The sequence below is a fragment of the Culex pipiens genome, chromosome 2 (genome assembly GCF_016801865.2).
Source record: "Culex pipiens pallens isolate TS chromosome 2, TS_CPP_V2, whole genome shotgun sequence".
Classification (NCBI taxonomy): Eukaryota; Metazoa; Arthropoda; class Insecta; order Diptera; family Culicidae; genus Culex; species Culex pipiens.
This window is the reverse complement of record NC_068938.1, coordinates 60369907-60658264: the sequence shown is the minus strand read 5'-3', so window position 1 is coordinate 60658264 and position 288358 is coordinate 60369907. Positions and strand designations below refer to the sequence as shown.

The following is a 288358-nucleotide window of genomic DNA, read 5'->3' as shown; positions in this document are numbered from 1 at the left end:
ATTCTTATAATTTGCAATATTGGTATCAAACGACGCACATTTTTTATAGATTTTTGCTTTATTACAATTTTTAAAAATTCAAGTAAATAACATTAAAAATTTTAATACATTGAAAATCCATACGAAATTTTTCGTCGTTTGGATTCCAGTTTTTTGGCATATAAACTTCCAGCTTTGAAGATTTTTTTTCAAATTTGCAATGTCAACATAATTAAAACTGATTTTATTTCGGTGGTGTTGATAGTGGCTAAATTCCCAATTCATTTTATGATCGACCGATGTGGGAAGGGTTACTAAACTGAAATATAAAAAAATAGCCACTCAGTTAGGCATTTACTGATGGAGATGCTCCTAGCGAAAGTTTTAGTTGATTGTTCACTCTTTGAAGCCGATTACTGAAATTGATTGTGCAAATTATATTTGTATTCTTTTTTGTACGATTTTGATTCAAGTTTGAAAGGCATTATTTACACAGTAACCATGTAGTTGTGACCTTTTTAAAAAATCTGTTATTTTAGTTAAGATTTTTTTTTCTTTTCTATATTAGTAATGTCTATTGGTTATCCATATGGCATTTCCACCCTTTGGCTTATACTTCCATTAGTTGATGCTCTAAGCATACAATTTCCTAGTTTCGCCCTTCCTCAGACAGGAAAGTCTGCTGTAAAATGCTAAACCAGATTATTATCTGCTATCTGTGTAATATGAAAAACTTTGCACATTTATAACTATGTTGTACGGAAGCTCGTTACTAAGGATTTCCAACGTTCGTAATATGTACTACTTCGTTAGAGACCACTGCACCAAGGAAAAAAAGCATTCCACTCAACTCGTCAACATAGCCGTAGCATACCTGTAGGGGAGAGGAAGCACACGTTCCAAGCAGAATAATAATATTTTCCCTTCATCAATATTAATCTCAAGCTGATTTTTTCTTCTTTTTCTGGTTTTTTTTTTTTGCCTCCCTTTTTTCTCCCCACTCTCGGTCTCACTGTGTTATTGTTGATTCAAAATCTAATCACGCTGAACGATTGACCGATGATGATTGGGGATTGCGACTTCAACGACGACAACAACGATCCTGTGCACCCTTCCCACGTACACCACCTACTCCCGTCGTCCATTCGCCATCGGGGCGTCCTGCGGTACGGAACCCAAAACAGCCAACTACGACGAGATGCTGCAAAAGCTAAACAAACCGGACATGGTGTACGCCGAGGTGCGGCAAACCGAGTTCCACCTGGGCGATGTGACCGGCACGGAAAAGCTGGAAAAGTTCGTAGAGGATGTAAAGTAAGTGAACGGATAAAAAAATCTTCCAACCAAACAGTAGTAAAAGTTTATTTTCATTCTCCTCCCCCCCTTTTCAGATATGGCATTTATCCACTGACTGCCTTTTCGGCACAAAAACCACCCGCTTCCCGACCACGAGCAATATCGCCCGAGACTGCAGAATCGGTGAAATCCGCCACGCCAGAGCCGTTAGATATTGAAACTAGGAGAGTTGTGAATATGATATGTAGTGTTAAGCCGCGAGAAGAAAATTGTGAATTATTTGTGAGTATTACCCTTCATATTTTTATTTGTCTATTTTTTTTTTCAATTCGACGCCGACGTTTATTGTTTAGATATTTTGTAATGTTGATTTGAAAAAAAAATAAAGGAAAATAAAATTTTTATTAAAGTGCCATAATTTCTACCAAGTGCCAAATTTACTACTCAAGTATTTAGAGTGGCCTCTCAAGTCGGGAAAAAGTCGGGAATTCGCCAAAATCCGCAAAACAATTTGGAAAAGTTGTGAGTTTGTAGTGATTTTTTGTCAAAGAGTTATAAAAATTATTTAAAATTTTTGAACTATTTAGTAACATTTTGTACAAATTTCAGTACTCAATTGGTTTTGAGCATCTAACTTAATTTATGTTTTATTTCTTACGAGAATGAGAATTTTCGCAAATGCATTTAAAAAGTCGAAGAACCTTCTGGGGGGTGAGATTGGAGCTGACTCAAGCTCACCCCCGGATATTTGGAAATTCTGAATTGCCTTGCGAATCTCAAAACGCCCAACAATTATCATTTAAATGTTTGACAAAGTTTATAAAAAAAATCAAACTTTTGAAACATGAATTAAAAAATTTAGACAATTGAGACAATTTGCAATTTTAACATTACCTATATTGAGAAATAAAAAAATATAATTTAAGAATTTAAGAATTTAAGAATTTAAGAATTTAAGAATTTAAGAATTTAAGAATTTAAGAATTTAAGAATTTAAGAATTTAAGAATTTAAGAATTTAAGAATTTAAGAATTTAAGAATTTAAGAATTTAAGAATTTAAGAATTTAAGAATTTAAGAATTTAAGAATTTAAGAATTTAAGAATTTAAGAATTTAAGAATTTAAGAATTTAAGAATTTAAGAATTTAAGAATTTAAGAATTTAAGAATTTAAGAATTTAAGAATTTAAAAATTTAAGAATTTAAGAATTTAAGAATTTAAGAATTTAAGAATTTAAGAATTTAAGAATTTAAGAATTTAAGAATTTAAGAATTTAAGAATTTAAGAATTTAAGAATTTAAGAATTTAAGAATTTCAGAATTTCAGAATTTAAGAATTTAAGAATTTAAGAATTTAAGAATTTAAGAATTTAAGAATTTAAGAATTTAAGAATTTAAGAATTTAAGAATTTAAGAATTTAAGAATCAGTCGGCTCTGTACTCGCGTGTGCACTAGACGTGCTTTGTGCTCTGCGATCGAAACTTCGCTATTGTGCTCCAAACAATCGCTTTGTGGCAGGCTTTACCATGAGTTCTGTCCGCAAAAAAACGCTGGTCGTGGACTTCAGCGTCCTCCCCGAACGCCCCAAGCTGAACGCAGTGCAGTGGTTTGTGGAAAGGAGTATGGGATTAAATCCCACCGACCTTCGAAGCATCCAGCTGCACAACATTCGCCATTGCGTGCTGATTGAGATGGCGGATTCAGCAGCCGCCGTCAAAACAGCAGCGGAGCATCATCTCAAGCACGCCTTCCGGATCAGCCCGACGAAGAAGATCGCGATTCCGATATACGTCGACGATACGGGACGAGGTGTGGAGAGACATTTTCGCCGGCCTGCCCAATGGTGTGCGGGTGATTAAAATGAAACTCACCAAGCCCGTCCCGTCGTTTGTAACGATCTGCGGACTTAGCAGTCTAGCCACACACACGGGGCAGATTCTCACCTGCCGACGCTGCGGTTCTCAACGACACGTGGCCAAAAGCTGCTCAGAGGTAGCCAAAAAAAACCCGTCCAGAAAACCAAAACAAACGCCACCTGCCCCTGTTTTGCCTCCAGCCGATCCAGCACCAGCAAAATCCCAAGTCATTGTTCCTCACACTCACGAGGACAATGGCAAGGACGGATTTACTACTGTTGTGAAGAAAGGCAAACCCAAGAGGCACTTGGAAGAAAAGAACGCTCCCGAAGAAAAAAGATCGTGCTGTGACGACGACGACGACGACGACAACCTACTAGCTACACATGAGAATGACCACCGCAACGACAATAGACAGCAAATTGAATCGCCGAAACAACCAACACCGAAACGAAGACTATGGGAGCCAACTGGTTGACGTAGGACTACGCTAAACTAATTATTTTTTTGTAAAATTTTGAATTTCAAAACTTGGCCAAATTATGGAAACAAAAGGCCAGTACGTTTAATAATAAAAAAAAAAAAAAAAAAAAAAAAAAAAAAAAAAAAAAAAAAAAAAAAAAAAAGAATTTAAGAATTTAAGAATTTAAGAATTTAAGAATTTAAGAATTTAAGAATTTAAGAATTTAAGAATTTAAGAATTTAAGAATTTAAGAATTCAAGAATTTAAGAATTTAAGAATTTAAGAATTTAAGAATTTAAGTATTTAAGAATTTAAGAATTTAAGAATTTAAGAATTTAAGAATTTAAGAATTTAAGAATTTAAGAATTTAAGAATTTAAGAATTTAAGAATTTAAGAATTTAAGAATTTAAGAATTTAAGAATTTAAGAATTTAAGAATTTAAGAATTTAAGAATTTAAGAATTTAAGAATTTAAGAATTTAAGAATTTAAGAATTTAAGAATTTAAGAATTTAAGAATTTAAGAATTTAAGAATTTAAGAATTTAAGAATTTAAGAATTTAAGAATTTAAGAATTTAAGAATTTAAGAATTTAAGAATTTAAGAATTTAAGAATTTAAGAATTTAAGAATTTAAGAATTTAAGAATTTAAGAATTTAAGAATTTAAGAATTTAAGAATTTAAGAATTTAAGAATTTAAGAATTTAAGAATTTCAGAATTTAAGAATTTAAGAATTTAAGAATTTAAGAATTTAAGAATTTAAGAATTTAAGAATTTAAGAATTTAAGAATTTAAGAATTTAAGTATTTAAGAATTTAAGAATTTAAGAATTTAAGAATTTAAGAATTTAAGAATTTAAGAATTTAAGAATTTAAGAATTTAAGAATTTAAGAATTTAAGAATTTAAGAATTTAAGAATTTAAGAATTTAAGAATTTAAGTATTTAAGAATTTAAGAATTTAAGAATTTAAGAATTTAAGAATTTAAGAATTTAAGAATTTAAGAATTTAAGAATTTAAGAATTTAAGAATTTAAGAATTTAAGAATTTAAGAATTTAAGAATTTAAGAATTTAAAAATTTAAGAATTTAAGAATTTAAGAATTTAAGAATTTAAGAATTTAAGAATTTAAGAATTTAAGAATTTAAGAATTTAAGAATTTAAGAATTTAAGAATTTAAGAATTTAAGAATTTAAGAATTTCAGAATTTCAGAATTTAAGAATTTAAGAATTTAAGAATTTAAGAATTTAAGAATTTAAGAATTTAAGAATTTAAGAATTTAAGAATTTAAGAATTTAAGAATTTAAGAATTTAAGAATTTAAGAATTTAAGAATCAGTCGGCTCTGTACTCGCGTGTGCACTAGACGTGCTTTGTGCTCTGCGATCGAAACTTCGCTATTGTGCTCCAAACAATCGCTTTGTGGCAGGCTTTACCATGAGTTCTGTCCGCAAAAAAACGCTGGTCGTGGACTTCAGCGTCCTCCCCGAACGCCCCAAGCTGAACGCAGTGCAGTGGTTTGTGGAAAGGAGTATGGGATTAAATCCCACCGACCGTCGAAGCATCCAGCTGCACAACATTCGCCATTGCGTGCTGATTGAGATGGCGGATTCAGCAGCCGCCGTCAAAACAGCAGCGGAGCATCATCTCAAGCACGCCTTCCGGATCAGCCCGACGAAGAAGATCGCGATTCCGATATACGTCGACGATGACACCGTCGACGTTCGGATCCACGATCTCCCGCCGGACATGTCCAACATGCAGATCGCCGAAGCCATGCTGCAATACGGCGAAGTGCTGACGATACGGGACGAGGTGTGGAGAGACATTTTCGCCGGCCTGCCCAATGGTGTGCGGGTGATTAAAATGAAACTCACCAAGCCCGTCCCGTCGTTTGTAACGATCTGCGGACTTAGCAGTCTAGCCACACACACGGGGCAGATTCTCACCTGCCGACGCTGCGGTTCTCAACGACACGTGGCCAAAAGCTGCTCAGAGGTAGCCAAAAAAAACCCGTCCAGAAAACCAAAACAAACGCCACCTGCCCCTGTTTTGCCTCCAGCCGATCCAGCACCAGCAAAATCCCAAGTCATTGTTCCTCACACTCACGAGGACAATGGCAAGGACGGATTTACTACTGTTGTGAAGAAAGGCAAACCCAAGAGGCACTTGGAAGAAAAGAACGCTCCCGAAGAAAAAAGATCGTGCTGTGACGACGACGACGACGACGACAACCTACTAGCTACACATGAGAATGACCACCGCAACGACAATAGACAGCAAATTGAATCGCCGAAACAACCAACACCGAAACGAAGACTATGGGAGCCAACTGGTTGACGTATGACTACGCTAAACTAATTATTTTTTTGTAAAATTTTGAATTTCGAAACTTGGCCAAATTATGGAAACAAAAGGCCAGTACGTTTAATAAAAAAAAAAAAAAAAAAAAAAAAAAAGAATTTAAGAATTTAAGAATTTAAGAATTTAAGAATTTAAGAATTTAAGAATTTAAGAATTTAAGAATTCAAGAATTTAAGAATTTAAGAATTTAAGAATTTAAGAATTTAAGAATTTAAGAATTTAAGAATTTAAGAATTTAAGAATTTAAGAATTTAAGAATTTAAGAATCAGTCGGCTCTGTACTCGCGTGTGCACTAGACGTGCTTTGTGCTCTGCGATCGAAACTTCGCTATTGTGCTCCAAACAATCGCTTTGTGGCAGGCTTTACCATGAGTTCTGTCCGCAAAAAAACGCTGGTCGTGGACTTCAGCGTCCTCCCCGAACGCCCCAAGCTGAACGCAGTGCAGTGGTTTGTGGAAAGGAGTATGGGATTAAATCCCACCGACCTTCGAAGCATCCAGCTGCACAACATTCGCCATTGCGTGCTGATTGAGATGGCGGATTCAGCAGCCGCCGTCAAAACAGCAGCGGAGCATCATCTCAAGCACGCCTTCCGGATCAGCCCGACGAAGAAGATCGCGATTCCGATATACGTCGACGATACGGGACGAGGTGTGGAGAGACATTTTCGCCGGCCTGCCCAATGGTGTGCGGGTGATTAAAATGAAACTCACCAAGCCCGTCCCGTCGTTTGTAACGATCTGCGGACTTAGCAGTCTAGCCACACACACGGGGCAGATTCTCACCTGCCGACGCTGCGGTTCTCAACGACACGTGGCCAAAAGCTGCTCAGAGGCAGCCAAAAAAAACCCGTCCAGAAAACCAAAACAAACGCCACCTGCCCCTGTTTTGCCTCCAGCCGATCCAGCACCAGCAAAATCCCAAGTCATTGTTCCTCACACTCACGAGGACAATGGCAAGGACGGATTTACTACTGTTGTGAAGAAAGGCAAACCCAAGAGGCACTTGGAAGAAAAGAACGCTCCCGAAGAAAAAAGATCGTGCTGTGACGACGACGACGACGACGACAACCTACTAGCTACACATGAGAATGACCACCGCAACGACAATAGACAGCAAATTGAATCGCCGAAACAACCAACACCGAAACGAAGACTATGGGAGCCAACTGGTTGACGTAGGACTACGCTAAACTAATTATTTTTTTGTAAAATTTTGAATTTCGAAACTTGGCCAAATTATGGAAACAAAAGGCCAGTACGTTTAATAAAAAAAAAAAAAAAAAAAAAAAAAAAAAAAAAAAAAGAATTTAAGAATTTAAGAATTTAAGAATTTAAGAATTTAAGAATTTAAGAATTTAAGAATTTAAGAATTTAAGAATTTAAGAATTTAAGAATTTAAGAATTCAAGAATTTAAGAATTTAAGAATTTAAGAATTTAAGAATTTAAGTATTTAAGAATTTAAGAATTTAAGAATTTAAGAATTTAAGAATTTAAGAATTTAAGAATTTAAGAATTTAAGAATTTAAGAATTTAAGAATTTAAGAATTTAAGAATTTAAGAATTTAAGAATTTAAGAATTTAAGAATTTAAGAATTTAAGAATTTAAGAATTTAAGAATTTAAGAATTTAAGAATTTAAGAATTTAAGAATTTAAGAATTTAAGAATTTAAGAATTTAAGAATTTAAGAATTTAAGAATTTAAGAATTTCAGAATTTAAGAATTTAAGAATTTAAGAATTTAAGAATTTAAGAATTTAAGAATTTAAGAATTTAAGAATTTAAGAATTTAAGAATTTAAGTATTTAAGAATTTAAGAATTTAAGAATTTAAGAATTTAAGAATTTAAGAATTTAAGAATTTAAGAATTTAAGAATTTAAGAATTTAAGAATTTAAGAATTTAAGAATTTAAGAATTTAAGAATTTAAGTATTTAAGAATTTAAGAATTTAAGAATTTAAGAATTTAAGAATTTAAGAATTTAAGAATTTAAGAATTTAAGAATTTAAGAATTTAAGAATTTAAGAATTTAAGAATTTAAGAATTTAAGAATTTAAGAATTTAAGAATTTAAAAATTTAAGAATTTAAGAATTTAAGAATTTAAGAATTTAAGAATTTAAGAATTTAAGAATTTAAGAATTTAAGAATTTAAGAATTTAAGAATTTAAGAATTTAAGAATTTAAGAATTTAAGAATTTCAGAATTTCAGAATTTAAGAATTTAAGAATTTAAGAATTTAAGAATTTAAGAATTTAAGAATTTAAGAATTTAAGAATTTAAGAATTTAAGAATTTAAGAATTTAAGAATTTAAGAATTTAAGAATTTAAGAATTTAAGAATTTAAGAATTTAAGAATTTAAGAATTTAAGAATTTAAGAATCAGTCGGCTCTGTACTCGCGTGTGCACTAGACGTGCTTTGTGCTCTGCGATCGAAACTTCGCTATTGTGCTCCAAACAATCGCTTTGTGGCAGGCTTTACCATGAGTTCTGTCCGCAAAAAAACGCTGGTCGTGGACTTCAGCGTCCTCCCCGAACGCCCCAAGCTGAACGCAGTGCAGTGGTTTGTGGAAAGGAGTATGGGATTAAATCCCACCGACCGTCGAAGCATCCAGCTGCACAACATTCGCCATTGCGTGCTGATTGAGATGGCGGATTCAGCAGCCGCCGTCAAAACAGCAGCGGAGCATCATCTCAAGCACGCCTTCCGGATCAGCCCGACGAAGAAGATCGCGATTCCGATATACGTCGACGATGACACCGTCGACGTTCGGATCCACGATCTCCCGCCGGACATGTCCAACATGCAGATCGCCGAAGCCATGCTGCAATACGGCGAAGTGCTGACGATACGGGACGAGGTGTGGAGAGACATTTTCGCCGGCCTGCCCAATGGTGTGCGGGTGATTAAAATGAAACTCACCAAGCCCGTCCCGTCGTTTGTAACGATCTGCGGACTTAGCAGTCTAGCCACACACACGGGGCAGATTCTCACCTGCCGACGCTGCGGTTCTCAACGACACGTGGCCAAAAGCTGCTCAGAGGTAGCCAAAAAAAACCCGTCCAGAAAACCAAAACAAACGCCACCTGCCCCTGTTTTGCCTCCAGCCGATCCAGCACCAGCAAAATCCCAAGTCATTGTTCCTCACACTCACGAGGACAATGGCAAGGACGGATTTACTACTGTTGTGAAGAAAGGCAAACCCAAGAGGCACTTGGAAGAAAAGAACGCTCCCGAAGAAAAAAGATCGTGCTGTGACGACGACGACGACGACGACAACCTACTAGCTACACATGAGAATGACCACCGCAACGACAATAGACAGCAAATTGAATCGCCGAAACAACCAACACCGAAACGAAGACTATGGGAGCCAACTGGTTGACGTAGGACTACGCTAAACTAATTATTTTTTTGTAAAATTTTGAATTTCGAAACTTGGCCAAATTATGGAAACAAAAGGCCAGTACGTTTAATAAAAAAAAAAAAAAAAAAAAAAAAAAAAAAAAAAAAAAAAAAAAAAAAAAAAATTTAAGAATTTAAGAATTTAAGAATTTAAGAATTTAAGAATTTAAGAATTTAAGAATTCAAGAATTTAAGAATTTAAGAATTTAAGAATTTAAGAATTTAAGAATTTAAGAATTTAAGAATTTAAGAATTTAAGAATTTAAGTATTTAAGAATTTAAGAATTTAAGAATTTAAGAATTTAAGAATTTAAGAATTTAAGAATTTAAGAATTTAAGAATTTAAGAATTTAAGAATTTAAGAATTTAAGAATTTAAGAATTTAAGAATTTAAGAATTTAAGAATTTAAGAATTTAAGAATTTAAGAATTTAAGAATTTAAGAATTTAAGAATTTAAGAATTTCAGAATTTAAGAATTTAAGAATTTAAGAATTTAAGAATTTAAGAATTTAAGAATTTAAGAATTTAAGAATTTAAGAATTTAAGAATTTAAGAATTTAAGAATTTAAGAATTTAAGAATTTAAGAATTTAAGAATTTAAGAATTTAAGAATTTAAGAATTTAAGAATTTAAGAATTTAAGAATTTAAGAATTTAAGAATTTAAGAATTTAAGAATTTAAGTATTTAAGAATTTAAGAATTTAAGAATTTAAGAATTTAAGAATTTAAGAATTTAAGAATTTAAGAATTTAAGAATTTAAGAATTTAAGAATTTAAGAATTTAAGAATTTAAGAATTTAAGAATTTAAAAATTTAAGAATTTAAGAATTTAAGAATTTAAGAATTTAAGAATTTAAGAATTTAAGAATTTAAGAATTTAAGAATTTAAGAATTTAAGAATTTAAGAATTTAAGAATTTAAGAATTTAAGAATTTCAGAATTTCAGAATTTAAGAATTTAAGAATTTAAGAATTTAAGAATTTAAGAATTTAAGAATTTAAGAATTTAAGAATTTAAGAATTTAAGAATTTAAGAATTTAAGAATTTAAGAATTTAAGAATTTAAGAATTTAAGAATCAGTCGGCTCTGTACTCGCGTGTGCACTAGACGTGCTTTGTGCTCTGCGATCGAAACTTCGCTATTGTGCTCCAAACAATCGCTTTGTGGCAGGCTTTACCATGAGTTCTGTCCGCAAAAAAACGCTGGTCGTGGACTTCAGCGTCCTCCCCGAACGCCCCAAGCTGAACGCAGTGCAGTGGTTTGTGGAAAGGAGTATGGGATTAAATCCCACCGACCGTCGAAGCATCCAGCTGCACAACATTCGCCATTGCGTGCTGATTGAGATGGCGGATTCAGCAGCCGCCGTCAAAACAGCAGCGGAGCATCATCTCAAGCACGCCTTCCGGATCAGCCCGACGAAGAAGATCGCGATTCCGATATACGTCGACGATGACACCGTCGACGTTCGGATCCACGATCTCCCGCCGGACATGTCCAACATGCAGATCGCCGAAGCCATGCTGCAATACGGCGAAGTGCTGACGATACGGGACGAGGTGTGGAGAGACATTTTCGCCGGCCTGCCCAATGGTGTGCGGGTGATTAAAATGAAACTCACCAAGCCCGTCCCGTCGTTTGTAACGATCTGCGGACTTAGCAGTCTAGCCACACACACGGGGCAGATTCTCACCTGCCGACGCTGCGGTTCTCAACGACACGTGGCCAAAAGCTGCTCAGAGGTAGCCAAAAAAAACCCGTCCAGAAAACCAAAACAAACGCCACCTGCCCCTGTTTTGCCTCCAGCCGATCCAGCACCAGCAAAATCCCAAGTCATTGTTCCTCACACTCACGAGGACAATGGCAAGGACGGATTTACTACTGTTGTGAAGAAAGGCAAACCCAAGAGGCAGTTGGAAGAAAAGAACGCTCCCGAAGAAAAAAGATCGTGCTGTGACGACGACGACGACGACGACAACCTACTAGCTACACATGAGAATGACCACCGCAACGACAATAGACAGCAAATTGAATCGCCGAAACAACCAACACCGAAACGAAGACTATGGGAGCCAACTGGTTGACGTAGGACTACGCTAAACTAATTATTTTTTTGTAAAATTTTGAATTTCGAAACTTGGCCAAATTATGGAAACAAAAGGCCAGTACGTTTAAAAAAAAAAAAAAAAAAAAAAAAAAAAAAAAAAAAAAAAAGAATTTAAGAATTTAAGAATTTAAGAATTTAAGAATTTAAGAATTTAAGAATTTAAGAATTTAAGAATTCAAGAATTTAAGAATTTAAGAATTTAAGAATTTAAGAATTTAAGAATTTAAGAATTTAAGAATTTAAGAATTTAAGAATTTAAGTATTTAAGAATTTAAGAATTTAAGAATTTAAGAATTTAAGAATTTAAGAATTTAAGAATTTAAGAATTTAAGAATTTAAGAATTTAAGAATTTAAGAATTTAAGAATTTAAGAATTTAAGAATTTAAGAATTTAAGAATTTAAGAATTTAAGAATTTAAGAATTTAAGAATTTAAGAATTTAAGAATTTAAGAATTTAAGAATTTCAGAATTTCAGAATTTAAGAATTTAAGAATTTAAGAATTTAAGAATTTAAGAATTTAAGAATTTAAGAATTTAAGAATTTAAGAATTTAAGAATTTAAGAATTTAAGAATTTAAGAATTTAAGAATTTAAGAATTTAAGAATTTCAGAATTTAAGAATTTAAGAATTTAAGAATTTAAGAATTTAAGAATTTAAGAATTTAAGAATTTAAGAATTTAAGAATTTAAGAATTTAAGAATTTAAGAATTTAAGAATTTAAGAATTTAAGAATTTAAGAATTTAAGAATTTAAGAATTTAAGAATTTAAGAATTTAAGAATTTAAGAATTTAAGAATTTAAGAATTTAAGAATTTAAGAATTTAAGAATTTAAGAATTTAAGAATTTAAGAAATTAAGAAATTAAGAATTTAAGAATTTAAGAATTTAAGAATTTAAGAATTTAAGAATTTAAGAATTTAAAAATTTAAGGATTTAAGAATTTAAGAATTTAGGAATTTAAGAATTTAAGAATTTAGGAATTTAAGAATTTAGGAATTTAAGAATTTAAGAATTTAAGAACTTGATAATTTAAGCATTTAAGAATTTAAGAATTTAAGAATTTAAGAATTTAAGAATTTAAGAATTTAAGAATTTAAGAATTTAAGAATTTAAGAATTTAAGAATTTAAGAATTTAAGAATTTAAGAATTTAAGAATTTAAGAATTTAAGAATTTAAGAATTTAAGAATTTGAGAATTTAACAATTTAACAATTTAAAACATCAATTTCTAACATGATTTATAAAAAAATATCACTGTGCTGAATTAACTGTTTTACCCTCTTTCCACCAGATGACAATATTATTAAGGATGGAGGATAAGATGAACCGACAGTTAACATGTCCCATCTCGCCGGACGATTCAGCCGTCGCGCTTTCGCATGAACTAGTACACTTAGGATTTATTCATGAAGTAAGTATGATTTTTGCATGAGTGCTAGGAAAAAATCTAAAAGTTGCTTTTTTTTAGACGGATCGTGAAAAACTAGCCACAATGATAGAGGATACGCTTAGGAACAAACAGCAGCAACTGCTGGGCGCGGCGGCAAAGATGCAATCGGCGGCGGCCCAGGCCGGCGAGCGGCTCGTGGCCACCGACGGTGGCGGCAGCAGTGGATCCGGTGGGTCATCGGACACGGTGGCGGCTAACCATCTCCACCATCATGTTCCTGTTAATTCGGCCAGTTAGTAGTTTGCTCTTCCACCAAAAAAAAAACACACACACTCATTCACTCCACTGTCTTAAGTGTCTCTTCTTGTCTGACTGTCTGTCTGTGTCCGTTTTATTGTTGTCCGTCGCTTGTCTCGATTGTTCTGTAGAATGTAGCAAAAGTTGTCGTGAAATGCACCGCCCCGGCCCTTCCCATCACCTCGCTCCCCCTTTTTGTAGTTTTGTCTGTTTCATCTTATTTTTTTTTCTTTTGTCTTTGGTTCCCTTTCTCTCTCTCTTTCTGTTTTTCCCAGTTGTGTTTTAATTGTCCCCGCAAAAACAAATCCAACACCGCCACCACAACCACCACCAACCAACCAACCACCCACGCTTACATACTCATGCGGCTAACTGACCCCGCCCACCCAGTGACTGAGTGAGAGAGTCTCTGAGAGAGAAACAAAAACAAGCCCGAAATGATTCTCCGAAACAGTGTATATGTGTTGATCATATATCGTCCTATTATTTGTACGCTCACGCAACGCACACACACACACTCAAAACGCGTATGCTCGAACGCGGTTTAGCTATGATTTTTATTTAGCCGAGGAATAATTATTTATTTAGCTGTGCAAACTGTCCTGTAGTATTATTACGCGTGTGCGAAGCGACAATTTTGCGTATGCATCGAAGTAGGAGTTAATACAAGCTAAAGATACCGAAAAACAAAACAAGAGAAAAAGCTAAATGTAACACAAAAACAAACACGCAAAGAAAAGTTAAATAAAAAGTATGATGAAAATGCAATCAGGCAGACGAAATATATACAAATATATATTTATTATAATTTTTATCTTGGTTTCTTATTATTGTAGACGTACTTTTTTGGGGTTTCGTTAAAATTATGATTCTGTTATTGTCTGTTTATTTTTCCCTTCAGTGTTGTTTCGTCATTGTGTGCCAAACTGCGTCTTTTTCCGTACTTGTAGTAGCTTAGAAATGTGTGACGTCACAACGTCACATCTTTTGCAGCAATGAGGGTGTAAAAAGAGAGAGAGAGATAAAGAACTCTCTCTCTTTCAGAGCGCGTTCGGAGAGAGTTATTTTTCACTGAGATCTCTACAAGTACGGGAAGAGAACATAACCAATTTCAGCACAATTGAAAGAAAATTTTGTGCAATTTCAACTATCAACATGCTAATCTCGCCAAATTTCCCTCCCACCGCCAGGTCTGGAACGTGGCTGGAAGGTCGCGGATGCCGCCGCGGACTCCCTAGTGACCATGCCGGTCATTATGGAAACGTCCGGCGTCAGCGTCAACAGTCTGGACGCGAGTCTGCTCGCCAGTCTGGACGACGCCGAGGAGGCCCGTGAGCACCAGGACGAAGAGCTCGAAGCTCTGGAACGGGCCGCGGCCGTCGACGACGACGAATGTCCCGAGCCAACGCGGGCCTTCAACAATGTCGAACACGACTGCGACGACGGTGAGTACCGAAGAAACAGCAGCACGTCAACTGCGCTGCCCGGCCGGAGATCGGCCCGACCCTCCCGAACTTCCATTGACCCGGAAGGCGAGCTGTGCCGTAGTGAGACGATCGAATCGTACGAGGCTACCGAGTAATAAGGCATACACTGAATAGAGAGAAGAAAAAAAACAACTACCACTTAGTCGTCGTCTGTAAGGTAACGAGAGAAGCACTCCTCTACCACGTAAGCATTATTTCTATTTTGTACATTAAAGAATAAAATGAGACAAAAAGGATATCAAATGAATTGCTATGTAATTACATAAACAAAAACAACCAACACTTAAATGGAAACAAATAAAAACCACTCAAATACGTACACAAACTTAATCATGCCATTGATGCAAGGAAATAGACACAAGCCCAGACGAAGACGAAAAAAAACGGAAATGATGTTCAGTTTTGCTTGAAAATAGTTGTCGTTCACTAAATGTAGTTTCGTTCTTTAAAAATTGCAAATCTTCTTGTGAGAGAGAAAATGCTATACAATTCTCTCCGACAAATAGCCTTTTGGTACGTTCTCAGCTGTTTTGTTATTATTTGCTCGCGCTCTCTCACAGAAACTTTTTGAGAGAGTTAAACAAAACGAATGGTTTAGAAGAGAACATGATGCTCCTTCAGAGAGAACTCGATGGTCGATTTACTCTTGGATTCGCTTCCTTTGACATAATCGCATCACCTTTGCGCCCGGATTGCGTTGCTCTCTTTTAAAACTCTGGAAGAGAAAATGAAGCTAAAGCATCGCAAAGCAATGTACGGAAACGCGATTTGATCAGAGAGATTTGGTGCCACTCGCAATCTCTTCGAAATTTCAAGAAATTCACTCTCAGCTCTTCAAAAGTCTTAGTAAAAAGTCCTTTCCGCCTTTTTCAGACTGAAAAAAAAATATTTCTTTTATTTTTCTTTTACTCTCTCTCTTTCTCTTCCCTAGAAATTTTCCTGCTAGAGAATAGAGACGTGCTTAAAAGGGACTCAAATTGAGACAGTTTTTAAAATTCCAATACTCTTTCCGACATTTCCAGATTATTATTTTTATTGATCAAAATTTTGTTGGTATTTGGCTGTTTTGAATACCCTGCCTCAAGGCGGTTTCAGTAAGTCTAAAAAAAACAAAAAAATGTTTTAAGGACTCAAAAAAATGATTTTGCATTTTTCCTTTTTTCCTTTTTTTTATTTTTATTACTCTCTTTCTCAGAATCAGTGTGAGAGAACAAGCTCGTAGAGGTGAAGATGCGATTCGGTGAGAAAGTTTGTACCTTTCACAATCACTGCGGAGTGGAATGTTTGTCTTGTTTTTGGTCCATTTGTTTGATTTTCTCTTCAACTCTCTTTTTTCAAATCAACTGAACCATGGAAACTTCGCTCTTTACTTTCTTTCACTCTCTTCTATGAAAAAATGTGCACTAGGAAATTATTTTATTTATCAATTTGTCAAAAAGAAGGGAAATTGTATCTCCAATGTTTTTCGGATATTTTTTTATCCTTTTTTAACTTTTAATTTGATAGGATTTGGGTAAGAAAAAAATCCGTGGAGAACAAAAAGAGAAAAAAATATCGCAGAGTACGAACACTTAACATGGCGGGAGAGGTTTTATGTCGCTCTCAATCTCTTCGAAATTTCAGGAATTTCGCTCTCAGTCATTGTATCAGTCGAAAGTCTCTCTGATCGGTATCTGACTTTGAAAAAAAAAAATCTGTAGAATAGAAAAAAAATGTTAAAGGCTTTCGATAATAATTTTAGACAATATTTCTGACTCCATTTTTTCTGGAACGGAAAATAACTAGTGAACGGTCGAGTTTTTTTTTTTTTCTTTGAAAATTGACATCCAACAGTGCAAAAACGGAACAACAAAACATCAAAACTGTAGGGAATTTGAAAATAAAACGCGAACTTTTGAACAAAAACCTCTCTAATCAATCACACACACACCCCAGGCATAGTCAATCGTCTCAGCCCGCGAATCGGAAGCAAGCACTTCCACGTGTAATTATAAAAGTCTAATCAAGAAGTCGCCAGCAGTATAAACAAAACGAAAAATAGTAACAGCAGCCGTTTTTAAACAAGTAAAATGCACGGAAAGCAACGCGAAGACTCTTTTTTTTCATGGCTGGTGGCAACATTGTAAAAAATAACAGTAAAAGCCGAGCTCTTTTAAGTAAACGTACGTATTACAAACATTGAAAGGGGGAAATCGCCGTAGGTCAGTTCCAAGATCTGATCGGACGCGCGTGCTGATTATTGTGGTACGTGGGTGCGCGCGAGTGTGTCTGTGTGCTTCGTGGAATGTGTGGGTATTTGATCTGGTGTGTGAGGATAAATTGGAAAAGAAAATGAAATCAAATCGAGAACGAGAGAGAGAGAAACAAGAGGACAGTTATTTAACTCTATGATAGTCATTAAACTACGAAAAAAATAAAACATCCAAGAAAACAAAGTCAGCTTGTGAGCAGCAACACAAAAAACGCGTGAAATTAATAAAACTGCAAATAAAAAAATCATGAATGCAAAGCAAACAACAACAAAAAAACAGCAAAAGGCGAATCAGCTGTTTGTACTCCCAAGCAAGAAAAAAAACAACACACACACAAAGCTATTTAGGAAGAGAACCGGAAGAAATCGAAAGACCATATTATTAGTCTGAGAAAGGCCAACGTTGTTGTCGCGCGGATTGTGGATAATGAATAAAGGAATATGCGAAAACAAAAAATCGGAACGGAAAGAACACAATTTGTGGAAGACTATGGCGATCTTATTGGCAGCGGTGGCTTTTTAGTTGCCGAATAGTTTTCTTTTGAAAAGATATCACAATTCCCTTCAGAGATCAAGGATTTGAGCTGAATACGGCCAAGAATATAGAGCAATTTAATCGTCGTTTTTGTGGTTTCTTGTCACATGGTCATTTGTTGAAAAAATGACCCTTCAGTGTAGGTGTAGAATGTAGAATCGAAAAGTAAATTAAATTTCCCTTAAAATTACATGTTCCAAAAAATTTTACAGTTGAGTAACGGAAAATGGCAGAATTTTGAAAACATTTTTAGTTTTTTTTTTTCGATGAAAAATACGATTTTTCGGAATTCTGAGTACGCTATCAAATCGGGCGTCTAATTTTACATAAAAGTCCCTTTGACACCAAATTTCTATCTCTTCACCGTTTTAGGCTGCAAATTATTGAAAACACCTCTTTTTTCGCATGTTCAAAACTGGAAGGGGTCGTACCGCTCCTCCGTCACGAGATATTAAAAAATGGACCTCGGATTCGTGACCAGGGACAAAAGATACCCCTTAGGACAAAGTTTCACGCACAGTTTTTGTTTATGTACGGTCAAACATTTTTTTTTTCGATACGTTTAAAAGGCGGTTGTAACAAGATAGCAGGATCACGTCGAAATTACAAATGTTGGTATTTTTTAAATACGGCTTTCTAGTCTAAAATCTTCTTTGTGTCCTCTGTCGATTAAAAAAATATAATGCGTCAAATTTGCTATGTACCAGACAGCAGACTGGTCAATTAATTTTGTTTTAGTAAATTATCTATTAAAAAAAATCACTCTCTCGCTATCATTATTTTGTGTTTTTCCAATCTTTCAAACAGGAACAGTGAACTTATAGTTCAAAATGTCAAATTGTCTGACTTCAATAAATATGATTTGGAAAATTATCTATTCTTTAAAACATCAATATTTTTTTAAAAAAATTGTGTTTGCCCTTAATTCAAACATGAGTTCTTTTGAATCTTGAAACAATATTCTGAAATAAATATTTTTGTTGTTTATTTATTCTGTCAAGGATCATTAATATTGTTGAGAATTTTACCATTCTTTCACTTCTTTCTCCCTTTAGCAAGTCTTTAAATATAAGTTCAAACAGGTAGGCCTTGCGTTGCGTTTACCGTTGTGTTTAGTGTTTAGTTTAGTGTTTAGGAATAAAAAATGAAACACCGAACTGAAATTCTAACTCGATTTTGAGCTGCTTTTCTTCAATTCCAAATGATTGAGTCATTTTTTTTTTTAAATATGCTTAATTGATTTTTTTGGATCTATGGTTTTTTTTCTGCGATTGCCTACGCTCCATACAAAAAAGATTTGTTTTGTATGAAAATTGTCCACGAAGGGGGGACGAGGCGAGTTAAAAAAAAGTCCCCACGTGGTTTATGTATGGTCCCTAACAAAATCTAAACTTGAACTAATCTCAGTAGAAAGGTTTTCATTATCTTTGACTTGCAAATGTAACATCCTGGAGCAGAACTGTAAAATTCTAATACAGTAGTCGTTCGGTAACTGGGCACTCGATAACTGGGCCGTAGCCCAATTAAAAAGCAGACAAACGTCAAAAAACCAAAACAAACCAAAATGACCGAGGGGTTAATAAATGCAAAAATCATATTCAAAAAATAAAAAAAATCAAACTTTTGTTTAATTTCAAGTTACATTTAAAGAAATATGAAAAGTAAGCATTGTAAATAAATTTGAGTAATTTTTATTTTTATATTTCATCTGGAAAATATTATGCATCGGTAGTCCCCTCGTTATTTTTTTGTTCAGCCCAGTTAACGAGCAACATTCGGTGACTGGGCTACGTTCTCAGCCCAGTTACCGAACAACTACTGTAAAACACTAATAATTAGTGTTTTACAGTATTGAGCTCAATTGATTTTTATTTACCTTTCTAACTCAATTTTTTTAAAATAGCTTTTTTCAAATAGGTATCCCGGAAGTGCTGTAAGATTAAGATTTCAAAGTGTAGAAAAATGCAGCACAAGAGGAGAAAACCAAAGAGATGCAAGACCTTTGTGGGAAGTTTGACCCATCGAAGCTTGAAGATTTTTTGAAAGGAGTAGCTTTGATACTAGCAGCAGAAAAGTGAGTCATTAGGGTGGAATCTAGTTATATGGGAAAATTAAAAATCATAAAAATCCAATCAGCAACACATTTTTCGGGTCCCTTTTAGGGTCCCAAACCACCTCCCAAAATTTGGGAGCGATTGGTTAAGCCCACGATTGGCCGATGACGATTACGAAACTAACACCGTAGAAGTGTAGCCCTGGATGTCCTGAACAACTCTCCCGAAGAAAGTATGGTGCTAAAGTGTGTCATAAAAAAGATACACAGTTTTCAAAAGTAGTGTATTGAAATAATCAGCGAAACTCAAATTATCTGCCAACATTGCCAAATGATCCAGGATATACAAAACAGAAATGGTTGTTCTTATATTTTGAAAACCATACTTAAAATCGAAATGTTCAGAAGACATTATTTAGTTAAGTTGCACCCGAAATCCTCAAATACACCCCGGTGGTTAGTAACTTTTTCATTTGACACTTTTTAAGTTTGTACCAACTTACTGTCTTCGGGAGAGTTATTCAGTACAAAGAGTACAAAGAGACCCAAAAAATGTGTTGCTGAAAAAACAATTTTCGATTCCACCCTAGTGAGCCATCTATATGCTGTTGTTCGCAATTCGCAATTCGTTTTTCTCCAAAGTTTGTATGCAGAATTGGGTACTAAAGCCCTATGCCAATTTTTATGTACAACGGTAAAAACCACGATTAAAAACCATTTCTGATCACTTTTTTTCATTTTAATGCAATTTTTTTTTTTTGACAAGACAACATTTTTTCGATGGATCAACTATGGTCCCCTTGGAACGACCTGTCAAGAAGGAGCTTTTCTGTCAAGAAGGACCGCGAGGTTAATTTTTCAAAATTGATTTAAAAATCCATTTTAAGCTCTTTATGGTCGTACAAAGGGTCATTGTACTCAGAAAAATAAGCTTTATCGCTGTGAACAATAATATCAGCAATCTAAGCTTCATTTTAGGACCCAATTAGGAGAGAAATTAAATTTAAAAACACATTTTTCTCTTAAAACTGCACAAACTGTAACTCTGGAGTTGTATAGTTAATTAGCTGTTTCTTGTTAATCTCATAGTTCGATCTAATAATTAATTATTATTGCTTCCATATAAAAAAAATCCAACATTATCATTCCACAACTAAAACTGACTGAGTTGCACATCCTCTTACAGCAAACCACGCGACGACGACGGCGCCGTCCTACCAAAATGCCGGTTCAGTTGATAACGTTGTGAAGCCCCGCACATAACGGAACGTCAAAAAGGGGGAAAAGTCGCGAGTTTCCCCGATCTGCTTTGATTCGTGCTCGAGTCGACTGTCAAAAATTTTCCTCTTCTGCCCTGGTTATGTTTTTCTCTCCTCCAGAGCCGCAGATCTTGAAGTCGCGGCGCAGATATTGGGTTTGCGTAACAAGCAGGCAGTGCAAGAGAAGAAGAGGCCCGTCAAACAGCGCAAGCAGCAAGTGCATAACAAAATACGACCTCGTCGGACGGCGATTGGATTTTTTTCTCGGCGGGGGAGGTTCTTGCTGGGGACTCGGGTCGGGTGCGCGTTTTTGTTAGTGACGGTGTGGCGCTTCCTGGAGTCGTGGAGTGGAATTCGAAGAATCTGTGACTTCCGCGAAAGACGTCAATCAATTTCCGTGTTATATTCTGCACCTCTCCCCGGGGGTAGTCAAAGTGGACGGCAAACGGGACCAAAGTTAGTTGGTCGTGGGGGTGGTGTAACGGGAGTGCGTGAAATTTTATGTTGATTTTATGCCGTGGGATCGCGTTGCATGCTGTTGACCCCCCGGGCTGTGCCAAGCCAAGCGAAGATCGTGGAAGCTTAGCTTGAAATAAGTGTGTGGATTACGCGAATTCACGAAAGGTTTACTGCAAAATCGATTGTGTAAGTTACAGCTTTGCCTCCTCCTTTTTGTCACCCGTCATAATAATCACTAATCGATTGTTATCTACTCCTTTCAGGAAGAACCACATCCTCAATGTGAAGATTTTAAAAAGAACTCAATCTAGAATAAAACCCCTCACTCAACACTAACAACCGGAACCGCAATCCGGTGTTAATTCGCGGCAATGGTTGCGTGGTCATCGTCGTCCCACCGGCGGCATGTCCGAATCCTGCTCGTAGGTGACCAGGGCGTCGGCAAGACGTCACTGATCCTGTCGCTGGTGAGCGAGGAGTTTCCGGAGGATGTGCCCACCAAGGCGGAGGAGATTACCATCCCGGCAGACGTAACGCCCGAGCAGGTGCCGACCAACATTGTGGACTATTCGGGTAAGTCAGTGAGTGTACGGAGAGGGTTTTTGACATGTTGCGGTTTTACTTTGGGGAGACGAGTCATCGACAGTTTTGGCTAGTCTATACAGAGTTGATGAAGTGTGTTGCTTCTCGTAGAGCGTTTACATCATCTTGTCAATGAAATATTTGAGACTTGCGATTAGCCGCTTCTGCAACCAGTTGTTTTCTTGCTAATAGTGGACATTTGTTATGTAGTACAAATCTGGAGTTTTTTTGAAAAGGTCCTATAAACCAAATTTTCATTTTTTTGCTTTTTGGGCGTTTTTGAATACCCCTGACTCAAGGCGGTTCTAAAAACACCCAAAAAGCAAAAGTTTAAAATTTGGTTTATAGGTCCTTTTCAAAAAAAAAACTCCAGAAATGTAATGTAAGTGGGAGAATTTGCTGACAGAGCACTTGGATTGAGTTGATTTTTTACATACTGCAAACCAAGTCTAGTTATCACTCATATTAATCTAAAAATGGGTTAAAAAAATAAATACCTGAAAAAAAACCAGGATAGGCAATTTTTTTTTATGTATGTACCATCAAGAAACTATGATTGATTTTTTTTTTCATGTATCGAGAAATCCCGATCATATATTGAAAAGTAACGGTCGAAATTTATGCTAGAATTTTTGAATATTTTTTGAAACATAAAAAAATGCAAAAAAATTAAAAAAGAATCATCACAAGAAAAACGAACCCAGAACAATTAATTAAATAAAAAAAAACCTCCAACACTTAACATCTTTTAAAAACAAATAAAAAAAACAAAAACAAATAAAAAACAAAATCAAACAAAATGGAAAACAAGAAATTAAAAAAAAAAAAACAAAAAGATTCAAGAAAAAAAATCTAAGAGTTCAAAACCTTATTTGTTGTTTTTTTTTTTTAATTTCTTGTTTGTGAATTTTACATATTTTATAAAATTGTAAATAATAACATTGTTGTATCTGTGTATTTTTTTTTAATTTTCTCCTGATTCTCCTCAATCGTCGTTTAATACTAAATCGAAAATGTGTTAAAACTTTGCAATATTTGTACTAAATACCTGTAACTTGTATGCTATGCAATAAATATAAAAACTGTAGTAGAAAGCAATTTGATTTTTTTTTAAATTCTCATCTTTAAAAATCGCTCTGTCCCATACTGCCGTTTTACGGCGATATGATGTATACGCCATTTTGGACATTTTCAATTTTATTGTACAGTCTGATAAAGAATCTTAAAAGCTACCTCCTGACGAAAGAATTTTTCAAAAAACTGCTCTGGGGCCCATTTTATTAAGCAAACAAACAATGATGTATACGCCAATTTTACTCATCATGATGTATGTATACATTGAGAATTGCTAGAAGTCAAATTCAATTCTGTTTGAATGTTGATTTAAGGTTTTGGGACCAAATCAAGACTTGGCAATATTTTATTACATTATTTCGATTTAATTCTTAGGGGACGTCCAATAGGCGTCATCCATAAAGTAGGCACGTTCTGAGGGAAGAGTGGGGTTTTGAGCAAGCGTGACATTGCGTGTTAAAAGCATAGGGAAATCGTGACAAAGGGGGGTGGAGTAAATTTTGGCTGATTTTAATGTGACGTACTTAATGGATGACACCTTATGGCCTATCTACAATAACTTAACTTAGAAAATTTCACTTAGCTTAGGAGTTTGAATCAATGGAAATGAATCTGATCTTCTACAATGAAAAGGAATAAAATTAGAAACTTGACGTATGGTTTGGAAAATTTCAAAATCTACGGTAAGTTGACGTTTCCATATCAAAGGTAAACAAACAACTGCATAGCAACGTATATCAGCCCAGCAAATTTTCTAAGTTGATTGTGGATGACGGCCGTAAGTTGTGTACATTTTCTAAGTTTTACTTTACTTAACTATTCTAAGCTAAGTGATTGTAGATAGGCCATTATCCACATCCACGTAGATACTTTTTTGAAAAATCTAAACCCACCCACCTCCCTTGTGGACAATTGTTCATGCAAAAAAATGTGTTTATGGAGCGTAGACAATCGCTAAGGGAGCGTTCTTTTATTACGTAACGCAAAAAAAAACGGATTTTTAGACCCTCTCCCCACTAGTAACAAAATTTCCATACAAATTTTAAAAATTTTGTATGGAGCGTAACACGGCCTCCAACCCCCCCTCCCCCCAACTTTGTTACGTAATAAAAGAACGCTCCCTAATACCCTCCCCCCCCCCCCCCTTAAAGTATCCACGAGGACAATGCATTAAGGGATCCGCTCAGCTGTAAAAATAGCTGGCACAAAAATATAGCCAGCCTAGTAGCCAGCTTTGATCAAGCAATGTATACATACATCATTGGGAAGTAAAAGTAGTGATTTTTTATTGCTATTTTTTCGGCCAAATGATGTTTGTGGTTTAAAATCGTAGAGAATAGGAAAAAACAAGAAATTTTGTAGGGGCCACATTTTCATTGTACTTTTTAACAGTTTCTACAGAGCAGACCTTGAATTAGTCATTTTAAATTGAAAAAATGAACAAAAACAGAAAATCGTGTCTACAGCAAAATCACCTCGATGGCGTATACATCATATCGCCGTAAAACGGCAGCATAGCTCATAATATTTTTTTAAGACTGTATTTATCGCATTTATGCGAACAGCGGCTGAATTAATTTTAAATGATTTTGAGTTTGTAGATCCAAGATGGTGGAAATTTAATTGATAATTCAATAGGCAATCAACCTTCCACATTTTACTAAAGTGGAATCGTAGATTTCAAAATTCAAGATCACATAAACAAGTTAAACAGACAATATTTTGGTTTAAGCATTTTACCACGCATATTGTTTGTGGCACAATAGCTTAACATTCCAACTCAAAACCCCTCAAAAAAGTTGGAACTCGCTGGTCCTTGGGCACAATCTAACCAATCGAGACGATTCTTTTTTCTAGTGATTTGTTAGGCTGTCCAGATGATCATAGAACTTTGCAGAACTCAATTTGATTAAATCTGTAATTGTGCGATCAAAAATATTGTTCCATTTTTTTTTTCGAGGCTAAAAAATTCGCCGAAAATTCCGCAGAGGCAGTAGGGTATTTAACCATTAGTGGACCCCCTAGTAGAGCTGACGAACATTTTTTTCAATATTTTAAGCACTACACTCAAACCCCGTTGGTTTGACACCAACTGTTGTCAAACGAACGGGGTCACTTTTTAGTTTGACACCCCTTTTATACGGAGTTTACACATACTACCAAATGTTTGTTTAGATGTGTGCGTGAGCGCCGTGTAAAAAGTGACAGTTCGTCACTTTTTGGTTTGACTTTGACCAACCAACGGGGTACAAACTAAAAAAGTGTCAAACGAAAAAGTGACCAACCACCGGGGTTTGAGTGTATTTCATAACCCTTTGCACAACACAATTAAATTTTAAATCTTCTGAACAGTTCTGACTATTTGTTTCATCATTTATTTGCTTTTGGGCAGAAAAACAGCCACTTGAGAAAAAAACGTGTTTTTTGCCAGTTATGGACCTGGGTCGTGGGTCTCGTGGCGCAGGGGTAGCGGCTTCGGCTGCCGATCCCGATGATGCTATGAGACGCGGGTTCGATTCCCGCCTTATCCACTGAGCTTCTATCGGATGGTGAAGTAAAACGTCGGTCCCGGTTTCTCCTGTCTCGTCAGAGGCGCTGGAGCAGAAATCCCACGTTAGAGGAAGGCCATGCCCCGGGGGGCGTAGTGCCAATAGTTTCGTTTTTTTTTTCGGACCTGGGTCCACTATAGGAAAGCTGTTATTTTTATATCAAATTTAAACGATATTTGATGTTTTGATGCATGGTGTGGGTCTAATGATAGATATAAAGACTAAAAGAGGACATTTGCCAACCTTTCATTGTAAAGAAATAAATTTTGTTAACAGATATGGCTTAACACAACATAAAAACCTAACAGACTTTTAAACACATTTATTTCCAAAAAATATCATAGAAAACGTGTCAAAAACCACTCTGATCATAAAAATGATTAAAAAATTAATTTTGATGCTAATATCCATGACAACTACTTAAATAGTTGACCAAAACAAAACAATAGATTTGTTTACAGTTGCTAAGAAAACCACGCAAGTTTATTTTCAGAACAAATGATTTGATATTGATTTATTTTCATAAAATAAAATGTCAAACTTAAATTATGAAGCTTCAGTTAAGCAGTTTGATTAATTATAAGTTCTAACAGTTTCAGCAACGTTAGTACTTTAAATATGACAACAGGTATATTTATACTCATGATTGAAATATATGCAAATAGGTTGATAACAACAAGCATTTATTGTATGTTTATGTTAAATTAACAGGGGTCCACTTTTGGAAAAGTTTGGATATTCGTTGTCCTAAATTGAACCTAAATTGTAGAACGTGCTGAAAAACAATAACTTTTAATCGTTATTTCGCGATATACCAATCTGATTTTCTTGCAATTCTTGTTATTACCAAAAGGCCTCAAATAAAAAGAGTAAAATATTTTTTAAACGATTCAATTTTCTTTCAAGCTCGACCTAAAAAAATACAATAATCCTTTCCAACCCCTCAGCTGCCGAACAGTCGGACGAGGCGCTCGCCGAGGAGGTCCAGAAGGCGCACGTTGTCTGCATAGTGTACTCGGTCGAGTGCGACGAGTCCCTCGACCGCATCACGTCCCACTGGTTGCCGCTGGTGCGGGAGAGTTCCGGCGAGCAGCGCAAACCGGTGGTGCTGGTGGGCAACAAAGTTGACCTGATCGACTACTCCACCATTGATGTGAGTTTGTGTTTTTTTTTGTTCAGGGGTTGAGGGAAGACTGACGGTCAGTTTCGTTGCAGCACGTACTATCGATCATGGAGGACTTCCCGGAGGTCGAGAGCTGCGTCGAGTGTTCGGCCAAAACGTTGCACAACATTTCGGAGATGTTTTACTACGCGCAGAAGGCGGTTCTTCATCCGACGGCACCCCTGTACATTATGGAAGAGCAGGACGTAAGTAGCAACTAGGCGAGTTGTTGAGGCGTCTTAATCAATTTCTTCGTTACAGCTGACGGAAGCCTGCAAGAAAGCGCTGGTGCGGATATTTAAAGTGTGTGACATCGACGGGGACGGCCTGTTGAACGACTACGAGCTCAACCACTTCCAGCGGCGTTGCTTCAACGCGCCTCTCCAGCCGCAGGTACTCGACGAGGTGAAGGCGGTCCTAATGAAGAACACTCCCGACGGCATCCGCAACGACTCGGTCACGCTCAAAGGCTTCCTCTTTCTGCACTGTCTCTTCATCCAGCGGGGGAGGAACGAAACTACGTGGGCCGTCCTGCGTCGCTTCGGATACAGCGAAAGCCTCGAAATGAGCTCGGAATATCTGCACCCACCGGTGAAGATTCCGCCGGGCAGCAGCACCGAACTGTCCCACCGGGGACAACAGTTTCTAGTTTCGCTGTTTGAACGAAGCGATCGCGACGGTGACGGAGCGCTCTCCCCCGAGGAGTTCCGGATCGTGTTCAACGCCTGCCCCTGCCCACCCTTCTCCACCGACATCAAACGCACCGTGCCGACCAACGAAAGTGGCTGGCCTACGCTGCACGGCTGGATGTGCCGGTGGACGCTCATGACGCTGGTCGATTTGAACAAAACGTTGGAATATCTCGCTTACCTCGGGTTTAATGTGCACGAAAACGAGTCCCAACTGGCGGCGATTCACATTACGCGCGAGCGACGGATCGATCTGGCCAAGAAGCAAAACAGCCGATCGGTGTACATGTGCCACGTGATTGGCCCGAAGGGGTCCGGCAAGACGGCCTTTTGTCGAGCGTTTCTGGCTGAAGATATGAGGGTAAGTGTTGTAGGAGTACCGAATGTAACGAAATAAATACTAAAACTTTCCACCCACCAGAAACTAACGGACAAGGAGATCCGCGGCACCAACCCGTTCGCCATCAACACGGTCCAGGTGTACGGCCAGGAAAAGTACCTCGTCCTGCGGGACATTGACGTGCGCCAGGTGCTCGACCCGCTCCAGCCCAGCGAGGTCAACTGCGACGTCGCCTGTCTCGTGTACGACATCAACAACCCCAAGTCGTTCGAGTACATCGCCCGGATATACATCAAGTACTTTGCCGAGAGCAAGATTCCGGTGCTGATTGTCGGCGCCAAGGCCGACATGGAGGAGATGCGCCAGGAGTATCTGCTGCAGTCGCCCGACTTTTGCCACAAGTACAAACTGCTGCCGCCGCAGTACTTTAGCATCAAGCACAACAAGAAGGACCTCTACACGAAGCTGGCGACGATGGCGGCATTCCCGTGAGTGTTTCAATCTTGATTATTGTTTGTTTCTTCTTTTTTTGGGGAGTAGAACTTTGATGGTGAACACGGTCTGAGAATTTGGTTTTTCAAACTCACCCGGTTAGATGGGGGGTGTTGTCGTAGAAAGTTTGTCGTTTTATTTTATTAGTTTATATTTTGCATACAAATTTTATTAAAAGTTCGAAGGTTTACATTTTACCTGCTCACTGTTTGATCTGTTAATGTTCTAGAGAGGACCAAAGCGTTCAGTAAAACTCAAACTAAATTTTCGAAAAGTGAATTCGTCTGTTCGAATGATTATGTTTACTTTGAACATCTGCAACTTAACCGACGCCTGTGAAAAGTAAATAAAGCTGCACTTGTGGAATTTCCCAAACTTTCGATTTCTCTTTCTCATTGAATCAGGCAAAAAACATGCTGATAATTTTGGAATCTCCTTGAAAACAGATTTATTTATTGTTCACAGACGGTTGCAGTCTGAAGTGCATTCAACATCAATATAATGACTCAATCTAATATGAATCTTTTTACCTAAATGAATCTTTTCTGAAAATAAAAATCCTAAGCAAATCCTTGAGTTCAGAACTATAAAAAAAACTGCAAATATTTCGCTGAAATCAAGCTTCCACTGGCTATATTTTGAAAACAGGGCCCTTTAGCAAAAAATGTGTAAATACTTTTCGATTGCAAATTTAATTTTTCATAACAAATTAGATTAATTAAATTTATGTATGAAATTTCACTTCACTATTTTTTCAAAAAAATCATAATTTGGTGGCAAATTTTTCGACCATACTTCTCTATGGCTAAAAAGTGGCGAGGTTTTGTCCCCTAAAACAAATCAAAAAATCTGGAAAATAAAAAAAAATTGGATTTTGGGAAACTGAGTTTTTGTAAAAAACTAACATAATCCACCTATGTGGTTGATGCCTTCCTCTTTTTTTACCAACAATGGGTAATATGAGTGGTTTGGACACATATTTCAGCTATTTTTTTGAATCCAGAAAAAACGTACACACATATAACATAAGTAATCATAACTCGAGACAGGGTTGCCAGATCTTCAATGTTTTGGACTCGTTGGAAAGGTTTTTCGATAACCTAACCAACGATGGGTCGGATGGTGGATCCGGACAAAGTTTACATACATTTAAGGGAGATCCGGCTTCCAAAAAGTACATAAATATTACTTATGTGGCCATATCTCGAGACAGGGTTGCCAGATCTTCAGTGTTTTGGATTCGTTGGAAAGGTTTTTCGATTACCTAACCAACGATGGGTCGGATGGTGGATCCGGACATAGTTTACATACATTTAAGTGAGATCCGGCTTCCAAAAAGAGCATCAATATCACTTAAGTGGCCATATCTCGAGACAGGGTTGCCAGATCTTCAATGTTTTGGACTCGTTGGAAAGGTTTTTTGATAACCTAACCAACGATGGGTCGGATGGTGGATCCGGACATAGTTTACATACATTTAAGTAGTATCCGGCTTCAAAAAAGTGCATCAATGCCACTTAAGAGGACATATCTCGAGACAGGGTTGCCAGATCTTCAGTGTTTTGGACTCGTTGGAAAGGTCTTTTGATTACCTAACCAACGATGGGTTGGATGATGGATCCGGACATAGTTTTCATGCATATAAGTGAGATCCGGATATATGTGAAAACACATTTTTATATATAACTTTTGAACTACTTATCGAAACTTCAAACAATTCAATAGCGATGTATGGGACCCTAAACCAAGTCGAATGCAACCGGTTTGATCAAAATCGGTCCAGCCAGTAGTGAGAAAACTTGGCAAGAATTTTGAACACATACATACATACACATACACACACACAGACATTTGTTCAGTTTTCGATTCTGAGCCGATAGGTATACATGAATATAGGTCTACGAGCTGTATTTCAAAAGTTCATTTTTCGAGCAGGATTATAGCCTTACCTCAGTGAGGAAGGCAAAAAGGTAATAATAAAATCGCCAAATTTTGTTTTCCGTGTACCTATTTTTTATGAATAGTCCTCAACAATACCAACAACTTTGCCGGAGACACATTGATCAGAAAATTCATTGAAAAGTTACACGTTTACATTACAAGTTTACGTACTAAACTGTCAAAATTGTATGGGTGAACCAATAACACAAAAAAGCTTCTTCGGTCATAGGGAAGTCCCCAACAAGGTTTGAGCCAAATAAAAAAAATGTTCGAAATCGGCAAATGGAATGTAAAAACTCATAAATCTGTATCATTTGAAGGAATTTTTTGATCGATTGGGATCATCTTCAAAGTACTCTCTTCTGGCAGCACTTGCTGCTCCTGCAGAAAAGATTGAGACAGGCGTCGCGACGCTCATGCTACCAAGCAAGCTGATGGTGCTGCCAAAAGAATTTGATTTTTTCAGCGGTAATGTTATAAATTCTATTACATTCTAAATAGCGGACGAACTTTTTTGCACTCTTCGGCAAAGTTGTTCCCTGGAACACGGACTATGAGCGCATGAGGTTTTGAAAAATGCAAAAAATCTTTAAGGGGCTCAAAACTAGCAAAAAACAAAACGCATCGATTCTACGGGATAATTCCCATTTAAAATTCAAAGTCAAAGCGCCAGGTCATGTCGCAACTAATCAAACTCATATTTGGGATTCGGGCTCAGTATACTTAGGGGATCATACCCTGAAATGGCCACAAAATTCACCGATTTTATTACATCCTACTTGTTAAAAAATAAAAATTCGTTTACTTTGAACACACTTTTATTAAACTTAGATGCCAGATTTAATTTATATGACATTATTTTCCGATTGATCCAAAAAGCTTCAAATTCCTTAAACATTACTGTGTCTTGTCCTGATCGCCGTTGTCCATTCACTTTCATCCGCTGTGGCGAAATCAACGGAATCCTACCGTGACGTGCAGTTCCACCATGCGCTGCTTGATGCGATTCAGAATATGATCCCGGGTAACGGGGTCAACGTTATACGCGTCGAAGATCCGCTCGACCTCCTTTTGGAAATTGGACATCTTGCTGGGAACTGTTGGGATGCGGCCTGGTTTTCCATTGGTAACGTCTACCTTGGCGGTTCCTGGGGCGTACACTCCCGCCGAAACGTGGATCAGGGCAAAGAGGCACGCCGTGCCCAGCAGAAGTAGAACGGTTTTGCTGTTCATCGTAGTTGGTTTGGACGACTCTGGAGTGAGTTTGGTGATTGTGCAGGGTAGAGCTCTCGGCTTATATAGTCAAAATTTGCTGTTTGTGTAGTGGTGTCTCCACAGATGTGGGCAAACACCAACTCAAATTTGCACCTGACGGTAAGCCGGATTTCACATTGCTATTCGTTTTGCTCTTGTAATAAACGAAAAAAGTTGAAACTCATTTTTTAAGTTAAAAAGTTTTTAAATTTAAAAAAATCGAAAAAATAAAAAAAAACCAAAAATTTATTTTAAAAAACACCAGATCCTAAAATTTAACAAAACACATTTCCAAAATTTATAAAAAAAAATCTGAACACTATCTTTTTTACTAAAAAAAAGTTAAAAAATTCTAATATGCACAAAAAATATAAAAATCCAATGAATTCGAAAATTAAAAAAAAGTTAAAAAATTCAAATCAATTCAAAACGTTTAAAAAAAATTAAAAAAAAACATCAAGAGATTACAAAATAAAAAGCTCTAACGAAACTAAAATTATGAAAAATTTAAATACACTAACTTTATAAGAACTTAAGACGATTACAAACAAGAGTGATAAACTGCTAACTGGGATGATTAGGGACTTATGGGGTGAAATGGGACCCACGAGACAATTATGCGTAGAAACACAAAAAACGGTCGAACAATTTCACTCACCTTTTTCTTAGTTGCACTTTTTTGAACATGGGACAATTATGCGTGAAACGGCAGTTAAGTACTAGAATAAAACAAAAAGGCTTAAAAAATAAAAATAAATATGAAACAATAATAATAAAAATGACAATAAAATTGGAGAATTTGAAAACCAAAAAAAAAATCAAAGAATTAAAAAATCAAGTCTATTAACATTAAAAAAAAACTTTTTTTTCAGATACCAATAAAAAATGTTTGAATCCTGAAATAAAAAAAATCGAAAAAATATTTTTTTTTTTTTCAATTTCCACAATATATTGACATGGGAGCGATCGGCAATGGTCAGCTGTCATGGTGGTGAGAATCTGATTCAGGTGGAATTGGTTTCATTTCCAATTATCAATTCCTAGGCAACCTGGGCTTAGACAATCATCACATCACATGGCGAAATCCAGTCTGCAACCCGCTAAAATCGCCGTCTCCTAGCGAAGCGAATTTCTACAAAATTTTAAAAATCTTAGACAAGAATTTAATATTTTCAGATTTTCAAAAATGCACTTGATTGAAATAAAAAATCATTAAAAGCATTTTTTTTTATTTAAGAATTATGGAATTCCTTGATTTTTTTTTATTTTTAGATTGTCGAATTAAGAATTTTGACCTTTTTTAAATTTTGGATCATGCTTACTCTCGTAAACAAGAGCAGACATCCAAAAATCTCCGAAACACGCATTCAAAATTTTTCCTTGGCTTGGCGTGGACATTTTCGGTTCCAATATACATAAAACTAAAATATACGAACATTTCTACGTTGAATTTATTTCATTTTCTTCATACTCAAAAATCGCAGACAATTTCAACAACAAAAATAGTATTTTGTGATTAATCATTTGAAAAGAACTTAAAAAATAAGGCTTGTATGGTACTTCGGATAATCGAATTATGAGCAACTTTTTTCTTTTCTTTTATTTAATATCAAATTCGAGTTCTACGATCCCATTTTAGTCGAATTCGAGTTGTTGGTTGCCTAATAAATTAAAAATGCATTTTTACAATGTTTCAATTCCGCCATTTTGGATTAAAAAATTCTGAATCACTTAAAAAAAAAAACTTAAACAACTTGACAATCTTAAATAAGACAAAAACATGTTTTTTCGTGATTTGATTATCCGAAGTGAATTTTTTCCAAGGTCTTCGAATAAATCAAGTACGCACAAAAATAAAATCTGAAATTAAAAAAAAATCAAAACAATTCAAAAAGCTATACTGATCACAATGTCCCATATGCATTTTCATGGTTTTTGAGTTATTGATGCAGTTTGGTTTAAAACCGTGTGCTCTTTCAAAAGGGCCTACACTGCCGTTCTACGCATAATTGTCCCATGTCAGTTTTTGACGATTTTGACTTCATGCCATTTTTAAGTTTAGTCTGATGTGTACTTAAAGAAAAACACATAAAATCTGGAACTTTGTTCGGAAACTCACCAAAAACAACACCAAGTCTGTTTGTCCCATCGTTGAACTTCTACGCATAATTGTCCCACCAAGTATTTTCTTACACGGAATCATTAGTTTTACTAAGCATTATGCCTTGTTCACCTGTTGTATAGCAAGAGGATCACAAATAAGGGTGATAAACTGCTAACTGGGACGATTAGGGACACATAGGGCGAATAGGAACCCACGGGACAATTATGCGTAGAAACACAGAAATCGGTCGAAAAATTTCAATCGCGTTTTTCTCAGTTGCACTTTTTTGAACATGAGACAATTATGCGTAGAACGGCAGTACAACATCCAGTACTATTGTTCTAGAAATCAGGAGAAAATCCAGTTTTTTTTCGCGAAAACTTAACACGTAGCCTTATGTATGGGACAAACTTCAATTGCGTTTTTCTCAGCTGTTTTTGCATATGGGACATTTATGCGAACATGGGTAGTATAAAAGTTTTAAAAAAATAATGAAAAAGTAAAGTATTTCAACATATACAAACTCTTATGAACAATATATTCACATTAAAAAAAAATTTATTAGATAAAGTAAAACCTATACCTTTCTTTAGTAAGAAAGGCAAAAAAATAAAAATATTAAATAAATTCTTAAATTTTTTTTTCAAAAATGCATATTTTGATTTTTGTTTATATTAACTAAAAAAATACAAAAACCAAACACAGATTAAAAATTTTAAAGTATTAAAAAAATACAAAAATCAAAGTTCAAAAATACAAAAACGTATGCAAAGTTGCGTATTTCAATTACAAAATTTTGGTACCCTAACATGTATAGGTCATCGCTGAAATTTTCAAGTTATCGCAGTTTTAGTGAAAAAGTCGATTTTTTTCCCTTTTTCGTCATTTTCTTATTTTTGCGCGTCGAAAACCCCAGTTTTTATTTTAAAAAAATCGTATCTCAGAAAACATAAAATATAACTTCACTATCTTTTGATATGTTATGTAAAATTTTCCGAGTATACAGGTAAAAATATTTTCAGACATTGGCTCTTTGATCCCGAGACCTTCAAAACAGCATTTTAAGTTTTCATACGACCTTTTCAAATGCTAAGCTAATTTTTTGAAACTTCCTACTATTTTTCCCCAAAGCCAAACTAATTGGGTCCTAAAATGGAGCTTAGATTGCTGATATTATTGTTTACAGCGATAAAGCTTATTTTTCTGAGTACAATGACTCTTTGTACGACCACAAAGAGTTGAAAATGGATTTTTAAATCAATTTAGAAAAATTAACCTCGCGGTCCTTCTTGACAGAAAAGCTCCTACCTGACAGCTCGTTCCAAGGGGACCATAGTTGATCCATCGAAAAAATGTTGTCTAGTCAAAAAAAAATTTTGCATTAAAATGAAAAAAAGTGATCAGAAATAGTTTTTAATCGTGTTTTTTACCGTTGTACATAAAAATTGACATAGGGCTTTAGTACCCAATTACCTTTCTTTTGCGTCTGAATGATTTCTGAAAAAAGTGGTTTTTACGAAAATTGACGAAAATGGCCATTTTTCGGACCACCCTAACACGGCGTAGGCCACCCTATTGGCCAAACAAAAAAATACTGGTCTAATTGTTTTGGCCAAGGAACCCCCAGAAAAATGTTGAGCCCGATCGGAGAACTTTTTTTTCGAATCATGCTGTTTTCGTGGGGAATTGCTGTTTTATAATTACATATTTAAAAAAAAAAATCACTGCACTGTGGTCGAGATCGCAAAATTAGGTGGAAAATGGATTTGCCATAAAATGATGAAGTTTTGGAGCTTTGGTGTCTTCAGAAGAGTTGTTGCATATGGAAAGGGGCAACTTTTGGTTTGGTTGGAAATTAGGGTGGTTCACTATTAGGGTGATTTTCAAAATCTAACTTTTCAGGAATATTTTTGGGATTTTTTGTCTTGTAGAAAGTTGTTGGGCTTGCCAATCCAAGCAACTTTGTCGAAGACACCAAAATGTTATCTCGTAATCTACGCCTTCTACGACCAATTTTTTAGAAAGCATTTGAGCAAACCTTCAAAAATCCGTTTTTTGAACGTGGCAATTCAGGGTCAAGTTTTAGAAAAAGATGGTTTTCGGTGCACTTTCAGAGCTCTAAAAACCCAAACTTTTTTATTTCTTGACAAGTCAATTTGGACTTAAGGGTCAAAAGTTACAGCGATTTTAAGGTAAAAAAGATGCAAATTTAAAACTTAAATATCTCGCAAAGGCGCAAGCCAAATTTTAAGCGCCATCTCAGGGGTATTTTTCTTTAAACTCGAGATATCGCCATTTGAAAAAGTCAAATTTTCAAGGGAAAACCTTTTGGGATCACCCTAACGAATTTAGAAAATTGTTCAATTATATGTTTTTCCATGTAATTTTGGCCCCTGAATCTGAATCTGTCCTCAGAATTGACCCAAAGTGTCGAAAAATCGATTTTTGGTCATATTTTTGTTTCCATGTAAAATTATCATTTTCATTTGGTTGATTATGATTGATTTTTTTGAAAATGTGCTCATAAACTGTGTGCATTAAATTCAACTCAATGAAAATATTTTTTGCGTTTTGCGTTAGCCCAAAGCAAAAATCTTTTTTTTTTGTTTCAGACTTTTTTCCGATAATAACTCTTCAATTTTTTAAATATATATATTCGGCCCGCGTTTTTTTGTTTTAAAAATAAGAAAAAAGATTGTGATTTGTTTGATCTTAGTTGAAATTAACTCAGTTTGGCTCAAATATTGGATTTGAAGCGTTTTCTAGTATGTATGTATGTATGTATGTATTTGAACCCCCGCCTTGGCAGGACTTGGCCATAACCACAGTATATTTCAACTGAGACGGTTCGGTTAGTAACCACCATATATCTCAAGAACCTTTGAAGCGAATACCTTTCTCTGGCTAACGATTTCTTCTGAAATTGTACGGACAAAGATCGGTAATGCAGATGACTCGGGCCAGGCAATCCACGACTCCCTCGTCCAGTTCATGAGTATATGAGATGGCCCTGGGCTGTTTTGAGACGGTGTTAGTAGTTATATAATGGATTGATATGTTATACCTTGTGACATTATTTCGCCACTACGGATCAATTCAGTTCTAGAGCATTAACTCCATGATGGCCGACTGGTTAGCGTCCCAGACCATCAATCCAAAGGGTGTGAGTTCGAATCCCACCCACCTAAAGGTTTTTTGTTCATATTTAAAGTTCAATTCCTGATTCCAAATTTCAAGGTAACCGACCGGGATTTGATCCCTGAACCTTCTGCATTCGAGGCAGAAGCCGCAACCATTAAGCCACGGAGCCGGTTAAGGATTTGAAGCGTTTTCTAGTGAACAAAAACTCAAAAAAGCTTATTCAAATTTGAATCCCTATATTTTTATGCAAATTTAATGTGTTTGAAACAGTAGCACAAACTTCTTTTAAACACAACACTTTAATGTGAAAGCAACTATGAGTAAAATGCACCCTTTTTTCTATCCAGTCGTTTCCAAGCCGCGTGGATTCTTTTCTATAAACATAGATTGGTACAGCTGTGGGAACAAACGTAAGTTTTTTTTTTTCAAACGGTTGATGATAGTCTCTAGATGAGTGTGTGTTTTTTTTTGTTTTGTAAATAATTTCTGCTGTGTGTTTTCTACTCTAACCAATCGTTGTACATATTTGGATTTTTACTAACACAAATATTTTTTGTTATTCAAACCTTGTTTGAATTTTCACTTCATTTCATTTGGTTTCTTTTTTACTAAAAAAACAAATTTTGTCGATTTTTAATGATCAAAATCGGCTTATATTCTGTAACAAACAACATTATTTCAATCATATTTAAACCCCGCATGGTGATCATCACATTGCGTTTATTCTCCTCAATTATTAAATTCAAAAATCTTTTTCCAGCCACCTGAAGCAGTTTGGGCTCATGTCCAGCGATCCGCTGCTGTGGTGGAAGGCCGGCCTCGGCATCGCAGCGGCCACCATCGTGGGCTTTTTCGTGGTTAAGGCGTTCCACGGGTCCAGCTCGCACGCACGATGAATCCGTTTTATTGTTTTAACAGAGAGTAACCATCAACCACAAATCCAAATTAAATTAATATATTTTGAGGTAGAGCCAACCAATCAAGCGTAAAGAAAAGTTTATTGCAGCAAAAAAAAGCAAAGCCAGATACAAGAAAAAAAAACTAACGTTCCATCTGCTGGGCGGGTTGAAAGCGTGTTTGATTCGTTTAAATTTGTACATATTTGACGCTTACTGAAATTTCCAGGGGGTTTACGCGAAAACACGAAACAAATTCAACCAATTTAAAGATTGATCTAGCGTAGAGTTAAGCGTTCGCGTTCTTGCATGAATTAAAATCAACAAACTCGCATATCGAGATTCTTAGATCCAAAAGCTGTTGCTCGCCACCGGCCACGTACTATTATGAGAATCCACTGCGCTGAAGAATGAAATAGAAGACCATAGACTACTTTTAACAATTTATCATTCAACACAAGTACCGAGTTAGCCCTTAGTTTAACCTTTCAGTCTTACCAATAAACTTGCAATACTATCATTATATTTTACCTAGCGGGATAAATTTCAAAAAGGCAGACTAACTAACATAGACAAAGACATGCAAAACATACACAAAACAAAAGGAACACAAACGTTACGCGTTAGGTTGCGCTTCGTACTGCTAAATAGTAAAGGTTGTTCAAATGGTTAGGAAATAGGAACACATTTTTTTTCGTATTGCACGCACTTCAGACAAACAACTACAAAAAAGTGAAATAGTCCGGGCAGAAAAAGAAACCAACCCAAAATTGTAATTAGTGTGTCGATTAAGTCAACATAATGGAAAATATACAAATTAAAACTCGAAATTATTTGGATAGTTTTATTTAAAGAAAGAAAAGATAAAAAACTACCTATTTTTTCAACGATGTCTTCTTTTGTATCACTTTTACCAAATGTGAATCCGAAAACAAACTCAGAAAAAAACATGCCCAATTTTCCAAACAATTAGGGTGTCTCCACAGCGGGTGGCAAACATCGAAGCAAACCAATTTTGCACCCGACGACAAGCCCACCTGCGGTAATGGTCGCGGTAGTTAATTTTCTTCGAAAATCACACATTCATAAATTAAAAAAAACTAAATCAAAAACTAAAAAAAAATGATTTAAGCTGAAGACGTTGATCATTTCAGAAGAAAATTGATCATCACCCTAACATTCTCTGTATTGAATTCAATTAAACTAATTTCTGCGCCAAAATGAGTCAGCATGTGCCGGTTGTTGCCTTCTTGAAGCCACTGACAGAATTTTTGGTCTAAATCAAATTTGTTTCAAAATTTATATAATTTTGTGGTACAATCATTGACGTCTCGAGTTGGCAATCATTGATTAATGACGATTTCCATAACTTTGCAAGAAATGGGATAATCGTTACCAAAAGAGCAGTTCTCTCAGATCAGGTCATTCGATTTTTTTTGTATTTTTTAATCCGACTGAAACTTTTTTGGTGCCTTCGGTATGCCCAAAGAAGCCATTTTTCATAATTAGTTTGTCCATATAATTTTCCATACAAATTTGGCAGCTGTCCGTACACAAATGATGTATGGAAATTCAAAAATCTGTAACTTTTGAAGGAATTTTTTGATCGATTTGGTGTCTTCGGCAAAGTCGTAGGAATGGATATGGACTGCACTGGAAAAATTATACACGGTAAAAAAATGGTGATTTTTTATTGAACTTTTTGTTACTAAAACTTGATTTGCAAAAAAACACTATTTTTATTTTTTTATGTATTAAAGGACATCAAATGCCAACTTTTCAGAAATTTTCAGGTTGTGCAAAAAAATCTTTTACCGAGTTATAAATTTTTGAATCAATACTGATTTTTTTTTTCAAAAAATCGAAAAATTGGTCGCAAAAAATTTCCAACTTTATTTTTCGATGTAAAATTAAATTTGCAATCAAAAAGTACTTTAGTGAAATTTTGATAAAGTGCACCGATTTCAAGTTAAAGACATTTTTAGGTGACTTTTTTGAAAATAGTCGCAGTTTTTCATTTTATAAAATTAGTGCACATGTTTGCCCACTTTTGAAAAAAATATTTTTGAGTAGCTAAGAAAATTTTCTATATTTTGCTTTGTTGATACGACCCTTAGTTGCTGAGATATTGCCATGCACAGGGTTAAAAACAGGAAAATTGATGTTTTCTAAGTATCACACAAACAACCCACCACTTTCTAATGTCGATATCTCAGCAACCAATGGTCCGATTTTCAATATTAAAATATGAAACATTCGTGAAATTTTCCGATGTTTTCGAAAAAAATACTTTAAAAATTTTTAAACCAAGACTAACATTTTAAAAGGGCCAAACATTCAATATAATGTTTTTTTTTCTGAAAATATACGTAAAATTTAGCTTAAAAATGATAAAAAGTCAGAATCGTCCAAAAATGACATGGGACAATTATGCGTAGAACGGCAGTAGTGCCACGTAGGATTTTTTTTAAACACAAAGTTTTTATAATTTGCGATTTAAGTATAGATTTTAAATTTTGTTACGTTAAATACTCAAATTTTCACAAAATATCGTATATTTGTTTAAATGGTCACATTTTCATTATTTTCGATATGTATTATACCTAACAAAGGAAAATTTCTTAAAGTTTTGATTTTTTATTTATTTTAGATGTTTGATACTAATAATATCGTCCCCTTTTTTAACACCAAAAGTTGTAATACAGTCCAGACTCAATTATCTGAAGCATCGAGGGACCATCCATAAACCACGTGGACACTTTTTTGGGAATCTCAACCCCCCCCCCCCCTTCGTGGACAATTATCCATACAAAAAAAATCTTTTTTGTATGGAGCGTGGACAATCACTAACTCCCCCCCCCCCCCTAAATTGTCCACGTGGTTTATGGATGGTCCCCGATTATCCGAAGTTTCGATTGTTCGAAGGTTTGTATGGGACTTCGAATAATCGAATCAGTAACTAAAAAATCGTATTTTATATTTTCTTGCTTTTAACATCAAATTCGAGTTTTGTGACCCCATTTTAGTCAAATTTGAATGGTTAATTGCCTATAAAATTAATAAATGCATTTTTTCAATATGTCATCACCGCCATCTTGGACTTCAAAAGTCCAAATCATTTTAGCGTAGTCATAGGGGTCATACTTATGCTCTACAATAAAAAATAAGACTCTGAAATAAAAATTCATTATTCGAGGGGGGGCAAACCTCTTTTTACACCTAAGCTTCCATCCATCCCGGGATTCGAACTGACGACCTTTGGATTGTGAGTCCAACTGCCTACCAGCGACTCCACCAGGACAGGACCCAGGGAGACGACTCCTACACCTGGACTGAGCTAACGACCTAACCTTTTTAGGTTAGTCCGGGGCCAACATTTACTTCCTTATCCGACGGAAGGCGTGATCAGACAAATCTCGTCTCGAAAAATGCCACCGGGACCGACTGGGTGAGAGGCAACCTCGCTTACACCACGGTCCCGGAGTCTGGACTGTAATGTGAAAATCTATGCAAAATGTTTCGTCATTTGCTACCCGTATTGCATTTTATGATCATTTTTCTTTTAAATATGGAGTATTGATTTTTTTTGTATTTGACATAACAACTCGATTATTCATTTCATTTCATTTCATTTATTGGATTTTTTTGGCAAAAACATCAGTGCAGTAATTATCCTAAGCCGAGATATGGGGTACCTTTCAACAGCTGACTAATTCAAACGGTGTTTAGAGTTTACTGGTACACGGGAGAAAAACTGAGCAGGGGAAGGAAAAAAGTTACAAAATAACCTTCGAAATTGCTAATAGATAGGGGATAGTTAGAGGAAAGGAGGTATTTCTTATTCTAATATCACATCAAGGGGATATCCGCTGCAGCAGAGGGTCAGCTGAGGTGGCACACCCCATCCAAAACTTTGGAAGCACTCGTAGAAGCCAATCGTCAATCAGCTCCATCTTCGCCAACCTGTGGACGTCGTCAGTCGGGTGGAAGGGATCCAGGTTTAACACCATCTTCAGCAGCCGGTTCTGCTTCACTTGCAATTTCTTCCGATGTGAAGCAGCGCAATCGTGCCACGTCGGGTATGTATACGTCATCGCCGGATTGAGCACCGTCTTGTAGAGCAGCAGTTTCGAGTTGCGGTCCAAGTAGGAACGCCGTTTCACAAGCGGGTAGAGCATCCTGGTGATCTTGTCGCACTAGGTCGTGGCGTTCTTGATGTGCTTCGCGAACGTCAGTTTCTTGTCCAGGGCGGCCCCCAGGTACTTGACGTCCTCCGACCATGGCACATGGCTACCCCACACTGAAACCTCCCTGCGGGGAAGGTAGCGTGGGCTTCGCCTGCGTGTGAAGAAGATCGCTTGCGACTTCTCGGCATTTGTCTTCATCTTCCTCTTCTTCTGGTAGCGTTCGATGGCGTTTTGGGCGGCTTGCAGCTTGGTCACGACGATGGTTGGGTCGGAGTCTGACGCGAGGAATCCCGTGTCGTCGGCAAAAAGGAAGTAGCTGACGTCATTGATCATTGCCAAGTCCGCCGTGAATATGTTATAGAGCGTGGGACTAAGGACGGCACCTTGCGGGACGCCGAAGAGAACTTCGTGATAAAAATAAAATAAGATAAAATAAAAAATAAGATAAAAATCGAGTTTTCGTAATAAAAAGTTAAACAAAAAAAAATAACCAATTTTTTTTACCGTGTACTATTTTTTTTTCCAGTGTACTGCCGTTCTACGCATAATTGTCCCATGTCAGTTTTGGACGATTTTGACTTTATGACATTTTTAAGTTTAGTCTGATGTGTACTTTAAGAAAAACACGTAAAATCTGGTACTTTGTTCGGAAACTCATTAAAAACAACAGGCAGCGAATGACAAACATGTTAAAGCTGCCTGAAATAAATTAACCACCACCATTAAAAACAACACCAAGTCTGTTTGTCCCATCATTGTATTTCTACACATAATTGTCCCACCAAGTATTTTCTTACACGGAATCATTAGTTTTACGAAGCATTATGTCTTGTTTACCTGTAGTGTAGCAGGAGAATCAAAAATAAGGATGATAACTTGCTAACTGGGGAGATTAGGGACACATAGGGCGAATAGGAATCCACGGGACAATTATGCGTAGAAACACCGAAATCGGTCGAAAAATTTCAATCGCTTTTTTCTCAGTTGCACTTTTTTGAACATGGGACAATTATACGTAGAACGGCCGTGTAGTCCATATCCATACCTACAACTTCGCCGAAGACACCAAATCGATCAAAAAATTCCTTCAGAAGATACAGATTTTTGAATTTTCATACATCATTTTTGTATGGTCAGCTGCCAAATTTGTATGGAAAATTATATGGACAAACTAATGATGCAAAATGGCTTCTTTGGGCATACCGAAGGCACCAAAAAAGTTTCAGTCGGATTAAAAAATACAAAAAAAAAAATATCGAATAACCGAAATCCTAGAGAACTGCTCAGTACCAGCGAACCGGATGATCCTCTCGATTGGTTGAGTTATGGCCAAGATCCAAGCAAGTTGAAATTCCCGTTCCAACTTTTTTGAGGGCTTGGGTGTTGGAATGCTAACAACCTCGGTTAAAATTTTATGATTTTTTTTTTATATAGGAATTTCGGAATCCAGCAAACTTAACAAACCTCTTTTGGAATACATAACTAGTAATAGGATAAACCTGTTTATTTGTCCTTATACAACGCGCGCGCGGGCACACACACACAATCACGTGCGAAAGAACATCATCATTATTTTGCTGCTGCTGCCGTAACATGTACAATTACGCGAGTTTTCTACTCTACTCTGTTCATCTTCATTCAACTTATTAACCTACTGAAAAATTGGCAGTAAAAAAGAAACAAACACAAACAATGTATTAAACAAAAAAAAAATGGGGGAATCTTTTAGTATAATCATGTTAGATGTCTTTCGTTTCGTTCGTTCTTTTGTTGGCGCTAGCAGTGGATGCGGTTCAGCTTGGATTGCGTTTCGCGCAGCTGGTCCACGTGCTGCTGGCCGTCCGGTTTGGTGTACAAAATGCTCAGACAGGCGGAGATGAGGTCCTGCGATTTTGCGACCACTTTTCGGCGATCCTTGAGCGGGACCAAACTGGGCTGGGAGGCGACGATCGAGAGGAGCTTCGAGGTGGACCTCACCAGGTACAGTTCGTCCTCTTCGGTGACCCAGACGCGCTCGTTCATGGAGATGAGTCTGGAATCGGAGGTTTGGTGAGGGTGATTTTTTGTTTTGTTTTTGACGTGGGAGTGGTGAAATCTTACCTTGAGTAGATGTTGAGTAGTGCGTCCACGTCCAGGTTCATTTCGATGAGGGTTTCCGGGACGGGGGATTCGAACATTTTAAGCCGGAAGCAGCGCAGTTCTAGTTCGCGCACGATGAAGGCTAGCGGGAAACAGTGGCCGGAGCTTTCGTACTCCAGGGCTAGGCTTTTCACCTTGGAGAGGAGGCGGCGGCAGCGTTCGGTGTTGCTGTCGGGTCGCTCGAGCTCCTTGTCCAGGATGTGCGTCCAGACGGACTCGATGAGGAGGGGGTCGTTGTGGTGGGAGCAGTTCAGGATGGTCAGCTTGCACTCCCACAGTTCGTACCGTTCGGCAAAGTCCGAGTAGAGTTGGGTGAGGTTGAAAAGGGTTCCGTTGAGCTGGTTGATGGCCTGCCGGGTGGCGTTCTTGTCCGGGATGATTGACATGGCGTCGAGGACTTGCTTCTGGATCTGGGCCACTTCGAGCTTATCTTCCAGGTCTTTGAGGAGGACGCCGTTGTGGGCGGAGTAGCCGACGGTGTCGCTGCGCATGCACATGACGGCGCGGGCGAGATATTCGATGCGTTGTTGTAGGGTCATGGCGTCGTTCCGGATGTTGGCCAGTTTGTCGAGCATTTTGGAGGCGGGCGCGTGTTGACCGTTGCGTTCGTGGTACTTCCACAGCAGGTCGGCCAGCACGAGGTTCTCGGGGGTTCGGTTGAAGGCCCGGCCGAGGAAGTCACCTAGGGAAGGTTCGCTGATTTCGAGCAATTCTCCCAGTAGGTTGTGCGAAAGAAGCCACTCGTACACGGCGATGTGAAGCAGCTGATCCTGGCACTGAAGCGCTAAGCTGATGATGGAGATCAGCTGATTGTTGGCCAACTTGTCCCGGTCGGCACTTTCCAGCGACGGGTAGATGCTGGATATCTTGCTGTTGCACACGTTCGTGAAGACGTGCTCCAGCATCAGTTTGATCTCCCTGTAGCAGTTCATTCTGCTCTGGAAGGCCACAAATCCTTCCTGGTCCTCGACGGGTTCGTTGTTCCGGTAAAAGTGCAACGCTGCCTCACTTGGATCTCCCTTCGCGGCACAAATCGAACACAGCTCAATGACTCCACTGTAGAAGCCAGCCTGCGTAAACTGTTGACAGATCGAAGTCAGCGGCAAGTTCGGTGCGGCACTCTTGCACAACTGCAGCGCCGTTCGCAACCGCTCGTCCTTCTCGTCCGGATCGGTGCAACTTTTGGACAGCATCAGGATCTCCGTCGCTTTGTGCGACACGGCGTCCTCGTGCCGGTACAAATTCGGACAAACATCGCGCAACTTCGTCGAGATCGACCCAACACTTGCGTTATCGTGAAGATACGAGTTGATCAGCATCACAATCAACAACCCGCAAATATCCGACCGCGACAGGATCAAATCCCGGAACGTGCAGCTCTTCAGCACATCCTGCTGCTCCTTGCTCAACTTGGACACCAGCAGATGGCACTGGTGCTCGCACAGAATTTTCCACAGCGCCAACACCTCGCACGAGTGCTTGATCAGTCGAATCAACGCGTCCAGCGACTTTTTCTCCTCCGCCATCGCCTCGTCCGCGGACATCTTCTGCTGCCCACCGCCGTACGGACTCTGCATCCCTTGGTGCTGTTGCATCTGCTGTTGCTGCTGCTGCTGCAGATATCCACCCGGTCCCATCAACCCACTCGCGTTCGTCATGTTCTTTCCCACCAACCCGACCAGATTGCTCAGCGTGATCGACTCCAGGAACCGCTTGATCGCGTACAAATCCTCCAGCACCTGGGCGCAGTCCTGCTGGCCGATGGAGCTGTGCAGCTTGTCGTTGACGCAACGCCGACGCCAGATGGACCGCAACAGACGGGACATGTGCAGATACAGTCCCGCGTGCTTGGCCGAGTAGTGGAAGTTGGACCCGTCGACGGCCATCGACGACGTTTGCTGCATCGCTCCCGGGAACTGGGTGTTGTTGTTGAAGCTGTGGTTCAGCGAGCCGGACGGACCCGGGCTTTGCGGGAACTGGGACTGCTGCATCAGGTTCTGCTGGATGGATGGTCCGGGTCGGGACGCCGTGAACGGCGTGGACATGTACATCCGCGGACCCCCGGGCTGGGACTCTACGAATCCACCCGAGGGAGAGTTGAAGCTGAGTGGGCGTGCCGCCGCCGAATGACCGCCCATGTAGGCTTCGAAGAAGGGTTCTCCGCCGTACAGGATGAACGCCTGGGCGGCCCAATCGCCCAATTCGGTGCCCTTTAGGGTTTCGATGCACGCCAACAGCAGACTGGTGGCGCAAGCTTGCGGCTCCGACTGCACCTGGAAGTACGCTTTGACAGCCTCGTTGTGCGGGCCGTGGCATGCGAGCAGCAGCTGCTGGAGGATGTCAACGGACTTCAGTAGCGATACGATGTGAACGCCTTGGTTGGTGAGGAGAGCGACCTTGCGGGGAACCTGCGCTGCGCGAAGTGGAGTTTCTACCGTGATCTTGTCCTTTGGTTTGACTTCGGCAATTGCCCAGACCTGGCCGTCCATGGTCATGACGGTGGATGACTCGACCAGGTTTTGCCGTGACGGGAACGGCTCCGAGCTGAGTGACCACAGCAGGTCCTGGTCGGGTTGCGGGGTTGAGACCATCAGGAGGGAACCCTGGCTGTAGAAGGCGGAGTGCACTTGCTTGGGCTTGCCGACGGTCGTGTTGGGAGTGTAGCCTGGGGGAAGTCGGACGTGCAACAGGTAGAGGCCTTGCGGACGCTGCGATTGTTCGTGGGGCGCATGTCCAGGCTGTCCGGGAGCGAATTGTTGCTGCTGCTGCTGTTGCTGGATGCCGTACAGAACGGGCACCGTCGAGAAGTAGAACCGAACGCCGGTTTGGGTGATAGCGATCAGATGGAACTGGGGTGAATCCTCCTGAGAAAGTGAGCACAGCGCGGTCACCGGCTTAAACACCGAAGGCTCGATGGTTCGCAGAATGTTTCCGGCGCTGAACACGATGTCGTTCTGAGAAATCCGAGCAATTCGCTTCACCGAGTTGACGTCCGTTCCAATGTCCCACGCCTCAATCGCTCCCTTCTCCGTCAGGGCGTACAACAATCGACGCGAGTTGTCCATCGTGAGCTTCGAGATGGAGTCGTTCTCGGAAAACACCTTGAAAATCCCTGGTACCAAATGCGACATCAACCCTTGCGAGTGATTGACCTTCTTGCAGCGCTTCCCAAACCAGTTCGATTCGGCCTGGTAGGAAATCTCGTACAAACAACCGTCGCGACCTCCCAGGAAAATCCGTCCATCCGAGGTTCCTTCGATGCACGTGATCGCCACGTTGTCCGTATTCAGTACAAAGATCGGCTTATTCAACAGCTGCATCTCCTCGGTCGTGCTCGTAATTGACCGATTCGGAGAGGCATTCGAATCGCCAAAGGTCACTCCTAGAATTACGATTTCCACCGGCGTGGTCAACACCAGCAAATACTTGACGTCGGCAATGAAGACACCCGGCTTGGGGACCACCAAACCTACGCTCACAATCAGGTGCGACAGTCCGTCGAAATAGGCCACGTCCCGAGACTGTTCGTACGTCCAAATCTGAAACGAATCCGTTGAAAATTTTCTCTCAAAAAATCAACACAAAAGGCTTACATAGATATCGGAATCGATGGTCAACCACGCTCGACCAATCTCCGGAAACAGTCCCATCATACAGTGGCATTTAATATCTGCAAAAAAAAGCAACAATTTAACAAAATCTTAACCTTCCCCCTGCCCCAAATCCAAACAATCCGCCAACTAACGCTTAAAGTGCTCCATAATCTCCGGCGGGATCGGGATCTTGTTCACCGTGGACAGCTGGTTCAGGTTCTTCAGCCCCAGCGACAAACTGGACAGGTTCTGGTAGTCGTAGTCGTTCAGCCCGCTTGCGGTGGCCATCCCCGACTGCCGGATTCCGGTTACCTGTGCGGAAAAGAGGAAAAACAACCAGAAGAGGTTATGTTTACGAACTTTGGTGTGTGAAAACGCAAATTAGGAGGCGCAACAAAACCCACCTCCAACAGTCCCGGTGTGGAGCAATCGGCGAGGTCGTGCCGCTCCAGCATGGTGCCGGCAAACTCGAGCGAATCCAGCGTGTTGGATTCCGATAGACTCATGGTTCTGCGCGGAGTAGTCGGCGACGAAGTTGGAAAATCCCCTGAAGATACCGAGTTCACTTGGGTCCCTAACAGTTAAACCGCTACCGGAACACTTTCTGGACGAATCGCCGGCACTGTAGCGCACTAATCACCAGTAAATTCCTGGTTTTTCACGGCAAAGTTGTAGACGCGCTGCCCGCAAACTTGCAACTTTTTGGAGTTGTTTAGTGCGTGACAGCAGCTGCAAAAATCAACGGACGGCGGGTTTTCGGTTTTGCGAACTGTCAAAAATGAATGAATCAAAAGCATCAAAATGAATGAGGTCAACTGTGTTGACCTTTTCATGCACGCTCTTAATAAAATCTGCAGATGTGCACTCAACGTAAAAAGTATCCTTTTTTCAAGTTCACCCGTCGTCGAAAATGTACTGAATTTGACATACCCTTTTGAAAGGGTAACGCCGGGTGAACTTTAAAAAAGGATAGAAAGTATCCTTTTAGAGGATTGAAAGTACCCTTTTGAGGGATACTTCTGCACGGTCAGCTGGATGTACTCAAAATCAAGTTCGATTCACTCATTTTGGACCATGCGTGGAGGAATTGATTTATGAGTTTAATGCTGAAACTCATAAATGAGTTTAGCGCACGAACTGCCGAATGAGTAGTTTTGCTGGACCGCGATTTTCGGCTGTTTTAATGAAAATTACCTTAAAAACTTTGAAATTTGTGAATGTTACTACTAAATTAAGTGATTGGTTAGTTAAATAAATCATTTTAGTACTCGAGCAACCCAGAAATGCTGGTTATAATTTATTTATTTCATATTCAATATATTTAAAACGCTTGCACAGGTTTTTCTTCGAGATGGCCTTCGGTGTATCTTCCGGTAAGGGAATGCAAATCAGCTCATCTAGTTGACCTATAGGTGCAAGATGGCGGGATCGGTTGGTAGAACCTATGACGGCGACCATTAGCTCAGCGCTGGTCCACTCGTCAAACTCAAACTGACTCGATCAAACGCAGTCAGGAGCCCCGTGATGAGGATATTGCAGTTCGGGCGACGTTGCCACCGTTCTTTTGATCAACCCGAAAACGGAACCAGTGGTCCCGGCAAGCCTTCCCCTCCGAATCGCTTTCAAGTCCTCCCCGGAACTTATCCTGACCGTCTCCTGCAGCAACTGATGAAGATCTTGGGTACACCGAGTCAGCTGAAAGGACACAAAAGTGACGCACGTTATCACCGACATTAAACTGGACCCTTTGAAGGATGTTCAAAAACTCAACCGAAACTCACCGTTGGTACTGCCGCAACTGGCTTTGGCACGGGCGCCGATCCAAATGTCCAGTCGCAGGTAGCCGACTCGTCCGCGGTTTGTGATGTGATATCATCAAGTATGCCGGGGTTCGTGGTCGTCGTCGCGTCGACGGTACGAGGATCTCCTCTGCGTCGCTGTTGCTGCTCCGTGCGTTGACGCTTTCCGGTTGATGGTTCTGCCAAGATTCTTTGCTGGGGAACCGGATTATTGGTACGGATGATGGTCGCCGCCGTCGTCCTTTTGGTTCTGCTCCTGCTGCTCGAAGCACTTCGGGTTGACGTGGACCAGGTAGATGTGCAGAATTCGCTCCAGGTTCTGGATCAGGTAGCAGATCTTGAACTCGACCAGTCCGCACCACTCGAGGTGGTCGTCGGCGTTGAACTCGTTCAGCCTGACCTTCCGCGTTGAGCTGGACACGTTGAAGTCGAGTTTTGCTGCGGATATGCCGGCGTGGTGATCGGCATCAGGTGGAACCAGTCCTGCACGTTCACCCGCGGATCCCACACTTGAAAGCCCAGATTCACGGTGTTCGGCTGCTTCAGCAACACCGGCTGGGCCACTTCCAGCGCGAAAACACCAGAAAGAATTTGTGCACCAGCGTGGCCGCGACGACATTCGGGTAGAGCTGGCACGTCCTCGCCACCAGCATATCCCACGACACACCTTCAAAGTAACCCAACGAGTTGGAGTAGATTCCATGATCTGAAAAGAAGAAAAAACCCAAAATTCACAAAAAAACCCTAAAAGATACCAACTAAAGCTCAATTCACTCTTCGCCCAAAGCTTGATCGAACGCAGCGGCGGCCGAAAGTTGTCAATGTTGGGCACCAGCCGCAGGATCTCGTTCGCCAGTGATTGAATCTTGCCGGTGTAGGCAATCGACGCAGGAGTGGAGTGGAAGTTTTAGCCGAACACCGTCTAAGGAGCTGCCGCAACTGGCGTAGTCACATGTGCCGATCCAAACCAGCCGCAGGATCTCGTTCGTGACGCGGCACACCGAATTGGACTCCAGATACTTCAGCAGCATATCGTCGCGCAGGACAAAGTTGTCCGGAATCTCCTTCAGCGCCAACCGCGCAAACAGCAAATCATTCTCGATGCCGTCAAAGATCATCTTGACGACCGACACAAACGCCTCTTGGACGGTGCGGCACTCCGTCATCTTGGGCTGTTTCTTCAGCAGCTCGAAGAACGACCCAAAATAGTTCTGCCGTTACGCGGCGCCACGCACAACGCGTCAATATCCGCCCCTTGTGGTGAACGCCCAGCCGGTACGACTCGAACGTGTAGATCTTCCTGCCGAGCTTTTCGACCAGCGATTCCAGCGAACCCGCTGCTTGACCAGCTTGGACAGAATCTTCAACCAGAATCTTCAGCTCGGACTCGTCCTCAAACTCGTTGTACGACTCGAGCGCCTTCTGCAGCTCCACCGTCTTGGTATGGTCTTCCGGCTTCAGCTCCACCAAACTGCACCAAACTGATGGGAAGGATTGCGTTAGCGGGGTGTAGCTGACCGTTGGCGTTGTCTATGAAGAAGAGACGATGCCAAACAGAGCTGGTAGACTCTTGGCTGTTTAATTGTATTTACCAGTGCTTGAGCTGTTGTCGCTCCCGCCGTACTGTAGGTGACCAACTTGGCAAACGTTCCATCGGCTGTAGTTGGGTTGAGTTGCACCACTTTTGATGGAGTTCGCCAGTGATTGAATCTTGCCGGTGTAGGCAATCGACGCAGGAGTGGAGTGGAAGTTTTAGCCGAACACCGTCTAAGGAGCTGCCGCAACTGGCGTAGTCACATGTGCCGATCCAAACGCCGCATAGTCGGCAAAGTCATTTCCACCGGCAGCTGGTTTGCTCACCTGAGACGTCCAAGCACCGCCTAAAAGTATCCTGACCAAAACCTTCTGCTCTTCTGCTTCGGCACAGCCGGATCGTCCGCGGTAGGTGGATTAATATCGTTCAGTTGGCCAAGGCAGCCGACCGACTGCCGACCGGGAGCGGTCATCGATACCACGAATAGTCACAGTTGCAGCATCAGTCGTGCCAACGTTTGAACACCACCGAGTGGGGAGGATAAACCATAACCCCTTCCCCCATGTCCGTTCCGCGAACCAGTTCCGACCGTCCCCGTTGTGTTCCGGGAGTCAGTTCGCATATCCTGTTGAAAGAAAGCGTGTTTGCATCTTCTGACCAATGTGGAATGTAAAAATCAGACGGTTACTTTTCTGCTCCGTCGGTTTTGCACCTTCCGGATTGTCCGGAAGAATCAAAACAAAGAGGAAAACTTCTTCCTGCAACATATTTTGCAACGTCCGAACAATTTTGTTTGACCATCCGAATTGTCCGGGCGTTGCAAAATATGTTGGAGGAGGAAGTTTTGCCTCTTCCGGACAATCCGGAAGGTGCGAAACCGACGGAGGAGAAAAATAATCCGCAAGGTGCATAATAGTTACCATTCAGACAGCCCGGAACTAGATCCGGTAAGTTTTGAAGAGCATTTTACAAGAGCTTACCTGTAACGAACTGGACTTACACGGAGAATCAGCATTACACTTTTTGCAGTTCGATTTTACACCACCGACTAGTTTCAACCCTCGAACTGAAAAAGGTGTAAAATGCGAACTGCAAAAAGTGTAAAAGTTACATCTTTTCCAGTTCAGGGGTCCGAACTGCAAAAGGTGTAACTTTTGGACTTAGAAAATTTTTAAAGAATCTGCGGAATTATTTCACCCGCTGTCAAATCGGGACTTAGTGTTTTTTAGAAGCTGGCGGTCAGACGATTTGGAATGGTAAGTGTTGTACAAAGTGAGACAGGTGCCGGAAAAAGTAAAATTCCGGTTCCCCCAGATCGGAATCCCAAGAATTACGGGCCAGTTAATGTTTTTGTGGCCAGATCCTGTTAATTTCTTGGTTCTTGGTTCCGGCAGGAAAATATACAAATCTGTCGGTTACGGCCGGAATTTGCAAGATTTCGGTTCCCCTAGACCGGAAAACCAAGGATAAAGAGCCAGTGAAAGGTTTTGTGGCCAGATCCGGTTGATTTCTTGGTTCCCCGGTCTGGGGGAAGCGAATTGAATCTTCCGGCAATGATTATTGGCAATCTGTCGGCCAAAACCGGGAAACACAAGACTCCGCTTCCCCCAAACCGGATAACAAAGAATTCCGGATCGGTGACCCATATGTGGCCGATTTCTGTCAGAATCTTGACGCCCTGGTCGAGGAGAAGCGAAATTGTACCTTCCGGCAACGATTCCTGGCAATCTGTTGGCCAACATCAGGAAACGCAGGATTCCGCTTCCCCCAAACCGGATAACGAAGAATTTTTGTGGCCGATTTAGTTTAGATTCTAGGTTTTCTGGTTTGGGGGAAGCGAATTGAATCTTCCGGCTATGATTCTTGGCAATCTGTCGACCAAAAACTGGAATCGCAAGATTCCGCTTCCCCCAAACCAGCCAATTCCAGACAGATTCCGGATCGGTGGAACTTTTTGTGGCCGATTTCGGTTAGAATCTTGATTCCGCGGTCGAGGGGAAGCGGAATTGAATCTTCCGGCAATGATTCTTGGCAATCTGTCGGCCAAATCGGGAAACGCAAGATTCCGCTTCCCCCCCATCTGGAGTTTCAGCTCACGGGAAGTGTCCAAACGCTCCGTCTTACCGGAAGTCTCTACCCGCAAGCACAACAAATCTCGCAAATCCTCGTCGTCAGAGTACGTCCGCGAAATCACAACCAAGTCGTTCCGCTGGTCCTGTTCCCCCTCTACTCCAGCAGAAGCCGCAGCAAGCACGGAGTGTCGCTTTAACCCTTCTGAACCAGCAGCAAGTTTACTCGTCACCGTCACCCGTCGAGCAGCGTTTCGCGATTCCCAACGTGATCGTCCCTCTCGCCGGTCAGCCGCAGCAAGTTCGCGGTGAGGTGGCGTCCTGACACTGGCTGCGGCGGTCTCAGGTGCTATAGAAGGAGGTGACCAGAACCAACCGTTTTAATCCAAACCGGTGTGGACCGCCGCTAAAGTGAACTCAGCGCGCCACGGAACACGGTCCGGCTTGAAAAGATGCTCACGGCAAGCACCTGTAAGTGTTGGGAGGGGGGGTTTGTTGTGATGCCACTCCAAAAATGGAGCTAAATTTTTTGATTGCCCTTTATCGGGGGAACCGTTTTTTTTTTGTTCTCTTCCAGCGTCTTGGGTGAAGTTCTTTACCAAAGCCGGCATTCCATCGCAGGCGGCCGCCGGGTACGCGCATGTGTTTGTTGAGAACCGGTTCCAGATAGACATGCTGATGGACGACGATGGGAGACTTCATTGCCATCCTGTGCCACCTGAAGACAGTTTGCAACCAGAGTGCCCGCGACCGGGTGCTGTCCTCGCAGTCGGCAGTCGTCGAGGTAGCAGCGGTTTCCGCCACGCTGAGCAACCCACCCAAATCGGCGGTGTCCCGTAAGATCCTTTTGCTCAGGAGCGCTGAAGAATTCGCTTTTATCCCTTGTTGACCTTTTCAGGCCCCAGCTCGGCGGGGTCTCTGCCGAGCAAATCGCGGAAAGACTTTTTCGAGCACAAAATCACACTTCCGGCTGGCGGCGGATCTACCACGAACATTGTGCGCATCGACGGTCGGTAGCATAGCAAGTGGAGTGCCGTCGTCAAACGGCTCGAGCGCAACTCCAATGACGAAGAGGAGGAGGATGGAGAATTTGACGACGCCGGAAACGGAAGGAAACCGCCGAAGAATATGGCCTCGAAGGTCACACTCAAGAATATCGAGGCGCTTGGGAAGAAGAGTGACAATTTCGGAGGCGGCGGCGGTTCAATCTTTTCGCGGCTGGGCGACAGAGTGACGAAGCGCCCGCCGGGATACTGATAAAGTCCCCGGTAAGTGTTGATGATTTGGTCAAAAGTCAGGCTGCCTCACTAACGTTTAAACTTTTTCAGCAACAACCCACCCGCCAACTCCCTCCCAAATCCAGAACGTCATTCCGGTGAAGAAGATCCCTGCCAAGATGGTCACGGCAGGTGACGAACAGTCGCTCTCCTCGCGACGGCGCAGCTTTGACCGCATGAACTCGGACGGTAAGGCGGCCAAATCCGTATCCTTCTCGAAGGAGGACGAAGTGCTCGAAATCGAATCCCGTCCCAAGGATTCATTAGCTCCCAGGCCCGGATGCGCTTACAGGATCGGAAACTCCCGGTACGGGCACGTCTAGGTGGCGGTGGCGCTCTTATCCAAGCCGGGAAACGTCGACCGCACTTCCCAAAATAAACAGCCAACGGCGGTGTTGAACTCCGGGTCCTCATCAGGAACAACTGATGGCTTCCTCTTGCTCCCCCCAACCTGTTGTGGCAACTAATATGCTTCAACAATCAACTCGGAACATCCGTCAGGACCTGTGGATCCGGATGGGCATTGCCAAGAGGCCACGGCCACTCCCTGCAACAAAAATTACGCCATGACCTGGGAGCAGAGTGTGTCAACTTGAATTTCAGCAGAAATATCAATTTCTCTATTGTGAAATGGATAAAGCAATTGTAAACAATTTAGAATATAATAAAAAATATTTGATGTGCCAGTTTTTATTGCAATTTAATAATCAATAAATAAAAATCCGAAACAAAATGAAAATACGCCCGTATGTATGCAATTTTCCAACCGGTGAAACGTTTCAATTTCAATTTTACACGAAATCCAGTTCGACCCCTGTTACACGAAAGTATGTAATCGTACCTGAACTGAATTTCGTGTAATCGAACTCGATTTCGTGTAATGCCGATCCTCCGTGTAATGCCGATCCTCCGTGTAGCCGCAACACTTGAAAGACTGTGGCAAAAATGACAAGTTCAATTTACTCAAACGTCAGTTCAGCTTTTGAACTGTCGTTTGAATGAAAAATCCACTCATAATCAAGTTCAGAAAACCACTCATTTTCAGTTCGAGATCTGAACTTGATTTTGAGTGGATTTGAACTTGATTTTGAGTACATCCAGCTGACCGTGTGACTCATGAGGAAGGCAACATTACACTGGTAAACAGCATTACACTTTTTTCAGTTCACGTTTACACACTTGTATGGGATTTTTCAGTTCAAGTATGATAACACACTTTCGTGTAATCATACTTGAACTGAAAAATCCCATACAAGTGTGTAAAAGTGAACTGAACAGTGTGTAATGTTGATTATCAGTGTATATTTGGAGCTGGTGAATCGATTAGGTCAACTTCGCGAGCGAGTTCATGAAAATCGATCTAAATTCGACCAAGAAACGTCAAACTAAATGTTTGTTTTGAAAAAAAGTAAAATAAATTTTAATTTTCTCTTCTCCGTCGTAACTCTTTTTCGCGAAATTTGCGAAGCTTGAAACTAGTTTCTTTCAATCGTCCAGCCTCTCCACCACGTCACCAACCAGTTGGGGCGTCGTGACGCGATCGTTTTCTCGTTCGTTCGAAAAGAGAAAAAATAGTGGGAGAAGCTGCAGTCGTGTAGCCATTAATCTGCAGCAGCACCCCCTCCCCACACAGGAGGACGATGAGCGTTGCGGATCCGTGGTGCAATCCAAACCCAAGTAGTGACGCAATCTGCTCCGCTGTCCAGCTGCAGTTCGAGGACAACTTTGAGCCAGCCGCCGTCGGGGATCAGCAGCAACCGCGGGACGGAAGACTTCCGGACTCGGACAGCTATTTGGCCGCGTTAGGTAATTTGAGAGAGGATTGTAATTGTTTTGGCACAATGTATGGCAAACTTAGTCTTGTTGTTTGTGCCACCATTTTGCCTTTCTGATAAGAGGCAGATTTGAAGCTCTCGAAAGAGTCAAAACGTTATCAATTTAATGGCTTCCCTCGCCCCTTTATCACACGCAGAACGTAGACTTCGTAGGCTGAGAACCAATCCGACCGTCCTGCAGCAGTTGGCCGAACGTCGCGAAGCTTGTATGCAACAGCTGCTGAACGACCCCGCCGCCTCATCGCAGAACTACGACCAGCTGGACGAACCCGTGATCAACCACGAACTGTTGCGCATCATTCGGCCGGAACAAGCCCTCTCGGCAGCGGAGCTAGCGCATCTCCTTAAGCACGATCATCTCGAGGGAGAGGAAACCCAAGAAGACCAGCAGCAGCAACAGGACTACGGCAAGGAAGGGGAGGAAAGTGGAACCGAGAGCTCCACCAGTCGTTAGAGGGATTGAGAAGGAGAAAAAAAGTGGTAAGTTGACAGAAAGCGGCAACTTTGCATTGATCTTTATCATTAGTCACGATGGAGGAGGGAGGTTGTTACATTGTGGGATGGTTTTTTTTTTTGCGTGATCTGCGGTAAGGGTAATTTGTTGTAGTCAGGGGTGTTCATAATAGAAGTTTTAGGACGAGTTAAACAAAATCAATCGATTTTCTAAAATCAATTTAGATGGTGTAGAGCAATAAAAAAATAAAAAAAAATTCCAAGTGGTGTTAAGTGATTAATACATAGGACCTGTTAAAACAGAGCGAGAATTAATTTTGCAATTGAAAATTACTTTTTGTAAAAGTTTGATAAAACCGAGCTATAATATTTACAATTTTTTTTTTTCGAAAAATTTGTATTTTATAAATTGACACACTCTTCCATCCTCAAAAACAATCTTTTCAACTGGCTGCAAAAAATCTCTATGAAAAAGAAAATTACAAAACTGTTAATCCAACCTTTGGTTGCAGAGATATGACTTTGCAAAGAATGAAAATTGGAGAATAATGTTTTTTTAGTACGACCGATAAGCCTTATTTTTTCAGACAACGATATTTATCATGGAAGCTAAAGAACCAAAATTAAATGTTGAAGCTGAGTATGGAGCTCGAACAAAACGCGGTCGAGAAAAGTTGGGCATTCTTTTTTTACTCTTTTCGTTATTTTCAAAAAAATGCACTTTTTTAAATCTCGGTTTAAAAAAATCCTATTTTATTTCCCTCAAATTCTTAAATTCTAAAATTCTTAAATTCTTAAATTCTTAAATTCTTAAATCCTTAAATTCTTATATTCTTAAATTCTTATTTTTTTCAATTCTCAAATTCTTAAATTCTTAAATTCTTAAATTCTTAAATTCTTAAATTCTTAAATTCTTAAATTCTTAAATTCGTAAATTCTTAAATTCTTAAATTCTTAAATTCTTGAATTCTTAAATTCTTAAATTCTTAAATACTTAAATTCTAAAATTTTCAAATTCTTAAATTCCTAAATTCTTAAATACTTAAATTCTAAAATTTTTAAATACCCCATCTTTGCTGCCATATTTGATAAATAACAGAAAATCATTATTTGTGAATAACCAAATTTCGCGTTTCGATTATCCAGAGTAAAATGTTGGCGGAGACTATGGATAATCGAGTTAGCACTGTATTTATTTTTTTTAATCCCTATATTTTTTTTACTTTTTTGTGTTGAAAAATCTGCCCCTTTTTGAAATTTTAATTTTTTCTAATGTTGAGTTTTGGGCACATTTATATTTTTGCGTTTCTAAATTTTTGAAACTTCGTTATGTTTTTAAAGCTCAAATTCCCAATTTCAGTTATTTTAAAATTCTTAAATTCCTTAATCTTCACAGATTAAAAAAATATATATTCTAAAATACTTTTATTTTTAAATTCTTAAGCAAAAATCGTGATTCTCTTTACCCGTAGTGAAATTTTGGTGAGAACTTTGGATAATCAAGTTAAAACATTGTTTGCATGTTTTTGAATTAATTTTGTTCTGATTATTTATATTTTAAGTTCCTTTTTCTCAATTTATATTTTCTAGTTTCTATTTTTTTAATTTTCGAGTAAAAACTGTATAAAATTTTTTTTAATCATTAAATTTTTGAAATTTTATTTGTTTTACAATAATAAAAAAAGCATTTTTTATTTGTAATTTTTCCAACATGTGTATTTTTAAGGTTCCAAACTTCTTAGTTTAAAAATTTCTGAATCTCCGATTTTTATTATTTTTCACTGTTTAGAATGTGTTATTTTTGATTCTTGAAGTTTTAAATTTCACCATTTTAAAATTGTTTTATTTATTTTCTATTTTCTATGTTTTTTAACGTTTCAATGTTTCTGGAGTTTTTTTTTTAAAGGTCCGATGAACCAAATTTTTAATTTTTGTTTTTTAATACCCCTGACTCAAGGCGGTTTTAAAAACACCCAACGAGCAGAAACTGAAAATTTACGATGCCAACATTTCAAAAAGCATCATGTACAAACCATGCGTTTTGAGAAAAACGCATTTGAATGTTGTGCATCCATTTTCAATTACCATTTTTATATAAAAACAAAATAAGATGTTCTAATGATAACAAACGATGAAAAACGTTGCTTTTGTTGATACTTGATCATCCATATTGAATAAAACATTATTTCCGTAATTTTATTTGAGAAAAACAAACATAACTTCTTTTGAAATCTCCAACGTCGATATCACCCTGCTGTCACTGAGGGGGGCGCTTTGTTATGATTCGTTTTTCTTTGCCGAATGTACATGGCGCTTTTTTCATGTTGCTTTTTTTCGTCACGAGGTTTATGTAGTCTTTTGTTTGACAGGTTGACAGGGCTATATAAACAGGAACTGCTGATGGCAGAGATTTTGTTTATGTTACTTTATTTAAAATCATGATTAAACAGACTTTACTGAAGTAACTTTTGCTCATTTTTGGTGGAGAGGTAGCTTATTAGAAGTACTTTCAGAATATACAATAACCCAGAAAGTGTTAAAATGTACATGATGCCTTTTGAAATGTTACCGTCGATTTGGTTTATTGGACCTTTAAAAAAAGAACTCCAGATTTGTATGTTTGAATACGTGCCATGCAAAATGCAACTGCCGTACGATTTTTTATGGGAGTAATTCCCTAAAATTTCAAACATTGATTATTTTTTGCATCTTATTTGCCTTAAACTTTGTAGGGGCCTTCTCTAGGACCAAAGAAGCTTTTTGCGTTATCGGTTCTCCCCTACTAATTTGATAGCTTTCCTTACAAAAATTGTATCTAAATATTCTAAAATCTGTATCTTGAGAGCCGAATTTTTGATGGATGTGTTCTCTGAATAGCTGAACTCACCACCTTGAACACCCCTGACTCAAACTGCAATCAGCATTCTTAATGTGTGACTCGGCGTTAATCAGCACTAGCCAATCGTTAGCATTCGTGACCGGATCTGTTTCGTTTCATCGCACCTACAGAGAGATTGAGAGAGCGCGCAGCACTTTTCCGTTAGTTCTACACGTTCAAGCCACAAACCAGCACCATGGCATCATCGACCAGCGGCACCAAAATCGACCTCGACCAGGTTGCGTACTTCCTGATCACCGGCGCCTCTCGCGGCATCGGCCAACGGATGGCCATCGAAACGGCGCGTCGCTTCCGGGCTGGGTCCATCGTGGTTCTGCTTGCGCGGTCCGCTTCCGGGCTGGAGTCTACGCGGGCGGAGATCTTGGAGGTGAACCCGCACATAACTGTGGTTACGAGTTCGGTGGATTTGAGTAACGCCTCGCGGGAGCTGCTGGAGGACATTATCGGGAAGTCGCTCGGGAAGAAGCCGGTGGAGAGTTTTGGGCTGGCGGCGATCGTTCACAACGTGGGCACGATCGGGAACGTGGAACGCAAGGCGATCGATATGGCGGATCGGCAAGAGTGGGAGGAGTACTTTGCGACGAATGTCATCACGGTGGGAGTTTTGAACAGCTGCTTTCTGCGCCGGTTTGGCGAGTGTCCGCGGAAGTTGGTCGTGAATATTACCTCGAAGGCGTGCCTGGTTCCGTTCAAAAGCATGGGATTCTACTGCTCCGGGAAGGCTGCCCGTGAAATGTACTTCAAGGTGCTGGCCGACGAAGAGCCGGACTTGGTGGTGCTGAACTACTCGCCAGGGCCGGTCGATACCGACATGACGGTAGACATTCAGGGTCGCTCGAACGCCGAGGAGATCCGCGCGTACTTCAAAGGGCTGCGCGATTCCACGACCATGCTCACGACGCACCAAACGACGGCCAAGTTCCTGAGCGTGCTCGAGGCGGGCCAGTTCAAATCTGGCGATCACGTTGATTATTACGATTAAACACACACATTCCACTTATTCATCTTATGTGTTACTTGCTTATTATATGCTACCAATAAATGTGCAAATATTACTCAGCAAACAAGTAACGGCGTGTTTCTTTTCGTCTCTTTCTATCTCTTTCCAGAATCACTACCCCCTAACTAAAATCCGAAAACATCCTTTCAAAAAAAAAAAAAAAATGATGAATTCCACCTTTGGCAAAACGTTTCTCTTTCTCACGAACCTCGCGTGGAAGAGTCGGGTCTCACTGCCGGTGCTCATAACGGCCGGTTTCATGATACTGAACTTTCGCTGGGAGGTCGAGATCAACATCCACACCGAGCGGATCGCCATCCAGGGCGTGGATGATGGGCGGGGTGGTGGAGGAGGCGGCGGTGCCAATCGGGTTGCCGGCGTGGCCGCGATCGATTACAGCCTGGAGGAGTCGTGGGAAAGTACCGACGAGGACGAGGACGACGATGAGTACGACGAGGACGAGGAAACGGAGTACGATTCCGAGGGGGATGATGAAGATCTGTCCACGGATGACGAGTTGAGGCGGATATCGTTGGTTACGTTTTGAGCGGGGAGAGTTTGGTATGCAGAGTGGTTGGTCTCTCGAATCGATGCAAACGCATGTTTGGGATTTGACTATATTTATTGGAATAAATTTTAATGTGCGAATATTGTGCTTTACTTTCTTTAGTGCTGACATTTAATGGAGTAAAAAGTTTTAAAAGTCAAGGGGAACCTGGGTAAATGTTGAGGAATTTCAAGTAATTGTAACTCTAAAGTACGTGCTAATTATTGCACTTGGTTGTAATTTCTTGACTCACGATCGTGATTTTTCGTAATGTGTCAACGGTAAGTCGTAATTTTTCGATAGTTCATTGAGATCATTCGATCGTAATTTCACGAAATATCATCGTAAAATAACAACTGACGATCGAGGAAATCTAAACATGTGTTCGAAGCTTGTTTTCGCTTTTGGTTTGAAATCCAAAATTAAAAAATCGGAAATTATTTTTGTTTTATTCAAGAATCTACACTCAAAGTAAAAAGTATCCTTTTTTCAAGTTCACCCGACGTCACCCTTTAAAAGGCCCAGTCAAATCAATCCGAATTCTGAAACGAAATCTATTTAGAATCGTACATAAATTGGTTGTTGCGCCGAGTAAACTTTAAAAAAGGATAGAAAGTATCCTTTTTGAGGATTGAAAGTACCCTTTTGAGGGATACTTCTGACTTTGAGTGCAAACCTTCAAGAATTTAAAATTCAAGAAATCAAAAAAAAATAAAAATAAAAAAAAAATTAAAATTTAATCAAAAATTGTATCCAGGGTTTTAAGAGCGAGTTTTTCACCGATGTGAAACAGGTCGTATCGAGGTGCTCCGATTTGGATGAAACTTTCAGGGTTTGTTTGTCTATACATGAGATGAACTCATGCCAAATATGAGCCCTCTACGACAAAGGGAAGTGGGGTAAAACGGGCATTGAAGTTTGAGGTCCAAAAAACATGAAAAATCTTAAAATTGCTCGCATTTCCGTAAAACTTCATCAATTCCAACTCTCTTAGATGCATTCGAATGGTCTTTTGAAGCCCTTCAAAATGTGCTATAGACATCCAGGATTGGTTTGACTTTTTCTCATAGCTTTTGCAAATTACTGTTAAAAATTGATGTTTTTTAAAACCTTAATAACTTTTCCCAACAGCCTCCAACACCCATACTCCCATAGGTCAAAAGTTAGGGAATTTCATGGACTATAAGCCTACGGTACTAACTTTTTGGCCAATCGCAGTTTTTCTCATAGTTTTACGGTTTTTCTAGAACTAACATTTTACAACGTTAGTTTTTGCCCTGTAGGTCGCCATAGCGGCATTTTTTGGTCTCAATTTTGTCATATTCGGAATCCTCGGACAATTTCACGTAAGTTAGAAGTATTGGAGTTGTAAATTTGATTGGAAAAATTGCCGTTTAGAATGAATTAAAATATTTTTTAACAATTTGTTGGATTGGGGGTAAAACAGGTTTTCGCCTACTTGATACAGCATTTGACGTATTGGTCATAGGGTTAATAAGATCTTTTTCTTTTTTCAAAAATGTTTTATTTAATTATTTTTTAAAGAAATATTACAACTCCAATACTTCTAACTTACGTGAAATTGTCCGAGGATTCCGAATATGACAAAATTGAGACCAAAAAATGCCGCTATGGCGGCCTACAGGGCAAAAACTAACGTTGTAGAATGTTTGTTCTAGAAAAACCGTAAAACTATGAGAAAAACTGCGATTGGCCTAAAAATTTGGAACCGTAGGCTTATAGTCCATGAAATTCCCTAACTTTTGACCTATGGGAGTATGGGTGTTGGAGGCTGTTGGGAAAAGTTATTAAGGTTTTATAAAAATCCATTTTAAACAGTAATTTGCAAAAGCTATGAGAAAAAGTCAAACCAATCCTGGATGTCTATAGCACATTTTGAAGGGCTTCAAAAGACCATTCGAATGCATCTAAGAGAGTTGGAATTGATGAAGTTTTACGGAAATGCGAGCAATTTTAAGATTTTTCATGTTTTTTGGACCTCAAACTTCAATGCCCGTTTTACCCCACTTTCCTTTGTCGTAGAGGGCTCATATTTGGCATGAGTTCATCTCATGTATAGACAAACAAACTCTGAAAGTTTCATCCAAATCGGAGCACCTCGATACGACCCCTAGAACAAACCGAGCAGAATCTACAAATACTGCCTCTTAAGCGAAGATGGCGCTCTAATGGTGAACATCCGAAATGTCAAAATCGCGCAGTAGCACCAACATTAGAAAACAAATGTGGCTGTCATGCCATGGCACACTTCTTTCGGAATATTGGTACCACTGCGTGATTTTGACATTTCGGACGTTCACCATTAGAACGCCATCTTCGCTTAAAAACCTGGATACACAGTGTACTGCCGTTCTACGCATAATTGTCCCATGTCAGTTTTCGATGATTTTGACTTTTTATCATTTTTAAGTTTAGTTTTACGTATACTTTCAGAAAAACACATAAAATCTAGTACTTTGTTCAGAAAATCATTGAAAACAACACCAAGTCTGTTTGTCCCATCGTTGAACTTCTACGCATAATTGTCCCACCAAGTATTTTCTATCACGAAATCATGAGTTTTACGAAGCATTTTATCTTGTTTACCTGTTTAACTGCAAGAGGATTACAAATAAGGGTGATAACATGTTAACCGGGGTGATTAGGGTCATATAAGGCGAATAGGGAACCACGGGACAATTAGGCGTAGAAACACAGAAATCGATCGAAAAATTTCAATCGCGTTTTGCTCAGTTGCCCTTTTTTTGAACATGGGACAATTATGCGTAGAACGGCAGTGTATGTATAAAAAAATAATTGTTAAACATAAATTTAAACTCCAAAATTTATTTGTTTTAAATTTAGGTACTTAGAAATTTCCCTGGAGATGGAGCCACACGTTGCCGTCGTTTCAGGGCTATTTGCCAAGATGAGCAACTCTCTACGAAATTGGCCGATTTCGACCATTTTTATTTTTTGTATTTTTTTATTCGACTCAAACTTTGTGGGGGCCTTCCCTATGACCAAATAAGCTATTTTGCGTCATTGGTTCACCCATACAAGTCTCCATACAATTTTGGCTGCTGTCCATATAAAAATGGTATGTGAATATTCAGCTGTAACTTTTGACTGAATTTTCTGATCAATTTGGTGTCTTCGGCAAAGTTGTAGCTATTGTTGAGGACTTTTGAGAAAAAAAAGGTACACGGAAAAAAAATTGTAGATTTTTTTATCAACTTTTTTTTCACTAAAACGTACTATACGTATTTTTTGATTTTTAAGATTTTTTGATATGTTTTAGGGTACAAAAATCCGCAACTTTTGAGCCATAGAGAAACACGGTCAAAAAATCTGCCGCCGAGTTATGAATATTTGAAGAAATAGTGATTTTTGAAAAAAATCGAAATTTCATGTAAAAACAAATTTGACGTAATTTTTTAATGCAAAATTGTATTTCCAATCGAAAAGTACTTTACAGATTTTTTTTATAAAGGGCTCCATTTTCAAGATATAGCCACCGAAAGTTTGATTTTAGCGAAATATTTGAAGTTTTTCGATTTTTAAAAATAGTGACCATAAGTGACCATTTCCAATATATTTTTTGAAAAGTTCAGAAAATTTGCTATAAAATTATCTAAGAGACATTGCAGATTGGACCTCTGGTTGCTGAGATACAGCCGCTTTAAGAAAAAGAAACACGAAAATTGAAGTTTTCTAAATCTCACCAAAGCAACCCCATTATTTTCTAATGCCGATATCTCAGCAACTAATGGTCCGATTTTCAATGTTAAAACATGAAACATTCGTAAAATTTTCCGATCTTTTCGAAAAAAAATATTTAGAAAATTTTGAAATAAAGACTAGCATTTTAAATGGGCGTAATATTCAATGTTAAGGCATTTTAAAATGTTAGTCTTGATTTAAAAATTTTCAAAATATTTTTTTTCGAAAAGATCGGAAAATTTTACGAATGTTTCATGTATTAACATTGAAAATCGGACCATTAGTTGCTGAGATATTGTCATTAGAAAATGGTGGAATGTTATGGTTCTTAACAATACCTACAACTTTGCCGAAGACACCAAATTGATCAGAAAATTCAGTCAAAAGTTACAGCTGTTTGAATGTTTACATACCATTTTTCTATGGACAGCCGCCAACATTGTATTGAGACTTGTATGGGTGAACCAATGACGCAAAATAGCTTATTTGGTCATAGGGAAGGCCCCCACAAAGTTTGAGTCAAATCAAAAAATACAAATAAAATCCATTTCCGGTTTTGGTAGAGAATTGCTCAGATGGTTTCCGATGTTGATATATATCACACATTTATTATATATTATTATATATATTATTTATAAACTTGTGTTGATAGAAATCAAGATATTGATTTTTTTTTTATTGCATCTCAATATTCTTGTTTGTAAAATCTGGTAGGAACAGGATTAAATCATTTTGATACATCGTTAGCTTAGGTAGAAATTCACAAAGCAAAGCAACGCTTACGCACATCAGTAAGAGAGGTCTCTTCTAGGCATTGTGAGATGTATATTAAATAACTTAATTAATCACACAAACTACAACGTGATTTTTTTCTTTGTGTGGTTTGTAGAAACATTTTACGAATCGTGATTATTTTTGCATTTCAATTTACTATTTCCGTAGCTTGAAATCGAAACCATCATTGACTTTAAAATTTTAAATACTAAATTTATGCAAATTGTAATATTTTGATATTTTTTTTTTGTTGGAAATATTTGAAGTATTTCATTTCTTTTTAATTTTCACAAATTTTCAATTCTTATAAATTTTTAAAGTTTTTAGAATTTTTTAGACTAGTTGAAATTTCTAAAAAATATATGTTTTAAAATATTTGAATTTAAAAATAGTTTTATTTTTTTCTATTTCTGTCATTTGTCATTTCAATAAAAAAATAATTGAAAAATGCTATTACAAATTTCGGTCGTAATATCCCGAGCCACGATAGAGAATTCTCGATTGTAAGTTGGCGATGGTAGATCGTAATCTCACTATCGAAAAATCTCGATCGTGAGTCGAGAAATTCCGATCGAGTGCAATAATCGCCAGGTTAATTCTAGTAGGTATTTTCATCTGAAAAAAATAACAAAAAAAAAAAACAATTATGAGGCATGTCATTTTATGATCACTTCTGGTATTAAAAAAATTGGGTTTTTTATCCAAAAAATACGCAAAACAAACGACTGATACAACAAGAATAGCAATTTTATTTCCATTTGCATTTTTTAGCTTAATTTGTTTAACAAGTTAAAAAAGCGATACATAATGAGCTTGAGCTTAAAAATTAATAACTATTCAATCTATCACCTAGCAAAAAAAAAAAAACAAAATTTCTAATGAAAGGAATGAGATTCCCTAAGTACCTCTTAACAGCCAAATATGAGATTGAACAAATCACCGATCGAGTACAGCACCTGTACGACAATAGACGACAACTTAACATAACTTCCCGTGAGCTCAAGCACGCTTAAGTCTGCTTGGCCTTCAACAAATCTTCCTGCTGCGAGGTTGTGGGTGTCAGCGTCGGCGATGCCGGTAGTGACGAGGGCAGATTGCAGCCCACCTGGCGGATCACCTTCGCTGCTACCTTGCTTCCGTGGCGGATGCAGTCCGGCAGCGTCGGAGACTCTCCGTTCATGTACTTGTACAGGAAGCCGGCCACGAACGAATCGCCCGCACCGGTAGTGTCGACAACCGCCTTCTGGGGAATTATCGGAACCTGGTACGACTCCCCGTAGAATGCGCTCCCGTTGCCGTGATAGAACCGCACACATCGGCATCCATCCGTGGCGACCAGAATCTTTTCCCGATTGATCTTCAAATACTTCCGAATCAAACATTTGGCCAGCTCGTCAAAGTCTTCGCACTCGTAAATCTCCGCCAGGGCTACAAATTCGGTCAGATTTCCAAATACAAGATCCGCTTGCTCAACCATCCAGCGCATTTCCTTGGTAAAATTTTGCAAAATATAGGTCGCGTTCAGGTTCGTCACGAACAGATTTGCCGTGCCCTTGCAGTACTTCTCGTAAATGTACTGACAAATGTGAAACTTTTCCGGCACGAAATAACCCTCGACGTAAAACACGCGCACGTCCTCCTCGATGTCATCGTGGGCCGCCGAATTGCAGCTGCCAATCTTGCCCTGGCACCAGCGGGACGTTACAAACTCCTTCTTGAAGTGCAGCGACGCGCCAATGTTTGCGTTCAGACTGCGCTTGTCGCCGCTAATCAGGCAGATGCAAGTTCCGGTGCAGTGGTCCGGCAGTGTTTGGATGCTACGGGAAAGAGAAGAAGATCAGTATTTCTGTGTTAGTTTGTATTTGTATTGTTTTTGATAGAGTTTTAAACCAAAATGTAAGGCTTCACCTATTTGCCCTGTGGGATTTCCCTATCGCACCATTTTTGGGAAATCCCAACGGTCAATAATCCTCAGCAATGCATGCATGTTATCACTCCTCTTCACTTCGAGTGTTTACATGCACCGGCTAAAACGAGTAATGCACTGAAAAAACGATCAAACAAGCGCACTTGCATCCAACCCGTTAATTACATCGCAATAACAAAACCATAAAACAAACATAGCCACATCAAGCGATGCAGAATCTCTTACCATGTGTTCAGCGAGCTGTCCTTCAGGATCTTGGTTATAATTTCTCCATTCTCATCAGCGCCGACGGCGCCACAGAAAATCACGTTCTTTTCGCCAAGGCCCCGCAGGATCCGCGTCGTATTCAGCGCCGACCCCCCCGGGTTGTACTTTGGCGGGCCGCATCTGAAGGTAAAAGTTTGTTCAGTTAGAGGCTAGTAGAGTCGCATGCTGTTGGGACATTTTTTGCCTTTCTTACCAAAGAAAGGTCTAGGGTTTTTTTTTTTTTTTTTTTTTTTTTTTCATAAAATTATTTTTATTAGGTCCTTTTCGGTACTGGGACCTGGTTAGGACCGAGTCGGCTTTTGTAATTACAAAAAACTTAATAATTACAGAGGATCTTGTGTGTAAATGTTAGTGGGAGGGGAGCCGATTACCCGCGGCCTACTCGGGGTTAGTAGGGAAGGGATTGATGTTAAAGACAAGGCGTGGGAAGGGAAGGGGGATTGTGTAGGGGTCTTGGTTGGCTCTTCTGGCCTTTGCGTTTTGTCCTCAGCCGCAACTCGGTGTCCAGCTGCTGGGGCGATCTTGCTTTGCTTCCGGTGCAAACCAGAAACGACGGCTTTGTGTGAAGGCGAGTTATACTAAATAGAGGAAAACTAACTGAAGAGAAACTAACTGGAAGAAAACTAAATAGATATTTTGGAATCTGAGAGGAACTGATAGATAGGATAGAGAACATCAAGGTCTAGCTGAGATAGCGCGTCTCGCATCGGGATTTCTGGTGGTCTTCCTCGGGCCCTGAGGGTATCTTTCAACTTAATTCTGTGAGCCTGGTGATCTGGACACGCCCATACGAGATGGTCGATGTCCTGATAACCCTGCCCACAGTCGCAAAGGTTCGTATCACTCATGTTGATACGGTACAGATGAGCCTTGGACGAGTAATGGTTCGACATAAGGCGGGACATCGTTCTGATGAATCCACGCGTCAAGTCCATTCCCTTGAACCAGGCTTTTCTTTGCACCTTAGGTCGTATGGAATACATCCAACGTCCTTTGGTGTCGCCGTCCCATTGTGTTTGCCAATCCAGAAGCGCACGCTGCCTCGGGAAACCGTAACATTCTTGTAGGCTAATTGGCCTTTCAAAAATGTCTCCACTCTCAGCACCCTTCTTGGCGAGCAAGTCCGCTTTCTCATTACCCGGAATCGAGCAATGAGCGCGGACCCAAACCACCGTGATGCTGAAGGACTGAGCCGCCAGGTTGTTTAAAGTCTTACGTATTTCCGTGAGGAAAAACGTAGACTCCCTGGTCGGCTTCAGAGACCGGATAGCCTCAACAGAGCTAAAGCTATCGGTGAAGATGAAGTAGTGGTCAGGTGGCATGGTCTCGATGATTCGCAGTGCGCAGTAAACCGCGGCTAACTCTGCGACGTAAACCGAACTCGGGTCCTTCAGCTTAAAGAACAGCTGATAAGATTCATGATAAACACCGAAGCCCGTACAGCCGTCAAGCTTGGAGCCATCGGTGAAGAATCTGTTGTTTGGAGGAACATGGTTAAGGTCTAGGGTTTGCTTTTGGCTCCGACTCAAAATCAAGCTTCTTTATCAAATCAATTCTCGAGAAATATTAATTGGAAAAATTTGCAAAAAATCATGGACGATCGATTTCCGTCGCCTCGCCGACAAGTTGTCAAGTTGAGCTTCACATGCAGACGCGAGTAATGCTGGCGCGTATAAGGTTTTGATACTAGATAACCCCCTTTTTGTACAAGTTGTCCTATCGATTGCTCGTTCATCACTCATCGCCTATCATGATTATCTCTGCTACACGCAGAAAAATAAGGCCTATTTGAATCAACAAAACATTTTGTTGATTTGAAAATCAAGATTTTTGTTGAATCAACGCTAAACGTCAACAAAAGATTTTTGTGGAATTGAGAAAATCAAGGTTTGCTTCAACGCAAAATCGGCGTTGATTGAATCCAACAAATTTTTTGTTGAAACAAACCTCGTACAGGCTGATTCTACAAAACATTTTTCTGCGTGTAAGCGACAGTGTTGTTTTTGAATTGACTAAACGCTCACTAAAATGGATCAATTTTGGAACAACGATATCAACTGAAAATTTGGTCCAGATATCTTCCTTTAGTAAGAAAGGCTCTATCTTACCCCAGGTGGGATTAAATCGGGGTTTTTTTTCCTGGCGTACCGCAAAGCGGCAGTAATTTCGCGCCGCGCCGGAATTGACCGGAGGTGTGGCCCCCCTCCCACCTCCACTCCACCCTGCCACACGTGTGGGTATTTATCGACCCATCACACTTACGTTTCCATGGTGACCGCACCGAGCCGGGCCAACTTGTCCGCAGGAATTTCCCGCTGGTCATCCTCCTTCAGATCAAAGTCCTTCAAAATTTGCGTATCGCGAAGCTCCACACTAACGTCCAGCAGCACATTCCCGAAGGCCACAAGCCGGGGACATCGATCACTGGCAGCAGCGGGAGGAAACGAAAAGAATGTTTAATTTTAATCTTTTGCGCGCTTTACATGGCGCGCCGCGGCGGGATTACATGACCGCCACCACAGCTCGTGATGGAAAAACGGGTCAGTAATTTCGTCACTCACCAGCTGCTGATTGGTGTGCCGTTAGTCATCCTGGGCGAATTTACCACCTTCGCGCGATTACTTTTGCAGTCAACCTTGTGATCAACCAATTATATGTTGAGGCGCTTAAATTTGCATTCTAATCTGGCCCACAGACGATCCACTACTGCAACTTGCAAGGCAGCAGCAGCGAGAAAAAGTAAAACCAGTTCATTTCAAGGACGTAGCTGTCAGTGTAACCAGAATGCAAAATCAAAACAAGACGCTGTCAGCGCACGTGGGGTTCATTCGGTGGTTCATTTCGCATGTGTACAGATTTACTTGATTGCTCTTGATACAGACAGATGCAGGAGAAGAATTTCTGTATCATAGGGTAACGTAGAGCTATACGTTTTGGTGCTCTATTGATAATCTGGAGTTTTTTTTGAAAAGGTCCAATAAATAAAATTTTCAGTTTTTGCTTTTTGGGTGTTTTTAAACCGCCTTGAGTCAGGGGTATTAAAAAACACCCAAAAAGTAAAAACTGAAAATTTGGTTTATTGGACCTTTTAGAAAAAAACTCCAGAAGTGTTAAATAATCCAGACTTTTTGAGCGAAGATGGCGTTATCAACTGTGCACGCCCGCACAGTGGTATCAACATTAGAAATAGTGTGGCTGTCAGGCCATTGCACACTTTTAATGTTGGTACGTGATTTTGAAATTGGGTCCAATTGGGTACTAAAGCCCTATGTCAATTTTTATGTACAACGGTAAAAAACACGATTGAAAACCATTTCTGATCACTATTTTTCATTTTAGTGCAAAATTTTTTTTTTGACTAGACAACATTTTTTCGATGGATCAACTATGGTCCCCTTGGAACGAGCTGTCAAGTAGGAGCTTTTCTGTCAAGAAGGACCGCGAGGTTAATTTTTCAAAATTGATTTAAAAATCCATTTTAAACTCTTTGTGGTCGTACAAAGGGTCATTGTACTCAGAAAAATAAGCTTTATCGCTGTAAACAATAATATCAGCAATCTATGCTTCATTTTAGGACCCAATTGAAGCAAAGATTGCTGATAATATTGTTTACAGCGATAAAGCTTATTTTTCTGCGTACAATCACAGACAACAGAAGTTTGGGCTCGATTCTTCCCTTGTGTAAATCATTGTTACAGATTTTTTAGTTGTGGCAATCCGTTTGTGGCGCTGCAGTCGCTTTGCCCTGACACATTGCCCGCTGTCAAAATATCGCTTTCCGCCTACTTTCATTTTGTTGGTTTTCAACGTTTGTAATCGTTTGTTCTGGTTCTGGTGTTTGAGGATCGCTTACACTAGAAATCCGGTGGGGGAATCTGACGCGCCGGGGAGAACATTCAAGATTCAGGCCTTTGGTATGGCGACGAGGGTTCGCCGGAAGTGGCGTCACTTGAAGGTGGGGTGGGTTTCGAGGGCGTTGAAGATGTTGATGCCTTGGAGGTGAGCGTTGAAATGATCGTGGTAGCTGGTTTGTCGGTTCCGGAGATAATCTTCGGAATGCGGTCGTTTGGGGCCAAAAGGTTTACGGGGTTGGCCGTGATAATAGCTCTTGCTGACGGCGCCGATGACATCCAGACTTTACCGTGTCATACCTTGCTGTTTTTCCTTCTTCGACAGTTCCGGATTGTTTCGTTTCTGGTTCCGGATCTTTTATCCTCCAAGAAACGCTTGCCCATCCTCCCGATTTCCACCGGGTCTCCTCCTTATTTTCGCTCACCTCTGTTGGTTTTGTTTATAAACACAACCAGCAAAAATTTGACAGCCTCAAGCGCGGCCTTGGTTGCTGTGTTAAAAAAACCATCAGATTAGACTATTTTTTAATATTGATAATTAAATGAAAAAAAATCCATGTGCTCGTAAATCGTGTTAATTGATAATTAAAGTAGATTTACTATAGCATAAAAACACAATCTTTACTTTTTTATTTCTTTTCTCGAAAAATTTAAATAATATATTTTTAAACATTTTTGGGTGATGCATTTTCAAACACACCTTCTCAGAAAACCATCATGGCTGCTTTAGAGAGTGGCAATAGGCTAACAGATGGCGCTAGTAGATTAGCAGGATGCGGCAGCCATGTTTTTACACACGATTTTCAAAATATTTTGTTCTAGCCGCTACGTCTGTTGTCTGTGGTACAATGACCCTTTGTACGACCACAAAGAGTTTTTAAATCAATTTTGAAAAATTAACCTTGTGGTCCTTCTTGACAGAAAGGTCCTACTTGACAGCTCGTTCCCAGGGAACCATAGTTGATCCATCGAAAAAATGTTGCCTTGTCAACTTAATTTTTTTGCATTAAAATAAAAAAGTGATCAGAAATTTTTTCTAAGCATATTTTTAATCGTGTGTGTGTGTGGTCCAATCCAATACCCGCTAACCGGTAGCAATATTATGGGAAAGTATAGTTTGTATCAGACTTTGTATATGCCAAATGCTGATACAACTTATCTCAGTCCCGGGAATTAGGTGATGATAGCCCTCGCGCTGCTTCCAACGACCCGTTTCAGAATGACAGAGCTCCTTGCGGTCCAATTCCGAGGTCGCTGGGCATTGTTCGGCCCAGCCTAAACATAGAAGCAAGCATCTGAAGGAAACTCGATCTATATTTAGACTTCCAATCCCCTCAGGCAAATCAGGGATCAGCGCGTATTTAATATGAGAGGATAACATGTTTCAACACTACGGATCCATTCCCTGCTAGAGTGTAAACCTTCTGATGGCCGACTGCTTAGCGTCCCAGACCACCAATCCAGAGGTGTGAGATCGAATCTCACCTGATTCATTTTCGTTTTTGTTCATATTCAAAGTTCAAATTTATGATTCCAAATTTCAAAGGTACCGACCGGGATTTGATCCCTGAACCTTCTGCTTGTGAGACAGAAGCCGTAAGCATTAAGCCACAGAGCCGGTCTTCTAAGCATATTTTTAATCGTTGTACTTAAAAATTTACATAGGGCTTTATGACCCAATTTCGGCCGTGCACCGTTCGTAACGCCATCTTCGCTTAGAAATCTGGATTAGTTAAAATTGTTGTTGCGTAAATACACTCAAGATCTCAAAAAGTCTTAAGGTCGAGCTCAACCCCTGGTGGTTGGTCACTTTTTTGTTTGACACTTTTTTTTGTTTGTACCCCGATGGCTCGACAAAGTCAAACTAGAGAGTGACGAACTGCCACTTTTTACACGGAACTCCCAATTTCTATCAAACCAAACGTATGGTAGTATGTGCACATATGTGAGCTCCATGTAAAGAGGGTGTCAAACTAAAAAGTGACCGCGTTCCTTTGACAACAATTGGGTCCTAAAATTAAGCTTGAATTTGTGATATAATTGTTCTCAACGATAAAGCTTCCCTGTAGAAAAAAACACCTTACTGTTCCTAAAATATAATCGAGTTTAGTAGGATGAATCGACTGACGAAATAGCCGACTAAAGGTGTATTCACATTATACCGCATCCGCAGCCGCAGCCGCATCCGTATAAAATTTGACAGTACACTCAACCCCCGGTGGTTGGTCACTTTTTCGTTTGACATTTTTTTAGTTTGTACCCCGTTGGTTGGTCAAAGACAAACTAAAAAGTGATGAACTGTCACTTTTTACACGGCGCTCACCAACACTGTCAAAACAAACGTTTGGTAGTGTGTGTGAACTCCGTGTAAAAGGGGTGTCAAACTAAAAAGTGACCCCGTTCGTTTGACAACAGTTGGTTGTCAAACCATCGGGGTTTGAGTGTACGGACGCACAGTGCGGAAGCGATTCCTCCAATGCATTTCAAATGTTCCCATTCACACTGTTCCGTACTGCGGATACGGATGCGGCTGCGGCTGCGGATGCGGTATGATGTGAATACACCTTAATCCGTCAACGAGGTTATAACCCTGCTAGAATTCTGCTTGAACAATTCTGATAGGCCTTATGCGAGGACTCCTGGCAGAATTCTATAAGAATTTTGCTAGAATGAGATGGCAAAAACTTTTGCTAGGAAACACTAGAAACTTTATCAATATATTACACACTTACTTTTTAATATAAACTCCCAAGCTCGAGAAAAAGGAGGCATTTATATGGAAACTCCCCCTTTTTCTCGAGATTGGGAGTCTAGGTGTTAATTACACGTCAATTACAACTTTATCTAATTAAACCGTGAGTTGGATCTACGACGTTAGACAATGAATTTTCCGGAAGGGAAATTGGGTACTAAACAACTAAAGCCCTCCCGCATAATCAAATACCAAAGGTGAAACTGTCGAAATCATAAAAAAATTATTTCTGGTATGGTTACTATTTGTGATATTGTTGATATAATGTCACAACCATATAACAAAATTAAAATGGTACTATTTCCCGAATTGTTGCACTTATCTTGACATATTCGAATGGTTGATTTTTTTTCCTACAATTTAATGAACGGTATCTATTCGTCATACGATTAGGATGGTTCGAAACAGCTATGTTCTAACAATAATAATTGTACTGTAGCCGGTATGATAAAAGTTATGATACTCGGTATGATTTAGTCAAAGAAACCTAAGCGGAAAATTTCCTAAATTTCCTAAGTTCAATAATTGAAATAATTGCACAACAAATAATGGTACGATCTTGGGTACGATACACTTATTCCTCATATGTTTGGTATTATTTCAAACCGTTTTTGTATGATTGAGCCAAAAATGAATTTTAGCGAAAATTTTCTTAAGTCCCAATGATTCAAACAATTGTTGAACAATTCATGGAGAAATATAACTTTTCGCCATATGGTAAGGATTTTTCGGAACAGCTATTGTTAAAACATAAGGGTACCATAGCCGACGTAGTATTTCCAACTTGAAGTTCAGCGAAAAACTCTTAAGTCCCAATAATCCAAACAATTGTACAACAATTCATGGAACGATATAACTGTTCGCCTAACGCTTAGGATTATTTGAAACAGGTATTGTATGATTGAGCCAAATGAACTACAGCAAAAAAAAATCTTAAGTCCGAATGATTCAAATAATATTTTAACAATTCATGGAACGATATACCTGAATTCAGCGAAAATTTTCCTAAGTCCCAACATTTCAAACCATTGTTCAACAATTCATGGAACGATATACCTGAATTCAGCGAAAATTTTCCTAAGTCTCAACAATTCAAACCATTGTTCAACAATTCATGGAACGATATACCTGTTTGCCATATAGTTTGTATGTAAAGCTAATTTATTTTCGTGATAATTTTTATAAGTCCAAATAATTTAAACAATTGATTGACCATTATCAGAACGATAACTGTTCGCCATGTGATTGGTCTATAATTTATTTGTATGGTTCTACCATACATCTTACGATATATTTATGATAAATTTTGAGGCCACATTTCATAATAAAATGCATTTTAAACCGCCAAACGTAATGTAACTGAGATAGCTCAATTAGATAAGGCGGCAGCACAACGGAAGAATCAACAGGAAACATCATCATCAAGCGGTAACAAATCCCGGACATTACAAAAAAAACCGCTAACCATTAATAATCATATACTTACCATTCCCGTTAAATCCATAGTTCCCAGAACATTTGTAGAGTTTATTTTTTGGCTCCTCCCTTTTCAAATGGTGTCGGTAAGTGTCGGTAAAGCAGTTTACCATTTAAAATCATATTTTATTAATTTGTGGTACGGTTCACATAAAATAAGAATGGGGATCGAAACAAGCTGTGCTTGGGGTCGGACGCGTTTTTTGTTTGCTGTCATTTTTAACTTTCTGATCGTCTTAAAATTTTCTTTAAAATTTGTGAAATTAGTTAAAATTTGAAGGTCTTGTTACAATTGTAAGCGATAGGATCATAAGAAATTCAACTTCCACATCAACGGAAGCAGAAAAGGCAGGAACAACAATCGCGAAGTTGAAGTTAATTCAAGCGTTGCTGAAACATCGAAGAAGAAGGTGTGGGTGGTGATCATCGATCGATTACTTCAAAGTCGTGTATCGGTACCAGGTCCGCTCCTGGGAATTCCACTGATGGTTCTTCCTGTTGATGATTCAAGAAGAACGTGTCGAGAAGATTGGAATCAAGCTGTTGAAGATTTCGTGTTTTGGTGAGAGCTTTCCATAATTTTGATCAAATAACTCTTTCATCTACTCTAACATCCATACAATTCAATTAAGACAACTACGCCTATCTTACTAAGGAGCGGCCGTGGCTGACTGGTTACGATGTTCGCTTTGTAAGCGAATGGTCCTGGGTTTGATGCCCACCTGCTCCCAACGAGAAAGTTTAAGACTTAGAAATACTTGAAATAATGAATAAGAACGAAAAATCAAAGTCGCTCGAGGTGGGGTTCGATCCCCCGTCCTTTGAATTGGTAAACAAAATGCTAACCACTTGGTGAGCTATGACTGGAATTAGGAATACTGTTACTATCAACTATATACGCGCTGGGCCCTTGTCCATTTGACAAGGGTTCGGAAGTTCTAAATAACGTTTGAATCCGATTGATGCAAACGTTCTTCAGGGCGGGGCTTGTCGATAAAGCTGAAGTACCTCGCGCTCGGCTAGCCAGCGTAGAAATGGGTCACCGAAGCTCGGCAGAGCTAACACCTTCCAAATGCCTATGCGAGTTATTTGCATGTATAGAGTGTAGATCTAAATACAAGGAAACAATTCAATTTGTAAGAAGTGGCCGCGTGGTCCCGTTTGGATGGTTGCACACACACACACACACGGTTCACATAAAATAAGAATTGAACAGTTTGGGGTAGGGTATGACTATGATCCACGAAAAAAAATCCCTTGTAAAAATGTATTGTAACATTACCTAACGACCTATTTAATAAATTGTAGGATTGTTTGGGGAATGGAAAATGTACGGTTGCACCCTATTTGGTGTATTATTAAGATCATTTAGGAAAAATCATTCGACAAATGGTGACTGTATGGTTGTTGACTATGCGGGCTATGTCAATTTTTATGTACAACGATAAAAAACACGATTAAAAACAATTTCTGATCACTTTTTTTCATTTTAATGCAAATTTTTTTTTTGACAAGACAGCATTTTTTCGATGGATCAACTATGGTCCCCTTGGAACGAGCTGTCAAGTAGGAACTTTTCTGTCAAGAAGGACCGCGAGGTTAATTTTTCAAAATTGATTTAAAAATCCATTTTAAACTCTTTGTGGTCGTACAAAGGGTCATTGTACTCAGAAAAATAAGCTTTATCGCTGTAAACAATAATATCAGCAATCTAAGCTTCATTTTAGGACCCAATTGTGGTCCCATAGTGCTCGCTCTATTTTCAATACTCTTTGAGGAAGCGATGATACGTCTGATAAGCCTGTGGTCTACGCAATATGTCAAAATGAACTCGATCGAGTTCATTTGATACGTCATTTTTTTTTTCAATTTTGTAGAGCGCGCGTATAAACGTAAACAAAAATTAAAATTCGCGGACATTTTTACGTAATTTTAATTATTTAACAAAAAAAACATCAGTAAAAATTACGACATTTTGCTCAAAATAAGTTTAAATTGCGTCGATTGTTGGATTGACACCGCTGGGCGCTTCAAATTCGCTCAAATCTCTCGCTCCCGCGAAACGCCATCGAAAACCGCGCCGTGAGAAAGCAAGAGCAAGCTGAGCGGGTCGATTGGTCGTCCGTCGGTGCCTGTCTTGCCGCGGTCTCCAGTTCAGTGCAGAGCGAGCAGTTGCTGGTCCGTAACGTGTTTTTCTCTTCCAGCAGGGAGCGACGTTGAACCCCCCCGTAGAACCAGGCGCCTGGAGTGTGAGTGCAAAAATTACATAAAACACTAAAAATCGGTTTTGGGTATTGCTGCGGTTTGTCCCCGTCGGTGGAAGTCGTCGCGGCTAACGTGCGTGTTACGGATTGACCTCGTGGAACCTGCTTTTGGGGGAGACTGTGACCGCGGAACATTCCGCAGAACGGAACCACATTCCGTCGTACTCGGAACACACGGATATTGGTTGTGGCACCGGGAAAGGACAACTGGCTGCTGCTGAATAGAGAGCTTCTCGATCGATAGCCGTTCTGTGCTGTGTGTGTGTGTGTTTGTGCCCGTGTGTGTATGTTTGGAACTGCTGGAGACTACCCCACGGCAGCGGTGACGTGCTCCGGTGTTGAAGGAACAATCGAGTTGGGATCGTTTGAGGTGTGGAGCAGGGATTGAAGGACCCCGTAAATTTTAAAAAGTGTGCGTGGAAGAGCGCTCTGGACATAGTTCGTGGCCGTGGAAGAAGCAAAATGTTGGACTCCTGATGATACCTGATTTCTATTTCTCGAACGCGCTCGGCCCTTCCCCCCTTTTATTCGTGTGTCTGCTAGTTCTTGTTCTTCCTGTGTCGCGTTCCGCGTGTGAAGGCGATTCTACGTGAAATCGGTAAATTGGTATTGTAATTGGTAATTTTCTTTAGTATCGACGAAAGGCACGTTACAATACTTTACGAAAATGTAACAAGGTATTTATTTTGAAGATTTACAACGTGGATTTCTTTTATGCCATGTCAATAATTTAATTTTAACTTTAATAATTAAAAATATTTAACCTTTAACTCTCTACAACCCAATCCCGCCTTTAGACGGGCTTCGATTTAAAAAATCACCAAAAATCATTTTTTTTACCAATTTTTGGTTTTTTAAAAGCATTGGAAAGAGGAAATCTTAAATTTTTTGAAAATGTATGGGTTGGAAGTTGTGTTATGTGACTTTGCCAATGTTTTTAAAAATGTCATTTTTTAGGGGTCAACTTTGGCTGTGTTTTTACTAAAATTTCCTATATTTTAAGTAAAAAGAAGTATGCAGTAATTTTTCTAGTGTCCCAGACTATGCCTCTACGCATTTTGTTACAATTCAAATGATACTGGTGCCGTTTTATAGCAGAAAATATGAAAAACAAGCAAAAAATCGAAAAAGTGACTGTAAAAACATGAAAAAATTAGATAGGCAAAATGTAATGATAGGAGGTTGTAAAATAGGCCAAATACTACCAAAAACAAACAAAAACTAAACAAGATAAATAAAAATTAAAAATTCTAAAAATGAAACAAGAAAAACATAAAACAAGATAAGTGAAGTTTTTCGTAGAACAAAAGTTGCCCAAAATGACCTTCCTTTAGAAAAAAAAATTGGGTTAATCTAAAACGCAACTCAGTCTTCAGAAAAGCTAAAATATATAAACAAGAAAATGAATAAAAAAAGGATCTTTAAGAAAAAGTTGTTGAAAACAAACACTTTTTTATTTTTATAATATTTCAAATTTAATTTGTGTTACGAAATTTTCAATTTTTCCCTTGATTTTTTTCCGTTTGAAGTATGAAATTTTGAGCAATTTTTTATGTATGAAAAACTTCTCTTGTTTTATGTTTTTCTTGTTTGATTTTTAATATTTTAATTTGCATTAGTCATGCTTTGTTTATGCTTATTTCTAATAGTATTTGACTTATTCCACAACCTCCTATCATTACCTTTAGTCTTTGTAGTTGTTTCATGTTTTTAAGAAACTTTTAGAAATTTTGCTTGTTTTTCACATTTTATACTACAAAAAAAAAATACCATTATCATTTAGATAGCGAAAAAATTGTAGAGGCATGGTCTGGACATTACAAAAGTTACTGCATACTTATTTGTCCATAACTGCCGTTCTACGCATAATTGTCCCATGTCAGTTTTTGACGATTTTGACTTTATGTCATTTTTAAGTTTAGTCTGATGTGTACTTTAAGAAAAACACATAAAATCTGGTACTTTGTTCGGAAACTCATCAAAAACAACACCAAGTCTGTTTGTCCCATCGTTGAACTTCTACGCATAATTGTCCCACCAAGTATTTTCTTACACGGAATCATTAGTTTTACTAAGCATTATGCCTTGTTTACCTGTTGTATAGCAAGAGGATCACAAATAAGGGTGATAAACTGTTAACTGGGGTGATTAGGGACACATAGGGCGAATAGGAACCCACGGGACAATTATGCGTAGAAACACAGAAATCGGTCGAAAAATTTCAATCGCGTTTTTCTCAGTTGCACTTTTTTGAACATGGGACAACTATGCGTAGAACGGCAGAATAAAGTATTGAAAATTATAGTAAAAAAAAAACAATTCTATAACACTTGTAGCACCAACCGGGTCAAAACTTACGCAAAGCACCAAGGGGGTTTTGGCAAAGTCACATAAGATAAGGATAATTTCCCACCTTAAAATTTTCTATAATTTCAAGAGTTCTTATTTCCAAAAAGCATTGATAAAATGCGTTTTCACATTATAACTACTTCATGATATACATTTTCGTTTAGTTTTGCATTAAAAAAATCGTTTTGGGGGAAAAGCTCCTCTGAAAATATATTTTTGAAAAAATGACAAAATGGCCAATACTTTGCTCTCTGGAAATTTACAAATCGGACAATTAATTTATGAAATACACCGCAAAATGAGTTCGAATCGATGAAAATGAATTTCTCTAAATGTCACCTTATGAGCCTGTAATTTTCAACTGACGATATCTTAAAAATTATTGTTCCGATTTTCAATGTTAAAAATTGTAACATTTGTGAAAATGTTTGAACTTTTCAATAAAAATAATTAAACAATTTAAAATCTGGCTTAACTTGAAAAGGCCTTAAAAATAGAAAGTATTCCTTATTTCATATTTTAAATCAAATTTTCTTCTTTAAATATTTATATATTTCTATTTAAAAGATCAGACAAAATCGCAAAACTTTAAATTTTTCATCGATTAGAGTTCATTGTGAGGCTGCTTCTCAGCAATAATTTGACCAATTGTTTAAGTCTCAGAGAGAAAATTGTAGTAAATTGTTACAGCGTTTCAAAAATATTGTTTTAGGAGGTGCCTTGCTTTCAAGAATTATTTTTATATCCAAAAATTTGCAAAAACAAATGCTAATTTAATTTTGCTTTAAAAATTTGTTGTTGTCCAAATTTTCAAAATTTTCAAAAAAATCACAATTCAAAAAGAATTCTTTTAAACCAGATCTAACACAATCACGAGCTATGGCTCAAAAGATCTCTTTTTTAATCCCCTGAAACATCAAAAAAATTCAAAAATAAATAAAAACGGGAATTCAACTTTTCTTATGAAATAGGGTTGTTTTATCCTGAAATTTCCAAAAAAAGTGCCCTCGTGATTTATGGATGACCCAATATTGTACATAAAACAAGTGTATCTTTTGACAAATTATCTTTTCTTCTTTAAAGGGGTTACATACATGTAGAAAATCTAAAAACTTCATATTTCTGAATATTCATAAATCCTTTCAAATGATGATTTTCAATCACTCCAGAAAGTTGCATGAAGATATTTCATGATTTAAGTGATTAGAAGATGATTTATGTTTCAAGTTTTGCTATGCGCAAAGCAAACTGTCAAACTCTGTGAGCGTTTTTCTCGAAACACCGGATGCCACGATACCTATCTCAAGATTGGATTGACCAAATTGGTTGAAATTTGTAGTGAGGACGCTCAAGACATATGCCGTGTTCATGACGAAGTCTGATTTTTAAAATTTCGTTTTTAGAAAAAATACAAAAAAAATAAAATATTTTTTTACATGAAAAACAGAAGAATATTTTTATCTGTTTTTTAAATAAGCTTTTTGAAAATCAGCCTTTGTCATGCACAAGGACCGGTTTTACGAGTCATCACCAAAATTTTGAGTCGATTTGGCCAAAGCAGTGTTGAGATTTCGTGGCACCCGTTTTATGAAACTGATATATCTTTGCAATGATACAACCAACTGTCTTCAAATGTATGTTTGCGATAGTTGGAAATGTTTATTCTAATGCCCTGAAAACAAATCTGGAGATTTTTTTGAAAAGGTCCAATAAACCAAATTTCCAGTTTTTGCTTTTTGGGTGTTTTTGAAGCCTCCTGGGGTATCAAAAAACACCCAAAAAGCAAAAACTGCAAATTTGGTTTATTGGACCTTTTCAAAAAAAAAACTCCAGAAATTGTGCTCAAATCATCCCTTGAAATTTTTGCCGATGTATGTAACCCCTTAATCGAGTCTGAACTGTATTTTTATCTAATACAGTTCAGACTCGATTATCTGAAGGCCTTGGACAAATTCTCTCTTAGGATAATCGATTTACATTATTATTTTTTTCGTAGTCTTATTTTTGATTGTGGAGTAGAAGTATAACCCCTAAACTATGTTAAAGTGATTTATATTTTCTTAATCACCCCCGTGATGGAATGTTAAAAAGAAAATACATCTTGTAATTTAATTTAAAAAAAACACGTACTTAAACGACCCCCACGTCTTTTGTAGTCTCTATTCCAAGTTTCTTCTCGAACCTTGGAGTCCTAAGGCTTGAATGGGAAGAACACCCAAACCTCTTTCTACTCCACATTTTCACATAAATCTCTAAGGAATTTCGTTTTATCAACCTAATATATAAATAATAATATTTATTTTATGTTCTAATTATTTCCAGAGAATTATTAGCGTGTGAGCTGCTCCACATGAATCTCTGAAAAGGGCCACCATCCACCACAGAACGAGAGCGACGAGACAGCTGAGAGAAACGGTGGAGAGCGCGAGCGAGCGAGCAAGCAAACCGGAGAACCTACACGTTTCGTGGACCGTGCCTACAACTCACACAGCCTACAACCAATTCGATGTGAAGGAATTTTCACACCGAAATCTTTCCGTTTTGTCGACCGCCAGTGCACACTGCGGCAGTGAAACGACGACCCTCTTTGGAACACGGTCATCACCGGAGGAGCGATAGTCGATTGCGGGACGAACGATTTCCCCGGGGGTAGGATATTTCACCGTTTTGAGACATCCGGCAAGGGGTGCAGGATTCATTGAGATCTGCTGGTTAGGCGAGAGAAGAGGATAAAAGTAGGGAAGAAACGACACCAGATTCTGCAGGAAGTTCCGAAATGTCCTCGTCCTCGTCGTCGTCGTCTTCGCCAGTGCGGTACGGATAGAGCAAAAGAGGGCCCCCCGAAAAAAAAGAAAGGAAAAGAGTGAGCACACGCGAGAGTGTTGTACGGCGAGAGCGAGCAGCAGTCGTTTTTGGGGAACGTCACGTCACATACGTCAGATTGCTGCGGAAGATTCCCCACTCGATTGTGGGTCGAGGTGGGCCGTGCAAGTGTTCTGAAAGTGACCCCAAGTGCGGTGCGGTGTTCCTCGGGTGTAATCGAACTGACTCCGGCGCTCCGCGGGTGAAGATCTTGAAGGTGGGGTGTCCCCAACCCGGTGGAAACACGGTCAAATTTTCCCACGAAAACTCCAGCAAGAGCAGCCCCTCGCAAGAGAGCGAACCTTCCGTCCGCGGTTGTGTGTGATAGTGTGTGTTGTGTGGAACCGAGGATCTGCTGTATGGTGGCCACACGAAAAAGGGAAGAAGGAAAAGTTTGCGTTTTGTCCCAAAGAAGAAAAAAAACGGAAAGAAGAAATATTTGGCAATTTTCTTCAATTGATTGAAAAACGAAAGAAAGGAGGAAAAACACGAACGGACCGACGACGACGGAGTGGCCACTGCGCTGCTGCTGCGCTTCTGCTGTTGAGAGTTTATCCTGTGCGAAGCAGCGCGTCGAGGAAAACGAGAAGAAGCAAAATATACATAACGTTGCCCTTTTTCCGCGTGTGAGCGTGTGTGTGTGTTTGTGGAAAAATCCTTATTATCCTTTCGCGAGTTCGGATTATGTTCGTTTTTTTCGGGTGTGCGAGAAGAAAAATTGTCATTCTACGAAAGCAATAGGGTTTGAGGAAAAATCGAAAAATTGCATCTCTGATATTGTTCATGCTTCCTCCCTCCCTCCCACAACCATGCATCGGGTGCGATCGAGTGAGTCTGTGTGAGAGTTGTGTGTGCCTGAATCTGTCCGTTTTTGCTTTTGTGCCCCCTTCTCGCTACTGCTGCTGCTGCTGATGTTGTAATACCAAGCAAGAGAGTGCACTGAAGAAGCCTTCTCTACACTAAAGTGTCCTACTAAGTTAAAAAGAAAGAAAGAAAAAAAAATAAGAAGAGCCATTTGCCTAAATAATCAAGTGTGTCACACTCGAAATCAAGTGTGCGTGCGAGTGCAAATTTGCCTTCTCAGTGCGACCGCGAGCGAAAGCCAGTGTCGAAATCTAGTGTGAATCAGCGGCGGGCGTGGATTAAATAATCACCTTCCCGTTTGTGCGACCGGGTAGAAACAGTTCGCCACGACGTCGACCAACAGCAGCAGCCAACCTCCACCGACAGCAGCAGCATCAGGAGGCGGAGGAGGAGGAGGACCATCAGGGCCATCATCCGGAAGCACCGCGAAGGGAGGGGGTGGAGGTTCGCGACGACGGTCCCGCAGCCAAGTGCCGAACAGCACCGCTACCGCCGCCGCCAACACCACCTGTGCTAGCCGGCGTAGCAGCAAAACGGATTACGCGCGACGCCGGAGTCCTCCCTCGTCCGCCACAGACGAATCGTCCTCGTCGCTACTGCTGTCGGTGTCTGCCGGGGGTCGCACGGCTGCGGGAGACGGGAGTGCCGCCATTGACCGGGAGCGTGAAAGCGGAGGAGGAGGCGGCGCCGGAGGAGGTTCGGCCACCAGTCATCAGCACCATCCACACCATCCGCCGGAGTCGTCATATGAGAAGAGTCACAACATGGCTTCGTCCAATCACCGCGGCATACAGATCGGCTCGGCCTGGTTCCAGCGGAAGATCAACCTGCGACCGCAGCACCGGGGCGTCCACCTGGTGACGGAGGAGATCCTGCGACAGATGCCAGAGCTGGGACAGTTTTCGGTCGGATTGTGTCACGTGCAAAGTAAGTACCACAATTTTATTTCTTCTTTTCCCCCGGTTTCATCATGGTATGATCGTTGAAAATAAAATAAGAGCTGGTGTTCAACAGCGACAAACCTTAACGTTTATGCTTTGAGAGCACAGCGATTGCACGTCAAACCAGCAGGATTCGGTTCAAAGGTGCTTCGATTTTTTTTTGTATTTCAGGATGTTCTACATATCCAAACATGATGAATATTCATTAGGTTACAGGATCCTATGATGATTTTTTTTTGGCGATAGGTAATTCATCAGATTTCGGAACATTTATCAAACTTAAAGCACCATGCGTCTCCAGCAAAACTAACTGAGAACTAGGGTGATAATAAAAAATCGACATCATGGATACCCTCTGACTCCGATTCCTTAGGCAAAAAATAAGTTTTGAGCCAGTTTTGAGCTAAATCGGTTAAGGTTTAAGGGTCGCTTTTTATCGTTGAAATTTATATGAGCCCAGGGTGGCCACTCAAGTCGGTAAATCGGGAAAGTCGGGAATTCGCCAAAATCCGCCAAAAATCGGGAAAAAGTCAGGAATTTATGATTTTTTGTCAAAAAGTCGGGAAAAGTCGGGAATTTTGAGCATACTTGTTTGAAAATGAGTTTTTAACTCTTGAATAATTTTGTAATATTTTGTACAATTTTCAAATTGAATTCACTCATTTCTGCTCTAGTAAATTACTTTAAATTTAAGGTTCTTTTAACTATTTCAATATATTTGAGTATGGAAAAGCTGTTTAAGAAATTCATAATCTTTATGAATATTGGAGTCTTTTTTATGAATCAAATGATCGCTATTAATTTTTGTTCATAAAACAAAGTTAATGAAAAACTAATATAAAAATAGAGCCTAATGGCCAGCTTAGAATTATAATTCTATTTCATTTTGTCACATAATTGAATATTTAAACTTGAGTTTGGCAATGTTTTTTTTTCTTGTAAATATTTGTAATTGTTTAAGTAAATTCATTAAGTAATTTTAAATATGTTTTTTTTTCAAATGTTGCCCTTGAACTTTTTTTTTGTGAGTATGGGTAAATTACCTACCTAACTACGGAAAACTTAAATATCGAATAAAATCCACAATTGAAAAACTTTTTTACGTTTTGAAAACATAAAGAAAATATTGAAATTGCAAAAAAATAATCCAAGAAATTTTGAGTTATTGCTTAATTGTTTAAAAAACTAGCCGGCTCCGTGGCTTAATGGTTACGGCTTCTGCCTCATAAGCAGAAGGTTCAGGGATCAAATCCCGCCCGGTACCTTTGAAATTTGGAATCAGGAATTTGAACTTTGAATATGAACAAAAACGAAAATGAATTAGGTGGGATTTGAACTCACACCTCTGGATTGGTGGTCTGGGACGCTAAACAATCGGCCATCAGAAGGTTTACACTCTAATAGTGAATTGATCCGTAGTGTTGAAAAATGTTATCTTCTCATATTAAATACGCGCTGATCCCTGATTTGCCTAACGGGATTGGAAGTCTAAATATAGATCGAGTTTCCTTCAGATGCTTGCTTCTATGTTTAGGCGGGGCCGAACAATGCCCAGCGACCTCGGAATTGGACCGCAAGGAGCTCTGTCATTCTGAAACGGGTCGTTGGAAGCAGCGCGAGGGCTATCACCACCTAATACCCGGGACTGAGATAAGTTGTATCAGCATTCGGCATATACAAAAGTCTTTCCCATAATTTCGCTACCGGTTAGCGGGTATTGGATTGGACCACACACACACACACACACACACACACACACACACACATTGCTTAATTGTTTAAAAAACTGTCTCTTCAAACATTTTGCTTAAAATAAGTGAGAAAACATAAAATCATATCAAACTGAAAAAATCAATATCAAAAATTACAAAATTAAAAAGAGAACTCGGAAAAAACATTTTCTTTTATGAATACCTTGAAATTATTCTAAATCCTTTTAATGAATAATAACAGCAATTATGTTTTAATCATTCTTTGATTTAAAATGATAAAGGAGTTAAACAAAATTACCAAAAACTATACGTTTGCCATTTTAAAAAAATACCATAGAATTATAAGTATTGTTGAACTTTTCATTATTTTTTCAATGACTAATTGTTTGTGTTTCTACTCTGAATCATAATAATGAAATTACATTTTTGAAGTATTCTTTATTTGTTGTTACCTGTTCTATACCTACGTTTGGGTTTTTTTAAATTCATTGAGATTTTTTTTCGGTGGTTAATATTGACTTTTCTTATAGAAATTTTTTTGTTTGAAATCATTATTTAAATAAGAAATGCCTATTTTTTGAGCATTCTGGAAAAGTCTGGAAAAAAGTCGGGAAAAAGTCGAGAATTTGAAAAGGAATTTGAGTGGTCACCCTGCAGAGAAAAATTGCAAAAATGTAGTGGCACTGTTCTCAGCACCGAGCCACGTAGCCCAGTGGTAACGCTTCCGCCTCGTAAGCGGTAGATCGGGGTTCAAATCCCGACTCGGACCAACACAACTGGTGATCTTTTCCCTTCTGGAATCGATTGCTTAGTAAAGGGAAGGTAGTGTATCGCCACAAACTGGACCATATCACGACACCTTAGGAAGGCGACCTATGAAATGTTAACATTAACCTTAACATGTTAACATTAAGTTGAGAATGTAACTGCCACTGAATCCGCTTTGTAAATGCCGGCCCCGATACTCTTCAAGGGTGTTCCCCTCAGGAACTGGGAAAGATTTACTTTTTTTACTGTTCTCAGCAAACATTGCCCAAGTGTGAGATTCTCCTAGAAAATTTAATTTTCTACAACTTTGTCGAAGGGTGCAAGAAGATCCGAGCGACCTTTAAACCTTAATCGATTTGGCTCAAAACTGGCACAGATACTTTTATTTGCCTAAGGAATCGAGTCAGAGGGTATCTCTGATGTCCATTTTTTATTGTCACCCTAGTGGACATTGACAGTAACAGGCCATTTAAAAATATTATGGACTTTTTTCAATTTCATGTAATAGTTATCTCTCTGTAAACAAAACTTTTGATAACATAATGTTGCCACTCCAATGCCAAATTAATCGAAATCTAAGCCTACATATTCAAAACTACTGCTTTAAAGTTCCAGTCATTATCTTCCAACGAAAAGTTTCGCTGCGGTCACTGGTCTAATTGTTCCACTGATTGGTACTCCCAGGCCTGGGGAATCAAAACCGACCATAAGGGATTCGACCAAGCCATGTTGGTGATTCCCAATATGGGGGCCTGTGATTCGATATTTAGTGCCGTGCCCCTCATCGTTACAATAGGATTGCCGCAAAGCGGATTACTGACCGCGTCTTGATTGCGTCTCTTTGTGCCGTCTTGTGGAACGAAAGCAAGGGCGGATTGGCCAAAAATTGGGGCCTGGTCCTCGCTGAGCAATATTTGATATTTAATAACTGATTAATTAAAATTTATTTTCAAAAATACCGACTTTTTTTGTAATTTTTTTTCATGTTCAAAATTGCCTACACGACTGACTGACTTGATCTGTTGCGCAATAATTTACGAACTCTAATCTAAGATTGATAAGGGAAACAAACAAGTAAATATGCATCCAATCAGTGATAGTCATGAGTTTTGCACATGGCTGTTAACAATTTCTTAAACATTCTTTTAATTTTGAGTTACATTTATCACTAAAATTGGTCTACGTGGACAATTGACAATTTTAGTCAATACCTTATCGATCTTTTCCTCACAACAATACAGATTAGTCCAATCAGATAGCTTCCAGTTATGGTTCCCCAGCCACCCAGGTTTGGACGGCACAACGCTGCCCATAAACCTCACTAAATAGAGAATAGAGTGATACTAAGCTGCTGCTGTTTTCGCTAATGTGGCCCTAGTAAAGCTGTTGTTATGATAAAAGGCAGCGCAAAAAACGCATTACCTGATGGTCGGGTCTTCCCGGCGTTGCTGTCGGGTGGCACCTCCCCGCTCGCAAAACGTAAATGGTGTGTGCATTTAAAGTAATTATGATAAAAGTATGATAATTAAAACCGCTGCCACACGCTCAGCAGGCAGAGGCAGGAGAGAAATAGCTAAAATATGGTTTCAATTACTTGCTCAGTGGGCTAGATTTTTTTTAATGGAGCTTTACGTGCAGGCTACTGGAAACTGTTAGTAGTAGCTACACGGGCACGTGTACCGAACCAGAGCAGGCACAAACACTCGTGATAAACACATTAAAGTGAGCGAGTCATTGTACCTGAACAGCGGTAGTGTAACGAGGTCTGTTTGTTACATCTTAATTGGTTTGATGCTACGTTGTCTTTCAATTATTCTTATAAAGCTATTTTAAATGATTTGGTTTTACTCAAGTTTTAAGAAAACGAATAAACAGTAACTGGTTAATTTCGGTTAGAGCAGACTCAGACCAACAAAATGTGTACATCCATTTCCAAATTTAAAAGCTTTAAGTGCTCTATACACTGTTGTTCCTATTCAGACTGTAGTCTCGATTCGCCCCAGATTACGGCATGTAAAAAAAAATATTTACACCCCTTCGACACTATGCACATTTTGTGATGAAACATGCACACAATTGAAAGTTTGACAAAAACCTAGTACTACGTTTTGTTCGGAAACTCAGGCCGAACATTTTGCTGCAATAATCTTATGAAAAGATGATTCCTATGAACAGGTCTATAACAAGTACTATTACAAAAAATAAAAAAAGGTGCAAAAAAAACAATTTGTACACCTTTTGAAAAAATTACAAAAATGCAGTTATTTGTTGACAAATCACCATTAACTTCAAATAGGCATTTTTGAATGATTAAAAAATAATTTGAATTGAAAATAAAGTTTACTAACTATTTAGTATAAAAGTTTATATAACTCTGGAAATTCTATATGAAACTTAACTAATCTTAATTTTGCAAACTTTTAATTTATCTAGATGTCAATATATTACCATAGAATTTCTAAATAAACATTTTGGAGTGGATTTAACACCGTTTTGAGGGTCTTTGTATCGATAGAATTGATTTTTCGTTGAAATTTCGTACCAACCTGGAATTACGTCGTCGGAAAATCCGCTGACATCCTCCTTTGGCCTTTTTTGTGCAATTATGCAAAAGGTATCCCAAAATGCTTTTTCAGTTATTACAGTTGGTCAGAGGCAATCCCCTTCCCTCCCTTATCCTTAATAAAGCATTAAACTACGACCTATAATCAGACTCACACAAAAAAAAAAACAAGTTTTTTGACAGTTTGGCAGTTTGCTTGCTCTGTTTGTTTGCCTGCATTTGTTTGTAGCAATGTCAGCTTGCATACATTTGGCTTTGTTTGTGAGTTTGGCAAACTGTCAAACACAAAAAAATGCGAGGTAGTTTGTTCGTTTGTTTGCTTGCCATAGTCTAATAGCTTCTTTATTCCGGAAAACCGCTAGGTTTTACATCGTGACGTCATTTGACAACTCGTGTGCACTGTTTACATGGTCTTTGTCGATTCGACGACCGCATCGAACTGTGCTAAGTCCATGTAAACAGTGCACTCCTTTCTAACCTCCAAATCGAGTCGGCGTAAAACCTAATGAAGCAACTAAATTTTCATCAATATATTTGTGCAATCGATTGTAAACTATTAAGAATATAACGTGTGGTTTTTGGACTTTTAAGGAAGTATTAATTAGATTACGACAAACAATCAAACAAACTCGCAAACAAATGAACTTTTTGCCAGTTTGCCTGCATTTGTTTATAGAAACGTCAGCCGGCATACATTTTACTTTGTTTACGTGTTTGCTGCAAAAAAGTTTGCGAGTTTGGAAAACTGTCAAACACGGAAAAGTGCGATTTGTTTGCCATAGTCTAATAGCTCCTTTACTTGACTTTTAATTAATCAGAATTGTTATTGAAAAAACTATGCAACTTTTGGATGATTCAACTTATCATGAAATTTTTAAATAATGTCGACAGTGACAGAACTGTTTCTAATGTTCATAGATTTTTTTTTGATAAAAAAATTATGCCCCAAATTTGATTTTTTCCATTTCTTTTCGACCTGGACCAGGGCCGAGTGAAAAACATTAAACAAAATTTAGCATTAAAAAATAACATTAAACAAATAGCTTTCAGCTAGTGTCAAAGTTTGCAACATAAGATGTCAACGAATTCACGAAAAAAACATTAAGGTTTTACATTTTTTAGATTCTGGAAAGTACCGTTTGGTGCCATGGCTTGCAAAAAATGCAAATTTTGAAACATGTGTTATTTGTGCCTTTCTTTTTCAATCGACTAAATTTTAGATCATCCGATTTCCAATGTTACAGAATAAAACTTTTGTTAATTGTCTTATTTTATCTTTATTTTGTGGAAAGTGGGAGATACTTTTGAAGTGTTAACCCACAAGCTTAGAGTAATTATTGGCTGTCATCCCTAGTTCAAGAGTACACAGAAAAAAATATGTAAATTTACACAGCACGTAATTACTGTTTCTTATGTAAACTCACTCAATGTAATGTTTAAATATGATGTAAAGAGTAAAAAGTCATGGAAATTACTCCAATGTAAATCTAAATCTTATGTAAATCATGAATCTAATGGAAACGTTGAGCATGGAAACTCAAATCTGATGAATTTCTACCCGTGTTCGGCTGTAAATTCCTATTTAATGTAAATCATATATCCAATGTATTTCTGCCAAACGTTGACTTCAAAACTACCCGAACTAAAAATAGTAATATTTGGTTCTCTTTCTATCGCTCTCATACTTCGCTGGCCCACTGCCTGAGCCTTGCCCTGAACAAGTTGATGATTTAGCCGCTCGTTTATAAAATGCGAAGATGGCTCAGTCGGCAGCGGGTAGCAGCAGTAACACCGAACATTCTACCCGTCGTCCGTTCGATTCCAGTCCAGCGTTATTCCACTTGGCCGTCGACGAGAAAGCGTCCCCTACCTGTGAAACATCTTTTTAAAATCCGAATTTCCTTTTGCTGCCCGCTTCACTCATTTTAAAATAGAACATAGGCCACACCCTTTTCCTACTGCAGTCCAAGTCGAGCTTCTCATTCCCATTAGCCAATCAGAATTAGTTGATTTGAACTAATGTAAATTCCAAAAGTAATGTAAATTCCAAAACTAATGTAAATTTTCAAAACTAATGTAAATTTCCAATGAACCTAATGTAAATATACATCATTTATCATGATACCTTTTGGTACATGATAAATAATGTAAATTTACAGAAATATTTTTTTCTGTGTAGGCCGTTGCGGTTGCGGTAAAAAATAGAAATCGTAACTCAAATTAAATGTCACATTTAGAATAAAATTATTCGAGTTACTACACTACCTTCAAAAAACTGGAGAATTTCGAAATATGCGTTTTTACACGCACTTATCGTCAGCTGGTAAAATTTATTCATTTTAAAATTGCTTTGCTCGAACGTGTAAGGAAAGAAGCCTGCTCGGAGCTATCGAATGAATATTCAGACTCATTTGGCAGCCGATTCTGAACGTTCTCCAGTCACATCAAATAATGACAAAAACTCGTATCCAGTTGCCAAAATCTCAACACACTGACAAAAAGAGGCCAAAGAGCGAGTGAGCCATATCAGATTTAACACTAGAGTAAAATCCCTTTCCTCATCGCAAGCAAACCGTGCTGCAGGAACCAAAATAAGACACACATACAAACTCACACACAACATCTGACAATCAATAACTAAAGTGGTTGTTTCCTCTTGCTGTCGTTGTTTTTTTTGCTCTCCTGTTTTCTTTTTTTTTGTCGAAAATTTTAGGCGGAGATCCCCTTTTCACAGCCGAGCAACGGCAAACTCTTTTTTTTGTGTGTGTTTCTTTCGCAGTAAAATGTCTCATAAAATTTAAACTGCAAAGTCCCATGATAACCTTTAACATTCCAGGAGAGTCGTGCTCCTTTTCCGCAACGAAGATGTGTGTGTGTGTGTGACGCCTCTTCCATTGTTTTCTGTTTTGTTCGCGTTTGTAGCCAAAGAAGGATAAAACATTAATCCACAGTTTGACGCACACACACAACCACACACGCAACGCGCCGGTGAATGAAAAAGGAGCGGCACTGTGATGAGGACATTTGTCGACCCCGACCTGGTGTGCTGGCCCCTCTTTGACTTATCCGGCTGTGGTGTGAAACTTCGTTTGGCAGTCGATTTTCGGTGACGCAATGTTTTTCGGATTGTTGTTTTGAACTTGAAATTTGAAGTGGTTTCAACATTCCATAGTTTTGGGAGTTGAGTAAGTCCAAATTTAATTTTCTTAAAAAAATGTGAAAATTGCAGAATGAAAACGTTAATAGCAAAAAAAATCTCTTTATTTGTTCTTTATTCTTTATTTCATGGGGTTAGACTACAATGTTTTTTCATTGTATTTGACCAAATTTAACCACAGGTGACCAAAATCGACAATTTTGTTTGCCATTTTTTCAATTTCATCTGCTGATACGGGGTCGTGCATAAACCACGTGGCCTTTTTTTGGAGAATTTTTGACCCCCCCCTCCCCCCTCATGGTTTTTCGTGGTTTCACGCCAACCCCCCCCCCTATATGGCCACGTGGCTTTTTCCTCCCAGGTGAAAAATCTAAAAAAAACAAAATTAGTATAGATTTCAAAAATGTGTATCTACAAATGATATGCTGTCAGTGGGAGTGACTTTAGGTCAAAAAACGATATTACTGTTGTTATTTTAACACAATAAAAACATTTCAAATTATATCGAAATAAACAATGTTGAGGAATGTTCCTAAATGATTTACCAACATTTTCCCAGAAGTTAAGTATTGTCACACCGTTCATAAATGCAAATCGTTTAAAAATTTACCCACAAAAGATTTTAACATTTTAATTTGTGTATGTGCTGTAAAACCATTAAAACTTATTTAATAATATACAAAACAGAAATTCACTTAAAAGTGTGAAAAAAGTATTACATTACAAAGATTAAGTTAAATAATAACAGTATAACAATTTATTGAAATGGTACAGAAAGTAAAAAAAAAATCTCAACAAAACAAGAAACTTAGTAAAACATATGTATTCAAAATTATGGAATTGCAGTGCAATTAATTGCATCCAGTATAAATATGCTTTAAGAATTAAAGCTACTTTGTTATATAATCAGCATTCATGATTTAATTAAAATGTGCTTTTAAATATTTTAATTAAATCAAAATTATTAAGTAAAAAAAGTTTTGTTTCATGAAAAAAATATTTTTATTTTATTTTAAAGGAAATTATCTAATTACGAAAGCTTATATTTATGTTAATATTTATTTTATTCCAAAAATTCATAAAAATCCAAACTAAAGCTACTTTTCTTTTTAATTAAGCATGATTTATTCCAATGATTCAGTGTGTTAAAAAAAGGTCGAGTTGTGTAATTTATTTCTCCATACAAAAATCAGAGACAGGGACAAACATTCAATATCCCGCCCTTTTGAAATGTTAGTCCTGATTTTTTTAAATATTGTTTTCAAAAAGATTGGAAAATTTCACGAATGTGTTTATATATTAACTTTGAAAATCGAACCATTAGTTGCTGAGATATCGACATTAGAAAATTGTGGGTTGTTTGGCTGAGACTTAGTAAACATCCATTTTTCTGTTTTTAAATCTTTGCATGGTAATACCTCAGCAACTAAAGGCCGTATCAACAAAGTTCAAAAAAAGCAAAATATAGAGAATTTTCTCAGCATTTCAAAAATATTTTTTTCAAAGGTGGGCAAACATGGGCACTATTTTTTAAAAATTAATAACTGCAACTATTTTTAAAAAAGGTTACTAAAAATTGCTATTACTTGAAAACGGTGCACTTTATGAAAATTTTTCTAATGTACTTTTTAATTACAAATTCGATTTTACATCGAAAAAAAAAATGCGATAAATATTTCGATTTTTTTAAATCTGTATTGATTTAAAAATTCAAAACTCTAACAACGATTTTTTGCCCGTTCTGGAAATTTCTGAAAAGTTGGCAAAATAAAAAAAAATAAAAATCATGTTTTAGTGACAAAAAGTGAAATTAAAAATCAGCAAAATAAATAACCATTTATCATTTTTTTTCAGTGTAGTCCAAATCCATACCTACAACTTTGCCGAAGACACCAAATCGATCAAAAAGTTCCTTCAAAAGATACAGATTTTTGAATTTTCATATTTCAATTTGTATGGAAAACTATATGGACAAACTAATGATGCAAAATGGCTTCTTTGAGCATACCGAAGGCACCAAAAAAGTTTCAGACAGATTAAAAAAATCAAAAATTAAAATTGAAGAATAAAGACCGATTTTGCAGAGAATTGCTCGGCTGTACAAACAAAAGTTATGTGAAAAATAAATTTAAAAAAAGATTGAGCTTAAATTTGGAATTGATTTTACAATATTTTTTCAGTTTTTTAAATAGGCTATCTGAAAGATCAGGAAATTATCTACGATTTAAGATTTTTGATCCAACTTTTGTTTGCTGAGATATTTTCTCAAAATAAATACAAAAAAAAAATAAATATAAGTTATTTTTTCAATATCTTTGAAATTATTAACACTGGGACGCCCAACGTATGTCCAATATGCACGGATGCTCAAGTCTCCCTAAAACGTTGGAACGGTAACTTCAACTCGCAGGTTTTCGGGCTTGTCTCCGCGGAATTTCGGGCGATTTTTTTTTACAAGAGCAATCAAAAGTTGGAACGACGTTTTTGATCGCAAAAATTACAGATTTGATCAAATCGAGTTATGCAAAATTTTAAGACCATCTAGACATCCTTATAATTCACTCAAAAAAATTGTCCTGGTTGGTTGAGTTATATTAATGATGATCTTTAACGGCATTGTATTGACATTTATTTCACAAATTGATATTGGCATTTGAAAATTAAATGAAATTTCAATTATAATTATTATTATTCACTGTGTATGAATATGAAGTTGAAGGCATAGTATATTTTCTCAGCTTAACCCTCTAATGCTCAAATTTTTTTTCGATTTTTTTATTTTTCCCGTGTTCAGGAGGTCATTTTGAGCATCTTTTGTTCTACAAAAAACTTTACTTCTCTTGTTGTATGTTTTTTTTTGTTTAATTTTTAGTATTTCAGTTTGCATTTATCTTGTTTAGTTTAATCTTTTTTAATCTTAAAAAAAAAAACTTTCAAAATTTTTTTTTCGTAAAATCGCGATAACTCATGATGTTTATGAGCAAACCCCTTATGTCTACATATCAAAATTTTTGTAATTGTCTGCTCTACAACTTTGAAGAACATTGTTACACTCTAAAAAATAACCCTGCAAAGAAAAAAAAATTAAAATGAAAAAAAAATGTTCTAAACGAAAAAATGACCCTTCTGAGTCAATGTAGATTCGAAAAGTACATTAAATTTCCCATAAAATGACATGTTCCAAAAATTTTTACAGTCGAGTAACGGAAAATAGCAGAATTTTTAAAACTTTTTTAGTGTTTTTTTTGATGAAAAATACGTTTTTTCGGAATTCTGAGTACGCCATCAAATCGGGCATCTAATTTTACATAAAAGTCTCTTTGACACCAAATTTCTATCTCATCACCGTTTCAGGCTGCAAATTATTGAAAAACACCTCTTTTTTCGCATGTTCAAAAATGTAAGGGGTCGTACCGCCCCTCCGTCACGAGATATCAAAAAACGGACCTCGGATTCGTGATCAGTTACCCCTTAGGACAAAGTTTCACTCAAATCAAAGGGGGGTCGGGGCAACTTTTCCCGATTTCGTGTGAGTTAGTAAAGAATTACCCAGATATCTTGAGTTTGTTTTAAGTGTCAAAAGGAAATCTTTCGATAAAGATTCTTCGATCACTTATAGGACCAATAATCACCGTAGCTAAGATCTAAGATTTTGAAAATATATTTCTACATCTACTTTCAATGCAAATTTGCAAGCTACAAGATACCATCAACATAAAAAGGAAATTTTGTTTGCATTTTGGTACGCATTTTAAGGGTATATTAACTTTGGATACTGTCACTTTATTTTTTAACAGCTTTTAAACTTTTGTAAGAAGGAATTACATGAGTATTAAAAAGTGTTCATTCAATAACAGGCTAAAAGTATTGATATGAATCTGCCGAAATACATAATTAAATATTGAATTGGAAAATATTGTGACATTGAAATATAAGCGATAATTCTAAACACAGTAATTGTATGATTTTAAAGTAAAACAAAAAATGTATGCATATAAGTAACCTTAATGCGCGTATTTTTTGTTTTTTTTTTTATAGACAAGATTTTTTTAAAGGCCACGTGGTCAGCCGTCGACCCCCCCCCCCTCCCCCCCATGGCTTTTCATGGTTTTTTTCGGTCGGATTTTGGACCCCCTCCCCCCCCCTAAGGAGACCACGTGGTTTATGCATGACCCCTACGTCCAAATGTCTTTATATTTATTTTGTTAATAGATGGAAATGTATATGTTAATGCCCTGCAAAAAGATTTTCAAAAATTTTAAATGTGTGCTCATACCAATCTCTGACATTTTTAACGATTTACATATATGTTACCCCTTAAGTAGTAAAACAAGAGCATGGCTGTCTTACCTCCACCTCTCTTTTATTTTATATTCGTATTTTTTAGTGTTTTGGAAATAAAAAAAAAAAACACCATTTGTTCCCTTTTTAAATGCAAAATCAATTTTTATTCAAAAATAATATTACTTATTTTTCAATGAAATGGACCGCTTTCAATTACAGGCATTTAAAAGTATTTTTTTTTCGATGTCGATTCGATTTATAATTTAAACATACTTTTATACAAATGAAAAAATTCAAAGGATGATTTCGTGCCTGCCATTTTATTAGGGCACATAACTTTTTTAGACAAGAGTGTGTCTGTTTCACACCTTATGTAAACTGTCATTTGAGGGAAAGGAATACACTATTGTTTACAAAAGTATTGTGCCCTTTTGAAATGTTAGGCTCCATTTGCTCACGAGCAATTCTCTACGAAATCGACGGATTTCGACGATTTTTATTTTTTGTATTTTTTTTTATTTGGCTCAAACTTTGTGTTGGCCTTCACTATGACCTAAAATGCTTTTTTTTGATTAACTTTTTTCCCACAAATTCAATTTCCCAAAATTCGTATTTTTTTATTTTCGAGAAAAAAAAAATGAAACATTCGTGAAATTTCCAATCTTTTAGAGATCAATATAGGGAAGACCTCGACAAAGTTTGAGTCAAATAAAAAAAATACAAATAAAATCCATTTCCGGTTTTGGTACACTCAGAACTCGTCGCCGTCGTGCTAACTTGTCGCACGTGCATTTTGGGCCAAATTGAGTTAAGAACGCCATTTTGTGCAGCTTACAATGCCTTTGACCTTCACAGATCCCCAAAATTCGATTTCAATCCTGAGATATTCACCAACAACCGAAAAAACTCCGTGCATTTTTGTCACTTTACATATGAAAGTAGTTTCAATCTTGTCGTGCTATCTTGTCACTCCATGAAAATTGATGTAAGTGCGACAAAAGGCCAAAGGAATTTCAGGCCAGGAAAGTCAGGATGCGTTTGTCGCACGTACAAGCTAGACTACCGTAAACATTTGTAATTATAACTCAGGACTCCAGCAACCAACTTCAACCAAACTTCGGGACAATGCACAGAATGGCGAGCCAAACAAAACGTGATTGTTATTGTTTACATTGCGTGCTCTCGTTTTTGAATATTCAAGGTCAAACATTAAAACGCGTTTTTCTCGGAACGTCAAAATGGCGGGTGCGACAAGATAGCACGACGACGTCGAACTGGACATCGGCATACGAGAGGATAAAGAGCACGATTCGGTAGTAGATGGTACTGTGTGCGGACTGAGAGGATAAATCCCGAAATTACCGAGAGTACTTTACTCGTGGGTTCATCTTCAAAAAAGTTCATCTACACAGCAAAAAATTCGATGGTAAAATCGCATGCAAAAGCATGCACATCACCTTCGTCAAAATAAACACTTAATATTACACACTGCATGTACAATTTTTGCAAACACAAAAAAAAGTTGCAACCGACGGGATTCAAACCCAGCACCAACAGTAAGGCAGTGGCAGTGCGTGGCCGAATGGTTACGCTGTCCGCTTTGTAAGCGGATGATTCTGGGTTCGATTCCCATCTGCTGCAACCTTCCATCGGATGAGGAAGTAAAATGTCGGTCCCGGCCTTGGTTGTTAGGCCGTTAAGTCATTCCAGGTGTAGGAGTTGTCTCCATGCCATAAGTACAAACAACACATCAAACCAAGCCCACTCCGGTGGAATCGCTGGCGGTGGTTGGACTCACACAACACTGGGGTGGAAGGTTCCTTGGAGTAGAAAGAGGTTTGGGTGCTCTCCCCATTCAAGCCTTCGGACTCCTAGGTTCGAGCAGAAACTTGCAATAGAGACCACGAAAGACCCGGGGGTCGTTAATGTGGATGGTTTGATTTTTTGACCAACAGTAAGGACTGGCGCCTTAGTCCACTCGGCCGTCAGACCGATGAAAAGCTGTAAGGATAAACGCATATATGAGCTTGACATTTCGGTCAAGTAGGTTTCCCATACTGATGGGCTACATATTTAAGAGTGTAATATTACACAGAATTTCATAAAATAATGCAACATTTATTTTACACCCAGGCCTTTTACACGCAGCTGGATTACTACTTTATTTGCTGTGTATCAAAAAAAAAAAAAAAAAAAGTACCGGTACCGAGAATCGAACCCAAGACCTTCGGCATATTGAACCGTGCCTTTGCCGTATGGGCCACCGTGGTTCGGTGACAAAGTGGCGGTCATGTGTCGATATAAGCCACTCAATAGGATGAACTGTTCCAATGAACGAATGAACACGCGAGAGGACTATACTCTCGCAAAATAGCACTTTCCTCACGTTTCTTTTCGTGAGGACTATCCTCTCGTTCTTTAACTTTGGGTGTAGAGAATTGCTCTCATGTCAAAAATCACTTTACATCTATTCTCAACAACAGTGGCCGATGTCAAGAATTTTTTTGGCTCGAAATTCGTGGGAGAACTTGCATATCAATTTGTGTAGGTAACGTTTCTTAATCCACTATTAGGTGGTTGTTGCCTTCCTTACATTTACAAAGTAATTCAACTTTTAAGTTGTCTTAATCCAGATTCGGTCCAAACCAGGTTCCAGCACCGAAAAGGACCTGATAAAAATAAGTTTATGAATAAAAAAAATAAACCTGATACAAATTTTTAAGAAAACGTGCAGACTCTCATTTGAAACAATATGGATACCGGGTGTTTCGCATCTGGCGCGACAGTCGCACGTAAACAAAAATATCCGGCCTTTTGAGGTTATGCAAAAAATCACCCTTTTTTGTATCTACAAAAAGCTTTTTCATAGCATAACTTTTAGAATATTTCACTAAACTTAATAATTTTGACTAGAATATTATTGGACCCCAAAGCGGTCATAAAAAGGCAAATCCGGCCAAAATCGATTCTGTCAGTTTGGGGATATGCGTGTGGAAAGAAAATCATGTCTACACACATCCCCGCAGACATTTGCTCAGAACATGATTCTGAGGCGATATGTATACGTCTGGAGTTTTTTTTTTTGAAAAGGACCAATAAACCAAATTTCCAGTTTTTGGTGTTTTTGAAACCGCCTTGAGTCAGGGGTATTAAAAACACCTTAAAAGCGAAAACTGGAAATTTGGTTTATTGGTCCTTTTCAAAAAAATTTCCAGACGTGAAGGTATCTTGGAGGTGTATTTAGGTAGTTAAATTTTCGGGTGATTTAATATAGACTTTCCTCAGTAAGGAAGGCATAAATCAAAACGCATTTTTTAAAGATTAGGTATACGACAATTCTAAAATTTATAAAAGCTGAAAAAGCAATTCAATACACCTGCCCTATTTTTCTTCATATCTTTTAATTTGAAGTATCCTTTGATGCTTAATGATGTTTAATTATCTTGTAACGTTAATCCTGGCTGCATAATATTACAAATGCAGTAAATGTTACCAAGGCAAGTCAGTGCCACCGGGCAGTAGCGTCTTTGCAACAACAACAAAAAAAAAATAAGAAAAAACTTTCGCCACCTTAGTTTCTACAGCAGGGTAGTACCAATCGCGGGACAGGGGGCCACCATAGGTCAACGTATAGGTATTCCAAGGGAAGTAAAAACACAAACTTTTCCAGGTCACCACCACGACACCACTCAACCAATCAGCCAACGAGGAAATGTGTTTTGTTTGTTTGTATGTATGGGGAAGCATTTCTCTGCGGGGTAAGGAACATGTGTGCGCGCCTGTTTGCCCTTAGGAATTATAGACACTATCGTGGTCGCACACTCTCTCTCTCTCTCTTTCTGTTTCTGTTCTAAAGTTGAGAGACTAAGAACTACGAGGACGACGTGTAAAACATGTCCACTGAACGCGTCGCACTTTGACCCCTCTCGGCCAAGAGTGTCCGCGTCCACGTCCAACACAACACAACAGTACAATTTATTGCCTCTTCTATTTGTATGGCAAGTTTTATGCGAGAATTATTCAAATTCCGAGACAACGATGATTAGTGCCACAGATGGACGACTTAGTATGGAGGGGCAGGCGCTAAGATTGATGTGTTGAGTTAGTTAGTAGAGGGGCAAGCTCGGATGAATACTAATTGTTGGTTGAGTACATTTTTTGCAATAAAGATAACGGTAATTGGACATACTTTAGAATAAAACTTATTTCTGTCCCGGGTATCCCAGAGATAGTCTCACATATCACAAATTAAATATTTATACGAAAACCAAAAAAAAGAACCTTCATCGCGAGTTGGGACGACTTTAACGAATGTTTGGTTTTAAATTTCAAATGTTGCTCTGTCCAAACTATACACCAAGGACAACCAGCTGCCTAAAGTTTGATATATTATGTCGCCACATTTTTTCACAGTGCCCCTCTCTTCGCGCTGACCTCATTTCGGTAACCTATCGATATATTTCAAAAAAAAAAAAAAAAAATCGACAGTATCGCCATACAAACGCCAGAGCTTAAAGTTCATTTTATTGCCGGTCCCCAAACTGACTTTCCCGCTCCCTCTTGCTCTCTCTCTCACTACTCCCTTTTTCCCTCTCTAACGATGTTGTCGCTCATAATTTAGATTTATGTCTGCAGATTTTTTGTTATACATGTACACACTCCTAGTGTGATGCTGGTGCCTCTCTGGTGTGTCTCTTTGGTTGCGACAACCTGGTTTTGGATTTTCCGCAAGCTGGAAGAAGCAGCTGGGAATGGGCTGGAAAGTTTTTCTTTTATAATTGTCTTAAAAAAGCACACTGAAAAAAGTGTAACATCACGATCGGTCGCGAAAGTGGGAGGAGGCAAAACACGCAAGAGAAAATCGCTCCCGAACTTTTCGAAAAATATAAAAATGAAAAAAGTGTTTTAAAATGCATTTTACACTAGTTCAGTTGTTTTGCAATCATCAGTTTTCAAAAAATGTAAGATCTTACCAAAACAAAAATTAAAAAAAAAATGGTTTCACGAATAGTTTGAATAAACCCAAACATGCTTAAAATTAGGTTATCCCAGGGGAATGTATTTTTAATTGATATCAGTTGATTGCACGTAGAGGGTGACGATTCTCGAGATTTTCAATTTCTCGGGAATCGAGAATCCCCCCCCCCCCCCTTCAAATTGGCCCGAAAAATCAGGGGGCAAAAAAAAATTAACAATTAACTAGAGCGTCCAATTTCCCGTCCCGGGAAAAAAATTCCCGGGATTTCCCGGAAAAAAATATTTCCCGTTTCCCGGGAAATTTGTAAATTTCCCGGGAATTCCCGAAATACAAATGGAAGTATACATTTTCCTACCTTTTTGGCACCAATAATTAGAGAACCTTATTTGATTTTATTCATTTCAATTTAATGTTCATATTGAACTATGTCTGTTAATTTCATGCCAAGTTTTAATTCAGATAATATTTATTCCTAAAGCATTCACAACTAGGAATATTGTTTGGTTATATGTTGGGCAACACAAATTACGCTATTATAGCATGAATATTGCCTATTTTTTTTCGACAATTTATTTTAACGACTTTTTTTGTTATATCATTTGAAAATATCATTTTTGTTTACACCTTGACCAACTTGGATGAAAATTTAATTGATAGGATTAAATTTTTCAAAAAGGTTTGTTCAAGAAGAATTTGTTTAAAAGTATTCAAGATATAATCGGTAAATTTAAAATATGAAATAAATATCGTTTAATTTCAACCACTTTTACATTATGAAAATTATTTTAATCTAATTAATTTATTAGGACATTTAACCATATAACTAAAATCGTTCCATAAATGGAACCATGAAAAATCTTATGAAGTTTACCCAAAGACTTCAACCATTATTTCAAAAACTCGCTTCAATTTTTGTGAAACTGTGAGTTTGGTATCAAGAAACAGTGATAATCTATTTGTTCACAAGTTGAAAATACTTGTTCTGAAATAAGTAATTTGCCATAAGAAACATTATTTCTACATGATATTTTTTTTGGTTTCAACGTTATGGTCACTGAGACAAATTTAAAAGCAATTTTATTTTTGTGGGGCATAAATTTTCACTGTCCAAACACTTTGATTAAAAAAAATACTTTTTAACAAAAAAATAATAATAATATTTTGTTGATTTGGTACGATTTGAAAGACAGCATAAAACATAAAAAAAAACTTATACTATCTTCTCATAGCTTCATGATTTTTTACAAGCATTCAAGCCATTCATTGATCCTCACACTGATTTTGGACATTAATGATGCCGTTCTATACAATTCTGTTGCAAAATATTAACCAGAAACAGGATCAGAATAATTTTCGTCATATTTCAAATTTCCCGGGAATTCCCGGGATTTCCCGGGAAATTTGTTGAAAATTTCCCGTTTCCCGGGAATTTTGTAACCCCGGGAAATTGGACGCTCTACAACTTCAAAATTTCAATGAAAATTCAAGTGCAACCAGCTGAAATCAAATTAAAATACATTCTTCTGCGTTTAAAATCATTTTTAGCGTGTTTGGGTTTATAGAAGACTATGGCTTGTAATTTAAATTTTTATTTTTTTTTATTTTTTTGCCCCCCCCCCCCCCTTGACCTCGGCCAGGGCCGAGGGACAAAAACTTTGTTAAATATTTGCATCGGCCTTAAAAAGAAAAGTAATGAATTTGTTTCTTTTCAATGAATTTACCTACAATAAATTCATAATGTGTGGGTGGGTCTCGTGGCGCAGGGGTAGCGGCTTCGGCTGCCGATCCCGATGATGCTATGAGACGCGGGTTCGATTCCCGCCTTATCCACTGAGCTTCTATCGGATGGTGAAGTAAAACGTCGGTCCCGGTTTCTCCTGTCTCGTCAGAGGCGCTGGAGCAGAAATCCCACGTTAGAGGAAGGCCATGCCCCGGGGGGCGTAGTGCCAATAGTTTCGTTTTAAATTCATAATATTTCAATGAAACATACGAAACGTTAAGTAGCCTTTTTATTTTGAGGAACTATTTCTACCTTTTGATTTTTTTTCTGAATCTGCAAATACAAGATCATTTCTTGAGCTTTATTGGACTCCAAATTGAAGTTTTGAATGTTTACGAAGCTTCATTTTTAAATTTATTGCATGAACATTTAATAAGACTGTAGTGAAGTAAAAAAATCATTGATGAATTATTGAAATTTATCACGAAACTCCGAATTTTCACAATTAATTTACTTTATTTACTTAGTGACATTGATACGGCGAAATTTACTTACCTACAATTTGAAAAAAAAAAACTGGATTATGAGGATTGCTATGCTCGAAAGAGGATATGGAAATTATACTTGTCTTGATAAGGCTTTTCCCTCTTATAAATAATAAATAAAAATATTAAAAAAAATCATTAGTTATTCATTTTTGAGATGTAACTGCTATGCATGCTTAGGAGAAATTCTGGGGTCCACATATTTTTAGCATATCTCAATAATAGTAATTGGAATCCTTAACAATTTAAAATTTTTAATTTCTAAATAAGAAGATTAGAAAATCATTGATTTATTCGAACTCGAACATCAAACATTAAACATCCAATGTTCTAAACAATTTCGATTTTTTCAAATGTTTTTTTCTGAATAGATTATATAATTTTGCTTCGATATTTATAAGTATAAAATTTCCCGGGAGTCTCGACCAAATTTCCCGGGAATCGAGAGGTCCAAAAATGGTCGATTTCCCGGGAATTCCCGCTCGTCACCCTCTAATTGCACGAGAATTTCCATTGAAATTTTGAAGTTATAAAAATATATTTTTTTGCCCCCTGTTTGTTTAAGACAGAGCGAGGGGTGACAAAAACTTTAAAAAAAATTTGTACCAGCTTAATCCCTTCTCGCCCAGAGCAATATCGAGATTTTTGACATTTTTCCTTGCCATTTTTTACAGACTTGACTAAATTGGCTGAAATTTGAATTGGAACCAGTAAATGTCTTCGTTAACACTGTGTAGGAAGAGTGCGTTCATTCCATTCTATAGCATTCGAGGAATGTCAATTTGAAGTAAAAAAATTGTGGTGCTCTGGTGCAACCATGGACGTTAGAGGGTTAAGGAACGTCATTGAAAAAACTGGAATTCATTGCAAACTATGTTAACAACGTTGTAAATTTTTTATTTTAGTATTTTTAATCAAATAATGTTTTCTAGTTTATACTTTTTTTTAAAAAAAAAACCTTGTATTGTTGGAACACAGATCGGAAAAGACATACATTTGTAGGAAAAGGTAGGTTTATGGATGCCTCGAAAATTTTTAGTGGCCCGCATAACTGTTATAATGTATAACACATTTTGTGATACTTTTTGCTTCAAAATTTTAAAAGCTGGGAAATTTTATGTTTATATTTATTCATTTTTTTTGTTTCTTCTCCTGTTTAACTTGACCAGAGCCGAGAAACTAAATCTAGAGAGCTGAAAATTTTGATAGAAACAAAACTTGCTTAAAATTACCTCCTGGATTTCGAAAATATCGATACACAACAACAATATAGGAAAAATATTAAATAATGGGCATTCATGAGCATTCATGAGTTGTTAGCAATTGTCCTTAATCCATATAGGGTAATCCTCCGCCAACTCACACAGCAGTTGCCCCGACCCCTCTTAGATTTGCGTGAAACTTTGTCCTAACCTTTGTCCCTGATCACGAATCCGATCCGTTTTTATTGATATCTCGTGATGGAGGAGATCCTAAAACGGTGATGAGATAGAAATTTGGTGTCAAAAGGACTTTTATGTAAAATTAGACGCCCGATTTGATGGCGTACTTAGAATTCCGAAGAAAAAAACGTATTTTTCATCGAAAAAAACACTATTTTTTTAATTCTCCCATTTTCCGTTACTCGACTGTAAAAAAATTTGGAACTGTCATTTTATGGGAAATTTGATGTACTTTCCGGATATTTACCCAGAACTTATAACTTTGCAGGGATATTTAAAAGAGTGTAACAATTTTGTACAAAAGTTGTAGAGCAGACAACTACAAAAATTTTGATATATAAACATAAGGGATTTGCTTATAAACATCACGAGTTATCGCAATTTTACGAAAAAAAATGGGGTAAAATTGAGATTTTTAATTTGACGTAAATATTTTTTCCCATAGCCCATGAAGAGTATTACGCATTTACAAAGCGATTTAGTAGCAATTTATTAACTTGATGTTAACATGTAAAGGTTAATGTTAACATTCCATAGGTTGTCTTCTTTAAGGTGTCATGATCCAGTTTGTGACGATACACTACCTTCCCTTAACTAAGCAATCGAAACCAGAAGGGAAAAGATCACCGGTTGTGTTGGTCCGAGCCGGGATTTGAACCCCGATCTACCACTTACGAAGCGGAACCGTTACCTCTAAGATACGTGACTCGGTCAAAAAATTGTAAAAATTAAAGAGTTTGTTATCTTCAGAGCCATCCGTCAACCACGTGGACATAATTTGCTACAAGTCTTTACGTGGTTCATGGATGCCCCCTTTCTAATTCTTAGATTTTTCATAATTTTACATTTTTTTTAGGGTGGGCATGATTACACTAAATTTATGAAACCTTTTTTCAAAAAATATATAATATAGTTGGTAATTCTCAAGAATTACATTTCGCATTATTTTTCATTTGAATGAAACTTTGCACTATTAGTTTTCCATAGAATTATCCATACAAATTTGCTGGCTGGTCAGACGAAATCGGTATGTAAATATATAATAGAAAAATTGAAGAAATTTTCAGAGATTTATTGAAAATAAAAAAAAATGGTCATGCAAATTTTTTTAAACTCATGTTATTATGCAAAATCAAATTGACCATTGACAATTACTTTGCAATATCGTAGAAAATTGCTCAATTAACAGTGTTCTAGAACATCGCTAAGTGTTTTATTTTGGCAGCAGTTCGAATTTAGTTCCAGTTAAAATTTAATTTGAAAATTGAAGTGTACAACCAATGTTGGTAATAAAAACACCCCCAAACCATCCGTTCGACAACCCCGAACGACCGCGGTCGGCTGGTACGACCTAGAAGTACTGTGGCTGTGTATGACTCTCGTTCATTAAAGCAGTGAAATAATTTAAATGCTTGATTTATGTATTTTAATATCATTGCAAGGGCCCCCTCGGTCAGAGCACCAGTCTTAAAAGGTAGCGCCAGTCAGCGGGAGCACGTACTAGCACTATACGGTGTGTGTGTGTGTGTGTGCAGTAGACAACTTTAGTAGTCCAGGAGCAGGGATGAGGGTGGGGAGGTCAAAGGAAAGTTTAATGCTTGCAATCCGTACTACCAGGCTATTTAGTATGTATACTTAGTTGTAATACGACAAACGCAACGAACCATCCACTTTTCCGATTGTTGGACAGGGGAGCGGAATGGGCGGGAGGGGGGTGGCACATTGGGACAAGAAAGTTTGCTCGTGCCTAAATGAAGGCCGACCGACTAGCACTTCGTTCTTCTTCAAATAGGTAGAACTACACAAACCAACCGGCCGATCCACAGGAGAATAAAAAAAAAGGGAAGCCGGGAGAATCCGGCAGGGGATGGGGAAAGTCAATGCTCAGTAGCTCGCACAGGAAAAAGCCAACTTACCTTTAGTTTGGCCCATTTTTCACCTCCAATGAAGGAACCGCCGTTCTCCGGGTGACGATTGAGCTTGTTGAAATTGGGACATACGAATTAATTGAATAGGCAAAGTAAAGGTGGCATCTGAAAATATTATTATTTCTATTTTTTGAGATTTTGTAACAATCCTGCAAGTAATAAGATCTCTAACAATGTGCACACCTCAAACTATACCAGAAAATAACTACCTAAGCCACATTCCCTTGTACAGCCCAGTTAAAAAGAAGTCAAATTAAACAACGTCCTATTATCGAACAGTTACTGTAGTAACTGTACCAAAAGGTTGTTGTAATCTCAGAAATAATATGAATAATAATCTAGTTCAAATTTCTGTTAGTACAGATTTTAACCTAGACACTCGCGGTGTACTACCTTACAGTAACAGAATACACACCTCTTTTTCTCTAGCTCTCTTTCCGCACAAAGTCAAGTGGCCAAGTTGGTGTGCCGCACCGTCGTGTACCGTAGCCCGCATGGTGGGACGAATGGCTCCTCTTTTCTCCCAGGTGCCACCCTAGCGCAGCGCGGCTTTACGAGAACTCTGGCTTTTCCTTTTTGTAACCATATACACACAGTTCTTTCAGTTCTCTGTGTAAAACCAAGGTAAAAAGGACCTTGGTAACCTCCAGCGGATAAAGTCAAGTGTGTGTGTGTGTGTGCGGATGGTTTCAATTGAAACTACACATACATCACACATACACCACCGGTGTTCTGTCCCTTACTCTGACACTGCTGGGAGCCGCAGCAGCAACAGTAGTACACCACCGGACAGATGACTTGGCCAACCGACGACGAGGACATGCTTGCGCCGGAGGTTCGTGACCCGCGCGCGCGCGCTTCTTCCTTCCCGCTTTCCATCCGGCACACAACGTCCTTTATTTATGGTCGGTCATCGTAGTTTGTTGCAGCAGCAGGTTCTGCCTCCCCTTGTCCGTGGGCTGGTTGGTTATGGTGTGGGGCGGTACAGATACCAATCCGCTAGGAAATACGATGCAAATTAGTGTACACCACCACTGACTGTTCGTCGCGTGCTAGATTGATGGATATTTGCTGGGTTTTCGTTCTACCAGTTGGTACCACGAATGTGAAATGGGCTCCGTTTTCGAGCTATTATCATATTAGGGGAAATTTCCCCCTTCTTTGTCCTTCTCCCAAAAAAAAAAGGTATCCGTTGGAGAAAGACAAATTGAGTGGTTTAAAAAAACGTTATTTGTGCAGTTGACATGCATGGGCTACAAATAGCAGAAATCTTTAATTTGTCAAGTATATTTAGATACCTATAGAAGATTCATTGTCAACAGTTTAAAAAAATTGGTATCTTATAAACCTAGATGTTTCCCGCGAAAGATTTCGTAACGACTCTTAGCGTCCCAAAGATCGTAAAGAGTAAAGCAAAGCCACACAGAAACAAAAAAAAAAATCCCGTTAGCATGAAGAGCTTCCATAGAATCTAGAATCTACGAAGAATTATATGATGGAGTATGGTGCAATTACAATTTGCCCATATTTTAGGTTTATTCCCAAATTCATGGAACCGAATACAGGACACATTTTTTTCTGTGTAGAGTGAGTAGAATTCCATTTACCGATGAAACGTTTCAAAGAATTGGTGGGATTGTAAGTTTAACAATCATCAAACAAATTGTAATTGCATTCTACAACTTTATAACGTCGAATTCCCGGACGCTTCGAAACCCGGACACCTCATCTTGTTTTATTAATTATTTGGATATAAGTTTGCAGAATTATTGTTAAAACTGTGTTATTTGATGAACCTAAACATTAAGGGGTTACACACATGTAGAAAATCATAAAATAATATAATATTAATATTATTTTTACTTTCTTTGTTTAAATTGATATTTTTCGGCGAATAATAACACAATTATTAAACGTTTTTTCTTACGTTTCGGCCTACTTTTCTCCTTTCGGCCATCATCAGAATCTATTTAAAACAAAATTACAAAAATATTACAATGTTACAAAAATTACAAAATTATTGACAATTTGTACTACAATCACACAAGCTACCTTAAAACCCTTCTTGCAGCTGCTACTCCTCCTGCTGGGTTGCCTGGACTGCTACAGCTGGCCGCGTCGCTCTTTCCGTCTCGCGTATCTTCTTGAGCAGGCAGTTGTACGACGACGAGAGCGACGCCGACTCTCTCTGCAGGTTGACGGCTCCACTGCCCCTCATTTTGATGTGTAACATCTCTGCTGTACATCTCAGTCTCTCGGTTTCGACCTTCTCCACAATGCTCGCTCGGGAGAAGTCGAATACATGTCCTAACTCCAACGAGTGCTGGGCAAGACCAGAGCTGGGGGTGTTGGTTCTGACCGCGTCCTTGTGCTGTCTCAGCCTCTTCTCAAGCTTCTGCGAGGTTTGTCCGATGTACACCTTGTCGGCACAGGCTCCGCACGGTACGCTGTACACGACGTTTGTCTGCTGCATCATGGGGATTTTATCCTTCAATTTGCTGAAAACCGTGTTCTTGATCTTGTTGTTTGGCTTGTATGCAGCGACAACGCCGTGTTTGCGTAGCGCTTTCCCAACCTTCTCGCTGAGGTGAGGGATATACGCCACTGATGCGTACGAGTTCGCTCTCTCGTCTCTTTTTCTCTCCCGCTCGAGAGAGTTGTACAGAAAGTGCACCCTCTCCTTTAGAGTGCGCGAGATGAACCATGCTGGATAGTTGTTGGTCCGTAGGATGTTCTTTACTATGCGTATGCTCTCGGGTCGCTTGTCCGGATCGGTTAGCATAAGTGCCCGGTCAACCAGAGCAATAGCAGTGTTGCGTTTGTGACACCGTGGACTCTCCGAGAGGTAGTCCAGGTATCGACCGTTCTCTTGTTTGGGGTACCACTTCTTCTCGATCTTTCGTCCTGCTCTAGTCAACGTGAGATCGAGAAACCTAATGGAGGCGTCTTTCTCTCTCTCCAACGTAAACTGCAGGCTTTCGTACGTTGAGTTGAAGGTATCAACGACGGTGGCAATGTCTTCTTCTCTTCCTACCACAAAGCAGTCGTCGACGTAGCGTTTGTACACATGGAGTGTGATGTTTTTCTGCTGCAGTTTGTTGATGTTTTTTCGTTCGAGCTTTTCCATCACAATGTCGGAGACTACCGAAGAGAGAGGAGACCCCATCGGGACGCCGAAGGTTTGGCCGTAAATCTTACCTTCGTACTGAAAAAAAGCATTTTCTAGTACAATTTTTAGTGCTTTTTTGAAGCTCGGCCACGGGATAGAAGTGTACCTGGCAAGTTCCCCATATCTTGCCTTGATACACCTGTAGATTTTGTCCACCGGGATGTTAGTGTACAACGAGACTACATCCAGCGAGTACATAACGCAGCCATCAGGTACTTCCACCTTAGTGATCTCTTCAGCGAAGGTGAAGCTGCTCCTCACGTGACTGTTGGTCTTCCCTACCAGATGACCCAGTATGCCCGCGAGGAACTTGGCCATTTTGTATGTGGCTGTCCCAATCGTCGACACTACCGGGCGGAGTGGTCTGTTCGGTTTGTGGATTTTGGGGAGGCCGTAGATCCGCGGGGGGTTGCAGTGGAACAGAAGCAGCTCCCGTTTCTTGGGGCCACTAATTTGTTTATCTGTCCACCATTGCTTGACAAGAGTGTTTAGCTCACTCAAGATGGTGTGAGTGGGATCCCCTTCAAGCTTGTGTCGTTGTGTCGTTTACAAGTTCTCTCATCTTACTTCGATACTCTTCTGCTCCGATGACAACCACCTTATTCCCTTTGTCTGCCCTTGTCACGTACAGCTGATCGTTCGCTCTCAAGAAGTGTTTACTACGCATGATGTCCTGTTGGATCCAGTTGTTTTCTTTTGTGTGTTGTTGGTGTTGGTAGTTTACGTAGTTGGATATCATGTTAGAAACCTCCGCTCTCATATCTTCGGCTTCGGTCCGCTTCTTGGCCGCTTCTTCGACGTCTTCGCCGACAAACTCCGTTTTCTTCCTGATCGCATTCTCGACGTCGGCAACGAACCGAACGTATGGAATACTCCTGTTGTTTTGGACGTTGTAGTTAGGGCCCAGCGACAACGTGCGTTCCATGAAGTCTGGTAGTTCGGTGTCAGTGGTGTTTTCTACCCAAGTTGGCTCGCTTCGTACGCTGGTGATCCTCTTCTTCTTTAGGTTGTCAAGTTTCTTAATCTCGCGTTCTTTGGCCAAATGGTATTGTTTGGCAGCTTTCGCTTCCACCACTTCCTCAATCTCCTTCCAGTCTGCTGCCTTCGTGTTGGTCTTCAGCTTCTCGTAAAGGTATCGTTTCGTCGTTCTCAGGTGTTCCAGCTGCCTCATAGTGTCACTGATCACAACACTGATCAAACGAAGTTTTTGCTTCCGTTCGAGCTGCTTCAGTTCTTGTCGTGAAACCTCGCTAGAGAGCCATATTCTCATTCTGTAGTTCAGGCATGTGGGCACAACTTTGCACTTTCTACAGTTTAGCAAAAACTTTAGTTTGTTCTTCGTCTTCGCTAATTTCACTGCACTTTTTAGTAGACATTTTGTAGTAAAACTTGTGTCACTTCCGTACTTAGCAGCGATTTTGGTTATAAGGTACATCTTTCACAAATTCTTCTTTTTTCATCATCAATGGGATATTTATTTTTCTATTTTTGATCGCCGAGTATTTTTACTTTCTTTGTTTAAATTGATATTTTTCGGCGAATAATAACACAATTATTAAACGTTTTTTCTTACGTTTCGGCCTACTTTTCTCCTTTCGGCCATCATCAGAATCTATTTAAAACAAAATTACAAAAATATTACAATGTTACAAAAATTACAAAATTATTGACAATTTGTACTACAATCACACAAGCTACCTTAAAACCCTTCTTGCAGCTGCTACTCCTCCTGCTGGGTTGCCTGGACTTGACAACCTAAAGAAGAAGAGGATCACCAGCGTACGAAGCGAGCCAACTTGGGTAGAAAACACCACTGACACCGAACTACCAGACTTCATGGAACGCACGTTGTCGCTGGGCCCTAACTACAACGTCCAAAACAACAGGAGTATTCCATACGTTCGGTTCGTTGCCGACGTCGAGAATGCGATCAGGAAGAAAACGGAGTTTGTCGGCGAAGACGTCGAAGAAGCGGCCAAGAAGCGGACCGAAGCCGAAGATATGAGAGCGGAGGTTTCTAACATGATATCCAACTACGTAAACTACCAACACCAACAACACACAAAAGAAAACAACTGGATCCAACAGGACATCATGCGTAGTAAACACTTCTTGAGAGCGAACGATCAGCTGTACGTGACAAGGGCAGACAAAGGGAATAAGGTGGTTGTCATCGGAGCAGAAGAGTATCGAAGTAAGATGAGAGAACTTGTAAACGACACAACCACGTACAGACAGCTTGAAGGGGATCCCACTCACACCATCTTGAGTGAGCTAAACACTCTTGTCAAGCAATGGTGGACAGATAAACAAATTAGTGGCCCCAAGAAACGGGAGCTGCTTCTGTTCCACTGCAACCCCCCGCGGATCTACGGCCTCCCCAAAATCCACAAACCGAACAGACCACTCCGCCCGGTAGTGTCGACGATTGGGACGGCCACATACAAAATGGCCAAGTTCCTCGCGGGCATACTGGGTCATCTGGTAGGGAAGACCAACAGTCACGTGAGGAGCAGCTTCACCTTCGCTGAAGAGATCACTAAGGTGGAAGTACCTGATGGCTGCGTTATGTACTCGCTGGATGTAGTCTCGTTGTACACTAACATCCCGGTGGACAAAATCTACAGGTGTATCAAGGCAAGATATGGGGAACTTGCCAGGTACACTTCTATCCCGTGGCCGAGCTTCAAAAAAGCACTAAAAATTGTACTAGAAAATGCTTTTTTTCAGTACGAAGGTAAGATTTACGGCCAAACCTTCGGCGTCCCGATGGGGTCTCCTCTCTCTTCGGTAGTCTCCGACATTGTGATGGAAAAGCTCGAACGAAAAAACATCAACAAACTGCAGCAGAAAAACATCACACTCCATGTGTACAAACGCTACGTCGACGACTGCTTTGTGGTAGGAAGAGAAGAAGACATTGCCACCGTCGTTGATACCTTCAACTCAACGTACGAAAGCCTGCAGTTTACGTTGGAGAGAGAGAAAGACGCCTCCATTAGGTTTCTCGATCTCACGTTGACTAGAGCAGGACGAAAGATCGAGAAGAAGTGGTACCCCAAACAAGAGAACGGTCGATACCTGGACTACCTCTCGGAGAGTCCACGGTGTCACAAACGCAACACTGCTATTGCTCTGGTTGACCGGGCACTTATGCTAACCGATCCGGACAAGCGACCCGAGAGCATACGCATAGTAAAGAACATCCTACGGACCAACAACTATCCAGCATGGTTCATCTCGCGCACTCTAAAGGAGAGGGTGCACTTTCTGTACAACTCTCTCGAGCGGGAGAGAAAAAGAGACGAGAGAGCGAACTCGTACGCATCAGTGGCGTATATCCCTCACCTCAGCGAGAAGGTTGGGAAAGCGCTACGCAAACACGGCGTTGTCGCTGCATACAAGCCAAACAACAAGATCAAGAACACGGTTTTCAGCAAATTGAAGGATAAAATCCCCATGATGCAGCAGACAAACGTCGTGTACAGCGTACCGTGCGGAGCCTGTGCCGACAAGGTGTACATCGGACAAACCTCGCAGAAGCTTGAGAAGAGGCTGAGACAGCACAAGGACGCGGTCAGAACCAACACCCCCAGCTCTGGTCTTGCCCAGCACTCGTTGGAGTTAGGACATGTATTCGACTTCTCCCGAGCGAGCATTGTGGAGAAGGTCGAAACCGAGAGACTGAGATGTACAGCAGAGATGTTACACATCAAAATGAGGGGCAGTGGAGCCGTCAACCTGCAGAGAGAGTCGGCGTCGCTCTCGTCGTCGTACAACTGCCTGCTCAAGAAGATACGCGAGACGGAAAGAGCGACGCGGCCAGCTGTAGCAGTCCAGGCAACCCAGCAGGAGGAGTAGCAGCTGCAAGAAGGGTTTTAAGGTAGCTTGTGTGATTGTAGTACAAATTGTCAATAATTTTGTAATTTTTGTAACATTGTAATATTTTTGTAATTTTGTTTTAAATAGATTCTGATGATGGCCGAAAGGAGAAAAGTAGGCCGAAACGTAAGAAAAAACGTTTAATAATTGTGTTATTATTCGCCGAAAAATATCAATTTAAACAAAGAAAGTAAAAATACTCGGCGATCAAAAATAGAAAAATAAATATTAATATTATGTAATATTACAGAATATTTGATAAATCCACTCAGAAGATGATTATTAATCACTTCTGGAAGTTTTAAGAAGATAGTTCATGATTAAACTGAGTAAGAGACGATTTAAGTTCGAAATTTTGCCATGCGCAAAGCGGGCTATCAAACTTTGTTGGCGTTTTTCTCTAAATCCCGAGATGATTTACGGGTGCCACGATATCTCGAGATGGGATGAACCAAATTGGCTGAAATTTGAGGTGAAGACTCTCAAGATGTATCCCGTGTGCATGACGAAGCCCAATTTTTAAAATTAGCTTTTTAAAAAAATACAAAAATCAAAAACTAACGGTTTTTTATATGAAAAACACAAAAAATATTTTTATCTTTTTTTAAAATAAACTTTTTGGAAATCGGGCTTCGTCATGCACACGGAGCCGGTTTAACGAGTCTTCACCAAAATTTTGAGCCGATTTGCTCAAGAAATGTTGAGATATCGTGGCACCCGTTTTTTGAAACTACTCACTTGAAATTGCTATATCTCGGCAACGATGCAACCAAATATCTTAAAATTTGTTTTGAAAGTTGGTGAAAATGTATATTTTAATGCCATGAAAAAAGAATTAAAAATAAGATGATGGGTGCTCATATTAACCTCTGACTTTTTTGCCGATATACATGTATATAACCCCTTAACTGAAATATTTCATAGGCGTCCGAAGCACCGAGAAGGCAAAGCAGAAATTTATGTTTCTGATTTCCTTAATTTCTATGAAATTTTTTATACAAGATATTGATTGTATTAATGTTGACAGCCTATTTGAAACCTAAAGAATCCCATTAATTAAAATTTCATTCCAAATTTGTGCGATTCATAAGCAAAATGGAGTGTCCGGATTTCGAATCAACTTTTATCAGTGTCCGGGATTCGAAGCACAACAAGTCAATTTAATTTAAAAATTGTGATGAAAATTGTTAGAAAAGACATATTTTGCATGCATTCTTTAAATTTTCTGTTTGTACTACGTCCTGATGATATTTCTACTTTTCCAACTTATTATATGATGTTTTGCCAGCTATAACAAAAATGATATGCTACTAAGTGTCCGGATTTCGAATCATGACGTTAGAACATTGTTGACTGATTCTTTAGCTCCACAGAAAAAAAAAAATGATGGTAATATTCATCAGGAAATGGTGACAGATTTTGTGGCAAAAAATATGTGTAATATTACATCAGGAATTGATGAATTTTCATCAGTTTCTGATAAATATTCATAAGGTTCACATTTTTACACATTTTTTATGTAATATTACTCAAAAAATTATTAATATTCAACCAACCAAATTTTCAACATTCCAAAATTCAACTTTTTTTTTGCTGTGTCCTTTAAAAAAAATCAATTTTTTCCAGGGTTTTGGCTGTAGTGGCACTATAAAAGAAGAAGCCCCCGTTTTTAAAATATTTGAAAAGATAATTGATTTTCCTGCATATAAATGTCATGAAATGAAAATGTTACGTTACGGGTCAACATCTTAAAATGGACTTTTAAAAGGCACGCCAAAATAATCACTACAGATTTACATTCAAATTTTTGGCGTTTGAAAAATTCATTTGAAAAATCACATTGAAAAAAAAAAACGTTTTGGTGTATTTTTTTGCTTTGCTAAGAATCGGTCTGTTAGATTCTTAAAAATAAGCATGCAAAGTTACAAAAAACACGAAATTTGAAAATGCAAAAAACAAAATTATAAATGAAAAAATGACTCTTCTGAGTTATTGCAGATTCGAAAAGTACATCAACCCTCTACAACCCAACCCCGCCTTTAGACGGGCTTCGATTGAAAAAATCGCCATAAATCAATTTTTCAACCAATTTTTGATCTTTAAAAACCATTGGAAAGAAGAACTTTAAAAATTTTAGAAAATTTATGGGTTGGAAGTTTAACTTGTTTTATGTGACTTTGCCAATGTTTTTAACTAACATTTCCTTTACTGTAAAAAAAAGTATGCAGTAATTTTTCTAGTGTCCTATACTATGCCTTTGCGCATTTTTTTTACAACTTAAATAATAATGGTGCCATTTTACAGCATAAAATGTGAAAAAACAAGCAAAAAATTGAAAAAGTGACTGTAAAAACATGAAAAAATTAGATAGGCAAAATGTAATGATAGGAGGTGGTAGAATAGGCCAAATCCTACCAAAAACAAACATAAACTAAACAAGATAAATGGAAATTAAAATACTAAAAATGAAACAAGAAAGACGTAAAACAAGAGAAGTAAAATTTTTCGTAGAACAAAAGTTGCTCAGAATGAACGGGAAAAATAAAAAAAATCGAAAAAAAAATTTGGGCAACAGAGGGTTAAGTTTCCCATAAAATGACATGTGACAATTTTTTTTAACAGTTGAGTAACGAAAAATCGAAGATGTATTTTTAGAAATTCTGAGTACGCCATCAAATCTTGCGTCCAACTTTATATAAAGTCCTTTTGACTCGATATTTCCAAACCATCACTATTTAAGGCTGCAAATTATTGAAAAAACACTCTTTGAGTGAAATTATAAGTCAAATGTTCACGTATTTTGTCAATTAACCATTTAAATAAAAAATGTTTGAAAGTCTTGTCTAAACAAGTATTGAAAACTTCAACTTTGCAGTGTTACTTTTCGATTTTGTTATCTTTGGTACAGAATAGTAGGCTTTTTCGTCGTTCGAGAATGACAGAAAAAAATAGTGTTTTTATGACGAACGTACAAAGTGTTGTTTTTTGCATTTTTTTTGTTAAATCATACTTTTTTTGAAACTATGTTATTTTCAACGAAATGTTGAAGTTCAGGCTTGTAATTTAAATTTTTCTATTTTTTTGCTCGTTTTATAATTATTTTTAAATATGGATTTGAAAATACAATAGTTCAAGTTGCTTTCTTCTGCGTTTTCTTTCATTTGAGTTTTGAATAATTTTGTTTCACGATCTTATAAGATTTTTTGTTTAATTTTTGAAAATGTTTGACGTACAGTACAGCATAAACTTTTTTCCGCTTAAATTATTGATTTCGTCAAATTTTACATTTTTTGAAAACTAATGATTGCGAATCAACAAAACTAGTGTAAAATTAATTTTAAATCACTTTTTTGATTCAAATGTTGATATATTTAATTTTTTTTTGTTTTACAGTCATCCTATAAAATTTAGAGGTCGTCCAATGTTAAATTAAATCTCAGAAAAAATGTACCTCAGGAATTGCTTCATCCTTAACTACTTTACTTCACGTGATTTTCGATTGGTGCATCGACCGGCTGTAATGTTTTAACGTTGATTGTAAAACCTCTGAAATCCACTAACTCGGAGTACTTTTTCCTCAGCGATGTAAACAAATATAGAAATTATGTCGTTGTGAACCAGAATATCACAAATTTGTAAGCATAAAAGCTTAATTTCAGGACCCAATTGTCCATACGAACAGAAATATTGGATGGATCGTGTAAAATTGTCAGTCAGCAACTGTTTACCACAAGTTTACGAGTACGATTACTCTGAATTTTGAGCAAAAAAAAAAAAAATACTCGAACACTAAACTCACATTGCTAGTGGATGTTGAACAGTTAGGCGATCTGTATGGTTGAACCTATTCATTACTTTCTGCTCAATTACAATTTGTAATTGAAGCTCTACATATCCACTTCAAGTGTTCGTGCATGCTTTCATAGGGCTCTCTTTCCTTACAATTCGCTTTTCCAGACACCTCCTTCCATGTGTCGCGCGTTCTACGGGCAAAGCGACCCTTTTCCGCCGCACTGACATACAAAAGTGGGTTCACCACGCAAACAAAAACAACAACATCCAAACAATACAACACTACTTCGTGGTGGTATGTGTGGATGTTTGTGTGCTATAACTATAACGCGAGACACTCGCAGTTAAGGATCTCACGCGCGTGCGACAACTCTCAGAGTCGAAGGAAATTCCAGAACAGCAGCAGATCCACTAAAACCGTTTGCTGAAGAGTGTACTGAGTTTGGTGGGAGAGAGTTTTAGTAGAGGACACCCCCGCAATCACCGACGTCGTCCTTCCCAATCCTGGGGGTAGTGGTGGGTGTGCAATTGAGAGTAGAAGAGAGTGGTAGAGAATCCTTTAATCTCTTGAGGAGATTACGTTCTCGCTCTCTGGCTCTCTCTCTCTCTGGCGGAGAATGTCCTTCTCTCGTCGTATCGTGCAGCGATTTTCATTGAATGAAGGACTCCGTTGACACCGTCGGAACGTGTCTGACACACACACACACACACAACCTCATACAAACACGACAGTATTCACAGGAGTGCGTCGGTTGTCGTCATCATTCAGGATGCCGGTGTTGTGCCCGAGAAGCACACAGCAGAGAAGTCTTCGAGTCATGCCTGATGATGGTGGAACGGGACTACAAACGATAGTCATCACTCCTACCTGCCGGACTTCCGCTGCATCGCGTGCTTGTGTGAGTGTGTTCGTGCTCGTGTGTGTGTTACGTGTAGGGGCCATCAGTTGTTGGGGGTCGTATCAATCACCGTAATTACAGCAGTCGGTCATGGCCACCCAGGTTCTTCAATCTCGTCAGCCTTTGACATGTTAGGCGTTCACGTGCAGGGAGGAAAAAAAACGAAAGTACAAGAACACACACACACACACACACACACACAAGGAGAACTCAATAGAACCGTCGGAGGTGGAAACCTTTTGGATGGCCTTTGGATTGTGGGTGGCAGAGGTGGTCCACCCCGCACCTGCAACAGAGACTGGCGGCCACGTGGTGGTGGCATCAGTAAAAAGGGCAGTGCGGGGGAGGTCAACGTGGAGGAGTATTTAATTGACCATGTTGACTATACTCAGAGTACGGTGGGAAATTGTGGGTGCAAGAGTTTCTGTGCCCACAAGTTTAGTCGAGAGCGTTCGGGTTACGTAACGGGACGGCGATGCATTCGATATGTTGTAGTGTCTCCTTTATATTCGGAACAGTTCACTGATCGGCTAATCTTAAAAAATCATAGAAAATCGCTAATTGAACATAAAGATTTGCTTTTACTTTCATTGAAAGCTTTTCAAGTTGCTGAAGAAAATATCAAAAACCATTGACTTTTTTGTACTCATGTCAACAAACTTTAATTCTCTACAGAAATGCATATTTTTTACTTTGTATACTATCTTCAATCTATTAGGACTTTCACATCACTGTCTTGCTTGAAACTTCCGGAATTAATTTAAACAAAAAACATTGTTAGTAAATCGACCATTTCATGTGATAGGAGTACGCAAGCTGGTACAATCTTCAAAAGTTTCCGAAAGTCTGTTGGGCAATGTTAGCACTGCCTTAAATTCTACAGTCATCCCGCATATTCGGAACGGTTTACATATCGGTCAATGCTAAAAAAAATCATAAAAAATCGATAGTTGAACATATTGCGCATTTTGCACTTTACTAGAGTCTCGCGCAATTATTTTCATCACAGTATTTTTTCATCACAGTGATTTTTCTTCACAGTGATGACGATGATATCCGTTGCTATGGCAGGCTGTTTATTTATTTATTTTTGGAAGTTCAGAAAGCTCGTCCAGCCCAGAGAAAGTGTGTTCCGACTTGTTCCGACTGTGGAATCGCGGTCTTTGGTGCCGGGATGCAGTGGTGTTGCGCCGGCATCTTGGCTTACGGTGGATCTTTGGAGTCAAATAACGGCTGATGGCTGTTGTTGCTGCTTCGGGCAGGATTCCGCTGCCGGATGTCGAGCGGGTGTTGCTGGGCTTCCGCGCGGCTAGGCGTCTTCTCTCAGTGACGGTATCGGCCAACCCAGCACCTGGCTGATCCGGTTGAACCGAGAGGGGAACCTCCTTGACGATGATGGCGCGTTCCGCGCCAGAGGTGAAGATGGTCCACGCCAGAGATGAAGATGGTCCGCCAGAGGTGAAATGTATGGTGGACGTTTTGATGCAGGCAATGGCCCCTACGCACTCACATGCCTAGACCGACCAAAAACCGTGGGTTGCCGAGGTCCTGCGGGTTATTGACTTCCGCCGGGGCACTTCCTTTTCCGGGATGCAGAGCGTGACCAGTACGAAAACGGGACTGACACTGGGACACTTGACTAACCACACAGATGCCTAAATGGCAAAAGATTCCGATCTTTGCAATCGGTGATAAAATTCCACTCTACCCTTCTAATCTTTTCCGGAAGGAAACTCCACCATTTTCCAATCCAACCCATTTTTGATGCAGTTTCGACGCAGCGCTGTCGAGCCTGTCTTAATTGCAGTGGTACGCAAATCCCTTCGCTGCTAGTGTAGGATGTAGTATTGTAGGTTGAGGAATTATGTTAAAAAGTAAAGGTTCGTTCAAGAACTGTGACCAACGGTTACAAGATGGCCAATATAATTATGGCCTGGAGCTTATTAGAAAAAATAACCCGTAAAAAAACTCAAAAGTGTCAACTACAAGAATCGATCCAAGAACCTTTAACAGACCATCTCAAGACTTAACTGCCACGGCCACCACAGCTTGGTGACTAGATTGGGGTCAGAAGTCGATGCATTGCACTTGTTTTGTTTTGATGGTGTGATAGAAATTCAGTTTGCCAACTGTGATGAAAATAATCCCGCAGCACTCTACTGAGGTGCAAAGTGCGCAAAGTTGACAGCTCTCAGTCCTGCAAAGCAGTGTGATGAAAAAATCTAGGCCTAGCACGATTGACACAAAACTCTAGAAATTGCTGCAAGGCGCAATAATGATTTGTTTTTTCTTTCATGTGAAAGCTTTTCTTGTAAGCTTTCGATTGATGTTTCGACCGTTTGTAAATTTTTACGTTCTATATATTTTTTTAAAAGAAAAACATTATAACTTTTACGTTCTGTATAATTTTTTAAAGAAAAAAACCTGTAGTATCTTGGTGCCAAAGGTATTATGGTTGATGTGCTTCGTTAACATTATGATAAATATTTCCATTAAAAAGCGAAATTTCTTCTGATAAAAAAGTTACAGGGCCATGCATCCTTGTTCAACTGAGAATTGAAAACCATCTTTTAGGGAGACGCCTGGTTCTTCAATTTCGATTGATGTACTTAAATGTTAATCGATAAAATTATCGTCGATATTATAAGCGTATATCGAGATTCTATTTTAATATCCTTCCCCCTCGACTTTGGTCAGAGCCGAGGGACATAAACTTCAAAAAATATTTGCAACGGCCTTATATGGAAAAGTAACTTTTTGGCATTTAGATCTAATATTGTAAGTTTACAAAATAAGGTTCACAAAACTTTTACTAATACATTTTTTTTTCAAAAAATCGAAATATTGGTCGAAATTTTTTTTCAATTTCATTTTTTGATGTAAAATTGAATTTGCAATCAAAAAGTACATTAGTGAAATTTTTATAAAGTGCACCATTTTCAAGTTATAGCCATGTTTATGTAACTTTTTTAAAAATAGTCGCAGTTATTGATTTTTAAAAATAGTGCCCATTTTGCCCACATTTGAAAAACATATTTTTTTAAAGGTGAGAAAATTCTCTATATTTTGCTTTTTCGGACATTGTTGATACGACCCTTAGTTGCTGAGATATTGCCATGCAAAGGTTTAAAAACAAGAAAATTGATGTTTTCTATATGGGTAATTCTCCGCCAACTCACACAGCAGTTGCCCCGACCCCTCTTCGATTTGCGTGAAACTTTGTCCTAAGGGGTAACTTTTGTCCCTGATCAAGAATCCGAGGTCCGTTTTTTGATATCTCGTGACGGAGGGGCGGTACGACCCCTTCCATTTTTGAACATGCGAAAAAAGAGGTGTTTTCAATAATTTGCAGCCTGAAACGGTGATGAGATAGAAATTTGGTGTCAAAGGGACTTTTATGTAAAATTAGACGCCCGATTTGATGGCGTACTCAGAATTCCGAAAAAACGTATTTTTCATCGAAAAAAACACTAAAAAAGTTTTAAAAATTCTCCCATTTTCCGTTACTCGACTGTAAAAAATTTTGGAACATGTCATTTTATGGGAAATTTAATGTACTTTTCGAATCTACATTGTCCCAGAAGGGTCATTTTTTCATTTAGAACAAAATTTTTCATTTTAAAATTTCGTGTTTTTTCTAACTTTGCAGGGTTATTTTTTAGAGTGTAACAATGTTCTACAAAGTTGTAGAGCAGACAATTACAAAATTTTTGATATATATACATAAGGGGTTTGCTTATAAACATCACAAGTTATCACGATTTTACGAAAAAAAGTTTTAAAAAAGTTGGTCGTCATCGATCATGGCCGTTCATGGTCACCCGCGACAGACACGGACGACGAAACAAAGAGAAACGCAAAAAGTAACTTTTTCAAAACTTTTTTTCGTAAAATCGCGATAACTTGTGATGTTTATAAGCAAACCCCTTATGTCTATATATCAAAATTTTTGTAATTGTCTGCTCTACAACTTTGTACAACATTGTTACACTCTAAAAAACAACCCTGCAAAGTTAGAAAAAACACGAAATTTTAAAATAAAAAATTTTGTTCTAAATGAAAAAATGACCCTTCTGGGACAATGTAGATTCGAAAAGTACATTAAATTTCCCATAAAATGACATGTTCCAAAATTTTTTACAGTCGAGTAACGGAAAATGGGAGAATTTTTAAAACTTTTTTAGTGTTTTTTTCGATGAAAAATACGTTTTTTCGGAATTCTGAGTACGCCATCAAATCGGGCGTCTAATTTTACATAAAAGTCCCTTTGACACCAAATTTCTATCTCATCACCGTTTCATGCTGCAAATTATTGAAAAACACCTCTTTTTTCGCATGTTCAAAAATGGAAGGGGTCGTACCGCCCCTCCGTCACGAGATATCAAAAAACGGACCTCGGATTCGTGATCAGGGACAAAAGTTACCCCTTAGGACAAAGTTTCACGCAAATCGAAGAGGGGTCGGGGCAACTTTTCCCGATTTCGTGTGAGTTGGTAGAGAATTACCCATATCTCACCCAAACAACCCACCATTTTCTTTAATGTTGATATCTCAGCAACTATTGGTCCGATTTACAATGTTAAAACATGAAACATTCGTGAAATTTTCCGACCTTTTCGAAAAAAATATTTTTTAAAATTTTAAATCAAGACTAACATTTCAAAAAGATCTAACATTCAATATTACGCCCTTTTGATATGTTAATCTTGATTTAAAATTTCGGAAAATTTCACGAATGTTTCATGTTTTAACATTGTAAATCGGACGAATAGTTGCTGAGATATCGACATTGGAGAAAATGGTGGGTTGTTTGGGTGGGACTTAGAAAACATCAATTTTCTTGTTTTTAAACCTTTGCATGCCAATATCTCAGCAACTAAGGGTCGTATCGACAAAGTCCGAAGAAGCAAAACATAGAGAATTTTCTCAGCTATTCAAAATTTTTTTTTTTCAAAAGTGGGCAAACATGGGCACTATTTTGAAAAAAATCAATTACTGCGACTATTTTTTAAAAGTTACATAAAAATGGCTATAACTTGAAAATGGTGCACTTTATAAAAATTTCACTTATGTACTTTTTGATTGCAAATTCAATTTCACATCGAAAAATGAAATTGAAAAAAAAATTCGACCAATATTTCGATTTTTTGAAAAAAATGTATTGATTCAAAAAATCAGAACTCGGTCAAAGATTTTTTGTCCATTCTGGAAATTTCTGAAAAGTTGGCATTTGATGTCCTCTAAAACATATCAAAAAATTAAAAATAGTGTTTTTTTGCAATTCAAATTTTAGTGACAAAAAGTGAAATTAAAAATCACCAATTTTTTTTACTTTGTATAATTTTTTTAGTGTAGTTCATATCCATGCCTACAACTTTGCCGAAGACACCAAATCGATCAAAAAATTCCTTCAAAAGATACAGATTTTTGAATTTTCACATATGGGTAATTCTCTACCAACTCACACGAAATCGGGAAAAGTTGCCCCGACCCCTCTTCGATTTGCGTGAAACTTTGTCCTAAGGGGTAACTTTTGTCCCTGATCACGAATCCGAGGTCCGTTTTTTGATATCTCGTGACGGAGGGGCGGTACGACCCCTTCCATTTTTGAACATGCGAAAAAAGAGGTGTTTTTCAATAATTTGCAGCCTGAAACGGTGATGAGATAGAAATTTGGTGTCAAAGGGACTTTTATGTAAAATTAGACGCCCGATTTGATGGCGTACTCAGAATTCCGAAAAAACGTATTTTTCATCGAAAAAAACACTAAAAAAGTTTTAAAAATCCTCCCATTTTCCGTTACTCGACTGTAAAAAATTTTGGAACATGTCATTTTATGGGAAATTTAATGTACTTTTCGAATCTACATTGTCCCAGAAGGGTCATTTTTTCATTTAGAACAAAATTTTTCATTTTAAAATTTCGTGTTTTTTCTAACTTTGCAGGGTTATTTTTTAGAGTGTTTTAATGTTCTACAAAGTTGTAGAGCAGACAATTACAAAAATTTTGATATATAGACATAAGGGGTTTGCTTATAAACATCACAAGTTATCGCGATTTTACGAAAAAAAGTTTTGAAAAAGTTACTTTTTGCGTTTCTCTTTGTTTCGTCGTCCGTGTCTGTCGCGGGTGACCATGAACGGCCATGATCGATGACGACCAACTTTTTCAAAACTTTTTTTCGTAAAATCGCGATAACTCGTGATGTTTATAAGCAAACCCCTTATGTCTATATATCAAAATTTTTGTAATTGTCTGCTCTACAACTTTGTAGAACATTGTTACACTCTAAAAAATAACCCTGCAAAGTTAGAAAAAACACGAAATTTTAAAATGAAAAATTTTGTTCTAAATGAAAAAATGACCCTTCTGGGACAATGTAGATTCGAAAAGTACATTAAATTTCCCATAAAATGACATGTTCCAAAATTTTTTACAGTCGAGTAACGGAAAATGGGAGGATTTTTAAAACTTTTTTAGTGTTTTTTTCGATGAAAAATACGTTTTTTCGGAATTCTGAGTACGCCATCAAATCGGGCGTTTAATTTTACATAAAAGTCCCTTTGACACCAAATTTCTATCTCATCACCGTTTTAGGCTGCAAATTATTGAAAAACACCTCTTTTTTCGCATGTTCAAAAATGGAAGGGGTCGTACCGCCCCTCCGTCACGAGATATCAAAAAACGGACCTCGGATTCGTGATCAGGGACAAAAGTTACCCCTTAGGACAAAGTTTCACGCAAATCGAAGAGGGGTCAGGGCAACTGCTGTGTGAGTTGGCGGAGAATTACCCATATCATTTTTGTATGGACAACTGCCAAATTTGTATGGAAAATTATATGGACAAACTAATGATGCAAAATGGTTTTTTGGGCATACCTCAGAGAATTCCTCCTTGGAGTAGAAAATGGTTTGGGTGCTCTCCCCATTCAAGCCTTCGGACTCCTAGGTTCGAGCAGAAACTTGCAATAGAGACCACAAAAGAGCTGGGGGTCGTTAAAGTGCATGGTTTTTTTTTGAACCCATGAACAAAAAAAAATACAATTTTAAGTTGGGAAAACAAAGAACAAAATCGGATATTCGACCTACGCTGCAAAGATTTGTAGCAAATTGTCATTCCAATAAATCAACCAGCATGGTGTTATATTTCTTCCCTACTCTTGCGTGCGTCCAACATGTGCAACATCGTAAATTAGCATACCAAGCTAAAGTTTTTCGCTTGCCAAGCAGATAGGTAAGGTGTCCGAGTAAGAAATTGCAAGATTGCAGCACGTTACGCGATAACGATCGCCATTCCTAATACCAGTGACGTGTTTTTGTGGCGAGTAGGTAGAATTTACAGCATGAAATATAATTTAGATAAAAATGATCACTTTATGTGTGAATTAAAATAACTCAATAAAGTTCTATTATAAAATTTCACTTTCGTGTTTCCCACACGAAAGAAATAACCGTTTTGCTTAGCGTGTCGTGGTTCATGACGTCATAATGTGTCACGAAGTCGGCTACACAAATGATAGAAGTCCCAACCATTGTTTGAAAATTTGTCGTACATAACACGAGCCTAAAAGTTTGAACAGAACAAATCACGTAACTGCATGTTTTAGGAAGGTATGGCGTTGATGTTTTAACGTGTCATGCTTGAAATTGTGACCATGTTAGCAATTTGTCAACGTAAGTTCCAGCACGACAATTAAAGTGATTTGAAAATATGTACTAAATTGAGCATCAAGATTTGATTAATTAATATTAATTATACAGTTCTGCCTTGTTGAAATACCAAGTTTTCTGTTTTTAGGAGGGATTTTAAGTAGATAGTGTACACGAAAATCATTTGCTAATTTAGATACTGAATAAATCAGCTATTTGACCAACATTTACACTTTCTTCGTTCCAATTTGCGAAAATCTCACCAGAATCAGGCCGGCCTTGTTGCCATTAATAAATTGTTTTCAATATTTGACAACACAGCACTTAATTTAGCACCATATTGCTCTTAAAAGCCAGCGTTGAAGTTCCCCTCAACCCCGCCTCCGCCACCAATCTCTGGGCCTTTTGCTAAATTGCTGCTTTTGCCAGCAAAGAGTCCAGACTGTGTGTGACTGTGTGCAGACTAGGTCTAATGAACGCTGATGCTGATTCAATTACAGCAAATAACCGCTAAGCGACACGGTGCATTAGAGAATTGCAGAAACCATCGGAGCGCGATAGCTGCCCGCACAACAATTACCCACAACAATCCGAGACCGAGGCCTGTCGGGACTTGGTCACGGTGCATAGCGCTCCGGACGACCCGTCACAGGACTAGGATCAGAAACTGGGATGACACGAACGAATTATCCTTCGACGGTAATAAAAAGCGACAAAATTTGAACTTTATCCACGTGGCGATACCGACATACCATATACCGGTGGATGGGGTGACTTTGGCTCACGTTCTAGAGAAAAAGGGAATTGACCGGCCGGTCCCCTCTTGGACGTACTCCAGCCAACGGTGAATTGGTAAACACAAAACGGGCGACTCTTTGGCGGGCTCCGTGCTTTGGAATGCTGCTGATGCAATCCATCGAGTCCAATAGAGCTGCCGGTCCACAGGCCACGGCCTATAACTGCAGCAGCAGTGCTGTTTGTTGGTCATCATGCATGCATATATAAGACCGATAGGCCAACCGACCAGGACACAAGCCGGAGAGATTCTCGCAATTATTGCCATGTCGTCGCTGCTAATGCACAACGGGACGAAGAAGATGACTACGGGTTTGGCTTCCCCATTCCTTCTCGGGGTCAGCCTCATTGGTCTTCGTTTTTGGCACCGGCTGCGGACCGGAATGTGGTGCCGCAGCGTGTGGCGGTCGGTCAGTTCCTCACTGTCGGATCTACCATGGCAAAAAAGCAATAATACGAAAAGTCGAACGCGCTATCAAAATGCACACCCATGTGGCGACGCTGGCTGGTAGCGGCACTATTGCCTCAACAGACTTGAGCTTTGGAAGTCGCGAGAGTGTGGTCCGTGATTAAGGTCTGGATAATGAATTTATCTATCGTGTTCAAGCGGGAATAGAGCGCCCAATTTCCCGGGGTTACAAATTTCCCGGGAAACGGGAAATTTTAAAATTATTAAAAATTGTTATGATCTTGGTTTTAATTAATATTATGCAACAGAATTGTATAGGATATCAACATCAATGGTTTAAAAAAGTGTGAATATCAATTAACAGCTTGACTGCATGTAAAAAATCATTCAACTACAAGAAAATGTATTTTGGTATTTTTTGGTGAGAAATTTTAAACTTGCCACTGTGACCAGTTTATTGAATTGAGAAAAACATGCAGAAATTATGTTTATCATGACAAATACTGGTTTCAGCTCTTGAATAAATGGTAAAGCTTTTTAATGTTGGTTTTACTTTAAACAACCCAATGTTTTCAAATATTTGAAGCAAGCTTTGAAGATGTTTTTGCAGTTTTTGAGAACAAACAATAGAAAGTAATTTTTCAATGTTTTTTTTTGTATTATTATGCAATATGATTTAAATTATACGATAATTTAACATCATTCCACAAAAAGTCTTAATTTTTTCACATTTAACCCTCTAACACCTGTAGTTGCACCAGTGCTCCAGAATTCTTTTACTTCAAATTGTAATTTCTTTAGTACTAGGTACTCAACCAATTGAAAAAAATATTTTTGCACAAATTCGATTTTCATCTCATTTGATCATGGTAAACACAAACGTAAAAAAATCTCAATTTTTATTTGGAGGTAAGGAGTTAATATTGTTTTGATAAAATCACATCAATCTGTGAAGCTTACCTAATTGTGATAATTTAATATTCATTAAGCAATACACAGCTAAAAAAGTAGTAATCCAGCTGCGTGTAAAAGGCCTGGGTGAGCATGAGAGCATGAGCATGAGAGACCACCCATGGTTGTCCTTCTCCGTTGCTGAACAGGACCATAATATCCCATCAGCACAACCGGTCACACGCTTCAACGATCAAATGATGTTTCCCTTATCAACAGCATGCATGAATGCGCTGAAAAGATAAAACATCACGATCATCAAAACTAGAGCCGGTGCGAATAGGAAACAGTCGTTGGCCACCAACGGCGCCCGCCATGTCAGTTTGTAGATCTCGAGGGAATGGGACGGGAATGTTAGTTAGCACAGGCTGCTACCAAGGGTGGGTTCTATACGATATCCACACCCCCGCGTGTGCCGGAAAACTACTTCTACTTGGGATTTTGTTAGTGGGTAAGGGTAATGGCCAGGATTCAACATAGAGGATGATGATGCGACCCAATAATCAATAAATTTTGTTTAATGGTGTGATGTATTATGCATTCTCAAGGCAAACAGTCGGAGTATGCGGATGAGACTATTCCCGGTTATTTGGTGTTGAGTTTAGCATAAATGATTTAATCTTAGACAGCCGGCTGTGGAAAGATAAAACCAACTAAAATGCGAAAACGCGAAACCGCCCGGATCGAAATACACGCACAATCGGGGGGACAACAAAGACGGAAACGGCAACGAAAATCCTGCGCAAGGACCGCGACGCACACCGTTCGAATTCTCCAACGCAACTGTCAAACATCCCGAAACCGCCCGGATCGAAATACACACACAATCGGGGGGACAACAAAAACGGAAACGGCAACGAAAATCCTGCGCGAGGACCGCGACGCACACCGTTCAAATTCTCCAACTCAACTGTCAAACAACCCGAAACCGCCCGGATCGAAATACACACACAATCGGGGGGACAACAAAGACGGAAACGGCAACGAAAATCCTGCGCGAGGACCGCGACGCACACCGTTCAAATTCTCCAACGCAACTGTCAAACATCCCGAAACCGCCCGGATCGAAATACACACACAATCGGGGGGACAACAAAGACGGAAAAGGCAACGAAAATCCTGCGCGAGGACCGCGACGCACACCGTTCAAATTCTCCAACTCAACTGTCAAACAACCCGAAACCGCCCAGATCGAAATACACACACAATCGGGGGGACAACAAAGACGGAAACGGCAACGAAAATCCTGCGCAAGGACCGCAACGCACACCGTTCGAATTCTCCAACGCAACTGTCAAACATCCCGAAACCGCCCGGATCGAAATACACACACAATCGGGGGGACAACAAAGACGGAAACGGCAACGAAAATCCTGCGCGAGGACCGCGACGCACACCGTTCAAATTCTCCAACGCAACTGTCAAACATCCCGAAACCGCCCGGATCGAAATACACACACAATCGGGGGGACAACAAAGACGGAAACGGCAACGAAAATCCTGCGCGAGGACCGCGACGCACACCGTTCAAATTCTCCAACGCAACTGTCAAACATCCCGAAACCGCCCGGATCGAAATACACACACAATCGGGGGGACAACAAAGACGGAAAAGGCAACGAAAATCCTGCGCGAGGACCGCGACGCACACCGTTCAAATTCTCCAACTCAACTGTCAAACAACCCGAAACCGCCCGGATCGAAATACACACACAATCGGGGGGACAACAAAGACGGAAACGGCAACGAAAATCCTGCGCGAGGACCGCGACGCACACCGTTCAAATTCTCCAACGCAACTGTCAAACATCCCGAAACCGCCCGGATCGAAATACACACACAATCGGGGGGACAACAAAGACGGAAAAGGCAACGAAAATCCTGCGCGAGGACCGCGACGCACACCGTTCAAATTCTCCAACGCAACTGTCAAACATCCCGAAACCGCCCGGATCGAAATAAACGCACAATCGGGGGGACAACAAAAACGGAAACGGCAACGAAAATCCTGCGCGAGGACCGCGACGCACACCGTTCAAATTCTCCAACTCAACTGTCAAACATCCCGAAACCGCCCGGATCGAAATAAACGCACACCCCCGACGCACACCGTTCAAATTCTCCAACGCAACTCCCAGCTGCGTGTAAAAGGCCTGGGTGTAAAATAAACTTTGCATTATTTTATGAAATTATGTGTAATATTACACCCTGAAATATGTAGTCCATCAGTATGGGAAACCTACTTAACCGAAATGTCAAGCTCATATATGCGTTTATCCTTACAGCTATTCATCGGTCTGATGGCCGAGTGGGCTAAGGCGCCAGTCCTTACTGTTGGTGCTGGGTTTGAATCCCGTCGGTTGCAACTTTTTTTTTGTGTTTGCAAAAGTTGTACATGCAGTGTGTAATATTAAGTGTTTATTTTGACGAAGGTGATGTGCATGCTTTTGCATGCGATTTTACCATCGGATTTTTTGCTGTGTATATATAGTATCTGTTCCCAGTTGCTTCAAAAATTAATATTATCAGAAATAATTCTGATAATCTGATTAATTATATATAAATTTGTTAATTTTTTTCAGAGCATTTAAAAAAAACAGTTTCACAAATTTAAGAAAATGTATACTTCAACTTGAATTTCGGGAATTCCCGGGAAACGGGGAATATTTTTTTCGGGAAATCTCGGGAATTCCCGGGACGGGAAATTGGACGCTCTAAGCGGGAACTATGATATAACGATTGAGCTTACATTTATTTGGCATACATTTTATTCAAAATTTAATACTCTAAACTCTGATTTGACTTCGAACCTTGGATATGGTTACCTTCGACATTTTATTTCCTTGTTTTTGGCCCTTCAAAATAAATAATATTATTAGATTAATATTAATATTACTATAAAACTGAAATAAATAAATAAAAATAATTATTCGGACAAAGTTGTCTCGATAAATCAGGGGGCAAAAAAAAATGTTCAATGGAAATTAAATCAACTGAAATCACTTTAGAACGCATTCCCCTGCGTGTATAATCATTTTTGGCATGGGTGCAGCATGGATAATTAAAAAATCATTTGAATTTAGTTGAATTTTCGATGTACAAAACCGCAAAAAGTTTTTTATTTGTAAAACTGAGTTTTTTATTCGTAAATATTCATTGAAATGTTGAAATGCTGGGTGTTAATTACTTTCTTTTGTAACCTGAAAAAATATAATCGGTTCAAATGGCGGAGAGAGTTATGGTTAATGAAAAAAAGGTATAAGGCCAAACTAAAACATACAGTATGTAAAAAAGGATTTATTCCCCTTGAGCACTATGCACATTTTGTAACGAAACATGTAAACAATTTAAAATTTTACAGAAACCTAGTACTACGTTTTGTTCAGAAACTCATGCCAAACATTTTGCCACAAAAAGCTCATGAAAAGATGATTTATATAAAAAATTATATAACAAATACTATTACAAAAATAAAAAGAAAGGTGTTTGTACACTAGGATGTAACAAAAATGACTTTTTGGCGGGCATTCAAGGGTTTGTTCCCGTGGGCATACTAAGCTCAAATCCAAAATATGAGCTTGATTGGACGTAACAGGAGCTGGCGCTCCGCCCTTCAATTTTAAATGGGATTTAACCCGTAAAAAAAGAATTTTTCAAAAATGTCACTTTTTGAGGCATTTTTGCCACCAATGCGTTTACCAAAAACATCACTGGCGTGTAGGCCAGATCCTTGCGCATCTTTTGGTATATATAACATTGACTTTTGGAGCACCCTGGAGCTCGGTACAGGCCTTCAAAGTTTGGCATTTTTTCGAAAAATCGGTCCCGGCAAAAAAGATATGCGTCGCGCCTCGCGACGCCCTAGACGCCATTTGATTTTGCCGGAGCCGATTTTTCGAAAAAATGCCAAACTTTGAAGGCCTGTACCGAGCTCCAGGGTGCTCCAATTGTCAATGTTATATATACCAAAAGATGCGAAAGGATCTGGCCTACACGCCAGTGATGTTTTTGGTAACCGCATTGGTAGCCAAAATGCCTCAAAAAGTGACATTTTTGAAAAATTCTTTTTTTACGGGTTAAATCCCATTTAAAATTGAAGGGCGGAGCGCCAGCTCCTGTTACGTCCAATCAAGCTCATATTTTGGATTTAAGCTTAGTATGCCCACGGGAACAAACCCTTGAATGCCCGCCAAAAAGTCATTTTTGTTACACTCTATTGTACACCTTTCGAAAAATTAACATAAATAAAGTCATTTGTTTACAAATCAACATAAATCCAGTCTCCCAACTCCAAATAGGCATCTTTGACTGATTAAAAAATTAATTGTGATTGAATATAAAGTTTACTAAATTCTTTTAAAAGTTTATATAACTCTGGAAATTTTGGAGTGGGTATAACACCGTTTTGGGGGTCTTTGTAACGATAGAATAGATTTTCGTTGGAATTTCGTACCAACCCGGAATTACCTCGTCGAAAAATCCGCCGGCATCCGAACCGGTCCACGATTCACAAGTCAACCTGTGTGGCATCGGAAAGGGCATGAAATTTCCGATCTTTTGATACCCAGACATCTAGGCTTTCTATAAAACCCACGTTTTTAAATACCTGAGCAAATAGTAAATTTGATCCACGAGAACAAAAATTACGAAAGTCCATACATTTTTGGCAGATTGCTCAAACGAAACCATAACAACGTTTTTACCTAGGTATTTAAAAACATGGGTTTTATAGAAAACCTAGATGTCTGCCCCCTCCATTTAAATAAATCTATAATCATTTGAATTCGCTTGAAAATTTAAATTCATTGAAATTATCAAGTTTTCTTTTTTTTTTAACCCGCAAAGATTTGTTCATATTTGAGGCGTCAAAAATACACAAAAAACTGTTATTTATGGTTTAAAATTCCTAATTCATGAACTCACATTTGCATAATATTTAAGTGTCTTTTGATGGCATATAAATATGCATTTTCAACTCGTCGTTTTTGGAAGGTTGCAATATTAAAATTACACTACACTTTTTACAAAAAAAAAAAGATTCTGCTATAAAATTAATGTTCATCCAGAATTGGGCATCGGCATACGAGAGGATAAAGATGTAATAAAATGGTACTGTGAATGGACGGAAGGGATAAATCCCAAAATTAACGAGAGTACATAACTCGTGGGTTCATTTTCCAAAAAGTTCACCCTTAAAAAAAGTGTCGTGACCGAGTCTCGAACCCAAGACCTTCGGCATATCGAAACGCTTATCGGCCACCATGATTCAGTGAATAATTGGCGGTCATTTGTCCATATAAGTCACTCAATGGGATGAACTGTTTCAATGAACGATTAAACACGATTCGTATACTCTCGCAAAATAGAATTATCATCTCGTTTCTTTTCGGAAGAACTATCCGTTTGGTCTTTAGCTTTGGGTGTATGTAGTATTATATTTTTGAACTACCCATGGGAACGATGATTTGTTGCAGACTGGATTTCGTCATGTATACGTAGTGTATTGGATACCCCATTATGTTATTCGAAATGTAACAACCAAAACGATAAATATGTCATAACTCTTTTGAAAAGAACTGGTCATTAGCGAATCGACCTTCTTCGAGTAGTTGTATTATTTAATCTCGGCTTTTCAAAATTAACGCAATCTATGAATTTAAAGTAATTATTTTGCTTTTCATTTCAAGGTTAGTTTGCATAATTTATCCTGTCTTTCATCAGCATAAATCAACTGCCAGTCTTTTTTTCAAACTCATTCAAAACTATCAGTTATCAATGCTACCATTCGGTCAAAACATAGCATTGATCGGATGAACGACAACGGATATGTTTGATTTGACATGGCTCAGTCAGTTCTAAACGAACCAGCAACCTCGGCCGACGTTTCGGCCTTCAATCCATCTTGCTTCAATCACCACGCTATCGGGTGCTATCGATTTCGGCTTCTTTCAAGTTTTTTTTTTCAATAGCTCTTAATTAGCTTTGTAGTTTGCAAAAAGTGCACTCGGTGCGCACCTTAGAGTCGGGTTGGAGTAAAGAAGGAGGCAAAATAAATAAGTGCGCTGTTATCGCGGATTGAACAGACACTTTCGTTGATGCTCGTTTATGGCGGCTATTTTGCACTTGAGTTGCCGGGAAGATTTATTGATAATGTTCGCTATTTTTGCGCAACGTTTTTTTCTGTTTTATTTATGCTCCAACTCAATTTCCGAAGGTATTAGAAAATAGTAGTAATACAACATGTGTATAAATTGACAGTTTACCCCACCCCCGTTACAAGGAGTCTGTTGTGTGCGGGTCAGCTATGGCTGTACACATTCGCTCTGCATCGATTCCGTGGCTGGCTCGAGTGGATGTGATGGGCGCCCCGTAAAGCTCTCTAGTTGTTTGCTTCCAACTTCACCTGAATGCCGTTTGCCGTTTATGTTGCACGTCAAAACTATCAATTCCGGCATACATTTTCCTCGTGGCCCACATTTTCAATTCATAAATAAACTACACAATCGACTAGGACTAGGAGTATCCTTCCACCCCACCACCCTTCCCCCTTCTCACTCTCTCTTTATTTAGCTATTTGTAAGGCAAAACTATCGGGCTGTGAGTATGCTCTTGAAATGGGTTCGCTTCAATGCACATACATACACACACACAAAAAAAAAATGGAAACCAAAACGACAACAACAACAACACCGGCAACATGGGATTGGTCCTTTTGACGGCCTCCTCCGGCTATGTTAGGAGGACGTGAAGGCCGCGCCTCGCCGCCCTTTCGATGGTTATGCTTTTTCTTTGTAATGCTACACGTGGCTGGTTGTGTGGGATGGTGGCAGTAAATGTAACGTGCATCTTCAAGTGGACACTCGTTAGCTGGATTTTGGATGCACAGAGTGTGTTGCTTTGCTACTGAATTTTTAGCGACTTCTTTACATTTCTCGTTTCTTGCCATCTAAGAACCCGCTTGAAATACTTCAAAGTAAGAGCATGATAAAAAATCACCCCAAATTTGCGATAGACATACACTCTAATGGCAAACATCGTAAATCCTGATGATGCACGATCGATGCTGAGCCCGACTCAATACACATTTCTCAATGAAGTACCCCCCAAGAGATACGAGTTGGCCGCGGCGCCCGGGTCTCTTCAAACATTCTCTACCTAGGTCTATGGGATGGTCTGCGGAAAACCCCGGTGTCGTTCGGCTAGTGTCTGTATGTGTGTTTGTACACTACTGTACATGCTCCGAGCTGGTGGCAGCATTTTTGGCATCGTGAATTTGAAATGAAGAAAGCAGCAGCAGCAGCAGCACATCCGCATCAACATTGTGCGGTCCTGCCTCCTTATGTCGGGTTTGGACGCGACAGGGCCAACCTGTGCTAGTGGTGGCATCGGAGTAGACACCAGGTAGGCCAAAGCCGCAGCACTCGTAGACGGTGAGTGATGAGCTTCTGGCTGGTGTTGCTGCCTTCACGTCCGTCGCTTTTACAGCATAGATTACAGGAATTTATGGACAGGTGGGTGCAGCATGTGGAGCAGTAGATCCGCGAGAAATAGTCGTGTGGGGCGGTCGATTTATGGGAGAGGTAGAGCACCCTTCAATTGGTTCATGTGAGTCGCTGTTACTGGGAGCGTAAAGATTCTGAGAAATGTTTTGTCCTAAAATCTTAGTTAATTGCAAATATAATTTTGATAATTGTATAATAAATTCATTTGATCTAAATGAGATAAAATTGATTTGTTTTAAATCCAGATAAAACCAAGCAATAAAACCAAATGTCACTAAACTTACGACATCGCGCCAACTTTATGATGGGTGACACATCAGTGTAGGGATCACAGCCAATAGAAAACTGATACACAAAATCAACCGAATAGATAAACAAGATTAGATCGGGTATCATCGATATGCGGAACAACGCAACCAGTACAACTTCTTCGCCATCAAGAAGCAAAAGGATAGATTTCAGGTGACAAAAAAGGCTCTTTTGGTTTCCGTGGATGAAAAGAGGAGTGGAAGGGGTGTGTCCCTTTCCTTCGGTCAAGTCGCGTTCCGGGTCATATTTCCGTTGGTTAGTGGTGAAGAACTGCTAGTTGATTCCTTTTTTTACATTGACGGGAAAAAATAACCCTCTATTGCCCTAATGTTTTCTTTTTGGTTTGTTTCCCTCGAAGGTCATAGAAGATCATTTTGAGCAACTAAATACTAGTTTTCATAGTGTTCTAACGAATTTACGATCCCATCTCGTCTTCAGGCGTGGTTGGGTTTCACAAGGTTTGTTTTTAAACTTTGTAAGCTGAGCAATTCTCTGAGATTTTGGTCATTTGATTTTTTTTTGTATTTTTTAATCAGGCTGAAACTTTGTTGGTGCCTTTGGTATGCCCAAAGAAGCGATTTTGCATAATTAGTTTGTTCATAATTGGCAGCAGTCCATACAAAAATGATGCATGAAAATTCAAAAATTTGTAACTTTTGAAGGAATTTTTGATCGATTTGGTGTCTTCGGCAAAGTTGTAGGTATGGATAAGGACTACACTGAAAAAAATGATACACGGTAAATAAAATTTGGTGATAATTCATCTTTTTGTCTGTAAAACTTGATTTGCAAAAAAACACAATAGAGGGACATTAAATCCCAACTTTTCAGAAATTTACAGGTTGTGCTAAAAATCTTTGACCGAGTTATGAATTTTGGAATCAATACTGATTTTTTAAAAAAATCGAAATGTTTGTCGCAAAAAAGGCGTAATATTGAATGTTTTGCCCTTTTGAAATGTTAGTCTTGATTTAATTTTTTTGAAAATATTGGTTTCGAAAAGATCGGAAAATTTCATGAATGTTTCATATTTTAACATTGTAAATCGGACCATTAGTTACTGAGAAATCGATGATAGAAAATTTCCTGTGTTTAAACCTTTGCATTAACGTAAATTTTCATGTTTTTAAACCCTTGCATTAACGTAAATTTTTCTGTATTTAAACCTTTGCGTGACAATATCTCAGCAACTAAAGGTCGCATCAACAAAAATAAAAAAATAAAAATAAAAACAAAATATAGAGAATTTTCTCAGCTTTTCAAAAATATGTTTTCCAAAGGTGGGCAAACATGTGCACCAATTTAAAAAATGAAAAACTGCGACTATTGTCAAAAAAGCTAAGCTAATTCTCATCATTTTGCCGTTTTCCGCTATTAAATCAACAATTTCATATTATCAACCATGAAGAGTTGCTTGCTCACTTTGATTTGAGCTATTTATTATTTGGAACGTTCAAAAACACTTTATTCAAGCTGTTATTTATGAGCAAAGAGCTGATAGGCCGATAATAGAAATAGGCTGAGAAAGGGTATAGTTCCCCTACTTTTTGATTTCAAATTTGATTTTACATCGAAAAATGAAGTTGAAAAAAATTTGGCGACCAATACTTCGATTTTTTTGAAAAAATCAGTATTGATTCAAAAATTTATAGCTTGTTCAAATATTTTTTGCACAGCCTGGAAATTTCTGAAAATTTGGCATTTGATGTACCCTAAAACATATCCAAAATAAATAAAAATTTTTTTTTTTGCAAATTAAGTTTTAGTGACAAAAATTTAAATAAAAATCATAAATTTTTTACAGTGTATCATTTTTTTCAGTGAAGGACTACACTGAAAAAAAGATACACGGTATAAAAATTGATGATTTTTATTTAATTTTTTGTCACTAAAACTTGATTTGCAAAAAAAACAATCCGAGGTCCTTTTTTATGTCTCGAAACGGAGGGGCGGTACGACCCATAATTTTTTTGAACATGCAAAAATAGACATGTTTTTCAATAGTTTGCAGCCTAGAAAGGTGATGAGATGGAAATTTGGTGTCAAAGGGATTTTTAGGTAAAATCAGACGCCTAATTTGATGGCGTACTCAAAATTCCCAAAAAAAAAACGTTATTTTCATCGAAAAAAAAAATATGTTTTAAAAACTCTGCCATTTGCCGTCACTTGACAGTAAACATGTTTGGAACATATCATTTTATGGTAATTTTCATGTACTCTGCAAATCTACGTTAACCCAAAAGGATCATTTTTTTTAAATTTAGAACAAAATTATTTATTTTTAAAATTCGTGTTTTTTCTTACTTTGCAGGGTTGTTTTTTAGAGTTTAGCAATGTTGTTATATACAAACATAAGGGGTTTGCTTATAACTATCACAAGTTATCGCGATTTTACGGAAAAAAGAGGTTGAAAACACGTCTTTTTTCGCATGTTCAAAAATGGAAGGGGTCGTACCGCCCCTCCGTCTCGAGATATCAAAAAACGGACCTCAGTTTCATGACCAAAAGCTATCCATTAGAACAAAGTTTCTAGCACTTCGAAGAGGGGTCGTGGCAACTTTTCCCAATTTCGTGTAAGTTGGCGGAGAATTACCCATTGTGAATAATCATGCTTTTCTGACAACATTAAACAAAGAAAACGAAGAAAAAAATAATAATATAATATCATTGTAAAAAAAACTCAACACTTCATTTGAAAAAGGCACAATTTTGCATTATAAACCAAATATTGAGGGAGTCACTTTGAATAAGTTATCACTGTGAAGCGATTGTTTGGCAACACTTTGGTTACAAATAACATGAAATGGAATGACATCTATCCAATCTTGGCACCCGTTTTTTTTTTCTAGGAAAGCAAAAAACGTCCATCTCCAGCACACTAATCAATTGGAAAACCACAACCCCCGCCAAACCAATGCCAACTTTTGTTACGGGGCTACGATTCCAATGCCATGCTCCCAATAATGCAGAAAGTAGTAATTGATAGTTGCATCTGGTTGATGATGGCGATACTTTTTGCCTTCCTCACCTAAATGAGGAAAGGCTTTAAAATCACTCGAAAAATGAACTTCTTTATTCCACCTCGTAGACCCACCTTCACGTATACCTATCGACTCAGAATCAAATTCTGAACAAATATCTGTGCGTGTGTCTGGATGTGAGTCCGTGCACCGAAAAATATGCACACAATTATCTCCGGACTGGCTGAACCGATTTGGACCGTTTTGGTCTCATTCGATTCGTCTTGAGGTTCCACAAGACCCTAGTTAATATTATGAAGTTTAGAAAAGTATTTCAAAAGTTATGCTAAAAAACGATTTTAGCTAAACTTTGGAAGATAGTAAAAAGGGTGGTTTTTGTAAGAAACCCCTGCATGCTATATATTGTTAGAAAGGTATTTGAAAGACCTTTCCAATGCGTTTAAAAGATTGAAAATCTGACAATTCCATCCACAGTTATTAGCAGTTAAGTGTTATTTATGCACTTTTTGGAGGCCGGATCTCAAATATTTTGATGAAAACGTTGTCCGGATCTATCATGCAACCCATCGTTGAATAGGTAATAAGACCTAATAAGACCCTATCAAAAGTTATGAGCACTTAACTGTTCATTATCCACCTTTTTGAAGCCGAATCTCAGAAATTTTGATGAAAATTATGTCCTTATCAATCGTGCGACCCATCGTTGGATGTGTAATCAAACGACCTTTCCAATGAGTGCAATCGGATGAAAATCTGATAACCCTATCAAGAGTATATTAATGTGAGGAAGGCACCAACCACCTTAAGGTGGATTAAGCAATGATTTTTAAATTAAATGCTTATTAGTTTGCAGCATTAAAGCATCACGATTTTGATTGCGTTAGTGAGTTTGATAGTGTGTGAGTGGCCGACAGCGAAATTATGAGCAAGTATAGTTAGTATCAGACTTGGATTATGTTGATACAGCTTAACTCAGGGCCGAGTGTTAAGTACTGTTAGCCCTCTTGCTACTCCATTAACGAAAATGGCCGAAAACCTGGCGGCAAATTCCTAGGTCATTGGGCATTGTCCGGCTTCGCATAAACAAAGTTAGAATCGGGTCCTCGACCTATTTTTAAACTTCCTATACCGTTATGCAAAACAGGGATCATCACGTATTTATCGATTATTGCAAAGTATGCGAATTTTGATAGTTTAATTTTGGATGATTCGCACCCAATTTCCTGAAAATCCTGTAGTCATACTTTCAGCAGCTTACCCAAACATCCCATTTTTGTCATTTTCTTTTTAATTGAAAATTCCCCTGCTTCGAAACAATGTGAAATTTCATTTTGAAATAAGTGTCATTCACTTTATAGCTATTTTGCGTGTCGCGGTCACTGAAATCAATTAGCGACTTTCCACAATTGCTTAAGCGTTCGCTAAGTACCATAAATTTTCCGGTCCATATAGCCTTCTGTCAAGGGAACGGGAAATGTATTGCCCCGAGGCTCCCTCAACCACTTCCATTAATCACCTGTTGTTGCAAGTGCTGATTAGTTGACAGAAAAAGAAGCAGCAGCAGAAGCAGTGCTGGAGAAAAAAAAAAACAATACAAACCACTTCTGCTCGTTATTCACCTCTATTCGCCCATAAGTTGCTAAAGGAGACCAAGTCTCGGCGAGTTGGCCGTTTTTGTTGTTGTTGTTGTTTTTGCTTCACGACACAAAAAAGTGTGGAAGCCGGCAACGACGACGGTGGCAAACGGTTGACACATCCTTCGAATGCTGCCGACCGCCATTATGGCACGAATAAGGAAAGCAAGCTGTTTCCGGCGTTTCTTGGGTGTCGGGTTGTGTCGCCGAATGCAACAACAACAGCAGTGCAAGCAGTGTTCTTTGCTGTGTTGAAGAAATGTGACGCGGAACTTTATGCCAATCGGTGGAAAATTTAAATGACTATTAATTTATTTTAACATGCTAGTTGGCATAATCGCATGCAGTTCAACCTGATAATTTCTGGTTGGGTGTAGTAGGCATTTCTTTATTTGTTCTTACAGTTGACCACCAAGTGTAGTCGTGTCTTGGACATTTGTGGGAACATGAGGTCGCTGAACATAAGGTTGATGTTTCTTTGAATTTTTGTTAATCGAAACATCTCTGATCGAGGCTTCGGATAATTGAGTTTGGACTGTATAAGCTATATTAATCATTAATTTTTCCATACAAGTCTCCATACTGAACTGCTATGAAAATATTGGAAATCCTGTATCTCGAGAAAGAGTTATAAAGTTGGGGACATTATTTTGTTAACGTTTTACTACAAAAAAAACTACATGCCAACTTTAACCAAAAGTCTATTAAGGACGACGGACGAATATCAAATATCAAGAAAATAACTTAGTTGGAATAGAAAAATGTAACCTAAAATTAAATTTCCAGTAATTCTAGGCTACATTTGTTTTTTGTTATTTTCGTAGTTTTCGATATGGTTTTCCTATATTTATAATTGTTTAGTCACATAAAAACTGCAGAACATTATGCTGTATTTAGTAAAACGAATAATTCTATGTTACAACTACTCTTTAAAAGTCCTTTCAAGTGCTCAAATTTTGAGTTATGACAAAATGACTTATATCTCGTGTACATTAAGTGCTAAAAATGTCATGTATTCGACATACTTTAATGAAATTTTGTCCTCTGAGCAACTCTCTACGAAATCGGCCATCTTCGATCATTTTTATTTTTTGTATTTTTTTTTATTTGGCTCAAACTTTGTGGGGGCCTTCTCTATGACCAAAGAAGCTTTTTTGTGTCATTGGTTCACCCATACAAGCCTCTATACAATTTTGGCTGCTTTCCATACAAAAATGGGACGTAAACATTCAATCAGCTGTAACTTTTTGATTTTTTTTTTGAAAAGTTAGAAGGTCGAGAAGGAATTTTCTTATCGATTTGGTGTCTTCAACAATGTTGTAGGTTATGATTTGAACTATTAAGAAAAAATACTCATTTTTAAATAACTTTTTATCACAAAATCTAAATTTTGCAAAAATATATCCCCTTCGATTTTTTTATTTTTTTGTATTTTTCAGAAGTCAAAAAGTGCCAACTTTTAAGTTATAGTGCATGTGCATCATTTTTGACTGTGTTTTTTTACTAACATTTCCTATATTTTAAGTAAAAAAAAAAGAATGCAGTATTTTTGTAGTGTCTCAAACTATGCCCCTAGGCATTTTTTTACAATTTATATGATAATGGTGCCATTCTGGAGTCGAAAATGTAAAAAAAAACATGCCAAAAATTTAAAAAGTGACTGAAAAAAAACATTAAAAACGTTACTTAATCCACCTTTAGGTGGTTGGTGCCTTCCTCACATTCATAAAGTAAAGACACTACACATCTTCAAAAAAGTGTATAAATAACACTTATTTTTTTATCAAATTATCTGAGATCCGGCCTCAAAAAAGTGTATCGAAAACACAAAAGTACTTATAACTTTTGATAGGGTTGTCAGATCTTCAATCTTTTGGGCTTGTTGGAAAGGTCTTTTGATTACCTATCCAATGGGTCGCATGATAGATCCGGACAAAATTTTCATCTAAATATATGAGATCCGGCTTCAAAAAAGTCTATAAATAACACTTAAGTGCTCATAACTTTTGATGGGGTTGTCGGATCTTCAAAATTTTTAACGCATGACGGGTTTTCTTACAAAAACCACCCTTTTTACAATCTTCCGAGGTTTAGCTAAAATCGTTTTTTAGCATAACTTTTGAAATACTTTTCTAAACTTCATAATATTAACTAGGGTCTTGTGGGACCCCAAGACGGATCGAATGAGACCAAAACGGTCCAAATCGGTTCAGCCAGTCCGGAGATAATTGTGTGCATATTTTTCGGTGCACGGACTCACATCCAGACACACGCACAGACATTTGTTCAGAATTTGATTCTGAGTCGATAAGTATACGTGAAGGTGGGTCTATGAGGTCAAATAAAGAAGTTAATTTTTCGAGTGATTTTAAAGCCTTTCCTCATAGAGGTGAGGAAGGCAAAAATAGAAAGGCAAAATATAATGATAGGAGGTGGTAGAATAAGTCAAATACTACACGCAGAAAAATATTTTGTAGAATCAGCCTGTACGAGGTTCGATTCAACAAATTTTTTGTTGAATATAATCAACGCAGATTTTGCGTTGAAACAAACCTTGATTTTCTCAATTCCACAAAAATCTTTTGTTGTTTTGAAAAAGTTGCTTTGACGTTTAGCGTTGATTCAACAAAAATCTTCATTTTCAAATCAGCAAAACGTTTTGTTGATTCAAATATGCCTTATTTTTCTGCGTGTACAAAAAAAACAAACACAAGCTAAACAAGATAAATGCAAATTAAAATACTAAAAATAAAACAAGAATAACATTAAACAAGAGTAGTAAAGAGGAACAAAAGTTGCTCAAAATGACTGAACATGGGACAAATAAAAACGTTCGAAAAAAATTTGGCCAGTAGAGGGTTGAGTGCACCGGTTTTGAGTTACAAAAGAGTTTTTGAGATATCTTGGAAACCATTGATCAGATTTGCAATGATAACCCTCTAAGGCCCATGGATAGTCCAGAGAATCACTCATTTTTAACTTTAAAATAAAAAATTTAATAGTATAGCAAATAGAAAGAAATGAAAATTTACTCTAAAAAATAGATTCTTAAGCATTAACCATTAGTCCTCACTTGTTGATCACATTTTCTATGTAAAAATTAATATTTCGTTGAATGTTCTTATATGCTATTTTAAAAACATTTTCATTGTTTTAAAATTTCATCTAACTATTCAAAAAGGCAAGATATTAAATTTTCAAGCTTCTTAAACATTTTCAAACATAGATCTAGGGTTTTTTTTTCTAAAAAAAATCCATTAAAGAGCACTCAGCTTTGACTCAACTAGAAAAATCTAAACGTAGAAATATGTACCCTCCCTGCAAAGGCTCATGAATTGATCTCAGTTGAAAGGTTCTGCAAATCTCTGAATTGCAAATGTAACATTCTGGAGCAGAACTGCTAAATTCTAATAAAAACACAAATTTAATTGAATTAAACATTTTCAAATTGTATAAATTTTCCCTAAATTTTCCTAACCATAGTCAACATCTTTGCTGAAGGCACGAAATCGATAAGAAAAATTCTTGTGTAGAAATAGCTGTTCTAATATAATATTATTTTCATGGCACATTTGTATGGAAAACCTCAGCTGTTCTCATGCTCACACTCAAACAAATCAGGATTAAAAAATATTCCCATTAATATATCATTTTGAATGAAAACCCTTTAACAGTTGTATATTAGGGTGGGTACGTTTTTTTCCTAAAGATCTCGGATCAAGTATTAGTATGGTTCCCCTTGTAGGGCATGCCCATAGGGACTTTCATGCCAAATATCAGCTCATTTGGTTGTAAACTGGCAGCGCGCATCAGGGTTAAAGTTTACATGGAAATTACTATGGGAAATTGGAACTTTTTGTTCAAACGCTCCTACAGGTCTGGGAAAATCACGTGCCAGATTCTGGTATGGTCAGGCCTATGGGGAATGGTCTGGAGAACACTTTTCCCGAAGAGAGCATATGGATTCGTTGTCCCTAGACCTGGCGCATCGGCAAACAATCCGATGTCTCCGGAATCAACGGTTTTCCCTCAAAAAGCATCAAATTTTCCTTAGCATGCTATGAAAGCTTGATGGACACCGCGACGCCATATGTCAGACAGCTACCGCGTGGGTGAGAAACGGCTGGAATATTTAATTGCAAACCTTCTTTTAACTAGAAAATGATCATTTCGAGTAATCCTGATATTATTTAGTCGAATTCAAAATCTGTCTGACATATGGCGTCGCGGTGTCCATCAAGCTTTCATAGCATGCTAAGGAAAATTTGATGCTTTTTGAGGGAAAACCGTTGATTCCGGAGACATCTGATTGTTTGCCGATGCGCCAGGTCTAGGGACAACGAATCCATATGCTCTCTTGGGGAAAAGTGTTCTCCAGACCATTCCCCATAGGCCTGACCATACCAGAAGTTGGCACGTGATTTTCCCAGACCTGTAGGAGCGTTTGAACAAAAAGTTCCAATTTCCCATAGTAATTCCCATGTAAACTTTAACCCTGATGCGCGCAGCCAGTTTACAACCAAATGAGCTGATATTTGGCATGAAAGTCCCTATGGGCATGCCCTACAAGGGGAACCATACTAAAATTTGATCCGAGAACTTTTTGAAAAACGTACCCACCCTATTGTATAATTTATTTATTTTTCGTACATTTTTCCATACCATTTGCAAATGAGCCACATCAATTTTTATTCCAATTTCTTGGAATATTTTTGAAAAAAAAAGTACGCTGCAGTTCTTCTTTCCGAATCTTTTGTATCGGTTCGTCAAAGTCGTATGTCTCCGCCACGCTCGCTGTCAATTGCAGGTTGTAAAGTTAATGTCTATAAAAGTGTAACAAGCGTACTTACACCCTTGAAACAATCCACAAACACGATTGCATGTCGAACGGGGGTAAAAATTTGCATTTCTACAATTTCCCCCTGCCGAGTTGTGTTGGGTTGTATCGTTTTAAAGCCTTAAAGTCTACGGTCAACCTGTACCGTAAAGGTACTTCGTATATACCCCATACAATACTCGCACAAATTGGCGCGAAGTAATGCACTCTGAATGTTTTGTGTTGTTGGGTATCCAGTTTACGTGGTGCATCTTATTGCACTGGCAAATAGACTTCCCTAAACATGACTGGATCGATGTTTGTTGTGAAGGAAGTTGTTCATACCTTGGCATTGCTCAGCCAGTTATCTTCCTCTTCATTTGGATTATTTGATATTCAGCGCACTTCAGCAGTCGAGCGGATGTATGTGGCGGGCGAATGTTTACATTAAACTTATATTGCGTTACTAATTAACACATTAACAAAATGAAAGTGACTAGTGGCTGCCACTCTTGGGGCTGCTGCTGGCACCCTCTTTAGTGAGGTATGCTAGTGCTATATTGCATTTTCCATGCGATAAATTTCGCTTTCTGTATTCATACGGTGCTTCTTCTTCAAGTTTTTTTGTTGCGGTAAATTGCATACTGTTAACGATGTTCACTGGCCAAGTTAACAGCGCCAAACACACTTCCAACATTACTGATAACAGGCTGGGCGAAACACTGTGAAAACATGATCGACTGACGACGATCACCTTTCGGAGGGGAGATCTTCAGGGTGATAATGACTAGTTGTCACGTTTTTATCACACTTAAAGCATAATTGTTTTTTATTTACTTAGACTATCGAAGCGTTCATTAAATTTCTACATATCATGTTATAATAACTTGTTTACTTTCAAAATCATCCTCTAATTAATTTATTTTCCTATCTACTCCTTACAGTTTTACACACGTCAGCTAGTTTAGCGTTAAATGAAAGCTGGGACCCAGACGTACGGTAAGTTGACGCAATGTTCATAGATCGTTCAAATATTTTCGTAATCAAGCTTGATTTCCTAATAGAAACGCCTCACGTTTAGTATACAAATTATTGAAAATCTTCAAAAACGATATCTCAACTATTCATTCCAAATAGAACCGAGACCTCTGTAAACCATTGCCGTGGAAATAAAATTCATCAATTTTAGAACAGCAGACTGAATAGATTTTCTGATCGATTTTGTGTCTTCAGCAAGTTTGTAGGCACTTGCAAGGAATTTTCAGAAAAAATAGTTACAATAAAAAAAAAACTATTTCCATACTCATATTGTTGCACACAAAAAAAAAAAAATAATAGCGTAAAATAATCATTTTTTGATGTGAAAACATGCCATCTTTTGAGCTAAGTTAGTCCAAATTCTTTTGGCAGTATTGCCAATTTAAAAAAAATCATGATTTTGAAAATGAAATGCAAGTGCAATCGAAATTTATTTTACAGAAATTTAAATATCGTGAACCGTTTTAAAGTTATAGCCACCACAAAAAGTTTTTTACCTCAAGAAGTCATGTTTCAGCTTGACCACCTGTATAAATATTTTTTATGAATAGATATGAAAATTGTGTATGAATTTACCGGAAAGACATTGAAGTTGTGACTGAGCAATTCCAGCCCAAAACAGCAATTTTTTAGGTACTTTTTTCTCGACCCTCTCCGATTTCAATGAAACTTTGTAGACATGTTATCCTAGGCCTATAAAAGCCATTTTTGTGTTTATGGAGCCAGTTACACTCGATAATGACATTTGGGAAGGGTTTTAAATATTTTTGTGTTTCGTAATTTAAATATTGCTGTATCTCGAAGCCGTTGCATCGTATCAAAAAGTGGTCAAAGACAAACTTGTACGAAATTTGACGGGCTTTCCGAAAAAAAATACACCGAAAGAAAAAAAAACACTCCACTTTTATGAGATTTTTTTAATTTTTAAGTTTAAAAGTCAAATTTAAAGGTGAGCCCACGATTTTTTTTCGTTCAAGTTTTTGTGAAAATAGCCTAAGATGTTAAAAAAAGACTCACGAAAAATGCAGGATGGAGCAACTCACCAAAAAATACAAAAATCATTTACTGAAACTATTTTCAAAAGTGCTCTAAACGTCAAAATTTTCAAAACCGAACACGAGAGTCGATTCTCCAGAAAATTTTACATAAAAGTCTCCATATTGACCATTGTCCTAAGTCCAATCCTTGTGAAGTTACAGCGGTTTTAAAAATAAAAATGTTGAAAAAATAGGGTTTTTGATGGTTTTTGGCAATTTCTATATGACAGACTTGATTTTTCAGTCTCGAAAATATTTTTACCGGAAAGCTCGTCCAATTTCCTATAAGTTTGTCTTTGACCCCATTTCAATTGGATGCATGGGCTTGCAGATATAGGGGAAAGTGGGGCAAGTGTAACAAACTAAGGAAATCCTCGTTAAAACCCATTAAAACGTTAAAACATCTGTCGGATTTTTTCATAATCACCTTATTTCAGGTCTTGACTAAGACTTTGACAGAACAAATTTTGAAAAAATCCTGTTTTTCAATGTTAAAAATTGATTTTAAAATTTCTGATTTTCCGTACGTTCTACTCAACTAGTGGGGCAAGACGAACAACCCGTTGGGGCAAGAGGAACGATGCATGAAACAACATGTTAATTTGCTAACAAGTGAACTGCTATCACTTTGAAACATCAGATTAGATTGTATTTAAAACGTTTCTTTCACTTTTAGGTTTAATAATAATATTTTACTAAAAATTTGATCGTTTTTACGAAAACAAATTATTGCTTAGATGATAAATAGTAAATTTTCATAGTATCACTTTATTTTGTAGGAACTTTTTTTTAAACAATTGTTTATCAGTTTTTAAGAACTTTTTTGTATTTATTTCCCAATAAAATATGTTGTTGCAGAAATTCGTATTTTTTCCATACTAAAAATCCATATGGTACACTTGCCCCACCTGAACAAGATTTCTAAAAGCTCTCAACAAAAAAAAAACCAAAAGTTAAATCATACTTTCTAATAGGTGCAAATCATTGGTTGGAACACTACTGATCTAGGAAAAATAGGATTTTGATAAAATGAGCCTTAAAACGAACCGTAAGCCTTATTTTGTACTTTCCAAATATTATAAGAAAACAAAGGTTTTTAAAAAACTTCATTAAATCTTATGCTCCGTGGCGTTTACGTCGTTTTGGCGGTTACGTGGTAGTAGAATTAGTTAATTGCACTGCTAGCAACAATTCCTCATACTGGAAATAATCAAAATTGTAAAAATTACGGCCGTACGAGCGATTGTTCCTCTTGCCCCATATGGTCGTCTTGCCCCACCTTCCCCTAAGCTAATTTACTATCCAGGTTACTACACTACACTGAAAAAATATTATGTTTTCAGTCATAGGCAAAGTAATTAGCTTATATCTGTAAGCCCATACATCCAATTGAAATGTGGTCAAACACAAACTTATGGGAAATTTGACGAGCTTTCCGTTAAACATATTTTTTCGAGACTGAAAAATTAAGTCTGTCATATAGAAATTGCCAAAAACCATAAAGAAAACCTATTTTTTCAACATTTTTATTTTTAAAACCGCTGTAACTTCACAAGGATTGGACTTAGGACAATGGTTAATATTGAGACTTTTATGTAAAATTGTCTGGAGAATCGACTCTCGTGTTCGGTTTTTGAAAATTTTGACGTTTAGAGCACTTTTGAAAAAAAAAAACAGTTTCAGTAAATGATTTTTGTGTTTTTTTAGGTGAGTTGCTCCATCCTGCATTTTTCGTGAGTCTTTTTGTAATATTTTAGGCTATTTTCACAAAAATTTTGAACGAAAAAAAAAAACTTTTTGATACGATGCAACGGCTTCGAGATACAGCAATATTTAAATTACGAAACATAAAAATATTTAAAACACTTACGTCCTTCTCAAATGTCATTATCGAATGTATCTGGCTCCATATACACAAAAATTGCTTTTATAGGCCTAGGATAACATGTCTAATAAGTTTCATTGAAATCGGAGAGGGTCGAGTACAAAAATTGCATGAAGTGCAGACGTTTTTTATGTAAAAAAAATAAATAAATAAATCAAAGAACAATTCAAACTTGCGTGCTCTCGTTTTTTTTTTTTTTGTTCAAGGTCAAACATTAACCCTCTACAACCCAACCCCGCCTTTAAACGGGCTTCGATTTGAGAAATCGCCTAAAATCCTATGCCTATACGCTGTTTTTTACAATTTAAATGATAATGGAGCCATTTTAGAAAATGTGAAAAACAAGCAAAACATTGAAAAGTGAGTGTAAAAACATGAAAATTTAGATAGGCGAACTGTAAAGACGGGAGGTGGTAGAATAGGCCAACTACTACCAAAAACAAACACAAACTAAACAAGATAAATGTAAATTAAAATACTAAAATTGAAACAAGATAAACATACCATAGTTTTTCGTTGAACAAAAGTTGCTCAAAACGACTTCCTAAACAAAGGAAAAATAAAAAAAAATCGAAAAAAAATTGAGCATCAGAAGGTTGAATCGCGTTTTTCTCGGAACGTCAAAATGTGACGTTCGACAAGTTAGCATGACGGTGTCGATATTTCGATAGTTTAAGATACTGAAATGTCCGTAACAAAAATCTGGGTGCAAAAGCTCTGGTTAATGTACACCGTTAAAACGGTATACGCACTTCGGAAGGAACCGGTCAAGAAAAAAATCAAATGGGCACCAGCGGCAGCGAAAGCAAGCCACAGAGGGTGAAGCCCCAAGAAATCGTTCCATCTCCTTTGTTCTGTTGTTCGTAAAGCCATTTCTCGATCACTTTTCTTGGGAGGTGCGTATTGGCCCAAAGCATTTATTTGTAATTTAATAGGCATTTAACATCTCAATTTTGACTAAAATTGGCAGGCCAAGTGCGAATGATGCTGATGATACCTCTTCAGTTGACGCTCAGGCGAGGAACATCCTGGAAGGAGCGTCACTGACTACGTCCGTAGTCCTGTTAGATCATACTTGATCAAGACAGTATAGCTCTGGTTCCTTGCAAGTGTCCTATTTTCTTACCTCCACGTTGGCTTGGTTTTCATGATGACCTAGCTGGTGGCCTGTGGAAACGGATCGTAAACCTTTGACCACCGTGGGTCAAAGTCGAGACGGCTAAAAGAAAGGGGCGCGACAATGTGGGAAAGGGAAGTAATTTGTGATTGTAGACGGTATTGTTTTGATTCGCAGTATGTTGAGTCAACTGCTGTGGATGTACCTGAACGTTGCAGAACGGGGTTTCCTCTCTCCTTTCCATTTCCAGCTACCACCTATCTTCTGTTTATTTTGTTTCACTGATTTTCTAACGCGGCTCTGTTTACTATCCTCCATTTGATTTCGATTTTACTCATTTGATTCTCTTATTTCTCAACGCTTTTTCACTCTATTTTACCAATTGATGCTGCTGTAACATACTTTCTGCTTTCCCTGCTTTCCCCCTTCCCAATCAATCAATCAATCAATCAATCAATCAATCCTTAATTTGGCAGTCAATTTTGTTTATCATGTGCCTTTTCTTTATTTGTCTATTTGAATAATTCAATATTCTTTTTGGGCCAATATTCAAATCTGGGCCTATAAATTGCCCTCAATACAATCTAAGCTTGTTTTTTTACCTCTATTTAGGCTGGTACAAATATTTTTAAAAGTTTTTGTCACGCCCCCCCCCCCCCTTCAAAATTGGCCCGAAAAATCAGGGGGCAAAAAAAATATTTTTACAATAAACTTCAAAATTTCAATGAAAATTCAAGGGCAACCAGCTGAAATCAAATTAAAATACATTCTCCTGCGTTTAAATTCATTTTTAGCATGTTTGGGTTTATTAAAAAATCTTAAGATTTTTTGAAAATTTTCGATGCAAAATCTTTTTTTTCGATACAATTTTTGTTTTTGTCAGATCTTAGATTTTTTGAAAACTAATGATTGCAAAATAACTGAACTAGTGTAAAATGCATTTTAAAACACTTTTTTCATTGAAATGTTAAGATTATGGCTTGTTATTTAAATTTTTATATTTTTTTATTTTTTTGCCCCCCCCTTGACCTCGGCCAGGGCCGAGGGACAAAAACTTTTTTAAATATTTGCATCGGCCTTATTAATTATTGTTAATTTCTTTATCTACTTCATAAATTACTATCTTTCTTTTACTATTGATTCTTCAAATAGTATATTTCTTTCACTGTCCATTGTTTTCAATCTTTACCCTTTTCTTCAAACATAACAATTAGTTTTTGAATTCAAACTTAAAATAAAACAGTTTTTGCTTTAATGAAAGTTGATAGGCACACTATAAATGGTTAGGCGCTTATACTTACATCAAACCCTACGTAATGTACCACCCCCGGCCGAGTTAAAATGCGTAACCGGAAAAGAAGGTGTGCATGCCTGGCACGAACACTCAAAGCGTGTTCTAGCGTGCTGCTCGTACTGACTCAGAGCAAGGGTGAGATGTAGGTGTAAGGGCAGTGCGTGTTCGTCGGGAACCTAGTGCATAAGATCGGTCAAGGCCCGTTCTTACACTGAAAATTGCGAATTGCGAATTTTGACTAAAATTGGGTCGCAGAACTCGAATTTTATGAAAAAAGCAAGAAAATAAAAAAATACGTTTTTTTTTGTCAAACATTCGAAAGCATCCAGAAATATGCTGATTTAAACATTTTCAAAATTTTTTTCTTCATCAGCCAGGCAACATTAAATTAATCGCAAAAATGAATCATTGAAAAGAACTTAGTTAAGCATGTTTTCAGTAAAAGTTCTTTATTTTACCGTTTTCAATTTATTGGCCAACAACTCTGACGTAGATTTAAATGTGCAGCTGTAACTAAATTCCTTTTCTTCCAGGGACGACATGGAAATGATGCTAAACAAGATTGTGCCGGAAGGACTACCGTACCGACATTCCTGCGAAGGTCCGGACGATATGGTGAGTGCGATTCGGATCGTGTGACTTACTCTCTATCTCTCTAACTTCCAACTCACCCTTTTTCAGCCCGCCCACGTGAAAGCGTGCTTTCTCGGCAGCTCACTGACAATCCCGATCACCGACGGCAAACTGTCTCTCGGCACGTGGCAGGGGGTGTGGTTGTGCGAACACCGTGACCACGCCGGCTCCCGCAAGCTGGTGATAACGCTGTCCGGCTGCCCCCGGGACTCGGCCCGGAGTCCCCTCTCGCCGGTCTCGCCAATCGCGTCCACGTCCAGTTAGGGACGGCCACGCTCTGCCCGCGATAGTCGGTAATCGTGGGTTAGAGCGGTACGCACACACAGACACACAAACAAACACACACACACACTGCGGTCTCTGCTACTGTTGTTGTAAGTTTCATATACTACCAGTAAGAGTCATCAAAACAAGGGTTAGCAACGACGACGAAGTCGTGCGAATTAAAAAAAAAACGAGGACTCGGATGAAAAACCTATACATAATTATGTTAATTATAAAGTAACATGGACAACAACACACGCAGAAATAATCAATGGAGAAAATTGAAAGCAGATTTTAATAGCCAGAAAGAAAAGTGGAGGGAGACGAAAAAGCAGAGTACATACTACTAATAAAGCTAACGATTCATTTAGACACACACACACACACTCGAAACGCGAAAGCTGAAGAGAACATCAAAAGCAGAATATTTAATTTACAATTTATATGAGACAAAAATAGTACATAGATATAACAAAACATAGAAACCGCTAAACAAATTTCGTATAAAACGCAATGAAAATAGCATTTAAGATGTCTACTTGAAGGTTAATAAGCAAAAAGCAAAAACCAGAAAACGTCTCGGAATGAACTATTTTTTGCCCAATAGTGGAAACAGCAAACCGATTTGTTTTTATTTTAATGCCACAATCGAACTACCAGAACTCAAACCTAGAACAATTAAACAAAACAAGAGAATAGCAAAGAAACCAAAACCACGGTTAGTTGTAGGAATATGTGATGTTTTACCTTCTTTTTACATTATTTTCACAACGGAAGTTTTTTTTAGTTTGAACCGCCCCCTCCGCAAACAGTTAGAGCTAATAGGCTGAACAAAACGTGAAACACGAATGCACAAAACGCAACATATAGAAGAAATAAAAAAAGAAAGATTAAATTAAACGTAATAGAATTAACAAAAAATGAAAAACATCAAAGCCATAAGTCCGCGAGCGTTTTCGGCGCTAGAAAAGATTCAATTTTTTCATCATCACCTATCACACTACTCTATCTATCCGTAACTGCGCTTTCGACGTGTGTTAAAAGTACAACCTCACAGTTTTGTTCTATCATGCTTCTGTTGTTAAATAAATTTGATTATTGCAGAATGAAAATCGTTTCGTTGCTTCCTGAAACACCATCACAGCTGTTATCAAGTGAAATGTGTTTCTTTTTGTTGCATTTTTGTGTTGTTATCTGTAGCGAAAATGTTGTTATTCACGATGAGAGATCATGTTGTTGAATTAGCTGTTTTGAAATCGTTTTACTCAATTCGAATTTTTAAAGTCTGAGTGGATAGCTGTTTTTTTTTATATTTTCGTGTGATTCTATGAAAACACAAACAATACAACACTCCTTTTAAATCGTAATGCTTTGAATAGTAATGCTTTTTCAAGAGATTTTTATTTCTTGGTTTGCGAAACAAGTATTTTGAATAGGAAACTACAGATTTTTTATTTCGTCTTATCAATTTTGCTAAATTAAATAAAAATAATTTAGTTTTATTTGTGTACAAAGTTTAAAAGAACCAGCTTAAATTCCGAGTCTCTTCAACCAAAATATTTGTTCTCAGTGATTTTTGTTCCACTGAAACTAAATTTGTCTTATGATTATCACAATTTTTAGCTACGTTCGTTTGTAAAGTTGAGATTTAAACGCTAACTTTTCAAATTCCGTAATGAAAAAAAGCTTTCGTGAGACACATAGTGTTCTATGAAAAGCTAGCGTCGTTGTGCAATTTTGATGTAATTTTACCAAAACAGTTTGTAAAAATTAAATTACTTAGAAAAGGTCAAAATTTTAAGAGTTTCTTATGTAAAATTGCACTCACAAAATCATGAGCGTTTTGAAATTATTGTTTCTTTCCATGTTATTTTAATATTTAGACATTATTTTATTTTAAAAAAAGCCATTCAAAAGAAGATGTAAATTGTGCACCTTCAAATTTTGAACTCGATAGTTGTTTTTTTATTAAAATTTATTACTTTGTCTTGTGCGAATTGCGAATTGTCTTGTGCGAAATTTATTCAGCTTTCCAACATATCCAAATTTTGTAAATTTGTGTTGCTTTGTTTTTGTGAGTTTCAGCGTAGTCAGAATTTTTTTTGAAAGCAATGTTCAATGAAAAGTTAGCGTCGATGTGCAATTTTGATTGCAATTTTACCTTAATTAATTTGTAAAAATTAAATTACACGGAAAAAGTTGAAAATTTGACCCGTTTTTATGTAAAATTACACTTTTTTCTGATACCAAATCACTACATATGTTTATTTTACATCAAATAGTGTGTAAATTTACATGTACGACGTCGACAATTTCACATCGTTCATGTAAATTTACTCACTATTTTCTTCCCATGTAATTTTAATATTTACTCATAATTTCGACACCATGCAAGCACTTCTGCAAAATTGAACGCAAGAAAGCCTAAGCGAGCGATCTTACTGAGTAGTTCTGTGAGGACTTTCAGGTGTGGATGTCGCGGATTTCAAAAAATTGCTCAAGGAGGACCATAATCCCATAACCTTGATGTTTCCAATACAAAGGGCATCAAACGGAAGGGTGTGGCCGCTTTCCCAACCTCATGAAGTTGGTTCCACACCAATGGTGGACCTAGTTGCAGTAGCGTCATCTGGAGCGAATTGGGACAGCTGTTTTAGGTTTCGAATCAAACAGACACAGATCAACAAAAATAGTGTGTCGATTGCCGAATTGCATATGCTTTCAAGTGCTCTCAAACTTGTCGTCCCGATTCGCCCCAGATTACGGTATTGCCTTGTCCTTCTTCAACTACAGAATGTCCAAGATTGAAGAATGTTTGTCAGATCCAAGTCTCTGCAATTTTCTATACCTTACTCAAATTACAATATTTCAAAAGGGTCGAGCTCAAAATTGTGACAATTTGAAGAAAATCTGAATACGGATTCGAATTCTTTGAATTTTTCTGTGAAATCTCGTTTTTGTGTATCCTCACACGCTTGCCATCTGACACAGTCGCAGAAATTTGCTTTATCATTTCCTCCACAGTTTGCGCACTTTGCGCGCGTTCTGCGGTGCGAGTTTTTTATTTATTCTTTTTTTCGTTTCGCATTTAAACACAACCGCGCATTCACATTACGGAGTAAGCAAACAAGAATTTAGGAGAGGAGCCTTTTCCTGCCACACACAAACAAAATTGGACTAACTATTTAAGTGATGAAAACCCAAACAACATTTTTCGCGCACTCTTAATCACACACGCAGCAATGTCGCTTGAAGAGGAAGAAAAAGGGGAAAAAAGGTAAATTAAAGTAAAATTAGAACAAAAACAAACACAATAAACAAGCGAAAGCCGCATGAGGCGCAAAGAAGAAAGAAAGAAAAAACAACCGCATTATAGATGCAACCATTTCTCGTCCATCTTTTTCTATAATGTATCAAATTGTAAACACACGTTTGTATTTTTTACAAAACAAAATGAAAAAAAGAGAATGTTAGGAGAGCGAGCGAGCGACGACACTAGCAGAAAAAAGAGGGGTGTGCTCGCACGAGCAAGGAGGTAATATAAATATATTTTGTTACTACCAATATATTTTTTGTAGTACGAGACGAAATGTGGAACCAACGCAATAGTTACTAAAATGCTTGTTAATTTTTTAAAACTAGAGAGAGAGAGAATCAGTCGGGACGGTAAAAAACAAACACAGACACACACTTAGATTGTACTTGTTTCGTCAAAAGTATAAGAAGCAACACGAGAAGAGCAATTATTTAGTTTGTAAGCAAAGGACGATGACGATTCGTGAAACAAACTGAGAAAAAAACAACAAGTTAGATTTTGAACAATTCCGGCAAAAGGGCCAACCGCGCTAACATCTAACAAAAAGTAAGAAGAAACTCCTTAGTTTTACGTAGTACGAACGATTTGGAACAGCAGGATTTTATCGTGGGATGATACATTTGGAAACAATCACACAGTGGACAAATTGCAATCCAAGTCTTCCACAACGAGAGTCTTCCCCCTCGTTTTGAAGACTCCAAGTGCAATTATATTACAAAACAAAAAAATCCGTTTTTAGTTTGTGCGTGCGAACGTCTCTTGAGCTTTTGGGTTATGTTTCGAACGAAAAAAAAAAAAAATAGAAGCGAAAACGATTCAGTTCAGTCACGCCGAATTCCAACCGCGTGCTGCCCTTTGTAACGATTCTGAAAGTTGGAAATAAAATCCTGCTGCGTCTCAAATAACTCTTTAGAAATGGTAACGGTCAAACAACACAAACACACACACTTTACGTTCTACTCTCCGCAACAGAGTTGTCAACCCCGCTCATTGCAAAACCGATACCCCGCACTGTAAACCAAACACACATGAATCATCAAACCCACGCAATCACCCACAATCGCATACACACTGAAAAAAAAAATGCACTGTTGAAAAGTTACACCACGCCCGCGCGCGCTAGAGAGGCTATCAAACACACATCAAACTTCATCACGAAACCGTTTAACGGGTAGTGCGTAGCAAGCGATTTAGTTGAAAATTACTAGCGAAAAGGCCCATTTATACACTGGAGTGTAAAACATAAAAAAATGCGATAGAATGAAGAGTATTTATCCGTCGACGAGCGATAAAGCCACGAACCGATATTGGTTGATTTTGCTAAAACATTTTTGTATACTAAGGAGAGAAAAAAAATTACACACACACACAATGAAAACACGAGTTTCCGCCCCTTTTGTCATAGAAAGCAGTCAGTGTTTTCTCTCAAAATTAGAAAAAAGTCACGCACGCATTCACCAGAACCAGCAAAAATCGAATTTCTTGAGAAAATTTCTAAAGGGAACAAATCTCCGAGAGAAATGCATTTCACATTTCAAAACAGAGCAAATCTGGAGTTTTCTTTGAAAAGGTCCAATGAACCAAATTTTCAGTATTTGCTCTTTGGGTGTTTTTTAATAGCCCTGACTTAAGGCGGTTTCAAAAACACCCAAAAAGCAAAAAACTGGAATTTTGGTTTATTGGACCTTTTCAAAAAAAAAAAATAAAAAAAAAACTCCAGAAATCTTCTATTCTCAAATTCATTTTTTCAACTCCGTCGTAAAACTCTTTCTTTTCCTGTCATTTTTGAACGACGAAAAAGCCTACTTTTCTGTACCAAAAATAACAGAATCGAATCGCAAAACTTTTCAAAATAAATGCTGAAAAGTTCTACTTTTCAGCACTCAAATGGGTGCTGAAAAGTTGAGCTTTTCAGCACTTGTTTCGAAAAGTAATACTTTTCCACTTTTTTATTAAAATAACAATCAAAGGGTTTTTTGGCATTGCAAAAATTGTTAAAGAAACTCTTTACAAAACTTGATTTTTTCAGCACTCTTCGTATTTATCCAACTCGGTGAACCTCGTTGGATAAGTGTACGACTCGTGCTGAAAAAATCTTTTTTTGCAACTTGTTGCATAAACTACTACATATTTTAAAACTCTGCTGAACAAACCACAGAAAACAGAGCGTTTTACACAATTTTTCGTGCCGAAACTATCGAAGTTCACTTGAACCTTTTACACGCGTATCTCACTAGGGAAACAGCATCTAATTCCAGCGTGCCTCTAATGTTGTCATACCAGCACGTTGACGTTCAACAGCTCATAAAACGCGTTTTCAACTGAAATCGAGTGATAAATAATTCAGCAAGCAAGTTTCTATTAACAGTTTTACAAAATAAGTTGTTTAAAGAGTGAAAATCACCTAATTGGGTCCTAAAGCCCTCTGTAAATGTTTATGTACAACTCTAAAAAACACGACTAAACCCCATTTCTGATGAATGAGTTGTTTAAAGAGTGAAAATCAGCCAATTGCGTCCTAAAGCCCTTTGTAAATGCTTTTGTACAACACTAAAGAACACGACTAAAAACCATTTCTGATGACTTTTTTTCATTTAAATGCAAAAAAATAAATTGACTAGACAATTTTTTTCGATGGATCAACTATGGTCCCATTGCAATGCATTGGAACGAGCTGTCAGCTGTCGAGCTGTTTTTTCATCGGCGAATTGAAAACATACAAATAGTTTCCATCACGGGTTCCATAGTGCGTTTCGAAACATGGGATAATTTGCATTACATGGATTTACAATTTGTTGTAATTTGAGCTTACGTAATCCTTCATTACATCTTCTTATGAAATTTTTTATTACATTTTTGTAATTCAGGATTACACACAAGGAAATTGAATCCATTTCATTTTTAGTTTAGTGTAATGTGTTGTGTTGCTTGAATTTTTAAGTAGAACTTTGTAATATTTTGATCTTATAAACATTGAATGTGGAGAAATTTACGAAATACTTTTTACTATATATATTTGCAAAAGTTAGTTTTTTTTAAAATTATTTTTGTTAAAGGGACTTCACACCATTGTGCATTCCTCTCTTCAAGGTGTATAGTGGAAGGGAAAAAATACAGAGTCTTTTATCTGGCTATATTTAAATATTTTTTTACCATGCCTTTTTCCGTTTATTTTCTAGAATATTTAGAGAATAAAATTTTAAGTTTTTCAAGTTTATCTTCGTCCTCTTCTTCTCGGATTTTGGAACTTATCTTATAACACTTTTCCCTATAAGATTTTGCTTCATCTGTTTCTTCTGCAGCCAACTTTCTTCGTTTTGTTGTTAATTCGTCATCTGCGTCCAAATAGGCCTGTAAGCGCTTCCGGGTTTTGCGAGTGTGCTTAGAAAGCACGGTCTCGAATCCATCGTTGGCTTCTTCGTCAATTTCACTTGTTTGCATTGCATGTTGGTCTGAATTACTGTTGGTGCTTTTAATGCTGCTGCTTGGCTCAGGTTCAATCGGTTGTGTACTGCTTTCTTGGTTCACCTTTTAACTTGAATCCGTACTTTTTTATTCTTTAGTTGGTGTTTGCAAAGCGATTTTTTGTCTTTTATAGTCACTGCTGCAGCAGCATTATTTACAGTGATTGATTTCGGCGTTGCCTGTTTCAGCAACATCCGCAGGGTTCAAACTCCATTTGGGATTCCTGGGAAGAAGTTAGTGTTAGTGCGATCGTTGGTGATGGTCAAAATTTCGCCGACGCCATGCTTACGCCTAGAGGTAGGTCAAGCACACGAACTTCCGTAGCGTTGTTGTCCAGGTAAATCAGGATTTTGCAACCCTGATATACCAGAGGTTTCTCGATTATGGACGAGGCCATTGCTGAGTCGGCGAACTGCAACACGGCTATTCTTCTTCTATTGCATAATTGCAATGCTCGCAAGTTTACTTGAAGGTCTGCGAGATTTTTTTTCTACAGGCTAGGTGGTTGAGTTTGGAGTTGGCAAAAATCCAGAACCACACTGTTTTTGTCTACGGTGCACATTTAAATAAAAGCGACGACGCGCACACAAACTGCGGACTGGCGTTGAGGATGCGGCTACTTTGCAAGTGGCAAAAGATAGTGAAAACGCACAAAAAAAATAATTTTGAAAAATAATGATGTCAGTATAAAGTGTCTGTACAGATTTTTATGAACGATTTTTAAAGAATCCATGCTGCTTGTCAATTATATATCTTTTGGCTTGAGCGAACATTTGGTTGTTTACCATTGCCTCAAAGAGCTTAGGTATATAAGAAATAAGAGCAATTCCAAGGTAGTCTTTAACGTCTGAGTTTTTACGGTGATTTCTGATTCTACTTTTCTATTACTTTTCAAATTGTTCTTCTATGGTGACTTCCAACAATCTACAAATTTCTAAATACTCATCGAGTTTTTGACTATTGTTTTTATAAGCTTTATTAGCTTTTAGCTTTCTATTTTTTTAAGGTTTTTTACTTCCCTCGTAAATCATGGCGGGTGTTTGTCATTAGTACGTCTTTTTCTTCGTGTTGGAATGCATTCATTGAAAATTTCGTAAATTATGCCGTAGATATTTGTTTCTCCTTCTAATAATGTTCTCCAGTCAACTTCCAGTAATCTACGTTTTATTGAGAAATAATCGGCTTTATTGTAACCAGGATTTTTTTTAATAATCTGAACCATCTGGCCTATTACAAGTCTTGTTCACAAAAATAAAAATTCAGTTTCTGTATGATGAGCCTCGTTTTTCCAAATTGGGTTTTGGCCTCTGTCACACAGCAGTTTTCGATCTTGTTAGCGAACAGAAGATCTATGAAGCGATTATTACGATTTGTACATGATTAATTTGATTTAGACCAAGAGAATACATTTTACCGAAAAATAATTGTTATCTTTCACTTTCACCTAATATGGGAACCAAAATAGACTCGTTATCGTCGTCAACCAAAAAGTCAACCGCACCAACTGATTGTTGATTTTCATTTGAATTGAATTGAATTTCATTTAAACTAATACCCTCATCGGTACTACAATCCTGTTCTAAAGTAGAGGTAGGGACAGTGGGGGCAGAATAGGCCACCCTTGGTTTTGGGCTTTAGAATGGATTTAGACCAATTGTATGGCAAGGATCTTATAAACGACGTCAAATAACATCACCATATCGAAAACGACGTTTAAATTCATTGTATTTTTTGAATTATGAGCAAAAATTTATTGACAAAATCACGCAAATGTTGTTTATTTTATGGTTCTTAAATAAGCTTCCTCGAAATTTAGATTGTTTGAAAAAGCCAGGAGCTATTACGAAGGTAATCAAACAACAACTGAACCTTAAAATCATTTAGAGGCTTGATGGTGGAAATGTTAAATTAAAATCCACTTGCGGGCAGAATGGACCACCCTTATTCTGCCTTATAAAAACAATCAAAAGTTACGAAATTTTAACTAAATGGATTATTTCACTTCCGGTAGCTTCACAAATAAAGTTTAATGCAACATTAGTTGATTTTTCAGTTGTTTTGATGCTTATTTGTAAAAATAATGTCTTATTACAACATATTTAGACTATTTTCAAAAATGTTTGTTTGGGTAAGTGTTTTATAAAAGTGGTCCTCCCACACCCTGGAAATGTAGTCGATAGAACACATTTTTGTTAAAGTGCATTGAAAATAGTTTTAATCTAAAAATTTTCATCAACCAGCCTACTACACTGAATTTTTAAATTTGTATGTTTTTCTATGATTTTTGGCGCATTTTACTTAGGAGGGCCATTAGTCACAGCCCGAAAAGGACCTAATAAAAATTAAAAAAAAAAGTTTAAAAAATGATTGATCTGTGACAGGAAATCGAACCGAATCAGCAGAGAGAGGGAGAGAGCTCTAAAAAAAATGTATAAAGATGCGTTTCTTTCGGGGAGACTTTCTCGATATTATTTTCTCGCATTAATAAAATCTCTATTTTGCATAGTAGCTAGAAGCGGTTTTATCAAAAGCAATCAATCATTTGCAAATATATTTTTAATGCATTCCAGCAGAAAAACCTTACAAAAACTATACAGAGAAATGCGTAAAACATGCCGTCGCAACTATACATTCGAAGAGGCGGTGAAATCGATATTTAGGATATTTTCAAACAAATTGTTTTGAACGCGCATTTCTGGAGTTATTTTTTTAAAAAAGGTCCAATAAACCAAATTTCCAGTTTTTGCTTTTTGGGTGTGTTTCAAACTGCCTTGAGTCAGGGGTATTGAAAAACACTCAAAAAGCTAAAACTGAAAATTTGGTTTATAAGGCTTTTTAGGCCCAGTGAAAAATATATAATTTAACTCAAAAATGAAAAACAATGATCGAGCTGTAGCTGTCACAGCCCTGCGAAGTATGTTGGCTGACATATCGGGCAGTCAGTCAAAAAAACCAGCTAGAAGTCGCCTGACAATTTTTTTTGCTAGAAAGAGATAGGAAACCTGATGCAAACAAACGTCCAGCTGTCATGTAAACATACTTTGAATGTGTTGGTAAATTTCTGACTAGAAAGCCTTATTGGACCTTTTCAAAAAAAAAACTCCAGATTTGTTTTTCAAAGAGAGCCACCTGCAGGTGTTGAGTTCGTGCGAAATACATTAATGTCCAATTTGTATGGCTCAATAGCTAGATGAAAAGTAATTCTTACAAAATTGCAAAATATCTTATTTCTTTGATTATTTTTGTCATTTCATGCTTGCAAAATAAATAAATTGAATGCACGCTCTTTCTGCTCCCAATTTTGCAGCTCTGAAGTTTTTTTTTTGAAAAAAAAAATCAGTTTTTGCTTTTTGGGTGTTTTTTAATAACCCTGTTTCAAAAACACCCAAAAGCAAAAACTGAAAATTTGATTTATTGGACCTTTTCAAAAAAAAAACTCCAGAGTTGTGGTGTGAAAACAGAAAAGGAGAGGAAGTGTTGAAAAGGGCTATTGGACAGATCTTCAATTTTGCAAGAATGAGGAAATACCTTGCGTAACCTATTTAATAAGTTTGAAATATTTTCGAAAGTTTACTTTTTTTCTTAAATTCTAGCCTAAAAATAGGTTTAAATTATCACAAAAGTACACCAAGTCCGCAACCACATGGCTTCAGGGTGACGCAACTTTAAAAGTAAACTCACCAAGACACACACGTACACGTCCGAAAACGTAAACCATCATCTGTAGCAAACAATACCTTAAAAAACGCGAAAAGAAAAAAATAGCAGCAACAACAAAAAGAACCGCACAGAACTCGGTATTTTTTAGAAAAGGCAAAGAAATTGTCTTCGATAGAAAACAAAAAAAAGAGAGAAAGAATAGATAACGCTTGCTTCATATATTTGCTTTCAAGTTGACACAGAAAAAAAAAGTAAAAAAGAACAAAAAAATATTTACAACAGAATCACCTAATGAAAGCAAACAAATAAAAAAGCTGCAACGTTCGAAAGGCTAAAACAAAACAGAAAAGAATAAAAGACCGAACCAATAGAAACCAACTAGATGAGCAAAATGTTTAACGCAAAATTTTAGCGCAAAATACAAAAAAAAAAACAAACACTATGAATAGCAAAAAAACAAAACCGATACCAAAAATCTATGGATACAACAAACAAATGACAAAAGAAGACATTCTCTAGACAGCGCAGCAGCTAAAAACAGTAAACAATAGAGAGGGAAACCCAAATCTAGGAAACAGAGCCCGCGAAGATGGTATTTTTGTCTCTTTTAAGTTTGACCAATTAATACCAAACAACGCCGCCGGAAATTTCAAGGGTTTGACGGTTCTAGCGAAAACAAAAAGTCCACAAAAAAAAAATAAAAGAACGTGAAAACGTCGGGGTACGAATTTTACGAAAGCTAGCGAAAACGGAACAGAATACAAAAAAAAAACAAAAGAGGGTAAGCAAAAGAAACAAAAACAATTCAATGGAATAAAAGTAGTTAAAATCGTAAAAAGAAACACACAAATGCGCACTGCCATCTTTTAACGATTTTCTTCTGAAAAGAAGTAAAAGAAAACAAAAAATCAACCTTTAAAGCTGTTCAGTTTGACGAAAGCAACGGACGAACCTTGAGTTTTCTATCTTTTTTTCTTTTTTCGTTGGTGACCGAAAGCCGAATGTTTATTGGTTGCTTTCAGTTCGGAGGTTGTAAACTTTCGTGAACGCAAAACGTACGCAAAACAAACAATTTTTGTAGACTCAAAATCAAAACTGTTTTGTAATAACTTCACAATAATGATCAATTTTGATAAACAAGCAAAAAAAACCTAGAATATGTATAAGCGTTTTCAATTCTTCTCTTTCTAGAAAAAATGATAAAAAAAAAACTACAAAAACTTATTTCCCATGAAACGGAGCAAAACAAGCGATATTAACTAATAATTTACTATTAACAAAACAAAAATAATGCAAGATCTACGCGTAATAAGAGAACGTTACAGTTGTTACAGCAAGTGGAGCAAGGCGGTAAATATGTATTGCAAAATGAGAAGAAGAAAAAAACTAGCAGAAAGAAAGAAAAATCGACAATATGTACATACAAAAAAATGAAGCATAAAATACCTTTATTATTATTTGACGCAGGCAGAACAAAAAAATGGAAAGTATATTAATGTTATCACAGAAAACCATAAAACCGCAAAAAAATTATTTGAAATAATTATAAGAGAGATACTATCGATAATTATTGCAAATACAAGAGATAAAAGAAAACGCGCGAAATTTACTAGGATTTTCTTGTACATAATTAGTAATAAATACAAACAAAAAAAAACAAGAATGGAAATAAAGAAAAACTTAATACTGCAAGAATCATAATAATAAAAAAAACAAATAGCAACTAGATACTATATTCATTAATAACAACAGCAACAAAAGAAAATAAGCAAAACAAACCAAACAACCAAAACCGAGTTATGAGACACACGTGGGTGGAGGCAAGAAAAAGGAAAAAAAGATGCAAACGAAGCTGCAAAAATAAAAGAAAAATAAGAAATTTAATACTAAGACATTAGCAACACACTTTGCAGTGGAAGAAGAGAAAGCAAAAAAGAAGTTATGACGATGACAACAATGAGAAAACAATGAAAAAATAAAATAAAATTGAAAAAAAACAAGAAATTTGTTTTAAGTTTATCCGAATTAACACTCATCATATTTTTATTTTGCTTAAAATTTTTCATTTAATGCATTTTTTATTTATTCTGCAATTCCTTTTGAAAAGAGCCTAAACCGAAAAAAAAGTTCTCCGATCGGGCTCAAAATTTTTCAGGGGGTTTTTTGGCAAAATTAATTAGACCCGTATTTTTTTGTTTGGCCATTAGGGTGACCTACATCATGCTAGGGTGGTTCAAAAAATGGCAATTTTCGTAATTTTTCGCAAAAACCACTTTTTTCAAAAAATCATATCTCCGCGTCGTTTCATCCGATTTTAGCTGTCTTAGACACAAAAGAAAGATGACTAGGCTGTTTGAGAAAAATAGTAAAAACGAAACTATTGGCACTACGCCCCCCGGGGCATGGCCTTCCTCTAACGTGGGATTTCTGCTCCAGCGCCTCTGACGAGACAGGAGAAACCGGGACCGACGTTTTACTTCACCATCCGATAGAAGCTCAGTGGATAAGGCGGGAATCGAACCCGCGTCTCATAGCATCATCGGGATCGGCAGCCGAAGCCGCTACCCCTGCGCCACGAGACCCACAGAAAAATAGTAACAAGTCTCAAAAATCTAGCTTAATATTTGAAAAAGTCGTATGAAAACTTAAAATGGCGTTTTGACCGTGTCTGGACCAAGAGCCTATGTCTGAAAATAATTTTATCGGATTCCTCAGAAAATTTCACATAACATTTCGAAAAATTGGCGATGTCGAACCGTACGTTTCCGAGATATTGTTTTTTGAAAATAAAAACTGAGCTTTTCGACGCGCCACGCGCAAAAACAGAAAAATGACGAACTTGGCAAAAAAACAACTTTTTTCACTTAAACTGCGATAACTTAAAAATTTCAGCGATGACCTATACATGTTAGGGTACCAAAATTTTCGAAATTAAAATACGTAATATGTTTTTTAACCTCAAACTTCAAAGACCGTTTTACCCCACTTCCCTTTGTCGTAGAGGGCTCATATTTGGCATGAGTTCATCTCATGTATAGACACACAAACGCTGAAAGTTTCATCCAAATCGGAGCACCTCGATACGACCTGTTACACACTGGTGAAAAACTCGCTCTTAAAATGGTATAGGGATTTTAAATAATAATTAAAGATAATAGCTTAAAAGTTTAATAAATTTCGATTTTGGGGAATGATGGTTCCTAAACAAATGTAAAAAAAAAAATCTAAATTTCTAGATAACACTTTTTTTATTTCTTGGCTTTGGAAACATAAAATTTACATATACATATAAAAATTCTTAATACAGTTTACAATTTATGACACATTTTTTTTCATGAAAATTTTAATAAATTTGTTTCCTTCCTGAAATGACAAATTTCTGTGTGATACATAAAAAAATATTTTTGTAATTTTTTGAACATTGTTCGGAACATAAACGGAAATAGAAGTCTAATCCACTGAAAACAATCTAAAATGCATTTATCTGCATTAACCCTCTACAAGCCAACCCCGCCTCTAGACGGGCAACGATTTAAAAAATCGCCAAAAATCAATTTTTCAACCAATTTCTGATTTTCAAAAAGCATTGCAAAGAAGAACTCTTAGAATTCAAGACAATTTTAGGGTTGGAAATTTATTTGTTTAATGTGACTTTGCCAATGTTTTTAAAAATGTAATTTTCTTGAGGGTCAACTTTGGCTGTGTTTATTACTTACATATCCTATATTTTTAGTTGAAAGAAGTATGCAGTATTTTTTTTAGTTTCCAAGACTATGTTTCTACGCATATTTTTTACAATTTAATTAAAAATGGTGCCATTCTATAGCAAAAAATTGTGAAAACAAGCAAAAAAATTAAAAAATGACTGTAAAAACATGAAAATTAGAAAGGAAAAATGTAGTGATAAGAGGTGGTAGAATAGACGAAATACTACCGAAATCAAAGATAAACTTAACAAGATAAATTCGAATTAAAATACTTAAAATAAAACAAGAAAAACATAAAAATTTCATCTTTCTCCCCTTTATTTTGCACCATTAGTTTTTCCATAGAAGTCTCCATACGATTTTGGGAGCAGGTCATACAAAATAGGTACCTATGTAAATGTATAGTCCAGACTCGATTATCCGAAGGCCTTGGCAAAATTCCAATCCGGATAATCGAAACCTTGGATGATAATAGAATTACAAAAAATACTTGTCTTATTTGTGATTGTTGAGCTTTAGTATGACCCTTAGACTACTCTAAAATGATTAAGAATTATTAAATCCAAGATGGCGGCCAAATGGCCATGATGAAATATTGAAAAAATGCAGTTTTTTATTTACAGCCATTTAACCATTCAAATTAGACTAAAAGAACTCAAATTTGATAATTGAAGTAGGAAAATAAAAAAAACTACAAAAACAAATATTTGTTCGTCATTCGATTATCCGAAGCCCCATACAAACCTTTGGATAATCGAGACTTCGGATAATTGAGTCGGGACTGCAATGTTCCTTATTTGATATTTAAAACCAAATTATACGTTTTAAAAATATTGTTATCAATAACGCGACAATTTCGCAAAAGCTTTTATTTTTAACATTGAAAATCGTTGAATTTTTTTTTTTCTTTAAACAATCAATTTTCAAACTCAAAAATCCTTTAAACAATCGATAATCCGAAAGCCTTGGGAAAATGTCGCATCGGAAGTTTTTTTTAATAAAAAAAAATCTGGAGTTTTTTTTAAATAGGTCCAGGAAATTAAATTTTCAGTTTTTTGGGTGTTTTTAAATACCCCTGACTCAAGGCAGTTTCAAAAACACCCAAAAAGCAAAAACTGAAAATTTGGTTTATTGGACCTTTTAAAAAAAAAACTCCAGAATTGTACATCTTTCGAAATCTTAACAAGAATAAAGTTATTTGTTTATAAATCATCCTAATTTGTGTGTCTCAACATCCTTACCTATTCAGCTGAGAATTTAGTTTGAACGTAAAGTTTACTAACCTCTTTGTTTAAAAGTTTTTATAGTTTTTGAAATGTTATATAAAACATAGCCGGGAAGTCGCGTGTTTTGGCATTTCTCGCGTACATGTACTGCCGTTCTACGCATAATTGTCCCATGTTCAAAAAAGTGCAACTGAGAAAAACGCGATTGAAATTTTTCGATCGATTTCTGTGTTTCTACGCATAATTGTCCCGTGGGTTCCTATTCGCCCTATGTGTCCCTAATCACCCTAGTTATCAGTTTATCACCCTTATTTGTGATTATCTTGCTATACAACTGGTAAACAAGACATAATGCTTAGTAAAACTGATGATTCCGTGTAAGAAAATACTTGGTGGGACAATTATGCGTAGAAGTTCAACGATGGGACAAACAGACTTGGTGTTGTTTTTAATGAGTTTGCGAACAAAGTACCAGATTTTATGTGTTTTTCTTAAAGTACACATAAAACTAAACTTAAAAATGTCATAAAATCAAAATCGTCCAAAACTGACATGGGACAATTATGCGTAGAACGGCAGTACTTTGTGCACACTTTTTAACAACACTTGTAGTTTGTACAAAGTACATGTAAGCGACTGCCGGTGGGTTAATGACGATGTTGGTGCAGTTCGAGGAAATACAAAAATCGTTGCGCAAGTTGCGAACGAGAGTGTGAACCAAAACAAAAAACAGAAGTATTTCGACGCGCTAGCTCAAACGTCAATGAGCAGTTCTCTCAGGTTTCGGTCATTCGATTTTTTTTTGTATTTTTTAATCCGACTGAAACTTTTTTGGTGCCTTCGGTATGCCCAAAGAAGCCATTTTGCATCATTAGTTTGTCCATATAATTTTCCATACAAATTTGGCAGCTTGCCATACAAAAATGATGTATGAAAATTCAAAAATCTGTATCTTTTGAAGGATTTTTTTGATCGATTTGGTGTCTTCGGCAAAGTTGTAGGTATGAAAATTTGTTTTGACATTGGCGCAATCATTTCTCGTGGAAGATCCGAGAACTATATTTAAATTCTTATCAGTCGTTATATTTCTGATTGATGGAATTAAAACGAGATTTACGTCTGTTTGTCTGTGACATAGCTAATATAAACCTACGATTCCCTCGAACAAGAAACACTGTTGAATGACTTATTTCAACCATATCGTTGTGTTTAAGCATCATTTTAGTTTCATTTGACCCAATGTCACCCCCTCTAAGTGGTGTTTTTTAACTCTCTAAGAACAATTCTACGTTAAAAGATTTTCGATGTTATTTAAATTGTTATTAAGAAATTCCGAAATTCCCATAGTCACCCCCACTGACGGTACCAAAACAACGTTTTTCGGTAACCAAATTGAACGTTTCTTTCACAAATTAAACCACAATCAATTGTTTTTTTGTTAGCATCTTGATTGATGTATTTCGATTTCATCTCTTGATCACATATAAATAAAAGTTTTTCCGTTACAGACTTTCACCCTACTACTTTTCACGTTTGCTTGTATCCAATCAGTGTGTGTGTCTATTTTTTCATCCCTCCGGCGTATTTCCACAAGACAGCGCGCGCCTGCCCAAACCAAACCTGTGAATAACAGATAAAGCAGGTTCAAAGTTGAAGGTTGGATGTTAACGAAACGCAACAAAAATGCTCCACTTGTTTAACTTAATCGTCGTTTATTTCGCAATTGTTGGATGTTCGGGCGCTTGAAGCTAACGCCGTTACGGACAATTTTAAAAGTACACTAACTAATAACCAATGAGTTTTCTTTGATTCTCTCTGTAACAGTTTTGCATAACTCTTTTTTGTTTTTTTCTCACCTTGCTGATTTAGGGTGTTGAGAAGCAATAGTAATAAGGACGCTGCCGTTTGATTCCACACATAATTACGATTGGCAATAAAGGAGGAAGTTTTGGTTTTGAAAAGTACACAAGTTGTGATTTTTTTTTTCGGGGAGTGCAGCGATGATGGACTTTTATTTGCTCGAAATTTGTTTCTGCCTTTCACATTTACCCATTAGCCGTCGTGTGTAATTCCTGCGATCCTCTGTCTGTCTCTTTACCTCCGTGTGTGTGTGTGTTTTTTTTTTGTCATTTACTGTACATGATACATCCTTCCAAGTACCTAACTCCTAAATATATATATTAAATGTAAGACGGGAGCAGCCACATCTCTTGCTTCTTGCTTGTTTCCTTTTCCTCCTCTTCTTCTTTTAGTGTATAACGTATTCCTTGTGTTCAACAGCATTATTTTCTCTGGCCTCGCGCGCGCTAAGCAAACAACAACGACGACGACGTTTGACGCGATCTTCTCACGGCTAATGTTTGCGATTTTTTTTAGAAAACATAAATCTAACCACTCGCGAAGGTTGCAGTTGCAGTTGTTGATGGGTAGAAGTAATTGTGGTGTGGTAAGCGGCATCGCGTCGTCGGCGGTTGGGCGAATCATTCCCACTCCGTGGTGCCCGGTGGCTTCGAGGTGAGGTCCAGGAGCACCCGGGAAATGCCGCTGAGGTTGCTGATTTCGTCGACCATCTTCTGCAGCACCTGTTGGCGAGATGTAATTTGGGTCGAATCTTTGTTTTTTTTTTTATCAAAATGATTTTGTTATAATTACATGCAAAGGAAGCCGATCGGTTCCGGGCACCGCCGGCACGCCCGTCATAAAGTCGTTGGTCACGAACGGTCTCAGCACGACCGACCGCTGGCAGGAGGGCGTCTTGGGGGCCGGGTCCCGGTCAAAGTGCACCGGTATCAGGATGACCGGCATCTGCGAAATCTTGCGCATGCACTCGTTCTCCAGCAGAATCTAAAAAAAAAACACGTTTTGAGCATTTTGTGACATTTTAGTTGATACAAGCCAATGTGTTACCCTGTTGACGATGCTGTCCGCTTGCCGGATCTGCGCGATCACGTTCTGCGTCAGCAGCGTGTGCGTGATGTCCTGCACGGGGTACTTGACGGCGTCGCCAAAGATGTAGCATACCCGGTTCACGTTGTGCAGGATGCGCGGGATCAGCTTCGCCAGGAACATCATGTCCTGCCAGTTGGGCTGCTCGTTGCTGCTCAGTCCGACCGCGTAGTTGTACGACCGCTTGTCACCTGTGAAGAGTTTAGAGTTTACTTCACTGAGGACAGTGAGTCACGACAACCATACCTTGAACTCCAACGCTTCGAATTGGCAGTAACGTGGCATTCAGCTTCATACTGCTGGAAATGCGACACAGCTCTTCCTGTTCCTCCTTGGACGTCGTGCTGGACACCCTGTTCAACAGCGCGTGCGTCTGCTCCAGCTTGGTCTTGTAGTCCACAATTACTTTAGCTATGACCTGCAACGAGAACCACACTTCAGATCAGAGACTTCTTCTTCAACCCAAAAGCCCTACCTGCGTTTCGGAGTAATCCTTCATGTAAGCCTCTTCCGCGCACAGAACCCGGATCGCCAGGCCAGGCCCGGGAAACGGATGCCGCTCCACCAGATGGGCCGGCAGCCCGAGCTCGTATCCCAGCTGCCGCACCTCGTCCTTGTGGAACTCCTGCAGCGGCTCAATCACCCGGCCCGCCTCCCGCAGCTTCCGGATCAATTCCGTGTCGTTGTGGTGTGTCTTGATCGTGTCCGCCTTGGTGCTCACCAGCGACGAGGCCGACTCGATCAGATCCGGCCGCAGGGTGCCCTGCGCCAGAAAGACCTCCTCCGCGTTCAGGTTCAGATCCTTCAGCACCTCGTTGGACACCTTGACGAACACGTCGCCGATGATCTTGCGCTTGTCCTCCGGGCTGATGGTTTGGCAGAGCATGGGCGTGTCCTGGTTGTACAGCGAGCCGGGCACCTTGATCGTGGTGGTGCCCCGGGTGAACTTGTAGAACGCGTCCCGCACGAGCAGATCGACGCCCAGCTCGCGCAGGGATTTCTCCACCGCGGCACTCTCGTTTTTACGCATAAAACCTGTCGCCGCCGAGAAAGATGCACGATTTGTTAATTTGTCGCAATTATTGATTGATTTGTTTTACCATTATCAATATGGACAGCGATAACCTGTTCTGGCTTTAAGGCATTTCGAAGCAGGGCTGCACACACCGTGGAGTCTACGCCGCCACTTACTAGTAACTGAAAGAAGAGTGTAAAAATATTATCAATTTAGACAAGTGGTCCTCAGCCAGCTGAACCTCGCGGGCCATTTTCAAAATTAGTAGTTGTATTGAAGGCCTCAAGGGAAAAACAAATAAAAATTACTAAAATTTGTAAAATTTCAATAGTAAGAAAGTTGAATTTTGATAAACTTATCGCACAACTTTTTCATATGATTTTTGAATGTATTTTGATGTTTCCAATTTTATTTTATTTTAAACAAAAATTACTTCCGTATCAATCCTTGCTTACATTTCTACATTTCATTTCTTTCTTATAACATTTCTTGTGCAAAAAAAAAATCATTCCATTCGAAACTTTTTTTCTTTGAAGTTTAAGTTAAATTAAGTTTCACCAAGATTAAGATTTTTGAAGAGTAGTTTCACAAACATGTTTGGACTGAAAACTCTTTTTAGCTTGAAATAATTTGCTACTTTTTTGAAATATTTAAGCTAAAACAATTTTTAACTTTTATTTTTATTTAATTTTAATAAATTTTGAAACAAACATTTTCAGCATAAAATCAGTTTAAAGCACATTTTTTAATTTAATTAAAAATTACACCATAGAAATATATTTTTTGTTACAAATGGATGAATTTTGAAAAATAAAAAAAGATTCAAATATTTTGTTCTTAATCTTAAAGACCTGACTGGAAGAAAACAAAAGCTTAAATAAATATTGTAGCTTAATCTTCACTAAGCAATAATGAGAGTAAAAAAACCTTCGAACTTCGAGTAGGAATCTCACAATCAAGAGGCATTTTCATTGAATATTTCAATTTTAAAAGAATATTTAAAACTAAACATACAAACGACTTAAAAATGTGTTTACAATGGACTCTCTAGCTGTCGATATTCTCGATATCAATATTGCTTCAGCTGTCAACAAATTTTTCAGTCTTTTCAAATAAATTGCTTTGATTTTACGTTCTATAATTTGATATCATAATTTTAAATCAAAGATAAAAAAGAATACTGGAACAAAAAAAAACATATGATTTATAATTTTATCATCAAATAATTGTTTTTTGGTTCGGATAGTAAATAAAATTTTATTTGAAAATATTGGGTTAAAGCCTATATTTCATTCTTTCAGAACCCAAAATTTCTATGCAATTTGAGGTCAAGCAAATACAAAAAACAAACTTTTTTTTTAACGGAACCCGATTTTTGTGCCTTTTTCTTTATAAAAGCAAACTTATTCGTCATTTCGAGCAAACCATTGTAATAGGGCCGAAGCCGAAAAGTATACAAAGAGTCTATCCTGTTAATTCCTAATGTAAACATCAACTGACGTGAGTAGGGCAGACTCTTTGTTTACACTTCGACTTCGGCCCCTTTACATTGTTTTGCTTGATTTTCTTGATACGAGGCCGGGCCGGATTCCATAATAATTACAAGACCAGCCCGCGGGCCACAGTTTGGTGACCACTGATTTAGACCAATTTAAACGACAGAGGTTGTTAGGTCACATTTCGATTTTGATTTTGAGTACATGAGTACATTTTTATACCGGATCTAAAAAATATTAAATGAAATTTGTGTTCAAACCAATCATATCACCCACTGTTGGTAAAGAGTAAGGAAGGCACCAACCACATAAGTGGATTAAGTTAGTTTTCTTACAAAAACCACCCTACACACCCCACCTACAATCTTCCGGATTGTTAAAATGAAATTTTTGAGCATAACTTTTGAAGTACTTTACAAAACTTTATAATATTAACTAGGGTCTTGTGGGACTCCAAGATGGATCGAATGAGACCAGAACGATCCAAATCGGTTCAACCAGTCCTTTTCCCAAACTTAAAATTTGACTTTTAAACTTAAAAATCTAAAAATCTCATAGAAGTTGTTTGTATTTTTCTTTCAGTGTCCGTCCAATTTCCTACAAGTTTGTCTTTGACCACTTTTTGATACGATGCAACGGCTTCGAGTTACAGTAATTCTTAATATGCGAAATATAAAAAATATTTCAATAACGTAAGCCCTTCTCAAATGTCATTCTCGAGTGAAACTGGGATCCATATACACAAAAATGGTTTATAAAAGCGTAGGATAACATGTCTACAAAGTTTCATTGAAATCGAAGAGTGCCGGGTACAAAAGAACCAGAAAAAATCCTGATTTGAGCTGGAATTGCTCTTATAAAACGGTAAAAGAGATTTCTTTAAGCCAAATTTTAAATAAAAGGAAAATTACAAAAAAAGCTAAATTAGTAAATTTTTTCAAGAAAGTCTTTTCAGAGATGTAATAAATTCGCTTTTTAAAATATTTGAAGAAGGGTAAAATGTACAACTTTTAAGATTTTTTCCTTCTTTGTGTTGAATTTCAAATAAATGAATGGGAAACTGCTTAAAAACCTTATGGCAAAAATTTTATATGGAGCAGTTGAAGAGGCTTTGCTTTCTTTAATTTAAATTAAATAAGTATTGAATGCAATTTTGAAAAAACCTGATTGTAAAATATTTAAAAAGGGCAAATTACACATGTTGGGAGAAGTTTATAGCGATTTATTCTTCGACTAATCAAGAGTGAGATTGGATCATACTAATCTAATCTAATCAGACCCTAACGCAGCCAATCTTTCGAATGGATCCTAGAGAGTGCACAGTGGGCGAAATGGAACCCAAAATCGGACTTAATTGAACGCGGCTGGTTCCCTGGTATAAAACATAGTGTTTCTTATGTAAAAAAATCCGGGGAATCGATTGGTGATGGATTCATCCACCGCACGAAACGGCAAAGGGTCCATTTTGCCCCAATTACTCATTTTTTAACATTTTTTCTTGAAAATCGGTCTGTATTTAGAGCGGAGGCTTTTTGCGGCCTTTCAAAATGCACTTAACTTATTTGAAAATGTCCCAGGAATCCAGTAAAAATAACCACTTGCACCGCAAAAATCATCTAGGGTCCATTTAACCCCAATTCCGCTATAAAAGCATTTTTGGCCGTTTTCAAATGTTAGGTCAGATTTCAAAAATCTGAAAATATTTTTATCGTAAAGATCAGACAATTTTACATAAGAATGACGATTTGCACTTGAAAGTTTGACACATTTATGTTGATATAGAAATTAAACTAAATAAAAAGATTGAAGAATCACTTTTGGGCCAATTTTCCCAAACGCAGAATAAACTGCCTTTCACATACATTTTATTTTCATCAACATAAATGTGTCAAACTATCAAGTGCAAATCGTTATTCTTATGTAAAATTGTCTGATCTTTACGATAAAAATATTTTCAGATTTTTTAAATCTGACCTAACATTTGAAAACGGCCAAAAATGCTTTTATAGCGGAATTGGGGTTAAATGGACCCTAGATGATTTTTGCGGTGCATGTGGTTATTTTTACTGAATTCCTGGGACATTTTCAAATAAGTTTAGTGCATTTTGGAAGGCCGCATAAAGCCTCCGCTCTAAATACAGACCGATTTTCAAGAAAAAATGTAAAAAAATGGGGAATTGGGGCAAAATGGACCCTTTGCCGTTTCGTGCGGTGGATGAAACCATCACCAATCGATTCCTCGGATTTTTTTACATAAGAAACACTATTATTCATACCAGGGAACCAGCCGCGTTCAATTAAGTCCGATTTTGGGTTCCATTTCGCCCACTGTGGAGTGCCTTAGGTTAGATTACGCCAAGCACTCTTCTTGTCATTTATTAACATTTGTAGTGCACCATTGCATCGGAATGCATTGAAACATCACACGCGTTAAAGCGGCCAGGCCTACTGCGTAAAGTCGTATCGCAGAGATGATTCGTAATTGGGTTGAGTTTGAGCACTTAGTGTTCGAACAACAACACAATTCTGAATCGACAGGGGAGGAGGCCAAATCTCCATTAGGCCAAATAGCAATTTCTTGGGATTCAACTACTGCTAGATCGGCTAAAAGCAATACAATCGGACGAGCCGAATGTACTAAACCACCTACCAAAACTTTGCTCGTTCCTACACGTTCCTTGATGTAGGCCATGCACTCCTCCTGCCGGCTGCGGATCGTGAAGCTCTTCGCCAGCCCGCAGACCTCGAACAGAAAGTTGGAGAGCATGTCTTTGCCGTTGACCGTTAGATCCACCTAAAAATATCAAAAACGTAAATAAATTACGAATCTTTTGAACCACTGGCTTGGTAAGACAAACCTCCGGGTGGAACTGCACGCCGTAGATTCGCATCTGCTCATTGTAGATGCCGGCCACGATCTTGTTGGAGGAGTACGCGCTCACCTTTAGCTTGGTGCCCACCCGGTCGATGCTGTCGCCGTGCGTAAGCAGAACCACCTGCTCCTGGGCCAGGCGACTGCAAACGAAACAAGAAAATTTATATTTTGGATATTTGAAGACACTACAATTCGTAGTTCTTAAAATGGTAAAAATTTTGTAATACAACGTGTAGCTTCTGAAGCTGAGACCTCGATCGCTTGAAGATGTTCGTAGTATTTGGAATTTGCTCTGGGAGGGTTGTATCAGGAACTGCCGCAAACTTGAATAGCAATCCCTTTCTTATTCCTCCAAACTTCAACTCAAAGGTCGTAAATTGGTGTTAACTTACGTAAACAGTGGGCAGCTCGTCTCCACGTCGATTTTATGTTCGCCGTCTTCGCGAATGTCCTTTTTGTGTACGGAACCGCCAAATTCCTTGTTGATGATCTGCATGCCATAGCAAATGCCTGTCGAAAGATACAACAGTCTTTAGTAATTGAACCAACCATTACCTTCTTCACACTAACCTAAAATAGGCAACCCAATTTTGAAAATGTCCGGATCGTACTGTGGCGCATCGTCGGCGTACACCGAGTTGGGCCCGCCGGAGATGATGATCGCCCGGTAGCCGAGCTCTTTGATCTTCTGGGCGGGGGTGTCGAGCGGCAGGATGTCGGACTTGACCTGCAGCTCGCGAACCTTTCTGTCGATAACCTGTTGGAAAGCATCAAATGGTGTTAAAACTATGTTTCCTTCGGAGTTTCAGATGGTCCTACCTTGCCGTACTGTGCTCCGGCGTCCAGGATGACCAGCCGCTCGTTGTGTTCGCCCCCGTTCTCGGTCGGGCCAGCGGATTTGTTCAGCGCACTCATTTCTTGGTCGTTACAGCACTGCGAATGAGTAAAGAATAACACAGGGATGAGCGGCGTGTGATAAGCGCAACGCGAGCAAGAGTAGAGTAAGGGGACTGCGGCGTGGTAAGTCTATACCTGCGGAAGTGCACGATGGACAGTTACTAGGCTGCTAGACAGTCATTATCAATTTAATAATCTTGCAACGGTATAGTTACAGTACGCAGCAAAAGGAATTTTCTATGGTTTATTCACGCTTTTTTGTGAAACTTAACGAGTTTCTTACTCGTTTTTTAAATAAAGAAATGTTTTAATTTCAAAATATATGGCATAGCAAAACATTACGGACCTCTACCACGCTATAGGGGGTGCCAAATATATTTTCAGAAACTAAATTTTGCAATGGAAATTAGTTTGATGAATTCTTACATTTTTTGTTAAGTTCATTTGTATCAATTTAATAACATTAGGTCATAGTTTTTCAATACATTTTTCAAGAATTCAATATCTCTTCCAAATCTGCGAGTACAAGTTCAATTCAAAAGTGTACTGATGTAATTTCCATTCTAAATTTTCACTGTATTTTTTTCTGAGTTTAATGAACCTGTCCTGCCGTTCTACGCATAATTGTCCCGTGTCAGTTTTGGACGATTTTAACTTTATGACATTTTTAAGTTTAGTTTGATGTGTACTTTAAGAAAAACAAATAAAATCTGGTACTTTGTTCGGAAACTCATTAAAAACAACACCAAGTCTGTTTGCCCCATTGTTAAACTTCTACGCATAATTGTCCCACCAAGTATTTTCTTACACGGAATCATTTGTTTTACTAAGCATTATGTCTTGTTTACCTGTTGTATAGCAAGAGAATCACAAATAAGGGCGATAAACTGCTTACTGAGGCTATTAGTGACACATAGGGCGAATAGGAACCCACAGGACAATTATGCGTAGAAACACAGAAATCGGTCGAAAAAATTCAACAGCGTTTTTCTCAGTTGCACTTTTTTGAACATGGGACAATTATGCGTAGAACGGCAGTGTCTGTGTCGTAGATTGTTGTAGAAGGCATCAACTTGTTATTAGATATCAAATAACAAGTTATTAATGCCTTCTGCCCAAATCTAAAACAATTCTGGAGTTTTTTTTTTGAAAAGGTCCAATAAACCAAATTTTCAGTTTTTGCTTTTTGGGTGTTTTTCAATACTCCTGGCTCAAGGCGGTTTCAAATACTAATTTCCAAAACTGAACGTTATTTGTGTTGGGATCTAGCCAGCTGTGGAGTTGGACCGATCGTAGTTAACCTTATTTGTAAACCTAGTTGAACAAACCATTCTGTACTTAAACTTCTTAGAAACCAGTCGCCTAATTATTTCGCTCTCCGACAGTTTGCTCCTAATCAATTTCAACTGTTAACAAGCAGTGACCTAATTTTTTCTGTTGTAAGGCAAACTGAACTGAATATTTACAATTGCCGGACCAAAACGTTACAAAAAAAAATGCCAGATTTTAGCAGAAATATATTCATTAATGGAAATCAAAGAATCATTGGTAGAATCGAACTCAAAAACGGCTAGTGGCATTTTTCATTTCACATTTTAACATTAACAATCGAACACATTTTTTTTTAAATTGCGTTGAGCAATGACTCAGCAAAAGAATAAAATTTGAAATCAAAAGTACTTTACAGTAATGTTTATAAAGTGCATCGTTTTGCCTTCCTCACCTTACTGAGGAAAGACTATAAAATCACTCGAAAAATGAACTTCTTATGAATGCACCAACCACCTATAAGTGGATTATTTAACGTTTCTGAGTTGAATCCACCAATAGTTTGATTTTTGCGAAAATTTTACTATTGGTTACATGGTTACTCAAGTTTGAAAATATTTGTATCGAATAGTTCCGAAAAATTTCCTATAAATTTTAAAATTCTAACGCTTAACCCCGTTCCGCCCAGAGCAAAAAGCAGATTTTTTACATTTTTTCGCGTAACTCATTACTGGATCTTTAGTTGAACCAGCCTCCGGCTGAAACCCCAAATCACATGAAATTTTTAATGTTTTCTGTTAACATTATGTATAAACTAATGCAGGTTGAACCAGGTTGAAAAAATGCATGGCTGCAGAGAAATTTAATGTTTAAGACAAAACTTAGTGGTGCTCTGGAGTAACCATGGGCGTTAGAGGGTTAAAGCTGTTTGCACCGCGTAAATGGTTAAATTTTGATATAATGAAATTTAGAAAATACATTTATTCACAAGTATTAAATCTTAGAAAAGAAAAAGTTGAATTTGAAGGAAAAAACTCGTTTTCTTAACACTTATTGATCTATATTTTTAATTCTTCAAAATATGCTTAAAAATATGTTTCTTTTCTTGAAAACAAAATTTCCAAAATTACAAATAGGGTAGAGTAGTCATCAATGAGACACGGGGAACAATGATAAAATGGCTCTCACAAGTCGTAGTTTCAACCAATCAGGCTCATATTTGAGGGAAAGGTGTGTCTACTGGATACACGTCTGCAATTATAGTGGCTTTGGTTATGGACGCTCCCTTGAAAAGTAATTCATAAATGTTTGATTCTTGGGTGTAAAAGTAAATTAAAGACAAAATTACTTTTTCGCTCGTAGGCTGCAATTAACACCAAAACTAATATTTCTTCAAATTTCTTTCGACGTTCCATAGGGATTGAGTTGGGCTACAATGTCCTTTCATTAGGTTTGGCCAAAATTTAGAATATACCCAGTATGCAGGACTGTCTCATTGTTCCCCACTCATTGCAGCTCATGGGTAACAATGAGACACTTTGATTTTTCTTCATTAAACTTTTCAAAATTTATGGAAATCTTTCAAAACATGAATTAAAAGTGATTTTTGGCATATTTATAGAGTTTTAACTTCATTTAACCAAAAATACAAAGTTATTTTTTATAAATATACGAATTTTACAAAATTTAAATACTTTTTAGTATAACTTTTGTTAATTAAAGTTTCATGTTGGCAAAATTGCTCTAAAATGTTCAAGGCAAGTTACCTGCAATGGAACAATACAAAACATGATGTTTTATTAGAAAAATCTTGATTTTCGTAGTGTGTCTCATTGTTCCCCAGCTGTCTCATTGTTCCTGCCAAGTGCGTCTAGAATGAGACAGTTGAATAACTCTGGCTGTAGATGTCGGATCGATCTCATATTTTGGTCTATGTTAGAACACATTAAAAGAAAGAAAATGCAACAAAAAGCTCATTAAAACATGCTGATGAAAAAATGAGAAAAATCTTTGAAAGTTGAAAACCAAAAGTGTCTCATTGATGACTACTTTACCCTATCAGATATTTTTGATATTTCTTGTTCTGGCAATCATTTCTAAAGTTCTTTTTTTCCTAATAATTCTAAATGTTTCTATAGGACATTTCAATTAAAATTCTAGATTTGTTTGTGAGACACATTTTCTATGAAAATAAGGAAAATAATGAATCCTTCGGTTCGAGAACAATGTTTTGCCTTGTTTTTGAACACTCATAACGTTTATTTACTTTTGTTTTGATAAAAAAGTTTTTTTAGTCATTTCATCTAAAATACTTTTAAATATTTTGTTGCTCATAGTATTATTATTTGGTATAATACCAAATGAAAAAGGCCGAAAAAGTAGCAAAACGGTTCACACGGGCTTTTGTTGATGGTTCAAATGATATCAATTAATTATTACTTACAATTTTTATTTATTTGATTTTAATAATTATTGCGCGCTTTTGGGAACAATTTAACGAAATTTGATTAAATTTGCAGAGATGTTAATATACATTCTACATGAACACCTCTAAAAAAATCATCATGGAAAGTTGTCCCATTTCCGAGAAATTTTATCTTGTTTACCTGCAAGAGGATTACAAATAAGGGTGATAAAATGATAACTGGGGTGATAAGGGACATATAGGGCGAACAGGGACCCACGGGAAAATTATGCGTAGAAACACATAAATCGATTTTTGAATTTTGAACATGATACAATTATGCGTAGAAGAGCAGTAATTGTTTGAAAATCTATTATGTTTATAGGCAATTTATATCTGGAGTTTTTTTTTAAAAAAGGTCCAATAAACCAAATTTTCAGTTTTTGCTGTTTGGGTGTTTTTGAATACCCCTGACTCAAGGCGGTTTCAAAAACACCCAAAAAGCAAACACTGAAAATTTGGTTTATTGGACCTATTGAAAAAAAAAAATGCAGATATTCAGATTCCACGAAATACATTTTATATTGTATAGTAAAACAAATCACAAAAAAAAGAAAAAGATGATTGTTGATTTTTAATTTAATCTAGTACCTTATTCCTTTCCAAATATGGCTTGTTATTTTGCCAATTTGTTTAAGTTTCTTGTCATTATCTTTTGCCTTTTAATTTTTTTTTTATGTTTTTACCAGGCTTCACTGAACACCAAGATCGGGTGCGCCGTGGTGCGGTTTTCGTGTCACTCTAGAACCCAAACCGAGCTGTTTATTGTCACACCATAGCAACTGTACCGAAAGCACCTTGGTACACCACCGGTGCACCCAACTGTATACCAAGATGCAACTAAACAGAATGGTTGATCCAAGTAAACCGGAGGCGACATTGTTTTGATTGAGGTTTGTTAGCCATCATTTACATCTTCGGGGTGGCCTGGCGGTTGTGATCTCCGCCTTTTAATCACGAGGTTCCTGGTTCAATCCTGACATACATATTTTTGAGGTTTTTTTTTCAATTTTTATTATCAAAATTAGTGATTACATTTAAAAAAACTTCTTCGAACCTGCGACGCTCTAGTCAAATGGTTAAAAAATTGAATTGATTTTTGTAGTGGAATAGAGAAAACGTTCTGTATTATGCAGGCAGGAAATGAATATTTCAGGATTATATGCACTAGAAGTTAGAGTTTATATTTCATGACGCTACGAAATTCTATTCCTAAAGAATTATTCTGAATAAATAAAAACATTCAAAAAAAGTAAAATAATAACTGTCGAGATTCGAACCAAGAACCTTTACAATACTAATGCAGTGCCTTTGACAACCACACCATTAAGAAGTGTTGATTTCAGTTGGCTTGCTAGGCATCAAGAGTTCTAAACTTCTCCCGTGTGGTAGGCGCAGAAACCAAGTCAGTTTTGTGTACCCGATCCACACCGCCGTCACACCAAACTTTGGTTTCGGTGCACCGATCAAGCTACCGAGCTGTGTCGGGTTTTTTTTCGTGACGAGAAATGGTGCGCATAGAAAAACCGGTATCATAGCAAACCGTTGTCGCACCCGTCAAAAGGAAAGTCTGGTTTTTACAGCCACTTTCTTCATTTTTTTTGCTTGTTTTTTTCCCATTTTCGACTAGTGGGCGATACCATTGTCGTTTGAATATTTAGTAAAAAAATCGTAGAGAATATAGAAAATGTAAGTGAAAAACACAGCCAAAGTTGACCCAGAGATTTTTTAAATATTGGCAGTTACATAAAACAAGTAAAACTTCCAACCATAAAATTTTCTAAAATTTTAAGAGTTCCAATGTTTTTTAAACATGAGAATTGGATGAAAAAATATTTTTGTTTGCGAATTTTAGATCGAATTTTAGATGATCATGTAAAACCTACAGTTATGTCTGTCATATAACAAGTGTAAATAGACAAACATATCTAGAGTTTTAATTTAAAAAGGTCCAATAAACAAAATTTTAAATTTCAGCCTTTGGGTGTTTTTTAAACCACCTTAAGTCAGAGGGATTCAAAAACACAAAAAGCTGGAAAAAAAAGAAAATTTAATTTATTGGATCATTTAAAAAAACCCTAGAATTATTGTCTTACAAAACATACAAGTTTTGCAATGATTAGTATTCTATTCAATAGAAACGAAATTTTCACTGCTTCACACCATCGCCGTGTCCACTTTGTCCAAGCAAATTTTCACACTGCAGCTGGCCAGACAGCACACACGGAGAGAGGTCAAACGGTGTGCAAAAAGAAAATTATTGCTTGTACAATTCACCCTCTATAAGAAAAAAAAATGCAACACAATCAGATAATAATTACGCGAAAGAAGATACGCAAGAACATCCAAATTCGAGGGCTCCTTAGGTTCTGCCCCGGTTCGTCTTCGTTTTGGCCGCCGTCGTCGTCGTCGTAGTCACTGCCGCCACCACCAATTCTCCTCCTCCTCCTCCGGCGGGGACAGCAAGCGGAACCACCCCGGCTGGCCGCTGCCGAGTCGGCCCTGGACGTGCTTCCGTGGTCAGCAGCAGCAGCAGCAGAGGCAGGAACAAGGGCAGATCTTGCCTCCAGGCTCACCACCACCGAGACTTGCACTTTCTGGACGAAGACGTTGATGGCGCTGTCCCGCCGTGGTTACGTGTATTTGCGATCGATTCCACCAAATGGCCAGAGCCACACCGGGTAGAGCTTCTCACGACGACGTTCTCCGGGGTTGTCTGCACCACTTGCCCGTACGGTGGCACTCCGGAATCGGTTCGCGGACCGCCCACACACCGCGTTTGGATTTTCCTCACAGATTTCCAATGCAAAAATTGCGAAAAAATAAACCACACCGACTAGTCATCAGGCCGTCGTCGTCTTCGTTGTCCTCACACTGCTGTGCTGCTGCTGCTGGCTTCCTTCCTTCCTTCCATCCTGTGTCCGTCCCTTCTGCTGCCCGTTAGTATCGTTGTATCCTTGTGTCATCATCTCTGGCGCTCTCTTTCTATCGGCCGCAACCCAGGTTGCGCATATCCACACGATGGTCGTCGTCTTCGTCGTCGGTGTCGGTGCGCGCTCATGCATTTTGTGGAAATATTTGTGTGTGCAGCAGCAAATATTACGGGGGATGCCTCTTCTCTCCGTTGAGGCTGCCCTGACGGGTAACGGGATTCAATGGAAATGGTACGCACCACACTAGATTGTGGATATCACAACAAAGAGTATGATGTTGTCCTTCCGATTGTAAACAAGGCTGTAATCGTGTCCGCTGTTAGCGGCAGAGCTGTTGCACTGCCAATCTTTTAAAATTTGATCACTTCCTTACATCATCCATCTTTACAATGGCCAGCCCATCTGCGAACAGTAAATCGCTAAGATGATTCGTTGAAACAGTCTTAACCTACAAATCGTTGGAATTTCAGATTTCTAGTCGCCTCTAATTAATTGACCTGATTAAGTAATAGACTTTGTGTTAGTTTACAGTTTTTTTCCGGACTGCTACACTGCCATTTGGACGATTCTGACTTTTATATCATTTTTAAGCTTAATTTTACGTATATTTTCAGAAAAAAAAAACACATAAAATCTAGTACTTTGTTCAGAAACTCATTGAAAACAACACCAAGTCTGTTTGTCCCATCGTTGAACATCTACGCATAGTTGTCCCACCAAGTATTTTCTGTCACGAAATCATGAGTTTTACGAAGCATTTTATCTTGTTTACCTACAAGAGGATTACAATTAAGGGTGATAAAATGTTAAACGGGGTGATTAGGGACATATAGGGACCCACGGGACAATTAAACGTACAAACACAGAAATCGATCGAAAATTTCAATCGCGTTTTTCTCAGTTGCCCTTATTTAAACATGAGACAATTATGCGTAGAACGGCAGTACAGGGGTTAAACAGAAGGAAAAATAATCAAAATTGAAATGCTCTTAACTTTGCGAAATTTCCACTGATTTTGATGATTCAAGAAGCATGTTCTATTTTTTGAATAACCAAAAAACAGCTAATTATAATAAAACAATACTTAATGTTGTCCGTTTCTCTCAAACACGCAAAAAAAAAATCAGGCCTGTTTGAATCAACAAAAACTTTTTTTGATTCAGCTAAACGATTTTTTGTTGAAATAAGCCTCAAATTTTATTAAATCAACTCTAAATTTTGTGTTGAACTAACTCGCTCAAATTTGTCGAACCGTTTTGGAAAAACAACAAAATTTCTGCGTTGTTTCTAATCAAAACAAAATTGAATCAACTCGACCAGCTTTTTCAATTCGAATTCCGTGTACGTACCGGTTGTTGCGTTTGAAACGGAATGCGTAAACGATTCGAATTGAATTCCGTTTCAGAATTCCGATTGAGTTGCCTGGGAAATGGCATTTGTGTAACGCTTCATTCAACCCCCGAAATCTGACCAATTCGTCGGGGTTTCTTCTTTTTCACTCCTTTTTTTATCCGGAGGACGCGCAGGCTTGATCCCAGTCAACTCAATCGGAATTCTGTAACGGAATTCAATTCGAATCGTTTACGTATTCCGTTTCAAACGTAACAACCGGTACGTACACGGAATCGGTTGTGGCGTTCGAATTGAATTCCGTTTCAGAATTCCGATTGAGTTAACTGGGATCCTCCGGGTTGTTACGAAAAAGTTGAAAAAAATCCGCGCCAGATCCGCGCCGACCTAAAACCCAATCCGCGCCAAATTCGCGCCATATAAAAAAAAGAAATTCGCGACAAACATAGAACAGAGTAACAAAATGACTTATTTTTTTGAAGAAAAAGAATAACAAACAGAAAGCATTTGGATCAGTACCGTTGATCAGTTGTGGATTCAAATCCCAGCTGCACCAAGTGGAACCTTTTTCGCCATTTCTGAAAGATTTCTAGCAGTTGTTGTAACACTATAAATATCGTTGCTTTGAAAACACATTCAGCAAAAATAAAATTTTAAATTCATGAATTTAAAAATTGAAAAACCTTAAAATATAACAATCGCAACATTTTAAAATCTATCGAATCTAATCGAAACACGAAATTCCTATTATTTTCTTATCTAAATTTCTCTAAATTAAAATGTGACTCCGAAAATGATCCGAACTAAGAAAATGGCAAAAATTGTGGTAATTCAGGATTTGAGAATTTAATAATAATTTAATAATTTAATAATTTAATAATTTAATAATGTAATAATTTAATAATTTAATAATTTTTATAATTTAATAATTTAATAATTTAATAATTAAATAATTAAATAATTTAATAATTTAATAATTTAGCAATTTCATAATTTAATAATTTCATAATTTAATAATTTAATAATTTATTAATTTAATAATTTAATAATTTAAAAATTTAAAAATTTTATAATTTAATAATTTAATAATTTAATAATTTAATAATTTAATAATTTAGTAATTTCATAATTTAATAATTTCATAATTTAATAATTTAATAATTTATTAATTTAATAATTTAATAATTTAAAAATTTAAAAATTTAATAATTTAATAATTTAATAATTTAATAATTTAATAATTTAATAATTTCATAATTTAATAATTTAATAATTTAATAATTTAATAATTTAATAATTAAATAATTTAATAATTTAATAATTTAATCATTTAATCATTTAATCATTTAATCATTTAATCATTTAATCATTTAATCATTTAATCATTTAATCATTTAATCATTTAATCTTTAATAATCATCATAATCTATTAATTTATTAATTTAATAATTTAAGAACGAAATTGAAGAATCCAAAAAAAATATTTGTCTAATGATAATTTTTTTTCGTAATATTTTAATGTGCTAATTCGTATTTCTTTTTGCGTTTTTGAGTCTGCAAGTTTTGGCAGTTTCAAATGATGAATTCAATTTTTTGTATATTTGAATATGTAATAAATTCTGAAATTTTCAAATGGTTGAATTTTTGATTTTTTTTTTAATTTTAAAATTACATTTCGCTATATTAAAAAATGCCTTGGAACCATTGAAAGCCTGTACCGAGCTCAAAAATAATCTAAGGGTTAAATCCTATCCGGAACATACCCTAATAATCATTTAAGTACATCCTCATCCATATCTTTGGAAAAAATTTGAAATATTATTCAGAAGAGAAAATTTAATGTATCCTGTGAATAATAAGAGAAAAATATTTAAATCAGGTAAGCAAATGTTTAAAAAATAATAAGTTGTAATGTTATGTAAAATTTACTTAAGAAATCTCAATACATTTTTAAAAATAAACGCTCCTTGATGATTATTTCGAAGTTTCGTATTAAGAAAAAAAACAATCAATAATTTTCAGAAGAAAATTTTCTGCATTAATAACTTCTTAGAAATTGATGTTTTTGCACTCAACAAAAAAGATTGAATTTATTTAATTGCTAATAACATTTTCCTTTGTAGCTTGAAAGAAATTCTATCGTTCTCAATTATTTATTTATCAAAATTGCTATCCGCGCGAAATCCGCGCCTGAACAAAATTAGCCAGCAAATCAGCGCTAGATCCGCGCGATTCGCGCCATCCGCGCGATCCGCGCCGTCCGTAGCAACCCTGGATCCTGTCATCCTCCGACGAAGCTCGCACACAAACTAGACTTAGTATCCAAAGAATGGTAAATTCCTGATTTATCTATGTGAAGAATTTAAATTCTGGTCACTTACCGAAACTCTCAGATAATTTGATTAAAATCAAGAACTAGCGGTATCCGTAACCTATTCTCGGTTTTTTTTACAGATATGGCCTTATCTCAGCTGATTTCCAACGGACTTTTATGCTCCAGGTTGCAATCAACAGGTAAATATGGATTAAGTGAAAATCTTATCAAAGTTAAAATGGCACGCACTTTAAAAAGTGCCTACTTGACGTTGTCCCATAAAATCCGGAACATCTCCGGTGGACACCAACCATTACCTTGGCCAATTGGATATATAAAAACTAGAATTTCCTTTCAAATGCTTCTTGAATCATCCAAATCGGCACTAACAGAGTTACACCGGGCGTTCACTTTTTTCGCTTCTATGTTTAATTTTAATTTGTATCATGATGTTATCAAAGAAAAAATATTGAGGTTCTTTAGACATTAATTATTTATGTATTAGTTTGTAAGATAAAACACTATTGGGGCCGAAGCCTGTTGGTGTCCAACAAATAAAATAAAAAAAAATGCTAAAACTACTAAAAACAATTAGTTATATCAAGGAAGTATCAGATTCATCACTCTTCGTTTAAAAAAAAAAGAAATAGATGAACATAGGTATAATAGGCAAAAAATTGCTAGGTTTTGTTACGGAAACTCATTGAACATTTGTTTAGCAAACTGGCCTCTTGTTTGCTAACACAGGAATCATGGTTAAATAAATAAATAAACAGTTAACACAATTGTTGAATACTGCAAAACTATTTCGCCACTGTTTCGGTCCCCATAACCATAACAAATTAGGGAAAACATGCGTTTCGTAATAAATTAATTTAACGAATCAATCCATCAACAACAATTTGCTATGCCACTGTCCTACCCCTCGAAACGCCAGCCTCCGCAAAGGAATTCCTCGAGTTCGACCCTGTCTTCACACGGATGTTCCGACGGCCGATGATGAGAAGCAAAAATATTGCAATCTTGGCCCCTTACGGACTACGGAATTAACGATGTTTCCACACCAAGCCCGCCCCTGAACGGTCCAAACGCTTCCTTACCTGGAGCCAAACCCGGAGAAAGTCCCACTTTGTCGTCGTGTTCCGCTGCAGAAAAACTTCGCTCCCTTGTCAAAAAAATGCCTTCTCTTATGCCGTGTGTCGCCGCCGACGTCTGGAAGAATTTCCGGCCGGAACGCGCGATCTGCTGGGTGGCAATTTGCTGCCGTCGTTTCACCGAAACAGGAAACTAGTTTCACGCGGATTGCCCGAACTCACTTGCCTTTTGTTGGGAAGGAATCGACGCGAAAGCACTCGGAAATCACGCACGAAATTTCACCCAATGTTTGACACCAAAAATTTCTGATGGACTGACTGACCGCAATGACGACGGGCTTGAGCAAAAGAGAGACAGCGATTCGGTGGTGTGAAAGAGAAGAAACTGTCAGATATTTTTGCATCGAACCGGTTTATCTAGAGCAGATTTGGTGGAAAGGACCCATTGAGTTTTGAGCGGAAGAATTGATCGGAGAAAACTCGGCGTATTGTCGCTCTGGCACTAAATCGAACCGAGCGATTTCTACTCTCGCCGCACCGATAAGGGAGCGTTCTTTTATTACGTAACGCAAAAAAATGATTTTTGGACCCTCTCCCCCCCATCGTAACAAAATTTTCATACAAATTTTAAAATTTTTGTATGGAGCGTAACACGGCCTCCGACCCCCCCTCTCCCCCTACTGCGTTATGTAATAAAAGAACGCTCCCTAATTCGGTTTATTTCCGAAATCACGAAATGGTCTCGTCGATTGGCACAGCGGGTTAAAAGGTAAAAAAATCCTTTTGAATAGAAGTTTAAACAAATACTTTCTTCTTTGAAGGAAATCCAAATCCCTCGGGCTTGGCCACCCCGTCGGATTGCGCCCTTCGGCTGCTGGCACTACTTTACCAGGTCCTCTCGACATCCCCCGGGACCGTTTACATGTTGCTGCCAACCGCCAACACCACTCTCATGGTACGTTCGTTTCAAGAGCCGGTGCGGCACTGAGTGCCGCACTCGTCGGTGCCAGTTTTGGTTCAATCGAACGTCATTTGTCAGTGCGCGTGGAACTCGCATGAAACTGAAAAAATATCGAGTGCGGCACTAGAGTTTCAGTTTCAAGATGGCGGCGAAACTCGTGTGGAACTAGCGCGAGTTTCTTCAAAGAAACACTTTGACAGCTCTGAGTGCGGCACTCAGTGTGGAACTAGCCATCAAACGAACGTACCATTAGCAATCACCGCCTTCAGTTGGTCCCGCTCCCGGGTCTGCGTCTTCTGATCCCGCTCCCATTACCCCTTCAACCGTTCAATCTTCTGCACCGGAATTCTTCAGTCAGTGCATGTTGTTGTTGCCGGCTTTCGGGATTGGTCAGCACGTCGACTTGCGCTCGACCCTCTGAACGGGACTGTTGGCCCTATCGGCGACCAGAGGAAAGCAGAAGTCGGAAGTCAGAATGAAAACGCGAGAATTTACGGTAAAGACTAACGTTTATTGTTGTAAATAACACGACTGATCGTGGTGATCGCTAAACTGGTTATGAGGACGATCGACGAGTCGTCCAGTAAGGAGAGCTCGTCCCCAATCAAACCGTTCTCCGCTTGACGGGTTCATTCCGCTTCGAATTCCGCTTCGAAAATTGCTTCGAAATTTTCTAAACGGTTTGTCTGGTTGGGTTCCGCTTCGATTCCGTTTGAGCATTTTTGCACAAGGGCGACACCTGCTGGTGTATGGTGGAACCTCGATGACATTTCGCCGCGTTTCGCCGAAGCGGTTTTCTTGTTGATTTTTGGCAATCAAACGTCAAAGTGTTAGGAAAAAAATCGGAAAACTTGTTCGGTCATGTTTTCATGGTTTTCATTCGCGCCACGTTTTTCGAAGAAAAAAAAAAACCATTTTACTGTGGAAATAAAAGGTGAGTTACGCTGCATTTCTGATGATTCGGACCATTAACCCAATAACCGACGACTCCTTCAGATTTCTGGCCACCGTTCCCGGGCTCGGCGGAACCGGCTTCTTGCATGTGTCTTCCAGTTTCTCCATCCTGGTTATGTTGCCCAGTTACGAAGCGGATTGCGAAACGATATCAACCGGCAGCTGCGCACGGCCGGGGAACCGGTCAAATATGAGGAGATTCAGGTCGAAGGAATCTACGCGGTGCCGTACGAAAACTGCTTCTACCGGGTTGTGGTGCTGGAAAAGGTCTGGACGGATTTCTTTAACTTATTTATAGGTTATGAATGACAAACCTCTTCCTTTTGTTTCAGATCGCCTCGTCGAAGAGCTTGGTTGGTCATTCCGTCAACGGAGTTGCGACCGCCGCTGCTGTTGATGAAGACTGCCCAACTTTGCCTTCGGTTTTGACCGGCTTACGTGCGATTAGCAGTCTTCCACCATGAAGGCCACCTTCAAGGACGTCGAGGGAAAGCGCCAGCTTTCCGGAACTTTGTCTGGGACTTCAAGCAGGTCGACATCAACTACAGGCCGCAGGACAAAAGCATCGTCCGGATCGTCCAGATTACATAACATCTTGATGAACTCGCGATGCCGTACCGGGCTTAAGTCTTGAAAGTCGTCTCCGCGAACGCCGTCGAAGTCTTCGATCTGGACAACGGCTCCATCAAAACGCCCCCCTCGGACAAGTTGCGTGGTTCCACAGGGTTTACCCGCACCGCCGTTTAAAGTCCCGGACTGATCATCGAGTAGCTGCAAGACTTGAGGTCTGAAACTAATGACTTTGGTCAGTTATCAAGGACGGCTAGCTCAGTCATAGACTAATTAAAGACTAAACACTCGGAACAAAAAATTTCAAAAATTATGACTCATAAGCTGTGAACCGCGGGTACCACGTTGAACCACGCATCGGCTTGCCCCTCGTATGACAGAACGACATGGCAGCGCTGGTTTTTTCGATTTCGTTTTGTGCTGATTTACGCGCGCATCTTGTTTGTTTTTGTTTTTCTTAGCAATCAAGGCAGCAGGCTGCAAACAAGTCAATCAGCTGTGCAGGGATTTTTGTTTGGCGAAACAAGCGAAATTTACTGGTGTTTGGTTTGTAAGGTAATGTTTAGCTTTTAAAATAAATGCTTATTTTATTCGGTTTATCATTTGTGTTCTCTTTTCTAGATGATTGCTGCAGGCCAAGGATTGAAACCTAAGAGCATGCAATGGCACTGACCTTGTTGCGTGCTCTTCGGTTGACGTCCACGTAAGGAACATCCTGGAAGGAGCGTAACTAACTACATCCGTAGTTCTGTTAGATCATCCGAATTATCTTGATCAGAACAGTATAGCTCTGGTTCCTTGCGAGTGTCCTATTTTCTTACCTCCACGTTGGCTTGGTTTTCATGATGACCTAGCTGGTGGCCTGTGGAAACGGATCGTAAACCTTTGACCACCGCGGGTCAGAGTCGAGACGGCTAAAAGAAAGGGGCGCGACAATGTGGGAAAGGGAAATAATTTGTGATTGTAGACGGTATTGTTTTGATTCGCAGTATGTTGAGTCAACTGCTGTGGATGTACCTGAAACATCGCACAACGGGGTTTCTCTTCTCTTCATTCTCAGCTACCACCTATCTCCTATTTTTATTTTTGCTCTATTGATTCCCAATTCTTCATGTACTTCATGTACTAGTAATATCAAGTCTATTTATCATTCGCCTAAAAAGATTAGGCGAATGATAAATAGATGATTTTATTGCGAATTTATTTATTTGAATAATTCTTTATCTGTCCTATAAATTATCATTACTATAATCTAAGCTTGTTTTGTATCTCTATTAACTATTGTCTAATTTTACATTTTATACATCTAGCTTCTCATTTTTATTCTTCAAAATACGCTCATCATTCCCTTACTATTGATACTTGATTTTTATAAAATAAATTCTCTTTTACTGTCTATTGTTTTCAATCTTCACCCTTTTTTTCAACCAAGTGAGGTTTGAGCCCTTACTCAATTTATGGAATGGTTAAAGGATCAACACAAATATTACTATTGTATTTTTGGTAAACTTTTATAACATGCTTAGGATCAAAAATTGTAACAAAACACCGCGACAAAAGAAATAGCAACAGATTAACACGACTTAACATTAGGGAAGATTTCAGGAGAAAACAATACACAGTAAATAACAATAAGTTTTTGAATTCAAACTAAAAATAAAACAGTTTTTGCTCTAATGAAAGTTGATAGGCACACTTTAAATGGTTAGGCGCTTATACTTACATCAAACCCTACGTAATGTACCACCCCCGGCCGAGTTAAAATGCGTAACCGGAAAAGAAGGTGTGCATGCCTGGCACGAACACTCAAAGCGTGTTCTAGCGTGCTGCTCGTACTGACTCAGAGCAAGGGTGAGATGTAGGTGTAAGGGCAGTGCGTGTTCGTCGGGAACCTAGTGCATAAGATCGGTCAAGGCCCGTTCTTACACTGAAAATTGCGAATTGCGAATTTATCATTTGTGTTCTCTTTTCTAGATGATTGCTGTTTTCTCATCATTCCTCGCAAGCCAAATCTGTTCAATACGAACGGCTCGATCGTCCGCGACCTCGCCGCCGGATGATTGAATCACCTCGAACCTAGTCAACTCGATGGTAACGATTGCCTTCCGGAGTTTTGGGCCCGAAAGAGCGTGTTAGGCATTTCGACGCTGCACATTATCCGTGCCAACAAGTTCATCGGTGAGGGTGTCGACTTCGGCTGGCCAACATTTTGGTCATCGGAGGCCACTCCGGCAAGACCATTATCCCAGTGAACCCCAGAGCTTCCCCAGGACAAGATTGCCGCCCTGACGGCACGCATTCAAGAGGTCCTCAAGGCCAAGGCCGGTGCCGGATCGGCTACGTTCACGACGGCCTACGCTGCAGCCCGTTTTGCCCTCGCCGAACCTTGGTCTGCCCAAGGTGAACGCCTACGAGCTAGAGCTGCTAAAGAAGGACATTCCGGAGCTGAAACAAACATCCGGAAGGGCAAGGAGTTTGTCAAGAAGAACTTTGTGAACAAAAAAAGTGAATTTCGATCATGTTGAGAAAAATAGTAACCAACCATTGAAAATAAACTTTCAAGTGCATGATAAAAATATCGGCGTTTTTGTTTTCTTTGTACTAAAGTAAAAGAAGGGTTTTTTCCCATGACCCATTAAGAGGATTCTCGGACTTAGCGACTTCGGCGGGTTTCGGTTCCGGGACGAAGCGGGCTTTCTTTTTGGGGGCTTTCTTCCTGCTGACCTCCGCGTACAGCTCGCCTATATCGGCGACGGCGAAAGAGGTGCTCGAGGCGGTTTGTTGGTGATGCTGGTTCGGGGACAAATTTTTGTTTGACGACGTTATCGCTGGGGTTAGGAATGCCACAAGTTGACCGTTCAGAGCAAAGATCTTGGCTGTTTTAAGGTTTTTGAAGTAGGTGCAATTCGTCGAGGCCAAGATGGCATCTGCAAGGACATTCATTCCTTTCAGAGTGACAATTCCGGGTTGGAGGAGGACGGTTTTGCCCTGCCGGTATTAACCGGAGGCGGCCCGCGCCGGCTTTGCTTGGCAAACCCGACGGTGCTCACGTGATCGTTCTCGGAGAAGAAGATTATCAACATTCCGCAATGATCTCGATCGAGAGCCGCTTCTTGTCTAGAATCGACCACCCTCGGGATCTCGTTCGGGATCCCCTCCAGACGATGGTTCACTCTACTAATCACCGTCCTCTTCCGGAAACTGGTTCCGTTTAATTCAAAACAAAAACCCAAACCCAAACAATAACATTGCGCAAAATGTCATGTCAAAGTCAGAGCTGCCAGTTGTTGACATTTCGATCTGTCATTTTTGACAGTGAACCGGCCCTGTCGAGGGGTCATAAAAAGGTTGAGTCATGGTTCAGAGCCCACTGAGTAGTCTTTTATTAGTCTATGGCTCAGTCCTTTCCAGGACAAAAGACCATCAACTCAAAGGTACCCAGTTAACTCAATCCGAATTCTGAAACGGAATCTAATTAGAATCGTATACAAATTCCGTTTAAAACGCAACAACCGGTTCCGTTTTCGAACCGGTTGTTGCGTTTTAAACGGAATTTGTGTACGATTCTAATTAGATTCCGTTTCAGAATTCGGATTGATTTGACTGGGTAGTCGTAGACCAAAGCTACTGACTACTCATCACTCAGGGTCGGCACGAACTACTAAGCGGATTCAGGTAGATACGGATAGGGCATTAAAAATCAAAGAACCACACTTTTCAAAATAAAACGTATAATTTATTGAAGACGTGTATTTGTGTGTGGGTGTGGGCGTGTAAAGCACTTTGGGACAACGTACCGTACTGCTGCAGCTGGTCCTCCGACTGAACGCCTTCGGCGTTCTCCTCTACGATGGCCGGTCACAGGAGCGCCCTCGACTGTGCCGCCGGAACTCCCAGGTGGGGGGGGGGGGTCGTTGCAGCCAAATGACGGTTGATGGCTGGTGCTGCTGAACCGGAACTCTTGAGCTGCTGGGCTGGGTTACGCAGAGGTAGGCCAAGCGGGCGTTGCTGGTCCTACTTACGTCAGACGTCTTCCCTCAGTGGCGTATTCGGTGGACCCGGCACCTGGCCGATCTGGTCCCACCGAGAGGGGAAATCTCCTTGGTGGTTATGGCGCCCCGCGCCAGAGATGCTGATGGTCCTATTACTGTTAGGTGCAGGCAACGGCTCCTCCGCGCTTATAGGCCTGGACCGACCGAAACCCGTACGTCGTCGAGTCGAGCGGACTGGTGACTTCCGCCAAGCACTTCCACTTCCGGAAGGCCAAGGTGTGAACAGCACAAAGAACGGCACTGTCACTTGTCGACCTCGACTGATCGCACGGACGTCTGTATAATAAAAGAGGCCGATCCTTCGAATCGGCTGGCAAAGTAGACTTCTCCCTCCTAATCTTTTCCAGAGGGAAAATCCACCATTTTCCAGACCCACCCATTTTTGATGCAGTCTCGACGCAGCGCTGTCGAGCCTGTCTTATTGGCAGCGGTACGCAAATCCCTCCGCTGCTATTGTAGGGTGTAGTGTTGTATGATGGGGAATTATATTGAAAAGTGAAGGTTCGTTCAAGAACTGTGACCAACGGTTACAGGTCCACCAAACGTCTCCTGCAGCAACTGTTTGAAGTCAAGTCCTGTATGTTCAACGGCCGTCGCTGACCGACCTGAAAATGAACCGCTCGCTGGGTGTCCTGCTGCTGGAGAACCACGACAAGAAGCTCAACGAGGCGGCCAAAGCGGAAAAGCTCAAGAGCGAGCACAGGAGGTAGGAGCTGCTTGGCAGGCCAAGGCAGAAGCTGAACGTAAACAGCAGGAACAGGAAGCGGAAATCGAACGCAAAAAGTGCCAATAGAAAGAGGCCACTTCAATATTTTGTCTGTTAACCTACAAAAATAATAACTAAAATAAGGGGACTCAGGGTTGGGCCGCGTTTCATTCAACGATTAATATAACGGAAAATAAATAAAACTAGTTTTAAAGTAAGAAAATCAAGATAAATCAACCTTTCTGGTTGAATTCCAATAATTTGGATTCAACCAAAACAAAAAAGAAAAACACCTAGAAAAAAAGAAGAAGAAGCGGCTGTCAAAACTAACCCGTCCATTCCGTTTCGATTCCGTTTGAATTCCACTTGAACCGATTTGCGGCGAAAACTCAAACGGAACCGGTTGTTGCGTTTGAAACGGAATGCGTTTTAGAATCTAAAACGAACACTGTTTAGAATTCGAATCGAACTTTTTTCGCTCAAGCGGAATTCTAAACGGAATTCAAACGGAACGCGCTGAGTGGGTCGTCGTCGTCGTCGTGGTTGCCAGAAGGGCCTAGGGTGTGCGCAGACTTGATGTGGACAGCGCAGATTTCCACACTCCTCCTCGATGGACAGCAGCAATGCCTTCGCCAGCTGATTCCGAGGATCCGTGTTCGAACCGGTTGTTGCGTTTGAAACGGAATTTGTATATATACAAATTCCGTATACGATTCTAATTAGATTCCGTATCAGAATTCGGATTGATTTGACTGGGAAGTACGTACACGGAATCGGATGTTGCGTTTGAAACGGAATACGTAAACGATTCGAATTGAATTCCGGTTCAGAATTCTGATTGAGTTGACTGGGAACGAACGCACCCTAAAGTCATTTCAAACCACTGGGCAGTTAACAGAACCGGTTCACAGGTGAAACGCGAAGACGTCATCCGCGGAATTTAAAGAGCGCGCGAAAACGTAAACACGTCTCGTCTCGATCGCCGTCTTGAATACCGGTCAAATTAGGAAATCGCGAAATTAATTTAAAACTAATTTATTTGCGCTCAGGGTAAGACAAGTTGAAGTTTAGTGAACCAGGTTGGGTTTAGTGTCTTAACTTTTCAACATGCCGACCGAAGCCAAGGACGAATCGATTGAGATCGACGAGTTGGAGAAACTTTTGCTGGAAGCGGAAGCGGAAGAACGGGAACATCCGCTGGGAACCGTAACGGGTACCATAATAAGTGAACCAACAGCGAGTGCCCTCAAAAAAACCTCGCTTTCGTTGGCCGGATCAACGTTCTTGAAAGATTTGACCCAGGAAGCTAGCAGCAGTGGGTTGGTGGCAAAGAGCGGGTCCAAACCGTCCAGCGCGGTCCACAGTGGTGATACGGACTCTTCGGACGACGAGGAGACGCGTAACTTTCTGGAGCAAAAGTACAACGAGTACGGGAAGGGAATAAGCACGTTGCTGAAGCATAAAGATGAACAACGGGTTGATGCGCAAATTTCGAGCTTCGTTGATCGATCGCTGAAGAAGTCCGATTCGGGGGTTTCCAGATTGTCGCTGAAGGCGCCTCCTGTGAAAAAGTTAGAGCAAAAAGAGCAGATTGTGCGACCGTTGGTTGGTGTTGCTAAAGCTGATCCACTGCCGGTTGCGAAAGGAACCATTCCTGAGGTATTCCAGAAAAGCGTTTATACGGACCCTGTTTTTGGGTTGAGAATTGTCCATCCTTTGGTGTCTAGTACCGTTCTGCAGGAGCGGATGCAGGGACGGAAGCCGATTTCGATGGCACGCATAAAGAGTCACGTTGAGCATGGCGATTTGAAGGGGGATTGGGCGATTGCCGGAGTCGTTTTGAGCAAAAGTCCTCCGAAGACCACTTCCAAGGGAGGTCAGTTTTCGATTTGGAAGCTGAGTGATCTGCACGGAGAAATCAAGATGATTAGTTTGTTCCTGTTTTCGCAAGCCCACAAGGACCTGTGGAAGACCGCCGAGGGCATGGTACTGTGTATCCTCAATCCGGGTGTGCTCGATCGTAACGAAGATAGTAAGATCGAAGCGGTCCTATCGATCGACAAGTCCGCCAAGGTGATGATCCTGGGTCAGTCGCGCGATATGGGCACATGCCGGAGCCGCAAGAAGAACGGCGAGAAATGTACGGCCTTTGTGAACCTTGGCCAGTGCGAGTACTGCGTGTACCACGTGAAGCAAGAATACAACAAGGCGTGCAACCGCGGAGGGTTGATCTCGTCGACGGCGGGCCGTGGAATCAACGAACTGAGGAATAAGGTGCTCGGGAAGAATGAGGTGAGGTTTGAGATTTTTTTTTGAGAAGACATGAAAATAATTGTATTTTTTACAGGTCTTCTACGGTGGTCAAAGTTTTACGGCAGTGAAGGCGAAAAAGAACCCAAAACAGGTGGAAAAGGACGGCAATCGCATGTTGACCCTGTCGGAATACTATCAATCACCGTTTCAAGGCAGCGGCAGCGGAGGCAACACCCCAAGCACTTCTTCGCCACTTCCCTCGTACCGTCAGGAGCAGCTCAACAAATCCGTCCCCAAGAAATCCTCGGCAATGGGACTCGAGATGAACATGAAGCAGCGCGAAAAAGACATGGAACGACTGAAGCAGCTTGGCCTGGACAGCACTCCAAAGACACCGACCACAGCCGCTCAGACGCCACTAACTCCAAAGCAGGTCACAAAACCTGCTGAACAACCAAAGATTTCCACCCCGAACGGATTCGAGAACAGGTCGTTCAGTTTGGAGGCAAAACCTGCACCTAGATTAAGTACGGGAAATTTCGTCATCGACCTGGGTTCATCCCCCAAGCAAGCGCTTCATTCGCGCAAGAAGGCCGTAGAACTGCTGAAAAACAAACCCTTCGCCAAGTCCAACCCCAACTTCATCAAATACCGCGGAACGGAAACCGGCAAAAAGCGAGCCCTCGAAGAAATCATCTCAAACGACGACTCCGAAGGAAACTCCTCCAAGAAGCAAAAACTCGACGAAGCGGAAAAGGCGCGCAAAGAACGTCTCAAACAAATCCTCGAAGCGACCTCCTCGCACACCGATCTCATCAAAGCCCACGAAGAGGACGCCCAGGAAAAGTACTTCAAAGACCTCGAGCGCAAGGAAGCGATGGAGGAAAAGATGCTCAACACGTTTTCGCAAGCCTGCAAAGCTGTGATCTGCACGCGCTGCAAGTACATCGCCTTTTCGGCGGCCGATCGCTGCAAGGAGGAAAAACACGAGCTGCGTTTCCGCGACGCCGAGAAGCGTTTCTTCAAGTGCGCCGACTGCGGCAACCGGACCATCTCGCTGCACCGGTTGCCGAAAACTACGTGCAAAAATTGCAGCGGATCGCGGTGGGAGCGCTGCGCCATGATGAGGGAACGGCGCGGGCCGGAAATTGGCACCTCGCTGTCGATTCGGGGCGACGAGGAGAAGCATCTGGGCAGTTGTGCGAATGGGGCGAATTTGAACCTGTTGGTGGCGGCGGATGATTGAGGAAGGTAAGAAGGGGGGGTGCAGAACACCAGTGCGATGTGATTGTGCTGCTAGAAAATTTTGGAGTTGTTTAATAAATTGTATTGAATACAGTGTAAATGGGTAGCTCATTCGGAATGGGAAGAAAGAAACGTTTGAGATTTTTTTTTTCGCAATTTTTAACATTGTATTTTTTGATAAAATTTGGTTTGCCCCTTCGCTTTTATCAGGGTGACCAGTCAAAGCCCACTTTCAAATTCCTGGTTTTTCGACTTTTCTAGAACATCACATTATGGCCATTTCTAAAAATAAATTCTTAAAGGAAGGTAAGAAGCGGGTTCAGAACACCAGTGCGATGTGATCCGAAAGTTCAACTATACAATTCCAATGTTTATTTTTAATCAAGTTTTGCTACGAGTTCCATACTCGGGTGAGTTTTCAAAAAGCCGTAAGAGCCATTGGTAAACAAAGCCATTTTTGCATCGGTATTCGACCTAATTACAATAAACTGATTTCAAACATGCTTGAGATTAAATTTTCTACACGTCCTTCAAGTGCCCTAAACTAAAAACAAATGAAATATTGTTTCAATTTGAAGAAAAACGAAAAACGAGGTCACGGTGGCTCTTACGGCTTTTTGAAAACTCACCCGAGCTTACAACATATTTTTTGATTAAATTTTCAAAAGGTCCTATCTGCATAGGAAATCCATGGATGATAGGTTGTTTTGAAAATTTACTCTAGAGCAACTGTTGTAAGTTAAATGTTCATGTATCTAGTCAATCCCCGGTTATAATCAAAACAAGTGATGAAAAAGACACCAGCATCCATTTCAGTGCTAAAAAGTAGAACTTTTCAGCATTTGTTTTGAAAAGTGTTTCTATTCGGTTCTGTTATTGTTGGTAGAGAAAACTAGGCTGTTTCGTCTTTCGAGAATGACAGGACATCTTATCCTACGCTTATATAAGCCGTTTTTGTGTATATGGTGCCAGAATGACATTTTAGATGGTAAGTTTTTAATAGTAGTTTATGCAACAAGTTGCAAAAAGAGGATTTTTTCAGCACGAGTCGTACATTTATCCAACGAGGTTCACCGAGTTGGATAAATACGAAGAGTGCTGAAAAAATCAAGTTTTGCAACGAGTTCCATACAACATTTTTTTGCAATTCCAAAAAACACCCATTGAGTGAAATTTAAAGTCGAATTTTCATGTATTTTGTCAATAAATCGTTTAGATAAAAAAAATGTTGAAAAGTGTTACTTTTCGAAACAAGTGCTGAAAAGTTCAACTTTTCAGCACCCATTTGAGTGGTGAAAAGTAGAACTTTTCAGCATTTATTTTGAAAAGTGTTGCTAGTCGATTCTGTTATTTTTGGTACAGAAAAGTAGGCTATTTCGTCGTTCAAGAATGACAGGAAAAGTTAGTAGTTTCACGACGGAATTGCAAAAAATAAATTTGTGTTTTGTAAATTAAATATTGCTGTATCTCGAAGCCATTGCATCGTATCAAAAAGTGGTCAAAGACAAACACAAAAAACACACATTTTACGGGAATTCCTAAGAAAATACACTGAAAGAAGAAAACATGCCACATATTCCGGGCAGAACAATAATAATAATAATAATATTTCAATTACAAATCCTGTTTAAATAACAAAAAGTGTTATTATTTTATCCTGAACTTCAACTTCAATAAGAAAAAATAATAACACTCTCAGATAAAATAACAAGATTTGGGTTTGAAGTGATATTATACTGAAAATGTTTAATAACACGCTTATAAGAGGAAATGTTTTACATTTCAAAAACTTTCCTAATAACAAGATTTGTCATTCGTTTAGTATTCTGACTTAGTGCATCTCCAGCGCTGGGTGCAAACAGCGAAGCAAAGCTAATTTGCACCCGACGTCAACCCCATTGCGGTACCTGTCGCGGTAGCAAATTTGCTCTCAGTTCTTCGAGATTTCACTTTGCTACCCGTTATTCTGCCTGTTTGCTACCGCATCAAATGGAATTTTGCACGGAAAATCGAATCAAGCACGGAATTTTTTTTTAATTTAAAAAATTTAAAAAAATTAAAAAACTTAAAAAATTTAAAAAATTATTATTGAAGAGATTTTTTTCGCCGAAAAAAAACTTTTTGCGGTGCTGTACATTGGAATTCCACAAAAATTGAAAATATTTTTGACCGAACCCAGACATGCTAAATATGATTTTAAACGCAGGAAAATGCATTTCTCATTGTTTTCAGTTGGATGGACTTGAATTCCCTTTAAAAATTGGAAGTTTTTTGAAAAACATATTTTTTGCCGCCTGGTTTTTCGAACCGGGGGCGACATAAACTTTGAAAAATATGTGCAACAGCCTAAAATAATTGAAAAAAATATTATTTTTTTTAAATTAAAATTTTGTAAAAGTTAAAAAAAATAAAATTTTGGAATTTTTTATTTTAAAATTTTTAAATTTTTGAATTTTTGAATTTTTGGAAATTTTTATTTTTAAATTTTTGAATTTTTAAATTTTTGAATTTTTGAATTTTGGAATTTTTGAATTTTTTGAATTTTTGAGCAGACATAGAAAATCTCCGAAACACGCATTCAAAACCTTGCCCCCGGCTTGCCGGTACTTGTCGGGTATCAGAAAATGAGTACCCGACAGGTACCGACACATATTTTTCTTCTACAGATGAACTTGAGATCAAATTTGATACCTGCTTTGCTACGCGCGGTGGGAGACTCGGGGGCAAACTCGAGAGCAAATTAGATGGGAATCAAATCGGGTAGCAAATGGTTTAACTTTCGACATTTTCGAAAAATGAAATTCTTTGAAATTTTCAATAGGATTAAAAAGATTAATGAATTTTTAGCATTTCTAGGCATGAATCAACACTGATTTTGATTTTGAAGGTAAACGAGAGCAAAAAATGATAAAAAAAACCCATATTTGCTCCCCGCGGTGGGCTTGTTTCGGTGGCAAATTTGCTACCCTAGCGGTGGGGATGACGGAATTTTTTCAAGGTGGCAAATTTGATCTCGGTATTCATGAGCCGGGTGCAAATTTGATTTGCACCCCAGCGCTGGAGATGCCCTTAGAAATAAAATTACCATAAATCGCACAAATGTAAAAGTTTTTAAGTGTCCATAATAAAATCTGTTATTATTTTTTCTTTTGTTAAATATGTTTAGTTCTTTGGTATAATTTTGACCATTTTCGTCGGGGTCATTATTTTAGCTATGAAATGGGGTCCTTAAGCTAAAATTATTCTAAAAAGTTGAAATTTTGAAAGCTGATTTTTTTTAATTATTTGATATACCCCCTATGAGACTAAAATTGGCTAGAACTATGGAATAATTTTGGAATAATTTTGACCAATTTAATCGTGATCATTTATTTGACCATGAAATGGGGTCCTTAAGCTTAAAATAATCTGATAAAATTAACTTTTGATAGTTGTTTTTTTTTAGTTTGTTATATTCTCTAAGGGAATTGATTTATTTATTGAGAATTCGACGCCAACATTTCAAAAAGCATCATGTACAAACCATGCGTTTTGAGAAAAACGCATTAGAATGTTGAGCATCCATTTTCAATTCCCATTTTAATATAAAAGAAAAATAAGATGTTTTAATGATAACAAACTATGGAAAACTTTGCTGTTATTGATACTTGATCATCCAAATTCAATAAAACATTAGTTCCGTAATTTTATTTGAGAAAAACAAACATAACTTCTTTTGAAATTACAACGTCTATATCACCCTGCTGTCATTGAGGGGAGCGGTTTGTTATGATTCGTTTTTCTTCGCCGGATGTACATGGCGCTTTGTTCATGTTGCTTTTTTTTCATCACGAGGTTCATGTAGTCTTTTGTTTGACAGATTGACAGGGCTATATAAACAGGGACTGCTGATGGCAGAGATTTTGTTTATGTTACTTTATTTAAAATCATGATTAGACAGACTTTACTGAAGTAACTTTTGCTCATTTTTGGTGGAGAGGTAGCTTATTAGGAGTACTTTTAGAATATGCAATAACCCAGAAAATGTCAAAATGTACATGATGCCTTTTGAAATGTTACCGTCGAATTTTTGAAATGTGAATAACAAAAACTGTTATTATTTTCACAGTGCAAGTAAGTGAAGTCGGAGCTGACGTTGAAGTTCGAGCTGGAGTGAGACCTCGGAGACGGCATCGGATTCAGCTAATTTTCAGCAACTTTCACTTGGAGTCGGAATCTGTGAAGTCGGGTATTTTTGGAGAGCTGAAGTCGGCATTGACGTCATATCCTGCATCCAGAGTCGGAGTTGTCTTCAATGTATGGATTCAAAGTCGCTTGAAGGAACCCGACTCTGCAGCACTGACTAGTACAGAAGAGTGATGGCAACTGCAGGTTTATTTGCAAATGGCAAATAAACCAAAACAATAACATTTTGCCTTTCTTACAAAAGAAAGGTTTAAGGTTTGCTTTTGGAAAAACGCTTTTTTCAGAAATCTAAAAAAAATCGTGCACGGCGAGGATTCGTCCCAGGAAAAAAATCCTATTACTAAATTGAAGGTTTAGATGCGCTCTTTCGATTGAATTTTGGCCCAAAACCCGGAACGCAAAGTCTGATTTTTGAGAGCTCTTTTTCTGAAATACATGGCCGATGTCTGTATCCGCTCTTAAAAATTTGTGTCTTCCATCACTGGAAAACCGCTCGTAAAACCCACAATTTTTAAAAGCCAGATCTGTAGCCGTGGGGTCGGAGACGAACATTTTATTTTTCGATTCACAATTTTCGACCAGTAAATGTGGTCAAAGCCATTTTTAGAGGTATTTTTTGGACTATTTTACAGATAACACTATCAAATTTAAAGAAATTTAAAGAATTCAGCCATTCGAAAACATGCGCCATAAACTGTTTGGGCCCAAAATTTGAAGCTTTTCCAAAATGTATTTCCAGAGATATAGCTATTTTAGTGTTTTTCGTCTTATTTTTACCCTATTTTTTCCTATTAAATTTTTGAATTTATACAAAATCATATACTGAACATCAAATTCGAAGTCCCGGCTCGTTCTCGCTCGAAAAATCGTCAAGTCAAAGCTTCAACACCAGCGCTTTTAAGCTTGCGCGTTTTACGCTGCGCGTGAAAGTGTTCTTTCTGGCTTCTCATAATTGATCGACAAAGTGCAATAGCGATACATATTTTTTAAAGTTAATCATAGACTAACATTATAGACTGAGTACCCTTTTTTATTTTTTTAATAATGTCAATCCAATATGTTTTTCTTAATTAAATTTAAATGTCTTGCGACAAATAATGTACTTCTGAAATTAAAAAAATGGCATTTGAGGTTTAGCCTTTAAAGATTAGAAGCTTTAGGTAAAATTCTCACTGGATAGTATCATTATGTTTTTGAAAAAATAATTGCACGACTATATTTCTCGGAGTTTCATCATTTTGTAAGAAAGGCTCTATTTCACCTCTGGTGATATTAAATCAGGTTTTTTTGTTATGGAGACATACAAGTTCAATAACAATTTTTGTTAGTATGCTGCTCCAACTCTCCGCATAAAATAACAAATCTTGTTATTCTTTCATGATTCCTTCTGTGTTATTGGTTTGGTATTGCAAAAACAACATAATAACAGTTTAAGTTATTCTTCGAACAAATCTTTGTTATTGATTTTTGTTATTTTATCAACTAATCCGATCATCCCAATAACATATTTCGATCTTCTCACAGTATCAAAAACTGACCTTCCCAAGTTATTTCCGTCTGCTCGGGATATATATATTAAATTTTTTAATTTTTAAGATTGAAAGTCACATTTAAAGGTAAGTCTATGAATTTTTTGTTCAAAATTTTGTGAAAAAAAACCTAAAGCTGTTATACAAAGGCTCATGAAAAATGCAGGCTGGAGCAACTTTAACCGCGTTCCCGTGCCATGCTGTATCCTTTTTTGTTAGCCGTTGCTATTCCTGATAATAGGGTCCTAAAGCCCTATGTAAATTTGTATGTACAACGATTAAACACACGCTTAAAAACCATTTTTGATCACTTTTTGTTATTTTAATGCAAAAAAAAAGTTGACAAGACAACATTTTTTCGATGGATCAAATATGGTCCCCTTGGAAAGAGCTGTCAAGTAGGACCTTTTCCTCGACCTTTTCTGTCAAAATGGACCGAGAAGTTAATTTTTCAAAATTGATTTAAATTAAATCCATTTTTGATTCTTTGTGGTCGTACAAAGGGTCATTGTACTCAGAAAAATAAGCTTTATCGATGTAAACAATAATATAAGCAATCTAAGCTTCATTTTAGGACCCAATTGTTCAAAGAAGAAAAAAAACATCTTTGTTTCAGAATAACTAAAAAAATTTAATCCAAAAGACACAATAATTTCGAAGTAAGCACAAGGCACTGATATATCCCCCATCAAGCTCGCCCACTACTTCTTCAACTCTTCGATAGCCTTCTTGTGGCGAGCGATGGCCTCTTCGTGGTGCTTAATCGATTCCTCGTGGAAGTCCTCGTGCTTGATCAGCTTTTCCTTCAGTTTGTGCAGCTGCTCTTGGCGCTACAAAAATCCAAAATAATTAGTTTACCTTATCAATTTATTGCTGCCTTCCAAAAAAAAAATCCTGAAACTTACCTTCTTGTAGAAGTACTCCTCCTCATGGGCGGCTTCCATCTTGCCAAAAGCGCCGCCGGCTTCACGGATTGAGCCACCGCCGCCGCCACCCCGTCCAGCGCCGGATCCCATGTCACCGACCTGGCTGCTCATGCGGGCGAACCTGCAACGTTACATTCCAACGTTAGCTGAGTTTATTGTTTCAATTATGAATGTTGTTTTATGAGCAAATCAAATAAATCGAATTAAAATGTAGTTTTTAAATCGAATAAAAAAAATCACAACCAAAATAAGCTGAAACCACTTTCTTCTGTGTATTGTTCGCTGCAGTCAACGGCTGATAAGATAACTTCGAAAACGTACTCAATTTTCGACTGTTTGGTTAGGGCTCAACAGATGAGTTTCGATTATTAGTCTTACATAACCGGTTCTACCGGCTTCGAGTGTTTACTTTAATTTGGACGGCCATTGATATCGATTTTGTACAATTCAATTTAGCATTACTAGAGTGCTATAATTGGCTTTTAATAACGCTACAATGCCTGTTATAAGTTAATGTTTTACTCTACTTAAGAATTACTTGATGACTCATTACATGCTCCAACTAGATAAATTTACAGATACACAGATTTAGATATAAAATACATACCGCATTGCAGCCGGTGCCATCCAGGCAGTACTCTTTCTAAGGGACATCATTTTAACCTTACAATTTTTCAGAATGTCTAGAATAGATAAGAATTACATTATTTTATACAAAATTCACAAGAGTAGCGCAACCGCACCAGTCCAGATCAAGGGTCCACACAGTTCTGATATGCCAACCCAACTCGACCTGTAGGGACCGTTGATGTGGGCTGGTGTACGTGTCGAGTTCAGTGCGCAACACCACGACGCATTATAATCGCACAATCGGGTAATTATATTGGAGTTTCATACAAATTAGGGATCGTGCCGAAATAACGAATAAATCAAACTTTCACGTTTTTCTTCATAGTGTCAAGAAAACCCTATTTGACACCAATTAACTTTGACTTAAAAGAACTGCAACTACGTAATTTATGGACACATTATTCGCTTCTTACCGTACACCGTGAAGTTCAACGAGCATGTGGTCGTGGATGTCGCGGGTCGTGTCGATTTGATGCCGCCTTGTATTGTGCCCACACTGCACGTTGGATGGTCATCAACGGTCGTCGGCCGGTGCGCGCACACATTCGACAGCTCTCCAGTCGCCAAATCGATGGGAAGTTTGCTGTTTGTGGTTGTGCCAAGGCTTGCTTTGCTTGGTAGAATTGCTCCTGAAAAACAGTACACCTGTGAAAATAATGCTTGAATTAATTTGGTTCAAACTGCAAAAAATCTAGAGTTTTTTTTTAAAAGGTTCTATAAGCATCGGACCTTTTCAAAAAAATGTATAGAATTTTACATTTTTTGATTAAAGCTCTTCTTTCATTTTTTTTTTTGTATTTTTAGGAACATGCACTTATCTTGTTGAATTTTATTATTTTCCAGATTTAGGTTTTTTCCTTTAGCTCCAAAAATATATTTTTATTTTTTTGTACATATTGTTGCCACATTTAGATTTGTGTTATGCTATGAAACTTTCATAATAAAGTGGGACATTTAAATAAATCTTCAAAGCAAAAAAATAAATACAAAATAAACAATGGATAATCGTTTTTAAACCATACAATTATCACCTAGTTAATTATTTTTGTCGAATAATGATTTTTTTTGCTGTAACTTTGCAGTGAATCGCTCAAAAATTGAAAGGATCACTTCAGTTTTGTAAATGAGTGATAGAAAAAATCTATCATTTGATGATTTCTACATCTCAATGGCTGAGGGCGCCGGCGCCGGATACCCATATTTTCACAAAGAATTTTAGAGCGCCCGTCGCTAAAGCTTGTGAGTTCTCTTCTTTTATTTCGTAATTGCCAGCATGAGCAATGAGCATTCACTTTCTATCACTCCTTCTCAATTTCTCGCCCACCAAAAATCGCTGAAGATTCTTTTGTTTTCTCTGAACCCCGCAATGAAAAAACGCGAGAGGGCGAGCAATCTTAAGATAATTTATGTTTTTTGGAATTTAAGAATTTCGCAATTCGAAATTTTCAGTGTAAAAACGGGCCTTGATCGATCTTATGCACTAGGTTCCCGACGAACACGCACTGCCCTTACACCTACATCTCACCCTTGCTCTGAGTCAGTACGAGCAGCACGCTAGAACACGCTTTGAGTGTTCGTGCCAGGCATGCACACCTTCTTTTCCGGTTACGCATTTTAACTCGGCCGGGGGTGGTACATTGCCTAGGGTTTGATGTATGTATAAGCGCCTAACCATTTATAGTGTGCCTATCAACTTTCATTAAAGCAAAAACTGTTTTATTTTTAGTTTGAATTCAAAAACTAGGTAGTTGTTATTTTACTGTGTATTGTTTTCTCCTGAAATCTTCGCTAATGTTGAGTCGTGTTTATCTGTTGCTATTTCTTCTGTCGCGATGTTTTGTTACAATGTTTTGGACCTAAGCATGTTATTCAAAAGTTTACCAAAAGTACAATAGTAATATTTGTGTTAATTCTTTGATCATTCCAAAAATTGAGTAAGGGCTCGAACCTCACTTATTTGAAGAAATAGGTGAAGATTGAAAACAATGGACAGTGAAAGAAATATACTATATGAAGAATCAATAGTAAAAGAAAGATAGTAATTTATGAAGTAGATAAAGAAATTAACAATAGTTAATAAATAGAGGCAACAAACAAGCTTAACAGCTTTTGTGTTTGGGCGCGGTTCGAGGGTGGTCAGGGTTGTCCCGGTATCGGAACCGGATTAGGCGCACAAAACACAATAAAAAGATGTAGTTTAAGAACTAAAACGTGTATTTACTACGATAGGCGAAATGAGAATAAAAATCTGATAAACAATAGCACTGACAGATTGCGAGCATACATTTATGCGCTGTCACGCATCACAGGGTGATAGTCTGGCCAGCACTCGTGAGCCAGCGGCGTGCGAGGGGCGAGACACCTCGCACAATTCTTCTGTCCACAACATCTCCCCTCTTAAGTCAGCTGGCGGCAGTCGAACCTGTCAAGCGATCATGCGTTGGATGAGCGCCAAGGTGAGCGAACCAGCTGCGGAGTGGCGGATGACTTCGACGAACTCGCTAGGAACCGTGAAGCCGTAGAAGATGTTGATGCTGACGTGAATAGTTGTTGAAGCTGCGTTGCAGGGGACGCGCACGGGGTGTTGAAGCTTGTTCCGCTGTTGAAAATGCTGGAAACGATGCTGCTGCAGCTTGGAACCGACGATGCCGCAGAACATCCTGCTGGTTTAGTGGTGCCACACGATCGGGTTCAGCGCGGTTTCGTTGTTGTGAGCGGACGTTTCCACCCATCGAAATGGTGGGGCAAACTTTTTGCGTTCGCGTTGCGTTGGAAACCGATTGCACATCCTCTCTCCCTCCTCGAATTTTGTTGAAGATTTGCGTGGGAGAGCAGAACGCGGGCGTTGGAGGCGGCCAAGGCGGAAGATGATCAATGAACGTTTCGATTTTATCTTGATCTGGCCGCGGTCCACGGGTGATGATGCACAGCATGAGGGAACCATTCGCGTTGGCTGTGACCTTGCTCTTCGAAGATGGGAACTGGTGATGACACACGGCGAGGTCCATGAGTTCGCCGCTGATCTTGGAAGCGACAGCTTGGCCGCGCTTAGCGGAAGACGGCCAACTCGAGTAGACGTTCAGGGTGATGTTCACCTGCATTTGACGACTGAGCTCCTCTTTTGCGGCACCGTACGCTGCATACGACGCTGGACGGATGACGAGCTGCTCCCGAGGCTGGCCGATGACGTCGACGGAAGTGCTGTTCTTCGCTGTGGTCAACGCTGGAGCTTCGGTGATCTGGCAGCTGAACGGTTTCGCAGGCTTGGGCTGGAACCGCTGGCCGAAACTGTCCGCTCCGTCTTGTTTGGGGACATGGACGATGATTCGGCGATGGTGATCGTCGCTGGTGACGTCACTGATCGTCTCACCTGCTGATCGTGGACCGTCTTCGGAAGCTGCTGGGGCTCGCTTCGGCGATGCTGGAGCCTGGCTTACGGTCTGCTGCGAGGTGGAGATGCTGCTGGTAACGCTGCTGTGAGGTTCGCTGGGCTGGCACAGGTGAAAGGGCCCTTGGTCGCAGCGGGTGGATGGCATAACCTCAACTTGTTGCTGTGGCTCTGGCACAGGCTGGATGATGGGAGAAGATGGCGCGGCCGCCATCGCGCTTTGCATGGCCGAAAGCGCTTGCTGAAACTGGAGTTGCTGGTTGATTAACTGCTCCATCAGCTGTGAGAAGTGGATCATCATTTCGCCAGAGGAGAGCTGGGATGGACTTGCTGCGGCGCCGGAGTGCTGGAAAGCTGTCCCAGGCAGATCAATCGACGACGGTTTTGTTCCGAAGTGCCCCGAGCCGGCGGACAAAAATCCGCGCACCTGGTGTTGGTCGGGGGCGGCGTTGTACGGTGGCTGCTGCGGAACACGACCCGAGCCGACGGAAAACGGTCCGTCCATTGGCTGCTGCAGCTGGAGGTTCGCGTGGCCACCATGCGGAGAACCGGTTGATCGCAAATTGACCGAACAAGAATCCATTTTGTTGCGCTCCTCCTCGCGTGGATTGACTGGAGTGGAACGTTTCCACTACAGCACCGGACTCGTCGCCACTTTTGTGTTTGAGCGCGGTACGAGGGTGGTCAGGGTTGTCCCGGTATCGGAACCGGATTAGGCGCACAAGACACAATAAAAAGATGTAGTTTAAGAACTAAAACGTGTATTTACTACGATAGGCGAAATGAGAATAAAAATCTGATAAACAATAGCACTGACAGATTGCGAGCATACATTTATGCGCTGTCACGCATCACAGGGTGATAGTCTGGCCAGCACTCGTGAGCCAGCGGCGTGCGAGGGGCGAGACATCTCGCACAATTCTTCTGTCCACAACAACAGCCATTCCCCGTCAAACAGGAAGTCTCCAAATCAAAAGTGCTCTGATTTGGCTCAAATTTGGAGTGGGGGTTCTTTGGCCCAAAAAGTACCAAAAGTTCCGTATTTCAATTACGAAATTTTTGGTATCTGAACATGTATAGGTCATCGCTGAAATTTTCAAGTTATCGCAGTTTTAGTGAAAAAAGTTAATTTTTACCCGTTTACGTCATTTTCCCGTTTTCGCGCGCGGCGCGTCGAAAACCCCAGTTTTTATGTTAAAAAAACATATCCCCGAAACGTGTTAATGGATATTCGCAATTTTTTGATATGTTATGTAAAATATTACAAGGATTCTGGGAAAAATATTTTCAGACATGGGCTCTTTTGTCCCGAGACCTTGAAATTGGCAAAGGAATTTTTCATAGGACCTTTTCAAATATTCAGCTAGTTTTTTTTGGACCTCAACATATTTTTCCTAAAAAGCCCAACTCAAGGCCCAACTAATAACCTTTCATTTGAATTGCGGCGCACCAAAATTGGGTCAGTCGTTCCGGAGATATGATTTTTTGAAAAATGTGGTTTTTGCGAAAATCGACGAAAAACGCAATTTTATGGACCACCCTATTTCGGATAGGACCACCCTAATCGCCAAACAAAAAAATACGGGTCTAATTATTTGGGCCAAAGAACCCCCACTCCAAATTTGAGCCAAATCGGAGCCCTTTTGATTTGGAGACTTCCTGTTTGACGTGGAATGGCTGTTAGATTGTTTTAACGTGAAGACTTCCATCATTGCCATGATTTTTCGTTCAAAGATATAAATTTTGCGTCGCTATCGATATTTTGACAAAATTCCTTCTACAAGTTGTTTAGAATAGTGCCCTACACATACTGATTCCTTTTGGTAACGATTATCCCATTCCTTTCAAAGTTATGGAAATCGTCAGTAATCAATGATTGCCAACTAGGACGTCAATGATTGTACCACAAAATTATATAAATTTTGAAACACATTTGATTTAGACCAAAAATTCTTTCAGTGGCTTCGAGAAGGCAACAGCCGGCACATGCTGATTCATTTTGGTGCAGAAATTCGTTAAATTGAATTCAATACACTGCCGTTCTACGCATAATTGTCCCATGTCAGTTTTCGATGATTTTGACTTATTATCATTTTTAAGTTTACTTTTACGTATACTTCCAGAAAAACACATAAAATCTAGTACTTTGTTCAGAAAATCATTGAAAACAACACCAAGTCTGTTTGTCCCATCGTTGAACTTCTACGCATAATTGTCCCACCAAGTATTTTCTATCACGAAATCATTAGTTTTACGAAGCATTTTATCTTGTTTACCTGTTTAACTGCAAGAGGATTACAATTAAGGGTGATAACATGTTAACCGGGGTGATTAGGGTCATATAGGGCGAATAGGGAACCACGGGACAATTATGCGTAGAAACACAGAAATCGATCGAAAAATTTCAATCGCGTTTTGCTCAGTTGCCCTTTTTTGATCATGGGACAATTTTGCGTAGAACGGCAGTACAGAGAATTTTAGAGTGATGATCAATTTTCTTCGAAAGTGATCAATGGCTTCACCTTAAGGGTAATTTAACGTGAAGACTTCCATCATTGTCATGATTTTTCCTTCATAGATATAAATTTTGCGTCGCTTTCAATATTTTGACAAAATTCCTTCAACAAGTTGTTAAGAATAGTTCCCTACACATGCTGATTCCTTTTGGTAACGATTATCTCATTCCTTGTTAAGATATGGAAATCGTCATTAATCAACGATTGCCAACTAGGACGTCAATGACTGTGCCACAAAATTATATAAATTTTGAAGCACAATTGATTTAGATCAAAAATTCCTTCAGTGGCTTCAAGAAGGCAACAACCGGCACATGCTGATTCTTTTTGGTAATGAAATTCGTTAAATTGAATTTAATACGCAATTTTTTATAGTGATGATTAATTTTCTTCGAAAATGATCAACGGCTTAAACTTTAAAGGGCAGATGAAAAATTATTCAAATATAAATATAAAGAAAAGGCACATGACAAACAAAATTGCCATCGCTGCCAAATTAAGAAAAAAACCGAATTGTTACAGCAACATTAATTAGTAAATAGAGTGGAAAAGCGTTGAGAAATAAGAGATTCAAGAAAGTAAAATAGAAAACAAATGGACGATAATAAACAGAAGGCGTGTTAGAGAACCAGTGAAACAAAATAAACAAAATATAGATGGTAGATAAAAATGAAAAGAAGAGAAACCCCGTTCTGCAATGTTCAGGTACATCCACAGCAGTTGATTCAACATACTGCGAATCAAAACAATACCGTCTCCAATCACAAATTACTTCCCTGTCCCACATTGCCACGCCCCTTTCTTTTAGCCGTCTCGACTCTAACCATTGCTGGTCAAAGCTTTACGAGTCGTTTCCACAGGCCACCAGCAAGGTCATACTTTGTCATCATGATGACGAAACCAAGCCAACGTGGAGGTACGAAAATAGGACACTTGCAAGGAACCAGAGCTATACTGTCTTGATCAAGAATGATCTAACAGGACTACGGACGTAGTCAGTGACGCTCCTTCCAGGATGTTCCTCGCCTGAGCGTCAACTGAGGAGGTATCATCAGCATCATTCGCCCTTGGCTTGCATTTATGTTTTTTGGAATTTAAGAATTGAAGTATTGAAGAATTTAAGAAATTAAGAAATTAAGGAATTAAGAAATTAAGAATTTAAGAATTTAAGAATTTAAGAATTTAAGAATTTAAGAATTTATGAATTTATGAATTTATGAATTTAAGAATTTAAGAATTTCAGTATTTAGGAATTTGAGAATTTAAGAATTAAGGAATTTAAGAATTTAAGAATTCAAGAATTTTAGAATTAGAATTAAGGAATTTAAGAATTTAAGAATTTAAGAATTTAAGAATTTAAGAATTTATGAATTTATGAATTTATGAATTTATGAATTTAAGAATTTAAGAATTTCAGTATTTAAGAATTTAAGAATTTGAGAATTTAAGAATTAAGGAATTTAAGAATTTAAGAATTCAAGAATTTTAGAATTAAGGAATTTAAGATTTTAAGAATTTAAAAATTCATCAACATCAAAAGGACTTTCGGCAAAGTATCAACTTGACAATTTTAGTTATAATTCAAAGTAGAATTTATTCGATTTGATTCAGTTGTTATGGTTCTGGCTTAAACCTTAAACCACGGATGTATGATTTCCGGTTTCGATAAATTTGATTAGATTTATAGCGGAATCAGCACATTATAACACTTAGTACTTTTTTTTCTTCTTGGGGGAATGTTCTTATACAATGTTAGAGTATTCGTTTTTAGGCTCTCAAATAAATAAAGTTGGTAAATAAAAGTTTTTTTCATTTTATAACAATTTATGGCACATTTTGATGTCGTTTTCATAGAACATAGAAATAAATAGTCAAACTAACAAAATCACACTTATACATGTACATAGGTACCGGATCTAGCCGGTAGATAACTTGGTTTTGGTATTCGATTGCAAAATGAGATCATTGCTTACTGGTTAACAGAACAAAAAAAGGAATAACTTGAAATAAATACGTTTGGAATGCTGCGAGTTCAAATCCTGCCTTCGTTAAGCTCAGCGTAACGCACATTGTTCTGTTTCTGTAACTAACTACTTGTTTACTGTAATACATATATTGATATCAAACATTTTATTTTGGTTTTTCGATCTGCTACGAACTGTAGGGTCAACTTTGGTTCCACTTACATAAGACCACTTAGCAATAACTGTTCCTGCTTCTTCTTTACCCCTTAGTAATACATTTAAAAATAGTTCATTATCAAAAAAATGAAGAGAAAAACTTTCAACAAAAGACCTTTCTTCAGCTGGGTCTTCCTAGTCTAAACAGTCGAGGTAACGGTAACGGAGTGCAACTCCTGCGGCGCGTTCAACACCTTGCACGGAAAGTCCACCTCATCCCGCCCTTCTGCGGGTTCCGCCACGTCAGTCGGCCCAATCTGAACGACGACCGGCCGTTCCGCGTCCTCGGGCGAATCGCCCGACACGATCTGCAGGTTGTTGTCTATGCTGGAGAAGCGGAACGCAATGTCCTTGGACTGCTTCTTGTCGACCATGTTGTTGATGGCGAGGTTCAGGTTGACACTGTGCTTGTTCATGTCCAGGTAGGAGACGGGGCGCGGCTGCCGGCTGGGCGAATCGTACTCCGTGGTGAAGGTCGTTTCGTCTTCGAGCAGCAGGTTCGGGTTGCTGGCGGAGTTGATGTAGACCGTGGGAGTGCCGGACGAGGGTGGGTAGGTGCCGACCTTCTTGGGCCGCAGTCGGACGTCGTTTTCGTAGCGCAGCTTCTGCTCGATGGTGGCCGTTTCGATGAGGGGTCGCGGGGTGTCGTAGCTTTGGAGTAGGGTCTTTTTGTCCGTGATGGGGGAAAGGTAGCGGAAGCTGGCGATCGTACTGGCGTCGGTGGCCGGTTCGTACTGCGGCGTGGTCCAGAGGCTTTCCAGGCGAGCTTGCTCCTCCTGGACGAAGGAGATCTGGGCGCAGTCGGTTTCTGGGGAGATATTGGATGGTTAGATTTTAAAATCGTTATCGATGAATGAAAGAAATTACCGTCTTTGTTCTCGCAATAGACCGGGTTCGAGATCGAGTTCTGCTCCATGTCGATGTACTTGGCCGTACGCCCAAGAAGCCGTTCAAACTGGCCAGCCAGATGCTTGAACGAGGGACGCAACTTGGGGTCGTCGGCCCAGCACGAGCGTACGATACTGTAGCTGCAAGATTATAAATTTGAGCAAAAAATCCACAATTGAGTTCCAACATTTGCTTACATTTCCTCCGAGCAGTTGGACGGACAGTCCATTCGGTAGCCTTGCTTCAGCAGCGTGTACAGATTCTGCGGTGGAATGCCTGGGTATGGCGACGCGCCCAGCGTGATCAGTTCCCAGCACAGCACGCCGAACGCCCACACGTCACTCTTGGTGGTGTAAATGTGATCCGCGAGCGATTCCGGCGCCATCCACTTGACCGGCACGCGATCCTTGCTCTTCTTCAGGTAGGCATCGTCCTCGTACACGTCCCGCGTCAGTCCAAAGTCGGATATCTTGCACACCTTGCCCTCGGCAAGCAAAACGTTGCGCGCCGCCAGATCACGATGAACCAGCTTAATCTCGGTCAGGTACGCCATTCCTTTGCTGATTTGCCACGCAAACGACAGGATGTCCTTGACCGTAATCGGCTCGATAGCGTTCTCGTAGTCGGCGGAGTTCATGATTTCCAGCTTGCGGCTCAGTCGAAGGTGGTTTCTAAAACAACAAGACCCATTAATCAATTCCGCAAAATCCTCTAACACACTCCAACTCACTTCAACGATCCGTACTGGCAGTACTCCATGATGAGCAGCGGTGAGTCGCCCTTGGTGCACGCGCCCAGCAGCCGGATCACGTTCGGATGGGCCACTTCCTGCAGCAGCTGGTACTCGGACAGCAGGGCCAGTAGTTCGACGGAGTTGGCGCCGGTTTTCAGCATCTTGACGGCGACCGTCGTGATGCCGGGCCGTTCGGGCAGATCGGTGGCGAAGCCCTTGACGACTTTGCCGAACTCGCCCTCGCCGAGCGTGATGTCCAGGATGAGGCTCGAGCGGGGAAACTCCCACTTGGTGTCGAACTGGGAGAGGGTGGATAGTTAAGGTTAAGTAAATTTGAACGCACATGGTGTAGGAAAATTGTGAAGATCTCGATTTTTTGTAAGGATCTGGTGTTAATTCAAAAATATGAATGCCTCAGCGCTTTGTTGGTTGTTTCATAACATCAATGCCATAATAAATCTGAGCGTTTGGTACGGTAAGTCCACGCATCCCTCTTACCCTGTAGATTCTGTGAAAAGTGTTCCGTTCACAGAATCCTCTTTGTAGTAAACACAACGCAGTAGGGATGGCCGCTTTAATTTTTGCAAAACATTTTTAGTTTAATATTTCCAAAAAACATATTATCTTTTGCGCTTTAAAAAAAATAATTTTGAAAAAAATAACAAACTTTAAAAATAATTTAGAAATTCTAGAGAATTAGCCCATACAAAAAATTGCGCTTTTTTTACTTTGGGCACTCTTGACAAATAATGTACGATCGTGACAAATTACAATGAAAATGATTAAAATTTACTCACATCGATTTTAAAGTTGATATCGTTCATCCGCGAGTGCAGCGACATGTCCACGTTGAACACCTCCGTATCGTTGCTCACCAAGTTCATCGGGATGTTGTCCGCGTCGACCAGCTTCTTCTTGAGGCTCACCTTACGCGTGAAGCAGTACGAAACCAGCAGCACGGCCACAATCATCGGCACGATCACGATGGCCAGCAGGTAGATCGGCGCGTGGGGACCTGTGATTAGGCCGGTGTGATAGTACGTTCCGTCGCGGACCGCTGCCGGTACGGATGCTCCCGCCGTAACGTTACTGCCGGTCGCTAGCGGGATTGGTTCCGTTGTGGTGGTGCTGGTTGTTTTGGGTGGCTTTGTTCGCTGCTTCATGTGTTCGGGTTTGATGTTGAGCGCCGCAACGCAATCGCACTGACCGGTGACGCGGCACGTGCACGCACTTGTGGCCATGTGCAGGCCTCGGCGGCGACTTTTGTCGATTTCGTGCACGCCGAAGATGTTTTCCGGAAGGACGCAGTCTTGGGGACAAATTTGAACGTTTTCCCTGTAGGCCATTTCTTCGAGGGGATCGCAGTAGTTATCTGGGCAGAAGTCAAGATCTGGCGAGCAGGTGGGGTAGGTTTCCCTGAAAAATGACGGATCCGCAAACAGCATACTGGCATCGGTGCTCCGGAAGTGGCAGTTACCTTCCACGCTGCCAATACCACAGCTGGACTCGCAGCTTTTCTTGCTGGAGTGCAGCGAGCAGAACTCTTCGAAAGAGGCGTTGCAGGGCGATCCCGGATTGGACTCGAGATGAACCTTGATCGTGGCGTTGTGGTTGAGCCAACCGACCTCCAGCGAAAGGACCGTCCCCGGGAGCTGCTTGTGCATGATGGTGGTGTTTTTCACGTAGATAATTCCCGCAGTTTTGGTGATCTCGAACGCGTCCAGTGGATTGCTGATGATGCGGTACTCCAAATCGATCTTGGTTTCATTGAGCTGATCGTAGAAGTTGCTCGGCACGGTGACTCTGGCGAATCGTGAGGTACTGTTGTACAGCGTCACCTTGGGTTCGTACTTGAAGTTTGCCAAAATGGCGGCCGCCTTCGTGCCGGACCGCTTCTTGCCTCGGGCCGGTTTTACTTCCGGGGCGATTGGGTGGTCCGGACTAACCAAGGCTTCCGGTTGGGGCAGCTGGATGCGGTCGTGGTTCGGTGTGATGCAAATCGTCGAACTTCCCAGGTCATTGGGAGCCAACAGTTCCGCTGGAAAACTTTCATCGACCGCTCGCAGAACGACACAGTAACGACCTTTCGGCAGAATACCGTAATGCTGCGCTTCCAAGGCTGTAATTAGAAATATGTATCTTAATAAAAGCTTAAATTTCAAAAATCGTTCATCTTACAACAACTGAACACCGTTTGCCTGGTAGCGGGAAGCTCGTACGTAACGCACTTTGGCTGGAACAGTCCCATGGTGTCGTTCAGCAGTTGGTAGTGCACGTGACTGTTCGCGGCGATGGTGTCGTTGTCCAGGAACAACACATTCAAATAAGGCAACTTTTGATCCTGAAAGTGACAAGAGCGAAAAAATAAAGTTACCCAATGAGATTATCACTTGCTTGAACAACTTCGTAAAATTTCGTAATTAAAAGCGCTTTCGAAATCAGTTTGGCAGTTTTTCTAAGAAGCCGTGTCTCGCCCAAACTTGCGGGTCAGGAAAAGGTTCAAGGGTTTATCAAATAATTCCTTGAACCAGCGGCGAACCGAAATGAAATCGTTCGACACAACGGGCAAAAGCCACCAACCGTTCGTTGTTTACCCTGGCGGTGCTGGGCTCTGATTAATTGATGAGCGTCACGCCAATTAATTGAAGGACTGAGTAAGGACTAAAGCTGGACGAGCAAATCGTTGTCGATTCAAAGGAAGAAATAATGAAAAAAGTAGTCTGGTCTCTCTGTTTTATGTTTTTCTCCGTAAAATCTGTTTGGGAAACCGGAGATGTAACATTGTTGTGGGCTGTTAGTTTAGCAAAGCAAATCAATAATATCCCATTTATTTGATGATAATACCGGCTAAAAAATACAAAAAAAATAATGATTCTGATCAAAAATCAAAGCTTTGCAAAACTAAGAACATAAAAAAACACAATACAAGAATAAACTAAAAAAAAAACAAACAAATAAAAAACTGAAAAAAAAATAAAAGAGTTACCTAAAATCTATAAAGTAAAAAATCTAATCTAAAAAATAAAATCTAATATAATCTAACCCTAGCGCAGCCATCCTTTCGGAAGCATCCTGGAGAATGTCGGGGTGATTACTTCCAACATCCTTCTTTTCTAAACGGCCAGGCCAACTGTGTTAAGTTAACCGCAAAGATGATTCGTTGAAGTGGATTGAGTTTGAGCACGAATGTTCAAACAACAACACATTTCTGCATCTACGGGAGAGGAAGAAACGTGGGGATCCCCCGGTCACGTTCCTGTTTGCAATGCAATGCACTTTTTTCATTCAAATCTTAACACCATTGATTTTTATTTAAGGGGTTATATACATGTATATCGGCAAAAAAGTCAGAGGTTAGTATGAGCACACATTTAACTTTTTTTTTGAAATTCTGTTTTCAGGGCATTAAAATATACATTTTCACCTACTAACAAAACAAATTTGAAGGTATTTGGTTGCATCATTGCCGAGGTATAGTAATGTCAAGTTAGCAGTTCAAAAAAACAAGTGCCACGATATCTCAACACTGACTCGTAAAACGAATTCTTTGTGCAAGACGATGCCCGATTAAAAAAAAAAACATTTAAAAAAAGATAAAAATATTGTTGTGTTATTCAAACAAAAAACCGTTAGTTTTTGATTTTTGTTTTGTTTTAAAAATCAAATTTAAAAAGTTGGGCTTCGTCATGCACACAGGATACATCTTGAGAGTCTTCACTTCAAAGTTCAGCCAATTTGGTCAATCCCATCTCGAGATATCGTGGCACCCGTAAATCGACTCGGGGTTTAGAGAAGAACGCCAACAAAGTTTGACATCCCGCTTGCGCATGGCAAAATTTTGAGCTTAAATCGTCTCTTACTCAGTTTAATCATGAAATATCTTCATGAAACTTTCAGGAGTGATTGAAAATCATATTTTGAGTGGATTTAACAAATATTCTGTAATATAAAATTTTGTGATTTTCTACATGTATGTAACCCTTAAATGTTTAATTTTTTTTACACAAAAAAAAATAATTCAGGAAATACATATTTTTAAGAATTTTCATTTTTTTTTTGATATGATATAGAGAACCATAAAAAGCGCAGGCCAAGGATTGATACCTAAGAGCATGCAATGGCACTGACCTTGTTGCGTGCTCTTCGGTTGACGTCCACGTAAGGAACATCCTGGAAGGAGCGTAACTAACTACATCCGTAGTTATGTTAGATCATCCGAACTATCTTGATCAGAACAGTATAGCTCTGGTTCCTTGCGAGTGTCCTATTTTCTTACCTCCACGTTGGCTTGGTTTTCATGATGACCTAGCTGGTGGCCTGTGGAAACGGATCGTAAACCTTTGACCACCGCGGGTCAGAGTCGAGACGGCTAAAAGAAAAGGGCGCGACAATGTGGGAAAGGGAAGTAATTTGTGATTGTAGACGGTATTGTTTTGATTCGCTGTATGTTGAGTCAACTGCTGTGGATGTACCTGAAACATCGCACAACGGGGTTTCTCTTCTCTTCATTCTCAGCTACCACCTATCTCCTATTTTTGTTTTGCTCTTCTGATTCCCAATTCTTCACTGATTCTTCTATTTAATATCCAACATTTGATTTTAATGTTACTAACTTTTGATTCTCTTATCTCTCAAAGCTTTTCCACTCTTTTCTATCAATTGATACTGCTGTAAAAACTTTGTGTTTTTCATTAAAAATATACTTTTCCTTAATGTACTAGTAATATCAAGTCTATTGTTCATTTGCCTAATCTTTTTTGATTTTATTGCGAATTTATTTATTTGAATAATTCTTTATCTGTCCTATAAATTATCATTACTATAATCTAAGCTTGTTTTGCATCTCTATTTATTAACTATTGTCTAATTTTACATCTAATACATCTAGCTTCTCATTTTTATTCTTCAAAATACGCTCATCATTCTCTTACTATTGATACTTGATTTTTATAAAATAAATTCTCTTTTACTGTCTATTGTTTTCAATCTTCACCCTTTTTTCAAACAAGTGAGGTTTGAGCCCTTACTCAATTTATGGAATGGTTAAAGGATTAACACAAATATTACTATTGTATTTTTGATAAACTTTTATAACATGCTTAGGACCAAAAATTGTAACAAAACACCGCGACAAAAGAAATAGCTACATATAAACACGATTCAGTACTAGGAAAGATTTCAGGAGAAAACAATACACAGTAAATAACAATTAGTTTTTGAATTCAAACTAAAAATAAAACAGTTTTTGCTTTAATGAAAGTTGATAGGCACACTATAAATGGTTAGGCGCTTATACTTACATCAAACCCTACGTAATGTACCACCCCCGGCCGAGTTAAAATGCGTAAAAAGCATCCATAGTACCCAGAATTGTACAATCAAGCCAAAATTTTCCTGATTAATTTGTTGAATAATAATTTATAATTGGATGCCAAAGATACGTGCTGTCCCTTAACAAGCATTTTATCTGTTTTTATTGTTAAAATCAAGCAAATTGAAAAATTGAAAAACAATAAAACTGCCTATGTTCGCATAAATGTCCCATAAATCATAAATGGAAGAATAAACCTCTCGCGGGTGAACCACCACGAAATTGTGTTCATTTGTTCATTGAATCAGTTCATCTCTTTGGGTGGCTTATATTGGCAAATGACTATCTCATAGTTATCGAACGTTGGTGGCCTATACGGCAAAGGCGAGGTTCTTTGTGTCAAAGGTCTTGGGTTCGAGACTCGATATCGGCACTTTTTTTTGGTTGATGAACTGTTTTTTGAAAATGAACCCATGAGAATAACGCTCTCGTCAATCTCGGGATTTATCCTCTGTGTCTGTTCACAGTACCTTTATACTACCAGATCGTGTTCTTTATTCTCTCGGATGGCGCTGCCCAACTGTGGGTGTAAAACAAAGTACTGGATGTTTTAGGCTTTTTGGAAAGAGCACACGATTCTGAACACCTAACGGCATCGTTAACTCAAAAGTAATGAAAATGCATATGGGACATTTATGCTCAGATGCAGTAAAATTATCGATAACAACCTTTATTTATTTGAAAAATGTGCCGAAAGAACAAAAAATGTAAAAAAAATCTTTTTGTTTGCAAATCTTTTTTTTGCTGCCATGGAATATAATTAAAATTTAAGTTGTTGAAATAGTTTTGTAATACAGTTTGATTAAAAAATTTCCTACTAAGTGGAGAATGACATTTTGAAGTTTGCATTTTTTAAATTTCTATCCAGATTTTTAAGCGAAGATGGCGTTACTAATGGTGCACGCTCAAAATATCAGAATCTTCAGTGGTACCGGTATTAAAAAAAAGTGGGACATGGCATGACATCCATTTTTTTTCTAATGTTGGTATCACTGCGATATTTTGATATTTTGGGCGTGCACCATTCGTAATGCCATCTTCGCTTAAAAAACTGGAAACATGTTTAATGTTTATTTTATTTTAAAGAGCCCAATATTTGATGTACCGAACAAACAAGGTCGTTTCACATATTACTCAACGTTAATTCGTACCACTACACCCCAAACAGCTCATAATATCGGAGAGAAAAAACAATCGGAAAACTTTGAATTGGAATTTTCATAAACTAAACATTGATTAAGTATTATACTTTTAATTTATATCATTTGAAACTTAACAATTGAACAACTCGCTATATTTTGATGTTTTCACAATTCACCTGTTTCACCGTGGTGGAAAACGAAAGCACCAAACGTTTCTAGCTAGCCGGTCAAGTATATTTTACTCACACTATAAATATTTCAACCACCTTCCCCGCCATCATTCCTAACTTTGGCTTATCATCTGGTTTTTGTGCGAGGCGCGCGAACGATATTGTGCCTTCCTGTGCACACATTCGCCGCCGTCGCCGCCGCCCACTCATTGATGATATCTATCCTAGCCCTTTATCTATATAGCGGGCTGTCTGTGGGAAACGACTCTTCCACGGACAGTATAACCCAATCTGCAAACTAATTACAGTGAGTAAGTCTAAGGCAGCCGGCGGTCCCGACACGAAAACCGTTCATCATTCCGGTCCGAGTAGGTGGACGAGTCACTGCCCTTTTTTGTGGCCACATCCTGCAAACCCCCTAAAGAATGCTTTGCTTTATTGGCGGATATTCATCGTCGCAACCTTTTAACAGGTGGGGAATTGTATCCTCGATTAATTCCGGACGACCCTTTTCACCGGAAACGTAATCCGCCCAAACGGGACAGGAAAATCCCTGTCACTTAATAGGGCTGAAAACGACAACCTCATCGGTTGACCTCCAAGGACAAAGGATACCCAGGCAGACTTGGGATCCCGAAAAGCACCCGGGAATCTACCCGACTTCAGATCCGCTCGCGTGGACGCTCATCAACTAAAGGGACGCAAGGAAGACAAGAAAGGGTTGCATGGGAATATAGATTGTTATTACCATGAATTTGCATATATGCCACGATGAGCTTTCATCGCTTCCGGACTTGGTAGCCACAGACAAGTGCACGCAACTCTTGGCAGCAATACCAGAAGTAAAATTTAAACAATCCCACTAAAATGTCCACTTGTCTCTTGACCTGAGGGTCGATGAACACCGAAACCAAAAACGTAGTTCGGTTCTGCATGCAAAATAATAGAACCATACCAACTATTCCGGTTGATGAAATGGAATTTTTGCATACGCGCGCGCGGGTAATTCCCAGACAAAATACATAAAATGGCCAGACAAGCCACAACCACCCGAAGTTGTGACTTTTAGTTCTTAGTCGTTATTAGCCAGAGAGAGAGAGAGCCAGTCATATGGGAGATGATTTTCATTTCTGATTAGAATCCAACTCACTCTCGGGAAAGTCGCCAACCGGTAAGTTATCAGGGCAATTAGGAAACGTTGGGAAAAGTGGTTTTCCACTATTTGGCATAAATGGCGATTTAATAAAGCTAGTTTTCCAGCATAAAGATAAAGTGTTTAGTTTTAGTTAGAGCGTCCAATTTTCCGGGGTTACAAAATTCCCGGGAAACGGGAAATTTTAAATCCCAGGAAATTTGAAATTTATCAAAAAAAAAAAAATGTCTGAGCCTTGTTCTGATTAATATTTTACAACAAATATTGCATAGAATAGCAACTTAAATAGTCAAAATAAGTGTGAGGATCAATTAGTGCCTTGACTGCTTGTAAAAAAACATGCAATTTCAAGAAAATATGTAAATTTTCTAAATTTATAAGCTGTCTTTTAATTCGTTCATAATATCAATAAAATATTGATTAGTGTTTTTAGTTAAGGGACCATCCATAAACCACGTGGACACTTTAGGGGGGGGGGGGGGGGGTATGGCGATTGTCCACGCTCCATACAAAAAAGATTTTTTTTGTATGGACAATTGTCCACGAAGGGGGGGGGGGGGGGTTCGAGATTCCCAAAAAAGTGTCCACGTGGTTTATGGATGGTCCCTAAGAAGTATGTGGTATTTTATTTATTGCAGTGTTTGAACAGTGAGTAAAATGAATCAATGCTCCAATACCGTACAATTGCTTTTAAATTTGTCTCTATAATCAGTTAGAGAAAATATGATAATCTAATCTAATCTAATCAGTTAGAGAAAATATGATAAAGCTTAATATTGATAATTAAGCTGAAATGAAAAAAAATAGTTCAGAAGTTATATTTATCATCGCAATCTTACTGATATGACCCCTGAAAAAATAGATAAGCATTGAATATTCCAATTTATATTCAATTACAACTCCAAGTTTTCAAATAATGTGAGCGAGTTTAGCCTTCCTCACCTCACTGAGGCAAGGCTATAAAATCACTCGAAAAATGAACTTCTTAAATACACCTCCTAGATATACCTTCACGTATACCTATCGACTCAGAATCAAATTCTTAACAAATGTCTGTGGGGATGTGTGTAGGTATGATTTCTTTTCCACACGATTATCTCAAAACTGTCTGAACCGATTTTGGCCGGATCCGTCTTATTCTGTTCGTTTTGGGGTCCCCTAAGACCCTATTAAATTTTATTCTGTTTAGTGAAGTACTTTTAAAGTTATGCCATGAAAAAGATTTTTTGTAGCTGCAAAAAAGGATGATTTTTGCATAACCTCAAAGGCCGGGTCTTTTTTCTAACGCGCGAGAGTCGAGCAGCATGCATATCGCCCGGTTGCCACATTGCTTAAGAACAATTCTCTACGAAATCGGTCTTTTTTCTTCAATTTTAATTTTTGTATTTTTTAATCCGACTGAAACTTTTTTGGTGCCTTCGGTATGCCCAAAGAAGCCATTTTGCATCATTAGTTTATCCATATAATTTTCCATACAAATTTGGCAGCTGTCCATACAAAAATGATGTATGAAAATTCAAAAATCTGTATCTTTTGAAGGAATTTTTTGATCGATTTGGTGTCTTCGGCAAAGTTGTAGGTATGGATACGGACTACACTGGAAAAAAATAATACACGGTAAAAAAAATTTGGTGATTTTTTTATTTAACTTTTTATCACTAAAACTTGATTTACAAAAAAACACTATTTTTATTTTTTTTATTTTTTGATATGTTTTAGAGGACATAAAATGTCAACTTTTCAGAAATTTCCAGGTTGTGCAAAAAATCATTGACCGAGTTATGATTTTTTTAATCAATACTGATTTTTTCAAAAAATCGAAATTTTGGTCGTAAAAATTTTTCAACTTCATTTTTCGATGTAAAATCAAATTTGCAATAAAAAAGTACTTTAGTGAAATTTTGATAAAGTGCACCGTTTTCAAATTAAAGCCATATTTAAGTGACTTTTTTAAAAATAGTCGCAGTTTTTCATTTTTTAAAATTAGTGCACATGTTTGCCCAGTTTTGAAAAAAATATTTTTGAAAAGCTGAGAAAATTCTCTATATTTTGCTTATGAGGACTTTGTTGATACGACCTTTAGTTGCTGAGATATTGCAATGCAAAGGTTTAAAAACAGGAAAATTGATGTTTTCTAAGTTTCACCCAAACAACCCACCATTTTTTATCGTCAATATCTCAGCAACTAATGGTCCGATTTTCAATGATAATATATGAAACAATTGTGAAATTTTCCGATCTTTTCGAAAAAAATATTTTCGGAATTTTCAAATCAAGACTAACATTTTAAAATGGCGTAATATTGAATGTTTGGCCTTTTTGAAATGTTAGTCTTGATTTGAAAATTCCGAAAATATTTTTTTCGAAAAGATCGGAAAATTTCACAAATGTTTCATATATTATCATTGAAAATCGGACCATTAGTTGCTAAGATATTGCGGATTGAAATTGGTGGGTTGTTTGGGTGAAACTTAGAAAACATCAATTTTCCTGTTTTTAAACCTTTGCATTGCAATATCTCAGCAACTAAAGGTTGTGTCAACAAAGTCCGAATATGCAAAATATAGAGAATTTTCTCAGCTTTTCAAAAATATTTTTTTCAAAACTGGGCAAACATGTGCACTAATTTTAAAAAATGAAAAACTGCGACTATTTTCAAAAAAGTCACTTAAATGTGGCTTTAACTTGAAAACGGTGCACTTTATCAAAATTTCACTAAAGTACTTTTTTATTGCAAATTTGATTTTACATCGAAAAATGAAGTTGAAAATTTTTTACGACCAAATTTTCGTTTTTTTTTTAAATCAGTATTGATAAAAAAATTCATAACTCGGTCAATGATTTTTTGCACAACCTGGAAATTTCTGAAAAGTTGGCATTTTATGTCCTCTAAAACATATCAAAAAATAAAAAAAATTAAAAATAGTGTTTTTTTGTAAATCAAGTTTTAGTGATAAAAAGTTAAATAAAAAAATCACCAATTTTTTTTACCGTGTATTATTTTTTTCCAGTGTAGTCCGTATCCATACCTACAACTTTGCCGAAGACACCAAATCGATCAAAAAAATCCTTCAAAAGATACAGATTTTTGAATTTTCATACATCATTTTTGTATGGACAGCTGCCAAATTTGTATGGAAAATTATATGGACAAACTAATGATGCAAAATGGCTTCTTTGGGCATACCGAAGGCACCAAAAAAGTTTCAGTCGGATTAAAAAATACAAAAAAAATCGAATGACCGAAATCCTAGAGAACTGCTCTCAAGCAGTGTCTGCGTCTCTTCTGGAAAAAAGTCTGTATTAATTATATTGCTGAATACATCATTTTGTCTCGACAAAGATTTGCACGAACTTTTTAGGCTGGTACAAATTTTATTTAAAGTTTTTGTCCCCCACCCTCCTTCAAAATTGGCCCGAGCAATCAGGGAGCAAAAAAATATTTTTTCAAAAAACTTCAATATTTTTATGAAAATTTAGGTGCAATTAGTTAAAATCATCATTTTTAGCATGTTTGGGTTGATTTAAAAATCTTTTGAATTTTTGAAAATTTTCGATGTCTACTATCGCTAAAGTTTTTTTTTCGCTAAAATTTTTGTTTTCGTTAAATTTTACATTTTTTGAAAACATTTAATGCAAAACAACTGAACTAGTGTAAAATACATTTTAAAACACTTTTTCCATGCAAATGTTGAAACTATGGCATGTTATTTTGATATTTATATTTTTTTATTTTTATGGATAAATGGAAAAAAAATTAAAAAATTAAAAATAAACTCTAAAATTAATTTGTAAATACAACCTAAAATACAACATGAATGTGAGGAAGGCACCAACCACCTTAAGGTGGATTAAGTAACGTTTTTGAAATATGTTTGCCTTTTTCGGGCACCTTTTATATAATACGAAGTAGTTTTAAAGTTATAATAGTTTATTTTCATTCCAGATGAACTATCCCCAGTTGTGATTGCTCAACAAATTAATATCATGTGAAATAAACCTTGAACTTTTTTTTATTTGAATTGGTTTTCTATTTTTTACAAAGTTGTATTTTTTAAGTAATAAAACAGTCTGTACAAAACCTTGTATTTATTCTCGATGCAAATCTAAAATAACCTATTTTTGAAAAATGCATAACATGACGGCATTTCTTTTCAATTGAGGCTAAATAATAATATTGTGCGGATTTTTTCAGATTATGGCAAACTTGCACTTTTTGACAGTTTGCCTGCTTTTTTTGTTTGCCTGCATTTGTTTGCAGAAACGTAAGCCTGCATACATTTTGATTTGTTTTCGAGTTTTTTTTTGTTTGTTTGTCATAGTCTAGTACCTCCTTAACTATTTACATACCACTGCCAAAAGCGTATGGAGACTTGTTTTGGCGAACCAATGATGCAAAATTGCCTTCTTTTGTCATAGGGAAGACATTTCGCAAAAAAAAGAATAAATGTTAGCATCTAGAAAAAAAACTAGTGTTATTTTTAAAGAAGTTGTTTTTCATTGCAAAAAAAAAAAAATATCCGAAATTAAAACCTGAAGGTGGGTTTATAACTCTACTTTTTTTTATATGGATAATTCTCTGCCAACTCACACGAAATCGGGAAAAGTTGCCCAAAACCCTCCGTTCGAGGTCCGTTTTTTGATATCACGTGACGGAGGGGCGGTACGACCCCTCAATTTTTGAACATGCGAAAAAAGACATGTTTTTCAATAAAGGAAATGGAATTGAAATTTGGAATTAAAGGGACTTTTATGTAAAATTGGAAGCCCGATTTAGTGGCGTACTAAAAATTCCTAGAAAAACGTATTATTCATATCTGCAATGCAACATTTGTCATTTAAAAAAAATCGTGTATTTTCAAACATTGCAGGGTTATTTTTTAGAGTGTAACAATGTTCTACAAAATTTTAGAACAGACAATTACAATAACAATAAGGGGGTTGCTTGTAATCATCACGAGTTATCGCGATTATAGGTGCTTTTGGTTAAATTGTTACAATGTGACCTGGACAATTTCCTCTGTTCGCAGAAATGCAACTTGATATGACACAGTCCAATAACCATAACTTGATAGCGGACATCCGGACATGCGAATTACCTTCTTATCATTAGACACTACTACCGGCGTAACCTTGTTTACAAAATGTGCCTGTGTTTAGTCACAATCCCAAAGTCGACCAAAAGACACCAATCGACGTGCGATGAGATCTCTAAGAGTAATATCATTCGTAATGATTCTGTTCATAGTCGTAAGTAAGATTGTTTCATGGTACATAGCTGCGAACTAAAATCAGATTTTTCTTCGCAGAAAGCTGACCTCAGAAGACAATCAACGCTAGATGTGATGAGGAAGCTTCAACGAGCACTTCAACAACTATCCGAATCTCAAAATTCAAATCATCAACAACTCACCGAAGCCAAGCTAAGAACATCGATCGCCCTGCGAAACTTCCAATACAGCGCGCTGTTCGTCAAGAGCGAATCTCTCAAAGAGATGTTCGCAGTGGAGCAGCAGGTGCTTCAGTACGGGCAAACCGTAACCGAGCGTCAACCGTGGTGTTGGGAAAACAATCTGCCCCTGCTGGAAGGTGCCACAGGGTGGGCTGGGAATGGGTTCGGCGAGTGTGCCAGCAAACTGATCAGGCAGCTGAAGGACGTTGTTGGCTGGGCGTATGGAAAGTTGGAGGGGGGAGGTTATGAAGTCGTTAGCAAGTATCGTTTGTTGGAGGTATTTGAACGGAGGAATATAATTAGTGATGTAGCAGCAATCAGCAAAGCCATAGATGAAGTGCACTTGTCTGGAAGTGATTTTAATTTGGATTTCGGGGCAATTATTGCAGAACTAAGGGATGAACTCGATGGAATGCTACTATTGTACGACAGTTGCCTCGGGAATGTCCGCACAGTTTTTGAAGACAGAGTTAACGGAATGAAACAGTACACAGCGCAGTGTCTTAAGGACCTGTAGAACCTTAAGGATGTAATCACTCACAACAATAGCCTAATAAAGCAAGAATGTCTCAATTTGGTCAAAGGCTTGGCAGATGCTAATGGGCAAGTATTATGATGTCACACTCCAAACTCTGTACCGTGGAGGATTGCAGAAAGGACGAGGACGACCACGTGGGGGGAAAACTCATTTGGGATGGATTTATAGACACTCATAAAATAAGCCGCGTGGTCGTCGGGGCGGCCGTCAACAGTTGTGGTTAGTTTCATGTATGTACAACAGGAATTAGTACACCCCGTCGTGGTCAACGGTGGGAGTTGTTTGCGGCGAATGCGTCGTTTAATAGCTTGCTCACGTTGTTGTCACCGACGTTGTTTAATGTTGGGTGAACAATTCAGGACATCGCATATGGCTGATGATGATGATGGGGAGGATCGCAAAAGAGATGTGGAACAGCGGTAGAATTTCACGCGGTGAAAATAGGGGACTATTCTAGGCTTAGATTGAACCGTCGGTCAAATCAACGGGTAACATTCGGTTTGATCAATCAGGATAGCCCTAATTGTACGGCCCAAATTTACTTTACAGACCTATGGACCATAATCATGGATATTTTGGTGAAATTTAAGGCTTGTTATAATTTTTAATACACAGCTAAAAAAGTAGTAATCCAGCTGCGTGTAAAAGGCCTTTGTGTAAAATAAATGTTGCATTATTTTATGCATTTTTTTGTGATTTTACACCCTGAATCATGTAGCCCATCAGTATAGGGGGATGGCGTCGCTATTTTTAGACCACGTTTTCCACTTTTTCTCATCGAAACCGACTACCTTATCGACTTCATTTTGCTGGGCGAGATAGGACGCCGTCTATTTTTAGACGATGACTCAGCACTTTTCCACTCTTGCGCTTAAAAAACCAGGTGGCAGCACGATGTAACGCCACGTCCCTATGGGAAACCTTCTTGACCGAAATGTCAAGCTCATATATGGGTCATTCCATCTCAACTGTGCACGAAAAAGTGCAAATTTGAAAATTACCCTCTCCGATCCTGCTCAAATTTGGCTGAGCTGTTGATACTATCAAAACATGCAAGAATCCCGAATTTCATCCAAATCGGACCACCCCCTCCATTTTTGTACCTCCCCAAAAAATCGACTTTTTGGCGATTTTTGGCCAAACCTCCTAGTTTCAAACGGCGATAGCTCAGGAACCACAAATCTCAGAAGGTCGTTCTTGGACTCAATTTTGAAGGAAATCGGACGTAGAATCCATTTCCGTGATCATAATGTTGATTAATTTATTTTTTCTACCTGTATTGCGCAATTGAAAACATTAAACGGCCGTATCTCAAAACACCCCAACTTATTTTTTTTATTTGACCTCACCATCGTGTTCCCCGGCCAATTTTACATAAGAATCACCTATCGACAGAAATGAATATGTTTCGTTCCAGAGATATCGAATTTTAAAGTTTTGTGTTTTCGAGATTACCTGCATCAGCTTCATTCGCCGCATTGCTAGAAGCACACAGGCGGGCTGATCAATAACTGCTACCTGGCCATTTATTGAAATAATATTTCATCATAAATAATCTTCATCAAATTGAGCAAAAATTAACTGTATAATACTGTAGGAAACTGAAGTTTAATCGCAAATGTTTATCTGCTCAAAAAAATTAATGAAGTGGAGCAAAATAGTGCCATTCAGCAAAAACCCCAAAACCTGCTTTATTATTATTATTATTATAGTTTATTATTGACACTTTACCATAATTCTGATTTATGGTTTAGATTGATCATATTAAATCAATTTTTATATAGTGAGCCAGCTCCATTTCATTAAAATATGATTTTGGTCAAGGTACATTTAATTAAAAAAATCCTTATACGTGAGGACAGCAGCCGTATTGTGTTCCAAGAATCCAAGAATGATAGATGAAAAAAACACTGTTGTTCGGACGGTGTCGAAATCATCCCAACTAAATTTGGAGAATTAGCCGCTTTGCAGCAGATCAAACTTTGTGATTTTCTTACATTTTTCAGTTTTATACATTCCAGAAATCCTTTTCCTACTCTTTGTGATCGTCCTTCACTAGAGTACAACGTATCAACAAATTTTATTCATTTTAATTCATATTTTTACTCAATAATGTATCGTGCACTTATTTTTCAGTGTTACTAACAAGATCAATTCTCGGGTGAGTTTTTAAAAAGCCGTAAGAGCCATTGTGACCTCTGACACTAATTTTCGTTTTTCTAGAAAATGAAACAAAATTTCATTTATTTTAAGTTTGGGGCACTTGAAAGACGTGTAGATGAACAATCTCGAGCATTTTAATATTGGTTTTTCGTAAGTAGGTCGAATACCGATGCAAAAAGGACTTTGTTTAACAATGGGTCTTACGGTTTTTTGAAAACTAATCCGAGAATTGCATTTTCCTCTCGCTCCGTCGGAATCCAATTCTGCCCTTTACTGTGTGTCGTCATTGCTCTGTCCAGTGGGTTAACACAGAAATTCACTTCATTAATTTTTTTGAGCAGATAAACATTTGCGATTAAACTTCAGTTTCCTACAGTATTATACAGTTAATTTTTGCTCAATTTGATGAAGATTATTTATGATGAAATATTATTTCAATAAATTGCCAGGTAGCAGTTATTGATCAGCCCGCCTGTGTGCTTCTAGCAATGCGGCGAATGAAGCTGATGCAGGTAATCTCGAAAACACAAAACTTTAAAATTCGATATCTCTGGAACGAAACATATTCATTTCTGTCGATAGGTGATTCTTATGTAAAATTGGCCGGGGAACACGATGGTGAGGTCAAATAAAAAAAATAAGTTGGGGTGTTTTGAGATACGGCCGTTTAATGTTTTCAATTGCGCAATACAGGTAGAAAAAATAAATTAATCAACATTTTGATCACGGAAATGGATTCTACGTCCGATTTCCTTCAAAATTGAGTCCAAGAACGACCTTCTGAGATTTGTGGTTCCTGAGCTATCGCCGTTTGAAACTAGGAGGTTTGGCCAAAAATCGCCAAAAAGTCGATTTTTTGGGGAGGTACAAAAATGGAGGGGGTGGTCCGATTTGGATGAAATTCGGGATTCTTGCATGTTTTGATAGTATCAACAGCTCTGCCAAATTTGAGCAGGATCGGAGAGGGTAATTTTCAAATGCTGTTCCGCTTCAGATGGAATGACCCATATGCGTTTATTCTTGCTGCTTTTCATCGGTCTGATGGCCGAGTGGGCTAAGGCGCCAGTCCTTACTGTTGGTGCTGGGTTTGAATCCCGTCGGTTGCAACTTTTTTTTGAGTTTGCGAAAATTGTACATTCAGTGTGTAATTTTAAGTGTTTATTTTGACGAAGGTGATGTGCATGCTTTGGCATGCGATTATACCATCGGATTTTTTGCTGTGTATCAATGTTTTCTCCGTAACGCTGATTAACGTAAAACGCAAAATCAACCGGAGCATAAACATAATTACCCAGAAAGTTTGATAACACTTTCGTTTTGCTGAGTAGTGGAGCAGAGCTTTCGCCAGAAATTTAAATTGCAATGCATAGCTGAGCAAGCAATAAAACAAAGTGTACGCTGCAAAGCACGTGCAGGAGCACACCACCACCTTTCAGGAACATTCATCCCGCGCGGCATTCCCCGGAACACAAGCTTCATTGCGTTTGGATACACAATATCCTTAGGCACCGGTGTCGGTGAGGTGGCTTCCGACTTCCGATAACGATAACGAGGAAGGGATGATGACGTCGACGCCCGGCTAGAAGCTTCTCGAGTTGGCCTGGTTTGGATTGCTTCGTCGGCGTGGCGTTTTTTAATTTAAAATCTAGGTAATCCTTCCATTTCACTAATTAAACGCGGCTATCGGGTTATGCGCGAAGATGGCTTTGCGTAATGAAGTTATGATTGTTTGGTCAAGCGAATTCTAGTTATTTTTAGTTTCGGTTAAATTTTGAGTTGTAGTATTTATTACCTCTGAAATTTCAAAAGAGCAAGCTCAACCACGTGTAACATTCTCGGCCCACGTTATCAACCAATCTATCCTAAACCAAAAAGTGTGACAGGCTGACAGCTCCACCATGACATGACTGTCAAAAGTCACGGACAAATTCCCCAATCGCACCGGCCGCACTCGCCGCAGTATCAAAGGGGTTTGCTAAATTCCATCAAAAAGGCCGGCCCAACCTACCACGCGGCATCACATCACCGGCCATGTGTGAAATTTTCAGAATTTACGTCACCTTTCTCATCAAATTGCCGCCGGAAGCCCGCCCACGGCACACACAGTGTGGCCAGTTTTCCGGCCATGTAATGAGAAATTAATTTGCTTCCGTCGAGTTTTGCTCCGACAGTCGGCAGCGCGTCCGGGGGATACGGGCCATTTCGCCATGCCGTGCTGCCCGGGGGCTCTTATATTACACAGCGTAACAAAAAAAAAAAATTTTGTTATTAGCAGAACGATTCAAAAAACTCCCCGAGGGATCGGCTTCCTGAACACAATGCAACCTGGCCCATGTCTTAATTGTTACCCTAGCTCGAGATATTCAATGCAGAAGTTTTGCATATGAATCACCCCCCGTCGAAAAAATATTTTTTATTTTGTTTTCACTGTAACTTAAGTTTTATAAGGTCTTTTTAGATGCTTCTGGTGTCATTGGACGGTAAATTGTTATTAAAACCCAAAATATGGTCCCGTTGGTCGGTTCCCGTGACCGGTTCCGGTGGAAATCCGGATTATTGGCCAAAATTGTGCGAAATCTTCAAAATTTTGAAATTTGTTGCTCTTTATGCGAAAAAAAAACATACTATTGCTTCAAACAATCAATACAAACTCAAAAAATGGTTTGTCCAAGCATATCTGAAGGTGTTTTATCGAAAATGTGGCCATTGAGAACCGGTTCTGGCCTATCCGGATCCGGAAACTAGAAAACATTTAAGCAGTTTTTTTTTTTTCAAAATTCCTATGTGTCAGACAATTTAGAAAATCAAATGTGGTGTTGAAGCATTTTTTGCTACTCTATATTTTCAGAATCTCAAAATATGGCCAAGGGGCCAATGGGAACCTGTTCTGACTGTCCCGGATCCGGGAAACAGTGGTCACATGACATTTTTATTGAATTTATTTAAAAGTTGTTTAAGTTACCAGAATTTCAAAATTCCCTGAAAAAAAAAAATCTGATTTTATTTATAGCCAGAATCAGAAATGTGGCCATCGGGAATCTATTCTAAATGTTCCGGATCATGGAACCAGTGGACACTTGACAGTTTTATTTAAAATAAAAAAAAATAAGTTTATTTTTTTTAATTAATCTAAATTTCATCAAAATCAGATTCAGAGATGTAGCCAAATGGCTAACCGGACCATGTTTATATATTCCGGATCAGGGAACCAGTGGACAAAATTCAAGATTCCTGGAAAACAAATCAGATCAGAAATTTGGTCAAGTGGCCAACCGGAACCTGTTTTAAATGTTGTTAAAATAATGTCAAATATTTTAGTTAAGAAATTTTCAGGATTCCTTAAATAAATCTGAATTTATTTAAAATCAGATTTATAAATTTGGCAAATGGGAACCTGTTCTAAATTATCCGGTTAAGGAAACCAGATGACACTTGACATTTTAATTGAATTTATTAAAAAAAAATACTGGATTCATAAGATTCCTGTTTTAAAATCAGAATTTATTTATGATTTCTTTGACATTATAATTAAATTTGTTTTAAAACATAGTTACTGGATTTATAAGATTCCTGTAAAACATATGAATTTATTTAATATCAGATTCCGAAATGTTGTCAAATGGCTAATGAGAACCTGTTCTAAATAATTTGGATCAGGAAACCAGTGGACACTTGACATTTTAATTAAATTTATTTAAAAATACATATTCACCGGATTTATAAAATTCCTTGCAAAATTCTGAAATAATTAAAAATTATTTTAACAATTTAATTTCATTTATTTTAAAAACATAGTAACTGGATTAACAAGATTCTTCGAAAAATCAGAATTTATTTAAAATCATTTTGAAATTTTAATTAAATTTATTTCTAAAAATAGTTACTGGACTTAACAGATTCCTGGAAAAAATCAGAATTTATTTAAAATCAGAATCTGTCGTGTGGCCAAATGGCCAATTGGAACCTGTTCTAAATAATCCGGATCAGGAAACCAGTAGACACTTGACATTTTAATTAAATTTATTTAAAAAAGTTACTGGAATAATGAGATTCGTGTTAAAAAAAAACAGATTTTATTTAAAATTATTTTGAAATTTCTATAACATTTATCTAAAATAATAGTAGCTGTACTTGACAGATTCCTAGAAAAAAATCTGAATTTATTTAAAATCAGAATCAGAGATGTGGCCGAATTGCTAATTGGAACCTGTTCTAAATAATCCGGATCATTAAACCAGTTGACACTTGACATTTTAATTAAATTTATTTAAAAAAAATTACTGAATTTATAAGATTCCTGTTAAAAAATCAGAATTTATTTGAAATTGTTTTGACTTTTTTGTTAAATTTATTTAAAAACATAGTTACTTGATTTATAAAAGTTCCTGAGAATTCTGACTTTACTTAAAATTATTTTGACAAACTAATCAAATTTATTTTAAAAAACATAGTTACTGGATTTATAAGATTCTTCGAAAAATCTGAATTTATTTAAAATCATTTTGAAAATTTAATAATTTTTTTTTTTTAGAATATTCACTGGACTTAACAAATTCCTGAAAAAAAATCTGAATTTATTTAAAATCAGAATCAGAATTTAATTAAATTCATTTAAAATCAGAATCAGAAATAAGTCAAATGGCTAATGGGAACCTGTTCTAAATAATTCGGATCTGGAAACCAGTGGACACTTGACATTTTAATTAAATTTATTTAAAAAAGTTACTGGAATAATAAGATTCCTGTTAAAATAAAACAGATTTTACTTAAAATTATTTTGAAATTTTAATTGAATTTATTTAAATAAATAGTAACTGGACTTAACAGATTCCTGGAGAAAAACTGAATTTATTTAAAATCAGAATAAGAAATATGACCAAATGGCCAATTGGAACTTTTTCTAAATAATCCGGATCATGAAACCAGTTGACACTTGAAATTTTTATTAAATTTATTTAAAAAAATACTGGATTTATAGATTCCTGTTAAAAAACAGAATTTATTTAAAATTATTTTGAAATTTCAGTTAAATTTATTTAAAGACATAGTAACTGGATTCATAAGAGTCCCTGAAAAATTCTGACTTTACATAAAATTATTTTGACAAATTAATCAAATTTATTTAAAAAAAAAAACATAGTTACTGGATTTATAAGATTCTTCGAAATATCTGAATTTATTTAAAATCATTTTGAAATTTTAAATAAATTTATTTTTAAAAATAGTAACTGGACTTAACAGATTCCTGGAAAAAAACTGAATTTATTTAAAATCAGAATCTGATGTGTGGCCAGATGGCCAATTGGAACCTGTTCTAAATAATCCGGATCATGAACCCGGTTGACACTTGACATTTTAATTAAATTTATTTAAAAAAAATACTGGATTTATAAGATTCCTGTTAAAAATTCAGAATTTATTTAAAATTATTTTGACATTTAAGTTAAATTTATTTAAAAACATAGTTAAAAAATAAGAGTCCCTGAAAAATTCTGACTTTACCTAAAATTATTTTGACAAATTAATCAAATTTATTTCAAAAAAACATAGTAACTGGATTTATAAGATTTTTCGAAAAATCAGAATTTATTTAGAATCATTTTGAAATTTTAATTAAATGTATTTCTAAAAATAGTTACTGGACTTAACACATTCCTGGAAAAAATCAGAATTTATTTAAAATCAGAATCTATCGTGTGGCCAAATGGCCAATTGGAACCTGTTCTAAATAATCCGGATCAGGAACCAGTGGACACTTGACATTTTAATTAAACTTATTTAAAAAAGTTACTGGAATAATAAGATTCCTGTTAAAATAAAACAGATTTTATTTAAAATTATTTTGAAATTTTAATTGATTTTTTTTTAAATAAATAGTAACTGGACTTAACAGATTCCTGGAGAAAAACTGAATTTATTTAAAATCAGAATAAGAAATATGTCTAAATGGCCAATTGGAACCTGTTCTAAATAATCTGGATCATGAAACCAGTTGACACTTGACATTTTAATTAAATTTATTTAAAAAAAATACAGGATTTATAAGATTCCTGTTAAAAAAACAGAATTTATTTAAAATTATTTTGAAATTTTAGTTAAATTTATTTAAAGACATAGTAACTGGATTTATAAGAGTCCCTGAAAAATTCTGACTTTACTTAAAATTATTTTGACAAATTAATCAAATTTATTTGAAAAAAAACATAGTTACTGAATTTATAAGATTCTTCGAAAAAACTGAATTGATTTAAAATAATTTTGAAAATTTAATTAATTTTTTTTTTCAAAATAGTTACTGGACTTATCAAATTCCTGAAAAAAATCTGAATTTATTTAAAATCAGAATCAGAATTTAATTAAATTTATTTAAAATCAGAATCAGAAATAAGTCAAATGGCTAATGGGAACCTGTTCTAAATAATTCGGATCTGGAAACCAGTGGACACTTGACATTTTAATTTAATTTATTTAAAAAAGTTACTGGAATAATAAGATTCCTGTTAAAATAAAACAGATTTTATTTAAAATTATTTTGAAATTATAATTGAATTTACTTAAATAAATAGTAACTGGACTTAACAGATTCCTGGAGAAAAACTGAATTTATTTAAAATCAGAATAAGAAATATGACCAAATGGCCAATTTGAACTTTTTCTAAATAATCCGAATGATGAAACCAGTTGACACTTGACATTTTAATTAAATTTATTTTAAAAAAACTGGATTTATAAGATTCCTGTTAAAAAACAGAATTTATTTAAAATTATTTTGAAATTTTAGTTAAATTTATTTAAAGACATACAGACTGGATTTATAAGAGTCCCTGAAAAATTCTGACTTCACTTAAAATTATTTTAACAAATTCATCAAATTTATTTTAAAAAAATGGTTTCTGAATTTATAAGATTCATCGAAATATCTGAATTTATTTAAAATCATTTTGAAATTTTAATTAAATTTATTTAAAAAATAGATACTGTACTTAACAGATTCCTGGAAAAAATCAGAATTTATTTAAAATCAGAATCTGATGTGTGGCCAAATGGCCAATTGGAACCTGTTCTAAATAATCTGGATCATGAAACCAATTTACACTTGACATTTTAATTAAATTTATTTAAAAAAATACTGGATTTATAAGATTCCTGTTAAAAAAAGAGAATTTATTTAAAATTATTTTGACATTTTAGTTAAATTTATTTAAAGACATAGTAACTGGATTTTTAATAGTCCCTGAAAAATTCTGACTTTACTTAAAATTATTTTGACAAATTAATCAAATTTATTTAAAAAAAAACATGGATTGATAAGATTCTTCGAAAAATCAGAATTTATTTAAAATCATTTTGAAATTTTAATTAAATTTATTTAAAAAAATAGTTACTGGACTTAACAGATTCCTGGAAAAAATCAGAATTTATTTAAAATCAGAATCTGTCGTGTGGCCAAATGGCCAATTGGAACCTGTTCCAAATAATCCGGATCAGGAAACTAGTGGTCACTTGACATTTTAATTAAATTTATTTAAAAAAGTTACTGGAATAATAAGATTCCTGTTTAAATAAAGCAGATTTTATTTAAATTTATTTTTGAAATTTCAACTGAATTTATTTAAATAAATAGTAACTGGACTTAACAGATTCCTGGAAAAAAACTGAATTAATTTAAAATCAGAATAAAAAATGTGACCAAACAGCCAATTGGAACCTATTCTAAATAATCAAGATCATGAAACCAGTTGTTACTTTACATTTTAATTAAATTTATTTTAAAAAAAACTGGATTTATAAGATTCCTGTTGAAAAAGAGAATTTATTTAAAATTATTTTGACATCTTAGTTAAATTTATTTAAAAACATAGTTACTTGATTTATAAGAGACCCAAAAAAATCTGACTTCTCTTTGAATTATTTTGACAAATTAATTAAATTTATTTAAAAAAACATAGTTACTGGATTTATAAGATTCTTCGAAAAATCAGAATTTATTTAGAATCATTTTGAAATTTTAATTAAATTTATTTCTAAAAATAGTTACTGGACTTAACAGATTCCTGGAAAAAATCAGAATTTATTTAAAATCAGAATATGATGTGTGTCCAGATGGCCAATTGGAACCTGTTCTAAATAATCCGGATCATGAAACCTGTTGACACTTGATACTTTAATTAATTTTATTTAAAAGAAAAAAATACTGGATTTATAAGATTCCTGTTAAAAAATCAAAATTTATTAAAAGTTATTTTGACATTTAATTAAATTTATTTAAAACATAGTTTCTGGATTTATAAGAGTCCCGGAGAAATTATTTTGACAAATTTATTAAATTTATTTCAAAAACATAGTTACTGGATTTATAAAAAAGCAAAGCTCATTTCTAGGCGTCCGAAGGTTATATGTGGTGAGTCACTCAAAAACTCTTTTACGCAAATGGACCGACGCTTTACTTCCCCATCCGATAGAAGGCGTGATCAGGCAAATCTCGTCTCGAAAAATGCCACCGGGTCCGTCTGGGATTGAACCCAGGCCATACTGTGGTGAGAGGCAACTACGCTAACCACTGCCTCACCGGACCTGGCCCGGATTTATAAGATTCTTCGAAAAATCTGAATTTATTTAAAATCATTTTGAAATTTGAATTAAATTTATTTTTAAAAATAGTTACTGGACTTAACAGATTCCTGAAAAAATCGCAATTTATTCAAAATCAGAATCTCTAGTGAGGCCAAATGGCCAATGGGAACTTGTTCTAAACAATCCGGATCAGGAAACTGGTTGACACTTGACATTTTAATTAAATTTATTAAAAAAAAGTTACTGGATTTATGAGATTCTAATCTAATCTAATCTAATCAAATCAGACCCTAGCGCAGCCAATCTTTCGAAAGGATCCTGGAGAGTGCCTTAGGTTAGATGACGCCTAGCACCCTTCTTGTCATTTATTAACATTTGTAGTGCGCCATTGCATTAGAAATGCATTGAAACATCATAAGCGTTAAACCGGCCAGGCCTACTGCGTAAAGCCGTATCGCAGAGATGACTCGTAATTGGGTTGAGTTTGAGCACTGAGTGTTCGAACAACGACATAATTCTGAATCCACAGGGGAGGAAGAAGCGTGGAGACACACCACCATACGCTCCGAGATTTGGTTGTATTCGTTGGGAGCAGCATTGCTAAGAAGTTTTGGTACTCCGGGGCCCTCTGGGATGGGACATTGTATTTCCACGAATGCCCTGGCCACTATTTGCCGTGGTTATAGCGCCATAACTCGCTCTCTGTAACAGTATTCCTAATTCCAGTCCACACTCACCAAGTCATCATGGCCTAGTGGTTAGCATTTTTGCTTACCAATCCAAAGGACGGGGGATCGAACCCCGCCTCGAGCGACTTTGATTTTTCGTTCATATTCATCATTTCAAATTTCTGTGTTCTTAACTTTCTCGTTGGGAGCAGATGGTAATCGAACTCAGAACCATTCGCTTACAAAGCGAACACCGTAACCATTCAGCCACAGCCGCTCCCCGCAGTTACTGGATTTATGAGATTCTAATCTAATCTAATCTAATCAAATCAGACCCTAGCGCAGCCAATCTTTCGAAAGGATCCTGGAGAGTGCCTTAGGTTAGATGACGCCTAGCACCCTTCTTGTCATTTATTAACATTTGTAGTGCGCCATTGCATTGAGAATGCATTGAAACATCACAAGCGTTAAAGCGGCCAGGCCTACTGCGTAAAGCCGTATCCCAGAGATGACTCGTAATTGGGTTGAGTTTGAGCACTGAGTGTTCGAACAACAACACAATTCTGAATCGACAGGGGAGGAAGAAGCGTGGGGACACACCATCATACGCTCCGAGATTTGGTTGTGTTCGTTGGGAGCACCATGCTAAGAAGGTTTGGTACTCCGGGACCCTCTGGGATGGGACATTGTATTTCCACGAATGCCCTGGACACTATTTGCCGTGGTTATAGCGCCACAACTCGCTCTCTGTAACAGTATTCCTAATTCCAGTCCACGCTCACCAAGTCATCATGGCCTTGTGGTTAGCATTTTTGCTTACCAATCCAAAGGACGGAGGATCGAACCCCGCCTCGAGCGACTTTGATTTTTCGTTCATATTCATCATTTCAAATTTATGCGTTCTTAAACTTTCTCGTTGGGAGCAGATGGGAATCTAACCCAGAACCATTCGCTTACAAAGCGAACACCGTAACCATTCAGCCACAGCCGCTCCCCGCAGTTACTGGATTTATGAGATTCCTGTTAAAAAATCAGAATTTATTAAAAAATTATTTTATAAAAAAAAAATTATTTGACTTAATAAATTTCTGCAAAAATTCAGAATTTTCTTTAAATCAAAATCAGAAATCTGGCCAAGTGGCCAACCGGAACCTGTTTTAAATGTTGTTAAAATATTGTCGAATATATTAGTTAGGATAATTTCAAAACTCACTAAAATGAAACTGAATTTACTTAAAATCAGATACTTTCTGATTTTTATTTTAAATAAATCAAAATTTTCTGCAGAATTTTTGTAAGTAGTGTAGTTATTTTTAAAATAAATTTAATTGAAATTTCAAAATGATTTCAAAAAAATTTAGATTTTTACAGGAATCTTATAAATCCAGTAACTATGTTTTTTAAAATAAATTAAATGAAAATGTAAAAATAAATTTAAATGAATTCTGTTTTTTTAAACAGGAATCTTGTAAATTCGATAGCTCTTTTTTTAAATAAACTTAATTAAGATGTCAAGTGTCATCTGGTTTCCTAATCCGGATTATTTAGAACAGGTTCCCATTGGCCACATTTATAAATCTGATTTTAATTAAATTCAGATGCATTTTAAGGAATCCTGAAAATTTCTTAATAAAATTATTTTACAATATTTTAACAACATTTAAAACAGGTTCCGGTAGGCCACTCGGCCAACTTTCTGATCTGATTTGTTTTCCAGGAATCTTGAATTTTGTCCACTGGTTCCCTGTCCGGAATATATAAACATGGTCCGGTTAGCCATTTGGCTACATCTCTGATTCTGATTTTGATGAAATTTAGATTAATTAAAAAAAATAAACTTATTTTTTAAATTTTAAATAAAACTGTCAAGTGTCCACTGGTTCCATGATCCGGAACATTTAGAATAGATTCCCGATGGCCACATTTCTGATTCTGGCTATAAATAAAATCAGATTTTTTTTTCAAGGAATTTTGAAATTCTGGTAACTAAAACAACTTTTTAATAAATTCAATAAAAATGTCATGTGACCACTGTTTCCCGGATCCGGGACAGTCAGAACAGGTTCCCATTGGCCCCTTGGCCATATTTTGAGATTCTGAAAGTATAGAGTAGCAAAAAATGCTTCAACACCACATTTGATTTTCTAAATTGTCTGACACATAGGAATTTTGAAAAAAAAACTGCTTAAATGTTTTCTAGTTTCCGGATCCGGATAGGCCAGAACCGGTTCTCAATGGCCACATTTTTGATAAAACACCTTCGGATATGCTTGGCCAAACCATTTTCTGAGTTTGTATTGATTGTTTGAAGCAATAGTATGTTTTTTTTCGCATAAAGAGCAACAAATTTCAAAATTTTGAAGATTTCGCACAATTTTGGCCAATAATCCGGATTTCCACCGGAACCGGTTTCGGGAACCGACCAACGGGACCATATTTTGGGTTTTAATAACAATTTACCTTCCAATGACACCAGAAGCATCTAAAAATACCTTATAAAACTTAAGTTACAGTGAAAACAAAATAAAAAATATTTTTTCGACGGGGGGTGATTCATATGCAAAACTTCTGCATTGAATATCTCGAGCTAGGGTAACAATTAAGACATGGGCCAGGTTGCATTGTGTTCAGGAAGCCGATCCCTCGGGGAGTTTTTTGAATCGTCCTGCTAATAACAAAAAAAAAATTTTTGTTACGCTGTGTTATAGATGATGAATACTACTAGGGTAATTAATTTTAGTGTGTGAGGGTAGAAAACCCTTCTGGACTCTAAAATTGCCATCGGAAAGGCTTGGCCTTGTTCCGATGGGATTCCATTGGGGCTCATCATTGGGGGGAATGTTTGGCTTATCGAAGGTCAGTTGAGATCGAGAGTGTATCGTTTGAAAGTTTAAAAAAATGCCTTAGCTAGGAGAACTTTACATGAAGGTTGCCGTTAAACGCAAAACGATATGCAAATTAAAATTTCTATCTATTACTCAACCAATAAAATTAAATTAAACGATTACAGAGTAACCCAGAGGAAACACTGCCATTTATTTTTTGGTTTAACTTCTTGGTACTTTGCACAATGTTCGGAATGGCAAAATTAGGTGGAATAAATTGATAACTCCTTTATTTGACGTCCTAGCCAAATGGTGCCTTCGGAAGAGTTGTTGTACTTGATAAGGGCTATCTTTTAAAGTTATTGACATACAGGATGACGACCTTCCAGGGTGTCAACCAAAAACTAACTTTGTTGGATGACGTTGTAGGGCTTTGGTGTCTTCGGCAAAGTTGTAGAGGAGAAAATTTCATGAAAGTTTGTCGAAAGCGCCAAATTTGTAGCTCTTAATCTACTCGAGATATACGCCATTTTTGCAAAAATGGTCCAAAAAAGCAATTTTTTGGTGATAACTCAAAATGTTAGCATTTTAGCGGCCTACTATGTTCAGAAGAGTTGTTTATGACATAAAGTTACACATCTTTGCCGAAGACAGCAAATTTTTTTGAGCCTTTATTGAGGAGTTATTACCATTTTTAAGGGATTTTGAGCCTATTTTCAAGTTGCTATGTTTCCAAAATGGCGCATTCTGGCGCAAAACCGAACAATGCACCTGAAAGTACACACTTTCAACTACATTTCCTGATATCTCAATTTGAATTTGACGGTTTTTTTAATTACTTTGTTTATAATTTTTAAGCGGAATCGTATTGCAATCGTGGTAATAATCGGTATATTGAAGGGTAAATTGATCGATTCTAATGGAAAATACATTGTTTATGCTTAAAGTTATGACACACATTCTAAAATTATGAATAAAAACATGTTTAGCCCAAAAATAATGCAAGTAAAAATTTTAAATAATTGTTCGTATTTAAAATTAAGAATTTCCTTTTATATTTGGTCACTTTAGAAAGGTTGTCGTATTTTTCCATAGACAAAGTATTTTCCACAGAAATCGATCAATTTACCCTTCAATATTTCGATTATTACCACGATTTCAATAAGATTCCGCTTAAAAATTATAAACAAATTAATTAAAAACCGTCAAATTCAAATTGAGATATCTAAAAATAGACACCGATAGACACGGAGATATTTTCAGGAAATGTAGTTGAAAGTGTGTACTTTTAGGTGCATTGTTCGGTTTTGCGCCAAAATGCGCCATTTTGAAAACATAGCAACTTGAAAATAGGCTCAAAATCACATAAAAATGGTTATAACTCTTCAATAAAGGCTCAAAACATTTTGCTGTCTTCGGCAAAGATGTGTAACTTTATGTCATAAACAACTCTTCAGAACATAGTAGGCCGCTAAAATGCTAACATTTTGAGTTATCACCAAAAAAGTGCTTTTTTGGACCATTTTTGCAAAAATGGCGTATATCTCGAGTAGATTAAGAGCTACAAATTTGGCGCTTTCGACAAACTTTCATGAAATTTTCTCCTCTACAACTTTGCCCAAGACACCAAAGCCCTACAACGTCATCCAACAAAGTTAGTTTTTGGTTGACACCCTGGAAGGTCGTCACCCTGTATGTCAATAACTTTAAAAGATAGCCCTTATCAAGTACAACAACTCTTCCGAAGACATTTGGCTAGGACGTCAAATAAAGGAGTTATCGATTTATTCCACTTAATTTTGCCATTCCGAACACTGTGCATTGCACAGTGGCCCAGATCGCAAAATTAACCCTCTAACGCCCAGAGCTGTTTGCTTATCGTAAAAATAGTAAATGGCTTAATTTTGGTACAATAATGCAGGAAATACTTTACTTTGACCCACAAACATCGAATTGGGGCAAAAAAGTAGAATTTGAAGTGGTGCACCAGAGCACCATCAGGAAAATGAGCAACTTTTTTTTAAACCACAAAATCTCGTTTTCTTCAAATCTATTGGTTCATTTGTTTGAAAACGCTTCGAAATGTGTTGAAAACTACATATTCTTTGCTGTAAGACCATATTTCTGAAGTATTAACTACAAATTCTAAAATCTCTGCATTTTCAGGTTTTCTTTGATTGGCTCATTCAAAACCCACAAACAACCATTTTCATGAAAAATGAGGAAAATAATAAAACTATTGGTCTAATAACAATGTTTTGTCTTGTTTATGAATAGTCTAAACGTTTATAAACTTTTGTTTTGATAAAAATAAGCTTTTTCTGTAATTTAGAAAAAAGTGCTCCTGAATATTTAGTTGCTCATATGCCTAGGTGGTGCTCTGGTGCACCAAATGAAAAAGGTTGAAAAACACTTAAAACCTGTCCAAACTCACAATGTTATTCACAGGGGTTCTTGTCCAAGGTTCAAATGATAGCAAAACATTTTTTGTTTCATAACATTTTGTGTTTGGTATTTTTTACGGGTTTTCGAAAACAGGTCTTATTTATTTCCCTAAAATTGGCCCATTTTTGTTTACATTTCACACTGTAACTTTGCTTGTGCTTAACGAAATTTTATGAAATTTGGGAAGATGTTAGTATACATTCTACACGAACACCTGCAACTTAAAGCATCATGAAAAGTTGTGTCAGTTCCGAGATATTTGAGTTCAAAGTTTTGGTGCTCTGGAGTAACCATGGGCGTGAGAGGGTTAAGTAGAAAACGGATTTTCCGAAAAATGGTGAAGTTTTGGAGCTTTGGTGTCTTCAGAAGAGTTGTTGCAAATGAAAAAGGGCAACTTTTGGTTTGCTTGAAAATTACGGTGGTTCACTATTAGGGTGATTTTGAAAATCTAACTTATCAGGAATATTTTTGGGATTTTTTTTTGTCTTCTAGAAAGTTGTTGAGCTTGCCAATCCAAGCAACTTTGTCGAAGACACCAAAATTTTATCTCGTAATCTACGCCTTCTATAACCAAATTAATTAATAGAAAGCATCTAAGCAAACCTTCAAACCTTCAAAGTGATGTTCGGGGCACTTTTAGAGTTCTAAAAAATAAACAATTTTATTTTTTGACAGGTCAATTTGGACTTAAGGGCCAAAAGTTACAGCCATTTTAAGGTAAAAAATATGCAAAATTTAAAACTTAAATATCTCGAAAAGGCGCAAGCCAAACTTTGAGCACTAGGTTGCATTTGAAAGAAGAGATCCAGCACTACTAACGCTGAAAAAATCCCAGGGGTGTTTTTCTTTAAACTCGGGATATCTTCATTTGAAAAAGGCTAATTTTCAAGGGAAAACCTTATGGGACCACCCTAACGAATTTCAAAAATTGTCCCAATATATGTTTTTCCATGTAATTTTGCCCGCTGAATCTGAATCTGCCCTCAGAATTGACCCAAAGTGTCGCAAAATCGATTTTTGGTAATATTTTGGGTTCAAATGATAATTTTACATAGAAACCCAAAATATGACCAAAAATCTCTTTCGCGGGTGAGAAAATTCGTAAGCGAAATTGATTTTTTCGCGATTATTCCATCCCTGAGGCTGAGAAAGGGTATAGTTCCCCTATACGCAGCAGGTCTGGCCGGGCTTTAGGTTTTTTAACTTCATCATCCCGGTACGCAAATCGAACTCACGACCTCTGGATCGGAAATCCAGCACGCCGTTAGTCGAAACCCATCCCCTACCGGTCAGTATTCCCAGTGAGCAGATTTACTCTTTGAAGGGATCTGACTTTGCCGAGCCAGACAGGAATCGAACCCATCACCTTCCGCTTACAAGGCGAAACCCGTAACCTCACGGCCACGGAAGCTCGGCAAGATTACATGAGTTCAACAACCTACCTTGTGGATGATCGGGTCATCGAGAACCAGCTCGATGTGGGTGTCGTTCACGTGCTCCAGCCGGGGCCGGTTGTCGTTCCGATCCAGCACGGCCACCTCGAGCACCTTGTCCACCTCCATAGGCACGCTATTTTCGCTCATCCGAACGGTACAACGCACGGCAGCCTGCAGCGCCGGTCCCGGCCGTCCCAGTTCGTGATCCAGCGAGCCGTTGCTGAATAGCGTCCCGTTGCGTTCCACCAGATAGTTTGTTCCGTTGGTGAGTGCGTACCTGACCGAGTGCGTCCGGCAGAGCTGCTGGTACAGCTGGGGACCGAGCGGGCCAACGCGGAATCCGGTGAGTTCGTTTTCGGCGATACGATAGGTGGCCGCTTCCCAGAAGCAAATCTGGTCCACGTGGTCCTCGCAAAATCGCGGCAAGTGATTCTCCTCCACTGGGACGGGGGTGATGGTGAGGCTGAGTCGAAGCACTTCGGACCCGCTGCTGGCGGAAATGATGAATTCGGTGCTTTTGGGCAGGTCCATGATGTGGGACTCGATCCAGACATCGCCGGTGGTGGAGTCAATGCTCAGGAATCCCTCGGCGGGACTTTCAATTGCGTATTGATACGCCGGAGTGGAGTCGTTAGCGATGTCCCTTGGGGCGAGATTCAACAGCGGGTGGTTGCGCAGAATGATGTACGATTCCTTGGAGATGGGAAGGCTCAGATGGAGGCGCGATGTGGGATAATAAGCCTCGAGTGCTGAAACGATGGGAGAGAGTGGTGTAGGGGTGATGATTAGTGCTTTGTTAAACGGAATTTGAGGAACATTCAGTTGAACAAACAATTCTTTAGAAGAGACAGAATTCACCAGAATGGAATCGTTCATGCAAAAATTGAAGCTTTTCATCTTAAATTGAATTGACAAAGCGGTCTAATTGTGGTGAAAATGTGAAAACGGAATTCCTTTTGATTAACAACCCAATCTCGTCACATCAGGGATGACATCCCTTTCATGAGTAGCGTTCGTTGGAACGCGGTTCCTGTGCCAACAGGTCTCCCAGACACGTGTCACGTGTTCCAGCCATGTCCTAGATGATGAAGCTCATCCAACCGTTATATTGACGCAAGAGGGAAGAGGCGCAACATGACGACAAAATCCGTTCGTTCAAGGTAAATTAATACTTTAATGATGTTTTCATTTTCCTGTAGCGGTGTTCTCGGTGCGCTTGGTAGAAAGGGTAATAAAAAGCTTTCTGATGGTGGCTTTTGCCATGGAAGACCCCTTTTACGAGGTGACTAAATAGACAGGTTAGAGGCTAATGGAATCGATGTCAGAGCACTATTGTATCATAGAAACCGTGTGTGTTGTTTGCTCGAAAGGGTGGCGATGATGATGATGTGATGGAATCACACCTGTTTGGTTGATTTTTACAGTTTGGCAAACAGCCATTAACTGTACGATAGATTCTACGAAAATAAAGACTCTCTTGGGCAAAAGTTCAACACAACAATACAGCTATAAAGTAAAATTAAGTATAATATAAAGATTTATTGCTATCAAATGTCCAGCCTTGTGAAACCAGACGGAGAAATTTAAATTAATTGCTTTCGGAGTCCTGGAGGGAGAGCTTTAAGACCAGCCCCCGTTTCAGGGAGGTAATTTAGAGCAAATAACTCAGATTATATGGCAAGTGCCTTGAAGTTCACTCTAGTACAAAGTTTGGACGTCTGCGCTCCACCTTAAATTGCCGTGACCGGTTGACTTTTTGTCTGAAAACAAAGTACAGAGTAAATGGTGCTGTTTCTTTCATTTTACCTATTTTATTCGCATTATGAATGTCAAGCTGGATAGTTCAACCAACTTTTTTTTGTGAATTAAAAACTTGTATTCTTTTTACTTGCCTTGTTCAAGGTAATTTTAATAATCCAACATGCTTGACTTTGCTTGATAGTTTCAATTATAATGTTTTACCTTTTTTTTCAAATGTTGGTCGTGATTTGGAAATTGTGAATTTGTTCTAAATTTTAAATAATTTCTAAAGATTACCAAATTTTACAAACCCAGAGAACCTGGACTAACCACAACAGAAAAGGGCAACATTACCATTCGTAGTATTTTAACCCTCCCTAGGGGCATGGCACAAACAAAAAAAAAAAACACTTTTGATGCACCGTTAAGTATGTATTGCCATGGCAATTTCAGCAAAAAAAAACTGCCCGTCGTTTGTTCTTATTATGGACAGCTGTTGCGAATGGACAGGCAAAATGTCAAGCACCAGCAGACTAGAACGAGACTACTTTTTTGTTGTGTTGAGTTAAGAGCGAGTTTTTCACCGATGTGAAACAGGTCGTATCGAGGTGCTCCGATTTGGATGAAACTTTCAGGGTTTGTTTGTCTATACATGAGATGAACTCATGCCAAATATGAGCCCTCTACGACAAAGGGAAGTGGGGTAAAACGGACTTTGAAGTTTGAGGTCCAAAAAATATGAAAAATCTTAAAATTGCTCGCATTTCCGTAAAACTTCATCAATTCCAACTCTCTTAGATGCATTCGAATGGTCTTTTGAAGCCCTTCAAAACGTGCTGGATTGGAAAGTGCTGCGTGCAGGATTGGTTTGACTTTTTCTCATAGCTTTTGCAAATTACTGTTAAAAATTGTTTTTTTTTAAACCTTAATAACTTTTCCCAACAGTCTCCAACACTATTATTTAGCATTTTGTCGGATTAAGGGTAAAACAGGTTTTCGCCTACTTGATACAGCATTTGACGTATTGAGCATAGGGTAAATAAGATCTATTTCTTTTTTTCAAAAATGTTTTATTTAATTATATTTTAAAGCAATATTACAACTCCAATACTTCTAACTTACGTGAAATTGTCCGAGGATTCCGAATAGGGGAAAGTGGGGCAAGTGTAACAAGCTAAGGAAATGCTCGTTATAACCCATTAAAAAGTTAAAGAATCTGTCGGATTTTATTATAATCATCTTATTCTAGGTCTTGACTAAGACTTTGTTAAAACAAGTTTTTAAAAAATCCTGTTTTTTAATGTGAAAAATTGATTTTAAAATTTTTATTTTCCGTACGTTCTACTCAACTAGTGGGGCAAGACGAACAACCCGTTGGGGCAAGAGGAACAATGCATGAAAAAACATGTTAATTTGCTAACAATTGAACTGTTATCACTTAGATACATCAGATTAGAATGTATTTGAATGGTTTCTTAATTTTTAGATTAAATAATAATATTTTACTAAAAATTTTATCGTTTTTACGAAAAAAAAAATACTACTTCGATGATAAATAGTAAATTTTAGTAATATCACTATACTTTGTATGAACAATTTTTTTTAACGATTGTTCATCAGTTCTTAAGTACTTTCATGTATTTATTTCCCAATAAAATATGTTCTTGCAGCAATTCGTAATTTTTCCATACTAAAAATCCATATGGTACACTTGCCCCACCTGAACAAGATTTTTTAAAAGCTCTCAACAAAAATAACCAAAAGTTAAATCATACTTTGTAATAGTGGCATGTCATTTGTAGGGACACTACTGATCTAGGAAAAATAGCATTTTGATAAAATGAGCCTTAAAACGAACCCTAAGCCTTATTTTGTACTTTCCAAATATTATAAGAAAACAAAGGTTTTGAAAAAAACTTCATTAAATCTTATGCCCCGTGGCGTTTACGTCATTTTGGCGGTTATGTGGTAGTAGAATAAGCTAATTGCATTGCTAGCAACAATTCCTCATACTGGAAATAATCAAAATTGTAAAAATTACGGCCGTAGGAGCGATTGTTCCTCTTGCCCCATATGGTCGTCTTGCCCCACCTTCCCCTATGACAAAATTTAGACCAAAAAGTGCCGTCTTCTCGGCATACAGGGAAAAAACTAACGTTGTAAAATGTTTGTTCTAGAAAAACCGTAAAACTATGAGAAAAACTGCAATTGGCCAAAAAGTTAATACCGTAGGCTTATAGTCCATGAAATTCCCTAACTTTTGACCTATGGGAGTATGGGTGTTGGAGGCTTTTTTTTCATAAAATTATTTTTATTAGGTCCTTTTCGGTACTGGGACCTGGTTAGGACCGAGTCGGCTTTTGTAATTACATTTGACTTAATAATTACAGAGGATCTTGTGTGGTGTTGGAGGCTGTTGGGAAAAGTTATTAAGGTTTTAAAAAAATCCATTTTTAACAGTAATTTGCAAAAGCTATGAGAAAAAGTCAAACCAATCCTGGATGTCTATAGCACATTTTGAAGGGCTTCAAAAGACCATTCGAATGCATCTAAGAGAGTTGGAATTGAGTAAGTTTTACGGAAATGCGAGCAGTTTTAAGATTTTTCATGTGTTTTGGACCTCAAACTTCAATGCCCGTTTTACCCCACTTCCCTTTGTCGTAGAGGGCTCATAATTGGCATGAGTTCATCTCATGCATAGACAAACAAACCCTGAAAGTTTCATCCAAATCGGAGCACCTCGATACGACCTCTAGAACAAACCGAGCAGAATCTACAAATACTGCCTCTTAAAAAGTTTTACGCTCTCTGTACGTGGCAGTACATACAAAATTAAAGGGTTTTACTTTGCAGTGCAGTTTAAAAAGAGAGCTCGGTTGCTGAACTTGATGAAGATAAATAATAAAACTTTCTCCATCATTTGCATTTGGGAAAATTGAAAAATCTGTATCTTTTGAAGGAATTTTTTGGTCGATCTGGGGTCTTCCGCAAAGTTGTAGATATGGATCAGGACTACACTGAAAAAATATGATACACGGTAAAAACAAGTTTGGTGATTTTTAATTTAACCTTTTGTCACTAAAGCTTGATTTGCAAAAAAAACACTATTTTTATTTTTTTTTATTTTCTGATTTGTTTTAGAGGACATCAAATGCCAACTTTTCAGAAATTTCCAGAATGGGCAAAAAATCTTTGACTGAGTTATGTTTTATTTAATCAATACTGGCTTAAAAAAATCGAAATATTGATCGCAAAAATTAATCAACTTCATTTTTTGGTGTAAAATTAAATTTGCAATCAAGAAGTACTTTAGCGAAATTTTGATAAAATGCACCGTTTTCTAGTTAAAGCCATTTTCAGGCTACTTTTTTTGAAAATAGTCGCAGTTATTCATTTTTTAAATTAGTTCCCATGTTTGCCCACTTTCGAAAAGTGAGTTTTTTGAAAAGCTGAGAAAATTCTCTATATTTTGCATTCTTGAACTTTGTTGGTACGACCCTTAGTTGCTGAGATATTGCCATGAAAAGATTTAAAAATAGGAAAATTGATGTTTTTCAAGTCAAACCTAAACAACCCACCATTTTCTAATGTCGATATCTCAGCAACTAATGGTCCGATTTTCAATGTTAAAACATAAAACATTTGTGAAATTTTCTGATCTTTTCGAAAAAAAATACTTTCAATTTGTTTAAATCAAGACTAACATTTTAAAAGTGCCAAACTTTCAATATTACGCCCTTTTGAAATGTAAGTCTTGATTTTAAATAATAAAAAGTTTTTTTTCAAAAAGATCAGAAAACTTCACGAATGTTTTATATTTTAACATTGAAAATTGGACCATTAGTTGCTGAGATATCGACATTAGAAAATGGTGGGTGGTTTGGGTTTGACTTAGAAAACATCAATTTTCTTTTTTTTTTTAATCTTTGCATGGCAATATCTCAGCAACTAAGGGTCGTATCAATAAAGTTCAAGAATGCAAAAAATAGAAAATTTTCTCAGCTTTTCAAAAATATTTTTTTCAAAAGTGGGCAAACATGGGCACTATTTTTAAAAATGAATAACTGCGACTATTTTCAAAAAAGTAGCCTGAAATGGCTATAACTTGAAAACGGTGCATTTTTACAAAATTTTACTAAAGTACTTTTTGATTGCAAATTCGATTTTACATCGAAAAATGAATTTGAGAAATTTTTTGTGACCAATATTTCGATTTTTTTCAATGTCAGTATTGATTCAAAAATTCATAACTCGGTCAAAGATTCTTTGCCCATTCTGGGAATTTATGAAAATTTGGCATTTGATGTCCTCTTTCAACATTTCAGAAATAAAAAAAATAAACATAGAAATAGAATAGACAACAAGTTGAATTAAAAATCACCAAATTTTTTGCTCAAGATTAATATTGTATTATGACGAAGTTACGAAGTTTTAAGTTAATTTTGAATCAGTATTTAAAACACGCTGCAAAGAACGAACTAAATGCTTAACACATCAACTCCCAAGCTCCCAATCTGGAATATTAAGTGTTAATGCAAGAAGAAAAATACAAAACAAGAGAAATAACGTTTTTAAAGCAAAACATATTCCAAATAAGTTTTAGTAACAAGGGAAAAATAATAAAACCCTAATAATATTTAGTCAGTGGATGGTTAATTGAGTTGCTCGCCGCAAATTGGCAAATTGGACTAATAATAACCATATGCGAATTGGTTATCACTGATATTCGTGAAAGCAGCAGAAGATTGATTGGTCTGGCCACAGTCAATGATGAATGGCACTGACTGCCGCCCTCGCTGATAATTATCTGACTCTTTCTCTCTTTCCGTAGTATATCTTCATATTGGCGCTTACGGAAAATATCGATAACCCACGTATGACTACAACCGAAGAGATTACTTGCGCAGCATTTCGCTGTTTGCATACACACCAAACATCAATATATGCAAATGTAACGGATTTTCCCTCATTTTCCGCGGTTAAGTACCGTTGAAGTTCGGCGAAACAGATAAGCTGTAGATAAGGGGGAAAGCTTCCCCCTACTTGGTGCATCTGGTTTGAACCGTACCCACCCTCGCACAACGCGCCGCTGATTGCACGTGGCGAGTACGGATGGGCTTTATTGTTTAACCTGCTTATGTTGCGGAAACTCCCGCGGGGGAGTTGATTTCGGAGAATTTTGAGCACCCATCCCTATTCCTTCCCTCAAATGGGCGCGATTTCAGCGAATTCGTTGAATAACATTTGCGCTGAGGAGCTCAAATCCAGAGCTTGAACAAAACAACGGATATTCCACATAAATGCAACAAGTTCCGAATCGGAGCGGGGCTTAAAATTTGCGGTTGGGCTTTGGCACCTTAATATTTGAAACGAATTTAATCTCTTGCTTTATTGAAATACAAATATTCCGATGAGTTAATTCTGTTTATGGCTTACATTTTCTGATTCCTGTTACTATACCAAATAAATATTCCCATTATTCTATCACCGCCATATTGGTCGCCATTTTGGAATACACATTCTCCAATCACTTTGGAGTTGTCCAGCTCAATAACTTATGCTCAGCGTTCCTAAAAAAATATTTTTGTTATCCGATGATATAAGCTACAAATTTGATGGTAAAATCACCTGCAAAATAATGCACTTCTGGAGTTTTTTTTTTAAAAGGTCCAATAAACCAGATTTCCAGTTTTTGCTTTTAGGGTGTTTTTGAAACCTCCTTGAGGCAGGGGTAAAAATACCCTTAAAGCAAAAACTGAAAATTTGGTTTATTGGACCTTTTTTTTTAAAAAAAAAACTCCAGACTTCACCATTCTGAAAAAAAATCATTTAAAAGTCACATTAGTCGTTGATTTTTTCAGCAAAAAAAAAAACCTGCGAAATTCAAAATCAGCACATACGGAGAGGACTGCGCCTTAGCACGCTCGGCTACCCAGGCTGTTGAAGAGTAGAAAGGAATTTGAACATGACATTTCGATTAAAGGTACTACTGTGTTCCATACTGTTGGGCTACATATTTCTGCCTGTTACATTTCATAAAATGATGCAACATTTATTCTGCCTTCAGGCCTTTTATACGAAGCTGAATTTTTTTTTTTAAACATCATCCCGGTACGAGAATCGAACTCACGACCTCTGGATTGGAAACCCAGCACGCCGCTAGTCGAAACCCATCCTCTACTGGCCAGTATTCCCAGTGAGCATATTTACTCTTTTAAGGGATCTGACTTTGCCGAGCCAGACAGGAATCGAACCCATCCCCAAGTAGCACTCATAACTTGTCGTCTGTTGAATAATAGTTAGACAACTGTTTTTGATCAACATACGAGAAAAAATTTCAACGTTAGTTAAATAACAGTTTGTTTCACTACTTGTATAACTGACTTATGTAACTCTTGAGATTTGTGCCACACAAGTATTAAAACACAGTCAACTTCACTCTTTTCCAACTTTAACACACAACATAGGGAATATGCACTCGCTCCTAACTCCATCCAATTCGCTAATTTTCACTATTTAAACAATTTATTTTGGAACAATTTTGATAGAAACTTGCTTGCTCACTTCCTATTGGGCTATTTATCCCTTTATTTCACTTGAAAACACTTTTTATGAGCGGTAATTGAACGTCTAAGTGCTGATATGCCAAGATGCTGTTCTCTCATCTGCAAAATTTTACTCGAAAACAGTTTGTTGAATAAAAACAATATTGCACTGTTTGTTTCACTGCTTATCTAACATTGCCATGTGACGGCATCTTCTAAAAAATGGGCGTGGCCAACCATTCTATAAATAACCTTAGGTTTTCTCACTTTGTTACACAAATGTTATCGGAGAATAGATTATATAACTGATGCTCAACATACATATTCAACTTGACATTGCGTGTTGTTAGGTGGTGTAAATTTGTACATGAGGAATTTAGAGTTTCCAAAATGTTTATGTATTGAAGATTGCAATAATTATGATTGTTGACCGATTCATTTGTGAACATATCGCTGGTAAAAGCTACAAAAATTATCAGCTAATAGAGTTTATGATAGAGAAAACAACAAATCAAAATCATACCGATTTTCAATATTACTTTGTGGTATGGTAATCGAAATGACAGTTGAAACGGTTTGTTATAACAAAGTTATATAGTGGAGTTATAAAAACTGATTTGAAACAAACTTATATAACTTCAATTCCAATGACAGCCTTCGTTGGAGTTAAGTTCTTTAGCTAACCAAACAGACAGCAGCCTTCTTATTGACACTTGGGCCAGCTTGTTTACTATGAAGCCTCGTGGAGAGATGTGGAAGCGCGCCGGGACCTGCCGTGGAGATAACAACAAATCGTCGAAGTCATCGGATCGAATCTTGGGACAGAGGAAGTTCATCAAAAAAGGAAAATCTAAAAGTTCGCCATGCAGGGAATTTCACACTAATCACATGCGCGCCATGATTGTTTATCTTTTTTAAAATTCAATTTCGAATTATTTTAAATGAATCTTGCAGAAACAAGCGTACTTTTTTATTAGCTTCGTCGTTGATTGAAATTCTAATAAGAAACGTTTGTTTACATGTAAGTTAGTTGACGGTTAGATAGCTGTTTTCAATCTAACTTTCCTTTCCAGTGTGCGCTTTTTATTTGACAGCACAGCCGTAAACCACGCCCCCTTTTTCGTTGAATCTCTTGTTAGATGGCACAGTGTTGTCAAATACATTTGTACAACTAACTCTGATAACTTGCATCTTTTTCTGACAAGTTATACAACAAAAAAAAAGTGCGCTTTTTCCAGTTCACAGAAGTTGTAGAACAAGTTGTGGTAACGAGGCGGATTGGTTATACAACCAGTTAGGAAATACGTTTATCTGACAAAGTGTGTTGCTTGGGATCACCTTCCGCTTACAAGGCGAAACCCGTAACCTCACGGCCACGGAAGCTCGGCATAAGCTTCTTGTATTTGGTTTCGTGATCAAGGGTTCTATAATCGAGTCTGAATTTTATGCTCGTACCCTGTGGAAAATACTGTTTAAAAATAAGCTAGTAATAAAACAGCTTTAAATCGATTGAAAAACAAACGCTTGCCAATCGAAAGGGCACAAGTCAGGATTCGGGTAGATGTCACAAGCTGGGAAAATACATTGTATTCCCAGTGTTAAGCATGAAAACTTTGTAGTGCCACAAATCCTCTCCCTCTGGTTGTCCTCAGTGCTGCGCCATAGAACGGAAACTTACGATTGGGTGACGATGGTTTTAGAACTTCCCTCAAGATCCAACATCAGACAAACAATCTCGATGCATGTTTTCATCAGCATTCATCGAGCCAGCCAGCAGCATGAAATAATGCAGTTGGCAGGATGTAATCGATTCGGCATTGCTTCCAGTCCGGGGGGATGATTCTTGGGAAAATGTTTAAAGTTATTCGATATCGGTCGGAATGATGGTTCGGACGGATGATTGCGATGCAAAAACAGCAATGATATTGTTTTTTTCTTAGAAAAAGAAAGAGCATCGTGCGTCTTGAGCAAAGAACACACAACTTTGCTGGGAGCGTGGGAGGGAGTGCTTGAAAGTTCACCAGTTTCATTTGTTACGACGAATTTCGCAGAATTTTTGCCCACTCTTTTCTCTTATTGTAATATGGGTTGTTTCATAACATTTCTTAGTACTAGTTATTTTATAAACTCTTTTTGTATAAAAGTTTTCACAAATAATAAGTGACTTACAAATATCACGCCTATAAGCAATAAAGGTAGAACAAAGATCGCAAAAAATTTAAGCAAAGTTAATATATTTTTGAGTGACAAAACAAAACAAAAAACGACAAATTTCAAAATGGTTCTAGTCAAGGTTCTAGTGGGTTTTGTTGAACAGGACACACGACACAATCACTCCCCTTTTCCATCAGAAAGAGTCAGTCTTCTCGAGCCTCATGAGATATTTCATTTGCTTGATTTACTTTAAGCCACGTCCTCATCTGCCTTCAGCACCCACTTATCAACATTAGACAAATATTCATTCATTCATAACATTTGCCTGATCATCCAGGCAGCAGTGATTCATACGCAATTTTCGTCCTTTTTTTGTTGCTTCACGTCAGCCCGGCCGGATGGGTTGGTTCGTTTTGAACATCGAAGATTTTTCCCCTGGAGGGAAAAACCCCTTCGCCGAAGGTCGACCCAGCAGCATCCGTGGCGCGCAAGGAAAGAGTGTGCCAAAAATGGAAATGAGGCAAACAAACAAAAAATTGTGCTGACTTTGGGCTAGTCAACAACGCCGAACTTTTCGAGTGTTCGAGATACCGGGTAAACGACTTTCAAGAACCGTTTCGCGTTCTGAGCAATCCCCGAGAACAAACGTCATCCAACAACAGCCAAGGATGCTCCAGTAGCTGAAAAGGAGCAAAAAAAAACACACGTTGACAGGCAGTGGTGGCAGCATCCAGGCGCAATGTTCGAGACAGTCTCGAGGATTAAGTTGTATAGTAGATAAAGCAGCACCGACAACATAGTGAAGAAGCCGCAAAGGCTAGTGTGACTGGCACAGATTTTCGGGGAAAGTATCATGAATCACCCTCCACTTGAAGGTCTACCCACCGGAGATGTGTGGACAGAATTGGGAAGATACATATTTTCCTACGTTTCTTACGGGTGATCATGAACTAACCACGAAGTGCCTCTTTACGCACTGGGGCAACAACTGGTCGATGTGGAAGAGAAAATAATCTTTGCTTTCGGTTATGGTTGGGTTACTTTGAATGTATTGAAGTTCTTGTAGTAGATTTATTAGTTTATACGTAGGTTATTTTAAAGGTTATCAGTTAAGAAAAGTATTAAAAAAATGCTATGGACCAATTTCTTGAACAAAATTCAGCAGATTTATCAAAGTATTTTTTCAAGGATACTTGTCATGTTAAAATTTATTTTGAAGTTTTTGCCTTGCTCACCTTACTGAGGAAAGGCTATGAAATTACTCGAAAAATGAACTTCTAAATTTGACGTCCTAGATTCACCTTCACGTATACATATCGACTCAGAATCAAATTCTGAACAAATCACTGTGTATGTGTAGCGATGTTATCGAAAAATTGTCACTAGATTATCTCCGGACTGGCTTAACGGATTTTGACCGTTATGGTCTCATTCGATCCGTCTTGGGGTCCCATAAGCCACTATCTATAAATCGTGATGTTTTGTCCGAGTGCTTCAAAAGCTGTGCTAAAAAACCATTTAGACTAAGCCTTATCCCCGACCTCTCTTCGATTTCCGTGAAACTTTGCTCTAAGGTCTAATTTTGGTGCCTGCTCACGAATCCGGGTTCCATTCTTTGATAACTCGTGACGGAGGGGAGGTTTTTCGGAAATTTTACTAAGACACGTTTTTCGTTGATTTGTCATTCGAAACCGGGACTTTCGTGTAAAATTGGATGCGCGATTTGATGGCGTATTACAAATCCCGAAAAAAAGTATATTTTTTTATCAACAAAATAAAAATTAAAAAATAGTGCTGCCAATTCCCGTTATTTAACTGTTATCAACTGTCATAAATCGTGAATTATGTCTAGGATTAGTGATTTTTCACGGTCAAAAATTGCAAATTTCACGGGAACCTTAATTTCAAAACACCAAATTTCGCGGAACGTGAAAAATATTAAAATAACTATCTCAGAAGCTACTTTTCATGCTTATGTTTTCATGAAACTTAAAAAATCATAACTTTATTTGAACGTGACACTTAAAAAACCTATAGTATTTTTTTAAAAATTAATATTGAGCTGTTTTTTAATGTCTGACTAATATAGCTAAACAGTTTTCGCTGATTTGCTACTATTTTATCTTTTACATTTTATTGAATTTCATATCAAATCCAAATTCAACAAAACAATCTAACAATTAAAATAACTTTTTTTGCGACATTTTACCCAGTTGAATTTTTTTTTTTAGTTTTCATCTCACTTTTCAAAAACTAAATTTAAAATCAATAGGCAAATATAATTTAATCTGTAGCGAAATCTTCAAAATGTTATTAAAAATCCTAACAGAAAACAAGCATTTTTTTTTAATTTCTACGGGAGCCATTCACGCAAATAATCAAATATCGTAAAAAATAAACAGGTGAAACGTTTTTAAAAGGTGACTTTAAAGATAAAAAAAAGTAAATCGAAAAAAATAACAAATAAATATTTATTTAATATGGAATAAACCAAGCATGACTCTTTTAATTTCTTATAAAATTATATGTTTCAAAAATCAAATTAAATAATGATTAAATTGTTATTACGAGTCATGAAAATATTGCTAAATTATGCTGAATGATAATTTTTTTTTTAGATTATCTAGTAAATAGCAATCTATTTACTCAATATATTTCTTTACTCTGATGAAATTAAATTTTTCAATCTATTCTTTTTGCTCCTCCGGTCAAATCATTGACCGGAGGAAAAGGGAAATACAACTTTTTCCACTTGATGTTACTTTTACAAAAATATTTGCTAATAAGTGATTTCTAAAAAAAAATTAAAAAAAATATCACAATAAAATCAAATTTAACAAGTTTCGGTTGAAAAATACTGAACTTATAAAAACATGCGAGATTATATTTTTTTTCTTTTGCTGAATTTTGTTAACATCATTTAAGTTTTCGCTGGATTCACTTCTTAGTAAATGTTCTATCAATTTCATGTTTGAGGATTTGATAACAATTTTTCAAATGGTTCATATCACACTTTTCAATTGAAAACTAATAAAATTTACTTAAAAAGTCATTAAGGCCGTTGCAAACATTTTTCAAAGTTTATGTCGCCCCCCCCCCTCCCCCTTTAAAGTTGGCCTGAAAAATCAGGGGGCAAAAACAAATATTTTTTTGAAAAACTTCAAAATTTTAATGAAAATTAAAGTTTAACCAACTGAAAACCAGATAAAATGCATTTTCCCGCGTTTATAATCATATTTAGCATGTTTGAACAACATTTTAAATTTTCATGAAATACCAATGTACAGTCCCAAAATAAAAAATATTTTTTGGGGGAAAAAAAATCCGTCAATACCTCGATATTTTCAAAACTAATGATTGGAAAGCAACTGTACAGTATGGCCCATAAAAAATGCGACATTGTTATTAGGTGTAAATCGGGACTATTTTTACTATTTATGATGTATGTAGCATGTGAACATGTTAAATAGGTTCAAAACAAACAATCAATGCCTTTAAAACCATTCCCTTAGCATTAAATAAGTTATAATTTTCCAATTTGCTCTACGCCCAGGCCATATAAAGAAAAACATACTTTTTTCATGTTGGTCGATCTGGATAGCCTATTATGGTATTTTTATGGACTAAAAAGTATACAGCCTCCAAGGTTACTGTTTTTGAGAGTTGTAAGAGTTAGTTCCACCGAATTTTACGCCTGTAATTTACACCTGAATTTTACACCTGTAAAAAGCATTTTAAAACACTTTTTTCATCGAAATGTTGAAACCTTGGCTTGTAATTTCAATTTTTATATTTTTTTATTTTTTTTGAAAACTATTTGCAACGGCCCAATGAATGAAACATTGATTATGTTATTATTCCAAAGAATTGTTTGAGAAAATTGACAAATTTAGGGATTTCACGGAAATCTTCAAATTTCACGAATTTCACGCTGTCCGCGAAATCGTGAAAATTTACTAACCCCTAATTATGTCATTGTATGGGAAATTTAATGTACTTTTCGAATCTGAAATAAACCAGAGATGTTATTTTTTATTTAGAACAACGTTTTTCACGCGTTTTTCTGTTATTTTGCAAGGTTATTTTTAAGAGTATAACTATGTTCTTCAAAGTTATAGAGCATACAAAAACAAAACATTTGAAACAAAATTTTATGTAATCTGCACGAGTTATCGGAATTTTACAAAAAAGTTTTTGAAACAGTGATGATTTTGAAAAAAATGATCAGTTTTTAGAAGTTTTACCACTAAAACTCAATCGTGAGCTTTTCAAAGCATTTATTTTTTGAAAGCTTAGCCATTTTTAAGGAGGTTTTTTTTCAGAAAAAAATGTTTTTGTGGTGAACGTCTGGTTTATTTCTTTATTTTAGAAAAATCTCGACATACAAGCAGTGAACGAGCCAAAACAATCGTCCAAAGAGTCATTCTTAGGAAAAATGTGCTAAACTTTCTGCTGGAAAAAATGGTTAAAATCTTTACTTTGTCAATCAACTTTTTTTTGTAAAATTCCGATAATTCGTGATGATTACATAAAAACCCTTATGTTTTTGTATCATTCGATTCGAAAAGCACAAAAAGAAAAGTCGTCACGAGCTTTCGAAAAATGGACCCCGGCTTCGTGTTCAGGGACCAAAATTATCCCTTAGAGCAAAGTTTCACGAAAATCAAAGAGAGGTCGGTGCAACAATTTCCTATTTCGTGTGAGTTGGCGGAAAACTGCCAACATTTTAATGACCTTCTGGCAACCCTGCAAAAGATATGGTCTCTTCAGTGGCATTAATGGCGTTTGATGTGTTTTTATCATTTGCATTAAACTTTGTCGATACAAATTGGACAGCTGTCTATACAAAAAAATGGTATCTAACTCTGTAACTTTGAAAAAAACACTCGATTAAAAAAATTTGAAAAAATATTTCTGATTTGTCGGGAAGTTTCGCGGCACTCATTGGAAAATTTCATGAAATCAATTGTATCAAAAACCAATACGTTTTTTTTTGGTTTCTGAGTTGATCAGACATCAAACATCAAACTAAATCGAGGAAACACACAATTCTCTGAAAATCCTAATCAAAAGTGTTTTCCGGTGAAAACTTGTGCGGAAAAAATCATAATTTTTGCCTACTAGGGAAACAGCATCTAATTCCAGCGTGCCTCTAATGTTGGCAGGTCAGAACTTTGACATTCAATTAAAGCTAATTAAAAGCGTTTTCAACTGAAATCGAGTGATAAATAGCTCAATGAGAAGAGAGCAAGCAAGTTTCTATCAAAAGTTTTGCAAAACTAGTTGTTTGAATAGTGAATATCAGCAAATTTGATGGAGTTAGGAGTGAGTGCTTAACCTGCCAAACATACGAGAATTTCCCCTGTTTTGCTTAAAACACAGCAAAAAATTGTGTAAATTTGGTAGGTGTAATTTTGAAAGGCTGGATATAACCTCTTTTATTATGTAATTTAACCTCAATTTAGACTGAAAAGCGACATTACACCAGAATAGTGGTAAAATTACACATTTTCAGAGGTAAAGTTACACATTTTTTCTGACATATTGACAATATTACCATGATTTTTTTTCTGTGAAGTAAAAAGCAATCTGAGAGTGTGTGCGAGCAACCTGGAGCTAACCTTTCTGAAGTGACGTGGTCCAGAGCCACTTCACAGAAAGTTTGAATGTGGCGGATTCAGAATAATAAATTGACTCACAATTGCACAAGTAAACAAAAAAGGACTACAAATGAAACCCTTACCCTCGTTAACTTAATTACAAAATGAACCATTCAAATCACCTACGATAAAACATCAACACATCGAGCTTATCTATATTGCTTCTCCCATCAATATTTGAAAATCAAATTCAATAATATTATGCCTCAATGGTCTCTACACTCAAAATCAGAGACGCGTGCCGGCTCGTGATTTGTTTACGATTGAATATTCCTAAATATAAACCGACTGCCATCGAAGTTAGGTCACAAACAAACAAACCGAGCGCAAAACGTCGAATATCATCACTTTTTTTTGCGACTTTTTGTTCCAAGGAACAGGGGGAAATGTTTGGTTAGGGTGGAGGCGCACGGTGTCGTCACTCTTGGTGGTGGTGTTTATATTTATGTTGCCAAAGCTTATCACCATCTTTTGAAGCCATCGCCATCGACGAAAGGGTGACACACTTTGTGAAAAAGCTTGAGAAGGATTTTAATTTAATTAGTTACTTGTTTAGCAAGTTATTGGAAAAGCTTAATTAGTTCAAAGCTAAGTTATCTTCATCGTCACAGACCATTTTGAATTGTTTCTCTCGATTGTGATGAGGTGAATGGATGAAAGACTGAATGGAAGAAGGACGACTTTTTTTTATCGTCCCCGATGTTCCTTGCCATTGTTACTCTGTTTTGTTTGGACGTGAGTGTGTGTGTGGCAACTGGCAAGCTCCTGGAAGTTTAGGTTTCTGATTTTGCGTCGTTTTTCTTGGAGACTTGCTTGGGTGGCAAAATGTTCCTGTTCGCGTTCATTCAGAAATTTGCCGCAAAGTTTCGAGCTTGGATGACAAAAGAGAAACGAAAGACATGGTGCGGTTTGTTTATTAAGCAATCCCAAAATCTAGCACCGTTAACTAACTCAGAGTGACAGGCTAAGACAGTGTATGCGATTTTGGTAGGACTTCGATTACCACAACCAAGGTTATGATGTTGTATTGAAAAAGAGCTTGAAATAAAGGGTGATTTGATATCAAATAGTAGTTTTGGACAATTTTGATTCTGTAAAGGCGGTTAATTTATGATCTTTTTTTTCGTAACTGCGCTTACGTCACATAGTCAAATCAATAAAAATTATGTATTTTGCTTGTAAATTGCTGTTCTAAAACAATGTACAAGGTTTGAAAACATATAAAATGCTGGCAGTAGATAAAGCAGCGGTGTAAATTTTAAAATTCGTCATTTTTATTTGAGACCATCCACAGACCACGTGGACACTTTTTTTTTGGAAATCTCAACCTCCCCCCTATCGTGGACAGTTTCCATACAACCAAAATCTTTTTTGTATGGTAACGCTTCCGCCTCGTAAGCGGTAGATCGGGGCTCAAATCCCGGCTCAGACCAACACAACTGGTGATCTTTTCCCTTCTGGAATCGATTGCTTAGTAAAGGGAAGGTAGTGTATCGTCACAAACTGGACCTTATCACGACGACACCTTAGGGAGGCGACCTATGGAATGTTAACATTAACCTTAACATGTTAACATTAAGTTGAGAATGAAACTGCCACTGAATCCGCTTTGTAAATGCCGGCCCCGATAGGAAATGGGAAAGATTTACTTTACTTACCTTTACTAAAATGGCTGTATCTTGGCACTAAAGCGAAAGAAAAAAAATGTTCAAAAAGCAAAATTGATCAGGAGAAGTTTTCTACAAGATGATGGTATTAATTTTGACGGCAAAGTTTTTTTAGATGGTTTTGCCTTCCTCACCTTATTGAGGAAAGGCTATAAAATCACTCGGAAAATGAACTTTTTAATTAGACCTCCTAGACCTACCTTCATTTGTACATATCGACTCAGAATCACCAGCTGAGCAAATGTCTGTGTGTTTGGCTGTATGTAGACATGTGTACCAAATCAATGTCACTGGAATATCTCGTCACAGGCTCAACCGATTTTGGCCGGAAAGGTTTTAATCGATCCGTCTTAACGTCCCCTAAGTTGCTATTTAAATTCATGCAGTTTTATCATGTATTTAAAAAGTTATGTTAAAAAAACTGTTTCATATTAAATGAAAATTATGGTAAAAAGGGTGTTTTTTTCATGAAATCCTCACATGTAATATATTTTTAGAAAGCATATGAAAAGACCTTTTAGGTGGAGTAAGAATTATGAAGATCTGACTTACCTATTTAAAATTACAAGCAGTTTAAAAACTGGTCTGAATTTACATAACCTCAAATGGTCGTGGCGATCAACGCCACGGAAAAGCCGTGTAGAGGGATGCCATTTTCCTCAAAGGCCGTGTCTGTATAATCTTGACAAAAAGTCTGTAGGTAGTCTGTTTTTTTACTCATCGCTTATTTTTATTAGGACCTCTTAGGTGCTGCGAACGTTAGGGGAGATCCATAAACATGTGGACACTTTAGGCGGGTTGGAATCACTATAAATGAGAGGAAGGCACCAACCACCTAAAGGTGGATTAAGTTACGTTTTTGAAAGAAATTCGTAAAAATGTCAGGCAAAAAAAATCTTTTTTTCAGCTTTAACATGCTGCCAAAAAATGACGACTTCCTGGATCAAAATGAATACTAGTTAGGACTTCTAACTATGATTTAAAGTGAAATACGGGGCAATTTGAACGCAAGGTTTAGGAACAAAATATGAAAAAAAATCGCCGAAGGTTTCTGCCAAATCGCCTTTTTGGGACACACTAGTGTTGATGTGTGTATGGGAATTTTTGAAAAATGTTTGGAGAAATTTAAAAAAATTGCGGAAGGTTGTGTTAATTGTGTGAAAAATCGATCTATAGATTGAATCTGATAGAATCTAGGGGGACTTTTATCATAAAATTCGATAAAAATCAATTTTCCACCCAATGTTTGATATTTAAATATCATTGGGAAGAAGAACTATTCAAATTTTAGTTGATTCCCTTGTGGACCACCAATCAGTGAGGTACTCCTCGATATTAGCTCCTGAAAAGTGCTAAAAAGTGCAAAAAATGCCTCACGGCAAGAAAAAGAGGCGGTCCTCACCAGCAGGATCGGCAGATTTGAAGAAGCTAAAGAATGCCGAAGCGCTACCTGCAAATCCAGGCAGTTTGAGCAAGGACGCTCAAAATTCGTCTGGAAACCAGTTCGCTACCCTCCCTGTGGACGTGAGCGAGAAGGAAGAATTTGAACGTTGGGAAAAGTTGCCACCCATTTTTGTGAAATCATCGTCATCGGATTCGGTGCGAGAGTGGCTGACCGGGTTTATCAAATCTGGTGCTTTACGAGCTTCCATTCGCTTGTGTGCTGATGGACTCAAAATTCTGTTACCTACCAGAAAGGATTACAACTACGTTCGGGATTTCCTGAACAACACAAAGATTGAATACTACAGCCATGACGATCCAGGTAAACGCCCCATGAAACAGGTCCTCCGAGGCCTTTACGACATGGATGTGAGTGTGCTGAAAGAAGAGCTCAAAACTCTTAAGCTGAACGTGATCGAAGTCTTCAAGATGACGAGACACAACAAAGACATCAAGTATCGTGATCAACTCTACCTGGTTCATCGCGAGAAAGGATCGACAACGCCGTCTGAGCTGAAAGCAGTTCGGGCAATTTTCAACATCATCGTGACTTGGGAACGTTATCGTCCAGTGCACCGTGACGTGACACAATGTTCGAATTGCTTGCAGTTTGGGCATGGTGGAAGGAACTGTTTCATCAAGAGTCGTTGTGCAACCTGCGGAGGTAAGCACAATACTCAAGCTTGCGAAACAGTCAACGAGAACATCGAAGCAAAATGCTTCAATTGCGGCGGCGACCATTCGACCAAGAATCGAAGCTGCCCAAAACGTGCTGAGTTTGTGAAAATTCGGCAGCAAGCGACGACGAGGCACCAACCAAATCGTCGCACACCACCAACTTTCACGGACGTAGATTTTCCTGCTTTGGCGTCGCCAGGAGCGGGATCTGTTCGAGTGGCACGCATTGCCGTTGAATCAGCGGCCAAAAGTTGCAGAGAATACAACACCTGCAGGTTTCAGTCAGCAACCGAGGGAAAACCAATCAGCAGCAACGGATGAAGGCAGCAGTGACCTGTTTTCACCACAAGAACTTCTGAACATTTTCATCGAGATGACAACAACACTGCGTGGGTGCAAAACTCGTCAGGAACAAGTAAGAACCCATTCATTAGGAGCATTCATCTTAAAATACAGTTCGTAGTTTACTCGTTCTAATGATTCTGAATAATTCGAAGAATTTTTATTTTAGTTTTAAGTTAGGATTAGATGTTAAAGTGATTTTTTTTACCCAAATGTATTCGATTAAATGCAAAAATGTAAAACAATTTGAAATAAATGAATGAATGTGAACAGTTAATAATAATACGTAAAATACAACAAAGATGAAGAGCATTTAGCCATACCACTTAGAATGTAAATGAAATGTAATTATTATAAGAGAGTTCAATAAAGACATATTTAATTTCAAAAATTTAAAATTTTAGAGTTGGAAATTTGATTTGTGTTGCTTTACGTTGCCAATGTTTAAAAAATATAATTTTTCAATTTTTATCAACTATGACTGTGATTTTTACTAACATTTCCTATATTTTATGTAAAATAAGTAATGCAGTAATTTTCGGTATGTCTTAGACTATCCCTTTAGGTGTTTTTTTTACAATTGAAATGATAAGTAAAGTAAAAAATTTTAAAAGGAAGACATAATGATAGGTGATTGTAGAATAAGCCAAACAAGAGAAGTAAAGTTTTTGTTGAACAAAAGTAGCATAAAACGACCTCATGAACACGGGAACAATTTTTTTTGCATTACAGTCCAGCTTCGATTATCCGAAGTTTCGATTATCCGAAGGTTTGTATGGGACTTCGGATAATCGTATCATTGCCAAAAATCTTTAATTTTCATTTTTTTTATTTGCTTACTTTAAACACCAATTTAGTCAAATTTGAATATATGATTGCTTTTTAAATTAAAAGAATGCATTTTTTTCAATATGTTATAATCCCCTTTTTAGCCGCAATCTTGGATTTAAAAATTCTAAATCATTTTAGTTTATGGGTGATACTTAAGTCCAACCATTAAAATAAGACAACTAATTTTTTTTTCGTGATTCGATTATCCGAAGTGAACATTTTTGGAGGCCTTCGGATAATCGAGTAATCTAGTCTAGTCTAATCTAACCCTAGCGCAGCCATCCATTCGGAAGCATTCTGGAGAATGTGGGGTGATTACATCCAACATCCTTCTATTCCAAACGACCAGACCAACTGCGTTAAGTTAACTGCAGGATGATTCGTGGAATTGCATTGATTTTGAGCAACCTCTGGCCGATCGGCGTTAGCGCCACAACTCGCTCTGGATATGATTCCAATATCGATGCAAGGTCCAATATACGAGCAATTTCCATGTTTACATGTTTTCTACTGCCATTTTTATTGGATTACATGTTTCAAATATAAAATCCATTTCCATTCAATCCTATATTCCCATACACGACGAGATTAAAAAGTGGCGCAAAACCCACTTCAACATCATTCAAGCCGACACACACGCGTCATTTGTGCGAATGCTCGGCAAAGTGGTTAACAAATCGATAATATTCATACCTCGCGCTCGGCACACACACAGAATCCAGAATCTGCACACTCACACACAATCTGCCGGGGACATAGATATGAAAATCGCATAAAACTACGGCGATGCGAGAGGCAATAAAAAATGTGCCAACTTTAAATTACTTACCATCGCACTGAGTCACGCCGTACGTGCCGAACAGAACCGCCAGGACCAGGCAGGGATGCCAGGATGACGCTGCACGCGGTGACGAAGTCATCCTTTGTCTCATGCCGGCGGCGTCGACGACGGCACTAACGCCGGTGGCCACCGTGGGTTCTCCTCCCGAGTGCATCGAGAGGGCTCGAAAGTTGCGACTTCTCGAGAGCGGCGGGTTGGGGGCTTTTCTTAGTGTAAGAAAAAAGAGGATTTCGCCACGGTTCCGACCGAGATAACTGATTATTTTCCGTACGTAAACCACACCAAAGCCGGGATGATGGCTCGAAGGGGGGGGGGGGGGGGGGTGGGGATAATTTTCTTCCGTTTCTAACTTTTACCCGGATTTTCCGAGTCACACACAAACACACAACGCGGAACCCGTTGACGGACGGACGCGGACACACGGACGGGACAGGCACGTAGGTGCAATTAGTCACATTACAGAGAGAAGGTGGGGATTTTTTCAGCGAGTCCCGTGAAAAAATTGTAGATTCTACGACACGCTGGTCCTTCTTCGAGATGACGACGGTTAGCCAAATCTATTCAATTTAGCAGACAGTCAAACTGATAGATGAGCTCGCCGTGCACGGTGTCGGTGACTGGTCTGGTCCCTTTTGGTGTGGCCACTCTCTGCCGGCGCTGAAAGATAAGACCGGAAATATGCAAGATTAAATCTCATTGTGTGACGATGCTGGGATTCGGTCCCGCAGGACCATTACGACGAGAGCAAAGTTTTCCTACTCTCCGAGCAAGGCGATAAGAACTATTTGAACAATGATCTGTTGGAGCTAATAAAACACTTCATCGATGTCATATACTGGTCGGTGTCGTCTGCCCTCTTCACGGGGCGCTGCTGGACGGTAATCCTCGTCGGGACCGGATTGATGGATTATGGGACGCGCGCGAGCTTGGAAAGTGTGCCAGCTGACCCGGGGGAGGGGAAGGGCGTTGGTGTGCTTCTTTTGATAGATTGCGGCACAGATTTTATTTTTTGAAGCCACTTGAGAGCGAGAGGTGTAATTGGAGGGAAGTGGTTCAGCTGGGTTGGGTCAATTTCATTAGGGGATTGGGATTTATTAATAGAGGAAGTAAGTCAACGCTTTGATCTCGAAAGATTTAGGGAGGGTTTTTTGTGCAGTTAGTCGGAAGAATTTGTAATTCCAATAACGAAGGGACTTATGCTTCAATAACTTGTGCCTGTGATGGAGACGAATGGTATTCCAAGTTTCCAGCACCATCAACAATTCTGGAGTTTTTTTAAAAGGTCCAATAAACCAAATTTTCAGTTTTTGATTTTTGGGTGTTTTTAATACCCCTGACTCAAAGTAAAGTAAAAAGTAAATCTTTCCCAGTTCCTGAGGGGAACACCCTTGAAGAGTATCGGGACCGGCATTTACAAAGCGGATTCAGTGGCAGTTTCATTCTCAACTTAATGTTAACATGTTAAGATTAATGTTAACATTCCATAGGTCGCCTCCCTAAGGTGTCGTGATAAGGTCCAGTTTGTAACGATACACTACCTTCCCTTTACTAAGCAATCGATTCCAGAAGCGAAAAGATCACCATTTGTGTTGGTCCGAGCCGGGATTTGAACCCCGATCTACCGCTTACGGACGGAAGCGTTACCACTGGGCTACGTGGCTCGGTCAAGGCGGTTTCAAAAACACCCAAAAAGCAAAAACTGGAAATTTGGTTTATTGGACCTTTTCAAAAAAAAAAAAACTCCAGAATTGTACTTTGTACTATACTGCCGTTCTACGCATAATTGTCAGATGTTCAAAAAAGTGAAACCGAGAAAAACGCGATTGAAATTTTTCGATCGATTTCTGTGTTTCTACGCATAATTGTCACGCGGGTTCTTATTCGTCCTATGCGCCCCCAATCGCCCCAGTTAGTAGTTTATCACTCTTATTTATTATCCTTTTGCTATACAGTATGTAAACAAGACTCAATGCTTCGTATAACTAATGATTCCGTGAAAGAAAATACTTGGTGGGACAATTATGCGAAGAAGTGTAACGATGGGACAAACAGACTTGGTGTTGTTTTAATGAGTTTCCGAACAAAGTACGCGATTTTATAGATTTTTCGAAAAGTATACGACAAACTAAGTTTACGACAAACTAAGTTTAATGTCAAAAGGTCAAAATCGTCAAAAAATTACATGGGACAATTATGCTTAGAACGGGAGTAAAACAAGACAAAAACTTAAAAAAAATGAAGACAAATCTACTGACATTTGGTAGCAGCACTAATGCAAATTAATGATAGAATTTCGCTATAATTGCAGTAAACAGTTTAGTTCCACTGCTTTACTTTAAAAATTGTAAAAAAAGTACTCCAACAATTTTTTTTAATATTCCATTTAATTATTTTCTTAATATTGTGAAAAGAAGTTTATTTTTGGGTATTTGTAGATGATTTACTTATGCAATCCGTTTTTTTATCTTTCCATTATTCCGGAGTTTTTTAAAGGTCCAATAAACAAAAAAAAACTTTTTTTTGCTTTTTGATTTGCTTGAATCAGGGCGGTTTAAAAAACAGAACAAGCAAAAAATGAAAATTTGGTTAATAGGACTTATAAAAACTTTAGAATTGTTCCCAGTCATTTGATCAAACCTTTACAAGCCAAACCGTTCGCGGAACATTTTACGAAAATCGGACTGTGGTTCAATTACAGCACCTGATGTAGCCTTCAAAGCTGATTCCGCTGCCGGAGCGATTTCCACCGCTCCACAAGTGGCCATCATATTTGCGCGAGCCAGCTCGAAGCCGGTCTTCATGCGTTGCTCACTGTCGGTCATGCACGCGATGTAGGTCTGCTCCAGCCCATCCATGGTGGATCCCAGCACGGCAACCCATTCGGTCACCTCGTCCTGAATCGAAGTTGGGTACCGCTCCATGTTACCAGACTTTGAGGACAACTTGGTCAGGATCTTCTCCGGGTCGTAGAAGATGTTTTCATCCTTGAACACGTTCAGCAGCCCAATTCCAATGTACTCGGACTCGTCCTTTTGCATTGCGGCGTAAAACTTGTTCACTTCCACCGTCAACGCATCACTCGCTTCGGTAATACACGTGGCGAATCCCGATCCTGCCAGGTTCATCACGCTGTCCGTCATCAATCGCACAAACGAAAGACACGGTACGTCCGCTGTTGAAGGCTGGTTGTCGATCTGGAAGATGATCTTGTCCTCCTCGGTGATGGCATCCTCGACCAGGGTTTCCTTGACCTTGAGAACGTCCTCGTGGAACACGTTCAGCTTGGCGGAGCTGCTCAAGCGAGCGTCGGACAATGTTTCGATGACGAAATCCTGAATCTCGCGGTACCGCGGACGCAGGTTGTTCATGGTAGCGAGGACGGTCTTCGATTTGGGACGATCTGCCGAAACGGCCTGCAAAATGTCACTTTTATTAGCTTTCTGTTAATTTCATCAAATCAGCCAAACTTACGGTTAGTCCAACAAATAAAATTGCTGCAATCACACACGACTTCATGGTTAAGATTGTTTTATTTTGTCCCAGCTCTTAACACTACCTCTTTTAGATCACTTATGGCTACTTGCTCCAATCAGGGAGAATTTATATACGAGCCACCGAATTTGTTTCAGTTCCTGATATTCACCCAATTGTCCGCAAATCGTTGAAGAATTTTATCTAGGTCCGGCTGATTAAAACAAATCCACGCACATAAAAGCTTCAGTGGGGTTTGATGGCACTTGGATTGAAATTCGCAATCTGGTTCAACGGTATCCGGCCAAATCGTATCGCGAAGTTCCGACAACAACGCGTCCAGATTGTACGGTCAAGAATGTCGTCATGAAATACTGCTTTCGATTTATGGTGTATGGTCGAATCTGATACAGGGTTGTTGTCAGGTACCTAATTACCTTGATTTAAACTATCAAATGGTAATAAATTCCAGGAATTTACTTTTGAATCATTTCGTAAGTTCTTGAAATTTTGAGATAATTGTGGAAATTTTGTGTATCACTTCTATCAAGCAAAAAAAGAAAAACAAGGAATGAGGTTATAAAAAAGAATTTAGTTTTGTTTCCCTGAAAGTAACTTAAGCGTTCTATCCGATGTATTGTAAAAACAATGGCAGTAATCAAATCTTTTGAACACACTTTCACATGAAAAACATGGAAATCAGTGAAATTTTCTGAGGTGTTTGACAACAACCTGATAATCTCTACAAAAGACGATCCTATAATCTACACGCGTTGTTGTCGGCAATTGACCATATGATTTGGGCGGATGTCGTTGAAGTAGACTGTTTTTATCAACCGGACTAAGATTAAATTCTACAAATGTTATTGTGCTATTTGCTGAATATCAGGAACTGATACAAATTTGATGGCTTGTATATAAATCCATACTGGTTGGGGTAAGCAGCCATAAGTGATCTGAAACAGGTAGAGTTAAGAGCTAGGACAAAATAAATCAATCCCAACCATGAAGTCGTTTGTGATTGCAGCAATTTTATTTGTTGGACTAACCGTAAGTTTGGCTGATTTGAAGAAGTTAAAATAAAGTTAATAAAAGTGAAATTTTGCAGGCCGTTTCGGCAGATCGTCCCAAATCGGAGACCGTCCTCGCTACCATGAACAACCTGCGTCCGCGGTATCGCGAGATTCAGGATTTCGTCATCGAAACATTGTCCGACGCTCGCTTGAGCAGCTCCGCCAAGCTGAACGTGTTCCACGAGGACGTTCTCAAGGTCAAGGAAACCCTGGTCGAGGATGCCATCACCGAGGAGGACAAGATCATCTTCCAGATCGACAACCAGCCTTCAACAGCGGACGTACCGTGTCTTTCGTTTGTGCGATTGATGACGGACAGCGTGATGAACCTGGCAGGATCGGGATTCGCCACGTGTATTACCGAAGCGAGTGATGCGTTGACGGTGGAAGTGAACAAGTTTTACGCCGCAATGCAAAAGGACGAGTCCGAGTACATTGGAATTGGGCTGCTGAACGTGTTCAAGGATGAAAACATCTTCTACGACCCGGAGAAGATCCTGACCAAGTTGTCCTCAAAGTCTGGTAACATGGAGCGGTACCCAACTTCGATTCAGGACGAGGTGACCGAATGGGTTGCCGTGCTGGGATCCACCATGGATGGGCTGGAGCAGACCTACATCGCGTGCATGACCGACAGTGAGCAACGCATGAAGACCGGCTTCGAGCTGGCTCGCGCAAATATGATGGCCACTTGTGGAGCGGTGGAAATCACTCCGGCAGTGGAGTCAGCTTTGAAGGCTACATCAGGCGCTGTCATTGAACCACAGTCCGATTTTCGTAAAATGTTCCGCGAAAGGTTCGGATTGTAGAAATTTGATCAAATAGCTATGACAAATTATGGATAAACCAAAGAATTATTAGTTGTTATTGTTAACTTTGACAAAATCCTTGAGGATTGAAAAAAGATTTGCTTAAAAAATATACGAATATTTTCCACAATGTGGAAAACTGGCTGTAGTCTTCCACAAATTTACTTTTATACCGAAATATCTTCCAAATTTGGCAGGATGTCTGGATTTATTGAAAAAGTGTTCAAATATCCGTTATCCGTTATAAGAAGATCTTCAATATATCTGCAAAAATGTTTTCTTTCCCAATTTTCTTAATTTATGATCTAACTAAGGCAAATTATATTATGCCCTATAAATTAACAGCTACTAACAAACTCGTTCCGATGAAAACGAGCGCCTATTTTGGGAGCCTTTCGCAAAAACCGTAAATATCATTCATCAACCTCTGTGGGGACAGTTCGTCACCGTCCGGGTTGTCCGCACGAACTCCCGAACTGTCTTCTGATAAGGTGTAACATTCGCTAATTTATGGTGGCTGTATCTGGCGTAGTCAGTCCCAGGTAGGTTAGTGGTTCCATATTCGTACTACGATAATTAGCTTGACACGAGTGCGATAAGAAACACCCAGCGAGATAACAATTTGAAGGGAGCGAAACAAAAAACAATGCACGAGACTTACTGAAAATAAAGATTGCATTACTTCTTCTTTTTTTTCGAATGAAAGTCACGAAAAAGTTTGCGAAAATGTTCGTGACAGTCGATAAGCCCCGGAGGGACACAGGGAATCCGTTAGGCCGGTCCGTGTGTTATCAGTGCTCTGTCTCGAGCACGCAGGGTTTCGGACGTTTGAACTTTGGAACGATTCGTAACTCGTCAGGTAAGTCTGTAATTAAATGTCTCATCATCATCCGTCAAAACGGAGAAGGTTCAAACGAAAACAAAACAAAAAAATATGAACAGCTTGGAAGCGTGACGCATTCCCTCATTGGTGGATAAGGTCGAGCAGAGTGCTTGCGTTGCGCACGAATGGTCACGTGCTGAAGTGGGATTGAGAAGGACTTCGGTGGAAATTTTTAGGGAAAAGGAGGAATTGTTCCACTTCAAACATAAGTGTATTGAAGAAAAAAAAACATTTGAAACGTATGTTTGTTCAAAGGAATTTGAAGCCAGAGAATTACTGTTAATTCCCCATCAACTCTGATAAAATCTCCAACATAAATTTCATGTAATACCACTAACATGCAGGATTCGAACCTAAGTACACACGAAGAGAACTGCGCCCTAGCCTGTACGGCTATCAGATCGTTTAAGATAGGGATGGATAAACTTCAATATAAGCATGCCATCTCAGTCAAGTATGTATAAGTAGGCATTGGTGCGCTACACACTTCTGGGTGTAATTTTACATAAATTAAAAAAAATAGCGATTCTCTAAGACGTTGAACAACGATTTTTTTTTTATTTTTTGATTTGGATGAAACTTTGTGTGTACTTTTTCCTTGCCACAACACGTAATTTTGCGTCAGTTATTCGTCCATATAAATCTTCATACAATTTTGGCAACCATCCATACAAAAAGTCTAGTTAACCCCTTCCCGCCCAGAGCAAAATTGAGAAATTTTACGTGTTTCTTTGTTACTAGTAACTGATTTGACCAAAATGGCTGAAATTTTTATGGCTGATAGAAAATATTCTGCATAAAGCAGTTTAGGTTGAAAAAGTGCATTGTGGTGCTCTGGAGTAACCGTGGGTGTTAGAGGGTTAAAAAATCAAAAAATTGTACCTTGAGAACGGATTTTCTGATCGATTTGGTGTCTTGGGCAAAGTTACAGATAAAAAAGGTTTTTTTATTTTTTTTTGTTAATTCGACTTTAACACAAGATATTAAATTGCGCAAAATAATCATTTTTCGAAAAAAAAAATTTTGAAAAAAGACGATTTTTGTTACTTTAATTTTTGATGTAAAATTAAAATTGCAATCAATCAGTACTGTATTTCCGATATCGTGCACCATTTTCAAGTTATAGCCACCTAAAATTATTTTTTGTTCATCAAAAATCAAAATAAAAATCAAAATTATTCGCTCTACAGCATTGCCTTGGCGTTCTCGATTACGAGATTCCTACTCGAAACTAGGTGTCCGAAGGCTTGATTGTTGAAGCAATTGCAAACCTCTTTTTACACCTTAGCTACCATCCACCCCGGGGGGTTCGAACTGACGACCTTTGGATTGTGAATCCAACTGCCTACCAGCGACTCCACCGAGACAGGACCCAGGGAGCAGGGTAGATTAATTAGCACGGTGCAGTGCAAAAACTAAGGGGTCGTGCTTTATTTAAATCATAGCACCCACATTTTTTAGTGTCCACGATAAAACACAGCACGCGATTCGTTTGGGGTGCTTGACAATTTCTTAAGCACGTCACATTACAAGCACTTCACTGCACGTGTGCTTATTTCCTTCCGGCCAAAACTCCAAGTTTGTTTTAATTGAACCAACAAGCAAAGCGAATCGAACCTTTTTTTTATCACTTCAACACTGCCCTTGGGTAACAACCAACGGTTATCATACACATAAATTTCTAAAAAGGGATTGGGAACTCAGGTTGACTTTTTTTATTGGGAACAACTGCAACGGACGGACGGACGGATTGGTTGATGAAAAAACATTCTTTTCAATCCAGCTTTACTTTACGATCTATGTAAATTCTCCATTTCACAATAACATTTTTTTCGCATAACACCACCAGCTCTGCTTCCTTCACGAACCATTTTCTGCGTTCTGGAACTAGAATCAAACCACAACCAATTGCCGAATTTCTTGACGCGTTTGGGGTCTTCTCCAGGAAAAACTTGGCGGTGACCCTTTTAAACTTACACCGCTGCCCCAGGGAGAACCGCAAGGCGGGACTTGGCCACAATCTAATCCGGTGTGAAGATTTACATCTTGAAATGTGACGGGATCGGTTCATTTTCCTCAGACGTAAATTTACATTTTTGTTTTTTTTTTCAAACGAGAAAACAGGTCAAATCAACACCGGTTGCACTTAAGCACTCAAAATCAAGAGCACTGCGTGTAACTGACAAGCACTTGAGCAATTCTCTACGAAATCGGTCTTTTTTCTTCAATTTTAATTTTTGTATTTTTTAATCCGGCTGAAACTTTTTTGGTGCCTTCGGTATGCCCAAAGAAGCCATTTTGCATCATTAGTTTGTCCATATAATTTTCCATACAAATTCGGCAGCTGTCCATACAAAAATGATGTATGAAAATTCAAAAATCTGTATCTTTTGAAGGAATTTTTTGATCGATTTGGTGTCTTCGGCAAAGTTGTAGGTATGGATACGGACTACACTGGAAAAAATAATACACGGTAAAAAAAAATTTGGTGATTTTTTTATTTAACTTTTTATCACTAAAACTTGATTTACAAAAAAACACTATTTTTAATTTTTTTTATTTTTTGATATGTTTTAGAAGACATAAAATGCCAACTTTTCAGAAATTTCCAGGTTGTGCAAAAAATCACTGACCGAGTTATGAATTTTTTAATCAATACTGATTTTTTCAAAAAATCGAAATTTTGGTCGTAAAAATTTTTCAACTTCATTTTTCGATGTAAAATCAAATTTGCAATCAAAAAGTACTTTACTAAAATTTTGATAAAGTGCACCGTTTTCAAGTTATAGCCATATTTAAGTGACTTTTTTGAAAATAGTCGCAGTTTTTCATTTTTTTAAATTAGTGCACATGTTTGCCCAGTTTTGAAAAAAATATTTTTGAAAAGCTGAGAAAATTCTCTATATTTTGCATATTCGGACTATGTTGATACGACCTTTAGTTGCTGAGATATTGCAATGCAAAGGTTTAAAAACAGGAAAATTGATGTTTTCTAAGTTTCACCCAAACAACCCACCAATTTCAATCCGCAATATCTCAGCAACTAATGGTCCGATTTTCAATGTTAATATATGAAACAATTGTGAAATTTTCCGATCTTTTCGAAAAAAATATTTTTGGAATTTTCAAATCAAGACAAACATTTTAAAAGGGCGTAATATTGAATGTTTGGCCTTTGTGAAATGTTAGTCTTGATTTGAAAATTCCAAAAATATTTTTTTCGAAGAGATCGGAAAATTTCACAAATGTTTCATATATTAACATTGAAAATCGGACCATTAGTTGCTGAGATATTGACGATAGAAAATGGTGGGTTGTTTGGGTGAAACTTAGAAAACATCAATTTTCCTGTTTTTAAACCTTTGCATTGCAATATCTCAGCAACTAAAGGTCGTATCAACAAAGTCCAAATAAGCAAAATATAGAGAATTTTCTCAGCTTTTCAAAAATATTTTTTTCAAAACTGGGCAAACATGTGCACTAATTTAAAAAAATGAAAAACTGCGACTATTTTCAAAAAAGTCACTTAAATATGGCTATAACTTGAAAACGGTGCACTTTATCAAAATTTCAGTAAAGTACTTTTTGATTGCAAATTTGATTTTACATCGAAAAATGAAGTTGAAAAATTTTTACGACCAATATTTCGATTTTTTGAAAAAATCAGTATTGATTAAAAAATTCATAACTCGGTCAGTGATTTTTTGCACAACCTGGAAATTTCTGAAAAGTTGGCATTTTATGCCTTCTAAAACATATCAAAAAATAAAAAAAATTAAAAATAGTGTTTTTTTGTAAATCAAGTTTTAGTGATAAAAAGTTAAATAAAAAAATCACCAAATTTTTTTTACCGTGTATTATTTTTTCCCAGTGTAGTCCGTATCCATACCTACAACTTTGCCGAAGACACCAAATCGATCAAAAAATTCCTTCAAAAGATACAGATTTTTGAATTTTCATACATCATTTTTGTATGGACAGCTGCCGAATTTGTATGGAAAATTATATGGACAAACTAATGATGCAAAATGGCTTCTTTGGGCATACCGAAGGCACCAAAAAAGTTTCAGTCGGATTAAAAAATACAAAAAAAATCGAATGACCGAAATCCTAGAGAACTGCTCACTTGCACTGCACGCGAATTTTTCGCGTGCAGTACAGAGTCAAAGAGCTCCCTAAATTTTTGGCTGTGCCTACTTGTCAACCCTGGCAGGGAGACGACTCCTACACATGGACTGAGCTATCGACTTAACCTCTAAGATTAGACCGAGGCCAACACTTACTTCCCCTTCCGACGGAAGGCGTGACCAGACAAATCTCGTCTCGAAAAATGCCAACGGGATCTTCTGGGATCGAACCCAGGCCGACTGGGTGAGAGGCAATCACGCTTACCCCTACACCACGGTCCCGGTTATTGTTCATAACGTGACTAATTTTACCTGTCGAAGTCATGACCAAGTTTGACAATCTCTGAAAATATTAAAATTTTCTATAAGTGTGTTTCAAAATTCAAAATGTTTGAATATTTATGAGAAAATAAATAAAATGAAATGTTTTAAAGGCCTTCGGATAATCTAGTCTGAACTGTTTTCAAATCAAACAAAAAAAGCGAAACCTATTGGTATTTTAAATAAATAAAACGTCAGAAACTTTGAAAAACAAACTGGAACAGCAAATGTCATATAGTTTTTTTTTCCCAATTTTAATTGGTGCATTGAAATTATTTGAAAGAATATTGAATTTACGAAGTTCCATCGAAAAAAGATTGAACATCGATTTCCAGTTAAAAAAATCCTCACACAACTTTATTCGTGTGCTAGGAAAGTTTGACAACTGCCAAAGCATTAGGTTTTTGATAGTTTGACCTGATCTTTTTTAAAATATATTTGCAAAAAATCTGTGAGAAAGTTAAAAATAACCTTCGAAACTAACGATATTTTATCACAACTTTTGAAATGGGGGTAATTTATTGTTAATTGTTTCAACCCACTCAATAGTTAAAAAATGAATGCGATTTTTTCTCTTTTCAACAAATCGCAAGACAAAAGAAAAAATTGCGCGCAAAAAAAAGGAACCGTTATTCACTCACCTTCACGTGGGGTCCATTCATAAAAATCCCAATCCAATAAGAATCCACAACCGAGCCGAGCACACCACGACAACCACAGACTCCGTTCGACAGCAGAACAATAGATTGCACACAACGAGTTAAAGGGACGTTCTTTCACACGCACACAACTACTCCCGCAAAAAATAAAATCACTTTGCTTCAGATTTCGGCAAAATTTCACCGCTTTATTATGCACTTTTACACCTTGCACCGGAATCTGGAATGGCCAGAAGGCCTCGCACTTTTCACTGCTTTCGATTCACTACCCCGACCGGGAGGGAAATTTATCAGAATCGACCGACAAAGGGAGGGCGCGTCCGTTAACTTCCAACTGCACGCGACGAGTGATAAAAGACAACTGATGATGCTGAAAGCCAAAAGTTTCGTTTGTTGTGTTTTTGCCGCGCTCTCGTCGGCGCTGAGGCTGCTGGTCGGCAAACGGAGCTTTTCCAGCAGTGTTGCCAAAAAGCTCGGTGAAAGCTTGCGTATTATTTTTTTTAACGAATCTTTAAAATGATATCTGGAGTTATTTTTTTTTTAAAAGGTCCAATAAACCAAATTTTCAGTTTTTGCTTTTTGGGTGTTTTTTAATACCTCTGACTCAAGGCGGTTTCAAAAACACCCAAATAGCAAAAACTGGAATTATGGTATTTGGCAAATTCACTGAAGTGAACGAGAAGTACTGTTTGCTTATATGCCCAAATTGACCCTTTTGCATTTTTAGCAAAATTCAATTTATTTTAATTTTCAAAATCAGAACACTATCCAAAATTAATATTGTATTCCTCGAAAGTGATTATCATTTGGCAACACCGAAAAGCTTTCGTTAACGAAAAACCCGAACAAACCTGAATGAATTTCAGAGCATGCGTTGTTGTCATGCGCCCGAATGGCGGCAACTGGTAATGAACGGCGCCCGGCCGTTAGCAAGCACATGTTTTAAGTATTCATCCTGGAGTTATTTTGAAATGCGCTAAGCTATCTTCGCGCGCGTTTTGTATTGACACGTTTCCTGTTGTTATTAGAGAGCCTGGAGCTCCAGGCTCTCTAGTTGTTATGATCGTGAAAAGCTGAAAAAGCTGAAGGTGAAAAGTAAAACAATTAGATTGATTTTAAATTTTTCATGATTTTGTGACTTCTGGGTGATTTTTTAGATTTTTCTGATGATATTTTTAAAATCGAAATTTAAACCTTTAATTAGGAATTTTCTGAAAAAAAACAGATGTTTCATAAACTTTATCCCCCTTCCTTCAAAGTTTGCCCAAAAAATAGGGGTCAACAAAAAATAATTGATTGCGATATTTTTTTTGTCATAAAGTTATTTTTATTAGGTTCTTTTCGGTATTGCGCGTATTCCCGAAAAAGACATGCGGCATATCAGCCTCGAAACGACGCGCCGCACTTTCGGCAAATGCGCGCTGTCAAATCGCATACTGCTCATTTTGTTTTTGTTGATCTTCTTCTTTGAATCGCCTGGCATTGATGGCAGGTATGTTTTTTATTGCACTAAAAGTGCAGAAAATCGTTGGCAACAATGTCTACGGCAAATTCTGAAATGCCGCGCGGCCTGTACTTTTGAGAGAAACGGACAATACTGGGATCTGGTTAGGACCGAGTCGGATTTTGTAATTACATTGTTCTTAAAGCTAAGAGTAATTACAGAGGATCTGATTGCAGTATAATTATTCATTGAAAAACTTGTAAAGTCGATTGCAAACATTTTGGAAAACCCACCTCCCCCCCCCCTCCTTCAAAAGGTTCGAATAATCGGGGGGCTAACAAGTTTGTTTTCTAAAACCTTGAAATTTTTAATGGAAATAGAAGTCTAGCCAACTGAAAAAAAATTGAAATGCATTTTCCTGCGTTTATAATCATATTTGGCATGTCTGTCGGCGATCAAAAATATTTTCATTTTTTGTGCAAAAAGCTTTTCTTTTCGCCGAAAAAAAAAAATCTTCGGTACTTGGATATTTGAAAACTAATTATTGCAAAAAACTGGGCAGGCGTAAAATGCATTTTAAAACACTTTTTTCATTGAAATGCTAGTACCATGCCCCCCCCCCCCCCCCTATCGACTTAGGCCAGAGTCGAGGGACATAAACTTAAAAAAATATTTGCAACGGCTTTATGCATTTTTAAACAAGTATAAACTTTTCAACTGTTTTACTTATTTTGAATTTTAGGACAACGGATCGTTAAAAGACTAAGATTTAAGTAATAAAGAAAAGTATTTTTTTACAATTTTCGGAACTTGTTCAAAATATCATGGGGAAACTGGGATAGCAGTTTTAACAATGTTGGAGCACAACATTTTAATTTTTGTGAATGGTTTCGGTTAGAAACAGACTCAGACGAACAAAATGTGTACATTTATTTCCAAATCTTAAATCTTTAAGTGCGCCAAACACTGCTGCCCCTATTCAAAATGTAGTCCCGATTCGCCCCAGGTTGGGGTACTTAACTTAGTGCTGATTTTGAATATAGATTTATGGGAACCCAAGCCGGATTCAATAAGACTAAACGGACAAAATGATAATCGAGTAATTATTTTTTGTCCACTTAGGTACCTACACCAGGCATGCCAGATTTTGAAGATTTTCGGGCACATCACAAAAACGCAAATGAGTTTAACTTGATGGCAAAATAATATTTAACAAATCTGTTTTTGGCAAAAGAAGCAAAACATTGTTATCTTTTTGGTGAACAATTCATTTGATTAAAAATCATCGAATAACATGACAAAACAATAAGTTTGAGCATTGAGCCTGTGCTCGAAAATCTTCAAATGTGGCATCCCTGACCTACACACACCTACTCCACAAGAACGTTCAGAATTTGATTCTAAGTCGATATGTATACGTAAAGTCTAGAAAGTCTTGGCTTTCTTATTAATTTTAATTTTATCGAGTGATTTTATAGAAATTCTTCAGTAAGGTGAGTAAGGAAATGTTCTCGTTATTGATCATTTAAAAAAATACTCTTTAATTGTCTAGCAAACATTCATTTTCGGCCTTCTGTTGCTTAGAATCAATTAAATATAAAATAATAATCAAAAAATATTTGCTATAAACCTTGTTGAATTACTGATTGTTGATTATATCAACAAATCCAGAATTTTTCCAGCTTCTCCCGGACCTTGGCTAATTGGTGTCAAGTAAAGAACCATACCATGTTATAGGTGTAAGGACACCAGCCGTTCCTTACAAGAACGTGCCTGCCGTGCAGCCCTGAGGATTAATGCATTTCACCCTTCGAGCATTTTAAATTGGACATTCGATACTTTTGCTGTTTGAATTAGCATTCCCTTCCATCATCATCAACACCACATCGTTGTCTTTGTCGTCAGCTCTGCAGGATCTGGCTGATTCGATGTAAATAAAGGTTAGGACATCATCAGGACGATGTGTTCAATCAATATTCCCGCACATGTTTTACAGGATGGCATCATTTGACACGTGACACAATTTGTCACCAGTTTTCGACGATGATGAAGGAGAGACAAACAAGAGGTTTGGATCAGACTTGTTTGATTAAACATGGTGTGAATAATTAGAGAGCAACCTGAGTTTACGCTGCAAAAATGGCAGCAACACAGAGCCGTTACTGTCATTTGCAGCGGTGTAAACGGTAATAACGGCTACGGCTTGGTGAATCAGAAACTCTTTTTAAAAATTTTCAACAGCGAGGTTTATTCAGGGATCATTAAAGGGGACTAATGTTGTTCTGCTTTACAGGGCATAGGGATAGTACGGGGAAGCGGTGTAGGCGGCAGCCACTGGGGCAGCGGTGTAAGCGGCCGCTACTGGGGAAGCATAGGGATAGGCAGCGGCGTAGGGGGTGGTGTAGGCGGCGGCGAACGGAGAAGTGTAAGCAGCGGCCACTGGAGCAGCGGTGTAGGCGGCGGCGGCGAATGGAGCGGTGTAAGCGGCGGCAACTGGGGCAGCGGTGTAAGCGGCAGCCAAGGGAGCGGTGTAGGCCGCAGCGATTCCGTTGTAGTTCCGGGCGATGACCTGGGAACTCTGGGCAGTCACTACAGCTGGTGCAGCTGCCACGACCGGGGCGGCCACGGCGAGCGGCTTTCCGTTGGCGCAAGCGATAGCAACGGCAGCGAGGACGATCTGAAATGGAGCAACGGTGTAATGGTTAGGATTTTGTGGACCTCCGAAAGCCTATTCCACAACTTACCACTTTGGCGAACATTTTGAAGTTTTGGTTTGGGGTGGATTGGGTTGTTGTCTACGAAGAAGAACTTGAGCAAGTGATGATACTTCCAAGTTGGCATCGGTAGATATTTATACCAAATTAAACTGAGTTGTAGCGGTGGAGGTGGTTCTAATTCGATCAACCAGCTCACGTCTGACCGTCTGGCCCGGCCGAAATCAAAAGTGCCCTGCGATGCCGGTTGGCGCGGACAATTTTGGAGTCGCGCGTGCCACCGCAGTCTCATTAGGTATCCAAAGCGCGCATCCTGGCGGCCAATTGCGCAGGTACGCGTAAATCTGTCAATCGCGTGGCCTCCCTTTGCGCGAGTGTCTCTCGTAGGTCTGCCGGCTTGGGTGAGTCACTTTACAGTGAAGTTTATGTTGTGATGCATTGCGTAACATTAGGACTGCCATTAAAACAGGTTGCAGGTAATTTATGGATCGCGAACTTTACGGTCAGTGTCACGGGTGGTCACGTTCGGGTTCGGCATGCCGTTTACTTTGGTTATAGGTCAATAAACGGATCAGCCGTACTCGGATTTATTGAACTCGATCAGAACATCTTTTACCAGATAAAAAAAGTATTGTAGACTTACAAAATAATATTTAAATAACTTTCTGTTTAACATTCATACCAAATGCGTCCAAATAAACATTAGAATTTCTTTGGAAGTAGACACTTGTCAAAATGATTTATTAGTATTTTATGTTCTGCGAAGTGATTTGAATAAATTTCCAAACACCCAATCTGATAAACGTTTTAAAAAAGGGAAAAAGACTTTCATGATTGCCATTTGCTCAACCCATTCTAATTTTCCTAATTGATTCCTCCGAAAGGATCCCTCCGACCGCAAAGTAAACCTTTTAGTCTGTTAACTGTCCCCAGCAAAGTTAGTTTTTGGGCTGGTGGTCCTTTCCCTATATTCTTTGGCAAAGAATTCAATCAAAGCACCGTCGCCTGCGGGTGAAGGAGAGGTGAACCCCGAAATTACTGACAAATAATCGACGAATATTTGCAGCGTGTTAAGCACCAATTTGGATGACATTCTCGCTCTCCCCTCCGAAACGTTCCTTCGTTGCCTTTAGATTCTATGGGATGTCCTCCTATTTGAAGCAGGCTCGTAGATACTAGGTAGGATAGTGGGATTGAGTTTGAATTTTTAAGCAGTTTTTTTGTGAATTTAGATTGTTTTATTTTTTTAAATCTTAGACTGACAGATTTCTTCCCTAATTTGATTTTTTTAGCTTTATAGAGTGTATGTACTTTA

General features: G+C 38.0%; 17 protein-coding genes and 1 pseudogene across 25 annotated transcripts in view; 10 read left to right on the top strand and 8 right to left on the bottom strand.

The window, feature by feature from the left end:
• Positions 1-17142, top strand: part of LOC120413580 (nuclear receptor-binding protein homolog) — a 132410-nt gene extending 115268 nt beyond the window's left edge. For 4 of the 6 annotated variants that reach the window (XM_052707830.1, XM_052707829.1, XM_039574466.2 and 1 more), the window contains exons 8-12: positions 1164-1293; positions 1371-1557; positions 12761-12880; positions 12938-13151; positions 14347-17142. In XM_052707830.1, coding sequence (XP_052563790.1) covers positions 1164-1293; positions 1371-1557; positions 12761-12880; positions 12938-13151; positions 14347-14738 — 1043 coding nt within the window. In that variant the 3' untranslated portion in view covers positions 14739-17142. Of the gene's footprint in view, positions 1-1163; positions 1294-1370; positions 1558-12760; positions 12881-12937; positions 13152-13431; positions 13971-14346 lie in introns of those variants that run through there. The other 2 variants (XM_039574469.2, XM_039574471.1) reach the window with 2 other exon arrangements.
• A 3594-nt stretch (positions 17143-20736) lies between these two features.
• Positions 20737-37548, top strand: LOC120413620 (mitochondrial Rho GTPase-like). Of its 2 annotated transcripts, XM_039574526.2 has the most exons (8): positions 20738-21386; positions 21464-21773; positions 26353-26558; positions 26621-26773; positions 26829-27617; positions 27678-28084; positions 36876-36938; positions 37289-37548. In XM_039574526.2, exons 2-8 carry the CDS (start codon positions 21572-21574, stop codon positions 37422-37424), a joined length of 1956 nt encoding a protein of 651 aa, XP_039430460.1. In that variant the 5' UTR covers positions 20738-21386; positions 21464-21571; the 3' UTR covers positions 37425-37548. The 2 variants fall into 2 exon arrangements, with proteins under 2 accessions (XP_039430461.1, XP_039430460.1); XM_039574527.2 differs by lacking the exon at positions 36876-36938 and having other exon boundaries at positions 20737-21386.
• Positions 37549-43086: 5538 nt separating this feature from the next.
• Positions 43087-48083, bottom strand: LOC120413626 (nuclear pore complex protein Nup154-like). Its single transcript, XM_039574536.2, has 5 exons — positions 47748-48083; positions 47496-47655; positions 47344-47420; positions 43712-47289; positions 43087-43643 (listed from the first exon to the last, which is right to left on the bottom strand). The coding sequence occupies exons 1-5, from the start codon at positions 47847-47849 to the stop codon at positions 43388-43390; spliced, it is 4173 nt and encodes a 1390-aa protein (XP_039430470.1). The 5' UTR covers positions 47850-48083; the 3' UTR covers positions 43087-43387.
• Positions 48084-48742: 659 nt separating this feature from the next.
• On the bottom strand, positions 48743-51148 carry LOC120413604 (poly(A) polymerase type 3-like; annotated as a pseudogene).
• A 1618-nt stretch (positions 51149-52766) lies between these two features.
• LOC120413603 (uncharacterized) lies at positions 52767-53965 on the top strand. The gene is made up of 3 exons (XM_052707834.1): positions 52767-53216; positions 53323-53581; positions 53644-53965. Exons 1-3 carry the CDS (start codon positions 53198-53200, stop codon positions 53765-53767), a joined length of 402 nt encoding a protein of 133 aa, XP_052563794.1. The 5' UTR covers positions 52767-53197; the 3' UTR covers positions 53768-53965.
• Positions 53966-56197: 2232 nt separating this feature from the next.
• On the top strand, positions 56198-60280 carry LOC120413633 (sepiapterin reductase-like). The gene is made up of 2 exons (XM_039574550.2): positions 56198-56337; positions 59320-60280. The coding sequence occupies exon 2, from the start codon at positions 59385-59387 to the stop codon at positions 60189-60191; it is 807 nt and encodes a 268-aa protein (XP_039430484.1). The 5' UTR covers positions 56198-56337; positions 59320-59384; the 3' UTR covers positions 60192-60280.
• A 95-nt stretch (positions 60281-60375) lies between these two features.
• On the top strand, positions 60376-60756 carry LOC120413601 (zinc finger protein AEBP2-like). The gene has a single exon (XM_039574508.1). The coding sequence runs from the start codon at positions 60376-60378 to the stop codon at positions 60754-60756; it is 381 nt and encodes a 126-aa protein (XP_039430442.1).
• Positions 60757-65979: 5223 nt separating this feature from the next.
• LOC120413638 (adenosine kinase-like) lies at positions 65980-70171 on the bottom strand. Its single transcript, XM_039574555.1, has 4 exons — positions 70009-70171; positions 69710-69871; positions 67406-67567; positions 65980-67070 (listed from the first exon to the last, which is right to left on the bottom strand). Exons 1-4 carry the CDS (start codon positions 70035-70037, stop codon positions 66263-66265), a joined length of 1161 nt encoding a protein of 386 aa, XP_039430489.1. The 5' UTR covers positions 70038-70171; the 3' UTR covers positions 65980-66262.
• A 7520-nt stretch (positions 70172-77691) lies between these two features.
• On the top strand, positions 77692-165253 carry LOC120413612 (UPF0047 protein YjbQ). The gene is made up of 5 exons (XM_039574516.2): positions 77692-78388; positions 82462-84792; positions 147638-147692; positions 153598-153679; positions 153746-165253. Exons 2-5 carry the CDS (start codon positions 84630-84632, stop codon positions 153959-153961), a joined length of 516 nt encoding a protein of 171 aa, XP_039430450.1. The 5' UTR covers positions 77692-78388; positions 82462-84629; the 3' UTR covers positions 153962-165253.
• Positions 165254-170762: 5509 nt separating this feature from the next.
• Positions 170763-190318, bottom strand: LOC120413611 (GMP synthase [glutamine-hydrolyzing]). Of its 2 annotated transcripts, none has more exons than XM_039574515.2 (12): positions 189995-190318; positions 178487-178600; positions 178238-178424; positions 178060-178177; positions 177651-177807; positions 177443-177586; positions 173382-173478; positions 172757-173316; positions 172528-172699; positions 172243-172472; positions 171988-172179; positions 170763-171917 (listed from the first exon to the last, which is right to left on the bottom strand). In XM_039574515.2, the coding sequence occupies exons 2-12, from the start codon at positions 178580-178582 to the stop codon at positions 171816-171818; spliced, it is 2055 nt and encodes a 684-aa protein (XP_039430449.1). In that variant the 5' UTR covers positions 178583-178600; positions 189995-190318; the 3' UTR covers positions 170763-171815. The 2 variants fall into 2 exon arrangements, with proteins under 2 accessions (XP_039430449.1, XP_039430448.1); XM_039574514.2 differs by lacking the exon at positions 189995-190318 and adding an exon at positions 184619-185122.
• On the top strand, positions 185459-195122 carry LOC120413599 (malate dehydrogenase-like). The gene is made up of 4 exons (XM_039574506.2): positions 185459-185548; positions 192030-192170; positions 192236-192341; positions 194733-195122. The coding sequence occupies exons 1-4, from the start codon at positions 185459-185461 to the stop codon at positions 194996-194998; spliced, it is 603 nt and encodes a 200-aa protein (XP_039430440.1). The 3' UTR covers positions 194999-195122.
• Positions 195123-198146: 3024 nt separating this feature from the next.
• On the top strand, positions 198147-200829 carry LOC120413622 (protein MCM10 homolog). The gene is made up of 2 exons (XM_039574530.2): positions 198147-199523; positions 199579-200829. The coding sequence occupies exons 1-2, from the start codon at positions 198339-198341 to the stop codon at positions 200728-200730; spliced, it is 2337 nt and encodes a 778-aa protein (XP_039430464.1). The 5' UTR covers positions 198147-198338; the 3' UTR covers positions 200731-200829.
• A 6220-nt stretch (positions 200830-207049) lies between these two features.
• LOC120413623 (ATPase inhibitor mai-2, mitochondrial-like) lies at positions 207050-208584 on the bottom strand. 2 transcript variants are annotated; one of them, XM_039574532.2, is made up of 4 exons: positions 208413-208584; positions 207977-208052; positions 207349-207490; positions 207050-207273 (listed from the first exon to the last, which is right to left on the bottom strand). In XM_039574532.2, exons 2-4 carry the CDS (start codon positions 208024-208026, stop codon positions 207145-207147), a joined length of 321 nt encoding a protein of 106 aa, XP_039430466.1. In that variant the 5' UTR covers positions 208027-208052; positions 208413-208584; the 3' UTR covers positions 207050-207144. The 2 variants fall into 2 exon arrangements, with proteins under 2 accessions (XP_039430466.1, XP_052563945.1); XM_052707985.1 differs by lacking the exon at positions 208413-208584 and adding an exon at positions 208113-208251.
• A 7176-nt stretch (positions 208585-215760) lies between these two features.
• Positions 215761-283255, bottom strand: LOC120413615 (uncharacterized). The gene is made up of 9 exons (XM_039574520.2): positions 282868-283255; positions 271531-272199; positions 249648-250390; positions 219883-220045; positions 218502-219823; positions 217702-218003; positions 217169-217642; positions 216951-217111; positions 215761-216891 (listed from the first exon to the last, which is right to left on the bottom strand). Exons 2-9 carry the CDS (start codon positions 271694-271696, stop codon positions 216224-216226), a joined length of 3999 nt encoding a protein of 1332 aa, XP_039430454.1. The 5' UTR covers positions 271697-272199; positions 282868-283255; the 3' UTR covers positions 215761-216223.
• Positions 230728-231883, top strand: LOC128092929 (uncharacterized). The gene is made up of 2 exons (XM_052708129.1): positions 230728-230790; positions 230850-231883. Exons 1-2 carry the CDS (start codon positions 230743-230745, stop codon positions 231507-231509), a joined length of 708 nt encoding a protein of 235 aa, XP_052564089.1. The 5' UTR covers positions 230728-230742; the 3' UTR covers positions 231510-231883.
• Positions 273840-275172, bottom strand: LOC120413614 (uncharacterized). The gene is made up of 2 exons (XM_039574519.2): positions 275014-275172; positions 273840-274955 (listed from the first exon to the last, which is right to left on the bottom strand). The coding sequence occupies exons 1-2, from the start codon at positions 275056-275058 to the stop codon at positions 274182-274184; spliced, it is 819 nt and encodes a 272-aa protein (XP_039430453.1). The 5' UTR covers positions 275059-275172; the 3' UTR covers positions 273840-274181.
• On the top strand, positions 275929-277039 carry LOC120413613 (uncharacterized). The gene is made up of 2 exons (XM_039574518.2): positions 275929-276063; positions 276122-277039. The coding sequence occupies exons 1-2, from the start codon at positions 276019-276021 to the stop codon at positions 276893-276895; spliced, it is 819 nt and encodes a 272-aa protein (XP_039430452.1). The 5' UTR covers positions 275929-276018; the 3' UTR covers positions 276896-277039.
• A 3295-nt stretch (positions 283256-286550) lies between the features above and the next one.
• Positions 286551-287227, bottom strand: LOC120413636 (cuticle protein 38-like). Its single transcript, XM_039574552.2, has 2 exons — positions 287074-287227; positions 286551-287006 (listed from the first exon to the last, which is right to left on the bottom strand). The coding sequence occupies exons 1-2, from the start codon at positions 287086-287088 to the stop codon at positions 286617-286619; spliced, it is 405 nt and encodes a 134-aa protein (XP_039430486.1). The 5' UTR covers positions 287089-287227; the 3' UTR covers positions 286551-286616.
• Between the last annotated feature and the right edge of the window lie 1131 nt (positions 287228-288358).

Bases quoted from the DNA above. Each gene is read 5' to 3' on its own strand.
- LOC120413620 (XM_039574526.2), top strand. From the start codon at position 21,572: ATGGTTGCGTGGTCATCGTCGTCCCACCGGCGGCATGTCCGAATCCTG. The intron at 21,774-26,352 runs GTAAGTCAGTGA...CCAACCCCTCAG, and splicing joins CAACATTGTGGACTATTCGG to CTGCCGAACAGTCGGACGAG. The intron at 28,085-36,875 runs GTGAGTGTTTCA...TTTTCTATCCAG, and splicing joins GCGACGATGGCGGCATTCCC to TCGTTTCCAAGCCGCGTGGA.
- LOC120413626 (XM_039574536.2), bottom strand. From the start codon at position 47,849: ATGAGTCTATCGGAATCCAACACGCTGGATTCGCTCGAGTTTGCCGGC. The intron at 47,656-47,747 runs GTGGGTTTTGTT...TTTTCCGCACAG, and splicing joins CCACACCGGGACTGTTGGAG to GTAACCGGAATCCGGCAGTC. The intron at 47,421-47,495 runs GTTAGTTGGCGG...TTTTTTTTGCAG, and splicing joins GATTATGGAGCACTTTAAGC to ATATTAAATGCCACTGTATG.
- LOC120413603 (XM_052707834.1), top strand. The intron at 53,582-53,643 runs GTAAGATCCTTT...TGACCTTTTCAG, and splicing joins ACCCAAATCGGCGGTGTCCC to GCCCCAGCTCGGCGGGGTCT.
- LOC120413633 (XM_039574550.2), top strand. From the start codon at position 59,385: ATGGCATCATCGACCAGCGGCACCAAAATCGACCTCGACCAGGTTGCG.
- LOC120413601 (XM_039574508.1), top strand. From the start codon at position 60,376: ATGAATTCCACCTTTGGCAAAACGTTTCTCTTTCTCACGAACCTCGCG.
- LOC120413638 (XM_039574555.1), bottom strand. From the start codon at position 70,037: ATGACTAACGGCACACCAATCAGCAGCTG. The intron at 67,568-69,709 runs GTAAGTGTGATG...TTTTACCTTCAG, and splicing joins GGTGCGGTCACCATGGAAAC to ATGCGGCCCGCCAAAGTACA. The intron at 67,071-67,405 runs GTAAGAGATTCT...TCTTTCCCGTAG, and splicing joins GACAGCTCGCTGAACACATG to CATCCAAACACTGCCGGACC.
- LOC120413612 (XM_039574516.2), top strand. From the start codon at position 84,630: ATGGCTTCGTCCAATCACCGCGGCATACAGATCGGCTCGGCCTGGTTC. The intron at 84,793-147,637 runs GTAAGTACCACA...TACTCCTTACAG, and splicing joins CGGATTGTGTCACGTGCAAA to TTTTACACACGTCAGCTAGT. The intron at 153,680-153,745 runs GTGAGTGCGATT...ACCCTTTTTCAG, and splicing joins GCGAAGGTCCGGACGATATG to CCCGCCCACGTGAAAGCGTG.
- LOC120413611 (XM_039574514.2), bottom strand. From the start codon at position 184,642: ATGTTCTTGCGTATCTTCTTTCGC. The intron at 178,178-178,237 runs GTTAGTGTGAAG...ATCTTTCGACAG, and splicing joins AATTGGGTTGCCTATTTTAG to GCATTTGCTATGGCATGCAG. The intron at 177,808-178,059 runs GTAAGTTAACAC...TTTCGTTTGCAG, and splicing joins ACGAGCTGCCCACTGTTTAC to TCGCCTGGCCCAGGAGCAGG.
- LOC120413599 (XM_039574506.2), top strand. From the start codon at position 185,459: ATGGTACGCACCACACTAGATTGTGGATATCACAACAAAGAGTATGAT. The intron at 192,171-192,235 runs GTCTGGACGGAT...CTTTTGTTTCAG, and splicing joins GGGTTGTGGTGCTGGAAAAG to ATCGCCTCGTCGAAGAGCTT. The intron at 192,342-194,732 runs GTGCGATTAGCA...AGTGAACCCCAG, and splicing joins TTCGGTTTTGACCGGCTTAC to AGCTTCCCCAGGACAAGATT.
- LOC120413622 (XM_039574530.2), top strand. From the start codon at position 198,339: ATGCCGACCGAAGCCAAGGACGAATCGATTGAGATCGACGAGTTGGAG. The intron at 199,524-199,578 runs GTGAGGTTTGAG...TATTTTTTACAG, and splicing joins AGGTGCTCGGGAAGAATGAG to GTCTTCTACGGTGGTCAAAG.
- LOC120413623 (XM_039574532.2), bottom strand. From the start codon at position 208,026: ATGATGTCCCTTAGAAAGAGTACTGCCTGGATGGCACCGGCTGCAATG. The intron at 207,491-207,976 runs GTATGTATTTTA...GTAACGTTGCAG, and splicing joins ATGGCACCGGCTGCAATGCG to GTTCGCCCGCATGAGCAGCC. The intron at 207,274-207,348 runs GTAAGTTTCAGG...GGATTTTTGTAG, and splicing joins AGGAGTACTTCTACAAGAAG to CGCCAAGAGCAGCTGCACAA.
- LOC128092929 (XM_052708129.1), top strand. From the start codon at position 230,743: ATGAGATCTCTAAGAGTAATATCATTCGTAATGATTCTGTTCATAGTC. The intron at 230,791-230,849 runs GTAAGTAAGATT...TTTTCTTCGCAG, and splicing joins TAATGATTCTGTTCATAGTC to AAAGCTGACCTCAGAAGACA.
- LOC120413615 (XM_039574520.2), bottom strand. From the start codon at position 271,696: ATGCACTCGGGAGGAGAACCCACGGTGGCCACCGGCGTTAGTGCCGTC. The intron at 220,046-249,647 runs GTAGGTTGTTGA...TGTCACTTTCAG, and splicing joins ATGACCCGATCATCCACAAG to GATCAAAAGTTGCCTTATTT. The intron at 219,824-219,882 runs GTAAGATGAACG...TTCTAATTACAG, and splicing joins GCAAACGGTGTTCAGTTGTT to CCTTGGAAGCGCAGCATTAC.
- LOC120413614 (XM_039574519.2), bottom strand. From the start codon at position 275,058: ATGAAGTCGTGTGTGATTGCAGCAATTTTATTTGTTGGACTAACC. The intron at 274,956-275,013 runs GTAAGTTTGGCT...GACATTTTGCAG, and splicing joins TTTTATTTGTTGGACTAACC to GCCGTTTCGGCAGATCGTCC.
- LOC120413613 (XM_039574518.2), top strand. From the start codon at position 276,019: ATGAAGTCGTTTGTGATTGCAGCAATTTTATTTGTTGGACTAACC. The intron at 276,064-276,121 runs GTAAGTTTGGCT...GAAATTTTGCAG, and splicing joins TTTTATTTGTTGGACTAACC to GCCGTTTCGGCAGATCGTCC.